This window comes from Pagrus pagrus (assembly GCF_965226575.1).
Source record: "Pagrus pagrus genome assembly, chromosome: 8".
NCBI lineage: Eukaryota > Metazoa > Chordata > Actinopteri > Spariformes > Sparidae > Pagrus > Pagrus pagrus.
Window position 1 is genome coordinate 33524110 of NC_140192.1, and position 288358 is coordinate 33812467.

Consider the following 288358-nt stretch of genomic DNA (forward strand, 5'->3'; position numbering starts at 1 on the left):
TAACAAGTCTCTAAAGAGTCTCCAGCTGGTCCAGAATGCTGCAGCACGTGTACTGACAGGAACTAGGAAAAGAGATCATATTACTCCTGTATTGGCCTCTCTGCACTGGCTCCCTTTAAAATCAAGAATAGAGTTTAAAATCCTTCTCCTCACCTACAAAGCTGTTAATGGTCAGGCACCATCATATCTCCAGGAGCTCATACTACCCTATTACCCAACTAGAGCATTACGCTCCCAGAACGCAGGATTACTTGTAGTTCCTAAAGTCTCCAAAAGCAGAATGGGAGCCAGAGCCTTCAGTTATCAAGCTCCTCTTCTGTGGAACCATCTTCCTGTTTTGGTCCAGGAGGCGGACACCCTCTCTACCTTTAAGAGTAGACTTAAGACCTTCCTTTTTGATATAGCTTATAGTTAGGGCTGGCCCAGGCCTGTCTTGGACCAGCTCTTAGTTATGCTGCTATAGGCCCAGTCCGGGGGACAAATGACACTGAGCTTCTCTCTCTTCCTCTCCTCTCCATCTGTATACATTATGCCTGTATAAATGCCCCATCTCTGCATGTCACTGACTTCACTTCTTCCCCGGAGTCCTTGTGCTTTCTAGTCCTACTGTTGCTAATATTAGTCATATCTCTGTTACATACGTTTCACTACTATTATTGTAATGCATTACTACATACTATCCTTACCGTTAACCACTACTACTGTTATTACTAGTAGTCACATTTCCATTATGTGCATTTCATTATTATTGCTGTAATACCTCTTTATGTACTTTCATTACTGTCAACCATCTATTATAATTGTATACATTGTGATCTTGTTGATTTGCTCTGTACATGCGACATCTATTGCACGTCTGTCCATCCTGGGAGAGGGATCCCTCCTCTGTGGCTCTTCCTGAGGTTTCTTCCGCATTTCTTTTCCCTGTTAAAAGGGCTTTTTTTGGGGCAAGTTTTTCCTCACTCGAATCGAGGGTCGAAGGACAGAGGGTGTCGTCTCTGTACAGATTGTAAAGCCCTCTGAGGCAAACTGTGATTTGTGAATTTGGGCTATACAAATAAAATTTTATTTGAAATTTGATTTTATTGTCACAACAGAACAGAGGAACATCAAAATTAGTAGCTAATTCAGTTTCACTCTCGGCTTACATGTAACAGCAGCAAAACTAGGCATGGTAGTCACAGTTGCCAACTTACCAATAGCACACTTCACCGATGATCTCAGTCATGGATAACTGGTTCACTCTGCCCGACTCTGGCTGGATCAGCTGGTTGTACGGTTTGTGGCGTTCTAAACACGAGTGTTGCCAACAGGGATGTTGTAGAGTGTCCTCTGGTGGACAAACTATGCAACGCCAACACTCATAAATTGGTTGAAGGGTGTTTCGTTTTATCTTATTTTTTCAATATTCATTTATCGGCCATTATAAATGCCGATACCGATAGGTTGGAAAATGCCTAATATCGGCCGATAATATCGGCCAGCCGATATATCGGTCGGGCTCTAATACCTTTCATCATGTTGCCTTTTGTTTATTTTCCAGCTGAAGTGTAAGCTATAGAGGACGAAATTGCTCCCCTAAACTGAAGCCAAAATGTTTGTATCTCCCCTCTGTGGCTGGCAGTAGCACATGCATACATTCTACCAGTGCTCTAAATTACAGTAGGCTAACACCCGCCGAATGTGTGGCATTATGAATCTTTACGGTACATAGATACACATTTACGGAAGCGTATTGCTACCATACCAGAAAAAAAATAAAAATATATATATATATATATATCAGATTCACGTTATAACGTGATAAGTTGGTCTCGGGTGGAGGGGGCGGAAGTGAATCCATGAATCCACCTGGATAGTCTCAGTTTCATTGACATATTTATACTGTCATTGTCATTTCATGCTGACTGTGGAGGTTTGTCCGATCCGAGCGTCTGATTGGAGGCCGCAGCGTGACATCAGTCCCATGGAGCCCTAGGTGTCCCTCCAGCTGATCACGTTATAACGATTATAACGTTATATGATTTTTTTTTTTCTGGTATGGCAGCAATACCCTTTGGTACTTCCGTATATAAGTCTACTACAGTAAACAATTTCAAATGTATTGAACAAGTTACTTTTTTCTTTGCTAGAATTTTAAGAAAAAGTTGTCAGCTCTTGTCTGTAGACTACTTTTCACTCATATATATTGTGAGGGTTTGTTTTACATATCCTATAACTACAGATAAAGGGCAAAATTTGTTGCATTTTCTGTTCCATATTTGTATTGTGTTTTGTCTGCTTTCTATCACGTATAATATTTGCATAACATAATCCAGATTGCATGTGTGTATGTCTTCCAACATTTCAGTGCACCGATAATGTTCGTGCCAGTAACACTCATTTAGTGCAGTTTTTGTCTCTATGAGCTTTCAAACACATTTTCTATGAATTCAGTTATATTCGATTTAGATTTGACCAATGAAACATGCTACTAGTTTTGAAAATTAATTCATATTTTAACGATTCATGCTGGTATGCTTAAAATGTCGTTCTGATGGTATAATGTTTTTTTTCTAATTTAAGACATCAATTTTGGTGGTTTATTACATAATGCACCAAATTATTACATTTTCTTGATAAAAGTGCAACACCTGCATTTTGTAATTACTGATGCAATATATAAGAACTTATTACATAATGCAGCAAAGTTTATTACATATTGCGTTCAAGAATTTTATTACAAAATGTGGCAGATTATTACAAAATGCGGCGTTATTACATAATGAAGTGAACATTTATTACATTATTACATAATGGGGCGTTATATCTGTGTCTGATTCAGTGTCCCCTGATTCAGACAGTGACACACCAGAGCCAGGGGATCTTTGTTAATCTCATCAGGGATCCTTGTTAATAAAATGTTCTTTAAAAAACTGATTAACACTGACTGTGAACTCATATCTATCATAACATATCAACATACCAACAATACCCTAACTCAATGGATTATCAATAACAAAAACTGATGAAAACTAATATTTACAAGGCAAATTCTAATATCAACATTTCCATAACTAACATAAACAAATCAAAGATTATATTATTAAACTTTTAACATGTTATAATATCATTTGAAACTTAAGAAGTACTACTAAGATGTATAACCTAACCAAAAAACTTGACTTTGTACTTCTTCTTCTTCTTTCTTTTTTAAAATATTTTTTTAACAATAATCATGTTCTTGAAGAGCTTGAGGAGTGTTGTCCGGTGCAGACAGAGCAGCAGCGATGAGCCCATGCAGCTGTTCCCCACAATGCTGGTCCTGCTGAAGCTGCTCACCTTCATCATCTAGAACCTCTTCCACAGGCTCTAATATGTCCCCATCCCTGATGCAGAGGTTGTGCAAGATGGGTTAACAGGCAATCACCTTCACGGCAAATGCAGGATGCACCTCCAGAGCCTTGAAGAAGACCGATCACCATCTGGTCTTCATGATGCCAAAGGCCCGTTCTATGACTGAACGGGCCTTTGCATGGTGCTGGTTAAACCTCCCAGTGACCACACCTCTCACAGGCTATCTGTAGGTGGTTACAAGGGCCACTGGGTGGGGACATGCAGGGGTATCAACCATCCCCAAGAATGCAGTAGCCCCCAGGTGGATAAAGAGGGCTATTTTCCAGGACTCTAGAGTCATGCACTGAGCCTGGATACCCAACAAATGTGTCCATAAAAAAAAAAAAAATGTAAAAAAATAAATACAACATATTTATTCGTGTGTGTTTTTATGAGCTACTGGACACGTGAATTTCCCCTAAGGGATGAATAAAGTATATCTATTTATCCATCCATCTAATCTGATTTATGAACAAAGTTGTGCCATTTCTGTTTCCACAGGACGGGGTGTAGTCTGACAATACGAGTGAATTATTGACACTAACAATACATTAATGATTTAGATGTCTTGTATAAATGTAAAATCCTTTATCTTTGTACTTACAATTAGGGCTGGGACTTTAACGCGTTAATTAAGATTAATTAATTACACAAAAATTAACGCGTCAAAAAAATTAACGCATTTTAATCACACTTATTTTTGCACCACGGAACGTTTCTCACTGGATGAGTTTCAGGCATACCAATTATACTGGAGCACAAATATTTAACGAGTTAAAAAGCCGCCGACACTGATCACTGCCCATGGATCTATAAAGTTTTAATGTAGCCTGAACGCAGCTCAAACCGACCCGGTGCCTCAGCACTGCGACCAAGCTTTGATAAACACACCGGATCCGTGCCGGTTTACAGTATCCTCCCATAGTTTAGCCGGTCGCTACTGTTTAAAAAGCGCTTGTCGCAGTGGAGCTGAGAACAGCGGAGTTTCCTCTGCTGCAGCTGAACAGCTGACATGTGGTCAAGACGTTGGTAGCCTACAGACCTGTCACTGTCTCCCGGTGCATAAGGCTTCAACCTCAGAGCTCTCTGTCTTCAGACTGTCCTGACCTGTCCCTGAACATCACACAGGGAAAACATAGAGCTGCCTGTGTTTTATTAATGTTTACATCAGGCTGAGTTCAACAAATCAGTTTATGCTACTGTGATTTAAGTAGTTAAATACAGTAATCATCATAGTGTAGTGGCAGGAAAGACCATTTACTAAATAACGTGTTACTTAAACATTTTTCATTGTGCTGTGCTCTAAAAATAAACTAACAAACTAGTGTAGAGTCCTGTATAAGGAATGTTCAGCTTAAATTTTCCTCTTAAATTTAGGTTCTCAGGAAAATCGCATCTTATCAGGTAATCGTTAATCGATCGATAAGGTCCATCAACTAACGATTAATGAATTAATCGATAATTTGCATCCCTAGTCTGTTGGTCTTGGTTAAGTACCACCTTGAAAAAAATAAACAATGTTTTGTTGCTTAAGCTTATGTATTCAGTCATTATTCAATGGTATACTAAAACCCATATGAAAAAAATTGCTTCTCACTGTTCTCAGGTCAAATATTTATATGCGATTAAAAATGCGATCAATTTCGATTAATTAATTACAAAGCCTCTAATTAATTGGATTAATTTTTTTAATCGAGTCCCGGCTCTACTTACAGTCTGACGATGATGGTGAGTATCTTGGGGAGCTCTGAGACTCGTATGTAATTGCGAAGTAAATGGGGTCTAATTATAGCTCTTTGATCGCACGGTACAAGATAAAAGACAAAGGATGTGGCGTGATTACATATACACATACATGTATATAGTATATAGATTTTTTATATATAAATATATATATATATATATATATATATATATATAATCGGGATGTACATTAAAATGCTTGTGTTTTGACTCAATATTAATGGTATACTTTTTAAATATGGATAGTCCACAACCGGCATTGATGTGTGACGTTTCAACTGTGCGACAGCAGTGACGTTATTAACGGCGCCTGAGTAGTGTCCGAAAGTGCTTTTTTCTTTCTGCCGATGAGCTCACTATATAGTCCACTATGTTGGACTCCCTATGTAGTGAGTAGGGAGTAGGGAATGAGTGAGTGATTTCGGACACAGCCTTAGACTTAGACTTAGACAGATTTTATTGTCATTCTGTGAGCAACAAATGAACACAGAATGAAATTTCGTTTCAGAGGCTCAGCGTAGAATTAAAATGAAAGTATATAAAAAAAATACCATTATAAGAAAATAAATATCAAAAACAGAAACATATTAAAAAGTGACATAGTGACATAGCATCATGTGCTCAGCTCACTGATATCACACATGGATGTGATACGCTCCAGGCTGAAGGAATGTGTCTGTGTGTGTGTGTGTGTGTGTGTGTGTGCACACGTGTGTGTGTGTGTGTGTGTGTGTGTGTGTGTGTGTATGTGTGTGTGTGTGTGTGTGACATGATGGCAGGTTATAGAAGATGGTCAGCTGCATGCAAAGACCCTGACTCTGTGTGAAACATAATTCAACTAACGTCAACTTAGCCATGTAGCAAAGCAAATTACCAATAACCTGACCTGAGATCACCAAACAGTGAACAAACACATAGATTGAACACATGTGCATTACATCAACCAGAGTTAAACAGTTCTGTGCTTAGCCGTCCTATGCTATGCTATCTAGGCCCAGTTCAATGTTAACAGTCTTTGAAGAAAAGGTGCTGATGTGCTCTAAAAATAAACTAACAAACTAGTGTAGAGTCCTGTATAAGGAATGTTCAGCTTAAATTTTCCTCTTAAATTTAGGTTCTCAGGAAAATCGCATCTTATCAGGTAATCGTTAATCGATCGATAAGGTCCATCAACTAACGATTAATGAATTAATCGATAATTTGCATCCCTAGTCTGTTGGTCTTGGTTAAGTACCACCTTGAAAAAAATAAACAATGTTTTGTTGCTTAAGCTTATGTATTCAGGCATTATTCAATGGTATACTAAAACCCATATGAAAAAAATTGCTTCTCACTGTTCTCAGGTCAAATATTTATATGCGATTAAAAATGCGATCAATTTCGATTAATTAATTACAAAGCGTCTAATTAATTGGATAAATTTTTTTAATCGAGTCCCGGCTCTACTTACAATCTGACGATGATGGTGAGTATCTTGGGGAGCTCTGAGACTCGTATGTAATTGCGAAGTAAATGGGGTCTAATTATAGCTCTTTGATCGCACGGTACAAGATAAAAGACAAAGGATGTGGCGTGATTTCATATACACATACATGTATATAGTATATAGATTTTATATATATATATATATATATATATAATCGGGATGTACATTAAAATGCTTGTGTTTTGACTCAATATTAATGGTATACTTTTTAAATATGGATAGTCCACAACCGGCGTTGATGTGTGACGTTTCAACTGTGCGACAGCAGTGACGTTATTAACGGCGCCTGAGTAGTGTCCGAAAGTGCTTTTTTCTTTCTGCCGATGAGCTCACTATATAGTCCACTATGTTGGACTCCCTATGTAGTGAGTAGGGAGTAGGGAATGAGTGAGTGATTTCGGACACAGCCTTAGACTTAGACTTAGACAGATTTTATTGTCATTCTGTGAGCAACAAATGAACACAGAATGAAATTTCGTTTCAGAGGCTCAGCGTAGAATTAAAATGAAAGTATATAAAAAAAATACCATTATAAGAAAATAAATATCAAAAACAGAAACATATTAAAAAGTGACATAGTGACATAGCATCATGTGCTCAGCTCACTGATGTCACACGTGGATGTGATACGCTCCAGGCTGAAGGAATGTGTCTGTGTGTGTGTGTGTGCACACGTGTGTGTGTGTGTGTATGTGTGTGTGTGTGTGTGACATGATGGCAGGTTATAGAAGATGGTCAGCTGCATGCAAAGACCCTGACTCTGTGTGAAACATAATTCAACTAACGTCAACTTAGCCATGTAGCAAAGCAAATTACCAATAACCTGACCTGAGATCACCAAACAGTGAACAAACACATAGATTGAACACATGTGCATTACATCAACCCGAGTTAAACAGTTCTGTGCTTAGCCGTCCTATGCTATGCTATCTAGGCCCAGTTCAATGTTAACAGTCTTTGAAGAAAAGGTGCTGGTGGTTCCTTGGCTCATGAGCCAAGCAGGAGAAGGTTGGGATTCCAATGTTGAACCATGCTGTTCTTGCTGTGCAAGATCTGACGAAAGACAGCAGATGGAGGAAACTGGTCGTTCCTTTCCTTTGCAGGGATAGCAGCTCGGTGCTAACTTGCTTGGTGTTCCTCAGATTGTGGAGTTAGTTGGCAAGCTTTGCATCGCACCTGCTGGTGCTAACTGATCTGGAATACTAGCAGGACCTCGTGTCGCTGCAGTGAGGAGAAGTTCTTTGGGCCTGCTGGAAATGTAGCTTGCAGCTCTCAGCAGCTGTAAGACTCAGAAGAATCCAGGAGAAGAGTACTTGAGGGCAGACAGCCCTGTGGGGAGAGAGGTGGAGAAGCACTTGGAGAAGAGAGGAGAGAGAGGAAAGAGCTGGAGTTTTGACTATCTGGTCAGAGGGGGGTCTGTCACCCTGACCAATAGTAGCTCAAAGCTGGATTTGCACCTAGGTGTTAAGACTGGGGAATTCTGGGAAACAGTTCAGTTCAGAGCCCATTTTAAAATCCATGGTGAACGACTTCATCTGTAGGTCCCAACAAGCTGCAAATCACCAAAACTGGTTTTAGTTTGGTTGCATCACCAAAACTCAAAACACAAGACATGAACCTATGGATCTCAAATTGATTGATGGATTTTATAACAGGATCTAGCTTTCCTAATCTCAAATAAGAATGTTAGTATACCAACGTTACCTGAATAATCTGAACTCATTTTGTCGTTTGACTGCTCTGTCTTATCTCTTTAAAATGGACACATATATGTATGTTATTTGTAGTAATATTTTGTTACATTAGTTTTCCTATTTCTGACAGGAAAACTAATGTGCTCACACATTTTTGTAAGATAATCCTTCCACCTGACAGGTGTGGCATATCAAGAAGGTGATTAAACAGCATGATTAATGCACAGATGTGTTTTGGGCTGGTAACAATAAAAGGCCACTCTAAAATATGAAGTATTGAAAAAAGACAAAAATACATTAGGCACTGAAATATAGACTCCGCGTTGCAGAAATGCATTTTTGGTCACAGATGGCACAAAAAAACAGGCTCAGAAGCTGACCTGACTGTGGCCTGTGGGATGTTGTACCTGGTTTCTCTCCTTGATTCTGTGGCATCGGTCTCTACCAAGACAAGACCACAAAGAAATCTACTCCCTGGTTTACAGATGAAACCGTGCATGGTGAAAATATAAATTGGATTTTTCCAATCTTGCATGGCGTGATAGTGTACTTAATTATAAGTGTGCTCTTAATGCTGCTAGAACAGCATATTTCTCAGGCCTAATAAACAATAATAAACACAACCCTAGATTTCTCCTCGACACCGTGACTAAACTTACTCAAAAACCACAGTCTGTGAGCTGTGCACCCTTTAATGCAAATGATTTGCTGCTACGTACTACGGTAAGCGTGTTGCGTCATTGCGTCATTTCCTGTTGTTGTGTTACTGACTGATAGCGTAACTGTGCTGCTCCGGCTCGTCCGAGCAGATTATTGTTGTATTCCTTCTGCAGCGACCGAGATCCCGCTTGTGATCGGGCACTTGCTGGTCCACTAAGGCATTCAACAATACTCTGTGTTTATAGCTTGGTCGCCGGGCTTGCTGCTGTTTGTAGCTCTCTTAGCTCTGCTGGCTAATCTATCGTGTCCTAGCTTAGCCACTATCAGCTAGCGATGGCTTCTCTCTCTCCCTCTCGCTCTCCTCTTTTCTCTTGCTCAGTGTGCCAGATGTTCAGTTACACCTCTGCCTCCCTTAGTGATACTGGTACATGTATTAAGTGTAGTTTATTTGTAGCGTTGGAGGCGAGGCTCAGTGAGTTGGAGGCTCGGCTCCGCAGCATGGAAACTCCGACTGTAACTGCTGCAGTTAGCCACTTAGCTAGTGCGGACCGAGCAACTGTAGCTTCAGCTAGCCGTCCCTCGGCAACTCCCGAGCAGCCGGGACAGCAGGGCGGCTGGGTGACTGAACGAAGGAAGCATAATACCAAATCAAAGCACACGTTACACCACCTGCCGCTTCACGTTTCAAACAAATTTTCCCCACTCAGCGACACACCCGCTGAGAAACCTACTCTGGTTATTGGCAGCTCCATAGTACGAAACGTGAAGTTAGCGGCACCAGCGACCATAGTGAAATGCATCCCAGGGGCCAGAGCGGGCGACATCGAATCAAATTTGAAACTGCTGGCTAAAGCTAAACGTAATTATAGTAAGATCATAATACATGTCGGCGGTAATGACTCCCGGCTACGCCAGTCGGAAGTCACTAAGATTAATGTTGAGTCGGTGTGTAACTATGCCAAAACAATGTCGGACTCCGTAGTTTTCTCTGGGCCCCTGCCAAACCTAACCAGTGATGACATGTTCAGCCGCATGTCATCATTCAACCGCTGGCTGTCGAGGTGGTGTCCAGCAAACGATGTGGGCTTTGTTGATAATTGGCGGACTTTCTGGGGAAAACCTGGTCTCATTAGGAGAGACGGCATCCATCCCACTTTGGACGGAGCGGCTCTCATCTCTAGAAATTTAACCCATTTCATTAGCCAACAACCAGCCTGACAACCCAGAGTTGAGACCAGGAGGCAGAGCTGCAGTCTTACACGCTTCTCTGAGCTTCCATTAGATCAGTTGCACACCCAAAACTTCATTGAGACTGTGTCTGCCCACCGACCACCTAAATTAATTAAATTAATCAAATCAAAAGTCCACAGAAGAGGAGTTGTGCATGAAAATCTAATAAAAATTAACAGCAACTCTGCAATCTCAAAACAAGACAAGAGAATTAAATGCGGACTCCTAAATATCAGATCCCTGTCATCGAAAGCTGTACTAGTAAATGACTTAATTTCAGACTGTAATATTGATTTATTCTGTCTTACTGAAACTTGGCTGCATCCTGAAGAATATGTCAGCCTGAATGAATCCACTCCACCCAGTCACATTAATACTCACATTCCTCGAGGCTCCGGCCGAGGAGGTGGTGTTGCAGCTATTTATGACTTAAGTCTGTCAATCATTCCTAAACCTAAATTAAATTATAACTCATTTGAAAGCCTTGTTCTGAGTCTTTCACATCCAACGTGGAAAACTTTACAGCCAGTTCTATTTGTTGTAGTGTATCGAGCACCTGGTCCTTACTCAGAGTTTTTATCTGAATTCTCTGAGTTTTTATCAAGTCTAGTCCTCAAATCAGATAAAGTAATTATTGTAGGTGATTTTAATATTCATGTGGATGTCATTAATGATAGCCTTAGTACTGCATTTATCTCATTATTAGAGTCTATTGGCTTCTCTCAGTGTGTACATAAACCAACTCACTGTTTTGACCACACCCTTGACCTTGTTCTAGCTTATGGTATCGAGATTGAAAATCTAACAGTTTCTCCACAGAATCCTCTTTTATCAGACCATCACTTAATAACTTTTGAAGTTCTATTACTGGACTACACACCATTAGGCAAAAACTCCTTCACTAGATGTCTATCTGATAGTGCTGTAGCTAAATTTAAGGAAATTATACCGCTGGCACTAAACTCAATGCCATGTCTTAATATAATAGAGGACTCCTCCGCTAACCTCAGTTCCTCACAAATCGATCATCTTGTTGATAGCACTGCAGGCTCATTGCGAACAACCCTGGACTCTATTGCCCCCCTGAAAAGGAAACCTATAAAGCACAGGAGGTTAGCACCCTGGTATAACTCGGATACCCGCAAATTGAAGCAAACATCACGGAAATTTGAAAGGAAATGGCGTTCCACCAACTTGGAAGAATCCCGCTTAGCCTGGAAAGATAGCCTTAAAATATATAGGAAGGCCCTCCGCAATGCCAGAGCAAGCTATTACTCGTCATTAATAGAGGAAAATAAAAACAACACCAGGTTTCTTTTCAGCACTGTAGCCAGGCTGACAGAAAGTCACAGCTCTACTGAACCATGTATTCCTACAACGCTCAGTAGTAATGACTTCATGAGCTTCTTTAATGATAAAATTTTAACTATTAGAGACAAAATCCATCATCGCTTGCCCTCAACTGGCACTATTGTATCTTTAAACACAGGAACCTCAGAAACAGTTGTAAATTCTGACTTATATTTAGACTGCTTCTCTCCCATCGACCTCCACCAACTAACTTCGATGGTTTCTTTATCTAGACCAACAACTTGTCTCCTAGACCCCATCCCAACTAGGTTGCTGAAAGAAACTTTACCTTTAATTAGCACATCTTTACTAGAAATGATCAACCTGTCTCTATTAACAGGATACGTACCACAATCCTTTAAACTAGCTGTAATTAGACCGCTCCTTAAAAAGCCTAATCTTGATCCAGAAGCTTTAGCCAACTATAGACCTATATCCAACCTCCCTTTCCTCTCCAAGATCCTTGAGAAAGCAGTCGCCAACCAGCTATGTGACTTCCTTCATAAAAATAGTTTATATGAGGATTTTCAATCAGGTTTTAGAGCACATCATAGCACAGAAACGGCACTGGTGAAAGTTACAAATGACCTCCTAATCGCTTCTGACAAAGGACTTGTCTCTGTCCTGGTCTTACTAGATCTTAGTGCTGCATTTGATACCATTGATCATCACATTCTACTACAGAGACTGGAACACTTAATTGGCATTAAAGGACCCGCATTAAACTGGTTTGAGTCCTATTTATCGGATCGATTTCAGTTTGTACATGTTAACGATGAGTCATCCCTGTATACCAAGGTTAGTAATGGTGTTCCTCAAGGCTCCGTGCTTGGACCCATACTATTCACCTTATATATGCTCCCTCTAGGAAATATAATTCGGAAACACTCCATAAACTTTCATTGTTATGCAGATGATACACAGTTATACCTATCAATAAAGCCAAATGAAACTAATCAGCTTACTAAACTCCATGCATGTCTCAAGGACATTAAGACCTGGATGACCTGCAATTTTCTGCTGTTAAACTCAGATAAAACCGAAGTTATAGTACTTGGTCCTAAACACCTTAGAGATGCATTATCTAATGATATATCAAATCAAATCAAATCAAATTTTATTTGTATAGCCCAAATTCACAAATCACAGTTTGCCTCAGAGGGCTTTACAATCTGTACAGAGACGACACCCTCTGTCCTTCGACCCTCGATTCGAGTGAGGAAAAACTTGCCCCAAAAAAGGCCCTTTTAACAGGGAAAAAATGCGGAAGAAACCTCAGGGAGAGCCACAGAGGAGGGATCCCTCTCCCAGGACGGACAGACGTGCAATAGATGTCGCATGTACAGAGCAGATCAACGAGATCACAATGTATTCAATTATAAGCGATGGTTGACAGGAGTGAAAGTACACAAAGATGTATTACAGCAATAATGATGAAATGCACATGGAAATGTGATTACTAGTGATAACAGTAGTAATGATCAATGGCAAGGATGGTATGTAGCAATGCAGTACGATAATAGTAGTGGAACGTATGTAACAGAGATGTGACTAATATTAGCGACAGTAGTGGTGGGTGTCAGGCAGGGTCATGGCAGTAGGTGCATCCACGATCAGGCAGGGCCATAGCAGTAGGCGCATCCACGATCAGGCAGGGCCATAGCAGTGGGCGCATCCACGATCAGGCAGGGCCATAGCAGTGGGCGCATCCACGATCCACGACCCGGGCGCGGCCAGGATCCAAGGGAGCCTGTAGGACTAGAAAGCACAAGGACTCCGGGGAAGAAGCAAGTCAGTGACATGCAGAGATGGGGCATGTATACAGGCATAATGTATACAGATGGAGAGGAGAGGAGAGGGGAGGAGAGAGAAGCTCAGTGTGTCATTGTCCCCCGGACTAGGCCTATAGCAGCATAACTAAGAGCTGTCCTGGACCAGCCCTAACTATAAGCTCTATCGAAGAGGAAGGTCTTAAGTCTACTCTTAAAGGTAGAGAGGGTGTCCGCCTCCCGGACCAAAACAGGAAGATGGTTCCACAGAAGAGGAGCTTGATAACTGAAGGCTCTGGCTCCCATTCTACTTTTGGAGACTTTAGGAACTACAAGTAATCCTGCGTTCTGGGAGCGTAATGCTCTAGTTGGGTGATAGGGTAATATGAGCTCCTGGAGATATGATGGTGCCTGACCATTAACAGCTTTGTAAGTGAGGAGAAGGATTTTAAACTCTATTCTTGATTTTACAGGGAGCCAGTGCAGAGAGGCCAGTACAGGAGTAATATGATCTCTTTTCTTAGTTCCTGTCAGTACACGTGCTGCAGCATTCTGGACCAGCTGGAGACTCTTTAGAGACTTGTTAGGGCAGCCTGATAATAGAGAATTACAATAGTCCAGTCTGGAAGTAACAAATGCATGGACTAGCTTTTCTGCGTCTTTTTGAGACAGGATGGGCCTGATTTTTGCAATGTTACGTAGATGAAAAAATGCAGACCTTGAAATTTGTTTTATGTGGGAGTTGAAGGACATATCTTGATCAAAGATAACTCCCAGATTCCTGACGGTGGTGCTGGAGGCCAAGTTAATGCCATCCAAACTCGCTATATCATTAGATAATGCATCTCTAAGGTGTTTAGGACCAAGTACTATAACTTCGGTTTTATCTGAGTTTAACAGCAGAAAATTGCAGGTCATCCAGGTCTTGATGTCCTTGAGACATGCATGGAGTTTAGTAAGCTGATTAGTTTCATTTGGCTTTATTGATAGGTATAACTGTGTATCATCTGCATAACAATGACAGTTTATGGAGTGTTTCCGAATTATATTTCCTAGAGGGAGCATATATAAGGTGAATAGTATGGGTCCAAGCACAGAGCCTTGAGGAACACCATGACTAACCTTGGTATACAGGGATGACTCATCATTAACATGTACAAACTGAAATCGATCCGATAAATAGGACTTAAACCAGTTTAATGCGGGTCCTTTAATGCCAATTAAGTGTTCCAGTCTCTGTAGTAGAATGTGATGATCAATGGCATCAAATGCAGCACTAAGATCTAGTAAGACCAGGACAGAGACAAGTCCTTTGTCAGAAGCGATTAGGAGGTCATTTGTAACTTTCACCAGTGCCGTCTCTGTGCTATGATGTGCTCTAAAACCTGATTGAAAATCCTCATATAAACTATTTTTATGAAGAAAGTCACATAGCTGGTTGGCGACTGCTTTCTCAAGGATCTTGGAGAGGAAAGGGAGGTTGGATATAGGTCTATAGTTGGCTAAAGTTTCTGGATCAAGATTAGGCTTTTTAAGGAGCGGTCTAATTACAGCTAGTTTAAAGGATTGTGGTACGTATCCTGTTAATAGAGACAGGTTGATCATTTCTAGTAAATATAGCGAGTTTGGATGGCATTAACTTGGCCTCCAGCACCACCGTCAGGAATCTGGGAGTTATCTTTGATCAAGATATGTCCTTCAACTCCCACATAAAACAAATTTCAAGGTCTGCATTTTTTCATCTACGTAACATTGCAAAAATCAGGCCCATCCTGTCTCAAAAAGACGCAGAAAAGCTAGTCCATGCATTTGTTACTTCCAGACTGGACTATTGTAATTCTCTATTATCAGGCTGCCCTAACAAGTCTCTAAAGAGTCTCCAGCTGGTCCAGAATGCTGCAGCACGTGTACTGACAGGAACTAAGAAAAGAGATCATATTACTCCTGTACTGGCCTCTCTGCACTGGCTCCCTGTAAAATCAAGAATAGAGTTTAAAATCCTTCTCCTCACTTACAAAGCTGTTAATGGTCAGGCACCATCATATCTCCAGGAGCTCATATTACCCTATCACCCAACTAGAGCATTACGCTCCCAGAACGCAGGATTACTTGTAGTTCCTAAAGTCTCCAAAAGTAGAATGGGAGCCAGAGCCTTCAGTTATCAAGCTCCTCTTCTGTGGAACCATCTTCCTGTTTTGGTCCGGGAGGCGGACACCCTCTCTACCTTTAAGAGTAGACTTAAGACCTTCCTCTTCGATAGAGCTTATAGTTAGGGCTGGTCCAGGACAGCTCTTAGTTATGCTGCTATAGGCCTAGTCCGGGGGACAATGACACACTGAGCTTCTCTCTCCTCCCCTCTCCTCTCCATCTGTATACATTATGCCTGTATACATGCCCCATCTCTGCATGTCACTGACTTACTTCTTCCCCGGAGTCCTTGTGCTTTCTAGTCCTACAGGCTCCCTTGGATCCTGGCCGCGCCCGGGTCGTGGATCGTGGATGCGCCCACTGCTATGGCCCTGCCTGATCGTGGATGCGCCCACTGCTATGGCCCTGCCTGATCGTGGATGCGCCCACTGCTATGGCCCTGCCTGATCGTGGATGCGCCTACTGCTATGGCCCTGCCTGATCGTGGATGCGCCTACTGCCATGACCCTGCCTAACACCCACCACTACTGTCGCTAATATTAGTCACATCTCTGTTACATACGTTACACTACTATTATCGTACTGCATTACTACATACCATCCTTACCATTAATCACTACTACTGTTATCACTAGTAATCACATTTCCATGTGCATTTCATCATTATTGCTGTAATACATCTTTATGTACTTTCACTCCTGTCAACCATCGCTTATAATCGAATACATTGTGATCTCGTTGATCTGCTCTGTACATGCGACATCTATTGCACGTCTGTCCGTCCTGGGAGAGGGATCCCTCCTCTGTGGCTCTCCCTGAGGTTTCTTCTGCATTTTTTTTCCCTGTTAAAAGGGCCTTTTTTTTGGGGCAAGTTTTTCCTCACTCGAATCGAGGGTCGAAGGACAGAGGGTGTCGTCTCTGTACAGATTGTAAAGCCCTCTGAGGCAAACTGTGATTTGTGAATTTGGGCTATACAAATAAAATTTGATTTGATTTGATTTGATTTGATTTCTTAGATTTATTTTGCAATAAAATTGATGAGATTAGAACAAAAATTAACTCTTCATCTCTGGCTTCCCAGTCAAAGTTGATTATAAAACATCCTTCTGCTGATTCTGTTAGTCTCAGCTCTTAACACTTTTGAAAGTATCTCTCTTGAGATATTGTCTAAACTAGTCTCAACCTCAAAACCAACTACCTGCATCCTGGACCCTCTTCTGGCAAAACTGTTTCAGAATCTATGGCCAGCACTGGGACATACATTGTTAAATATTGTTAATTGATCAGTCATGACCGGTGTTATCCCTGAAACTGCCCTTACTAAAGTGGTATTACATTCTACTTACATTGGACTCAAACTCTACCTCAGTGTTGATCTGTTACTGGCTCTTCTCTTTATATATTTGACCTCTTGGCCAAATTATTCAGCGTTATGGAATACATTTCCACTACTATGCTGCTGACACTTAGCTGTATGTGCTCATAAAAGCTGATGATAAATCTCAATCACGAAATCAGAGACCTGCTTGTATGCAGTGAAGAAATGGATGTCAGAAAACTTCCTGCTCCTGAATTCCTGAAAAATGAGATGCTGGTCATTGCCCCTGCTTGACAAAGACACCACTTCGATCAGGTGACCGTAACTCCTGCCAACTGTGTTATTTCTCAAAGTTCAACTGTCAAGATTCTTGGTGTTTTTTTTTATCCTACCCTCTCTTTCGATCAGCCCATCAAAAAAATTACCAAGATCGCTTTTTACCACCTGCGCAATAGAGCTAAAATTAGGTCCTTCCTGTCCACCGCTGACGCAGAGATCCTGATTCATGCCTTTGTTTCGTCTAGGCTGGATTATTGTAATGCCTTATTTTCGGGTCTTCCGTGTGAGAGCACTTCTTTGACTTAGCCTTTGATTAGTCCTTGACTTCGATTACTAGCTTCTTCAGTGGGTCGGTCTCAGTCTCAATAAGTTACTTATAGTATTAGAACTGACATCATGTCCTGCTGATGAGAAACAATCTGCTTTTCTGACTAACAAAACATTTCTCTAACTTTTCTTTGTGTTTTCTGTCCCCAGAAGCTGCAAGCTGTGTCGCTCTCTCACTCTCTATAGCTTCCTCCTCCTCTTCCTCTTTCTCTTTCTCCTCCTCCTCCTCACCCTGCTCCTCCTCCTCTTCCTCCTCTTCCTCCTGCTCCTCCTCCTCCTCCCCCTGCTCCTCCTCCTCTTCCTCCTGTTCCTCCTCCTCCTCTTCTTCCTGCTCCTCCTCCTCCTCTCTTTTCATTCAGGCTCTAACCTGATGGAGCACGGACCCCTGGGACCATCTACCTCTCCTGGCTCCTGCTGCCTCACATATTGATGGATCTGGATCATCACACTCTGGGCTTTTGTAGGCCTATACTGGTTTGAAAAAACATCCCATGGAAATGATTTCCACCATGTTCATACAGTCGTGGTCAAAAGTTTTACATCCACTCATAAAGAACATGTTCATCATGTCAGTCTTCAGTTCCAATGATTCTACTGCTCTCATGTTTCTGTGATGAATGAGTGGAACACAAACTACTTTGTCACAAAAACATTCACGAAGTTTGGTTCAATAAAGAATTTATTGAACAACTTGAACAATCCATTTTGGTGATTATATAAACGCTGTGTGAATCAAATGTTCTTCGGCTTTTCTGGGTCCATTTTAATAGGACTTGTTTGATACAGCCATTAGTCTCAGCCACAAACACTACAATGGGAAAGTCTAAGGAGCTCAGCGTTGATCTGAAAGAGCACATTATTGATTTGAAGTCAGGAAAGTCACTTGGAGCCATTTCAAAGCAGTTACAGGTCCCAAGATCAACTGTACAAACAACTGTTTGTAAGTAGAAAGCTCATCGCACAGTTGTGTCACTGCCACGATCAGAAAACACAAACTATCTCCTGCTGCTGACAGAAAACTCTGCAATGTCTGCAAAGTCTGCAATGAATTAGAGGCTGCTGGAAGACAGGTGTCAGTGTCCACAGTCAGGTGTGTTTTACATCAACATGAGCTGAGAGGCTGCCATGGAAGGAAAAACGTTCAGGAAGTTTGGTTCAATAATGAATTTATTATAGGTCTTCTGAAAATGAGAGTTGTAGAAATCAATGGCGCTCAAGACTGCCATGATATACATGTTCTTTAAAAGTGTATGTAAACTAAACGACTGTAATGCTACCTGGTGTGAATCATGTGTAATTTTCACATTGTTCCTGGACTGTACCACAGCAGTGATTCATCTTCTATAATCTGTTTCTCTTGAAGCTCATGTAGCAACAGTGTTGAAATGGCTGTGACCTGAGAGCTTCTACCTGACAGTTTACCTGCCAACACACAGTCTGTTCATCTATGCTGTTCTCTTCATTTTCATCCTGTCATTGTTTCCTTTTTTTCTTCCTAACAACTACTATCACAGGACAGACAAGCCACAATTAATCACATGATGATTCCTGAGGCAGTTCCATCTGCTCTTCTGTGATGGGGTGTAGCACTAGTATTTTTTGTTATTAATGGTTGTGACATATACAAATTCAAAACATATACACAGTAATACATTGAAATCTGAAATGAACCCCACACACTGTATGACATGGCCATTTTTACAAATAGCTCTAGTGTCCAGTTATTGAAACAGATTTGATCGACTGATTCATTACAGTGTAGGGAGTTTGTATTAGGTAGTGTGTATTACGGAGTGTGTATTGGAAATGATGGATATTATGGATATTTGTTGTACTACTTACTTACTTTTTAAATCTTCTCTATATGCATTGAATTTGACTCTTAACTAACTTTAAGGACTTTTTTCCCTCTAATTCTCCACTCCACAGATTTCTGTCTTTACTCCACAACAACTGGGGTGAATGGAATAGAGTTTGTGTTGCTCATAGTACTGAAGGAAATAAATAAATATAAACTCTCTTTAAGAAGTTAAACAGCCACACCCCTGTTTGTGAAGCATCATTTCTCAATGCAACCTTTACTCTAGATCAGGGGTTCTCAACCTTTTGCAAGCTGGGCCCCCCCAAAGCTGGTTCATTGCAGTTGTGCCCCCCCCCCCCCCAGGTTTTTTACAGAAGGTTGCAGGTAGGCGGTGTTAATGTGAGACCTGAGCCTGCTTTGCCTTGCAAAGATCCTCAATTCTTGGCTCAATGTGTGACAAACATAGCCTCAAATCATCCTCGATTTGTGCACGATTGCGGTATTTTGTTTTGAGTGCAGTCATTTTTGAGAATCCTGCCTCACACAAATATGTCGACGCGAAAGGGAGGAGAATCTTCAAGGCGACGTCACAGAGTTGTGGGTATTCCTGCATCAATGCTGCCCAGAATGACGAAAGAGGGCAGGAGGTGAAGAGTTCCTTCAGCCGGCTGTCACTCTTCAGCTCAATAAGCTGTTCCTGCATGTCAATTGACAGCTTGTTTGCTGCGCACACAAATGGGTCTCGAACTCACGCAAAAGAGCGATAATCCTCTTTGAAGTACATTGCAAATTGTGTTCTCAATGCTGACAGGTGCTCAGACGCTGATCGAAATAGAGAGGAGAAATCGTGTGACGTGCCTGCATCAGTGATGAAGTCTGCAAGGCTGGGGAACATGTCGCAGTTCCCTCGACTGATGCGGCCATGCCAGAGGTCAAGTTTTAGTTTGAAGGCGTCCACTCTGTCTGCGAGGAGCAAAATGTGAGTTTCGCGGCCTTGCAATGACAGGTTGAGGCCATTCAAGCGGTCAAATATATCGACCAAATAGGACAGAGATGCAAGCCACATCGTGTCATCCAGATGCTTCGCCAGATCGGAGAAGCAGCTGTTCATGCCCTGACCCCATCTCCTGGCAGAGGATCCCAAACAAGCGAGAGTTTAGAGGCCGTGATTTTATCAGATTTATGATTTTGACAGATTGCTTCAGCACAGAGTCGAAGAGAACCGGCATGTTTTTGGCAGCTAGTGCTTCACGATGGACCATGCAATGCGTCCACTTGACAAGTGGAGCTACTTGCTGAACGCGAGGAGCTAGGCCACGCTCACGGCCCGTCATTGCCCGCGCACCATCCGTGCATAGGCCAACGCATCGGTCCCAAGCCAAACCATTTTCACGGATGAAAATATCCAGGACATTAAAGATGGCTTCTCCTGAAGTGTGCGACTGAAGAGGCCGGCAAAACAGGACATCCTCCTCAATCTCCTTGTCCCGCAGATACCTGACATAGGTGAGCAGCTGTGCCTGCCCAGCAACATCAGTGGATTCGTCCAGCTGCAGCGCATAGAAAGGACTCTTTTTTACTAATTCTATCAGTTGTTCTCTGATATCATTAGACATGTCAGAAATCCTCCTGGCAACTGTGTCATTGGACAGTGGTACTGCACCGAGTTTGGCTGCTGCACTATCTCCGATCATTATCCTGCACATGTCTTGCGCGGCCGGCAAAATGAGAGTCTCGGCAATCGTATGTGGTTTACCAAGTTGAGCTATTCTTTTGGCCACTACATATGATGCCTCCAAAGACTGTTTAGATACAGTGCTGTGCACCGACATGGTCGCCTGTTGCTGATGGAGGCCATCAAGTTTTCTTTTAAAATATTCAGCCGGTTTATCCTTTATACCAGCATGCTTTGTTTCGAGGTGCCTTTTAAGTTTGCAGGGCTTCATGCTGTCGTTTGCCAGCACCTCGGCACACACGACACACTGAGGTCTCAGATCAGCCGTGACTGTGAAGCCAAACTGCAGGTATGATTCATCATACCTTCGAAGCTTTTTTGCAGCTGGTGGTGTGTCGGTTGCCTTGTCGGTCCTCACTAGAAATCTCTTGTAGTCCTTTGTCAGTGAGTGAGTGAGTGATGAGTGAGTGATGAGTGAGTGAGTGAGAGTGTGTGTGTGTGTGTGTGTGTGTGTGTGGGTTGCAACACTGAAAAAGGCAGAGGGGTAGTTAGCTAAGTGCTAGCTAGCAGTTAAAAAATAACTGGCTAGGCCTGAGATGGGGATAATCTTTAAAAAGACTGTTTGTGGGATAATCTTTAAAAAGACTGTTTGTGGGATAAGTCTTTACAAAGACTGTTTGTTTTTTTAAGGATAGATCGAGATTGACAACAGACTAGCGAGAGCGAACTTGGCAAGAGACTAGACTAGAGTGAATGGAGCTATGTGAGTCAAATGCAGTGATTTATTTTTTTGTGAGAGTGAGTTAAGAAACTTTTACATTTACACCCCGCTCTGTAAGCCAGGGCGGTAACGGCGGCAGCCAAGCGCATGCGTGATTCATTTGCAGCCTGGACGCGGAGGGGTGTGTGTCTCCTCTCTGCTCTGACTGCAGGCTGGGACTGCTGCGCGAGGTTACTGAGAGACTGACCGCCTGTGAGTGCTTTTGAACGGGGGAGGGACTCCCGGCAGCACCCGCTGCTCGTTGAGCACAGTGACGTCAGAGTGATAAGTGCTGTCAAGTCAGAGTCTCCAACACCACAAAAGTCTCCAATAACACCAGTTAAAGTCGCTAGATTTATAGCTAGTCGCTTTTGACAAAACATTTCGACATGCGGGGGGGGGGGATTTTGTGATTTTTTTCCCCCTCTCATCCTTCTTGCGCCCCCCCGGCTCGATTCATTTGCAGCCTGGACGCGGAGTGGTGTGTGTCTCCTCTCTGCTCTGACTGCAGGCTGGGACTGCTGCGCGAGGTTACTGAGAGATTGACCGCCTGTGAATGCTTTTGAACGGGGGAGGGACTCACGGCAGCACCCGCTGCTCGTTGAGCACAGTGACCCTCATTTATCAAACGAACGTACGGCAGAAAACCGTGCATACGACCATTTCCGCGGAAACTACGAACAGATCTCACGTCAGGTCTGAGCTCGTGTACGCAAATCTGAGTCTGTGGATTTGCGGTGCAGCACAGCAAAATCAGGCTGAGTCTGAAAATAATTAACTAACCTCAGCTGTCATTAAGCACAAGCAGCCACATATTCAGAACAGAACGGATTCTTAAAACGAATAAATTAAAAAAAAAATGTAAAGACCACTTTTTTAAAATAAATAAATAAAACAATATGATAGGCTAAGCCTAACATGACAACTAATTAACGAAACACCTAATAACTCCGCTACAGAGCAGGAACGCAGATTCAGTAGTGCACGCACACACACGGGTCACAGTGGAGCTGCTTCGGGTCGCTGAAGGGCAGGTGGCTCTGTCTCGGACCTGCAGGGGGAACGCTGCTGTAAAGCACAGAGAAAGTGTGCGATATTATTTTGACCTGTTAAGTTTTGTACAACGTCGCATTAGTGAATGGAGGGCTTTTGATGTGCCAGAGCAGCCAGATGAGCCAATGCCCATGGAGCCGCGGGCAGCACAGCCTCCACAGGGGGCTTTACGGAGGAGACAGGACCTCATTCATCGCTTTAAACACGTAAAGTATACTTTAAACTCTTGCAAATGCTATTTAATCAGTAACGTGAAGTATTCTAGGTGGAATTGGCTAAAGGCATACTAAACACAGACAATTGGACAACATTTAGTCATTTTAACATTTTATTAAGGCTTATTTAGAGTTTTATTGATTTTAATGTGTTATTTATTGTCTCAAATGCGCCGACAGCTGAGGCCAATAAAATGCATATTTCTATGTGTCTGTCCAGGACCTCTGCCGTGATGATGTCTGGTCTGGGCGCAGCACCGGGGGCAGAGGGCACGCGCTCTGGGGAGGAGACCTGGCCGACATGATGCCTGGCTCTGAAACGTTTAGAAATACAATAAAAATGTTTACCCATGGAACATGTGTAAGCCTAATTATTTGTGAGAAATGTGTACAGTCAGAGTTTGATAGATTTTACAATGCAAGCAAAAGGGTGGTTGTTAGTTACCATTCTGCTGTGGCTCTGATGCCAGTGCGTCTGTGTCACCTCAGCCGGAGTCCGTTCCGCTGTTAACTGCCTCCGTTATTATCTTCCACACAGCGTTTATATGAGCTCCTTTAATTCCATTTTTCAGACTGCCAAAAAGCACATCTTTGTTTTGCTCCACCTCGGATGTCAGGATGCCGATCTCCATCTCGGAAAAGTTAATCTAGTGTTCCAGCCTCCGCATTTATCAAGGCCCGCTCATTCCTAATCAGGGCCAGTGACTGCAGAGCAATACCTGCTTTAAAGTCAGTGTCTCCAAACACCACAAAAGTCTCCAAGAACACCAGTTAAAGTCGCTAGATTTATCGCTTGTGGCGTTTGACAAAACATTTCGACATGGAGGGTGATTTTCGTGATTTTTTTTTTCAGATTTTTTATTTTTTTTTTCCCCATCCTGTAGCGTACTTGCGCCCCCCCCCGGGAGAGTGCCCCACCGGTTGAGAACCACTGCTGTAGATAATCCACACAGTACACTGACAACGGTCTCCAGGACTATTTCTTTGGTAAAAAGCAGATTCTATGAAAACTGTTCAGACTGAGAGGACACATTACTGAATTTATCAATGTAGAGACAATTCATACCTTCGTGTATTCATGGAGAGATGCCATTAAAATGAAGTTAGAAATTATATTTCTTTGTAATATGGCTAAACTGACCCTTTGAGCCTCAAAAAGATACCTAGGCCTGTCTAAATACCTGTCCTCCACTGACTGATGTGGATGAACTAACAGTACATCTAAAATAATTCATCTTTGTGCAGTGAAATAAAGTATGCACTTCAGCCTTGGTTGGGAAAAATCTTTGAAATGGCACATGGTCATACTATCTGGCAAAAACAAAATTATTTGTTATGGTTAGTTGTTGTCATTGTGATCTATGATTTTCTGCACCTTTATAATTTAATTGAAATAACTTGTCTGCCATTCACTAATTATTCTGTCATTTCAGAGCCTGCCATTCCTTCCTCTTCAGGGCATGTCCTCAGTGTGTTCGGACCTTTCCTCATAACATTACCTCCTCCCTACTAGCACAGATGCTCTCAAGCACGTGTGTACCAGCCGTTTAACCATACTAGTCTGTCACAAATTCAGGCCTGTTTCAACTACATGTATGAATAAATGTATAAATGTTTCTTGGGTCAACACTCTATGGCGAACAGGAAGTCTAACATTTTGAATTTTGTATGAAATTTGGTGAAATTCTTACGTGCTTGTATTGAACTCTTCCTCTGGGCTCAATCTGACTGTTCAGAATTGGTGAGTGCATCCTAAAGACCCTCGTCATGCTAAATTTCAAAGCTTTTGAGTTTTTGTTTGCAGCGTGGGCATGGCAGTGCAGCAAATTTTGGGTCTGAAGCAGGAAGTGGTTCCATTTCAAAAATTAATTGTACAATTGGCCCAAAACTCCCCTTGTTTTATAAGGGTCTTGGTCAGAGGACATCTACAGTACATGCCAATAATAAGTCATATAGTCAATATAGTCATAGCAACACCTACTGGCAACAGGTAATGACATTATTTGTACTTAGATTAAATGTTCCCCTCCTACCAGGTTGGGCAGATCCACCTTGAATGGAAAGGATGTTCTGACAATGAACATTCTTACTAACCTTGATGATGCTTTAATCTGAAGATTGAGAGTATGATCAGACAGTGGTGCTCTGGCTGTGCAGTTAACGCTGATGCTTTGCCATGAAACAGGAAGTTGTAACTCATGTTTACAATGTTCAATCTCCCCTGAACTTCATGTATTGGATTAGTGTCCTGGCCGAAGGACATACATGTGAATATGAAGTTGTAGCCTGGAAAATGGACTTTGTGGCTGGTCTGACTCAATTCCTTTTACAAACCCAATTAGCATTGCTTTACCTTACCTGTTTTGCCTGAGCAGGATTAGTTCAAAGATGACAGACAAGCCAGCTGGTGATAAACTCAAACAAAAGGTCAAAACACATCAACATTATGTCCTGTTCTTATGGATCTATTCTATTCTCTGACTTGGAGGCTGCACTATCTTTATGTTGTCTTCTCTTTTTTCTGCAGCACCATCAATGGATCAAGTATCTGTATCTGCTGCTGAACACTGGAGTGTCAAATCTCAGCCTGTCCATATTGATTTTCCAGGATGATCCACTGTGAATACCTTACAGCAGATCACACTGGAACAAAAGCTTAACTATAATTATCCCTTGCAATTAAAGTGTCTCACTATCTCAATGCATGCAATAACAAGAGATTTTGATCGATTTCAGTCAATTATTTGAATATCTTTGTGAAATGTATTTTGTCTCGATACACTTATACAATCATAAGAAAACACAACATTAAACCAAACAACAAAACAGATACTATGAATATATATTATATCAGCATTATAAATTAGTGGCTGCAGTATGATCACTGTAATCACTCACGTTCACATTCTTTGCTCTACATAGGTACACTGAGGCCTGCTGAGAAGCCAGACTGTGACTCAACAATCTCACAGACCGAGGAAAAAACATGTCCTGCAGTCTATTCAGTCGGGTTGAGGGACTCTTAGTCTTGTTGAAAACACACAGATTTTAAGCGGGATGGTGAAGAGGATGGTAAGGAGCAATGCAGAAGAACAGGAAGGATGTGATGTGGAGCTGGACTTGTGATGAGCTCACTGGAGGGACCCATGGGTGCTAGTTGACAAATGGAGGTGAATGGGCCAGTTGCATCAGTATGATAGTGAATGTACTTTTTTAAGGAAATTCTCCTTGTTGAAGTTAAGAGTTGCTACTTCTCTGAAAAATTAAAGACATGGTGTGATGAATCAGGTCTCTTTAATACATGCAGCACGGAAAGAAGAAGTGTTCTCTGCAGTCTCCCAGATTGTCTTGACTTTTATACTGTCAGGTTACAACAGAGAAGTGGTTACATACCTCATGACAGTTCTTAATGATGCCTTGCCCAAAGCAATGACCCCTTCATGTTTTGCAGACAATGACTGGCAGCTAATCCGACTTTCTGACACCATAGGCGAAGAGAATCACCCCTCATCTCAGTTCCTGACATCTTCTAATGCATACTTTGGTTTCTGAATAAAAAAAAAAAAAGTTTAATTCCCACAATTTCAATTTGCTGACCTGCATACGTTTGGCAGAAACTAGTTTCCTGGAAAGGTACAGAATACATTACCAGAAATTAACTGATCACTGGAAAGTAGTAGAATATTATTAGTTAACAAAAAAAAAGGAAAAAAAAGAAAAAGGTAATTATTGTGGTAACTAGGGTTTAATTTCAAAATAAATATTTGAAATATTACTAGGTATTTACCATCTACTTACCATAAAACTTGCAGAACATGCACATGCAGAGTTGATGTATTTAGCATTGTGCCACAGTGTGGAAGTATTTACATGTAAACCCTAACCAACACTTTCACTGCTGTGAAATCTGCTGCACATGTTACAGGCTCACACTTGGTGAAACGCTACATTTGGTCAATGAAGGCGATAGAACAGCCGGTGCCTACACAGATCTTTAGTTTAGAATCAAAGTTTTATAAACACAAAATTGTCTCTATTTACACAACCTGTATAATGTCCTGCTACTACTGTTTTATTGACCGGTGTTTTCATCTAAACCCACGCAATTGAAGTGTAGACTTTCTACAGACTGCATTTTGACGTCCAAACCAGGTGAACCTGTTCTGATTCACAGAGGATGAGTACATTTAAATGGCTAAACCAGGCAGAAAGCAGGATTGTAGACTTTCAGATAGTGTTTGCTGCTATGTCTGATGATAACCGCTGTGTGCTCATGTGGTGACGTAGGGAGGAGGGAGGGGATCGCTAACTTCAAAATGGACAGGAAGTTAGCCTTCGATGTAAACGCTTAGACCAGCTTTATTATAAGGCTCCAGTTGTGTGGCTTGGATCAGTCAGTTGGATATGAATTCCGTCAAATGATCACAGTACATACACTACACATGTGGTTAAGACATTTTGTTTTATTTGCTGTTTTAAAGTGAAAACATAAGGGAAAAAACTCAGCAGACACCGTCCAGTCATTCCTCTCATTCTCTCTACAACCCTCTGCCATGACACAGTACACGATACTCAACGAGTTCAATGCCTGTCCATGTGATGGATGTCACACATTAGCACTTACTGACAGTAAGCACTTTGTAACTCTTGTGTGGAGGTAAAGAGTGAACTGACATACACAATCAAGCATATTTGAAACATGTGTGACATCATTCATTCACACTGGTGATGGAGCCCAGCTCGAAGATGGCCAGACGCTTCTATCAGAGAGCGAGACCGGAGCAGAACATAGTTTCCCACTCGACGCTGGGACCCCATTTCATCGATCACAAGTTTCCTTCTGGGTGTATAAATGTGTTCATTAGTTTGGCTCCACTCTGCAGATGGCTGATAGAACACAAACATGATTAAGCCAGCTCATTGTGTGGAGAAGTGTCTAATAGCTCACAGGGAGTCATGTGTTTAATGTCTACTGTTCACTTGACATAATAATAAAAATGTTGTGTCTCAATTCAGACCCTTTCTCTTTGAAGGACACAGCCCACAAACATCTCTCCTTCAGACGAGGCTGGATTACCATATTAGGCTGAGGGAGCAACTTCCCTCAGGGCCCTGAAAGTTTACTGTTAAAATGGTTTATGAGATATGCACTTCATAATCAAATGACATGAAAAAGGCCTTCAGGTGAGTCCTGCTTTATTAATCTCGAGGTCTTGAAGAGCAGTTCTGTGTCAAAATCTAGGCACAATGCCTGAGCAAGTTCATCCGGCCAGAATGCACCTGTGTTCAGTCGTCAGAGGAAGCTGTTCTGAAATGGGACACAGCTTTAACAAGATAAGGGTGGTGTTATTCTATATTCTCCACATAAAGACCTGAACCAACAATGTTAGTGTGTATCTTGATACTTTCTGGTTTCTGCTGAAGGCATGAATATTTAAAAGTTCAGACAGCTTCATAAAGATTTTTTTAAAGCTCCTCAAATGTCTGGATGCTTGGACACTTCAGTTCTTTATCAAACATCACTAAAACAGGAGGAACAAGTAAATTTGTTGGGGACTATTGTCATCAGTGGATTAATAAACATCAGTTATTCTAGTGGCTTTATGGCATAGAGGAATACAATAGATCAGGCTTTGGATAAACACATAATACTTGTCAGAAGAATTGATTCATTGTTGGTTTGTATCAGTTCATTGGATTTGTTGACAAGAGAAATATAGAATATTACCAACCCTATCATTTACCGGCTTGTCAGCATAGGCAGTGAAATTCCCCAGGGCTAAACAGACAGAAGAGATCTCCACCTGCAGAAACTTAATCAACAAAACATTCCAAGGCAAAAGACATCATTCTACTGGCCACACAGTTAAGACTCAGTTAAATAAAACTTACATCACTTCTGGCTGGAGGTTACAGTGCAAAAACAGCACAGCAATGAATGCTGAGCACCAGAGAGGGCAAAATCAAGAAAAAGGAATCTTAAAGGAATAGTTCACTCTAAAACAAAATTCAGTCATTATCGACTCACCCACATGCTGATGAGAAGTCCGGTGTAGTTTTTTATTCCTCAAAGTGCAGCTGGAGACCCGCGATGCTTCCCTCCGGCAGGAATAATCCATATAACGAGCATAAGTGGCGACCCAGGGGAAAAGGTCCATAAAACTACACAAAAACTTTGTAATATTCCTCCATACTGCTTGTCCGCTGCAATCCAAGTGTCCTGAAGTGGCGACATCCAGAGTTTACTCGAAACGACGTCATTCAATACATTTTTACAGCCTAAACAGTCACTATGCTATGTTTACACGGAGACACGCTCCGCGTTCACGTGAGTCTCCCTCGCAGCCGATTGCACTACGGAAGCTGCGCCGGACAAGATGAACGAGACTTGCGATAAATACACACCGGTATTTACTTCCTGCTTTGAGCGACCACGCGACACACAAACACAAGAGGGATCTGCCCGCACTAGTGATTTGAAACGTTGACACTCACAGCAGGATGTGCACCATTGCACATCTTGCACTTTTTGCACTATGCACTTTTTCACTATGTAAGGTTGTATGCTCCAACGGAATTTCGTTGTTACTTATGGCAATGACAAATAAAGGATTGATTGATTGAAATACCAGTGTGTATCTATCGCGAGTCTCGTTCATTTTGTCCGGCGTGGCTTCCATAGTGCAATCGGCTGCGAGGGAGACTCGCGTGAACGCGGAGCGTGCCTCCGTGTAAACATAGCATAGTGACTGTTTAGGCTAGAAAAATGCACTAAATGACGTCGTTTCGAGTAAACTCTGGATGTCGCCACTTCAAGACACTTGGATTGCAGCGGACGAGCAGTATAGAGGAATATTACAAAGTTTTTGTGTAGTTTTATGGACCTTTTCCCCTGGGTCGCCACTTATGCTCGTTATATGGATTATTCCTGCCGGAGGGAAGCATCGCGGGTCTCCAGCTGCACTTTGAGGAATAAAAAACTACACCGGACTTCTCATCAGCATGTGGGTGAGTCGATAATGACTGAATTTTGTTTTAGAGTGAACTATTCCTTTAAGGCCCAGTCACACCAGACAGCGGCACGGCAAACTTTGTTAGATGTCCTTGTAAAATAGGTTGTGCTAGAAGCTTGGTGACGTAGTGACTACCCACAGGACTCATTAGCCAACTACTGTAGCTGGCCAGCTGGACTAACTCATGGATGTATTTAGAGAGTGGCCAGTCAGCATTCATGCCAATTTAACAGATTGGTTAATAGTTTTAATGACTTGCTTTATCGTCTGACTTAATTGGACTGTTTCTGAGAATGTTGCTGCATTCAGATATATTTGTAATTTGGTGAATACAACGTTATTACTGATACAAACTATTAATACTAATATAATAAGCAGTTAACAGTCCTGTGTGGTAACACCTCAACATGCTCGCCAGCCAGAAAAATGCTCTACTCAGTCATAACAGCTCTCCGAAGGGTTGCGAGGTGGCTAACTACCTGAATGAGTTTAGTAAGCTAGTGATTGTAGTTGGTAAAAGGAGAATAGCTTTACCTTGTCTTTTCAAGAGACATACTTTTATCTCATATCTGGCAAAAAGCCATGCTTCTTTTGTGGAGCAGTTTATATTGTGACGGAGGAGGTTATAGCCTATAAAAGTGCAAACACTTAATGACCTATGAAAGCTTCCTTTTTTAACTGTCAGGCTGTTTATTCCTACAAAGATCAGCACTGTCCAATTTACAGTTGGTCAATGTTAAAGTTCACCAAACTCAACTTGATATGAAAGATTTGCACATACTTACTTTACCTCCTCTGAGTGTGTCCACCATTGTGGCAGCTTCATTGAAATTAATTGATTCTGCCTATAAATCTGGCTGTTTCTATGCTGGAGTGACCGGGCCTTTGTATAATTTTCTCAATTTAAAATTTCAAACTGTTGTTTGACTCATAATTTTCCTGACTGAAGTCTTGAGATCAGACCTTTTTGCTCTTTCTTACACATGGCAAATAGGATTGAAAGTGCAGGGTGTGTACTGGGGGTGTGTTGTTAAGTATTGTCACTAGAGGTGACAGCAGACAGTGCAGTGTGTGGGGACAGCATTAAGGTTTTGGTGTCACTGGTTCCCTGGTTTCCCTTTAAGCTTGACTGCAGCAGAGGTTTTAGTACGGCTGGGTGGCTGAGGGGCAGAGGAAACACAACCCAAACCTCATGGGACTAAGAAAGTAAAAGGCACTTCAAAAAATTGTAACCAATTCCAGAGTTACGAGATAGAATATATGTATTTATGTATGTATTGTGTGTGTGTGTGTGTGTGTGTGTATATATATACTGTGTGTGTATATATATATATATATATATATACACAGTACAGACCAAAAGTTTGGACACACCTTCTCATTCAATGAGTTTCCTTTCTTTTCATGACTATTGACATTGTAGATTCACACTGAAGGCATCAAAACTATGAATTAACACATGTGGAAATATGTACTTAACAAAAAAGTGTAAAACAACTGAAAATACGCCTTATATTCTAGTTTCTTCAAAGTAGCCATCTTTTGCTCTGATTACTGCTTTGCACACACTCTGCATTCTCTTGATGAGCTTCAAGAGGTAGTCACCTGAAATGGTTTTCACTTCACAGGTGTGCCCTGTCAGGTTTAATAAGTGGGATTTCTTGCCTTATAAATGGGGTTGGGACCATCAGTTGTGTTGTGCAGAAGTCAGGTGGATACACAGCTGATAGTCCTACTGAATAGACTGTTAGAATTTGTATTATGGCAAGAAAAAAGCAGCTAAGTAAAGAAAAACAAGTGGCCATCATTACTTTAAGAAATGAAGGTCAGTCAGTCTGAAAAATTGGGAAAACTTTGAAAGTGTCCCCAAGTGCAGTCGCAAAAACCATCAAGCGCTACAAAGAAACTGGCTCACATGAGGACCGCCCCAGGAAGGAAGACCAAGAGTCACCTCTGCTGCGGAGGATAAGTTCATCTGAGTCACCAGCCTCAGAAATCGCAGGTTAACAGCAGCTCAGATTAGAGACCAGGTCAATGCCACACAGAGTTCTAGCAGCAGACACATCTCTAGAACAACTGTTAAGAGGAGACTGTGTGAATCAGGCCTTCATGGTAGAATAGCTGCTAGGAAACCACTGCTAAGGACAGGCAACAAGCAGAAGAGACTTGTTTGGGCTAAAGAACACAAGGAATGGACATTAGACCAGTGGAAATCTGTGCTTTGGTCTGATGAGTCCAAATTTGAGATCTTTAGTTCCTACCACCGTGTCTTTGTGCAACGCAGAAAAGGTGAACGGATGGACTCTACATGCCTGGTTCCCACCGTGAAGCATGGAGGAGGAGGTGTGATGGTGTGGGGGTGCTTTGCTGGTGACACTGTTGGGGATTTATTCAAAATTGAAGGCATACTGAACCAGCATGGCTACCACAGCATCTTGCAGCGGCATGCTATTCCATCCGGTTTGCGTTTAGTTGGACCATCATTTATTTTTCAACAGGACAATGACCCCAAACACACCTCCAGGCTGTGTAAGGGCTATTTGACCAAGAAGGAGAGTGATGGGGTGCTGCGCCAGATGACCTGGCCTCCACAGTCACCGGACCTGAACCCAATCGAGATGGTTTGGGGTGAGCTGGACCGCAGAGTGAAGGCAAAAGGGCCAACAAGTGCTAAGCATCTCTGGGAACTCCTTCAAGACTGTTGGAAGACCATTTCAGGTGACTACCTCTTGAAGCTCATCAAGAGAATGCCAAGAGTGTGCGAAGCAGTAATCAAAGCAAAAGGTGGCTACTTTGAAGAACCTAGAATATAAGACGTATTTTCAGTTGTTTCACACTTTTTTGTTAAGTATATAATTCCACATGTGTTAATTCATAGTTTTGATGCCTTCAGTGTGAATCTACAATTTTCATAGTCATGAAAATAAAGAAAACTCTTTGAATGAGAAGGTGTGTCCAAACTTTTGGTCTGTACTGTATATATATATATATATATGTATATATATATATATATACATACATGTGGCCTGGTCAAAAAAAAGTCACCACTTGGACTGAACTAAGCAAACAGGTAAGTTAATGCAGTGAAATTACTGCAGTGATCAATATGTCTCAGCTGGCAACAAGTTATTTAACTCTAACTGATGCAGTGAGGAGCTTCTCATTTCTTAAACAACCATGTCAGAAGACATATCCTGTGGTCCTGGAAAAGATGTTACTCTGTTTGATACAGGCCAAATTGTAAAAAATCAACAGTAGAACTCACATTTATGTTTAATAGTGAAAGTAAGAGCACAATGTGAAGAGAACTCAAGGGATTGGGACTAAACAGCTGTGTAGCCTTAAAGCTATGGTCTACGATTTAAAAGATTGATCATTATTGTTAACATTATTTAGATGGTGGTTATGGCCTAATAGTACGACCTACACAATGTGAAGAGAAAAAGGAACCAAATAAATCCATTCTCTCTAGCTCCTGCAGAACTGCAAAGAAATTGACCAATAGCAGCCATCCGGTCCGGATGGGAGTTTCCCCTTGCTCAAAATTGCACTCTCTCTCTCGGACCCTCCAGCAAATCCCCTCGCTCACTCCCCTGCTCCTGGTCATGGCTCGTCCCAACCCACTTCCGCATTTGAAACTACAATCGGGCAAGAGGTTTGTTTGGCCCTGAGCAGTTCAGGTATGGAGGGAAAGCAGAGCGACAGTAGCAAGCGGCCTCTGCTTGCCCCACCGGCAAAGGCTGAAAGAAAGCGCAAGTCTGTCACTGAAAAGGCAGAGGCAAAGCGGAGATGCAACACAAAGAGGGCTCAAACCCAAGTAAACATTGGGTCATCGTTTGAACGATGGCGAAAGCTCCGTGAAGATATGGACCTGAAAAGCGATGCTGATACAGCAGAGTTTTTGTTGAACAGGTAATCTTTCGTCTTTATTGTGGATGGTGTGACACAGATAACTTTCATGCCGATGCTGGCTTATGACTGTGAAAGCTGCCGTTAGTTTTTTTCTGTGTTATTAGACGGCGTCTAAACAATTTCTGTCTCTGCAATATTGTCAGCACTTGTTTACTTGTTCGATGGAGACGTTAGCCTCTATGTTAGCATTGTAAGCTAAAATTGCTATCATGTTTACGCCAAATCAGCCAATTTATTTGCTCGTGGCAGCTAAATGAAGCAGCAAGTAATGCAAGTAAGATGAATGAATGGATGAATGAAACCCCTCCACTTCACGTTGGGGTTTCATTCATCCTGTCCGGATTTATTTCTCCATAACAACTTCTCGCCCGGTCACTACTCAACTGTTTTGCTAACCCTCCTCCTGGTCTTGTCCATTTGTATTCAACGAAGCCTTTGCTAAATCAATGTGATGGATTATCATATACGCGTTACGATGTGTGTATTTGTGTTTCTTATCTGTCATAAACAAGAGATTACGGTTTACGGGGCACGCTTGTGTCGCCTTTTGGTGCTACTCGGACAACGGCTGGGACACAGCCGGGTCCGAGGCTCATGCAGGTTTAGTTCAGCCACAATGTGGAAGCGATTGTTATGATTAAGCTAACGGCAGCATCTGTTAGTCTCTTGGCCTCTTAAGTGGCTAACTTAACTGTTGATAAATAGTAAATTATTACGTAGTTGTAACGTGTAACGTAGCTGTAACATGCTAATGACGTTACGCTAGCTTGGCTGTGGAGCTTAGCTGTGGACATTGTAATAACTTTACCTGTGAATCCGACATCATTACTCCGCATTCAAAGCAGGCGCCGTATTTGGTTTCTGCCAGCCGGCTTGTTGCTCTTGTTGCTTGTTGCGGGAGGGGGTGTGTCGTGGGAGGCTCTGAGGGGAGGGCGATACGAGCTCTGAGGGGAGGGATTAAGGAGCACAGAGGGGAGGGGTGTGTGTGTGGGTTAGAGGCCATTTTCAAACCTTTCTCAGAACGTAGACCATAGCTTTAAGAAAACCACTTATCAATGAGACTAATCGGAAAAAATGGCTTCAATTTGCTAGGGAGCATAAAGATTGGACTGTGGATCAATGGAAAAGGTTCATGTGGTCTGATGAGTCCAGATTTAACCTGTTCCAGAGTGGGCGCATCAGGGTAAGAAGAGAGGCAGATGAAGTGATGCACCCATCATGCCTTGTGCCTACTGTACAAGTCTGTGAGGGCAGTGTTATGATCTGAGGTTGGTTCAGTTGGTCAGGTCCAGGTTCAGCAACGTTATGTGCCCATAAAATGAGGTCAGCTGACTTCCTGAATATACTGAATGACCAGGTTTTTCCATCAATGGATTTTTCTTCCCTGATGACACGGGCATATTCCAAGATGACATTAGAAGATCTTGGTGAAAAATTAATGCAACTCTGGACAGAAATAAATGTTGTTACATTGCATGAGCTTATCAAAATGATGCCACGGTGAATGTGTACCGTAATCAAAGCTAAAGGTGGTACCAACGATATATTAGAGTGTGTGACCTTTTTTTTTTGGCCAGGCAGTGTCTGTGTGTGTGTGTGTGTGTGTATATATTTTTATATATATATATATATATATATATAGAGAGAGAGAGAGAGAGAAAGAGAGATACTGTTTGTATACACAGGCATTGTCATATAGAAGGAATGCAAAGACAGAGTATAAACACTTTACTTTAGATATATACGCTGTATGTAATAATATATACGTAACCTTTGTTGATCATAGCTGGAAATAATAGGAGTTTTAAAAAGCAGGGGATGGATATAATAAAGCGCATAGTGGGTTTTTTGGGTTTGTTGAGGTTTTTGTGAGGGCAGAACTCGTGGCAATAGGTTTCAGTTGCTGTGCACAAACTGAAGAGTTGCATAGGCAAGAAAACAAGTGGTTTCTAGTCTCAGTTTGACCATTAAAAGTGGTATGTAAGAAAGAAACAATCAAATACAACAGAGAAAGTAAAGTGAAGACAAGTGTGTTCCTATCCAAATGGATAATACAGATTGCTTTAACTTCCTTGAAGCAAAAAAAGGCAGTTTGTTTCCCCCCTCATTATTAAAGAAGCGAGAGTCAGTTCAAAGTCAGCGGCTTACTTGTTGTACAGAACATGATGGAATGGTAAGTGTGTAAATAGACTGCATATGCAGTGCATGTGTACATGTATGTTCAGGAGGTGAGGGCTGGCACAGCTGCTGTGTGCCGGCCCTACAGTTCAGTGTCCTGGTACTGGTAGGAGTTGGCGTTGTAGTATCCTGGCTCTGCCTCCACCTCTGCCTCCTCTTCAGTGTGGTAAAAGGGACCCCCCTCCTTGGAGGATGGGGGAATCTGGGGTTCAGGACAGGAGCTGGAACTGGACACAGAAAATACAAGCTGCTCAGAGTCCAGCTCTGCTTCCAGCCTAGCTTGTGCATTACTAGTCCTGGCAATGCTATGTATATGCTGACTGACAGTTTGGCAAAGTAAGTCCACCACTTTCATCCGCACTAGGGATGTCAGTTTCGGTTAGACACCCCTTAATCGGGGATTAACAGTTAAATATTAAGAGAAAAAAAACACAGCATGAAATACAAGAGGTGCTTCCTTTTAGTCTGGCACTCAATTGACTGAAAGCACTGATGATCAAGGTCCGTTGAGGGGATTTTATTGACTTTGTGAAGTTTTTCCTCTTGCAACTCTCTTAAAATCCTGTGTCATGTGTCTTCAAACTGCATTTGTTGATGGAATTCTGCTTAACAATACAAGTCTCTCAGGCTGTACTATCAGTGACATCTTATAAACTGGGAGGTTAGCAAACACTGCAGAGACACAAATACACTCACAGCAGAGCTGGAAACAGTCGTATGGCAGTAGTAAGCCTACCCGATAGGCTGTGGGCGACTGTGATCCAGCTTGGCTGTCTTCAGAGGAACAGCATAAATGTCTGGGTGCTTCTGAGAAATTTCCAACTGCAAACACAGAAGAGTAGATTATCTCAGTAGTCTGCTATGACCTATTAGCCAAATAACCAGTTTCTGTTTCTGTCCTCACTACAAATACAAAAATTCAATTCACAATAAGAAATAAAAAAATGAAGCAAGTAACTAGAAGGGACTGACTGACTACATACATCTGTATGCTGGCTTTGTTAAGTATAATACACTTACAGGAAGAAAAATATTTGTTTTACATCTCAGATGAGTTTTCTCAGAGTCATGCGATACAGATCAATCATGAGATGTTGAGTCATAAACATGTGACAGTGTCTCTGGTTTTCTTATTAGAATGCAGTGTACTCTTATACTACACACCATAACTGTTCAATCATCACAGGTTATGCTGCCAGTTTATTCATTACAAACTGGAGACATTAAGTTTACCTTTATCTTATTGTCATTCCCATCGCTCGTCTTCAACAGACCAGTACACAACATTACACAAAGAAAACATAACACTACCAGATTTTCTAGATCACCACAGGATATTGGTGCCACCATGACAAAATAAGTAAATAAATATAATCTTCTTGAGTGGTCTTGTTTTAACTCAATCTTTATCACATGGATATAGCCAATGAAGAAATGGACTGATGATGTGTCCTTTGTCTCATTCAAAGCATGAAAGAAAACTCTCATCAACTGCTGCATGTTTCTCTTTCTCAAGATGTTATAATAAGAAAAGTTTCTTGTTTTATGATTTGTTGATTGAAAACGTTTTGTGATATAACAACCGAAAATAATATCTCTCAGTAAAACGTCAGTGTCATTACAAAAATAAATATTATTACATTTATAAAGTGGTAGGGATCTTGCTAAAATGAGAAACTCTTTGCTAACAAGAACTTGAGCCAATAATTTGTCACATATACCTCTATAAATATAAACTCAGATTTAAAGGTTATATTTAGCTTTGGGTGCAAATATGTAAAGTGAGATTTGTCAGTAAAACATGGTTAGCATCAGCTGACCACTTCAGGTCTGGTGTGCCATTTTCATCAAGCCACCCACAGTAACTATACCAGCCACTATGAAACAAATATCATGACTGGCCAAGAGAACAGTGTTTCATCACCACACTAATCTTATTTATATTTCACTTCACCCAAAATGATGATCTAATTCCCTGAAAACTACTGTGTGTGATCTGCATCATGAATCTGCAGATAACTAATGGGAGTGTGGAGTTCTGCCCACCCTGGCGTTCTGTGCCTCCTGCACTTCCAGAATCCTTTGGGCTCGGGCAAAATGATCCATCTTCTCAAAGGCCTTGATCTTCCCCAGGAAGGTCTGCATGGACGGATCGTCCGCTGGGCTGTCCTCTGCTGCCTCCTCTTGCTGCCTACAGGCCACCATGGCCACACTTGGCAGAGCCACAGGGTGAACTGATGCCTCTACTGTGCTCCCAAAGCTACTTGGCTTGGGGGGAGGAGGTGGTTGGGGCGCTGCCAGGGGCCGTAGTTTGCTGCAGGAGTTGAAATGATGAGCCGGAGGTGGGGGCATTTGGCAGAGGGAGACAGCTGAATGGGAGATGGGTGGTGGAGGGTCATTGTTACTGCTAGCGGGGCTGCTGCTGGATGGAGAATCGTAACTTCGGCTGGAGCTCGGGGGTGGAGGGTGGTGTTGACGGTGGTGATGGTGTGGGTTGGAGGAGCCTGATACAAGGACCGGATCGTCCCTCAATGACAGTTTCACCTAACAAAGGAGGGAAAGTGTTAGTTGGTGTGTAGAAAAATCCCAACATGACTTTTATGATAAATAAAGCCTTGTAAGCCACACCATCTGGCTTTCAAACATCTACTATCAGCAAACAAAAGTGGTTTCCAATTGTTCAACACTAAGCAGAAAATACTATAATACAGTGTCCAGTGAGTCACACCACTTCAGTTTTGAATGGGTCCATGAAGCTAAGGCGCTTGGGAGTCTGCTAGATGCCATAAATAGTGTTTGCAGTTGTGATATGATGTCACATTTGCTTAATCAGTCACAATCAACAGCACTGCAGCTAACCTCTGGTCATTACATTACATTCATTTAGTAGACACTTTTGTCCAAAGCAACTTACATTAAGTGCATTCAAACCAGGTAGAAGCAAGAGCTTGATATCATCCAAAACTGTGAGCATAGTATCCCTGTTAAACAACTTAAAGCATGCTCATAGCTGCAGCACAAGTGCTCGCAGAAACAAGGCATAACCAAGTGCTTGCACTGTAGAAGATAGGAAGTAACTTCTCCTAACTTCAGTGGGGAGCTCATCAACCACTGTGAGGCCAGAACATATGAGTCTGAGAGAGATCAACAGCCACAGGGTCCTTTGAATGATGGATAAGTTGGGTTAGCTCTGCTAAACGTTCAGAGGCAGAGGAGCACAGTGGCTGAGCTGCGGTGTAGGGTTTGACCATGGCTAAGAGGTAGGAAGGGGCAGTTCCTCTCACTGCCCTGTAGGTTAGGACCAGAGTTTTGAACTGGATGTTATCAGCAACAGGGAGCCGGTACAGCAACCCAATCACCAGAACAAATGTTGGCAATGTACGTTTCTGCAAAACCATGGATATGTTGACACCTTACATTTCTGTGAGATAAAATTTTGAATTTCTTGAGGTCCAATTTTCATTTTGATCTTGAAACAAAGCTATGCTTATGGTCTGGTTAGATTAAGCACAAAAAACAAATGGTTAGGGTTAGGAAAAGATCATGTTTTGGTTAAAATACCCGATTTTGTGGCCACAAAAACGACTGGTGTCCTGACGTCTCATTAAAAACCATTTTTTTTCTTTCTACAGACATGGCTGTGTTCTTATAAGAAATATACAGTGGTTACAGAGTTGAAACGCAGTCTTGAACCAGTCTTGAACCTTAGCAGGCTTCTCGTCTAGCCCTCCCGACATGTTGATATGACACATATGACACATATAAAAGTGAACGTATCAGCAGTCTGCAGAAACGTAAATTGCTAACATTTTATTCTGATGACTGGGCCGGGGCAGCATCATTCTGAGGTAACTACAAAGGTCTGATGGCAGACACAGTGGCTCCCAGCAAGGAGGGAATTTCAGTAGTCCAGGCAGGAGATCACGAGTGCTTGGATTAGCACCTGGGTTGCCTCCCTGGAGATGCGCCAAATCCTCCCAAAGTTGTAAAGGAGGAATCGAAAGCGGTTGTCTACTGCTACAATGTTTTCTGAGAACGGCAGTTTGTCTTCCAGGGTGTCTCCTAGTTTCCTTGCTGTCTGGGTTGGCACCAGCACAGTGTTGTCAGTGGTCACTGGCAGTCTTGTCCAGATGAACCTCTAGGTGGTGTGCTGACATCCACTTTTAGAAAGCAGCCAGGCAAGCAGTGGTAGGAGTCAAGTGTGTCATGCAAGTGTGTAACTGCATCAAGAGTCCTTGTGTAAAGGGAGAAGAGAAGCAGGCCTAAAAAGCTCTGTGGAAGAAGTAAGAGTGACCCGTCGGGAAGAATGCAAAGAGAGTGCAGAGCCTGAGACATAGAGTCCTTGAAGGGTGAAGAAAACCTGGAACTTGGATTTAGTCTCACCTCCTAAGCAGAGCCCAGATTCTATTCCAGGAACTCCTCCCCAAAACTGGCAGAGAACAGTTAAAACCAAAGCAGAACCAGCAATAATGGATACGTTTTATGTTACTTGTAATTAAGTTATTGCAGTGGAAATGGTTATTTTCTTTAATTTTTTTTCCTGGACTGTCTACATTTTTATTATGTTCTATTTTCATGTTCCACTAGTTACTAGATATAGTACTAGTAGGGCATTAAGGCTAGTGGGTTCAAATCTGACTGGTGTATAAAGGGTCAGCAAAGTAAACATTGTGGGATTCATCATATAGGGTGTACATCGAAAGACCTATTCAGCGAAAACACATAAATCAAACAACACTGAACCAGACTCAAAGCTACTCTCTAAACTGACTATGAGAGAGGAAAGCACAGCGCTGGTTATGGAGGTGAAGTTGAACAGCTTTCATTCCAAACAGCTCCTCAACGACGTTCACTGTTGACCTCGATCAGAGATGAAGACTCATCATTTATCTCAGCTGCTGCGGTGTATTGGAATGAAAACCTATACACAAGCCCACCAGCTTGCGGGGGCTTTGAGGGGAATTCTGGGTACCCATTTTCTCCAATGAGCTGCTGTTGGAGGAATCTGAACTGCAGTGAGATTGGTTTCTCCGTATCAGGCCATTCCTCAGAGAGAAAGGCAGCCTTTGGATGGAGGGAAAGAGCTGCCAGGGTGATGTGGAGGTTAGAGAAAGAGTTACTACAGGTTGTCTTATTTACTGTTTGCAAATGGAAGAGTTGAGGATGTAACTTAAAGTAAAGCTTCATTTATAGGCAATCATAAGAAGGACAGTACTGCAACCGTCTCAAACCATGGGTACACATGGAGTTGATATTATTACAAAATGTTTTGATTAACTCATTGTAGTTCCATTATAGATCTGTTGGGGCTGGGTTAGAGTCAGATATAGTTGTAAAAACATCATCTGACATATTATCGTCTTATAAAGTTGGTATTGCAAATGCCTTAGCAAACATGCCTGTTTATACATCCAGCTGCATACAACGGGCAATGTTAAAGCAGTAATGTATAATAATTGATTTGAAGTCACATTTCTGTCCACATGATTAATGTAAAAACCAATATTCATGCTCTTTTATTTCTGTTCTGATCTCAACCAACTCATGAGAAAATATCTGCCTCTCTTGAAAAAACTATGATGTAAAACAAGGTGAAAGAGCTCTGAGCTGCTAGTCAATCATTCTCTATGGCAGTGGTTCCCAAACTTTTTCTGCTGGGCCCTCTTTGGTACATAAGAATTTTTTGCGCGCTACCGCCACCGCTGGTTTTGATGGAGGCCACAGCAGAAAACCCTATCTCGCATATGTAGGATGTGGCAAAAGGAAGGAGTATGGCCAGGGCTCTCTTGCCAAGAAGTGGGTACTCTTTCTCCACTCCAATCCAAAATGCAGCCAGTGTCTTTGACTGAAACTGCAGCCTCATTGTTGAGTCAGAGGTGACATCAATGAACTGTTCCTCCTCTGATGTGCTTAAGTCGGCAGGTGGTGTTGCACTGAAGGGATCACAGATCCAATCATATTTTTTTGGATCCTGCATCAGGAAATATCTCTGGAAATGTTTCTGAAGGGCAGAGATATGTGCTTCCATGCATGGGATCACTGTGTTCTGCAGCTTGTTGTCTTCAATGAATGATTTCAGGTTCTCAAATGAGTCCACACGTCCAACTTTCACTCGCTGCAGCCACATCTCAAGTTTCAAGTTCAAGAAACATGTCACTGAGGTATGCAAGTTTCATGAGGAACTTGTTACAGTAAAAATTGTGAGCAAGATCACTGCCCTCTTCCTTCAAAAAGATGCAGATTTCATCTCGCAGTTCAAAGACCCTGGACAGCACTTCCCCACGTGACAGCTATCGGGACTCGCTATGAAACAGAACAGCTGTGTGGTCGGAGCCCATTTTCTCACACAGTGCCGAAAAAATCCGGGCTTTGAAGGGTCTTGTTTTTATGTAGTTGTGATGGCCACAGCCATACATGGTAATATCTGCCCACACTCTCATTTCATTTAATCATTCTTTAAGTTGATTTGTTTCCAGTTAAACAAATAATTTGCAGCATTGGTTTTTGTAATCGTTTATTTTGCTTAATCTTACATCATTTGGAGTACACATGTCAACACTGTGATTTAAACATTGTGTTAATTATTGGTTCTTCTCTTTGAGTTACCTGGCTGGAGGGTGGTGGCTCTCAGGGGAACAAAAGGCGTGGCCAAGGGCATGTAGCACCTTTATACAATCATCGGCTTAATGGGACCAAACCACCTGTTGTGATGTCAGGGGGGGTTTGGGGTTTAGTTATCGGTGTTTTGTATTAGTTTAGGGTGTTGCCTATTTTGTTCACCCCTTTGTGTTACATTTGGTTTACCCGAGTTAGTATACAGTACAGACCAAAAGTTTGGACACACCTTCTCATTCAAAGAGTTTTCTTTATTTTCATGACTATGAAAATTGTAGATTCACACTGAAGGCATCAAAACTATGAATTAACACATGTGGAATTATATACTTAACAAAAAAGTGTGAAACAACTGAAAATATGTCTTATATTCTAGGTTCTTCAAAGTAGCCACCTTTTGCTTTGATTACTGCTTCGCACACTCTTGGCATTCTCTTGATGAGCTTCAAGAGGTAGTCACCTGAAATGGTCTTCCAACAGTCTTGAAGGAGTTCCCAGAGATGCTTAGCACTTGTTGGCCCTTTTGCCTTCACTCTGCGGTCCAGCTCACCCCAAACCATCTCGATTGGGTTCAGGTCCGGTGACTGTGGAGGCCAGGTCATCTGGCGCAGCACCCCATCACTCTCCTTCTTGGTCAAATAGCCCTTACACAGCCTGGAGGTGTGTTTGGGGTCATTGTCCTGTTGAAAAATAAATGATGGTCCAACTAAACGCAAACCGGATGGAATAGCATGCCGCTGCAAGATGCTGTGGTAGCCATGCTGGTTCAGTATGCCTTCAATTTTGAATAAATCCCCAACAGTGTCACCAGCAAAGCACCCCCACACCATCACACCTCCTCCTCCATGCTTCACGGTGGGAACCAGGCATGTAGAGTCCATCCGTTCACCTTTTCTGCGTCGCACAAAGACACGGTGGTTGGAACCAAAGATCTCAAATTTGGACTCATCAGACCAAAGCACAGATTTCCACTGGTCTACTGTCCATTCCTTGTGTTCTTTAGCCCAAACATGTCTCTTCTGCTTGTTGCCTGTCCTTAGCAGTGGTTTCCTAGCAGCTATTCTACCATGAAGGCCTGATTCACACAGTCTCCTCTTAACAGTTGTTCTAGAGATGTGTCTGCTGCTAGAACTCTGTGTGGCATTGACCTGGTCTCTAATCTGAGCTGCTGTTAACCTGCGATTTCTGAGGCTGGTGACTCGGATGAACTTATCCTCCGCAGCAGAGGTGACTCTTGGTCTTCCTTTCCTGGGGCGGTCCTCATGTGAGCCAGTTTCTTTGTAGCGCTTGATGGTTTTTGCGACTGCACTTGGGGACACTTTCAAAGTTTTCCCAATTTTTCAGACCGACTGACCTTCATTTCTTAAAGTAATGATGGCCACTCGTTTTTCTTTACTTAGCTGCTTTTTTCTTGCCATAATACAAATTCTAACAGTCTATTCAGTAGGACTATCAGCTGTGTATCCACCTGACTTCTGCACAACACAACTGATGGTCCCAACCCCATTTATAAGGCAAGAAATCCCACTTATTAAACCTGACAGGGCACACCTGTGAAGTGAAAACCATTTCAGGTGACTACCTCTTGAAGCTCATCAAGAGAATGCAGAGTGTGTGCAAAGCAGTAATCAGAGCAAAAGGTGGCTACTTTGAAGAAACTAGAATATAAGGCGTATTTTCAGTTGTTTTACACTTTTTTGTGTTAATTCATAGTTTTGATGCCTTCAGTGTGAATCTACAATGTCAATAGTCATGAAAAGAAAGGAAACTCATTGAATGAGAAGGTGTGTCCAAACTTTTGGTCTGTACTGTATAAGATCCCCTTGTATCTCATTTGGGGAGGTCTGTTGTTTCAGTTGGTACTTTATGATTTGCCAGTTGACTTATAGTTATATTAAGATGACCTCTTTTAGAGGCCCAAATCCTCAGTTGTAAGTTTGATTTTGTTGCTTTTTTGGGTAAAATAAAACCCACTTTGGTTTGAAATTGTACCTGTGTTCTTGTCCTTACTCCTTGGTCCCTGACAGTAGTTCACTGTGGCAATGACGTGGGTCATTACATCATTCAGCTCGGGACTCAGCTGTTTAGACGCCGGTGCTTCACGGTGTATCATGCAGTGCGTCCACTGCACATTGGGGGAGACGTGCTTGATGAGCGCTTGCAGCCCTCCCCGTTTCCCAGCCATAGCCTGCGCCCCATCTGCGCAGATCCCCACACAGTCCTCCCATTTCAGATTGGCCTCTTTCAAGTAAGTGTCAATGAGTACTGGCTAATTCATCAAAGTTTTTTGTTTGTTTTGAGTATTGTTGGCTCTGCAAAGTACATCTGAACTTCATTTTTCACCAGTTCTTCTGCTGTGGCTCTGCCAGGAATTTGTTTGCAGAAAAGCAATTCCTCCCTTATGTCATCTCCATCTATGAATCTGACATAAGTTATCAATAAACAGTCTTTGTTACTGTCAGTGGCTTCATCCATCTGCAGGGAAAAGAGGCCGTCTCGCACCTTATCATTAAGCTGCTCCTCAATGTCCTTTGACATGTCATAAATGCGCCTGCCGATAGTGTTGTTGGACAGAGGAATAGCCCTTAGTTTGCTGGCTGCAGAGTCATCAAGCATGATTGAAACCATGTCCATAGCACAGGGAAGTATTAATTCCTCCGCTATTGTGTGCGGCTTTTTACACTGTGCCACTGGGTAAGCAACTTTATATGAGACGAGTTGAGCATTTGCCGGCACGGATGCAGCTTTAGTAAAGAGAGACTGTTGAGCACGGCAGTTTACGAGTTTTTGTCTGAAAAGTCAACTGGCTTGTCTTTGTGCTCTGGATGATTTGTCTCCAAGTGGCGTCTTAGCTTGTTCGGCTTCAAGCTGTCACAAGCTAGCACTTTAAGACAGACAACACACTGCGGTCTCTCCTCATTACCCACTGTTGTACAGGTGAAGCCAAAGGCAAGATATGTGTCGTCATATTTTCTAGTCTTTGCCTTGGAAGGAAATTGCTTTGGAAGGACATCTGGTGATGCTTCATCTCTGCTTTGCGTTTACGTGGGAGCTGCGTAAAAAATTTGACCATGTTATGCTGGCAGTGTCACTTAGCCTACTGTATTTATATTTACATTCATTCATTCGTCCCGCGCACCCCCACTTTGGGAACCACTGCTCTATGTGTTTACAGCTGTGGTGGTCTTTACATGACAGTGTCTGCAGAGGTGGGTGGATTAAAACTGTGAATATATACTATGAATGTATACTGTTAGTGTATACTGTTAGTGTATACTGTGAATATATACTGTGACTATATACTGTGAACTATATATTGATTTCTGTGTGGATTACTTGGGTTGTTACCAACATCTGGTGACAGTTTCATGTCAATAGCCCCATCAGAAAAATATTTACTGAGAAAAATGTTGACGCGTTCAATACTTATTTTCTCCACTGTATACTGTGAATATATACTGTGAACATATACTGTGAATTTATATTGTGAACATATACTGTGAACATATACTGTGAATATATATTGAGAATATTTATTGTGAACGTATACTGAGAACATACACTGTTAAAATATACTGTGAATATGTATTGTGAACATATGCTGTGAATATATGCTGTGAACATATGCTGTGAACATATACTGTCAACATATGCTGTGAACATATACTGTCAACATATGCTGTGAACATATAGTGTGAATATGTTAGGGCTGTAACGATACACGTATCGAAACTGAAATCACAACACTCAGATCCACGAACCTGTCTCGCGGTGTGAGAAGGCAGAATCGCGACACAACTTCCAGTCCAGATCCAGCCCTATGAGCTATCAGTGCTACCAAACTTTTTAAATGACTATTATTATGATTTTTATTTGGATTTAACATTATAAAAATACGTAGACCTAAACCACAAATTAGTTGAGGATATTATTTAATTTTAACTGTAAGTCCCCAACGGCGTGTCATGTGACTACCCTCCAATCATGAGACGCTAAACCTTTTGCGAGCAGCTGCTAGGCTAGGTGAAGAAGTTGGCTACAAGAAGATGGCTAATGCTGGTAACCCTGATATTGCAGATCCTCCAAGCTCATTTAGGTCAGCAGTGTGGCAACATTTCGGCTACCCGGTTGAGATTAAGGATGGCAGTCGTGTTTTGGACAAAACCCAAACCATTTGCCATGAGTGTTTTATGAAGCTTCCTCAAGTGACAGGCAACACGTTGAATATGCAAATACATATATTAAGGCACCATCCTGACATCAATTTAAGAACAAAGAAACCCCAACAACAACAACAACAACAACAACAGTCTACTCTCCCTTATTTATTCCAAGTTAAATTGCCAGCCAATTTGGACCGGGCTCAAAAGATTACGAGGGCAATTGCAATATTCATGGCTCTGGACATGTGCCCCTTTTCGGTGGCGGAAAATGATGGGTTCAAGTTTATAATTAGTGTGCTCGAGCCCCGTTATGAACTGCCAAGCCGGGCGCATTTCTCACAAAATGTGCTCCGCCAAGTTGGCTAAATGTTACCTTGGAATCCCAGCCACATCTGTCCCCAGTGAAAGGGTGTTTTCCACTGCAGGGGACATTGTCACAGCACAGAGAGCAAGCCTCTAACCAGACAATATGGACATGATGGTGTTTCCGAAGAAGAATTTTGAACTCTCTTGAAGTCCCTCAAGTTGTTCATTTGTTTACTTACAAGTTGCATGATTTGTGATTCACAGCATAGACAACAAGTCTGTTACCTCAGTATGAAAGCTATTTAATTTACTTTGTATATTTATATTTCATAGGTATATTATATTTAGAATTTTCATCATCTGCAAAATGGAGTTTAATTAGGGCCCGAGCACGAATCTCGTGCGAGGGCCTATTGTATCTTTAAGGATTGTTTATTATTATTCTCCTTCCTTCCACTCGACTGCATATTTGGCGGCCTGAACATACCCCAAAACTCACCAAACCCGGAACATACGTCACATGTGCGCGCCAACATCAGAATTCAACATGATTGGGGGTGGGTGTGGCCAAGGGACTCCATAGCGCCACCTAACATTGCTGTGTCCCCTTGACAACTTTCTCGGATCGTCATGAAATTCGCAGGAATGATGGGTCTCAAGGATTTAGGCAGGAATGATTTTTGTCGGAATTGTTGCTGCAACAGGAAGTCGGCCATCTTGAATGGTGTGCGGCAATTTTCATTTTTCCGACGCTGTTTTCGGGACATTAGGATGTTCGCAGACTCACCAAATTTGGCCTGTAGCTCCTTACCCATGAGTACATTAATTCAATACCACAACTGCCCTCATGCGCAGCATGATAGCTCAGTAGGGCCCCCTAACGCCCCCCTTGTGGCTTTTCCCATTCATTTTTTTTCATGTCTATGCCTCGTACTTTATTTAACTAGTCCTACAGATTTAACGCCACAGTCTTCACACTCACTAAATATCATCGGAAGACCTTGATGATGAAAAGTTGTAAAGAGCTTTTGCCTCCGATATACCTGGTGGGCGTGGCAGTGCGGTGACCCCTTATGGCTGTTCCCATTCTGTAGGAACCCATTTCTAAGCCTTGTACATTGTTTACCTTCGCCTACAGATTTTATGCTACAGACTTCCCACTCACTAAGTATCATCCTCATGCCTTGATGATGAAAAGTTGTGAAAAGTTTTTGCCTACGTTATTCCTGGTGGGTGTGGCAGTGCGGTCAATTTCGATGACCCCTTATGGCTTTTCCCATTCTATACGGACCCAAGTTCTATGACTTGTAGTTGGTTGTGAATGCAGGAGGCATTCACAACATATGTTCTTCTACGCACGGAATTCTTCAACTGCGACTGTGCAAAAAGTATGAATGCTGTGAGAAAGATGAATACAGGCTTGAATGTAGACAAATAGTGGAATATTTCAGAGTTTGAATGGAGTTTCTATCTTGAAGTGTGAATGACTAGATGAGTTTTGAAAATGCTTGAAAAAGTGTGAAATTTGAGATTTTTTGAACATTCCGTAATCTGCTTGAATGGGAAAAAATGGCCGGAAAACGCTGAATATCTCGGAAATTATGAATGATATGAATGAGAAAAATAGACGCGGTCAATTCCCAATTGAGATGAATATTTTGGTTTTTGAATGGAGTGAATACGTTGAAAAATGTTGAAGGAGTTAAGGGCCAAACTTTCTGACCCGGAAGATATTGTATGTTGAAGTTATAAGGACGTCCTGCTTGATGGCGAAGGATCGCAACTGACCGCACGGCCATGCCCACCAGATACAACACAGGCTGTTGAAGGTATGAGGATGCTACTGAGTGAATGTGAACTCTGTGGTTTTAAATCTGTAGGAAAAGATAGTTAAACTAGAGAAGGCAAGTCCTGAAGAACTTGCGGTTGTGAATGCACCCTGCTGAGAAGCTGACGCCAAATGCGGATTGCTGGCGTTGAAAACTTTGAATAATGTCCAGAATATATGAAATATGTTGAATATTTTAAGGATTTTGAAGAGCTGATGCTAAATGCGGATTGCTGACGTTGAAAACTTTGAATAATGTCCAGAATATATGAAATATGTTGAATATTTGAAGGTTTTTGAAAAGCTGACGCCAAATGCGCAATGCTGACGTTGAAAACTTTGAATAATGTCCAGAATATATGAAATATGTTGAATATTTTAAGGTTTTTGAAGAGCTGACGCCAAATGCGGATTGCTGGCTGTGAAAACTTTGAAAAATGTCCAGAATATCTAAAAACTGTGAAATAATTTAGGGTTTGTTGAAAAGCTAAGGCCAAACTGAATTGGTGGCTTGAATTTATTTGAAGTCTCGTCTGAAGACAATGAAGCTTCCTAATAGTTGGGTGAGAATGAAGGATTAAAAATAGAATATAAGCTGTGAGCCAAACAGGAGTATGAAGAGATGTTACAGTGAGAATGGATCAAATACTCTGAATGGGACTGAAAAGTGAAATAAATGTCAATGTGTCAGTGATTGGGAACATTTCAATATTTAGATGGAGATTCTGGCTTGAATGAATGAAAAGATAATAGTTAAATATAGTTGAAATGTTGGGAAATATAATCTGTAATACACTGGGTGTAGTAAACTGACTCATTGATAAATCTGTCTCTCTGTGTTGGCCCAGTTGATCTCGGTTGCCACAGTGACGGTAACCAGGGTGGTCGCGGCAACGGACTGTGGGAGTTGATTTAATAGTGATTTCTGCTGAGGTTTACCTCACATTAACATGCTTCTCCCTCCAAAACAGTAACTGCTATCACTCAAATAATGATATGGTCGAAAGTATGAGAGTCTTGTCAACATTTAGTGAAATTTTTGTGTGTGTGTGGTCAAAAATGTGTCTTGTGGAGCAGTTCAGAAAAGTGGATGTGTTTGCCTGCCTCCAGATATTTTTCCTATCAGTTTCATGGGAATTGATGCGGCAGTTGGTCGGTGTTGCTTTCAGTTAAACGCCCACTGAGCCAAGAGTTTTTGTCCGATTGGCTCCAGAGAACCACTCTAGCGACCGGCACGAATTTTCCTACAAGCTGATGTGGTTATTTTTCTGCTGGAGTGAAAACTGTGGACGCAAGCGCGAGTTGAAGACGAGATTTTCTGAATTTTTTTGAGGTGCTCCCCACTCTGTCAGTTGGCTCCTCCACTCTGGCTCTCAACATTCCACCCCATACACACCAATGCAAAAATCTGAAAGTGCCTGAAAAGTTACCGATGTTTGAACTGCGACTGTGCAAAAAGTATGAATGCTGTGAGAAAGATGAATACAGGCTTGAATGTAGACAAATAGTTGAATATTTCAAAGTTTGAATGGAGTTTCTATCTGGAAGTGTGAATGATTAGCTGAGCTTTGAAAATGCTTGAAAAAGTGTGATCCACCCAATACACACCAATGCAAAAATCTGAAACGTTACCGATGTTTGAACTGCGACTGTGCAAAAAGTATGAATGCTGTGAGAAAGATGAATACAGGCTTGAATGTAGACAAATAGTGGAATATTTCAGAGTTTGAATGGAGTTTCTATCTTGAAGTGTGAATGACTAGATGAGTTTTTGAAAATGCTTGAAAAAGTGTGAAATTTGAGATTTTTTGAACATTCCGTAATCTGCTTGAATGGGAAAAAATGGCCGGAAAACGCTGAATATCTCGGAAATTATGAATGATATGAATGAGAAAAATAGACGCGGTCAATTCCCAATTGAGATGAATATTTTGGTTTTTGAATGGAGTGAATACGTTGAAAAATGTTGAAGGAGTTAAGGGCCAAACTTTCTGACCGCTGAATATCTCGGAAATTATGAATGATATGAATGAGAAAAATAGACGCGGTCAATTCCCAATTGAGATGAATATTTTGGTTTTTGAATGGAGTGAATACGTTGAAAAATGTTGAAGGAGTTAAGGGCCAAACTTTCTGACCCGGAAGATATAATAATAAAAAAATCCGTGCGTAGAAGAACATTGGCTGTGAATGCAGGAGGCATTCACAACATATGTTCTTCTACGCACGGAATTCTTTATTTTTATTTTTTTTATTCACTCAGTAGCATCCTCATACCTTCAACAGCCTGTGTTGTATCTGGTGGGCATGGCCGTGCGGTCAGTTGCGATCCTTCGCCATCAAGCAGGACGTCCTTATAACTTCAACATACAATTGCTGATCTTCACCAAATTGCTCACACATGTAGAGGGGCTCACCCTGAATACGTCTCTGCATCAATACTGCGTCATATCTATAGCGCCACCCACTGGACAAAGGAAGTCACTGAAGATGTCACTGTTGTGTTTTCAGTGACACGGATCCCATTTAGGTAGGAACCTTTCCACAGGCAACAGGCAAGCACACAACTTGGCGTGGCCTCCGACGGCGCCATAGCCCAACGTACGTGGGGGGGCGAGGGCCCGTTCATCACTGCTTGCAGTTTTAATTAGGGCCCGAGCACGAATCTCGTGCGAGGACCTATTGTATCTGTAAGGATTATTATTATTATTAGGGCCCGAGCAGGGAACCTGCAAGGACCCTATTGTTTTTGTAAGGATTTTTTTTTTTCTGCCAAAATGATCGCATTTTTCACTGCCTGAACATACCCCAAAACTCACCAAACTTGGAATATACGTCACACCTGCTGTGAATATACGTCACACCTGCTTGTGAATTTCCACCACTAGGTGGTGCTATAATCAAGGAAAGTGCATTTTGGCCTATAACTCCCATATACTTTGCCGTTCATCACTGCCTGCAGTTTCAATTTATATTTATAATCATACTTGAGACCATAATATTGTTTCATAATCTTTAGTAAGGTTTTCAACTGTTCTATTCTTCTAGTGTTCCAAGTTATATATATATATATATATATATATACTAATATAACTAATATATACTGTTAATATATACTGTTAACATATGCTGTCAATATATGCTGTGCACATATACTGTGAATATATACTGTTACTATATACTGTGAACATATGCTGTGAACATATACTGTGCACATATGCTGTGAATATACAGTACAGACCAAAAGTTTGGACACACCTTCTCATTCAATGAGTTTCCTTTCTTTTCATGACTATTGACATTGTAGATTCACACTGAAGGCATCAAAACTATGAATTAACACATGTGGAAATATGTACTTAACAAAAAAGTGTAAAACAACTGAAAATACGCCTTATATTCTAGTTTCTTCAAAGTAGCCATCTTTTGCTCTGATTACTGCTTTGCACACACTCTGCATTCTCTTGATGAGCTTCAAGAGGTAGTCACCTGAAATGGTTTTCACTTCACAGGTGTGCCCTGTCAGGTTTAATAAGTGGGATTTCTTGCCTTATAAATGGGGTTGGGACCATCAGTTGTGTTGTGCAGAAGTCAGGTGGATACACAGCTGATAGTCCTACTGAATAGACTGTTAGAATTTGTATTATGGCAAGAAAAAAGCAGCTAAGTAAAGAAAAACAAGTGGCCATCATTACTTTAAGAAATGAAGGTCAGTCAGTCTGAAAAATTGGGAAAACTTTGAAAGTGTCCCCAAGTGCAGTCGCAAAAACCATCAAGCGCTACAAAGAAACTGGCTCACATGAGGACCGCCCCAGGAAGGAAGACCAAGAGTCACCTCTGCTGCGGAGGATAAGTTCATCCGAGTCACCAGCCTCAGAAATCGCAGGTTAACAGCAGCTCAGATTAGAGACCAGGTCAATGCCACACAGAGTTCTAGCAGCAGACACATCTCTAGAACAACTGTTAAGAGGAGACTGTGTGAATCAGGCCTTCATGGTAGAATAGCTGCTAGTTTCACACTTTTTGGTAAGTATATAATTCCACATGTGTTAATTCATAGTTTTGATGCCTTCAGTGTGAATCTACAATTTTCATAGTCATGAAAATAAAGAAAACTCTTTGAATGAGAAGGTGTGTCCAAACTTTTGGTCTGTACTGTATACTGTGAACATATGCTGTGAAAATATGCTGTGAACATATGCTGTGAATATGTACTGTGAACATATGTTGTAAATATATACTGTGGACATATGCTGTGAACATATACTGTGCACATATACTGTGAATATATACTGTGAACATATGCTGTGAACATATACTGTGAACATATGCTGTGAACATATACTGTGCACATATACTGTTAATATATACTGTGAACATATGATGTGAACATATACTGTTAATATTTACTGTGAACATATGCTGTGAACATATACTGTGAACATATACTGTTGTTATATACTGTGAACATATGCTGTGAACATATACTGTGAACATATACTGTGAATATATGCTGTATAGGTCCCTCACCTTGTTGTCTGATAAGAAGGCAGGTGGGGGGCTGGACCTGTTAAGGACTTCCCGATTGCTGATTTTCCTCATGCGACTCCTGATGTCTGGACTGTACCTGCGCAAGATCTACACACACACACGCACAAATATTAGACCATATAAGTGTACAGAATAGTGTACAGAATTACTTCAAATTCTCTCTTAACAACTCTTCTGATGAATTATAGTGCATAATAGAAGTCATACAATAAATTGTAAATACAAGCTTAAAGGTGGCTAGCTGTACAGCAAGCTGCTGATGATTGTATTTTCCTGTCATGAAGCTGCAATCCCCTGTGTGCACTACAGATGGCAGCACCATCCTGACAGTGAAGGGAGGAAAACTTGGAGAAGCGAAGTGTGCATCAGGCTGTGTTCATGAGAGTGGCCAAGTTCCAGATCGGCATACACACTCCCCCTACCCACTGAGTGACGCTCCAAACCAGTCTGCCTTAAAGGGAAGAGGGTTATAAAGTCCTCAAACACTGAGTCTGCATCAGTGCAGGCAGATAATTACTAAATTGACTTACTTTAAACAGACTTTTGATGGACTATTTTTGTGCGTACATGATGGAATTAAAGTTCCATTGTGTGAACATGGAGTTAAGAAAATTTTACACGTGTTGATTTGATTTAATTTGATTTGATTTGATTCGATTGCCAGTGTTAGGTAATTTCAGCAAGTGTGGAAAAAAACAAAGACCTAACCAGATTAAAAATGACAAATGATAAAGCGTCTAACAAACACGTGACAAAATAAGGGTGGGAGTGAGTTTTTATTTATTCAATTAATAATTTTTGTCTCACAAGCTTCCTATAAAATTAAAATCAGAAATAGGCTACATTATTGATCCAAGGAGAGAAACTGGGTCATGTTACAGCTGCTTTGTCTAAGAATAGAAATGCAACAGCATAGAGAAACTATATGAAAAAAATATAAATACAGAACAGAGTCTATTCTGTATGGACAATAAGATAAATGCAATTAAATAAGAATAGAATTAAAAGAATAAAATTAATGCAATAATATTTATCATATAACACTTCCCACTTAGAGGTAAAAAGCAGAAAAATAAGACACTGATTATCCATGGGTTTGCCTTGACAGCGAGTCCGTTCACTAAAGAACTGTAATCATGTCCGTGCTCACCTGAAATCCTTGATGCTGGATGTACTAACAGACTGAGGATGACTGAATCAGCCTCAACAGTAAATCAGACAGCTGCAGCTGATCGAGAACAATGCTGCTAAAGTCCTCACTTTGACCGACACAGTGGACAACGTCAGTCCAGTTCTCATGTATTTGCACTGGTTGTGTCAAAGAATTTATTTTAAAATATATAGCTATTGGTTTTTATACCATGGTCTGGTTGAACATGTCCAATGGTTCTGGCCTCCACATTGTCCACCAAGTAAGGTCTAATGCCTGCCGACGAGGTGTTTGTGTGTGCGTGTGCATGCGTGTGCACGTGCGTGCGTGCGTGCATTTGACTCTGACCTCCTCAGCTGTGACAGGTTCAGATGAGCGGCTGATGGCTGAGATGTGCATCATCTCCACATCTGCATCGTTGTCGGTGTATGCCCCACCCTCGTCAGCTGTGTCATCCATGTCGGATGTCATCCGGCTGTCCATGCTGAGGTAGTCGGCGGACAGGAAAGACAGACGCTCCATGTCCTGGCAGTCCAGATCACTCTCTACTCCCTCCAGCTAGAAGAGACACATGGTGGATCTTGGGTGTACAGGCAGGAAGGATGGACAGACGGATAGCACGAGAACAAAAGACAAGAAAAAAAGACAAACAGAGCCAAGCTGTAGAGCACTACTGGCAGAAAGTAGGAAGACAGACAGTGAGCATGCTCAGAGCACACACACAAGTGGCTTATATGAAGATAACAGGGAGACAGAGGGGACTAATCCGCAGACTAATGAACCTGAATAAGTCCAACCAAGTCCACATAGCTAAAACTAATGCTGTCTCATACAACAGACCTATAAGTGCTATAAATCCTCCCTACACGAAGGTTTAAATGTTCAGTCTGTGTTTCAGAGAGGCGCTGACTCTCCTGCTTTATGATAATCAGGGCTGCCAAGTTTCACCATAAGTCTGGGCTGAGACTTTTGGGGAAGGGACCTTCAATCGCTGGTGAAAAGCATGGGGCCGTTTGAAGCCAGATTTAGAGCAATATCTGATTTTAAATTAACATTAGGAATAGACTGTTGTGATGTCATTATTCAGGCAGCCCCTCTACCCCACCTTAAAAAACAATTTCCATATTGTTCATAATGGACCAGCACAAATAGAAATTGAAATAATTATAAAATCTGATAAAGCAAGAAAAATTCTAAAAAAAGTCTAGTGTGTACTGTTACCAGCTATGTGACTTTCTTCATAACAATAGTTTATATGAGGATTTTCAATCAGGTTTTAGAGCACATCATAGCACAGAGACGGCACTGGTGAAAGTTACAAATGACCTCATGATCGCTTCTGACAAAGGACTTGTCTCTGTCCTGGTCTTGTTAGATCTTAGTGCTGCATTTGATACCATTGATCATCACATTCTACTACAGAGACTGGAACACTTAATTGGCATTAAAGGACCCGCATTAAACTGGTTTAAGTCCTATTTATCGGATCGATTTCAGTTTGTACATGTTAATGATGAGTCATCCCTGTATACCAAGGTTAGTCATGGTGTTCCTCAAGGCTCCGTGCTTGGACCCATACTATTCACCTTATATATGCTCCCTCTAGGAAATATAATTCGGAAACACTCCATAAACTTTCTTTGTTATGCAGATGATACCCAGTTATACTTATCAATAAAGCCAGATGAAACTAATCAGCTAACTAAACTCCATGCATGTCTCAAGGACATTAAGACCTGGATGACCTGCAATTTTCTGCTGTTAAATTCAGATAAAACCGAAGTTATAGTACTTGGTCCTAAACACCTTAGAGATGCATTATCTAATGATATAGCTAGTTTGGATGGCATTAACTTGGCCTCCAGCACCACCGTCAGGAATCTGGGAGTTATCTTTGATCAAGATATGTCCTTCAACTCCCACATAAAACAAATTTCAAGGTCTGCATTTTTTCATCTACGAAACATTGCAAAAATCAGACCCATCCTGTCTCAAAAAGACGCAGAAAAGCTAGTCCATGCATTTGTTACTTCCAGGCTGGACTATTGTAATTCTCTATTATCAGGCTGCCCTAACAAGTCTCTAAAGAGTCTCCAGCTGGTCCAGAATGCTGCAGCACGTGTACTGACAGGAACTAGGAAATGAGATCATATTACTCCTGTATTGGCCTCTCTGCACTGGCTCCCTGTAAAATCAAGAATAGAGTTTAAAATCCTTCTCCTCACCTACAAAGCTGTTAATGGTCAGGCACCATCATATCTCCAGGAGCTCATACTACCCTATTACCCAACTAGAGCATTACGCTCCCAGAACGCAGGATTACTTGTAGTTCCTAAAGTCTCCAAAAGCAGAATGGGAGCCAGAGCCTTCAGTTATCAAGCTCCTCTTCTGTGGAACCATCTTCCTGTTTTGGTCCGGGAGGCGGACACCCTCTCTACCTTTAAGAGTAGACGTAAGACCTTCCTTTTCGATATAGCTTATAGTTAGGGCTGGCCCAGGCCTGTCTTGGACCAGCTCTTAGTTATGCTGTAAACTGTCTTAGTAAATGACACACTGAGCTTCTCTCTCCTCCTCTCCTCTCCATCTGTATACATTATGCCTGTATACATGCCCCATCTCTGCATGTCACTGACTTCACTTCTTCCCCGGAGTCCTTGTGCTTTGTAGTCCTACAGGCTCTCATGGATCCTGGCCGCACCCGGGTCGTGGATGCACCTACTGCCATGGCCCTGCCTGACACCCACCACTACTGTTGCTAATATTAGTCATATCTCTGTTACATACGTTTCACTGCTATTATTGTAATGCATTACTACATACTATCCTTACCGTTAACCACTACTACTGTTATTACTAGTAGTCACATTTCCATTATGTGCATTTCATTATTATTGCTGTAATACCTCTTTATGTACTTTCATTCCTGTCAACCATCTATTATAATTGTATACGTTGTGATCTCGTTGATCTGCTCTGTACATGCGACATCTATTGCACGTCTGTCCGTCCTGGGAGAGGGATCCCTCCTCTGTGGCTCTTCCTGAGGTTTCTTCCCCATTTTTTTTCCCTGTTAAAAGGGCTTTTTTTGGGGCAAGTTTTTCCTCACTCAAATCGATGGTCGAAGGACAGAGGGTGTCGTCTCTGTACAGATTGTAAAGCCCTCTGAGGCAAACTGTGATTTGTGAATTTGGGCTATACAAATAAAATTTGATTTGATTTGTTTGACCCACACAGCCTCAAAAACTAGCTACTGTCCTGTGAATCCTCTGAGCTCATAGTATCAATGAGATCACAAGCAAATGAGTGGTTTCTGTTTTTAAATCCAGTCTGACACTAAAATGACTTTACTTTAGCTATTTTCATTTTGTTTGGAAATGTACTGGTTTGGAATGACAAGCTGCAGATGCATGTTAGTGGTTTTGAAATCCCATCATAACCCTTTTCACTATTGTCATGTCCATTTCATTAAAGTCAGTATTGTGTTTACATTTATTAACAATATCTATAATTTATTTTTCTTCCACTACTGTCAGAAGCAGATGGTTTCTGACAGCAGTGTCAGAAATACTGTAGTGTCCTAATGGTTTTTCTAAAATAATCATTAATTTCTTCAATTGTCACCAGTGGATCAGTTTGGTCCAACACTCACCAAAAATGTATTAAAGCAATTTACCACATCGTCCTTATTACGATTTTCATTATCATTATCAATAAAATACTGAGGATAACTTATTGGTTTAGAAACATTTCTAATAATACTATTTAATATATTCCATATTCCTTTAACATTATCATCTAATATTTCACTGCATAGTCCTTCCTACATCTCCTTGTAATATTAGTTAACTTATTCTTATATTTTTTATAATTATTTTCTTCTTCTTAGGAAATCTGTGTATTTTTCTTTTCGCAGGGGTTTTGTAATCCCCTGGTGATCCATGAATGATCTCTGTATTTATGTTTTCTGCAATATTGTTTTATCGGAAAATTTGAATCATATAATGATCTGAATATTCTTCAGAATGATTCATATGCACTGTCAATATCCTTTTCCTTATACAATGTTTCACAATTTTGTGGCATTAACAGTGTTATAGAGAGGTCATTGATTTCTCCATCCTCATTCATCTGTATTCTGGTTTCTTGTCCCGGTGATCTTTCTTGTGTTTAAAAGCTCGGTAGGCATCTTATTTTTGGCAATATTGGGCAAAAACTTCCATAATAACCTTGGGGATAATGTAAATGAAGTGATGTGAGAGAAGAACAGACCTCTGCGCCTCCTCTAGGCTCTGTTTTCAGCCTGCAAAGAATCTGGCCCGTGACGGAAGACTTTGACCAATCACAGAGCAGCTGAGAGAGCGAGCCCTGTGATTGGCTGTTCTACTAAAGCAGATGCGCGTTCACGTCTCTTCGGTGGAAACCCAGTCTGCAGCAATGGCGGATAACCGGACAGGAAAGATTGCGATTCCATGGTTGGAAACACCCGCTTTCAGTGCAAAACAATCTAAGAAGAGGATTGGTTGTGTGGGCTGATTTACCATGTAAACAGCCAGGTGACAGCGGCTACCGATAATGCATTGTCGGAAGTTGCTAATACGTTAGCCTTTTGCTAACCATAGCCAAAGGCATACGGCTGCTGCTAATACAAGTTCAAGTTTATGTTGCTACGTTAGAGTCACTAACACATCGCGACCGTCTTCTGAACTAATTCAGCACGGTTCAGTATTGCCTCTTGTCGACATGGGGGTAACGCATTTTATCCCAGAAGTATAGCTACAAATGATTTGTGTGTGTATGTTTGTGTGTACGTGTATGAAGCGCTTGCATCAGCTGCCCGTGCTTGTCTGGAGGAGCTCTGGTCAGAGCTGAGGAGATGAGACCTGTGTAGACTCAACGATCATCTTTTTTCTAGGATTGCTGCCTACCGAGCCTTTAATGTCAGACTGTAGAAACTGGTAGAAGGTCACTGATATCATTAATTAATAGTCTGCTCGCTGTATTGAAATCCCCACAAATGAAAAGTACTTTCTGACTTATTTTTGAAAACATTTCCTCCATCCAGCCCCTGAAAGATTCAATACTAGACCCTGGTGCCCTGTATATACAACTAATTATTATATTTTAGTTTTTCTCTATGCAGATTTCAGTTGTTACTCTCTAATAAGTTGTCGTACATTCTAACACTATATAATCCCGGTGTTTGTCTACATTCATAACCACTCCTCCTCCACTCTTATTTTTTATGTTTATATAACTGAATTCATATCCGTCTGATTCAAAGTTTCTGCCTTTATCAGGGTTGATCCAAGCTTCAGATATGACAGTTATGTTGAACGTAGGGCTGGGCGATATGGCCTCAAATCAATATCACGATATATTGAGCAACTCACCTCGATAACGATAAATGAACGATAAGTACAAAATCCCCCCCCCCCCACTTGTAAACAATCGATCAGTCGATCCCCGAGTGCGGCGTAACATGAAGGAGAAAGCTCCATGTTACATCGGGGATCGGGGATCGACGCATCTCGACTGGCAGGACGGCTAAAGCTAACGTGAGCTGTTCAAAAACCTTCTTTTTAGCAAACTTTGTGTCCACAAACGATGTTCTCAATGCTCGTGTTCATGTGTTGAGACCCTGGTGATACTACGAGCAAAGTTTCATGTTGTGTCGAGTCTTCTTAGTGTTTTAAAAATAGCGATTTTGATGCTACAGAAAAGTTGACCTGTGCACCTCCATTGTAAATGAGTTTGACCTGGAAACGAAACTACGGTGAATCTTAAAAGTGGCTTTTTCGTCGTAATTATGCTTTTACACAAAGGTTTGACTCGTGTTCGTTCACAAAATAAGTCGAGGTTGCATTTTGGCAACAGTTACACATGAATATACCGGTAGCCTACCTACACACACAGCCAAACAAGACAAAAACTACTTTTTTTTTTTTTTTTACACACCGAATATACCGACATGGGCAAAATGACGTTGGTTATCGTCGTAAATTTCGGTATCGGTAAATTTTCGGTTTATCGCCCAGGCCTAGTTGAACGTTTGTGTAAACTGACTTCAGTGTTCCTTGATGTTGCTGAAGTTTGCATACAGTCTTCTGAAGGTGAAGTGGATTATTGATAATCTGTTAAATGTCTTAACGGTTTGATTATACTGTTCTTCTGTGTAGTAGCAGATATTATCATAATTCATATCAGAATAAGATGGTTACCTACCGTTTGACCTTCTGCTTCAGCTAACAGACGTCATTATTCAGATCACAATATTTTTTGAATGTTTGCAGCCTGTCGACTGAAGTTTGTTTTCTCCTCCTGAGATGTGACGGCATGACCCGCCCTACTCTGCCTCTGATTGGTTGGTACACATTGCGTTTGTTGGGTTGGTTAGATTTAGGCATGAGGACTGATGATTGGTCAGGGTTCATATCTGGGTAAGCCAATCAGAGGCAGAATTGGGTCTCAAGTACGGCAAACAGCAAGTGAGGAAATATATTAGAGGGGAAAAAATTTGCAATTTATGATTGTCACCCTAGTTATAGGTCCATGTTCTCACCGTGTGACATATGAGGATTAGTTTGTGACCGTGTGAAGATGCTCAGTTGTGTGAGTCTCACGGTTGATGTGTGAGACTTGCTTGTGGCAGATATAGTTTGTGTTGCTTTTGAATTGAATTGCATTATACAGAGTTGGGCTTCTGTTATTTTAACATGGTGGACAAAGTAACAGAAACACCCATCAGTACAATTTAAAAGATGCTCTGCTATACATATCACTGACAGAGAAACACAATGTGTGTGTCTGTATGTTTGTTAGTGTCACAGAGCTCCAGATTGGTCTAGAGACCTCGTTCTGGTCTCAGAATTGGCCGCACTGTTACTTGGTCACCCAAAGAGACATAGTGAATATTAGCTACCAGCTTTTGTTTCAGGGTGCTAGTTTTAGGATGTGCTTTATCACAACCAAAGTGGAAAACATCAGCTAATCGCACAGTTGAGTTTCAAGACACTTTTAACTGATTTGGTGCGGCTGCAGATGGATTTCTAGTCGGTATGGAAGAGAAGGATATCACACTAATGTACGGGATTCCCAAGAAAGGTGTGGTTATTTGATAAAATAAGATTAGACATTATACTTTATTTGTATTTGTTCCAGTGCTCTGGTAGATGAGCTGATGCGGTCACATCATGGCTCTCTGGATTGAGCCTTAATCCAGCATTTAAAACCTTATTTGGGGGCAAAAAAAAAACATTCATTAAAGGAATAGTTCACTCTAAAACGAAATTCAGTCATTATCAACTCACCCTCATGCTGATGAGAAATTCAGTGTAGTTTCTTATTCCTCAAAGTGCAGCTGGAGACCTGCGGGGGCACCCTCCTGCAGCAATAATCCATATAACAGGCGTAAATGGCGCCCAAGACGAAAAGGTCCATAAAACTACACAAAAACTTTGTAATATTCCTCCATACTACTCGTCCGCTGCAATCCAAGTGTCTTGAAGTGGCGACATCCAGAGTTTACTCGAAACAACGTCATTTAGTACATTTTTACAGCCTAAACAGTCACTATGCTATATTTGCCTGGAGGCACGCTTCCACATGCACGCGAGTCTCCCTTGCACCCGCTTGCATTATGGAAGCCGCGCCGGACAAGATCAATAGAACTCGCAATAGATACACACCGGTATTTACATCCTGCTGTGAGCGACCGAGCAACACACAAACACAAGAGGGATCTGCCTGCAAGGTGATTTGAAACTTTGAAACTCACAGATGGTTGTAAGTACCGGTGTATATCTATCGTGAGTTCTCGTTGATCTTGTCTGGCTTCCGTAGTGCAAACCGCTGTGAGGGAGACTCGCGTGCAAGCGTGAGTGTGCCTCCAGGCAAATGTAGTATAGTGACTGTTTGGGCTAGAAAAATGTACTAAATGACGTCATTTCGAGTAAACTCTGGATGTCGCCACTTCAGGACACTTGGATTGCAGCGGACGAGCAGTATGGAGGAATATTACAACGTTTTTGTGTAGTTTTATGGACCTTTTCGTCTCGGGCACATTGACGCTCGTTATATGGATTATTGCTGCAGGAGGGTACCCCCGCGGGTCTCCAGCTGCACTTTGAGGAATAAGAAACTACACCAGACTTCTCATCAGCATGACGGTGAATCAATAATGACTGAATTTCATTCTAGAGTGAACTATTCCTTTAAGTTTGGTTAAATAATGATTTTTTTATATAAATATTATAAATTATATCTTCCTTCTTCATTATTCCATTTACTTTCTTTAGAGCAGCAGATGCACTGGCAGCAGAACCACCCCACAGCAGAACACTACCAGCACCATGCTGGACAGTAGGTCTGGTGTTCTTGGGGTTAAAGGCCTCATCTTCTCTCCTTCAAACATATTGCTGCTAATTGTGACCAAACAGCTCAGTTTTAGTTTCATGTGACCACAGAGTTTTCCTCCAGAAGGTTTTTTCTTTGTCCATGTGATCAGCAGCAAACTTCAGTCGAGCTTTAAGGTGCTGCATCTGGATCAAGAGCTTCTTTCTAACACGGCAGCCTTTCAGCTCATGTTGATGTAAAACACACCTGACTGTGGACACTGACACCTGTCTTCCAGCAGCCTCTAATTCATTGCAGACTTTGCAGACATTGCAGAGTTTTCTGTCAGCAGCAGGAGATAGTTTGTGTTTTCTGATCGTGGCAGTGACACAACTGTGCGATGAGCTTTCTACTTATAAATAGTTGTTTGTACAGTTGATCTTGGGACCTGTAACTGCTTTGACTATTGCAATGCACTTTATGTCGGCCTCAGCCAGTCTTTAATCTCGTGTCTCCAACTTGTTCAGAACGCTGCTGCCCGATTTTTAACAGGCACGTCCAGGCGTGAACACATTACCCCTGTGCTGTCATCACTCCACTGGCTTCCAGTTCGTTTTAGAATTGATTTTAAACTTTTATTTTTTGTTTTTTACGCCATTAATGGCCTGGCTCCCTCCTACTTGTCAGAGATTTTAACTGTCCGCGATCATGGCAGGGCCCTCCATTCTACCGGCCAGCTCTTGTTAGAGGTCCCAAGGTCAAGACTTAAACAGTGGGGGGAATGTTCTTTTGCTGTCACAGCTCCCAGGCTGTGGAACAGACTGCCCCCTGACATTCGCACCACTACTGACCTCAGCCTTTTTAAATCGAAGCTGAAGACACACTTTTTTAGATTGGCATTTAACTCTGACTAGGGTAGTCCTGCTCTTAGGTGTACTTATTTTGCCTGTTTTTTACTTTATGCACTTTTGGAGGGCCTTTAACACCCTGCAGCACTAGTAGCACTTTCTTGTGTTTTCTTGCAGCACTGTAGCACTTTCCTGTGTTTTTAATGTATTGTTTTTATGTATTATTTTATTGTTTTGATGTAAAGCACTTTGGGTACCGTCTGGCTATTGTAAAGTGCTATACAAATAAAATTTGATTGATTGATTGATTGAAATGGCTCCGAGTGACTTTCCTGACTTGTTCAAATCAATAATGTGCTCTTTCAGATCAATGCTGAGCTCCTTAGACTTTCCCATTGTAGTGTTTGTGGCTGAGTCTAATGGCTGTGTAAAACAAGTCCTATTAAAATGGGCCCAGTCACCAGCTGTTTTCAATCAGAATCACTCAGAAGAAGTTAAGATGCTACAAAGAACATATGATTCACACACCTTTCTATAATTACCAAAATCAATCATTCAAGTTACTGTATGTATATTTTTGGTCACATTATCAGAAGACCTATAATAAATTAATTACTGAACCAAACTTCATGAATGTTTTTGTGACAAAGTAGTTTGTGTTCCACTCATTCATCACAGAAACATGACAGTTGTAGAAATTGTTGGAACGTAAGACTGACATGATGAACATGTTCTTTACAAGTGTATGTAAATGTACATTTTTGACCACAACTGTAGTTAATGCAGGGTTAACTTTGTGAGAGGCACAATTCAAACTGAAGACTCAGATAAATGACAAATGACAAACTGTGCAAACTGGTTGTGTTTACGTTAAGGCCACCAACAACAACTGATGAGGTTTGAGTTTCTTAAAGGGGTATCCCATTTCATAGAGGTCTGTGTGTGTGTGTGTGTGTGTGTGTGTGTGTGTGTGTGTGTGTGTGTGTTACCTTGCCGTCAGAAACCCAGACAGCCTGCATCTGCTGCTCTCTGATGGAGTCCTTGACGCTGCCGTACCAGGCGTCATTGGCCGAGTTCAGATCAATGGTGGCTGGATGAGAAAACCAACCAACCTTACCAACCAGACTCAAACAACAACAGATACACAGCTGAACAACAGTACTACTGTGCATTAGACCTGACTGAATGTGTGTGTCTGTGTGCTGAGTATACCAGTGAATAAGTGAGAGCAGGTCTTCCTCAGTTTGACGGCCTGTTCATAGAGTTTGGGGGCACTGCGGTTGGAGTTGGGGGCGATCCTCTGTCTCAAGGCCTTAATGCCGTGCTTGTTGTCGGGATTGAAGAAGATGACAATGGGGTACCACTGAGTGTAGTTCAGAGTGTCCACTGCCTTGGGTGTCACATCCAGCAGGGCGTGCTTATCCTGTGTGGTGTGAGGACAAAGTAATGGTGAACACTGTTAATGAAGATCTAAATGTCTCAACAGACGAGCTGAGAATCAGCTGCCATTGCAGAGGTCGTCATCATTCTGTGATGTGTATATTTTATCCAAAAATTAGGTGAAAAAAAGGAAGAGTCCCTCTGTGTGTTGACAGTTTTATCTACAACTAATGGCCTGCGAAATCTGCTGATGTGTTTCAGTGTGAAGGCTTCTTCAGAGCATACATTACATGACAACAGGGAGCTTCCTTCAAAAACCTCCAGTGGAAAGTGTCATGAGATGACTTTTGTTGTGAACTGACGCTATACAAATAAAGACTGATTGATGGATTGACTTTTGCAATAACACAAATGACTGAAAATCTTTTAATTCAATTTTTACAAACAGTTATGTTCATTAAAAATCCTGTGTTGTGTCAGTTTTAGAGACCCTTTAACAAACATTATTTCTCGTAAACATCAAGACCACTGAAGGTTAAACGGCACCAGCATGACAAACAAGGCAAGTCAACAGCAGAGATTATAGTAAACTAGAATTGCTATTTGAAGTTTTAGCATGAATTTTGTCAGGAAAATCTGTGACATGAACTGATTCTGGGTGAGTTGGCATTGTATGACACACGTGTGATTCCAGTGAATAATTTGCTGTGAGAAAAATGCTGTCTTTACTTAGAGACTATTTTTACAGAAAGGTGCAGAGGACTGGTACAGTAGTGGGTCCATTCAACAACTATGGCATAATATAACTGTGGACTTCAGGTGGTCCTCGGCCTGTCCACTCCCAACTGCTGACTACGAGTACTACATTCCTGCATGTGTACATTATTTTTTCTCCTCTCTTGGATACCACAGCATATGTCCTTTGTTTTCAAGTCTATCTTGCAATCTTGATCTCAAAGTGATGATAAAAGTGCCTCACTAATTAACTATTAATTTGACCTGAACTTTAGCATCAAGTTGAATACAGATCGGGGGTTGGATGTGGTACAGGGATGCAGATCGCTATAACAGTTCTTTCCCAAAATTAATGTGTTGGACATGACATAGATTGATATTGTGTGTGCGTGTGTGTGTGTGTGTGTGTGTGTGTGTGTGTGTGTGTGTGAGTGCATGTACCTGCTCGATGATTTGCCTGATGGTGTTTAATCTAACCACTCCTGAAGACTTCTCAGAGCCGGCGTCTTTCGGCTCGGTTTCTTATATAAAATCACAGGACCAATGGAAACGACAGTTAGAGGCAATGCTAGGACATCTTTTCACTTAGAGGAAGACTCTGACACACAAACACACAAACAGAAAGAGACTGGCAGAGACTCACTGGCAATAACAAACAGATCAGGCATCTCCGAGGCCAGTTTCTCGTTAGCAGCATCAGCGATACAGCCGAACAGCACCACAGGACGCCGGAAACCAGCTGCAACGACACGCTGTTGTTACAAGGCTGATCACACTTTATAACATTTACATGATATACGTATTGTTAGCTAGTTCTGGATCCCTAATATGTATATACCGTATATTTGATTTGAAAAAATCATATAACAATATATCTGGCTGATATATTGAAATTATAATTAACAGTTCTCTATGGTGGACAAATTATGTCATACTTACATGTCTTATGATTTACTGGCGAACATACGATATATGGACAAAAGTATTGAGACACACCTCTTAATCATTGAATTCAGGTGTTTCATTCAGTCCCATTGCCACAAGATTATAAAGTCAAGCACCTAGTGGTATTGTAATAGGATGCTTCTGTAGCAACAAGTCAGTTTGTGAAATTTCTTCCCTCCTAGATATTCCATGATCAACTGTAAGAGGTATTATTGCAAAGTGGAAGCGTTTAGGAACCACAGCAACTCAGCCACGAAGTGGCAGACCACATAAAGTTACAGAGTGGGTTCACTGGGTGCCGAGGCACACAGTGCGTAAAAGTTACCAACGCTCTGCTGACTCAAAAACTGCAGAGTTTCAAACCACCTCTGGCGTTAACATCAGCACCAACACTGTGTGCCAGGAGCTTCATGGCATGGGTTTCCATGGCCGAGCAGCTGTATGCAAGCCTTACATCACCAAGCACAATACCAAGTATGGGATGAAGTATGTCAAGCACACTGCCACTGAAACTGTGGAGCAGTGGAAACGTGTTCTGTGGAGTGACCAATCATGCTTCTCTATCTGCCGGTATGATGTCTGGGTTTGGGGAATGCCAGGAGGTTGTTTTTCTGGGGTTGGCCAAGGCCCCTTAGTTCCAGTGAAGGGAAATCTTAATGCTTCAGCTTACCAAGACATTTTGGACAATTTTATGCATCCAACTTTGTGGGAACAGTTTTGCCAAGTCCCTCTTCTGTTCCAGCATTGGCGTGGACGAACTTGACTGGCCCACACAGAGCCCTGACCTCAACCCCATCAGACACCTTTGGGATGAACTAGAACAGAGATTGCGAGCCAGGTCCTCTTGTCCAACATCAGTGTCTGACCTCACAGATGCTCTTCTGGATGAATGGGCAGAAATTCCCACAGACAGAAGAGTGGAAGCTGTTATAGGTGCAAAGCGGGGACCAACTCCATATTAATGCCTATGGATTTAGAATGGGATAGTGGTCTGCACGGGCTTAATTTTCATCAATTGCCCATGAACTGCTCATGACGTAGAGGCCTGACCCGACAATGAGCCCGACTGAGTCTAAACCCGAATATCAGAGATAGACCTGTGCGTCGCGGGGCATGTTGGTCTTAAAATGAGGTGTGCACTGATGGTGGATTTCTATCTTGAGGTAGCAGAAAGCAACAGCACCTTAGACCAAGAAAAAGCTGGTCTGAAGTCGAGAGCGCAGTCTGTCTTCCTGCTATTTAAAGGACGCATTATTAATACAGTAAGATGCTCCTACAGAGACGGGTTCACACCATACACTCTAATTTTATGATTTGAGAGGCTGCTTTCAGTTATTTTAAACATTTCCATGAATGCAGTAATGTACTGTAACAAATATCATGTCACATCAGCAAAACTAAAAGCTGTAGTTATAAACTCTCCAAAGGAAATGAGTCAGGAAACAACCAATGAAGTTTATCAGCTGTTCCTTGTACTCTTGTACTCTCTTCAGACAGCGGGAGGTGTAGATGGTACTGATCTCTGGTAGAATGGTCCCCATGATTTTCCCCGCTGTTTTTACCACCCGATGGAGTGCCTGCTGTTCGGCCTTAGTGCAGCTGGAGAACCACACAAGGAAACCGTACGTCAGAACACTGCTGATGGCACAGTTGTAGAAGTTCACCATCAGCTGTTTCTGGATCCAGGCATTCTTCAGTTGCCTCAGGTAGTAGAGCCGTTGCTGGGCCTTTCCTACTGCTGAGGCGGTGTTGATGCCCCAGGACAGGTCCTCAGTGATGGTCACTCCCAGGAATTTGAAGTGCGCCACCCTCTCCACCGCCTCGCTGCCGATAGAGAGTGGAAGGTGGCTGTTTTGTCTCTTTTTGCGGGGGTCCACAATAATCTCCTTGGTCTTCTTGATGTTCAGTATGAGATTATTACCCACACACCATGCTGTTAGATGTTGCACTTCAGTCCTGTAATCCGTCTCATTATTGTTGTTGATGAGTCCGAGCACTGTGGTGTCGTCGGCGAATTTAACAATGAGATTGGAGGGAGAAGAAGCAGAGCAGTCATGTGTGTACAGGGTGTAGAGCAGAGGACTGAGCACACACCCTTGGGGGGCCCCGGTGTTGATTGAAAGGGTGGAGGAAGTGTACTTGTCCACTCTCACACTCTGTGTTTGGTTTGTGAGAAAGTCCACAATCCAGTTGCACAGTGAGATGTTTAGTCCAAGATGGTGTAATTTAGCTTGGAGCTTGAGAGGCCGGATTGTATTAAAGGCCGAGCTAAAGTCGACAAAGAGGAGTCTCGCATAGGTGTTCTTCTGCTCAAGATGCTCCAGTAGTGAATGAAGCACAATGGCAATAGCGTCCTCAGTCGACCTGTTCTGTTTGTACGCAAACTGGTGTGGATCAAGTGTTGGTGGTATTGCGCCTTTAATGTGTTTGATGACCAGTCTCTCAAGGCATTTGGCGGGAATGGGGGTGAGTGCCACAGGTCTGTAGTCGTTCAGACATGTGACATTTGACTGCTTGGGGATGGGAACAATGGTGGCTGCCTTGAAGCAGGCGGGGACCCATGATGTAGACAGTGATATGTTGTAGATGGAGGTGAAGACATCCGTTAACTCCGCAGCACAGTCTTTCAGCACCCGGCCCAGCACGCCGTCCGGCCCGGCTGCCTTCCTGATGTTAATGCTGCGGAGAACACGTCTCACCTCATGAGTGCTCAGGACTGGAGCAGGGTCAGAGGAAGGAAGGGGGGGGCAGCACAGAGTCTGTGTTTTCCCTGTCAAAGCGGGCGTAGAAGTGGTTTAAGTCCTCAGCCAGGGTGGCATCAGCTGAGGGAGATGTTCCTGTTGCCTTGCTCTTGTAGTCTGTGATGGCCTTGATGCCCTCCCATACCTGCCTGGAGTTCGTCGAGTTGTTGAAACAGGCTTCAATACGCCTCCTGTGTTGTTGTTTGGCAGTATTGATGCCCTTCCTCAGTGCAGCCCTGGTTCTACTGTATGCCTCAGGATCCCCGGAGCTATGTGCCCAGTCCCTGGCTCGGATCAGCTGTTCTACACTGTGTGTCATCCAAGGAAGCCTTGTTCTTAGTCTTTCACATCCAACGTGGAAAACTTTACAGCCAGTTCTATTTGTTGTAGTGTATCGAGTACCTGGGGCCTCATGTATCAATGTTGCGTACGCACAAAAAAGTGGCGTACGTCATTTTCCACGCCAACGTTCAGATGTATCAAAAGTGAAACGACCGTGGAAATGTGCGGTGCCCCACGCCAGCTTCATGGCTGGCGTACGCACGTTTCTACAGCTATTGTTCCTTTGGCGACACTCTGAGGTGATGCTGGGAAACTGTTAATTATGTGAAAACAATTTGTCCTCAGAGTAATGTGCACATCAGAGACACATTTACGGACAATTAAAACACACACGTGTTTGCAATCATATGGATCATAAATCATAAATCATAAAAACATGCGCAAAGTGATGAAAAAATGCCATTAACAACGGCAGCCTTGGCCTTGTTAGAAGACATCGCAAATGTTAATATCGGACGTGAGAGGGTGTTTAGAGAACGGGAAGATCTGTTGGCAAATGACGACAACTGGCTCATGAGTCGTTTTAGGTTGCCGAGGCCAGTGTTACTGGAGCTGTGCGCAGAGCTTCGGCCGACCCTAGAACGAAACAAAGCCAGAAGCCAGGGGTTGTCCGTGCCCACACAGGTGCTGACCACTCTGGGGTTCCTGCAACAGGAGCCTTCCAGAGGGAGCTGGCGGACCGGTCAGGAGTGTGCCAGTCCACTCTGAGCCGAGCCATGCCAGCTGTGTGGGACGGGATCATAAGAATGTCATCCTGGTACATCAAAGTCCCACACAATACTGTTGAACAGGCCAACATTGAAGCGCAATTTGCAGCAAGAGCCGGTTTCCCTAATGTAATCGGAGCTATTGACTGCACACATAAAAGCGCCATCACAGGATGAATTTGTTTTCGTCAACAGGAAACATTTTCATTCAATTAATGTTCAAATAATATGTGATGCGCAAATGCAGCTCACCAACATCGTGGCAAGGTGGCCTGGTTCAACGCATGACTCGTTCATTCTTACCAATAGCATGGTTGGTAACAGGCTGGAGGCTGGCACGGTGCGCGATGGGTGGCTTCTCGGAGAGTGAATAATGTATCCGTTTAATTGCGCCCCGAATGTAAACCAGCACAATGCCCATTTGGGCACGTGCATTCAAATATGTGCATTTGTTTTTCCCCGGTGAAAATAGAGCGGTAGAGCTATCTGAGAAGCCCTTTATTGTCTCCTTGTGTTCAGGATTTGTGTCATTGAACGCGTGCGTAAAGTTGGAGATGTCACACTGCAGTAGCCACGGCCACGTCATTAATATAAGTGTGATCCGTCTCGTCAATCCTTGTAATGAAGTTGTTTTGTCCTTCTGTTTGTTTCCCACTAACGTTGGCACTTATATATATTATTCCTTTTGAAAAAAGTAATAGTGATTCAATCAAGTGGTGCATGAACGAAGGAAACTAAATCTATTTCACATGTTATTGGGCAGAAATCCTCCGCTTCACCTCCACGTCGGACCATTTTTTATTTTTAATTTTAGTGAGTGTGCGCTGCTCCGACCCCACAGCGTTCACTGCCTCACACACACGCTCCCACTCAAATCAAATCAAATCAAATTTTATTTGTATAGCCCAAATTCACAAATCACAGTTTGCCTCAGAGGGCTTTACAATCTGTACAGAGACGACACACACGACTCACATTTCTTTTTTTTCTTTTCTTTTGTTTTGTGTTTGTTCCTGGCGAGAGGCTACCAAATGATACAGATCTTCGCGTCTCGACTTTATTTAATAGCGTTTCGAGCTCAGACTCGGTGAAGTTGCGCTGATCTGATGGTGCAGAGAGGGGAATCCCCGGTGCAGGCCCTATTTAAATTTATTTGCATATTTAAATGGGGGCGTGGACAGGGAGGAGTTTAGCACTTCTACATGTGCGCTCAATTCCACGTTGATTGGGATGGACAAAGGGAAAGTGCTTGGATCGATGCGTACGCACACTTTGATACATCTGATTTTTTTTGTGCGTACGACAGTTTCTGGATTCTAGCGTACGCCATGTTTCAGTAGGAAATCCACGCAAGTCTTAGTACATGAGGCCCCTGGTCCTTACTCAGAATTTTTATCTGAATTCTCTGAGTTTTTATCAAGTCTAGTCCTCAAATCAGATAAAGTAATTATTGTAAGTGATTTTAATATTCATGTGGATGTTGTTAATGATAGCCTTAGTAGTGCATGTATCACATTATTAGACTCTATTGGCTTCTCTCAGTGTGTACATAAACCAACTCACTGTTTTGACCACACCCTTGACCTTGTTCTAGCTTATGGTATCGAGATTGAAAATCTAACAGTTTCTCCACAGAATCCTCTTTCATCAGACCATCACTTAATAACTTTTGAAGTTCTATTACTGGACTACACACCATTAGGCAAAAACTCCTTCACTAGATGTCTATCTGATAGTGCTGAAGCTAAATTTAAGGAAATTATACCGCTGGCACTAAATTCAATGCCATGTCTTAATATAATAGGGGACTCCTCCGCTAACCTCAGTTCCTCACATATTGATCATCTTGTTGATAGCACTGCAGGCTCATTGCGAACAACACTGGACTCTATTGCCCCTCTGAAAAAGAAACCTATAAAGCACAGGAGGTTAGCACCCTGGTATAACTCGGATACCCGCAAATTGAAGCAAACATCACGGAAATTTGAAAGGAAATGGCGTTCCACTAATTTGGAAGAATCCTGCTTAGCCTGGAAAGATAGCCTTAAAATATATAGGAAGGCCCTCCGCAATGCCAGAGCAAGCTATTACTCGTCATTAATAGAGGAAAACAAAAACAACACCAGGTTTCTTTTCAGCACTGTAGCCAGGCTGACAGAAAGTCACAGCTCTACTGAACCATGTATTCCTACAACGCTCAGTAGTAATGACTTCATGAGCTTCTTTAATGATAAAATTTTAACTATTAGAGACAAAATCCATCATCGCTTGCCCTCAACTGGCACTATTGTATCTTTAAACACAGGAACCTCAGAAACAGTTGTAAATTCTGACTTATATTTAGACTGCTTATCTCCCATTGACCTCCACCAACCAACTTCGATGGTTTACCTTTACCTTTAATTAGCACATCTCTACTAGAAATGATCAACGTGTCTCTATTAACAGGATACGTACCACAGTCCTTTAAACTAGCTGTAATTAGACCGCTCCTTAAAAAGCCTAATCTTGATCCGGAAGCTTTAGCCAACTATAGACCTATATCCAACCTCCCTTTCCTCTCCAAGATCCTTGAGAAAGCAGTCGCCAACCAGCTATGTGACTTTCTTCATAACAATAGTTTATATGAGGATTTTCAATCAGGTTTTAGAACACATAATAGCACAGAGACGGCACTGGTGAAAGTTACAAATTACCTCCTAATCGCTTCTGACAAAGGACTTGTCTCTGTCCTGGTCTTACTAGATCTTAGTGCTGCATTTGATACCATTGATCATCACATTCTACTACAGAGACTGGAACACTTAATTGGCATTAAAGGACTCTCATTAAACTGGTTTAAGTCCTATTTATCGGATCGATTTCAGTTTGTACATGTTAATGATGAGTCATCCCTGTATACCAAGGTTAGTCATGGTGTTCCTCAAGGCTCCGTGCCTGGACCCATACTATTCACCTTATATATGCTCCCTCTAGGAAATATAATTCAGAAACACTCCATAAACTTTCATTGTTACGCAGATGATACCCAGTTATACCTATCAATAAAGCCAGCTGAAACTAATCAGCTTACTAAACTCCATGCATGTCTCAAGGACATTAAGACCTGGATGACCTGCAATTTTCTGCTGTTAAATTCAGATAAAACCGAAGTTATAGTACTTGGTCCTAAACACCTTAGAGATGCATTATCTAATGATATAGCTAGTTTGGATGGCATTAACTTGGCCTCCAGCACCACCGTCAGGAATCTGGGAGTTATCTTTGATCAAGATATGTCCTTCAACTCCCACATAAAACAAATTCCAAGGTCTGCATTTTTTCATCTACGTAACATTGCAAAAATCAGGCCCATCCTGTCTCAAAAAGACGCAGAAAAGCTAGTCCATGCATTTGTTACTTCCAGGCTGGACTATTGTAATTCTCTATTATCAGGCTGCCCTAACAAGTCTCTAAAGAGTCTCCAGCTGGTCCAGAATGCTGCAGCACGTGTACTGACAGGAACTAAGAAAAGAGATCATATTACTCCTGTATTGGCCTCTCTGCACTGGCTCCCTGTAAAATCAAGAATAGAGTTTAAAATCCTTCTGCTCACCTAAAAAACTGTTAATGGTCAGGCACCATCATATGTCCAGGAGCTCGTACTACCCTATCACCCAACTAGAGCATTACGCTCCCAGAATGCAGGATTACTTGTAGTTCCTAAAGTCTCCAAAAGCAGAATGGGAGCCAGAGCCTTCAGTTATCAAGCTCCTCTTCTGTGGAACCATCTTCCTGTTTTGGTCCGGGAGGCGGACACCCTCTCTACCTTTAAGAGTAGACTTAAGACCTTCCTCTTCGATATAGCTTATAGTTAGGGCTGGCCCAGGCCTGTCTTGGACCAGCTCTTAGTTATGCTGCTATAGGCCTAGTCCGGGGGACAAATGACACACTGAGCTTCTCTCTCCTCCTCTCCTCTCCATCTGTATACATTATGCCTGTATACATGCCCCATCTCTGCATGTCACTGACTTCACTTCTTCCCCGGAGTCCTTGTGCTTTCTAGTCCTACAGGCTCCCATGGATCCTGGCCGCGCCCGGGTCGTGGATCGTGGATGCGCCTACTGCTATGGCCCTGCCTGACACCCACCACTACTGTCGCTAATATTAGTCATATCTCTGTTACATACGTTCCACTACTATTATTGTAATGCATTACTACATACCATCCTTACCATTAATCACTACTGCTGTTATCACTAGTAATCACATTTCCATGTGCATTTCATTATTATTGCTGTAATACCTCTTTATGTACTTTCATTCCTGTCAACCATCCATTATAATTGTATACATTGTGATCTCGTTGATCTGCTCTGTACATGCGACATCTATTGCACGTCTGTCCGTCCTGGTAGAGGGATCCCTCCTCTGCGGCTCTTCCTGAGGTTTCTTCCGCATTTTTTTTTCCCTGTTAAAAGGGTTTTTTTTGGGGGCAATTTTTCCTCACTCGAATCGAGGGTCGAAGGACAGAGGGTGTCGTCTCTGTACAGATTGTAAAGCCCTCTGAGGCAAACTTTGATTTGTGAATTTGGGCTATACAAATAAAATTTGATTTGATTTGATTTTTTGAATTTGAACTAGTGGAGATATGAATTTTTGAATTATTTTCATTCTGGTAAAAAATCCCTTCCTGTTATAAATTTGATCACTGTAACCATTCAGCAACAACTATTTACATGAATACATGTTGTAAATGATCCTCAGGCCCCCTCAAAGTTCAGATTTCAACTCAATCCAGTGAAAAATAAGCGATTAGTGAGGTTCAGAATACAAAGAATCACAAAAATGCTGAAATTTAGCTCTGAGGGCCAAACTTCAAAAATTAGTTACTTAAAAAGTATATTCTACAGCTATAGCATTTACATGGATTTACAAGGACATTAATTTAATAGAAATTTCAATTTTAATTTTTCAAGAAAATCCATGACATGACCTTGGAAAGTTTGTGATTTTAGGTGAGTTGGTGGAATGACCCATTTAAAAACAGTAACAAACATGAGGTTTCAGGTGTAACTCATACAAATCATGTATACTGCTGTGTACCTATTGTTTCACAGTATTTTCCTAAACATAGGTAAAGACAATCCGTCTGAAGCATGTGCTCCACCCACCTTCTCGGAGCACCACTCGTTCGTATGCTGGGAAGCGGGTGGCCAGGGTCTGGCTGCACAGGTTTTCTTTGCTTTTCCTCAGGTCTTTCCTCTTCAGAGACCGATGGCCTCGCAACCTCCAGAATTCAGCGCGATCGCCTGCGACAGCTTTATGGGCGCTCTGGACACTGGCCATCTGCTCCGCTCTGAAAAGACAAATACACCTGTCACTAATCTACTGTATTCATTATTCATATACATGTTCATGTATAAAAACACTGAGAACTCTGTAGTGCATCAAACTATTCTTAAAAAAACCACTATTCCTTTTTACAGATCTGAAATGTCTGAATCTGAATGTGACAGTCTCACCTGGGATGCTTCTAACCTAGACAAAGTACTTTAAATAGATTTATCACTGCTCCCTCTCATAAATCTACCTTCTGAAATGTTTGGTTTGAGCTGCAGATCACTGCTTAATTCTCACACGTGTCTCACGCTAAACTTATTATTCAGGCTTTAATTTCATCTGGTTTAAGCTTTTTGGCTGTTTAAGAAGTGTAGTAAGTGGTTCATGGTCTGTTTCTGTACCATTATTGCACATCATGTCTTCACTTTTCAGGTAACCCCATTTTCTACAGTGTTACCTTGAATCACCTGGTTTCAGATTGCAATGATTAAGGCATTTCCAGTCTGTGCTGGGGGGGTTGAGTTATCGACAATGTACAGACTATGGGAAACGTGCTGGGCAGGAGATTGGAAAGCCTTACCTTTACTTAGCCTTTACTTGAGCAAATTCAGCATGCAGGGATTTTAAGGTACACACTTATTATTCACAGTGTGCATGAATGTTACACTCAAAACACACAAAAATCCTTACAAAGCATACAACTGGGACATGTGTTGTCTCACACCATTAATTTACTCAGCCTCTGGGCTGTGGACCTGTAATTACAGTAACCCTCCTGGGCCAATTAGTGTAATGTAGCTGGAGTGCAGCAGTGCTGTGTTTCTTTCTTCCTCATACTGTGCAAGACGACTTGTTAATGAGAGAGATTCAGAGTACAGGAGGGACACTGTAGTCAAAGAGCATGCATAATGTCGAGGAGAAGGAGCAGTCAGATGACAGCGAGGACGGCAGAGAAGAAGATAATACATCTGAAAAGAGGTCGGATGAAACAGGGAAGAGTGTTGATGGGGGAAAAGATAAGAGAGGAAATGAAGGATGAGTGAAATAATGGTTGGCTGGACAGGTGTCTAATGTGACAAACCTTTTTTTTTTTTAGATAACCAGGTCTGTGGTAGAGGACAGCTCACAGGGTTTGTCAGAGATCCCACACATTCAAGTACATTTACAGCAGTCCCAGAGAATTTTGATAGAGATTGGAAAGAAAAATATAATCTGTTCACACAAACTGCGAATGTTGACAGGAAGTATTTAAATCCCAGCGAGCAGTCACACCTGTTGTGCCTACGTGGTACTGGTCCCGAAGCCATGCCACCTTGCTGTCTTGTTGAATGAGTGTAATTTTAGTTATATGATGTGCTTTTTTAATGCTTCTTATACGTTATGGACAGTTTTTCAACACCTTTTTCAACTGTGTTTTTGCAGGTCTTTGCAGTCTCGACATGATGAATCAGGCAGGTAATTGCTGCATTTACAATTTTATGGCATTTCCTCTGAAACACACTGAGGCCTTTAGCCCTCTGAAGGACAGCTTCATAAGCTTTGTAGGCGCATTAAAAGGGACTGGCTAATGGCCCTACCTGCTTTTGTTGGGGATGATGCCCTTCTCCAGCAGCTGCTTGTCCTTGCCAACACGGATTGCCAGCCAATTGCCGAGTTTGCCGTCATAGAGTGTGTCCACCACCTTGAAGATGTCCCCCCGGCTGAAGGCTAGGCTCTGAGGTGTCTCCCTCTCATACTCAAAGTGGGTCCGGATGAAAAAGGAGTCTCCACGCCCCGACACCAAGATATCATTATAGACTAGAAAACCCAAAAATTGAGAGATAAAGAGAATAAGGCATTAAAAACAGTGAGAGAAAGAAGGATGTAGAAAAAGAAGAGCAATAGAAGAATCCAGCAATAGATTTGTGTCACCAGCTAGTGTTGCCGCTCTTACTGCTGTGGCAAATTGTAGTGACAACAACACAGGCTACACCCTTGCAAACACTCAGCGGCTGCACCTAATTGGATGAACGCCACTCGTGGGCTGTCTGCTTCGGAATTTCAAACTGGACCAATGTGGCAGCTAATTTGGAAACTCTTATATCACAAAAATAGTTCACTGAAATGTGTTTCTGAAGACCACTTAGGCCAATAAGCCCTGCAGTTTCTGAATCTGTCATCATTGGAACTCACCAAACGTTAGGTTTTTTTTCAGTTTGACATAAGTTTTCAGGGGCGGTGGGCCATGCTTGACGACCTTGATTAGAATGAAGTAGCCTAGACCTCAATTTTTGGCAAATGACAAGCTGGCAACCATTTTTCTAATCACATGCAGTGCTACCAGAATGCATCGCATGGCTTCTTACAATGGGAATCATAAAGACGATGGATCTTGTGGATACGTATCATCAGTGTATGCTGCTGCCTGCTGACAGTGACGGGTGGTGATCCGTGAATCTATGAAAAGTCTCAAACAGGGGCACACAGTATTTTTTTTTTCATTTTATTTTTTCCAAAGTTGAATTTTTTCAACTATTCTAGGAGCAGCTGAGAACTGAACAGGTTCGTCCTGATTTTATAGACATCATTGTCAGAAGTAACATAACAGAAAGTAAAGTTAGGAATAGAAAATTGTTCACTTCTTAGGACAGCTTGCATTCAAAACGTGCTGATATTGTAAGGAGACTCCATTGCAGTAATGGCGACTCATCTACTTCCAGTATTTCCCTTGAATGGTGCATAGAGGTGTAAAATGTTAAGTTAGAATGAGGCTCAGACCATTGACCATTATGGCAAGTGGTTTTACAGTTATATTTGGCTCTGCTGCTTGCGGGATCTCTTAATGATTCTAAGCAGGAACAAAGATTCTAAAGATTAATAAACACAGACATGAACATTAAATCTGAGTTAAATCAACAACACAAAATACCCTAAATGGAGGAGGTGGAGGAAGCTAGACCAGCAAACTGCGTTGGCACTGATCATCAGTTTATTTTCTTTGAAATGTTTCATGCAGCATTTCCATTAAAACTTCCCTTTTGAGTTTATTAGTTTATTGAGAAGCAATATGTTTAGTTTTTTTCCGAGTGGGTATCTGTTTTATACACATTCCTGCCAAAGGTTTCACACCATTCACTGATCCAGGTGGTGGTGTAAACAATGCAGGATATACAGTAAAATACTTACTACTTACTAAACATGGAACTTATATTTAATATCTTCTACAGGAAGGAAATGCATTTAACACATTCCAATGGTGGTTGTACAACAATGAAGACAACAGCACGACTCAACTTGTCTGTGAGCATGTAAGCATGCATTTATGTAGAATCTTCCCACGAGAGGTGGGGTTAAAGATGGGAATTAATATAACTGCAGGGCACATTAGTATTTAATTTGGTATGAATATTCATGATGCCCAGAGGATGAATTTTAATTATTTTGGGACCTCCTGACCTAAAATGTAACTTTTGCAAAGATATCTTAAATGTCATTGACTGAGCACTTTCCTGATTTGTAGCACCAGAGCTCCAAGAGTTGGTAACTGTCAATATGTTGTTGATACTGTCCAACTCTCTCATACTGTGGGCTCAGCTGTAATGAGTATTTCAGTATTATGTGATGCAAAAAAAAGAAAACAACAACTTCCAACTTAAGACCCCCTTACCAGCTTTTTCAAGGTTTTCAGCTGCATCTTACGGTCTTCATCAGTGACTGGAATTGCTATGGTTGTATCATGTAGATTTAAACTTGATGTCAGGGTTAACGGGAGACGTTTCTTGAAGACGTTTCACCTCTCATCCAAGAGGCTTCTTAAACTCTGTGTGGGAGTGTCCATCCAGAATCATTAAGGACACGTGTGAGCTCTGAGTTTCAGAGTCTTTAGGGCTACTTGTGGGTCATTGACCCAACCAGCCTTCATGTGGGTTGCTAGGGCTGGGTGACCTAGCTAGGTGACCTAGCCATGAAGGCACACATGAAGGCACACATGAGGCACACATTAACTCCCCTCCAGTTAGTTCGAACTGAAGAACCTTTTTGGATGAGAGGTGAAATGTCTTTAAGAAACTGAAACAAGTCCAGTTGCCTACGATACAGAATTTAGAATTACTATGACCTGGATGACTGAGAACCTTCATCAACACAAAATAACTAACATGTGATCTTCCAGTTTAGATTATTTTGTTACATGCACTATTGTCTAAAGTCAAGAAATAACTTACATGCTCACATTTAGAGTCTTATTTGCACAATCAAAACAAAATGTACATATTGTTTGATTGTTGCATGTAAACATACTACAGCCCACTCCAGGCTCCTGTAAACGCTTCCTAATTTGACATTTACATATGGGGACTACATGAGGAAGGTCCAGTACCAGTGTTGCTGTTGTGCTGCAATGGTCTGTTGAATTGGGAGACGCGTTCAGTTATGTAGGTATGAGGATGTGCTGAGGCGGGTTTAATAAGAAAATAATAAGCACGACGCGGAGATGAAACATCAGTGCATTAGGCAGTAACAAACTTCTTTTCATCATCCCATGTCACACAGAGCAACAACTCCTGTAACTCTGAGGGGACACCCTACTCTAGGGTGGGTGGGCTTTTAAATCATGATGGTACAAAGCTCAGAAGTTGGTGACTGTCAGCCATTGACAATGGATGATGGCACCATCCATCAGCCCAAACCTTACATTTTTAATTTAAACAACTAGCATTTATTATTAGGACCTGCCAACTGTATTTGAAAGCCTTAAATGTCCTCTTCACAGTGCTGGACAGTGAAGAGTCATACAGCCTCATGTCAGGTCAGCGCTATCCTTCATTTTCTGAAGTGTTTTGCTTATAAATAGATCTTTTCAATGAAAAGACCAGAGCTTTTTTTTTCTTCAGAGCCACAAGCGCAAGGGGCCAACGTGCTTATTATACATAACACAGTTTGTGTTGCTCTCTCAAACCTGATGTGTTCTTGAGTGGATCTGTCAGTGTGCACATGACCGTGAATGTCACAGTTGCTTGAACCAAAACTTGCCTGATCTGGTCTACAAGCAGAAGCCGTGGGGGACCAGGCTGGTACCTCCCTCATTAAATGGAGACATTAGGAGTAGATGGGGTGAGAGAGAGACTATGATTTTGATATTCAAATATTTTTTATTGAATTTTCAATTTTCAATTCAACAATTCAACAATTATTACGTACATATATCCAGGAGCTCATACTACCCTATTACCCAACTAGAGCATTACGCTCCCAGAACGCAGGATTACTTGTAGTTCCTAAAGTCTCCAAAAGTAGAATGGGAGCCAGAGCCTTCAGTTATCAAGCTCCTCTTCTGTGGAACCATCTTCCTGTTTTGGTCCGGGAGGCGGACACCCTCTCTACCTTTAAGAGTAGACTTAAGACCTTCCTCTTCGATAGAGCTTATAGTTAGGGCTGGGCCAGCTCTTAGTTATGCTGCTATAGGCCCAGTCCGGGGGACAAATGACACACTGAGCGTCTCTCTCCTCCCCTATCCTCTCCTCTCCTCTCCTCTCCTCTCCATCTGTATACATTATGCCTGTATACATGCCCCATCTCTGCATGTCACTGACTTACTTCTTCCCCGGAGTCCTTGTGCTTTCTAGTCCTACAGGCTCCCTTGGATCCTGGCCGCGCCCGGGTCGTGGATCATGGATGCGCCCACTGCTATGGCCCTGCCTGATCAAGGATGCGCCCACTGCTATGGCCCTGCCTGATCGTGGATGCGCCTACTGCTGTGAGCCTGCCTGATCGTGGATGCGCCTACTGACACGACCCTGCCTGTCACCCACCACTACTGTTGCTAATATTAGTCATATCTCTGTTACATACGTTCCACTACTATTATTGTAATGCATTACTACATACCATCCTTACCATTAATCACTACTGCTGTTATCACTAGTAATCACATTTCCATGTGCATTTCATTATTATTGCTGTAATACATCTTTATGTACTTTCATTCCTGTCAACCATCCATTATAATTGTATACATTGTGATCTCGTTGATCTGCTCTGTACATGCGACATCTATTGCACGTCTGTCCGTCCTGGGAGAGGGATCCCTCCTCTGTGGCTCTTCCTGAGGTTTCTTCCGCATTTTTTTTTCCCTGTTAAAAGGGCCTTTTTTTGGGGCAAGTTTTTCCTCACTCGAATCGAGGGTCGAAGGACAGAGGGTGTCGTCTCTGTACAGATTGTAAAGCCCTCTGAGGCAAACTGTGATTTATGAATTTGGGCTATACAAGTAAAATTTGATTTGATTTGATTTGATATACGACCACACACCAACTGAAGGAAAAATAAAATAGATAAATACAAAACAAACAAAAAAAACAAAACAAAACATTGGAATTTCTGAGTACAGCCTTGAGAGGAGTATCTCAATTTCTCCAGCTTCAAATGTGCGAGTACTTCCTCAAGCCAACGTTCATGTGTTGGAGCATTAGGGCTTTTCCAATTAACAAGAATGAATTTCCTGGCAAGAAGTGTGACAAAAGCAACCATACTTGCTTGATTTGCTGAGAGTGTGATCCCTTCCGATTAGGCACCAAATATTGCCATAATTGGATTGGGGCTGATCCTTTTCTTACAAACATAGGAGATGCCATCAAAGACAGACAGCCAGAAGGAGCTCAACACTCGACCAGAACATGTGGCCAAGGGTGGCCTCCACCTGGTGACATCTTTCACATCTTGGATCTACATTGGCGTATAGCTTAGCCAGTCTGCTCCGGGAAAGGTGAAGCCTGTGATATATCTTAAACTGAATTAGACCATGTCTGATACAGATAGATGATGCATTCACTCGACTTATTGCCAGTTGCCAGGTCACATCCGGTATCTGCAGATTAAGATCCTCCTCTCATTTGGTTTTTAAATGGTGAAGTGAAGGAGCAGCTACATTTTGGATTGTATCATATACAAATGAAACAAAGCCTTTTGTTTGTGGATCCCTGCTAACACAATCATGGATCCAATCTTCCTCTATGGCTACTAGGGAAGATGAAAAGCATGTCTTAGTGTAATTTCGAATCTGTAGATATCTGAAGAAATGGGTGTTTGGAATGTCGAAACGTACCTTTAGATAGTCAAATGAAATAAAAAGGCCATCTTTAAAGAAATCCTTTACACATATGAGACCTCTTACTTTTCCACAGCTTAAATGCTGGATCTATGAGAGAGGGAGGAAAAAAGGGGTTGGCAAGGATAGGACTTAATAGAATCGGTTTCTTATGTCCAAAATGCACTCTGAATTGTGACCAGATTCGGAGGGAGTTCCCAATTATTGGATTATTTGTGTGATAGCGCTTGCTAATCGGCATCGGAGCACACACCAAGGCAGCCAGTGAGTTGGGGGAGCTAGAGTGTTGTTCCATAAGTAACCATACTGGTGCCTCATGTTCAGGGATGTTAGATGTCCAATATGAAAGGGCATGAAGGTTAGCTGCCCAGTAATAGTGCATTAAGTTTGGTAATGCTAAACCCCCATTTTCCCTGGGCCTCTCTAGAAAAGTTCGCCTAATTCGTGGCACAGTTCTGTTCCATATGAAGGTGGATATGTATTTATTAATTTCAGTAAAGAATGCTTTAGGAATAAATGTGGGGATCGTCTGAAAAAGAAATAAGAATCGTGGCATTATAGCCATTTTATGTTAGATAATTCTTCCTGCCAACGATAATGGAAGGGACGACCATCTTGTCAAGTCTTGTTTAGTTCTGTCCAGTTCCACCTTAAAGTTATTTTTAAAAAGATCCTTGAATCTCTCAGTAACATGTACACCTAGGTATTTAAAGGAGTCATATGTAATCTTAAAGGGGAACATGTCAAGAGGCCTCTGCTTTGCAGCCACACTTATAGGAAAAATTAGGCTCTTTGAAAAGTTTATTTTGTAACCAGAAATTACTCCAAATGTAGTAATAAGGTCTAATGCAACTGGTATAGATGTATCTGGGTGTGAAAGGTACAAAAGGAGATCATCACAGTATAATGAGAGTTTATGGTTGAGGCTGCATCGGTCTATGCCCAATAAGCTGGTATTTTCCCTCAAGGAGACAGCCAGAGGCTCAGCAGCGATATTGAACAATAGGGGTGACAGGGGACACCCTTGTCTTGTACCCCTGAAAATCGGAAAATAGTCTGATATAAGGTTATTTGTGCGTACAGAAGCCTGTGGATTAGAATACAAAAGATTTACCCAGCTACAAAATTTCTGTCCAAACCCAAACTTTCTAAGAGCTGCAAATAAATAATTGTACTCCACCCTGTCAAAGGCTTTGTGTGCATCTAATGATATTAGTACCTCTTGCGTGTGACTGTCGCTTGGCATATATAGTATGTTAAAGAGGCGACGTAAATTGCCAGCTAGATGCCTGCCAGTCATAAAGCCTGTCTGATCTCTGTGGATTATATTGTGTATGGTTGGTTCAAGCCTCGCTGAAAGGGTCTTTGTCAAGATTTTATAATCAGAGCAGATTAAGCTGATTGGTCGGTAAGAGTCACATTTTAGCGGATCTTTACCCTTTTTGAGAAGAACAGATATAGTTGCCTGCGTCATCGTTAAGGGTAGAGTTTTCCTTTGGAAGGCTTCTTCGTATACTTCGCATAAAAGTGGCTCCAGTTTAACAGAAAAGGCTTTATAAAATTCAATAGGGTAGCCGTCAGGGCCGGGCGACTTCCCAGATTTGGATGATTTAATGGCCCTTTCAATTTCAGCCTGTGTTAGTGGTTTCTCAAGTGCGTTGATACTGTCCTGGTCTAGAGACGGCATATTTAAATTATTGAAAAATCTGTAATCAGAGTGTCGTCACCTGCTTCAGATTTATATAAGTTTTTGTAGAATTCTCGAAATTGTTTATTAATACTTTTTTGTTCTGTGGTGCTACCGCCGTTATCTAATCCAATTTCAGTAATGAAGCTTGTCGCCGCAGACTGTCTAAGCTGATGACTTAAGAGCTTGCTAGCGCGTTCTCCGGATTCATAGTAGTTTAGACGTGATTTTCGATGTAAATCCTCGGCACGGTCAGTCATTATAATGACATATTCAGTTTGGAGTGAAATTCTTTCCCGGTAGAGATTTTCAGAGGGTGTCGATGAATGTTCCTGATCAATAGCGCAGATCCTCATCTCTATTTCTGAAAGACGTTTTGCATTCTTTTTGTTGGCACTGGCAGTATAGGATATTATTATTCCCCTTAGATAGGCTTTTAGCGTTTCCCATAGGCAGCCTTTACTTAACTGTGACTATGTCTTTATTGGTTTCCATAAATAGATCAATATGATTGGATATGTATTTTACAAAATCTTGATTAGACAGGAGGCGAGGGTTAAAACGCCATGTTCGCTGAGGGGCTATGTTGTCAGGAAAGCTGATAACCATTACCACCGGGCAATGGTCCGAAATGACCATGGTCTCATATTCAATTGACTCAAGTAGGGGAATCAGCTGTTCATCCAGAAGAAAATAATCTATTCTCGAATAGGACTGATGGGCAGGTGAGAAAAAGGAGTATTTACGGGATGTTGGGTTTTTGAACCTCCAGGCATCTAATATCTTATATGTCTGTAAAAAGGAGTTTATATAACCTGCAGACCTGCTCAGTGTTCCTGTTTGTTCGGAGCGATCTAGCTTGATGTTTAAGGCACAGTTGAGGTCGCCACCCAGTATTAATTTATGCGAATTTAGGTCTGGGAGTGATGAGAAAAGAGCAGTGAAAATTGAACATTGTCCCAATTCGGGGCGTAAATATTGACTAGCACCACTGGTATACCATACAATTTTCCTTGAACAATGATATAGCGGCCATTTCTATCACTTATGACATGGGATTTGACAAACTGTACATTTCTGTGGAGCAGAATGGCCACACCTTGGCTTTTGCAATTGAAATCTGAATGAAACACCTGAGTAAACTGCCCCCGGCAAAGCCTGTACTGGTCATTATTTAGTAAATGGGTCCCTGTAAAAAAACTATTTCAGTTTTCAGTTTTGACAAATGGGAAAAAACCTTCTCGCGTTTTATTAAATTATTAAGACCACGGACATTCCAGCTGGCTATCTTCGTGACAGCACCCTGTCTATTTTTAATATTAGTTGCTGCCATTTTTCAGTGGGTCAATTATGTTTCTGCGCTGCACAACACAGGAGAGTGAGGGAAGGGTGGGGGAGAGGGTAAGGTATACATACACATAGACAAACATAGAAGACAATAAGTTTGAACACCTAACTGAACAGTTAACAGTGCAGAACACAAGTTCTGTTCTTTTCAGTAGTAACTTCCAAACTATACTCTACTAACTAGCTTACCATGCGCATCAGAGCTATAACCAGAACTATTTGTGAACAATTATAATAGCTCTTCCAAAAAATAAACCGCATGAAGTAGACCAAGTCAGACCTCTACAAAAAATAATGCTGTAGCAATGAATATTCATATGGGTCCAAAGCAAAATGACAGTGGCTGCTTGCACACTTCTATTATATGCATTTAAAGAAAAAGATGAGAGAGAAAAACTCTGATTGTAGAGAAAAAAACAAATACAAAAAAGAGCCGCCAACCTTTGGTCCAATGCTCAAATTAAAGGAGGTAATGTCATAATGAATGATCAGATCAACCAGGATAGAGAAAAAAAAAAAAGCAATAATGATCCAGCCTGTATGTTACAAGAGAGGCTGTATACATATTAGAGCTGACATAAATGACCGACATGTTACATGTTAGTCTTGGCTATATAATGTCAGTATCAGTGCAGCTTGTGTCATACATACAGTAGCCTGCATGTAAAGAAGTGGATGCGATCTCACCAAGGTGGCATCAGTTGGCCGCAGTAACCAGTTTTTCCAGCACATACGTTTTGGCTTTGTCGGGATCTTTGAAGCTCATGCGGGTCCCATCTTCCAAAGTGATCCTGAGATCCGCGGGGTACCACAGCCCAAAGCAGATGCCCTTGCAGGAGCGCAACAGGTTGCGCACCTCGTTGAAAGCTGATCGTTGTCTGGTGACAGCCTGGGTGAAGTCTGGCAAAACACGAACTGTGTCCCCGTCGCTCGTTTTAAGTTGCCGCAGCTTCACAGCCTTCCTCAAAATCTCTTCCTTCTCCTGAAAGTAATGGCATCTCGCAATGAAAGCCCTTGGTGGCTGGTTGTCCTGCGTTGACTTGCTTCTCAGGGCACGATGGGCCCGGTCCAAAACCGGTGTCTTGTCCAGCTGTAGTAACTCCCGCAGCATGTCAGCGATGAACTGAGCAGGCTGTTTCCCGCTCTCCCGACCCTCTCTCACTCCGACCACCCGTATGTTGCATCGCCGCGACCTTGCTTCCAAATCCTCGGCTCTATCTTTCAGCGTTATGATCTCCTTCTTCATCCAAGTCACCTCCTGTTGCACTGCACAGCGGGACTCGGCTAGCTCGTTAGCCTTCTTAAACTCACTCTGCAGGACCTCAATTTGAGTGCGTAGTTCCGTACTCTGTGCCTTTGCCTTCTGGTCGATCTTGGCAATTAGTTCGTTTTTCAGATCGCTTATGGCTTGTATGACGTTAATCATAACTTGGTCAGAGGAAGGCTTAGCGGTACTCTGGGTCGAGGTAGCCTGGGAGCTATCGTTAGCTTGCTTAGTGGTCCCGCGTGTGTCAGGTATGGCGGTGTTTTGACTCGTTGAACTCGGTTTAGACAGTTGTATCTGTTACCTGGAAACTTTGACAGTCATAAACGCCGTGAAAATGCGGTTATGAAGTCGAGCAGAAGCCTTATTAACAGGTGTCTGGTGTCAAGCTCTGTCACCTGTGTCCTCCTTACATGGCGTCGCACCGGAAGTCAGACTATGATTTTGACCTGTGAGTGTGACAGCTGGCACATTATTGTAGTAAAGTACTTTGGTATACTAAGTTTCCACATGTTTTGAATTGAAATGACTTTGATTAACACTTCATTCTAACTAGCTCGTTAGGGCACATTCCATCACTGCTCCAGGCTTAGGTGAACCTGACGAAGCATTAATTCAGGCTTTTTACAAGGTGGCATTATGATGTTGTTATTTTGGCATCCTTTTGATTGATTTATTGCAGTCAGATGGCAGAGAAATCTCTTTGTTTTGGGTTCATACCGATGTGCTGCACATCCCTGGTTATTTTTATTGTGTCATGCGAGTAGATGTGACTGAAAATATAATAATTCCACGATCAAACTTGAGTGAGTAACGTGATGCAAATATTTTCATTGCATTTGGTCTGAACGGGGCATTAGTCAATGCCCAATCTCAAAATCCATCAGCCATTGTCTGGCGACTGCAAATGTTTCAAAGCTCCCGGTGAAGCTAGCGGATATTCGGATAATGAAAACAACGCCTCGGGATCCTCTAGGAGGAGCTGCAAAGCATAGCTGGGGAGAGGGACTTCTGGAATACCCTGCTTACCCCAGATAAGCTGAAAGAAAGATGGATGGATGGATCGGATAAGTTGAGAGACGATGTCCACAACCAATCTATTAATGCAGATGTATACTAAAAAAGCTAATAAAAAGCTAAATCATCATCAGGCGATAACCAATGGGTTCTGAGATTACATTTTGGCCAATACGTTATGCCTTTTTTGCTCTCCACATGGACTGTTTCTCTGCATCAAAAGTAATTGGTCAATACAACTCAACACGAAAAGACTGGGAGCATGAATATGCCCAGTCAGCTTTATGGCAATCCATATAATCACTTAAATTATGAGATATCTGAGGAACATTTTGGTCTGAAGAGGTGAAAAGAGAAAGTTTATATAGGACAGAAAATAAGAAGGGCTCACCCTTTGAGGAACATGAAAGTTATTTTTAAATTAAATCTTACGATAATCTGATTTAAAGACAGTAAAAAATGTTGTAGCAAAATGGGAAATTTGGCCAATTGATGGTACTGAATGCCACACTGTTCCTTTTTAGTAAAAAAGTTAGTTAGTGTTTTTGATAAATGTTTTATTAAAGTGAGAAATGTAATTCTGATTATACATCTGTGTGTTTGGTGTCTCTGGAGGAAATTTGTTACCGTCAGGTTTGCTCTGGGCCAGGATAGTGACCACTTCCCCTTTAGGAATCTCCAACAGGAAGAGTACTGCTTCCTCTCTCACTACACCTTGAAAATCAACATTGTTCACCTGCAGGACACAAAGAAAGAGTATAATAGTTATGACTGTTTGCTATGAAGATAATATTCATCCCACATTTTAAGAATGTTGAGAATAAAAACATGCAAAACAATGCAGTCATTTACAAATGAACTGTTTAGCAACCACAGTTTTACGAATGGTTCCTGAGCCCATGTAGTAATATCCTTTATACAATAATTTGTTTGTGGTGAACCTCACCCACACCTTTGCTTCTGGATGATTGAGCCTTTCCAGGAAGCCGCTTTCATACCCAATCATGATGCTATCACCTGTTACCAATTAACCTGTTTACCTGTTAATGTTCCAAACAGGTGTTTTTGGCTCATTCCACAAATTTTTTGTTGCTCCGGTCCCAACTTGTTCGAAAAATTTGCTGGCATCCATTTCAGAATAACCATGCGTTTACAGAAATCTATAGAATTATGAGGTAAAACACTTAATATATGTTTTCAATTGTGTGTATGTCAAAAAGGGATAGCAAATTATCAGACTTGGGGTTACACCCCGCTTTTCCGAAACCCCGCTGTTCCGAAAATAGACTTCCATTCATCGTAATGGCATGGTTTCCCATTTTTTCTAAAGACCCCGCTATTCCGAAAAGGCTATTGTGGTACCCCTGACCCTAACCCCTAACCCTAACCATATTGGGAAGTAATTGGAACTTGAAAGTCGGATTCGGAACAGCGGTGTGTCGGAGTGGGGTGTGTCGGGATGGAGGGGTTTCGCAATGGAGGTGCTGTTCCCCAGACTTGGCTACCTTTAGGATTTGGTCTCCTACACGCAGGCCCTCATCTTCAGCAGGACTGCCCTCTTGAACACTCGCGATGAAGATGCCAACATCATTTCCTCCTGCCAGCCTCAGCCCGACACTGTCTCCCTTTTGGAAATTCACCATTACTGTGTTCGGCCTGCAGGATGGGAAATACATGCTGCCATTAACAACACAACAACAAACAGTCAAAGGTTGGTGTTCCCAACCAAAGGATTAGAAAGTGGTGGACTATGGGTTTCTGTTGGGTTTTCTATCTGTTGGGAAAGTTCTATGTAGATAAAGTTTACCTAGTCTTCTTGTTGTTGTCCGAGCCTACTTTTTTGAGCTACAGCATACAGACTTGGAGATAAAACTACACCAGAAAACATTAAAGGCTCGGTAGGCAGCAATCCTAGAAAAAAGGTGATCGTTGAGTCTACACGGGTCTCATCTCCTCAGCTCTGACCCGAGCTCCTCCCACCAGACAAGCACGGGCATCTGATGCACGCACTTCATACACGTACACACAAACACACACACACAAATCATTTGTAGCTATACTTCTGGGATAAAATGCCTTACCCCCATGTCGACAAGAGGCAATACTGAACCGTGCTGAATTAGTTCATAAGACGGTCGCGATGTGTTAGTGAATCTAACGTAGCAACATAAACTTGATCTTGTATTAGCAGCAGCCGTATGCCTTTGGCTACGGTTAGCAGAAGGCTAACGTATTAGCAACTTCCGACAATACGTTATTGGTAGCCGCTGTCAACTGGCTGTTTACATGGTAAATCAGCCCACACAACCAATCCTCTTCTTAGATTGTTTTGCACTGAAAGCGGGTGTTTCCAACCGTGGAATCGCAATCTTTCCTGTCCGGTTATCCGCCATTGCTGCAGACTGGGTTTCCACCGAAGAGACGTGAACGCGCATCTGCTTTAGTAGAACAGCCAATCACAGGGCCCGCTCTCTCAGCTGCTCTGTGATTGGTCAAAGTCTTCCGTCACGGGCCAGATTCTTTGCAGGCTGAAAACAGAGCCTAGAGGAGGCGCAGAGGTCTGTTCTTCTCTCACATCACTTCATTTACATTATCCCCAAGGTTATTATGGAAGTTTTTGCCCAATATTGCCAAAAATAAGCTGCACTACCGAGCCTTTAACTAAAAACATAGAGCATTTTTATTCTATAAAATTAACCAAATGTTTTAATGTTGTTTTGGTTGTTGCTCCGTAGTACCGGAGTGCAGCTTCTGCTCAGCTGTTTTTGCTGTTGACTGACAGTCATCTTCTTCGGCGGAAGGTGTTGGGCACCCACAATTCGGTGCGCTGTCACCACCAATGAATCTGGAGTGTTATTGCACCCATGTCTACAATTGATTCTAAGGTTTGCCTTTTTCTCTTCTTTTTATCTTCAATGATTCTGACACAGCAATGCTGTCCACATATAGACTGTGCTGCTTGAATTTTAATAACTTGCATAATTTGCATGTTTGTATTTACTGTTAAATTGCTGTATGTGCTTGTCTTATTTTACTCTCCAGATTGTTTGGTGAGAGACACATTGTGTTTTCCCTGATGTGCAGAGAGTATGGAGCAGGGGAGTGATGAGAGGAACAGTGTCCCGGAGGATGTTGTGCCACCTGACCAGCTAGTTCCCCCAAGTTCGGGTGCTCTGGCTGGAGGGACGAAGTCCAGTAAGGAGTGTAAGTGGACTGAGCAGGACCGGATGTGTGATCCAAGAGTGGATCTCATGCAAAGGCAGTTGGACGATGTGCGTAAGACCATTGAATGCATGGCTGCAACTCAGCACTGCCTGTTGGATATGCCACGGCAGGCTCCTCCATATGTGCCTCCTCATCCTGATGCTGTACCCCTTGCTGCCTCAGGCAATCTAGATAAAACCTACAGCTCTGGCTGTGGCTCCTTCGGGCACATGGATGTTTACAATGAGGAAGATGAAATTGACGCTGACTCTCTGGTGGGTAAGGACTGCCTCGAGTCTGGTGATTTTTCTGTTGAGGGCCTGCTCTCTCCAGCAGGCTACCTCTGCCGCCTTCTCCGCCAAGAGCCTCTGTACTAGACCAGGATCCTCAGAATCTAGTGGCAAGCCCCTCTGCCGGTGAACCAGGATTATGTCAGAAATCTGCAAGTCTTGGGCTCAGGGAGGCTACTGCACCCCGCTCTGCACTCAGCATCCTGCATGGTGCTGCAGAGCACGGCCTTGATGGCATGACAAAGGTGGGCCCGACCTGTGCACTGCTGGCTGGCCTGGCACAGGGCAGCTTGGGTGCTTTGTTGGCACACTTGGCCACACTTATAAAAATGCAGAAAAGAGCCACGTGGTCCCAGCCAGGTCAGTCGAGTATTTGGGGCTCGTTCTGGACATGGCCACCATGACAGCCCACTTGACTTGTGGGCCAGATATGGTTTTGCTTCGGCCAGGTGGAGTTAGATCTTTTCGTGACAGCAGAGAACAGTCACTGTCCTCAGTGGAGATCAATGCGTGGCCCATTTGAGGACAGACGCCCTAAGCCTTTGATGGCCTCATATAAGACTGTATGCATTCCCTCCACTTCCTCTCCTGCTGGTTTTACTCAGGAAGGTGAGGCTACTTTGCGCCAGGGTACTCTTGGTGGCACCAAATTGGCCACAGATACCGTGGATGGCAGAGGTCCACGAGATGCTGGAGTGCCACTCATGGTGGCTTCCAGTCAGATGGGACTTGCAGGGCACGATTTGCCACCCGGAGCCCCGGACCCTGAGGCTTGTATGTATGGCCCTTGAACGGCAGCATTTGCACTCACTTGGCCTAGACAGGGAGGTGATGGACGCCTTTCAGGCCTCATGGGCCCCTTCCACTCGGCTGCAGTACAGTGTCAAGTGGAGGGTATTTAGCAACTGGTGTCATGCTAAGGGGGAGGATCCCTTGGCTTGCCACATCTCGGTAATTCTCGCACCTCTTTTCCCTGGGTCGGGCAGTATCAACTCTCAGGGGTTACCTTGCAGCAGACTCTGCTGTTTATGAGAAGTGTGGTGGCTTGTCTCCAGGAGCACATCTCCTGGCTGCACAACTTTTAAAAGGAATGAGACGGACTTGCCCATTCCAAAAGCCTCTGCTGCCCTCCTGTGATCTCCGGGTGGTTCTCAGAGCCCTTTGTCTGCCCACTTTTGAGCGGCTGTCCAGTCTTGACCTTCGGCTTCTTTGTTGGAAGACTGTTTTCCTATTCGCTATTGCATAATCCAAACGAGGGTGTGAATTGGGTCGCACTCTTTGTGGATGCTGCATGTCTCAGGTTTGTGGAAGGAGACAGAATGATCTGCCTTCGTTTTTCAGCCAGGAATTTTGTCCCCAGGCCTCTGGTCCTGGAGGTCTTCTATTTCCAGCCACATCTTTCTACAGAGGCTGAGACACTTCACAACTTGGGTCCTGTGAGGGCCCTCAGGCTCTATGTTGACTGCACAAAGTCCTTCCGCACTTCAGACAGGCTAGTATCCACATTGGGTAAGCCTAATTTAAAGTAGTGTCTGGCCCATTGGTTAGTGGATCTAATTGCCCTCGCTTATGTATATGTGGGAATGGATCCCCCTTCAAGGATTGTGGTGCATTCTACAAGGGGAATGGCTGTGTTATGGGCACTGCTTCGCGGCACATCCTTGGAAGAAGTGCTTGATGCAGCTGGTTGGACTTCCTTATCTATTTTCACCAGGTTTTATCATCTGAACCTGGCTTCATCCGCTGTCCCAGCTTCGGTTCTTGGGGTCATGGTTGAGTTTTTCATTTGTTGCCCTGTCTGGGCCCTTTACTGTTTATACATTCCAGTTGTCCACCATGGGCTCATGCTCCAGGATGCATTTTTCGTTTGCCATTGACCTGTGGTCACTCTTTTTTTTTTTTTTTTACCTTTTGTTTGCTGGCAATAAAATGCTTGAACTCACTTTGTGTTCTGTTGTTTTACAAAGATGTGGTTGCATCCTCCTTTGTATGGCTTATTCTACCTTATATGTGGTGCCAACTCACTCTCCTCATGACTGATTTGGTATACGGTTGTCACATTGTTACAGGTTCACTGATATAAAATAAAACAAATGTTTGCGTATGTAAACACTGCTTTAGGGATGAAAGTGAACCTGTAACCACTTGTTGTCACTCGACAGTAAGGGTTGGTCCTGCCTTCCCAGTCGGTAGAAAGAGTGAGAGTGTGTGGGTGCGTGACATAATTTGGTATCACTTTTATTCATAAAACCGTGTTTACATATGTAAACATGTATTTTTTTGTATTTTTCTCTTTAATAAAGAAAATAGGTAAAAGATTATCTAACTTCTTGACATTTTGTGAGTTTAATTTGTTTATTGATTAAACTAAAGTAGCTAAGAGAGCTTGTGGACCTTAGCAAACTCGCAGCTCACACACATCTCCCCACTGAATCTATAGCATTCTTATACTAACTGCAAAAACAGTTACGTGTATAGCAATTAGCAATTCTGTACAGCTGGTGCCTGGCACAAAAGTGGGACACACAGCAGGGTGAACACAGCTGCACAGTAATGATTTGACCTTCTACACTCTAGAAAGGTATGCGGTGGAAATGATAATATTACATGCTGCCATTGACTTTTGTAGGAGGTCTTTATGTGTCATGTCATTATGTCAACCGGGAGCTGAAATCAACTTCATTCATGTTTTAATTGGATTCTTACCATACAGTAGTGATTCAAGCTGAAGGCAGTGGTTGCAGCACTAAATATCGAGGGTCAGGCTCAAGCCATAATGTCATTAAACTCAAATGCATTCAGTGCACAGAGACACGCAGCATACTGTACATTCTTAGTGAAATGACCTTTCTATTCCTGTGTGTTTCAGAGAGCATCACAAAAATAGGCAGACTCACTGCAATGTGAGGACTATCAGCTTCAAGTCTGTGCTGCAATTTAATCAACCAAGTTCATACAATAAATGTTGGTAGGGGTGGATTTATGTATGCTGGGATGTGAAGGCATTAATTCATTGAGGGACTTGTGTACATTATGTTCTCATATGAATATGTTTTTATGAGATTATGAATGAAATATGAAAAGAATGAAAAATAACACATTAAAAAGTTTGAAGTATATGGAACTGTGATGAGAGAAAAAAAAACTCGCCCGTATATTTTTTCATCTTCTGGACTTGGTCGTAGGAGAATCTTGGGCGTGGCTGTTACAGCTGCTGTAGATAAAATCATGAAGAGTGTTGTTAACATCTTATATGTTTACAACTGGCAACAACATTTCAGGTTGTAAATAAATGTATAATGACGTGTAGTAGACCGAACACAGGAATAAACAAATAAACTAAATGATTTCACTAACGTTGTGATGCTTTAATCGTGAGGCTCTCTGCCAGCACAGAGACACACACAGACCCAATGACCACTGACCTTAAGCAGGAAGGATGTCAAGAAAGACAAGGAACAGATCTGAGAAATCTCCCTTTGGGAGAATAAAGGGTTTGTTTGCTCTTCAGACAGAGATCACATCCACATAGATGGACAATTAGACCTCTCTAGGGCTGTAAATTGTGGGGTGACCAACATTCCTGTGTGTTTCACCCTGCTCCTCTACTTCCCTCACCCTAAATGTCTGAAATGGTCACTACCTATCTACATAAATGTGCACATATATATATCTTGTGTTTCAGAACATGTAATCATTTTGATATTATGAAGCGCTAACTCTGCTTCAAAATCTGCTAATTGACAGGATACAAACCTGCTATACAATTTGTAAAAAATAATTTTAAGAGTTACTAACACAATGATACAAGGAAATGCCAGTAGAAGATGAGTGTATTTGAGGTTAGCCAGTATGATTTACTTATGATTTGAGTTCTATTATCATTTATTATTTTAGATGTGTCTGTTATATAATACTAAGTTACAGATAAGAACATGTTTATTTGTTATGTTACTACGAGTGAGCTTTCTAATTTGCCAGCACGTATAATTAAAATATTTTTAAGTCAAATCAATCAAATTACTCCTATTTAAGCAAAGGCTAGTTCTCACAAAGGAATTAATTAGTAATCAGTAAAAGAGTGCCAAAGTTCCTCTTTCTTCCAAAACATGTCCCTAGACTATAAAACATGTTGTCTGCTCTTCTCTTTTGGGCTATTTAGGGCTTTTTTGGCTCATTCTCTTGTCCGTTCTGGTTCTTGTCCTGGCTCTCGGCTTTTGCTGATCACCCTTTTGGGCTCTCCATGGTGTAGCCCCCCTGCTTGGCCATGCGGCCAACAGGCCTGTATGCATGGTGTCTTTTGTTTTTTAATTATTAATGAGAGCTAAGCAAAGCTCCAGAATGGAGCATTCTTCTAAACAACTGAAGTAGCTGGGGACTTAAAAAATGTTTAATAAAACCCCCAAAAACAGAAAAAACCAACAACCATAAAATGGCTCCATAGGGCTGGTTGGTCTTAATCCGAGTCTCCCAAAGCCCTTAGATCCTAAAATGATTTGAAAAGACGTTATTTACGCCCTCAACAGGCAGTCAAGCTTATGCATTCACTTCAGACAGGGTGCTTTAAGCTTAGCAGCTACAATGAAGATATGAGCTTTAAAGGGTGTAAATACAGTCTCTTCAAATACATTTGGGATCTTGGGGCCTCTGGAGAGTTGAATTACATATGAAGGCATTTTACATAGCTTTTTTTTCAGTTGTTTTTTTTACTTTGTAAAACAATGTCTTCTCCTGAAACTGAACCTGGATTTCCATCAGCATGGGGGTGAGTAGATATGACTTTGGGTAAAACTTATCTTTTAAATTAATCAGCTGAACTGAAACACAACTATGGAAGCCCTAAAGGGCCATGCATTCATACATTTTATTTCCTCCGTTTTCCCGTGATAACGAGTTCATTTCATTTGTTTTCTCGAGATCTCGAGTTATTATCTCAAAATAACAACTGCCGTTTTCCCGAGATAACGGGATAATTTTCTCGAGATCTTGAGAAACAAAACGATAGTGTAGTATATTAAATCATTGCAGGAAACATCATTCACTGTAGCAATGTCAGAGGAGCAGGAGCATATCAATCACCACGTCGCATATCTTTTCAATCAAGGCCTGACACAGGCTGAAATAGCATTATGCCTTGCTATTACAGATAATATACACATTAGTGTGCATAATCTAAAAGACAGTTAGCAAGGCCTCAGCTATATCGGCGGCGCAATCTAAGTGAGCCTGATGTTGTCGTTAACTACATAGCTGTCCAGCTATGTAGTTAATGATGAGATCTCGAATTAATAATATCGTTATCTCGGGAAAACAAAATAGTTAAAAGTTTTGTTATCTCGTTATCTCGAGATCTCAAGAAAATTATCCCGTTATCTCGGGAAAACAGCAGTTGTTATTTCAAGATAATAACTCGAGATCTTGAGAAAACAAATGAAATTAACTCGGTATCACAGGAAAACGGAGGAAATAAAATGTATGAATGCATGGCCCTTTAGGGCTTCCTTACACAACTCAAAACAAGTGCTAGTGTTGATTTGTGATCACTGCAAGTGTAAGTAGGCAATTTGTTAGCTTAAAGCTTGTTTATATGAGCTTTATAATCTGATAACATGTCAGATATTGTGTTTGCAGCTGATCTCCGCTGGCCCAAAATGACCACAAAATCAGTTAAAGCAGTTTTAAGATGTTACGGTATATCTGTCTTTGTTGAGTCACAAATTGGTGTGTTGTCTGTTACTCAGTTCGATAAGATATATTATGATTGTGTGTCTGGTATTTGCCGTGGTGTGGTGAGTGATAACCTGGAGGCTCCTCAGTGTGTAGTGTGTCTTTGTCCAGCTCAGCTGAGGCCTGCGGGTCTTCAGGTACTCTGAATGGGGATGCCATGGCAGACATCTTGGCTGTCCTCACAGGTTCTTCCCTGTTAATCACATACACACACACACACACACCTTGTTGGCAGGCATTACACCTTACTTAGTGGACAAGGTGGAGGCGCACACAAACAGCATGAGAGACTACATGGTACTGCCTTATGTAGGCCCAGTATGCTAAATTCACTCAGGTGGAAAAGATTACAGTGTGACCTCACAAACATTTTAGGAAAGAAATAAGAACTATATGGGACTATATAGGACTGTATTTGATAACTTCAGTTGAGTCCTGCTAAAGCAAGTCTTGAATCAATATCCTAGTCCTTGAGAGCATGTTAGTGTTAAGTCACTTATAGTTAAGTCCTTATAACCAAATTGGACGTCAGTTGTGTCAGTTTTTGAGACTTGAATATTCTTGTTTATGACTCATCCATCCGAGCTTCCATCCATCCTACCTGGGGTTGTCTCTTTCATTAGAAGAGTGGGAGGACAGGTCAGACTGGCGGGACCTCCTCTCCTCTGGAGGAGAATATGAGTGGTATGACTCCATCTCTGATATGTCTGACAGACAGAAGACAGACAAACAGATAGACATTTCAGTTAGACACACAGGCCTTTTTAAAGCTAGTGCCCCCTGTCCAGCCCACATGCAACCACCACCACTAGCAGTACAGAATTGTTGCCTCAGGAAGCCCTGACAGCAGCTAATTACCGGCTGGAACAGGACGTTTTTAGATATTATCAGGACAACTGTGGTGCCACAGCTCAGTACACAGATAAAAGCAGCTAGTGCAACACACCAGATTCATAGTCAAGAAATTAGAGGAAAATAACATAATTGTTCAGATTTTTGTAAAAACATCCAGTTTTCAGATTATTTTCCTTCTTTCCAGGCAGCCACTGATTAGCCTTCAAACACGTCATTGGATGTTGCATCATGTTACCATGTTTGTGAAATTAATACATACTGAGGCGCTAAAGAAGACAGACTAATCTTGTTCAACGCGGGAATTACTGAACTCAAATGACTGAACTGCTTTAAAGATTCATGGGACCAGCATTATGGATGCTCCCATGAGCTCTGGCCTCATGTGAGCATCAGTCGTGCTTTATAACAGAGAAACAGGCAGGTTGAAGGTGCTTACACACAGCCCTGTTGTCCACAGAGACCACCTGGCCTTGATTCAGTCCAAGTGATTTTTTAAAAACTTCATTTAAATGAACACGGGTGGCAGAGTCTTTGATTTGGCTGCTTTTATCTGTCAGAGTGTGGCACTCAATAGACTGCTCTGAAGAGACGGAGGGAGGATGAAGCGTTAACAGAAACGAATACACCAAGAAACCAGAAAAAAAGAAACATATGAGGACTAGAGAAGAGAGGAGGACTATGAGGAGAGAGAATAAAACAGTGGCATTACATCTGTCCCCCTGAAAGCAACACGCCATGACAGACCCCTTAACAGCCAACAACTCTGTCACTCTGATTAGGATTGTCATATTCCGTCACTTCCAAGCAGATCATTTTACCTTTAATTTAACAGCAGTTAAAGGCCAAAAAGGGACAGCCGTGTATCACCAGGTACGATCTAGTACATGTTAATTGTTTGATTAGTGTTAGAGAGACTTTGGCATGCAGGGTTGTACAGAGGTGATGGAGTTTGGCAGAACAAGAGCGAGACATTGAAATGGAAGAGAGAAGACAATGTGAGAGACGGATGGGAGAAAATGAAATATGAAGATATTTTCTCAAACCTTATATGGGCAGGTCAGAAGCAACATCCATCATTCAGATTTCTGTCACAGCACCAAATTTGGATGGTGTGTTGATGGGAAATACTCAGAAATACAGCCATTACAACTAACCAATCAATAGTGAATATTCTATCTATCTGCACTCGAGAGGGCTCACCTCAGGTGATGTGGGCCGGTCTATCTACTGTTGGGTCAATCAAACACTCTAGTCAACAGCAAGATGTCTTCACAACTACAGGCTGTTCCTGGTCCACACAGAATCAATCGTTACCTTTCCTGGCCAGTATTAAAAAACTTAGGCAACCATTAAAATATCATTATATTAAACAAGCAGATGAACAAACTGGGCTAAAGATAGATGCCTATAGGTGAGTCCATGACCAATCTGTGTGTTCCACCATCTAGCATCGCTGCCATTACTGCGGTGACAAGTTGTAATGACCCTAACCCTAATTATTAATTAAAGTAGTTATGTAGTTTTGAGGAAGACATTTTTTATGCCTAAACAAACTGTCTTTATTTTCATGACTGAATAAACTGAATAGACAAACTGAAAGGACAACACAATTTAATACTGTTTTACTTTGTTTATATTTGGCGGACCCTGCCACTTTTCTAGCTTCAAACAGACTTCTGGGGACCTTGTTTTCCTCTGAGAACAGCTTGTTTATTGTGTTATGGAAAAAATAAATACTTCTGAGTTTGTAATATTACATCACTAAGAGTGAAAATATTAAAATTCTTAGTTTGGATTTTTCTCCAAAACTACATACTGCCCCTTTAAGATATCTTCTATGTACAGGGATCTTAACAATATTCAAATTTCACAAATTAGACATTAGTTACCACAATAGCCTGAATAGATAATGGAGAAATAGTAGATAAAAAACTGACACATTTAAAGTTAAAAAGAACTGTTATATACTAGCACCACTAATCTATTTATCTAAAAACAATCAAACCATGAGCAGAGAGGCAGAAACAGCCAACCTGCGAGGATATTAGTTATTTTCAGTAGTCTAAGACATTCATGTCATGTCAGCCAGCAGACATCCTAACTCTCACTACCAACACACACACACACACACACACACACACACACAGTCAGTCAGCTGCTTCACGACTTCCAGCGTTTCTAACAGTATGTGCCTGAAAACTATTTTGGTTCACAACAGTGTCTTCACTGCCCTGGTTTTGGATTGTGTTTTAACCCTGGGATGTTGCTGTGTTGGACGGTGTTAATCTGTGACAATCTATTGGAATAACTGTGTGGTTTGGTTGGGGTAAATGACTTAACTTTGGCAATATGGATTTACTTTAAGAGTTAATATCTTATTACCCACCAAAAAACTAAAGGGTTTAGCATGGAAAAGAGCAGCAGCCACAGCATTAGTAACAGCTTAGATACGAGTATCAATAATACTAAAAGTATAATTTTAGTTTGGTTTCTGCTGATCATGTCTTTATAATTTCCCCTCAGCAGAACACTAAATTAAAGTGAGTTGTTGCAGCTTAATTTCCACCTAGTTTCTGTCCAACTTCTGCAGGTCAGCACACTGAAGTACATTTTTTGGGGGGGGTAAAAAATGGAATGGTAAAAAATGTACCTCAAATTACTGACCTGCAGAAGGGAGACAGAAACTAGTTTGAAGATGAAATGTATGATCAGCAGAGGTTAAACAGCATCCAGTTGAAAGAAATGATCAGCCATTTCTTAACTGATGCTGGGCGTGGCTGTCCTGGTGGCTGGAGCTCGTCATCTACTCATCAGCCTACATCGGTCTTCTCTCCACTCGCTGCCAGATGGTTTGTTTTTTCTCGTGGTATTTATGGCTGAACCTCTTGCGAAGTTCACTAGTGTTTCTAGTTTCAGTGTTTCTCTTGTTAAACCATTTAGCTTACACCTGTGCTCTCTTCATCGTTTCCAGAAACAGTGCAACCTTCGAGCTCCAGCTCCACAGCCACACAGGCATCTCCACCTGCATTGCCACTCACCAGTGCTTCAGCCTCTACCTCCTCAACCTAGTGCTGTGAGCCCCAGCTGCACCATCAGCTTGCCACTCACCTAAGCCAGCACTTGCTTCCTTTTCACCTGAACAAGATCAATAAATTCCTTTTATCCATTACACCTGTCTCAGTGTCTGCTCTTGGGTCCTAGGTCAAACTCACAACAGTAACAATTAATAAATAATATTGGGATATATATATATATATATATATATATATATATATATATATACATACTGTATATTTGAGGGTAATTTCAAAGAAATGTATAATAGGTTTCTTGGTGATCACCATCTACTTGCCAGTGCCGCTAAAAATGTTGGGGAAAAGGACAGGAACCCTCACCAGACTGTCTCCAGACTCTAGGTTTCAGCCATCAGTGAATGATAGTGACTCTTCCAGTGCAGTGACATGTGTGAGCATGATATGAGAGTGTGTATGTGTGTGAAATAGAAAAGCAGCAAGAGACAACAGGAAGGTGATGGGAGATCAGATAGACCACCTGGACAGACAACGGCGACTTGCTACACTGTTAAGACAAATCATTAATATGTTATTACATTAAAAATTCAACAAACATCTTACCCATTTTAAGTGCCAGGCTTTGTCATGCAACATTCTGTATTCACAAAACAAATCATCACCCTCTACAATGTCATGATTCAATATTTGGATATCTGATTATAAAATGAAGCACAATTATCTTAAGTAAGCAAACAGACTTCTTCCACTGGCATTATTAAACTTTTATACTTAATGAATCACACAATTCAAAGTAAATAGTGATTATAATGTGTTTATTTATTAGGAAAGTGAATCATGTATTAAAAAGTTAAAAAGCAGTATAAAGAGAAGTGTGAAGGGTGTGAAGCTTTACAACAACAGTCAGGTTGTGTCACAGCAGTTTTACAACTTAGAGAAAGGCAACAGATTGTTACACATGCTGTGTCTTGGGTGGTCCTTCATCTAAAAGTATGACATATTATCTGGAAGAGAAAACACAGACAAAGATTGCACTTTTGAGCGATTACAGGGATCGCTTCTGCGTGTCAAGGTGAGCACCTTCAAATCAAAATGATCAGTGCGGTTTTTAGTTAGATTTCAACAAAAGAGGTTTGAGGTGTTTCCAAAAACATTTGAGCCCACAGTAAGGAGTTGATCAGATCCTGACCTGCTGGTGACCTTGTTCTTTTCTCAAGTGATTCACAGTGGCTGAGCAGCTGCAAGCAGAAACTTAAGACTGCTTAGTTGCAGATGGTATTTTCAGCTATTCGAATGCCAGATATTTTTAACCTTTGTATACTGTATGTGTCTAGGGAACAGCTGAAATAATGCCAATGGACACTTTGCTTTATTTGTAAATCCTTCCATTCATTATAATGTGTTTTGTATAGAGGCTCAAGTGTATCACAAGGAAAATAATTCACTTTTTCACTGGTGAATTAAAACGAGGTATTTCATTACAACATTTCTACAGTAATTAATTTTGTATTTCAATTATGTACTTAAAGCAAATTATAAAGCAATGATAAAATAATCATTACTATTTACATAGCAACTACCTTATTCTTTTGTAACTGGCATATTTGTTGATGATTGTATTGCCATTTTATTAGTTGACCCTTCCTGAGTCGCGCCCCTTTCACTCTGTGCCAAATAAAAGTTGAGGATGCTTAGTTCTCGGACCCTCTGTCAACTCTACAGTTTTTTCTGTTAAACGTATATGTGCTATGTGCCAGGTTTGTCTATGTTGAAGAGAAAAACAAGTTAAGATGGTTAAAAGATGTTGCTGGGGGATCTACAAGAACAACACTAGATATCCTGACCGTGTGGAAGGCGTTGTGTTTATTCCGTTCTCAAAACGAAACCAAATTTTGTCTGATGTAAAGAGTGGATTAGGCTGTGCAGTCGACCTCACCATCAGCTGAACATCAACACTATCACCAAAGACAAAATCACTATCTTCACAGCTAGCAAAGGCATAATGCATAACTGAAGTTTATCATCCTTAAAAAGTTTTTAAACATTTTGTTAAAGACAATTAGGTTGTTTGCTGACATATCTTCAGGATGACACAAATTATCGTCAGCCGGAAAAGAATGACATGGCCTTCATTCGTTTTGCCTTGTTCATAAAACTTAACGCAGTGAATATACACTTCAGTTGCATACTTTAGAATTGCTGTTGGCTTCTTGAAGCTGTACTTCAGTAAACACTGCTGCACATGGCTAGCATTGCCACATTTCTCATTGTCAATCTTATCCGACATATCCGGCTTATCTGAACAGTAACTTTGATTTTGATTAAATTGGTCAATTGCTGTTTTAAAAGTATATTTTAAATAGTAATTTAATTAATCACTACTTGGAATGTAATGATATCAAAATCTCATGGTATGACAGTTGGCCACAACCTAAGCATGTGCAAAAAGTAACCATGAATTGCAGCGAGGCCGCTCTGCAGTTTGAGTCCAGCACAGAGAACACACCTAACGAAGCCAGACACTCAGAGGCTGATCAGAGGTGGAGCAGGCGGGTCTTATGAGAACGAGTCTTTCCGAGAAGAATGTTTGTGATCTCTACAGTTCAAATATAACAATACAATGACAAAGAGATATAGCATAGCATAGCATAGCACATCCTTAATCACTATGCATACTGTCTCCATAAGCTTAAGGGATGAATTCTATTTACCTTTTGACCTTAAAAAAATCTATAATTATTGTCATGGCACACTTGGCAGAACTCAGAGCAGGTCAATTATCTCTGATAATTTATCAAAGCATGTCAAATCCTATCTCTGATCTCAGCAAAAAAAAGTATTTGATAAAACATCCAATGTTTCCCACAGACAGGCTTTCCTCAGCTGATCACCTGGTGAGATCAACATGCAGCAGTCCATGTACACTCTAGGCTAAGTAATATGAGGTCACATATAAATTAATTTGGATGAATTTGAATGAAACATTGTTTACACTCTGAGGTCTCCGTAGATTCCATTATGTAATTATTATTATGTAATAGAACAAGGATAAAGAGAATAATTCATAAAACCATTTTTGAATGGAATCTAAATATTGAAGTCCAGATAGACCATTTGTTTTGATTTGATGACAAACGACCATTAACCATCCAGAATACCACAGTCGCATTCAGTGACTCACCGTCATTATCAGAATCAGAGTCTGCGAGGGGGGGGATGCGTACAAGGATCTGCCGTCGGTCTCTCTGGACCACAAGCTGCAGCTTCCCTCTGGACTTCTCTATCAGCTTTCCAGCATCATGCAGAGAGAGGTTCTCCGTCACTGTCCCATTGATCTGTTCTCACACACACACACACACACACACACACACACACACACACACACACACACACACACACACACACACACACACACACACACACACACACACACACACACACACACACACACACACACACACACACACACACACACACACACACACACACAGTTATTCGATGGTTCTATTTTAGTTCTGGCATGTCCCACAGATACTCAATCCGATTGGGATCTGAGGTATTTGGGGGCCGGATCAGCGCCTTGAGCTCTTTGTCATGTTCCTTGAGCCATTCCTGAGCAGTTTTTTACCGTGTATTGATGCATTGTCCTGAAATGGTTTAATGTTTTGGCTGATCGATGTATATTCTGTGTATGTGTATATTGGCTGATATATCGGCATCAGATTTTTTCACTCCTGAACACAGATATTGGCCGTAAAGATAACAATCAGGCTCTTGTAAAAATAACCATATTAATCAAACAAACTGCAAGTAGCAATAACCATCTTACATGATTTCACCCATTTAGTGCAGTTTCTCCTGATTTTCTCCCTCTGCATCAGTGCCATTTGCAATGTTTTAGACATGTTCTCCACGAGAAGTGGCTGTATTAGTGAGAGTGATGTGATAGAACAGTGCTTTATCCTCACAATGGTTTGTGTATCCCCAGTCCTGAGACTTTCAAAATAGACTGTGTTTCAATACAGAGGTTTGTCCTCTCATGCAGGTGCAGAGCGCATGTACAAGCTACTGTAGTTGGCCGTTGGCTGCAGTCTTTGCCATGTGTTCATGAGTTCATGCTCTGCTTTTTGGCCAAAACACAGGCGACGCAAAAGTAAGCCTTTGTTCGCGCTAATTATTTGATGTCTGATGGAGTGTCTGGGCCCTATAAGGTTCTAAGTGACCAGTCCGGCCAGAATTCATAGAGTTATCTCCATAACTTAGACTCTGTAATTTGTGGCAATAACAGTGGATGATTCATAGTTTCACTAGGAACAGGCACAGTCACCCATGTCTACAATTCTATAATAGAATAAATTATGCATGTATGACTTTAATTAAATTAAGTATGTAATGAGACTAATATATATTATATTTATGCTCTCTCTCTTTTTTTTGCCTGCAGAGGAATATAGAAATAAAAATATTAATATTAATACAAATATAAAAATAATATAACACAAAAATAATATAAAAACACATTCTAAGGTAGGGAGATACGTCACAGAAATAATTATGGACATAAACAAAAAAAACAAAAGGTCTACCCAGGGCTGGGCAATATATACACTACATACCGTTATCGTGATATGGAACTGTGTATGGTCTTAGATTTTGGACATTGTTAAATCGTGATATGACATGATAAGTGTTGACTCTTCCAGGTTTTAAAGGTTTTCATTACAGTAAAGTGATTTAACTTACCAGACAGTTGTTTTATTTATGCACTTAGTCATTATATCCACATTACTGATGATTACTGAGCAGATATCTCACTGCGTTAGTATTTTATGAAAGCACCAATAGTCCTCCTTACAATATTGTTGCAACATTGATATCTAAATAGGGCCTATTTGTTAAAAAAATATCATGATATTTTGATTTTGTTGCCCAGTCCTAGCAATATTTCAAAATGTTGATATTATTTTTCAATTTTATATTCTATTTTATTAATTTCCTTAAATTACTTTAAGGCCATAACGCCAAACAGAAGCAATGCACTTTGTTTTGCCAATGTTTCGATGATGAAATAATAACATAGTAACAAATAATAAAAAATAATAAATAATAAATTCATAATTTATAAAAATGTTCAATTCAAACAATTTTCAACAGTTAATTTTCTTCTAAATGCAAGCTTAAAATGAGGTGGTGGTGTATGTTTTAAACATAACATGCAACTTGCTGTGTTGTAGAGAATGCATGTAAAAAATAATGTTAAGCTGGGCACAGCTGTAAACAAAAAAGTAGTTCCTACAAGCTGGTGAATCTTAACAGGAGTTCATTTATGCAAGGAAAAGGAGCTGGTAAGAATCTAAGCTGGTCACTGGTAATAAGAGCTAGTAAATGGTAATAACAGCTAGTAAATAGTAATAAGAGCTAGTAAATGGTAATAAGAGCTAGTAAATTGTAATATGAGCTAGTAAATGGTAATAAGAGCTTGTGAGTATTTCGTGAAAATCTGAGATGGTAGCTGGATAGAATAGGAGCTGGTAGCTGGTGTCACCAGTAGTAGCTGGTAGCTGGCCTACCAGCTGTCAAAAACCTAGCTCAAACTGGTCAAGCTGGTTACCAGCTACCAGCTCATACTCGATTTTCCAGCAGGGACACTCCCAGGAACATACCACCCCAGTGGACAGACAGGAGAAGTGCACTTCATTGTGATATAGGATTTTCTTCTTTAATATTCACACTTCTCAATATCATCCAAAGGGCTGGACTGGACCTCCTAACAGGCTGGTTCCGGTTCAGGCCATATGTTTGACACCCCTGCCTTATACGTATCTTAGGAATCCTTGGAGGGTTTTAGGACCTTAGGTTGGGAACACTCAGCTAGATTACTTATCTGTGATGGTTGTGATTGTGTGACTGCACTGTCAATAAATGTGTGTGCACCTTGAGAATGATGTCTCCCTCCTGCAGGTTCCCGTCCATGGCAGCCAGGCCTGTGCTGGTCATCTGTTTGATGAAGATCTGACTTCCGAGGCGTAGACCATATTCTACAGAAACACAAAAGAAGATACAGCACACCACAGTTACTGCAAAGCCCTGCTGGAGCTGACCATACATATTTTAGGTTGAATTTTTCTTATTTGACAAAACAGGACTCGAATGCAGGGCTGTACAGCAAATGATATGGATGCCTGGATGTCAGCTCTCTCACCAGCACATGAACCCAGCATCACAGTGGTAAGTACATATTCAAAGACTGTCTGTACACCACATTTCAACCAAACCATTGGTTTTATGAAACATAGATGACACATAAACATTTAACTAAACAGTTACTAGCGAATCAGGTTGTGCAAGAAAAGCAGATTTCATACTTTTACATACTTGTTAGTTACTTCTTTATTGAACCATTTGACTTTAATTGCATTTGAAGATGCAGTCAAGTGGTTTATAACAGAGCTATGTTCATTGATACACAATGGGATGAAAAGATATGATTATCCCTGTGTTACGAAAGTCAAGGCCGTTGCAGCAGTTACGTGAATTTAAATGCTGATTAACCAAATGTTCTAGTCAACAATGATGATGGAAGTTAGTTATAATATGGACATTGAAAAAAGATGTTTTGGGCCGTCATGGCTTTATTGATAGGACAGCATTGAGAGGTGACAGGAAACGGAGAGAGTGGGGGTGACATGCAGCAAAGGGCCTCAGGTCAGACTTTAACCCCAGGCCACTGCAGCGAGGACACAGCCTTTGTACATGGGATGCCTGCTCTACCAACTGAGCTACTGGTGCCGCCCATAATGTAGAATTAAGATAGAACTTGACATGTATACCTTCTCCTAGCAAGTGGGTGTCATTGTTTTTAACTGTAGGGTTAGAAAAATGGTTGTCACTAATGTTGGAAGAGCCTAGGGGAAATGTTCTTTGATATGTAGACGCTACTGAGATATGAATGGTTGCCTCTACAACTTGGGCACTTTTAACAGAAGCTTGTAATGGCTTAGGAGTTGACTTTGACAGAATATTTTATGCCAAGATGAAAAAGACTTGATGATGTTGCTATTCTTTTGCTATTAATTTATTTGACTATTTATGAAGGATGATCCATTATTCTGGATTGATATATCAACTCAATGATCAGTGATCCAATATAATCGATGTAAAGTGAAAACATCAATCCATATCATCATTTTTAAGAAGAGCCTTCACTTAACATTCATCAGTGCTAGTGCCACGCAGGTAAAGACCATTTTTGCACTATGAAGAAAAGACAGGTCAACAGACAGATTGGGCATCTCACTCAGCAATCTGCTAACCTTTTGCACTCGCAACAGGAAATATTATCAGCTGCTCTGTTTCAACGTTAGGCTGAAAAATTTACATGCAGGCTAAAATGTAACTGTGGTGTTGTGTCAGAAGTTGCAGCGGCTTAAACCAGCAGTGGGTAACAAAAAGTATAAATAATGTATGTAGTTTGTTAAGTAATGCGTAAAGGACAAGCCTGCTAACCTCTAGGCTAATTTATGCAATGTAAAATGCCAAAGGCTTAAAGGATAACTACCGTTTTTTACAACCTGGACCTTATTTCTAGCATAAAATATGATCATTTACTCACCCAGATAACTTTGGTGTCATTTGGCGTCGTTCGGACGAAATTAGATCCAGTGGAGAGCCGCGTATATCCATATAATGCGAGTGACGGGGCACCGAAGAGCAGCCTCTATGAGCATTATCTGCCACGAAACTAGTTAATTTCACCAATATTTTGTCATGATACGCTAGTGCTATTCCCCTCTGAGTCCAGGCTTGTCTGTTATCAACATCCGGGGTCAAACTAGCAGTAGCAGCTACAGGTAAAGAAGCCGGCTGTCGCAGGTGCGCGCAGCTCAGAGATGACATCTTCCAGGTCAGAGGTAGTAGGTCAACCTACAGACCCCGGATGTTGAAATGAACTAGTTTCGTGGCAGATAATCCGTTATATAGAGGCTGTGTTTCAGTGCCCCGTCACTCGCATTATATGGATATAACGGTGCTACACTGGATCTAATTTCGTCCGAACGACGCCAAATGACACCAAAGTTATCTGGGTGAGTAAATGATAATATTTTATGCTAGAAATAAGGTCCAGGTTGTATAAAACGGTAGTTATCCTTTAAGCTAATAATGATGACTAACAAAAAAAATACTTTTTTGTCTCCTTGACTGTTAATATTAAGCCACATTTTATACCTTTGTTCAATCTTCTTGTTTTTAAGCCATGTTTTATGTGTGTGAGTGGAGTCAGTTTAAAGTAAAGTTTACTGCCTTTAATCGGAGACAGTTATTTGCAATTATTCATGTGGTGTTTTTTCTTTCATGGCCAAAAGCAGAAAAAATAGGGCTGGCAGCTTTTTCTGTAACTGACTGAGGGCTGACTTTTAAATGGGCAAATACTAAAGTCTAAGCTGCAGAATCGAATTGAAAACCTATCGTGGCAGATTTTGTGAAATCAGCATATATTCTTAAACATCGTAAAAATCAGTATAATACTGTGTCTTGATGAAACATGTGATTTAAAACCCTACTTTATTTATGATACAGCCATTGTCACCTTAATAAAATAAAACTGCCACAGCAACTACTGATTAATGATTGTTAAATGATTAAATATGGATGTGTATCATATGTTAGCGGCTTCACACTTGATACATTATTCTTTTCAGATAAAAGTGTCTTGTAGGTTACTAGTCCATAGTGTCTTTCTCTCATTATCTGAATGCTGCACTAGATTAAATACCTCTCCTCAACAATGATTCGAAGGTGGTTGACTTAGTTCTGATCACCCTAAACAAAGTGGAGAGTTTAGTATGAAAGACAAACCACAAATCCTCATATTTAAAGTGGAATTTCCGTTTTTTTACAACCTGGACCTTATTTCTAGCATAAAATACGATCATTTATTCACCCTGATAACTTTGGTGTCATCTGGAGTCGTTCGGACGAAATTAGATCCAGTGGAGCACCGCGTATATCCATATAATGCGAGTGACTGGGGCACCGAAGCTCAGCCTCTATATAACGCATTATCTGCCGCGAAACTAGTTCATTTCACCAATATTTTGTGACGATACCCTAGTGCTATATCCCTCTGAGTCCGGACTTGTCTGTTATCAACATCCGGGGTCTGTAGGTAGACCTACTAACCTCTGACCTGGTTGATGTCATCTCTGAGCGCCGCGCGCACCCGCGACAGCCGGCTTGTTTACCTGTAGTTTGCTACTGCTAGTTTTTTGCAACATGGCTGAATATTTTTTCGATTCTGAGGATGGACGTCCTTACCGTTTTGAGCCAGAGTACACAGATGAGGAGCTCGTTGAAAGGAGGATGCGGAGGCAGAGACAGGAACAGCTGGCCAAAGAACAACAAACGGCTGCACGTCTGCGAGTAGATGGTAACTGGTGGTGTTCTTGTGGACAATGTTCATCTATGACAACAGAGGAGGAATGCCTCTGTTGCTCAGAGTGGGATTTGAGGCCAGGAGATACGCGTCTGGATGTCTCAATAAATGTCTGTATCACGACACTGGAGGATTTCCGTTCAATGATAAACCGGGCTGTGGTAGAGACTTTTTTTCCTGTCCCGAAAGTCAACTGGAAGACCCAGCTAAAGCCTGCAGGACCAAATGGGCAACTTTCGATTCAGTAAGTAGCTCACACACATGCAAAACAACAAAATATTGGTGAAATGAACTAGTTTCGCAGCAGATAATGCGTAATATAGAGGCTGCGCTTCGGTGCCCCAATCACTTGCATTATATGGATATACGCGGTGCTCCACTGGATCTAATTTCGTCCGAACGACTCCAAATGACACCAAAGTTGTAACCAGCATATGATTCATATCTTTTTTAATGACTGAAATAACTCATCAATTATCAAAATATTTGGGATCAATTTTCTTTGTATTAACAAATCAATTAATCAACTAATCCTGCAGCTTCAACTGCTAGCATGGCTAAAAACCTGGAACATCTCCACAACATACATTATAACCAAGACCACAAAAACTAAACCACACACATCTATAACAAAAGCCTTGTACACACCACCACCATCCCTGACTAGCTATCAGGCACACTAAGTTTACAGATTCACAACACTTAACAACTGGCCACAGCTGGAGTCCCAATCAACACACAGAAAAACAAGGCAATCGAGGAAAAACATGAGCTCTCCACTTTTCAAATGTTACAGTGCCTCCTGCTTTATACACTGTCACTTTATACTGGTCATTGAATATACTGAGTGACAAGACAAATAGAAACTATACAATTCAATACAGAAGCCCTGCAATGAGTCAAATTTTTATGAAGCCTGTGCTTAGACAGGTGTGAGTTCAACTCTATAGAAATGACAGAGGCTGCAATAGTTGGTGTTTTCACTGTAGGTCTGAGGAATACTTGAAAATAAAGCATGATTCTGTGGAGTCGAGAGAATGTAATAAATAGTTTTACTTAACAATGAAAGACAATCATCTGAATTCTAAATGAAAATCCAAGGTCATGTGGCTGTATGGTACAGCACAGCCCCCTCTCAGTTTAATGGGCACGCCTTTTAGGTAGCTGGTGTGTTTTACCTTCACTGGGTCTATTCTTCACCAGCAGGACGTTGACAGGTTTCTCCAGTGGCTCTAGCTCTCTGGAAGGTTCTGGGGATGGAGGGTGGTCATTGAGATGGTCCCTGCTCTTATACCTCGCTGCTCTTCCTCCTCCTCCTCCTCCTCCTCCTCGCTCATACTTGTCTTCCATGCGGTAGCTGTCCCTGGGGCTACGCCCTTGGCTGTGGTACCTCTGACGTTCAGCGCTGCTGTCCAATGCTCGTCCACGGCTACCCTCTCTCCTGGATCTGTCCGGGCTGGGCGAGCTCCTCTCCCGGCTCCTTCCTCGGCTCCTTGCTCTCTGGTGGGAGTCCCGCCCTCCCCTGTACTCGGAGTCCAGGTATGCTTTGCTGTCAGAGGTGTGATCCCGGCCTTCAGTACGGTACCAGTTGTTGTCATTGTCAGCATCGTAATAGTGGGTGGAGGGGGCGTATTCCTGACTGTCTCCGCCTGGGGAGGGTGGCTGCTTCAGTGAGTGGACCGCCACCTTACGAGGTCTCTTCACCATCTGACAGAGAGCGAAAAAACACACAAAACCCGATTTAACACACAAAAAACAGCAAAATCAGTTCAGTTCATCTCTCAGTCCAAGTGGATATTTGTGCCAGATGTAACGCAATTCCCTTCTGGAGCTGAAATAGTTACTGAAAAACAACATTCATACAGAAGCCCTAAACAGTCATGGGTTAAATATATTATTTCCTCCGTTTTCCCATGATAACTTTATGTCATTGTCATGGAATGACAAATGCTGTTTTCCAGAGAAAACAGGATCATTTTCTTGAGATCTTGAGAAAACAAATTTGTTTATGTCACTATGATGAAATACCAGATGTTTTTACAGAGATAACAAGATAATTTATTATGAGAAAATGACTTCATAAGAGTAATTAGAGTGGACCATTACATGCATGCACTATATATAAAGTTTTTCTAAGTTTTTGACATTTGAATGCTTTATTTGCTGATTAGAAGAGGGTATTTACCTTATGGCTACTGTAAGGGACAGGTGTAACAATAGTAGCTGTCTGGAGTGATCATTATGCCATATATGTAATCTGTGAATGGGAATAATAACAGTGTAAGCAGCTAAAAATGCTTTAACCGTCCAAATCGTCGTAAAGTCAGGGCAGAATGAAACAATAGTCTTACATACAGTGATCAACTCAATTCCAGTAGGCTTGAATTTTTCACTGGCCTGAGAAAAGAAACTACCCACACTGATGGGTGTTTGAAAGGTATAGGCTAAGAAAGTATGTATATAAATGAGTAAGACTGAAGTGCAGTCTGATACACTGATCAATAATGGGCACTCCTTAATCTGAAAAATCAGTTGCTACACTTGTCAAGACACCATATATGCCGATCTAATAAACATTAAGCTGTAAGTAATAAGAAGGAACAACTTTCTGTTTTCTCATGATAATGGGTTCTTTTATTCAACATAACAAAGCTCATTTTCTCAAGATGACAAAATAAATCAATTTGTTAGAATGAGAAAACGAAAACTTTGTGATCTTGAGATAACTAACATTCTCCACCGGTACTGAACTTGAAGTACTAGGAGGGCTATGGAACTGCCAGTCTGCAGTCAAGAAGGCGGACATTATTTCAGCCTATGCCTCCCTGCAGACTCTCCACTTCCTGGCCCTCACAGAGACCTGGATCACCCCAGAAAACACTGCCACTCCAGCTGCCCTTTCAACTGCCTACTCATTCTCACACTCCCCGAGACAAACAGATCGAGGAGGAGGAACTGGACTCCTCATCTCACCCACGTGGACCTACCAGGTACTTAGCCTTGACCACCCACCCAGATCTGCATTTTAATTCCACGCTGTCTCTGTCACCCTTCCCTTCAAAATCACCATTGTGGTGATCTATTGCCCTCCTGGTCCTCTCTGCGACTTCTATGATGAGATGGACGCCCTCCTAAGCTGCTCCCCAGATGATGGCACACCGCTCGTCGTCCTTGGGGACTTCAACATCCCCCTAGAGAAGCTGCGCTCATCTGAATTCATCAGCTTCTTCACCTCTTTTGACCTCACACTCTCCCCCTCTCCACCCACCCACCGGGCCGGGAACCAACTTGACCTTGTCTTCACAAGGTCCTGCAGTACCTCAGCACTCTCAGTTACCCTGCTCATTGTGTCGGACCACCACTTTGTCAGTTTCTCTCTCCCCTTGAAGTCCACTGCTGTCCTCACCCCTACACCTCGCATGGTCACCACCCACCGCAACCTAAAATCTCTCTCTCCCTCCACTCTCTCCTCACTACCATCCACAGAACAGTTCTCTCTGCTGTCCACTGAGGAAGCCTCCTCCGCTCTCTTGTCGTCCCTCTCCTCCTCTTTAAACACTCTATGTCCCCTCACCTCCCGACCAGCTCGTTCATCTCCCCCCCTCCTCCCTGGCTGTCTGAACCGCTACGAAACAACAGATCGGCGTTACGAATGGCAGAGAGAAAATGGAAAAAGTCACATCATCTAGATGACCTTGCACACTACCTCCACCTCCTGTCTGACTTCTCATCAACTGTTTCAGCAGCCAAATCTGCCTTCTATCTGTCAAAGATCAACTCCTCTGCCTCCAACCCCAGGAAACTATTCTCCATATTCTCTTCTCTCCTCACCCCTCCTACCGCTCTCCCTCCATCCTCCCTCACTGCTGATGACTTTGCAACTTACTTTACGAAGAAAGTAAGAGACATCAGCTCTTCATTTACTCCGATGCTCTACCAGAAAGCACCTCCCCCAACCCTCACCTATGACAGCCTTACCTGCTTCAGCCCTCTCTCCTCTGAAGATGTTCACACACTAGTGACGTCTAACCGTGCCACCACCTGTTCCCTCGACCCAATTCCTTCCTCCCTTCTCCAAAGCATCTCGCACGACATCTTGCCTTACCTCACCACCGTGATCAACTCCTCCCTCACTTCAGGCCGTATTCCAGCTCCTTTCAAGACAGCTACAGTAAAGCCACTCCTAAAGAAACCCACTCTAGACTCAGCTGACATTCAAAACTACAGACCTGTATCTCTTCTTTTGTTCCTCTCTAAAACCCTGGAACGTGCTGTCTTCAACCAACTGTCTGCCTACCTTTTGCAAAACGACCTCCTTGAACCTAATCAGTCAGGCTTCAGGACTGCTCACTCCACTGAGACGGCCCTCCTCACAGTGACTGAGTCGCTCCGGGCCGCCAGAGCCTCATCCCACTCTTCAGTCCTCATCCTCCTCGACTTATCCTCTGCGTCTGACACAGTCAACCACCAACTCCTCCTCTACTGGCTCTGCTTTAACCTGGTTCACATCATACCTCACAGAACGCAGCTTTCCAGGTCATGTGGAATGGCTCCTTGTCCAAACCCTGCTCCCTGGAAACTGGTGTCCCTCAAGGCTCAGTACTCAGACCGCTTCTGTTTTCACTATACACTACATCACTAGGCTCTGCAATCACATCACATGGATTCTCTTATCACTGTTATGCTGATGACACCCAGCTGTTCCCATCCTTTCCCCCATCCTCCAACACCCATGTTGCCACGCGCATCTCGGACTGTCTGGCAGACATCTCCGCTTGGACAACTGCCCATCATCTCAAGCTCAACCTTAGTAAAACTGAACTCTTCATCCCGGGGAAAGACTGCCCTCACATGGACCTGTCAGTCACTGTTGAGAACGTCACAGTATCGCCTTCATCGACTGCAAAGAATCTGGGTGTTATCCTCGACAACGGACTTTCCTGCACCCCCAACATCACCGCGGTGGCCCGATTCTGTAGATTTGCCCTCTACAACATCCGCAGGATCCGGTCCTTCCTCACAAAGGAAGCAATGCAACTCCTGGTTCAATCGCTGGTCATCTCCCACCTCGACTACTGCAACTTGCTATTGGCTGGACTCCCAGCCACTGCAACTAAACCTTTGCAATGTATCCAGAACGCTGCAGCATGCCTCGTTTTCAATCTACCCTAATTCTCCCATGTGACCCCCCTACTCCGCGACCTCCACTGGCTTCCGGTTGCGGCCCGCATCAGATTCAAGACCATGGTGCTGGCCTTCAAGGCCGCCAACCGAACTACACCTGTCTACCTCCAAACACTGATCAGACCACACGCCCCATCACGAGCACTTCGCTCTACTACATCGGCCGGCTGGCTGGTACCGTCATCGCTATGAGCAAACAAAAACCACACAGCGAAATCCCGACTCTTCTCTGTTCTGGCACCCCAGTGGTGGAATGAACTTCCGACCAACGTCAGGAGAGCAGAATCGTTCACCATCTTTCGCAAAAGACTCAAGACTCACTTGTTCAGACTTCACCTCAACCGTGCATAGCTCAACCCCCCCCCCCCCCAAAGTACTTATATGCACTTGTATGTTCCTACCTTCAGCACTTAAATCATAGCACTTATCGAAGGTATCCTTGATGAATAAGCAACTACTTTGCTCTGACGAGGGCTTGAATATTGTTTCTATCCTTTCTACTTTATCAACAGAGATATGTTGTGGTTTCTTTCTTGTGACAAATGTACTTATTGTAAGTCGCTTTGGACAAAAGCGTCTGCTAAATGCCTTAAATATAAAATGTGAATGTATAATTTAATAATTAACTTGTGACACCTAAGACACCTTTGACTACTCTGAAGGAGTTGACGCTTCAGCAGCTGAGATGGGAGAGAGTTTGCACACAACAACAGTTGACCCAATGACCCAAAGCATACAGTAAAAGCTACACAGAAATGTTTGAAGACAAAAAGGTGAATGTTCTGTAGTGGTCGAGTCAAAGCCCAGACCTCAGTCTAATAGAGATGTGTGGCTGGCTGTTCACGCCCGATCCCCGTGCAACCTGACAGAGCTTCAGCAGTTTTGCAAAGAAGACCTATCCGCACAGACTCAGTGCTGTGATTGCTGCCAAAGGTGCATCTACTAAATACTCACTTGAAGGGTGAAGGGTACTTATGCAACCACTTTTAAATTATATATTTTTAATTAATTGACATTTTTATCAGCACTGTAACCGCTTTTGCGATTGCTATCAAACAACGCAGAAATAACGTTTTTTTCATTTTTGGTTTAAAAAAACCCAACAAAACTGCACAGACCGACTTTATTTTTTGACTGACCGGTGTGTCAACTGAGACTAAGCAAACAACTCTTAAAGAAGTGAAAAGAAACCTAGCTTTAAACTAAATAGCTTCTCTGTCTGACTCTCAGAGAGGAGTGAGAGTAAAGAAACAGCTATGTGTCGTGAAAGCAGTGATTCAAAGCAGCAAATCCGTTTCCCCTGACATGTCAGGCTTTTATATTTAACTGTGTGGAGCAGTGAGATTGGTCCAGCGTACACAGGAGAAAAGTGCTGCTACTTTTAGAATTGCAGCGGCATGAGAGGCAGCCAGGCTGAAAACCTGAAACTCTACTTTGCAGGACACTTAAACCCACATGGGCACATGCACACCACACACACACACACGCACACACTACCAGCTCCTGTAGATGTACAGGCCTACTGTACATCAGAGCAAATAGTGAGTAGGGCTGTAACAATACACGTATCAAAACTGAAATCACGACACTCAGATCCATGAACCTGTCTCACGGTGTGAGAAGGCAGAATCACGACACAACTTCCAGTCCAGATCCAGCCCTATGAGCTATCAGTGCTACCAAACTTTTTAAATGACTATTATTATGATTATTATTTGGATTTAACATTATAAAAATATGTAGATCTAAACCACAAAATGAGTTGAGGATATTATTTAATTTTACCTGGAAATCCCCAACAGCGTGTAATGTGACTACCCTCCAATCATGAGACGCTAAACTTTTTGCGAGCAGCTGCTAGGCTGGGTGAAGAAGTTGACTACAAGAAGATGGCTAATGCCAGTAACCCTGATATTGCAAACCCTCCGAGCTCATTTAGGTCAGCAGTATGGCAACATTTCGGCTACCCGGTTGAGATTAAGGATGGCAGTCGTGTTGTGGACAAAACCCAAACCATTTGCAGTAAGTGTTTTAAGAAGCTTCCTCAAGTGACAGGCAACATGTCGAATATGCAAATGCATATCTTAAGGCACCATCCTGACATCAATTTAAGAACAAAGAAACCCCAACAACAACAACAGTCTACTCTCTCTAATTTATTCCAAGTTAAATTGACAGCAATTGCAATATTCATGGCTCTTGACCCCTTTTCGGTGGCGGAAAACGATGGGTTCAAGTTTCTACTTTGTGTACTCGAGCCCCATTATGAACTGCCAAGCCGGGCGCATTTCTCACAAAATGTGCACCGCCAAGTTGGCTAAATGTTACCTTGGAATCCCAGCCACAAATGTCCCCAGTGAAAGGGTGTTTTTCACTGCAAGGGACATTGTCACAGCACAGAGAGCAAGCCTCTAACCAGACAATATGGACATGATGGTGTTTCTGAAGAAGAATTTTAAACTCTCTTGAATCCACTCCACTATGCAACAATTTGGTTTTCTTAAGAGGAAGAAGTTGTTCATTTGTTTACTTACAAGTTACTTGATTTGTGATTTACAGCACAGACAGCAAGTCTGTTACCTCAGTGTGAAAGCTATTTAATTTACTTTGTATATTTATATTTTATAGGTATATTATATTTTATATTTATAATTTTCATCATCTCCGAAATGGAGTTTAACTCTGTTTATTTTTCAACAGTATTTGTAATTTTATAGCTTTGGCTATTTATTTATTTTGCTCATGTTATTGGGACCTAACTTGAGACCATAATATTGTTCTTAATCTTAAGTGTTCAAATCTGCTTAGTTTATAAAGGTCTTCAAAGATTCTATTTTTATAGTATTTTATTTGTATATTATATTTTATATTTATAATCATACTTGAGACCATAATATTGTTCTTAATCTTTAGAAAGGTTTTCAACTGTTCTATTCTTCTATTGTTCCAAGTTATTGAAATGTTACATAAATGAAATGTTTAATTTTTAAAAGAAAATCCCCCCCCATTAGTTGTAATATTGTACCACATCGTTGTGGTAGGATGTATATGGCCAGTATTTTGAAGGTAGTTCCAAAACTATAAGGGACAACATAACTGTAGCTATCCGCTGCTTTAGCGACTAGCAGTCACTAGCAAGTAATTCAGTTAGCCTTGGAGCTATGTGGCCCTATTAGCTACTGGTGAATGGTTGTATTTTTCTGTTAGTACAGGACAACTGGGGCTAGCTGGTTAGCAGGCTAACTTCGGTCGACATCTCTGTAACACAGTACATAGATGTCTTTGACATAATGTCCACACAGTTGTTTCTTCAAAATCTGTTGATAATGTTAGTTCATTTGTTGAATGTTTTAAACAAAAATTTTGGCAATATCTTTCAACTTGACCCTTGAAATGGTAAATTATGTTTAATGTACATTTAAGACTTACATTTCTGAAAATTATTAGAGCAATTAGGGCTACATCTAAAAGCAACTATTTACACAGAATATAATTTAGTTGATCAACTGGTGCCTTCATTTAGTAAAATCTGATTACATGTGCACAATACCATTACTTAACCATTGACAGTAATGACAGATGACGAAAAACAACAGTCTTGCCCCTTACATGATATATAAACTCCCTGCAGTTATTCTGCTGACAGATTTTATCATCCACAGTAATTGGCTTGGAGATTTGCTTCAAGTAAAAAGTAAAGTATATATGAAATGATAAACTAAAAAGATTCTATGTGGCACTGCTCGTAAGTGTGAAGGGAAAGCAGATCAATAACTTAACAATTGCTCAACTCTGCTTGATCTTTAAGGCTCTAAAAGCTGTATTAATGTGTGTGCAACTTCTAAATGAGTCATTATGACCCTGCATTAGCATTAGTACCAAAACACCTACACACAGTGTTTGGTGCTGAAGGTGTGTCACCTCCCTCCACCTCTGTGTGGTGTTTGTTGTGTTTGCAGAGGTTCAGTGATGACTCAGTGGTCTGCTCAGTCCTTTCAGCAGCAGGTCATACTGACTAATGGCCACGGTATACTCGATCAGTTCTAAAGATATTCTACCTTCCAACAAACAGTTCTTAAGAAATGTAATGGACCCTTAAATAGCAGAGTAAGCAGCTAAGGTCACAATCACAATTATCTTGAGAGAGACATAAAATAATAATAATAAAAAAGTTTAATTAAGTTTTGGGATGCTCCATCCCATTTGGCAGGAAATCAATTATATATACTTTTTATTTTTGTTAAAACCAAGGCTAAGCTCCCATTGAAGAAAAAACTTCTACAGTGGCTCTAGAGGGGTGTCTTGGGGTTCAAACAAAAACAGAATACAGTAGTTATGGTTCATTATCATTGTTTTTTATTTAAAATCTGCAAACACAACCAGCTCTTTTCATTGGATCGCAGATTGAAGGCACCACTACTGGAAATTAAGTCCTACATCCCTGAGTTAGTGGCTGAGAAAACCAGCAGTTGTTGAGATAGTAAACAATTTCAACTACCAAGAAAAACTTTTTTCAAGAACAACACCCATTTATAGGGAATTTTCTTTTCATGGCATGTTGAGTTATTACAGTACTAGGAAACTGTGAGCTGTCAAGTCTCCAATCCTAGCAGTGTCATAATTGATGTGTTAGCAGGGTTATTAATATAGTGATTTATATATTTATTAAATATTTCTGTTTGAAATGTATTATATAAAAATATTTCTAATACAAAGTAGAATGGTACCAAGTACAACACATAGATAGAAGCCACTGAAATAAATGTGCTGATTACTGTAAAAAAACAGAAATTCATAACTTGATTCACTGATTGAGTTGAATCTGGGTCATATTTTATGGAGACAATGTTTTATGGTTTATTTCACCCTACCTGACTGCCAGAGGCAGGATATCTTCCGTCTTGCGCAGGTCGAGTATTCATATCAACAAAGTCATGTACGACCTTGGATGACCCCCGCCCAGGTATAACTACTGGTATCATACAGGCAATCAGAGTCCCTTATCATCTTCTCTCTTACGCAGGTCAACTGCTGTAGTAGCATTAAGTCAAATCACCTGATGTTAAAATGTTACTGTGAGCTTGTTGCGTGTAGACTTGTGATCACATTGATTGAAGTTGCGGGTTGCTCGCCCGCCGAAGGCTGAGACAAGCTGTCCCTCTCCAATGGTGGATTCACGGTTCAGCCTTCTTCATACAAGCGGAAGCGTCTAATGGGTGAGGCAGCCCTCTTGCCCCTGCAGTCCCAGGGCACAAAGATCCTGATGATCTAATTGTGCTCTGTCCCGGCTTCCAAGTTACAGGACATGGATTGCCTTCTTTTGCACATGACCCGATTGGGCCTCAAGGTGAACTTGGGGCAGTACTCTCTGGACCCCTCTCAGATTGGTGCAGCCCTATACATCATCACTGTGAGGGCCTGCCCGTCACTTCAGCATGTGGAAGACAAAAGACCAAAGCAGGTGGAGGTTGTTCTCTGACTGGTGTGCAGTTCAGAAAGAAGTCAGGTCAAGTCAAGTCAAATTTATTTATATAGCACATTTCATACGACAAGCGTAAACTCAATGTGCTTCAAAAATAAAAACAAAGATACATTGTATAACATAAAATAGCATATAGGATAAAAAAATATTACATTTATAAAAAACATTTAGGACATTATAAAAACACAAAAGAATGTATTATTATCATCATTTAAAAAGGGAGATAATAATAACAATTCTTAAAGCAAAGGAAAAAGACAGAAATAAAACACACGCTTTAAACATAACTAAAAGCTTGCGAAAAAAGATATGTTTTTAGTTTGCTTTTAAAAGAGGACACTGTTGTAGCAGACCGTAGTTCATGTGGAAGAGAATTCCAGAGAGTAAGACCATAGTGGCTGAAAGTGCCATGAGCTGATTTAGAGTTGATTCTAGGTATAGTGAGGAGATCTTTATTTGATGATCTAAGAAATCTCTCTGGTGTGTATTCAGTGAGCATGTCAGCAACATAGGAGGGAGCTAAGCCATTACGACATTTAAAAACAATAAGAACTATTTTAAAATCAATTCTTTGTTTTACTGAGAGCCAATGAAGAGACGATAAAATAGGAGTGATGTGCTCAAACCTTTTGGTTTTTGTTAGTACTCTGGCTGCAGCATTCTGAATAAGCTTGAGTTTATTTAATGTCTGTTTTTTCAGTCCAGCAAAAAGAGCATTGCAGTAGTCCAGTCTACTGGAAATAAAAGCATGAACCAGCTTTTCAGAGTCTGACTGAGACAGGGAACATCTAATTTTTGATATGTTTCTAAGATGATAAAAAGCAGTCTTAGAAATATTAGAGATATGCCTTTGGAAGGTAAGATCAGCATCTAAAGTCACACCCAAGTTTTTGACATGCTCACATGGTTTTACAGACAGGGGAGTTAACAGGGATTGAATATTTTGCCTCAGAGCCTTAGGACCTACCAAAAGAATCTCTGTTTTGTCCTCATTAAGTTGTAAAAAATGTTTTACCATCCAGAGTCTGATATCTGCGATGCACTGGATGAGATCATTCACTGGGCTTAGATTATTGTTAGAAACAGAAATGTATAACTGTGTGTCGTCGGCATATGATTGATATGAAATATTATGTTGCTGTATAATGGACCCAAGTGGAAGCATGTACAAGTTGAACAACAAAGGACCGAGAATTGACCCCTGAGGGACTCCATATGAAATGCCAACCTCATCAGATTCACAATTACCAATAGACACAGAGAAGGATCTTCCAGTAAGATTTGAAGAAAACCAGTTAAGAACTGTGCCTTTAAGGTCTAAACAGTGTTTGAGGCGCTGAAGAAGAATTGCATGATTGACAGTATCAAATGCTGCACTGAGGTCGAGAAGTACTAGAATAGAAACTTCATGATTGTCTGTACTAATTTTAAGATCATTAACAACTCTGATCAGGGCAGTTTCGGTACTGTGGTTAACTCTAAAACCGGAGTGGTAAACATCAAACAAATTGTGGTTTGACAGATACCTATATAATTGTTGGTGAACAACCTTTCCAAGAATTTTCCCCAAAAATGGAAGGTTTGATATTGGCCGGTAATTCTTGAATACAAGTGGATCAAGATTACTCTTTTTTAACAGTGGTGTTACAATAGCATGTTTGAGACATGAGGGGAAGATTCCAGAATGTAGGGAGGCCTTAACAATCTCAAGGACATCCTCTATCAAACAGCTAAAAACATTTTTGAACAATTTTGTAGGCATTAGATCAAGAGAACATGTTGCAGAACTGAGCTGTTGCACCACATCTTGTACCTCACTAGACTGAATCAGTGCGAAGCTGGAAAGAGTGCTGGCAATGCTGTGTTGAGTGAAAAGAAAGTGGTCACACCCATCAGTAGAGGAAACCACAATTTTATTTCTAATATTGGAAATGTTGTAGTTAAAGCATGTGGCAAATTCATTACATTTCTCTGAAGAGTGGAGCTCAGCAGGAATTGATCTAAGCGGATTAACCAGTTTGTCGATAGAACAGCACTTTGGAATTATTTAAATGTTCAGTAATAATTTGAGAGAAATAATGTTGTCCAGCTATTTTAATTTCTTTGTTATATTTACTAAGCAGGTCCTTATAGATACTATAATCAATCTACAATTTGGTCTTACGCCATTTGCGTTCAAATTTGCGGCAGGTACTTTTTAGTGCCCTCACTCTTTCCATATTCCTCCAAGGTGCTTTTATTTTACCAGAAATTAGTTTAGTTTTTATAGGTGCAATATCATCCATAATTTGTGTCACTGAATTTTTAAAATTATTGACCAAATTTTCACATAAGGATAGAGAGGACAAATTAAAACCAGACTGTGACCTACTACACCTAACAGAGTTTGTAGATCTAGTAATAAACCTGTCAGATGTCTCTGCACAAATGGCCCGTCTTTTGACTAGTTTTAAACCAGGTACATATTCAGTCAGCAGAGCGACATTAAAGAAGATACAAAAGTGATCTGAAATGTCAACATCTAGTATGCACTTTGGGGTTAAGTCAAGGCCTTTAGAAATAACCAGGTCAAGAGTATGAACCCGATTTTGTGTCGGTCCAAAGGCTGATAATGTGTCGGTGAACTGATTGGCAAAACAATCACTAGTATTATCAATATGAATATTAAAACCCCCAGAAATAAGGATTGAGTCAAATTCAACAGTAATTTTAGATAAAAGTAGGGGTGGGCGATATGACGATATTAGATCGTGAAGGATTAGAATGTGTAGACGATCTGCCAAAGTGCAGAGATCGTAGGATCATCTAGGGCACAATCTATAAATTGTAGTTCTATGCTGATGCACCGACGCACCAAACGTATTACGTCGTCAACCTGACCGACCAATCATAGTGAATTACAGGCAGTGACTCGCTTTCTTACCCGCCTCCTTGTTTATGTGTGTAGCGGTAGCCGCATGGAGAGCCATGGCAGAAAGCCAAACGGAGGAGTTGGCTGCTTTTTTAAAAAACAAAACAAAAAAAAACAGCGTTTCACCATCTCTCATCTCTGCCAGTTAGCCCCTCCACCTACCGCCTCTCTCGGGTGCGGGCGAGCGGGCACGCACACACACACACACACACGGGCGCATGGATAGGTCGCGGTAAATGCGCTATATCGCGCTAATTGTACAGTGTTCAAATTACCGCGACCCCCCCACCCCCCCATCAGATAGTCCGACCACTGACGGACTTCTTTGACCCTTTTCAATAAGCTATTTAGCAGAGGTGGGAATTGTGGAGTCATCTCCATGCCATGTATTTGTTCTGCTCAGTCACTGAACCAGGTGCATTCACTAATTAGCTCACCTTCCTGGCTGAAGAGCTGTGCTGATCGGACTCAGCTGGTTTAGTGCATGAACAGAACAAACACATGGCATGGAGATGACTTGATGACTCCACAATTCCCACCTCTGCTATTTAGTGTTTTGATATACTTAAATCCTGTTAAAATGACTGTTGAATAAAACAAACAGTAATGTCTTCATTGATATTTTACTTTCATGTTTATTGAAAGCTACCTTTTATGTTGCAAGAGTGCACTTTATCAGAGTGTTGTTGTTTACCTTTTAGTATGTTTACGTTGTTTGCACATGTTGGCAAAACTGCAACTATTTAAATTAAAATCTGTTCAGAAAGGTTCTTTGGCCTAAATTGTCTGTTTTTCTTTTTTGATTTAAGATCGTGATAAATTCGAAATCGTGATTTTATTTTCAAAAAATCGTGATATGATATTTTTGCCATATCGCCCACCCCTAGATAAAAGCTCACCAAATTCAGATCAAAAAAAAAATTAGATGGTGAAGCTTCAATCAGCTCCTTACTACCAGTCTCATCAAGCCAGGTCTCAGTGAGGAGAATACAATCAAGGTGAAGGTTTTATTGCTAAGGGATCTAACATTGAGGAGAGCCATCTTTAAGGAGCTTGCTGAGTGAGTAGGAGTGTCAGTTAAGGCAGATTGTGGCCTAGGATGGCTGCAGTTATTCACTGACAGTGTTTGAGGGTCAAAGCACACAGTGGCAGGACTCACGCTGTTAAGACTTGCTGTGTTATTTGGAGAAACAGAGGCCTGGGTCGAGTCTTGCCGTGGTGCATATCAGAAAGAAAATGCTATAAACTGAATAAAATTAGTGGTCAACTGATTTGTGCCATTTCTGTTAGGATGCACACCATCTGCTCTGTATAGGCTTGGATTAGTCCAAAAGTATTCAAAGTTTGAGATGAAGTCATATCCTGCTGCAGAGCAAAAGTTTTTTTAGCCAGTGATGGAGACTGAAAAGTCGACTAAATCGTTATGAGTTTTTAGAGAGAGTTCGAATGGGGCCGGACAGCAGACAACATTTTCCCAGACTCTCAATTGTGTAGCACAGGGACTCCAGGTCTGCGTGCAATTTGCTGGAATTTCTAGCCATGATGTCATTCGTTCCAACGTGTGCTAAAACAATATTAATAGTGGGATGTAGGTCAATGAGCGTTGGAATGAGTTCGATTAAATCGACTACCTTTCCACCGGAGAGACAATAGGTAACAGCACCAAGGAGGGTCAAATACGTAAGGGATAATGTATAGTTCGGAGGTTGTTATGGAGAAATAAACCCCGACAGGTTGTATGGTTTCATACAACCTGAAGGGGTTTATTTCTCCCTAACAACCGACTAACTATACATTATCCCGCTTATTACACAGCTTACGAGTGAAATAAATAATTAATAATCACCCACAATGATTCAGCATCGACAAGGATCGCTCTGTAAAGTTTTCACTTTCACTTTCACTCTCAAGGCCGGCCTGAGAGAGCAGCATTCAATAGATCCGTGTAATAAATAATAAATAATCACCCACAATGATTCAGTAGCGACAAGGATTGCTCGGTAAAGTTTTCACTTCACTTTCACTTTCGAGGCTGTCCTGAGAGAGGAGCTGGACAGCGGTGCTGTCTTGCTTATGTTGCTACATGTTGCCGGGGCGGATCAGAGCGCCGTCCCTAGCAACGGGCTGTTATACTTGACGACGGTCATTATACAGAAATAACAGACCGTAGAACGCAGTGATGGACCAATCAGAGAGCAGCATTCAATAGAGCCGTGTAATAACTAACGATAGAGTCACCTGCTATCAAAAGAAAGAAGAACCCAGATGGGTCAGGAATCACTCTCTGGCTAAATACAGCATTCCTCCCTAAGGTGCTGGCACACTCACACCTCAGTCAGCCTATACAGCTTGGACAGTTGGACCCCCCCATGTGAAAAGGCAAGTCAGGACTGTTGTGCCTGGTGCGTGCCTATGTACAAGCTACCGTGCTGTACCATCTGGGGTCAAGTGTCTAATAGAGTGAATGTAGCCCCGCACCATCCATTGGGTGTAGTTCTTTGGCCAAGCCCCTCTGCTTCATCCTTATGAGGTGGGTACTTGGATTCCTCGTGACCCTGTTGTCATAAGTCATCCAGTGATAAGCACTGTCTCTGGCAGTTAGGAGGGGTTAAATATAAGGAAGCTTACGAATGTAACCTTTGTTTTCCCTCTATGTCCTCTGGTTGCTCTGCCTGAACCCTTTGTGATTCACAGAACAGATGGCTGTACTTGTTGCTAGTAGCAACTAACAGCAGCTAACTGTACCAGGCTCCAAGTGAGCACAGGCGATGTGGGGGCCGAACACAAATTCTGAGACCAGCTGTGGTCAGTTTAATGACAGGGGATCTAGTACCTACTGTCGCATTCAAAAATTTACATCCACTTGTAAGGAACATGTATATCATGGCAGTTTTCAGTTCCAATGATTTCTTCAGCTCTCATTTTTCTGTGATGGTGTGCCTCAAATCTGAATCAGTTGTGTTTATCATTAAATGTGACCACATCTGCTGGCTCAAAAATAAACATACAATAATTCTAATAGTTGGTTGAATGTCCCTTGGCCATTTCCAACTCAGTTAGGTTCTTTTGATAGCCATCCACAAGCTTCTGGTAGTCCTCTGGCTGAATTTTTAACCACTCCTCTTGACAGAATCGGTGAAGTTCAAATAGATTTGTTGGCTTCCTGGCACAGACTTGTTTTGTCAGCACAGTCCACATGTTCTCGATGGGGTTCAATCAGGATTTGGGAAGACCATTCCAAAACCTCAATTCTAGCCTGATTCAGCCATTCCTTTAACACTTCTGATGTGTGTTTGGGATCATTGTCCCGCTGGAACACCCAACTGCACCCAAGACCAAGTCTTCTGGCTGATCATTTTAGGTTTTCCTGAAGCATTTGGAGATAATCCTCCGTCTTCATTGTTCCATTTACTGTACTTTCTTTAGAGCAGCAGATCCACTGGCAGCAAAACAGCCCCACAGCATAATACTACCAGCACCATGCTTGCCAGTAGGTGTGGTGTTCTTGGGGTTAGACGCCTCACCTTCTCTCCTCCAAACATATTGCTGATCACTGTGGCCAAACAACTAAATTTTTGTTTCCTCCAGAAGGTTTTTTCTTTGTCCATGTGATCAGCAGCAAACTTCAGCTGAGCTTTAAGGTGCTGCGTCTGGATCAAGAGCTTCTTTCTAACACGGCAGCCTCTCAGCTCATGCTGATGTAAAACACACCTGACTGTGGACACTGACACCTGTCTTCCAGCAGCCTCTAATTCATTGCAGACTTGCTTTTTGGTGGTTTTTGGTTGATTCTTGACCATCCTGACCAATTTTCTCTCAGCAGCAGGTTATAGTTTGTGTTTTCTGATCGTGGCAGTGACACAACTGTGCCATGGCTGTATCAAACAAGTCATTATCAATCATAATCACTCAGAAGAAGAGGCCATGCTCTGATTCACGCAACTTTCTGTAATCAGGTAAGTTGATTGTTCAAGTTATTGTATGTATATTTTTGACCCAGCAGATTCAGTCACATTTTCAGAAGACCTATAATAAATTCAGATTTGAAGCCAACTTAATGAAGGTTTTTTGTTTGTGTTCCTATCATTTCATCTAAGAAAAATGAGAGTTGTAGAAATCGTTGGAACTGAAGACTGCCATGATATACATGTTCCTTACAAGAGAATGTAAACTTTTGACCGCGACTGTAGGTGGTTTAAGGAGTGTGGCTGCTGTTAGACAGTTACTGCCTGATCGTTAAGTCATGCAGCTAATGTTGGCCATCCTATTAGCTGACTAACAATCTGCACCAAAAGTTATTGGGGTCGATTCTATTCTATCCAATTTTTGTGGACATCCGTTCAATAGTTTTTGTGTGATCCTGCTGACAAACCAACCAACAGACAGACAGACCCAGGTGAAAACTGAACTTCCTTGGAGGAGGTAATAATGCTAATAATAAGTTCCTTGTGTGTGGTTCATACTCACGATTCTGGCCACTTTTCCACATTTACGGAGGGACTGCACAGCAAAGGAATGAGGCACGTTGTCCATGGGGGTGGAGTTGACCTGAATGACGCGATCATTCTCACTGGACATAAAAAGAAGAAAGAAAAAAAAAATCCTAAATTCAACAGTCAACAAATGTTTCACAGATCACACAGTCCTTCTTTGTCTGCAATTCCACTTAACTTGATTGCAGAAACAAATTCTTTGATTGATTGATTTATGGGTTGTCGATATAGATAATCTCTGAGTTAGTGAGACAGAACTGCAATGATGATTTGATTAATCAATTAGTTGTCAAGTATTAAATTAATCGCCAATTATTTTGATAAACATATTTTATGGTTTCTTTCCTCCTCTCAGACAGTAAACTGAATATCATTGGGTTGTGGGGAAAACAAGACATTTGAAGATGTCATCTTAGTCTTTAGAAAACACTGATTGATATTTTTCACAGTTTTCTGACATTGTATAGACCAACAAGTAATCGATAATGAAAATAATTGTTATTTGCAGCCCTATAATGAGGTCAGTATTGTACTTATGTAGCACAAGCTCTTGGGAAGTATATTGATAGCCACACAGTTTTGTGTTCTTGAGACCTTTATAGCAAGATTTTTTTTACAGGACAAGAAGCTGTGCTAGCTCACTCAGTTTTATGTTATACTGACATGCAGATTTCATTAGCATTTTGACTGAAATGAGAGTTAAGTATACAGGGTGACTAGCAGCAGTAATTGTAGTAGAAGTGCTGTTGAGGATTTGACAGGTACACAGCAGCAGTTAACTGAAGTATCTACCATTAATAAGGATTTTGGTCACTTTTTGACAGACTTACAAGAGCAGTCCATCTGCTGGTCCTCCCTGCAGCACATCTGACACGATGATTGATGTCTCACCGTTATCCACGTTGGGGTTGTCACGCCCACCTGACACAGCAATGCCAAAACCCATCTTAGAGTCCTGCAGAAAAAAATCAATTAGAAAAGATTCACATTAAAACTACATTTTTTTAAACTGTGATGATATCTACTTTTCTATCCAACTAGGATGATTGTGAGTTTCATGTGCATTGCAAAATACACTGCTGCTGATGTCTACACTGTCTCCTTAAAATTACCCGTATAAACCATTACATTTACTATTTGTTTTGGAGGAAACATGATTGCTGCTCAATGGGAATGTTGTTATCCATTCCATTAAGTGTTACCTCACTGTACTGCACTGAAGTCATAGGTAGGTGGTTGGGTTGCATGGCTGGCACAAAAAGCGCAGGACATTGACACCAGAAAGGAGTTTGCATCCCGTGGCTCACATAGGTTTAGGTATAGGCTATTAAAAATATGGGTGTCATGTTTCTCCAAATTCATGAGCACTGACGGCTATGCTGTTGTTCAACTCACATTTGGATTTGTAAAGATCAACAGATCATTGGGTTTATGCCCTGACAACTGTCATTTACATTTTCAAATGGTTCTTTAAACAGATAGGGGTATTTTAAAACAACAGCTTGACTTTATCCTGGTGAAATTTTTACAGAATAGTGTTCGGGAAGTTCAATTAATATGAACAAAAAATAAAGATTCCAGAGTTCAACAAAGACATCCCCTTTCAGTGATTCAACAATAAACAACAAAAGATTGGATTCAGTTTGGTTTCTCAAATCTCTCCCGAGTAAACCATCTTCCTAAACAAACACACACATATAAACGCAACAGCTTCAACACAGTTCCAGTTACCTCTGGTACCAGTCAGTTGATAGTCTTCGTCAAGACAGGATGAGTGTGTGAAAGTGCAGCTAAAGGAATGCCAGTTGTGTCATCTTTAAAGAGGTGAGTAGTAATGTGTTACATTTGCTCTGTTTACATGTATCTGAGTTACTTTTTCTTTAAATAACTTGATAATATTTTTTGAGAAAAATCTTTACTTTCACTCTGTTACATTTGGAAACAGTGGAACTAGAATGGGGCTACTTTTATTTTTGTTATTTTATGCGTTCATGCACATTCCGTGAACAACTATGCCTCCACATGACTCTGTTCAAAGTAGAAGGAGTGTGGCTTTCAAAGGGCGCTAACTCCTAACATTTATGGATAAATTAACAGTGCAAAGCGCAGTGGGCTGCAGTTGAATTGAGTCAGTAGAGAACCAATCGCTGACAGAGAGCTGTAAATACATACACACAGTATATCATGCTTGAATACTACCGGTACTTTTCCGGCTTACTGCCCTCATGTACTGTAAATATTCAAGCTAACGGTATGTGAGCGATGAGTGTCATGCATTTAACTAGTCATGCTTACTGGTGTAACCTGATCAAATGAGAAAAAAAAAAGGTAGATACCAAATTATGCATACGAAAAAGACAAACAAAAGACAAAACTGTTTTTCATGTGGACCTCACTGATATAATGTTTTGACCACAAGTGGTCTTTGTCAGGTCTAAATAAAGAGGTGAAAACACCTGTTTTAATAAACAATGACGAAATATAATAATAGGCACAGCATTATCTGCTAATTCACCTAAATAAGTAATTTAACCACTTCTGTAGTCTTATTGTCTTCATGTGTTTGGACAGACCTGGATATGGGCAGCTTTCACCTGATTGTGATGGGAACTGAGATAACTGTACTGGAATCATTGAACTTTAAGGACACTGTAACATGTGAACACTCTATATTTACTTTTGACATAAGAGACAGTCTATTATTATTATTATTATTATTACTTTACTATTATTATTACTTTTTGACATAAGAGACAGTCTATTATACACATGATTTGCTGGTCTATTTGCCGAATCATAATATAAAAATGGAGACAACAACCAAAGAACGTAACAAGAAACTTTATTTTTAATAGTTTGTACTAATGTAATATTTTGTGATCATACCTGAGAGATACAGACTGGGAATATTGTCCTGGTGTAAATGTGGCAGATTATCTAATACGAAGGTGATGATTTGTTGTGTCACAAATAAATACAGGTGTCTGTTCACTTCTTTACCCGAGGAAGACCACCTGTCTTCTTGAAATAATTCCAGTCAATTCCACAACAAATAAGACTTGAGAAAAGTCAGAAGTGTGCCAGTGTTTTTCTTCTATTTTTTAAGTTACTCACTACTCAAGTAACTCTTTTAGTGAGTACTTTTGTACTCTAACACAAGTAGTTATTTTGATATTTACTGTACCTCTACTTGAGTAACTGTTCATGAAAAGTAACAGTACTTTTACTTGAGTAGCTACTTTACCCACCTCTGCACCTCTTTGGAGTTTTTGTTTTACTTCAGCATCTTTAGATGCATGTGTAGGTGGGGTTAGAGGAAAAAAATACAGTGAGAATCGCTGATACTGCTTTTGATGATCAAAACTGAATGAATACATTTTTGATTTAGAACTGAAATTATGACACCTCCACTATAAGCCCTGCTCCAGGTTAGAATAATAGTCCAGGCAATCTAGCTCATTTTGGACCCAAAAATAGAACTAATTGTAATAGAATTTTTTTCATCATACATCATTTCAATGAGGTGTCCAGAACAACATACTAAAAGTCATAAGAAATCCTAGTTGGGGAAATATGTTTAATTCTCATCAATCCAATGTGTGTCAATAAGGCCGGACAACCGTACACCCCAATTGGGCTATTTTTTTCCTTTACTCCTATCACAATGAAACTTTACACAATGAAAGTATCCACGAAAAGAAATTTTTTTTGTATTACAAGTTTCTATGAAAATGAATTTGAATATGCAAATGAGCTATACACTAATTGAAATATGCCCAAAATACACCTAAATAGGCTTATTTTTTCCTTTACTCATACCACAATGAAACTTTACACAATGAAAGTATACATAAAAAGTTAAATTTTTTGTATTACAAGTTTCTTTGAAAATGAATTTGAATATGTAAATGAGCAATACACTAGTGGAATATGCCCAATTTGCAGAGAACATCAGAAGAAAGTCAGAATACATCACAGTCGTTAGTAACGTGGTGAGATTCATCTTCTTGCCAGACAAACACTGTTTTATGTTTATTTCTCCAGAAGCCCAGTAGTTGTAGTTAGCAAGTATTTCAGACCAGGTGGGCCACACTTCAGGCTTCCACCGTTGTTTGTAAAGTGGCTTTGCAGTGTGTATGAGAAGTAGCTAGCACCAGCAATATCTATTCATATTGTTGGTAGTAAACCACTCAAATCTCTACAGAAACTCAATCAGAACATTTTAAAGTGTAACTAAACCCCCAAACCACTTTTTTCTGCTGAAAACAAATGTATTTGGGTATGAAGTAGTGTTGTTGATGTGTTCTGGTCCAACTCTTGACATTTTAGTCAAAGTATTTCAATTTGGTGTATGTTTTTGTAAAAATGTAAGAGTGACTGCCATCTATGGATTGAAACCTGGCTATTACAATCGAATTTTGCTATTGGCTGAGATGGAGGACGATGACATTTTGGAGGCGGCTAACATTACAAGCCACCAATGCAGCCGCAGCTATTGTAAAGCAGAAAATATTGAACGTGATAGTGTAATACCATCTTTGCAACAACCACAAATCAGACATAATCTGCGTTCAGAAAAGAACTTCAATTTTCAAGAGCATTGCTTGTTCTGTGGACAACCAACTAAAACAGATAAGAAACATAAGCAGAGAGAGAAATTTGATATCTACTCAGTAAGAACAGGAGACTTCCAGGAAAGGATAGTTCAGGTTTGCCACTTAAGGAATGATGATTGTTCTGATACAGTTTTTGGGAGAATATCATCTGTCCACGACCTTCATGCAGCTGATGCAATGTACCACAACATATGCAACTCTTACTTTCGCAATATGAAGAATATTCCGAGTCAATTCTCTGCAAACCCTGGCAACAAATTCAAAAGATTCAAAGTTGGACGACCTGAAGATGATGAGAGAACAACAGCATTCCTAAAGGTGGCAAACTTTTTAGAAGAATATGATGATGAGCAAATTACTATTCAAGACCTTATGGTAAAGATGAAGGAGTACTTGCAAGACACAGGTTATGAACCATATAGTGCAAAGTGGATGAAAATTAAAATAAAGGAACACTTTGGAGATAGAGTAATAATGACTGGCCTGGAAAATCAATGTGTGGTCACTTTGCGAGACACAGCCCACTCAATTCTTCGTGAATTTCACAAGCAACAAAAATCGACAAATCCAGAAGACGAGAAGCTTAATATAATTAAAACCGCTGCGAAGTTAATTGGAAGTGATGTCTATGGAAGAATTATCCTATCTTTATTCAAGAGCGTAGATTTTCAGTTTGAGAGCATGATTTCATTCCTTTTCAGTGACATAGCTCCTTCCCGCGCTCAGATTTATTCTCCTCGCACTCATATTTTCTGCTCGCACTTGGATGTCTGCTGCTTTCTTTCAAAATGTGTGCTTGAACTCAAAAATCACATGCTCGTGCTCACATTTCTTCTGCTTGCACTCAAAAATTTTGATCGCATTCAAATATGTCCTGCGCTCGCTCAGATCTAAAGTCTGCGCGCTCAAAACTAATGTGCGCGCACTCAGAACAAGCACCTCCTCTCAGGTTGAGGAGTCTGCTCAGACTCGAGGCTGTCCCTCCTTGTGCTCAAAATATTGTGTTTCACCAGCCAATAGGGGACAGCTAGAGTGTGGACCAATCAAATGACGGATGCCGCCTTGGGTGCGTTCCTTTGCACTTTTTTGAGTGCTCCGTAGGGGCGGGTATATGGTCTGTTTGTAAAACTGCTTCTCTCAAAATACGAGAGGGGTCTGGCTGCAGACCTCCAGTGTGGGGTCGCTTCCGGTGCAGCCTCCAGTCTCAGGCCGGCTCCAGTCTCAGGACCGGAAGAAACAAACGTTTTTAGCGTCTCCCCAAGGACTCGGATATTTCGGCTTTTTACTACTGTCGTGTCAACAGTAAGTGACTAATTTTATTTATCCAAAAACAAGTTAGTTACGTCAACGGTGGCTAGCGTTAGCTCCTAAAGTTTAGTGGTAGCATTGGCTTTCTTTCTGCGGATAAAGTAAGCTAACTGTTTATATATCGGCTAACTGTGTCCAACTTTTTTAGTTAAGTTTAGCACAGGCATATGTGACAGATGGAAAAATGTGTTACTTTATGTTTATGTATGTCAGTCGCAGCAGTTGGAGAACAGTATGTTTGTGTTTTCTTATGTTATATTATAAAGTCATTCATTCACCAGCAGTAGTTATTGGTGGGATCCAGCAGAGGAAGTGTAGCACTTTTGAGTGGTGTTAAGGGTCACCTCGCTTCCTCCCTTCAATCATTATACACATGATCTGAGGAAAGTTGTGTCCGTCCATCTTTCACTCAAACACTCCCTTTTCAGGTATGAGTTCTTTATAATAACAGTTAAGATTTATTAGTGTGTTAGAGGAAGGTGTATATGTGTTCAGGAAACAGTTGGTAACACAGTATGTTCATGTATTGTGGAGTTATAAGTTGGTTACTATGACGACGATGACGCTTGCCGCGCTAACCTCCGGTAATGCTAATGCTAACGCTAATGCTACTGTTACTATACGTTGTCTGTGGCATCGTAGTACTTTATGGCCGTGGAAAAAACGATGTGATTAGTGTTGTAGTGTGTCAGCTATTCTATATGTATGTTGTTGAAATGTTATTGAGTGTGCTGTAACGTTATTTGCTTATCTATGTTGAATCATTATACACATGATCTGAGGAAAGTTGTGTCCGTCCATCTTTCACTCAAACACTCCCTTTTCAGGGTTTTACACATAGGTCTTAGGATGTTGTTGTTGTTAAAATGAAGATTTAAACTTTTGCTATCGTTCAGGCCGCTCGGTTTACTGAAATAAAAAGTTTTCACCCAGCGTGTAAAGGCCATATAAGATAATGTTAATCTTATTTAAAATGAAATGTATGCACTATGAGCTTAACATCAGTTTTTCTGTGATATGAAGATGCATCACTGATGGGAGAGGAGGAACTGGCAGAGGCTGCACAGCAATATGCCAGACTTTGGGTTGAGGAGGAGAGTGCGGACATGGATGACCAGGAAAGGGAAGGCATCTTGGAGCCGTTCAAATTTCTGTCTCCAAAATTGAAGACATGTGGACATTTTGTGAGGAGATGAGTGATAAACAAGGTTACTTGACATACTGCGAATGTCAAATTGATGAATGATGCCCTTGTAGGGCACTACTGTTGTTGCTTTGCTGAATAAAACTGATTTTTTGATCATTTTGTCATTTTATGTGTTTTTTTTTACGTTGATTATACCATGAAGAAGTTAATGCATTTTAAGATAATGAATAGTTTTAACTATTCTTGCCCTTCACGTAAGCTGACATTGTTATATATTTAAGTATAGTAAAAAATTTGATTGGCCTATATGTCTTCTAAAGACCTTCAGGTGTAATATGTATAAGAGATAGGTGAAACCATATACAGAAATAGCACACAATAAAATAATGTATTTAACATTATAAATATTGTACATAAAATATTAACAGCAGAGGCTAATTATATGTTGATATGGTTTTAAGTAACTAGTCCTGCCCTCCACATGTGCGCTGAGATTGCTTGCATAGTTAAAATATATAGCCTCATCTCTTCAAAAGATCTTCAGGTTTACAGTAAAGCAGACACATAAGCTTCTTGTGTCATGAAATACATTTACCATATTTAATGCAGATGGTTGTACTAAACTACTGTTACACTCTTCAAAGGTCAATTATGTGTGAAAAGTGTGTTTTTTGATAAAGACAGGAAGAGAGGCTTTAGGCTCCAACTGTCCAATCAACAAGCTTCATGTTTTTCTATGAACTGACGTCGCTAAGCTACATGGACGGAGTTTATGCCCTATTGACAGAATTAATGTTAATGCAGTAATGTTGATGGCAGACGTATTGAATCGATATGTTGCTACACTGATATAGATAGGCCTACCGATGTTACATGCTGCGTAGACAGAATTAGCAAGATCAACATGTATGCCACATTTAAGAAATTAATGGTTTTAACGTTACAATGTTGATTGATTAAATATAAATCAGCGACATAAGCTGACAATAGCGCTTCCACCGGAAGTGTCTACATGATTTTATTTTGAAGTTTATTGTGGCTAAACGATTTTATTTTGAAGTTTCTTGCATGCACTTCCCGGCCTGAGACTGGAGCCGGCCTGAGACTGGAGGCTGCACCGGAAGCGACCCCACACTGGAGGTCTGCAGCCAGACGCTCTTGGGGAAAATACACCAGTTTACCATATTAGCCAGCTATTTGAATCGTCACTTATTTAAGACGCCAGCATATTTATGTGTAATTATTCTTAAGTAATCGTAAAACGAGTTATCGTAGTTCAGATTCTCTTTTTTATTCAATATTGGCGGACATATGTTATATAGTATGAATACTCACATCACCATGTAAGTGTTACGATGGCGGCGTGGTCAAGGCCAATGGCAAATTTTGCATTTTAAACCATCGGACGTCGGTTCGCATCCCGGCCGCCCCACTCTTGCTGTCTGTCATATTATTATTGAAACTATATGAACGATGTGTTTTGAGTTGTAGCAACATTAAGCAATACATTTGAGGTATTTGACCGGGCTGGTCCATCTCGTCTCCCGCTCAGTACCTCGCTCCGAGTCCCGCTCTAACTCTTCTTCTTGTGAAAGCATAACCAACACTAACTTAATGTAATGCGTCCCCTGGCTTTGACCCCATTACACGCACCAATGTTATCGTCAAATCATTATCATCATAGCATATTTTTCATTATGTAAGGGATAATGTATAGTTCGGAGGTTGTTATGGAGAAATAAATCCCGACAGGTTGTATGGAACTCCATAACTCCATTTCTCCGTAACAACTGACTAACTATACATTATCCCGCTTATTACACGGCCTTACGAGTAAAATAAATAATAAATAATCACCCACAATGATTCAGCAGCGACAATGATTGCTCGGTCAAGTTTTGACTTTCACTTTCACTTTCAAGGCCGGCCTGAGAGAGGAGCTGGACAGCGGTGCTGTGGTTGGTCTATATGTTGCCAGGGCGGATCAGAGCGCCGTCCCTAGCTGCTCTCATGTGTCCAGTCACAGACATGATCTGACGACTTTCAAGGCCGGCCTGAGAGAGGAGCTGGACAGCGGTGCTGTCTTGCTTATGTTGCTACATGTTGCCAGGGCGGATCAGAGCGCCGTCCCTAGCAACGGTCTGTTATACTTGACGACGATGCAGCAATGGACCAATCAGAGAGCAGCATTCAATAGAGCCGTGTAATAAACCTTTTTAATCACGTAGCTTAGCCTATTTACCGACCATCTCTTGTTAAACGTTTCAGTAAGAGAATCAGCTGGGTACACGTATTCTATTACTGTAACAGTAATTTATTAATTCAAATTTAAAATAATATTATGACAGACAGCAAGAGTGGGGCAGCCGGGATGCGAACCGGCGTCCGATGGTTGAAAATGCAAAATTTGCCATTGGCCTTGACCACTCGGCCATCGTAGCACGTAAACTGTTTTGTGAGTATTCATACTATATAACATATTTCCGCTAATATTGAATAAAAAAGAGAATCTAAACTACGATAACTCGTTTTACGATTACTTAAGAATAATTATACATAAATATGCTGGCGTCTTAAATAAGTGACGATTCAAATAGCTGGCTAATATGGTAAACTGGTGTATTTTGAGAGAAGCCGTTTTACAAACAGACCATATACCTGCCCCTACGGAGCACTCAAAAAGTGCAAAGGAACGCACCCAAGGCGGCATCTGTCATTTGATTGGTCCACACTCTAGCTGTCCCCTATTGGCTGGTGAAACACAATATTTTGAGCGCAAGGAGGGACAGCCTTGAGTCTGAGCAGACTCCTCAACCTGAGAGGAGGTGCTTGTTCTGAGTGCGTGCACATTAGTTTTGAGCGCGCAGACTTTAGATCTGAGCGAGCGCAGGACATATTTGAATGCGAGCGAAATTTTTGAGTGCAAGCAGAAGAAATGTGAGCACGAGCATGTGATTTTTGAGTTCAAGCTCACATTTTGAAAGAAAGCAGCAGACATCCAAGTGCGAGCAGAAAATATGAGTGCGAGGAGAATAAATCTGAGCGCGAGAAGGAGCTATGTCACTGAAAAGGAATGAAATCATGCTCTCAAACTGAAAATCCACGCTCTTGAATAAAGATAGGATAATTCTTCCATAGATGTCAAATTCATGAAAGTCATAAACGATTCTTACCCAGACTCAAGTGACACTGCAGCTGCTGCAAGCTATGTTCCAGAGTCACTACAAGTTCTACTGAGGAATTTGTTTGCTGGTAAAAATATTGATAAAAAGCTTGCATCAATTGGACAGTCCATCATGCAAGCAATAAGACCAAGGACAATGATTGCACCTCTTCAGCTTGGCCTAGGGGTGCAGATGCATCACCATTTTGCGTCACGCTTTTTGGTAGACACACTCCATGAGCATGGTTTTGCCTGCTCATGCAGATGTGATGAAATATGAACAGAGTGCAGCAGTGGCACAAGGGACTGAGATCCCTGGATTCACAGAAGAGCATCATATACAATATGTTGCAGACAATATCGACCACAATGTAGCAACCATTGATGGTACAGGGACGTTCCATGGAATGGGTATAATAGCTTGTGTTACACCAGGAACACAACAAAACAAACCTGTTCCAAAGATCCAAGTGACTGCTGCAGATATTGCTGCGGTTGGCCGCATAAACATTCAGTACTTTAAGATTCCTCCTATATGTGAACCTATTGTGTATCAGCCACTGACTCTGTTGCCAGAAGATAACAAAACATCACAGCTGGATTTGTTGTCGAAGACATCCCTACTCCTTCACTCTCAAAGGCCATCATTGTCTGGTATGATGCAGCTGCTGCATCAAGGTGAACACCCTGGGAGAGCTTCAGTAACATTCCTTCCAATGATCGATCTTGATCCCAATGATGAATCCTGCATATACTCAACATTGAGGTTTGTGGCAACTCAAGCTCTGCATTATGATGTGACCCCTGTTCTGACGTTCGACCAACCCCTTTTCTGGAAAGCCTTGACCATCATCCAGTCTCAGCCAAGCAACAATGAACTCAAGCAAATAGTCCTCAGGCTTGGGGGATTCCACATGCAAATGAGCTTGTGGCATTGGACACTTAATGGCAGGGTCTGGACTGGAAGAGCTACTAGAGGTGGTGTATGCTGGAAATACAGTGTGCCACATGATGACTGGCAAGGCTGTGTCCAGGGCAGTTCATGGTCACATGCTAGTTGATGCTCAGTTGTTGACTGAACACCATGTTGCTGGCTGATGCTTACAATGTACCATTACCAACCAAAGACACGGTAGAGCAACCTCCAGTTGAGATGACGCCTGCCACTGATACTGAGCCAGGTGATGAGGAAGTTCCCAATACCCAAGAAACAGTCACAACTGACTTGAGTATTGCCAGTGACCTATATGACCAAGTCATGTCATCTTATTTGCCGATGGAAGAACTCTGTTCTGCAGAGGTTTTGGAGAGAATCCAGAGTTCACTCAACAAGAAGAAGGAGACAATGCATACGAGGACAGCACAGCTTTGGCTGCAGTATGTGGACATGATTGATATTCTGAGAAACTTCATCAAAGCTGAGAGGACAGGCAACTGGAGATTGCACCTTCAATCTGTTCATGATATGCTACCCTACTTTGCCGCTTCTGGACACAGACAATATGCAAAGTCAGCCTATGTATACCTGCAAATGATGACAGCCCTACCTGAAACACATCCAGATGTCCACAAGAAATTTGAGGAGGGACTTCACGTAGTGAGGCGGAGCAACAGGTATTGGGCTGGACTGTCCACTGATCTCATTATTGAGCAGGTGCTCATGAGAAGTGTAAAAACACATGGAGGCTTAGCAAGAGGAAAAGGATTTACAGAGACTCAACGCTTAGTGTGGGTTCTTTCAATGCCAGCATGTGCAAACATCAACAATGCTATGCAGTCCTTCACGGGTGTCTCATATGAGACCAGCGACCAACATAAAGACCTGTCCAAGGCCAGGCAGACTAGAGATGTCAGTGACACTCTTGCCCTGGTCACCTATCTCAAAGAGAAAGACCCATTCACTGAGAACCCTTCCCTGCACAACATTGCTAATGGTATGACAGCCCAGCAGGGAGTCAATGTTGAGAAATCAAGGAAAATTGGGTGCAAGATTTTGGAATCTATGGTAGGAAAACCAGTGGAAGAATTCACCTTCAGGAAAGCTGATCAAGCAGTGACACTTGCATCTAGATCAACTATCACGATCAAAGGAGAGACAGTAGTAGTGGATCCACAGCTGTTATTTCAGAGGCTCGTAGCAATGAGAGACCGTTGTGAAGATTTGCAATCACTGTTCAAGTATGAACTCTGCAGTCATCCGCCTGCTTTGTTTGAATCATCCTACCTACCCCTACAGGCAAACAAGGCAATCCTTGCTGATGTCCTCTGGAAATCCATTGAGCAGCAGCAAAGACAACCCAGCGGTGATGTCCAGCATGTCCTTGATGGGGGTGCATTACTACATTGCCTACCATGGCCACAAGGGTCCACTTATGACAGTGTGTGTGAAATGTACGTCAGATATGTCACACAGAAATATGGTACGGCTACTGTCATAGTCTTTGATGGCTACAAAGAAGAACCAACAATAAAAGACGCCACCCAACTGCGTCGAACAGGTGTTAGTCCTGGTGTGACTGTACACTTCTCTGGTGACATGATCATCCAATCGAAAAAGGACCAGTTCCTTAACAATAAGGAAAACAAACAACGCTTCTTGGTTTATCTCAGTGATAAACTTGAGAGGGCTGGGTGTATTTCAGATCATGCAAAGCACGATGCTGATGCTCTCATTGTCCAAACTGCCATTGCCTCTGCCAGAATAAAAGACACAGTCCTAGTAGGTGATGACACAGACTTGTTAGTACTCTTGTTACATCAAGCTGATCTGAATGCACAGGGGCTGTTTCTGGCACCAGAACCAAGGAAAACAACAAAAACAAGACGGATATGGTGCACAAAGCAGACAAAGGAGTTACTTGGTCCCAAGGTGTGTGACGATCTCCACGCCATTTTAGGCTGTGATTCTACTTCTCGCCTATTTGGCATGGGAAAGGGATTGGCACTGAAAAAAGTAAAGAATGACACTAGCTTTCTCAAACAAGCTAAGGTATTCAGTCAGTCAAGGGAAAAGGTGGGAAAAGGCATTATCATTGCAGCAGGTGAAAAGGCTCTAGTATCACTGTATGGGGGTGGCAAAGATGAATCGCTGGATATGCTGAGACACAGGCGATTCTGTGAGAAAGTATCTAACAACACATCTCCAGTATAATAAACAGACGGGGGAGGATAGACATGAACAGAAAGCATGGGCATGTACTAAAATTACCTACAAACAAACCAATGATAAACATAAATGATAATTAACACACTAAACACATAAGGCCAGACAAGGACTTGCAGGGGCTAACACTAGGAGAGATATGGGCAAAATGCAGGGGAACAAGAACAGGGAAGTACTCTAGAGTAGAACAAAAAAACGCATAGCACACAAAATAAGCCGACAAAGACAAAGGGAACATGAGGGCTTACATACAGAAGGACAACAATTAAGGAGCGTCTAGGAGCAGAGAGGAAACAGGGAGGTGCACGGGTACCAGAGGGCAGGGATCTGGGGAGGGGAAATAAGCCTGGGGCAAGGGGACGGAGCACCAGGGGGTGCCAGAACCAAGAGGTACAAAGAAGGAGCAGAGGATCCTAAAAAAAAAACTTTTTAAAAAAAAATCTTAAAAAAACAAAACCCTAAAAAAAAACCTCCCCCGTTGTTGCTACCTTGTCGTGGTGGGGAGGCTTGTGTGCCTCCATGACCCTGAGGGCTATACCGGTAGGTTCAACCAAGCCAGGCAGGTTTCAGGTTAGAGGCCAGTCCAAAAGCAACACTGCCATCAGCCATTGGCAGCAGGATGGTTGGGTGAAGATTTGATGGAAATATGCATCCATCATGTATGAATGGCGTTTTTGACATAATTCCATAAACAACAATATTTTGATGAAATTGTTCATGAAAATCTGGCCAGTGTGTTTGATATCACACAACAAAAACATTTTAATTACAATACATTTTGTGGAAAGACAGTTTTCGTGTTATGAAATTTGGGCATATTCAATTAGTGTTGAGCTAATTTGCTTACTAAAATTCATTTTTAAAGAAGCTTGTAATACAAAAAAAGTTACCTTTCATGTATACTCTCATTGTGTAAAGTTGCATTGTGGTTGGAGTAAAGGAAAAAGTAAGCCTATTTGGGTGTATTTTGGGCATATTTCGATTAGTGTATAGCTCATTTGCATATTTAAATTCAAAAGACCGGGCTGTCCAGTCAAAGTACCGGCTGCCCCGTGCGGAGATCCAACGGCTGATCACTCTGGTGTTTCCACACATCCAGAGAGCAACCCGCTGCAATTTTGCCCTCAGCCCGGATGTGCAGCTCCTGGCTGCGCTGCGTTTTTACGCAGTGGGGAGCTTCCTGGAGGTGGTGGGGGACGGCACCGGCCTCAGCAAGGCATCGGTGTCACGGAGTGTGGCAGCTGTGACACCGATTCTCCTGCGCCATGCCCGCACCCACACACCCCCACACACACGATACATGCGTAGCCTAATTGCACCTGTGTGGGGGGAGGGAGCACGGGGCGCTGTGTGTGACTTTTGCGCTGATAAAGAGGTGGGTGATCGATTTGCCTGGCATCGATTGATTTAGTTTCAGCAGCACCGCGGTGGACAGCTCCCACTAAGAGCTTCTTAAGAAGCTTCTTTGGCTTGATCTTAAGGTTCTCCTAAGAAGGCAGTTAAGAACGCGTCTGGGAAACACCCGCATCTTAGCGCTCCTTCTTAGCCGAACCCTTCTTAAGAGCCTTCTTAGGTCCTTAAGAACGATCGAATCTGGGAAACGCGGCCAAGGACATGAATGAATTTATTGAGGAAAGGAACATTTCAAAGACAGAGCTTTATTAGCAGAAACACAAACACACAACTATGTACAATTCTGCCCACACAACGAACGGGAAGCTCAGGAGAAGGCCTACAGCACTGTGAAGTGTCTAGATAGATAGATAGATAGATAGATAGATAGATAGGTACTTTCCAAGTGTCCAGTAGCATACAAAATACAAGACACACATTACAAATTAACAGTAGCTACAGCAAACAGTAAACAGAGCAAATGGAGTGGAGTGGAAGTGAAACAGTGCAGTCTGCCGCCTCGGAGCTGTAGGTAACTGGCAGCATTATGTCCGAATTTGGTCCATTTTGCAGACGTCTGTGGTGCGTTCACGTTGCCCTGTACTTGGGAATTGCCTCTAATCTCGACTGCAGCGAGGCACAGAGCTTGGTTTTACTGTCTTACAGGCAGCTGGAAAACAATTAAAGGAGAGTGGTATTAACAAAAAACGTAAGTCACAGTAAAATTAAACAAGGAAGGAACAGGAACAAAACAGTAAAAGTTACACAATGGCGTCACTATCAGGTCACGGCCTTGTTATGAGACGAGGTTGGTCTGTGAAAACAAAATGAATGGTTAAGATCGGTATCTATTAACGTATATGTTTCCTTACACAGCAGAATGAAAGCATATTCTTAATATCTTACCCTTGCTCCGGTTCGTAGCGCTGTCCGGGCTGAAGAGAAACTCACGCAGCGCTATCCGGCCCCGTCGGGGTCTTTGTGTTTGCTGTCGGTCTCACAGCTCCACACAGGCTTTACTCATCAGGTTAGCTTGTTGCTAGCTTGTTAGCAAAGTCCATGCAAAAGCACTGCTAGCCACTAGGTCAGAAGCTAACTTAAACTCCTCTCTGTCTTCTTGTGCTGAGTGGTCCACTCAAACGGACAGAACCCATCACCAATAACGTTTTTATGAGTCCTGGTTGAACACTTTCACTCAAACTGGCGTAGATATTAACTAAAAAGTTTGTGTTTCCACTTTACAGTAGACAACCTGCATCTCTCGTCTTCCTCCGCTTGTCACTCTCACGCATCTCCGCCCACTTCCCCTTCACCTCAGTTCCTCCACCCCCTCGTCCTTTGACCTCAAAGGTTATCCAGGAATCAGAAAGGTCCCGAAAGTAACAAAGTCACAAAAGGTCCAAGGATAACAAAACCACAAAACGTTTGTGCAACTCTCTTTCCTATTCTTACAGGCATTTAACAAATATTATTACACAACCAATAATTAACATTTTAAATGCTGCATTCAGTAAACCTTTGTGGCAAAGCCTGATTAAACTTAATTGTTGAAACAAATTGTTTGTGTCTCTTTTTTTACATAACATTGGTACGGTGGCCCTGAAGTGCAAATCACAACGGCAAATCAGAAATCACAACGGCAAATCAGAAAGCACAACAACATATAAAAAACACAACGGCAATTTGCTGTTGTACCTTCTGATTTGCTGTTGTGTTTTTTGATTTGCTGTTGTGTTTTTTGATTTGCCGTTGTGTTTTCTGTTTTGTTGTTGTGTTTTCTGTTTGCCGTTGTGTTTTTTGATTTGTTGTTGTGTTTTCTGATTTGTTGTTGTGTTTTCTGATTTGCTGTTGTGTTTTTTGATTTGCCGTTGTGATTTCTGATTTGCCGTTGTGATTTGCACTTCAGGGCCACCGTACATTGGCCATTGCTAATGACATACACAGTAATTAATCTACAATACTTTCATTAAATAAAAGCTAAAATTTAAGAGTATAATTAGACTATACTGAGCCTGATCTATTTATACCAGAGATTTTCTAATGAAGTTAATACCTTTAAAAAAAATATCACCTGGAGTAAAACTCCCCCTGCTACCCTGATTTGCATGTGTATTCACCATGGATCTATAATATAACCTACATCCATGGTATTCACCCGTTTCTTCAGAAGCCTATGGGTGCTGCCATGACAATTAACTACTTCCGCCGGCGGTTTTCTGCTTCCGGGTGACTTGCAACTGCTTGACAGACCGCCGCCGCCAAGCTAGCCCAAAACAACTAGCGAACAACACGCCCTGCACGGCATGCCGAGGAAGGAGGAACGGAGACTAGCGTGGCTAGCGGCTTTGAGACTAAAATATCCCCCGAAGAGAGTGTATGTTTGCTCCTTCCACTTCGCCGATAAAAAGCCCACAGAACTGCACCCTAATCCGGAGCTCTATCTGGGCTACGACCGACCCCCTCAAAAGAAGAGGCGAAAGCTAGTCCGTGCGACTGTGACTCAGACGGCTACTTCCAGCAGCAGCAGCAGCAGCGTTAACATTAACCGAGACGTTGAAGATCGACCTCGTAAGTTTGACTGTAATTGCAGTTATTTCCTGTTTTATGCATCGTTTTTTTCTCCAGCTGGTAGCATATGTGCTGATTAGCATTAACGTCAGCCATTTGGCTACAGTATTAATATTTATATCATGTTACTTTGCCTCGTATTTGTTAATTATTGTTTTTACATTGTTACCGTTGCATTGATTAGTAGCCTACGAGCAAGTTGAATATTATGTCTGAAATTGCAAATCTGTTGTTATGTTATATTGCATATAATATTGTATACTGTCATTGTAAAAAGGGTATGCTAAGTAGTCTGAGACGGAATGTAATCATGGATGTAGGAAGTCTAATAATCAATACATGTCTCAAATTGAATAACCATTTATACAAGGGGCACAAACTTCAGCTTGTATTTGCAGTCATAACACGTGCTATCTACCGAGGCATACACTGAGTTATCTGTTTATTTTCTATACCTATTTACATACATGCAAGTGATTCAGATGTACAGTATCTGTTCTTGTCTACAGTGTTAATCTCCTGGTGTGTAACTTCGGCCATACTTTTGTGTTTGTCAGACTGCTCGGTGGACTTAACTGCGCCTGTCTCAGACCAGACCAGTATCTCAAGCTCTGCACATCCCCCTGACCAACAGTTGCGCTCACTCCATACACAGTGGGAGGACCCTGCACAACAGGATCATAGTTATTGCAAGACAGCCAGCGGAAAAGATGTGCAGGATAAGATGACTCAGTGTGATGAGATTGGCTACTTCATGCTTCAAAACGACGTGGATGCATTGCTCTACACTGGTATATCCCTAGAAGCATTTAACACCCTTGTGTCAACACTGGAGGGATATGCTAGTAATTCATTTACAATGTCTCTGCAAGATCAAGTTCTCATGACACTTATGAAATTAAAGACCAACCGTGTAATAGGTGATCTGAGCAGACAGTTCCATGTATCTCAGAGCATGGCTAGCAAGATAATCTCATATTGGATTGACAAACTGGAGGAAGTTTTGTGACCTCTAATTATATGGCTTCCAAGAGAAACTATTCAGGCAACCATGCCTGCAGCATTTAAGAGTAACTTTCCTAATACAACATGTATTGTAGACTGCAGTGAGAGTCTTTTACAAAAACCCCAAAACCTTGATTCAAGAGGGGAATCATACAGCCATTATTATTCACATAACACAGTGAAATACCTAGTAGCTGTTGCCCCATGTGGACTAATCATGTTCGTTTCTCCAGCATATGGAGGGCGATGCAGTGACAAATTCATTACCATGGACTCAGGAATATTGGACTACCTAATGCCTGGAGATGAGGTCATGGCAGATAGAGGCTTTACCATAAATGATTTGCTGTTTGAGAGAAAGGTTAAATTGGTAATGCCTTCTTTTACAAGAAAACGTGGACAGCTAACTGAGGAACAGGTGACATGCACTAGACGGATTGCACATGTAAGAATTCATGTTGAAAGAGCAATCAGACGTTTGAAAGTTTACAAAATACTATCACAGGTTGTTCCGATTACCATGGCTCCTAAAATAGACAAGATTCTAAGAATATGTGCTGCTCTTGTGAATTTAAGGGCGGATCTCATTCGTGATTCAAACTAAGATAGCATGTGATCAACATGAGTAGACTCAGACATGAGATATTTACAGCCAGGGCTATCAAGAACATTATCAGGACCATCAAATGAAATAGTACAGTAAAGGTAAAAAAATCTAAAATGGTTGAAAAATTGATGGATACAGAACATTTAAGGAGTTATGGGTTTTATGTGAACATTCTTTGAATGCAGAATGTGAATACTTGTGCATTTCATTTACAAGATATAAACTTTATACATTTTGTGCCATTACTTTAAACAATGAATCCTTGTGACCTTTAATGTTTACATTGAATGTTTAAACTGTAACAACTTTTTGTGTTTGGAACATTACCTTGGAAGATGGCAAAAAATATGTAACCACTTTCAACATTGAATGTCATCAACTTTTAAATATAACATGCTGGTATGTGAATGTTTTGTTTACAGTAAAATATACTGTGGGAATCATGTTTCATATCTTATTGTTAGAACAGAAAGTTAAAAAGCATGTTTTTACATAACATTGAAAGAAAGTCGATTTACGCAGCCAGAAGATATCACATATTTCATTCTGATTCTCTTAATGTATGGCACACATTTATGTTCATGCCACATGTGCAGATGTGCACTAATCTTTGCCTAGTATCTCAGTGTATCTTTCATTTAGCTTAAACCGTCCTGCAGCATATTCATCTACAAGCCGAGGCAGCATACGCGAGAAGTAAAAACCTCTCAAGCGCTTTACTTGCTCCCTCACAAATGCCTCATCATACTGCACTGTAAAGGAAACCTGCTCACTGGGGGTCCAGATCAGAAGTGTAGCAGACTTTAGACCTATGCAAAACATTGTAAGCTGTACTTGCATATAATATCCCCTGCTGCCGGTTTTCTGCAGCTGCAGCTCTCCATCCACTAGTTTGATATCACTGCATTTCTGACTTAGCTGGTCAGTGAGTGAGAGCTGGGTTGGCACAGGACATTTTATTTCAAGAAGCACACACGAGTCGATGACCCCATCGGGACTGGCAGAGAGCCATGGTTCTGGAACACTTACAACAGTGCCCATGTGAGTAATGTTCATGCCCTGTTCTTTCAGTTGAAGGCAGGCTCTAACTTCATTTTCTTTACCATAGTTGGTAGCATAGTTGCCACGAAAGGAGGGGTATATGTGCTCACATAGAAATTTGTCACTTTTTGTGGCTGCATGTACGGGAACCTTTTTTGCAGAGCTGGCAGTTAGTCTGATTTTCCTACAATTGTGCCACAAATCAGATGCACTCTGCTCTCTCGTTTCTAATTCTAATTGAGCTGCTTGTGCATCACCAACTTCAATGTATGTCTGGTAGAATGTCTTGCATGAGTCACAGCTGAGATCATTACTGTGTGTCTGGCGTGGCTGAAAAATCTTGTCATCAACTGCACTGATTCTCCTGCTAGGTTGTTCTGCTGATGGTGAGGCATTATTACACTTTTCTAGTGAGCTGTTCTTGAGGACAAAAGTGGTTGAATGGGGGCTTTGTCCACACTGTCTCTGAAGTCTTTGTGTGACAGGTGATGTGGTGTATTTGGGAGTGATTCAGTCACCACAGCCCTACAGTTCACGTTGTATTGCTGTTCTGCCTTGTGGTGCCTGAAGTTAATCTGACTCAGACGTTTAGGCTCAAGGTTCTTTGTTGTCCCTGAATTCCACCTGCGCTGTTCATCTGTACATGCAAGCCCTGTCTTTCCACTGACCACGGCATTCTGCACCTACAATAATGACATCAATAGTATCTTCATCATTTCTCCACTTATTATTGAAATTACAGCAATAAAAGCACAATTACATGTCTTTAAATATATTTAATTGTTCCAATGTTTAAACAATAGAACAGAGATATTTGGGTTTATGAATACCTTCCACAGAATAGCTGCTGCATGACTACATGACTTCCCTAACCCGGCAATGCACGAGCAGCCGCCTGTCTCCACGACTCCACTTTCCCTCAGCATTACCCAAGCTGTATGTCTAGCTTGGCTGACGCTCTGGCTGGGCTCTACTGCTGCCTTCAAAAATATAAAGTCGCTGTGTTTCTTCAGCAGTACTTTCCCTATCTTGTTACTATGCAGGTAGTTGTATGCCTCAGTGCTTTTATAATTGCGCAATTCTTCGCCGTCAACACCTTCAGAAAATACGAGGTAATTCACAATGTCGATGTAGCTAACGTCGGGCCATTGTTTCATGTCATCTACCCACTCCGTGAAAACTGACGGGTGAGGCACTGTTACAGAAATGTCCTCGCTATTTTTTAAAACATCCGCACTATGAATCCACCTCTGATTTTTTTCCATTTTGGCGCTTTCTTGTGTTAAAAGCCGGCTTCTAGAGCAAGAATGAATGAATGAATGAATGAATGACAGCTATGCTAGCTAGTTCAACCGGAAGAGCACAACCGAGTACCGCTATGAACCATGGGTAAACTCGTGAATTCAGTAATAAGGTGAATAGCTCACAGCATTAAAGCCTCCCCTAGAATTAGGGGGAGGGGGGTCATGGGGGGACAACTGCCAACCAAGGCCCGCGTCAATTTATGACAATTCACGGCAGTTTTCGGTGTTGCCTGTAAATTGCCGTGTGCAGCCGTAAACCTGAACTTCCACGTCAATTTACAGTGCCGCATACTGACGAAAATCCCACTTTTCATGCAGTGTCTTTTCGAGTGCCTGACATACATCCCCACACTGGGTTACAGATATGTATTGTTAAGATATGTAGTGCAAAGACAAAGTTAGCCGGCTAGCTATACAGGAAATTAAACTAAACTCAGAAAATGCAAATAACAACAGCACTTTATCTAGGTACCATGACCTGGATGACTGGGAGCTTTCATAAACAACAGCATTTTATGTCACCATACTGATACATAGATGTCACTGTACCTTTAAACTCCTCTTACTACCATACTACATAATGATCATAATTCATATGAACATAAAACATTACAGTACAACCTGTTTTTATTTATTCATTCATTTTATCATTACTGTATACCCGTCTGCCATAGTATTTTAACTTATTTTCTATATTTCATTTGATATATATTATAGTTTATACCCCCAAATATCTCTTAATTGATACAGTAAAAATGTTATATGTAGTTATAATTCTCCTGATTTCCAATATATCAGGATTTTTTTCTCTCGACAACCCAAAATCAATAAGTAAGTAATTTCCCTCACAAAGTAGTGAACTTTTAAATTTATTAGGGACACAGTAACAGGTTTAATACTTCTGGTGAATATAATCCAATTAACCTTATTCCTATATGTGTTTTGTATATACCCTGTGTTAACACCTCATTTTCAAAAATGCTAACTTGCGCCAAGTCCAATACAATTAGATAAATTATATTGTATTTGCTGTGCTCGAGTAAAATTAAGATTTCATAACCTCATTAGGTAAGACTTGTACTTAATGAACTACACCCCTGAACCGTATAACTGTTCAGAGGAAACATGCATCTACTCATGGACAAGAGGCGAGTGCTTCTGACAGTGGAGAATGTAAACATTAATGTGCTATCAGTAGCTAGCTTAATAAGCTAGCCTCCCTCAGTATGCTTGCTTGCTTGCTTCTTCACTGTGATTTGGTTGGCAGGTACGAAGAAAATACTTCATACTTGAAACCACTCACAACAATGTATGTGGATTTTGGTTGGTTAGTTTTTGGTTAGTTTTTTGTTGTTTTACAGTTTAAAGTTTTGAGGACCAAAAAATGCCATCTAATTTCATTATAATGGAGAGAAGGAAGACATCTCTAAAACTCTGCAACTCACACCGAAACAAAGGTAAGAGAAAGAAATGTGTATTTTTGACTTTGGGTGAACTGCCCCATCAAACAGAGAGAAGATTATCTCCTTCCTGCTCTCAATATTATATATATAGTATATAGTTATGACCTCCTTTCTCGAGCATGCACTATTGTTAAAACTGGGAACTAAGAACTGAAGATTTCTACACAGTAGACTGACAAACAACTTAGTTGTCAGATTTGGGGGACTGCAAAATGCAGATTTTGGTCACCAGATGCTTCAGGTTGATGAACATATATATATATATATACTGTATATATATTAGGGGTGTGCAGAGCAGCCGATATTTGTATCTGTATTTGTATTTGTTGAGGGGGGAAAAGTATTTGTATTTGTATTCGAGTAAAATTCATAGGCGTAAAAATATATTTTTTTTTTAGTTACACTTCTAATTTTCGTTATAGTGTAAATATTCTTTAATTATCCATTATAATAATTATGGATATGCAATATTGGTTGATGTTTTTCCATAAATCCAGCAATGAACATGTAACAAGGAATGTCATTGAAAAGAAAATAACATAACAGCCATTACCTCATCCATTGTTAAACCAACAACTAATAAAATATCATTGTGAACATTATGAACCCCACCACCACCCGTCCTTGTTGGAGGACGTTGAACAGACAGAATAAAAACAAATAATACTTAAAAGAACTGTTCTTTCTAATGCACAGAGCTCCAAGAACTAAACTTGATCTGTAAATAATATGACATAGTAGCCTATAGCTAACGGTCATTATGCTTCTGGCCTCTACCTGGTCTTTTTACTAAACTGTCAGCAGGGTCGCCGGCTGCAGCAGCCTCGCGCCCGTGAAGTGGGCTCAAGTGGAGCGGGGGAGAGAAACAATGTGTATTTCTTTTACTCTGCGGAAGATCTCCCAACTGAGTAAGGGACAAAGCAAGTGGGACAGATCTGCCCAGTCCCTGAGCAGCGCGCGTTTCACAGACAAGCCACAACGCAGAGTGTAAACAACGTCACCTGGTTCAGCAGCACCATGGACAGCTGCGGGGGCGGGGGGGTCAGAACAGCGGTGTTTTGACACCCCCGCCCCCACCCCCGACTCCTGAACGTCACTCTCTCACTCATCCGGGCATGTACTGCGGTCTCATGAGGAAACGTAGCTTTTGATATGATGTTTTTCTTGTTCCCGAATACAAATATTTTTTAAAGTATTTGTTCGAAATAAGTATTCGTAAAAAACACGTTATTTGTGCCTTTCCGAATACCGTATTCGGGTTCGGCTCCACCCCTAATATATATATATATATATATATATATATATATATATATATATATATATATATATATATATCTGTATATCTCATGTTTTAACAACATAGTCAGTGAATGAACTCACCCGCTGCAGAGTGACTGTGAACTGCTCCCAGACCATCTCTTCCATCCCTGAGCTCTGTAGGGAACACACACACAATAGGATTAGCAAACGATATATTTCAAAATAATGACCTTTAGAAAGTTTATTTAAAATATGTTGTAGTGAATCATCAATAATCTATCAACTTTTTATAATGCTTTATTAAATGCATTGTTGACTTCTTTGACAATTTGTAAGGGAGCATTACAGTTACAAGTTTAACGGTAAGTCAAGAGCGTGTTTAGAAACAGATGCTGACAGTTGCATGTTAAGAGAGCCCTAACACGTAGTTTGGATTTGCAGGCATTCATGCATGTGGTCTAAGTGATCAGATCTCAAATGCATCCTCAGTACATCTAGGGGGTGTTACCATCTGCACTTAGAGCTGTCTGCTTGCAGTTGGATCCTTCAGGACACAAGTTGATACCAAAAGTGAACCTGAGAGTCCATCATTGTTTGTAATATTTTCATCAGTGGAGTTTAATGACCAGACAAGTGAAATCCACACAACAACTGTCTGTGTGAAAAACTAATTATCATCTATAATAGTTTCTTGAATAGTGTGCACCAATAAGTGCACCAATAAGAAAGGACTCTTCGCCAGCTTCGCCAACAACACTACAGATATACACACAAAAAACACATTTGACAAATCAACATGTGGTAGGAACATAAAGATCACTGGGAGCTGAAGTGGAAAGGAGACTGACCCAGATAAACACACACACACACACACACACACACCAGAGGAAAAGGGCATGTGTGGGTGTGGGAACCAATCTCTGTGAAAGAACAGTCAGTATAATGTCAATAACAGCAGCCTGCATGTTGTCCTGTCTGTCTCTCTGCCTGGTTGGTGTATAATTAACATTGAATAACAACTATTCGAGTGGACATCTGCCCTCACCCCTTTCCACCTCATTGCTCTCGCTCCCTCTCACTCAGACACACAAACGCACGCACCCAATAAGTGATGTGTGCACTGAGTCCTCATGACAGTGATCGAGGCAGGCAGCTCTGCTCAACTTCAGCTGCTTCTAACTAGAGCTGTGAATGAAAGACTAAAGAAGAGGACAGACAGGCCAGTGGGGGACCATGTCATTGTCGCTGCACAGTGTACTACATTGCATGCTAATCTTTAAGTGCAGGAACTAATTGGCACTGATTTGCAAAAGCCTGACACCTACATGTGATGTACAGGAAAATTACCCTTTTCTATGTTTTCAGAAAACCAGTATTGCAAGATAATAAGTATACTGTCATGAAAACATTATGATGAATGGTAGTTTCTATTATTTAGAAAGTAACTTAACTTATAACTGTGAGGTGTAGTTACAGGTTGAAGAAAGCACACTTCTGACCACACCCACACATGATAACAAAAGAACAAAGACTGTCAGCGAGTTTGTTACAGACACATCATTTCATTTGGTAAGTTGTGTTACTGCTGCTGCTCTTACTGCAGGACTTCTTCATAAAGAAAGCCAGTGTCCCATGAGCCGCGACCCAAAAACCATTTCCTTTAGAGTAATGCCACGCGGCTACGATTTCAGGCAAGATGGGGAGGCAATAAACACACACACACACACACACACACACTAACCTTGGTGATATTATAATTAAAAAAGCCAAAATAATAACACATCAAGCCTTTATCATTTATGGACACCTTTCTAATGATTAAATGTTTCTCTATTCAGAAGTACTCAGATATTCGGTTAATATTAAAGCTCCATCTAACGATAATTTCTTCAATTAATAAATTACTTACTTTATTAAATATCAGAAAAAAGTGAAAAAATATCAATTTCCCAGAATCCAAGGTGACATCTGTTTTGTTTTGTTTGACCAACAGTCCAAAAACACCACTGTCACACCTGTAACTGAGTGTTTTTGATCACTTCACTTGGCAGGTCCAATAAGAAAATACACTGCTCAAATAAATGAAGGGAACACTTAATCACACATCAGATCTTGATGACTGAATCATTCCAGTTGGAAATCTTTACTGATGATCTATAATTTGCTGAGAACAAAATTACGTAACGACATTGGTCAATAGAAACCGACATCATCGGGCCATTGAGGGCTAGATTCAAAATACACTAAAAATCCAAGTAAAACATTCACACAGTGTGTTTGGTTTTCCTCTGCAGACACAACCAGACACTCACACACAGTCCTCACTCTCTGCTGTCCAATCACCACATACTTAAATGTCACCAACTGATGTAAGCATCACTGAATATCTGTCTATGTCACAGTCCCTTGTGCTCCCCTGCAACACACACACAAATACAAACACACGCACACACATCTTTTAGACCAACTTGTCACAGCTCACATGTAGTTTTCTCACTTGGCATACAGTCGTCTGTGCTAAAGCAATCTTCAAGTATATTAAATTGTCAAAACCAAGACAGCTGTACAATGTCATATACTATATATATTGGGCCATTTGATTTGTATTATGATAAGATATATTTAAAGATTTAAATTTAAAGAGCTCTCGACTAGCCCCTTTGACAAAGTCAAAACTGAAAAGAAAAGAAGGATTTAGAACCGATCACCGATCAGAAGGATGTTTCTTTACTTTATTGTCATCTATAGTTGTTAGTTATTAGTTGTATTGTAAAATCATCATTAAAATGTTGAGGAAATAAATAATTATACGTATTTCACATTGATTCAAAGAAATAGGTTCAAAACAAAATGAAAAGTTACCTCTTAACTGTAAATACAGAATTTAGAAAGTAAATAGGACAGAGAATTTAGGAATTGAGGACCGTGACTCAGTCTCAGGTGTCTCAGTCTTTGTACTGAGGTCTGACCCTGAACCCACTCCTCCACCACCTGGTCATGTCTTGTACCTGGTTACTTCAGACTGATAAAATGTACACAGATGGAAAGTGTCTGTTACTCCAAAATCAAGGTACTTTCACCTCCAAACTGTACTCAGCTAAAGTACTTCAACATATTTATTTAGTGTAAACTTGTGTTTGCATTTGACTGCAGTTCAAGTTTAACACTTCATGTTCCTCTGAACAGGAACTTTCAATTATGCTGTGTTTAGCTCCACTGTAAGCTGTTAACTCAGTCGGCTGTTAGCTCCAACTGCTGTTAGCTCTTGTGCTGCACAGTCCCAAATGATAAACTGAACTGACTACTTCTTACTATGTGGAGCGCGCCTTCTAATGCTGTTACCATAGTGATCTCTCTCTCTCTCTCGCCATAGCGCTGTGTCAGGCTAGTAGTAATCACTGGCTGGCCTCTCAGCACCAGACCTAATGTTACGAGAATTGTTCTGCAGTACCAGTCCAGCTATCTCCTTAGTCACAATCGGCTGACTGGCAGACAAACTGTCTCGTGAGTTTATCTGATCGGGCTTTATAGGGTAAAACTTAGCAAATCGGCTAATAACGATCGGTGCCCGATCAATCGGACCACCCTTGGTACTACTGTGTAGTTGGTAATTACCAAGCAACATATGTGAAATTTCTTTTAAATTACCTTAAAAATTACCCCTGCATTATTTAAATATATTCTGCTGTTTTCCAACAAGAAGTTAATAATTTGCTGGTCATTTCTTTAGTAAATGTTAAAGAAACTCCCAACTGGTTTCTACTTAACTTTTGCTAATAATGCAGTCAGTAGGCCACTGACAAATGAGTTGTTAATTTTTGTTAACATATTTCTTGCTAATTAACACCTACATTACCATGACATTACAGAGCTGTGAAATTACATTCTACCCAAAAGAAATTAGCTTTTGTCACTTGGAAAAATTGCAAACACTTAGATTCATTAATGACATTGACATGAAAAAGTGTTCTGCAAAGACTACTGTGAAAATTACACCCAATAAGAGTAAGAAAATTAAGCTTTATAGTTTGTTTTTTTAACTTTTCCAGAAAGAAATGAGCTTCTTCAACAGTGCATCTGTTTGATAAAACTTTACTTAAGCAATACACAATCTAAATCGACAGAGACAACTGTGAACTACATACAGTACAACACAGATATCTGATAAATGTTCTTTTGTTTAGAGTCACATTGTTGTTATTGTTATTGCCAATATAATCACATTACCTAGAGGAATGAGTGACTGTAATCCCAGGTAGCATTTTTCCATTGAAAAGAGACTTTGAAAACATGTATGGTCAGTGGGGAAATAATGTTCAAAACGGGTTCAAGTAAAAGTTTTTTCACTGAGAGATTTGAAAAATAATGATAGGCTCTTATTTGCACACTGTAGAGAATAAAAGGTGTCTTATAGCAAACTGATAACAAATTTCACTGCTGGCTTCATGAATCAAACTGCCGACCTCTCATCTGATGCATGTTCCTCCACAACAGCCACATACACTTCTGACACATGAAGCTTCACATTCATTTCTTCCGCTTGTGCATTTTGCTCCACAAGTCATAGTTCTGAGTAGTCAGAGCTGCAATGCTCTAAGTACTTTACAGCACTAAGTGCTATGTCTTATTTTACATTAATGCATAAAATGGCTCCTATTACAATGTCCTGGAAGCTTCTTGTTGGCAGCTGAAAGCCTATATATTTCCATATTCATGACCTTTTATATGAAACATTAAATACATTGAAATTACGTGTTCATGTAGACCACATTTAATCTACCAGTGCAATACGTCTTCAGAGAAATATCTTCACATTAATCAATTTTGTCTCTCTTTCAACCTAAAAATTAACAAATTATCAAAATCACATGTTTTCTGGTGACACATTGATGTTGTATCTGCATTTTAGCTGGTTGAAAAGATATTATATATTATATTCAGATTGAATATCAACTAGTTTTCAACTAGAAATCAATATTGAAATCCCGACTGGTGCTCACTGGTATCAGTAACATGTCCGATCCTCCTCCAGAGTTAAGTCAAAGAGAAAACTGCACTGAGTTTTTGATCACTTCCATGCCAGAAAAAGCTTTAAAGACAACATAACTACCTGAGACTATGCATATTCCAGCTACAAAACAATCTTTAAATTGACCAAGCTAAAAAACCTCATAATAAATTAACACTGATGCATTTATTTATTTATTCATTGAGACTCTTTAAAAGCAGCAGACACCGTGTGGATGCAACACACCACATCAGCACAAACTACTCTCTACTATCCATCCATCCATCCATCCATCCGTCCATACATGCATGTCCCACCAATCTGAGCAGACAGGAGTTCCCAGCAGGTGCGTAGAGGACCACGAGGCTGCCTTTCAGCTGTTCAGTGTCCAGCCCCCTCAGCTGGATCTTGGCCCCCCCATCACCGCCGCCGATGACTCCACCTTCCCTGTAGCCATCTGAGGCCCCAATCTTGCTCATCTCTGCCTGCCCACAGCGATGCCAGCTGGGGTAGCTGGCGCAGCAGCCGGTCGGCAGCCACTCCAGACTCATGGCTAACGGAGGAGCTTCCTCAGTGCTCCTGTGAGTGGAACGGCCATGGTCCCCACTGCCCTGTCAAACCCACAGCCCTGACTGACAAAATCCTGCTTCAGCATGGTCTGGCTCAGTTTGGGTAGTTTACACGGCATCACAACCAAAGCAGGCTTCCCACAGAAGCAAGCGCTTAACCTTTCTGCCTCGGTGTCCTACCTCCAATCTGGATAAGCCTGTGCAGTGGCGGATTAGCCTAGCCCCAGGAGAGAGGAGAGACTAAAAATAACAGCAGACTCACAGCGCCTCCTCCATCTCCTTCTGCTCCTGTCCCGCGGAGAGTCCTGAGCACTTGCACCGTGCTCCTCCACTTCCTGCGCAGACCGGATGACATGATCAGGTAGGAACGGGATCCACAGGTTCAAAGGGAGAGACAGGCTTGAGAGCTGCCCAGCTGAGCTATCTGCCTGTCCTCCCTCCCCCTCTGTCTGCCACTCTGCAAACTATCCTGCTGCTTTTCCTCTGCCTCTCTCACTCACTCTCTCACTCACTTATTCAAACACACATACACACATCTGTTATATCATACTTGTAAGGACATTCTCTTAACTATATTTAATCTTTCAAAGAAACACAAGCATTGAGGTGCTATTTTTTCTTCATGTGTGTGAACATCTGGCCTCATTCAAGAAAATTGTCTCTCTTACATATGTTTTTTAAAAACAAATACGTAAAAAAATAAGTAAAAACAGCCCAATTTTAATTCTAGAAAAATGTTCACATCGCATGGTTTGTTACCCAAGTGAAAAGTCGTTGTAGCACTCAAACTGGGAGTAAGTATGTTGTACATTAAATTTAGCTGTAACATTTAAAAAAAATAATAAAATAAATAAATACAAAAAATAAGAATCTACATTTTGGACATTTAAAGTGACATTGTTTAAGAATATTTTTAAATAGGATGGTCATTCCAGTCTTTAGCATAAAGGAAAGCAGAAATAATCCCACAAAAATAAGATAAGTAGTTGGACTGATGGATAATAGGGTAGGGTGCTTGGCTCAGAAATGTGCAAAGCGTGGCAAGTGGGCAGCCATGTATCATGCAACATTATCTAATATCAAGCCACCACTGAACTATTCATGTAGTACATCAGCCTTGAAATGTCAAAGGTTGAAGATCCTCTAATGAATATTTTTGATCAGCTCAAAACTATGTCACTTTAAATGTCCAAAATATAGATTCTTATCTATGTATTTTTGTTTAAATGTTACAGCTAAATTTATTGTACAACAGACTAACTCCCAATTCAACTGCTAAAACCAATTTTTTTTTGGTCAGCTGCCTAAAAGTAATATCCTTGGAACGCCTTGAGATCACCCAGGAGGAGCTGGAAAGCGTCGCTAGGGACAGGGACATCTGGAATACACTACTGAGCCTTCTGCCACCTTGACTGGACCCCAGATAAGCGGATGGCGACGATAGATGGATGGATATGTGTTCCAAGCAACAATTTGTAAACAAAGGTTGTAAGCGCAAAACCGCACATTTTGTGGAGTAAAACACTATGAAATTAGGCAATTTTGGCCGCAACAATCCCACAAAAAGTCTGCGAAATCCTGAAGGATCGGGTTGTACATGAGCATCCAGTTCTGTGGACTCATTCTGGTGCTTTAAAGCTCAGAGTTCTCTGGTTGGTTCACTCTAGACTTATGCAACCCTCATACAACAGTGCCCAACATTTATTAACAATAAAGACATCAGTAACAGCAATACATGGCTGAATAACATCAATACATTTACACTCCTGTTTTTAATGCTTATAAATTGATTGATTCTCTCTCACAGTACTGACCATTCGGTGGAGAATACTGGTTTGTGTTACTATCATTGTAAATCTTGTAAATATCGGGTATAGGGTTCCCATTGTCATGCCATGACCTGACCTTGTGCTCCAGTGCTGTAGCAGGTTTCCTGATGGTTTAGTGTAGTGTAGAGGCTGGTGGAGCATGTAATCACCTCTATGATGGTCTGGACTGTTTATGGTAATTACACTAATGTCTTGTAATTGATAATGTAAATATTTGTTGATGTTAACACTGTTCACACAGCAAAATGATAACAAAATACAAACAACTAAGTGTTTAATTTTTCCTAAGCTAGAAAAGACAACTGGGTAGCTCTTCGCCTTCAGGCCTACACTGATCTTCTGTCAGCCTTCAAAATAGATGACACATCATGGTCTGCTCTCAGGTAGATCTCTCAATAATGCATACATCAAAAGTGCTCACTAAGACATACCGTAATTTGGCATGTGAACAGTGCTGGCATCCTCTCCTCTGCTGTTGACACAGTGATGGGCTCTTTAATGGATGTACAGTCGCGGTCAAAAGTTTAAATACATTTGTAAAGAACATCATGAATATAATGTCAGTCTTCAGTGCCGATGATTTCTACAGCTCTTCTGTGATGGAATGAGTGAAACACAAACTACTTTGTCACAAAAAACATTCATGAATTATAAATATAAATACAGTAATTCTAATATTTGGTTAAATGTCCCTTGGCCTTAATTAGGTGCTTTTGATCTCCAACCACAAGCTTCTGGTCATCCTTTAACCACTCCTCTTGGCAGAATCGGTGAATTTCAACTAAATTTGTTGTCTTCCTGGCACAGACTTGTTTCTTCAGCACAGTCCACATGTTCTCAATGGGGTTCAAGTCAGGACTTTGGGAAGACCATTCCAAAACCTCAATTCTAGCCTTATTTAGACATTCCTTTACCACTTTTGATGTGTGTTTGGGGTCATTGTCCTACCCAACTGCACTTCATTATTCCATTTGCTTTCTTTAGAGCAGCAGTTCCACTGGCAGCAAAACAGCCCCACAGCATAAATTGATTGTTCAAGTCGCTGTATGTAGATTTTTGATCCAGCAGATTTGGTCACATTCTCAGAAGACCCATAATAAATTCAGATTTGAAGCAAACTTCATGAATGTTTTTGTGACAAAGTAGTATGTGAAAATAAAAGTTTTAGAAATGAAAAATGTTTTGGAACTGAAGACTGCCATGATAAACTTTCTTTGCTATTGGCCAATCTCGCCCCCCTTAGATACTGCTGTTAAGTTGGTCAAGATGTGAATATGTACATTGTGATGTGTTCGTGAAGATCGTGGCATCAACATAATGTGACAGGAAAGTTGGCCGGGGTTCATCAGGGTACCAAGCTTGCTCAACTGTTTAGGCCAAGAGCTAAAATGGGTGGGACTTGGGATGAGTGAGTTGGTAGAAATCTGGGGCAAAGGCTGTTAGGGTTGTGATGTACTCTCAGCTGGGCCCAAGTCTGTGCATCCAGCAACTTAGAACCCACTTCTGACAGGGTGAAATTAAGTTAACATGCCAGGCCACTGGGCACTGTCTGCATGGGGGTCCCACAGCCTTACCACATACCTTCAAGCCTCATGAGTGTATAAATCAGAACCAGATGGTGCCACCAAGGAGGTTGTACCAAGCAGTGAGAGAAACATACAACCAGACGTCATATTCCTGTGATACAACAACACAATTTAGAGATGGGAGACTGTGAAGGAGCCAGGCAATATCTTCAAATGATGCCCTGCCCAAGTAGAAGGCTACAGTCTATCTATAACGTCACATCACAAGTGGAAATCTCCTAGCAGTAAAGTGCCATAGCCAGACATGGGTCTTAAAAAACAGACCTGCAGAGATGCAAGGCATCCTGCTGGAGGCAAAGACATGGGTCGATGGCACATTCAAAGTTCAATCAGCCATTACCAGAACTCTGTATTTACATTCCATTTTCCACATGTTTACAGACCATTTTAATTTCCATGACGATAACTCAAAATGACTGTCAATTAGACTGCAATTTGCTACACCTAAAAGCTAGCTGAGCAACACACAACACTGAGTGCCTCATTTAATTCCTAACAAAAGAAAAGTAAAATGTTCCGCTCATTCTTTAAAGATAATAGTGAAACTTACTGTATTGCCACCTACTGCTTTAGTGCATTTTGGCACTCAGTATGACATGTGGGCTGCTGCCTTCATCAACACACTCTTTCAGTTCACTCTCTCACCCTTCCTGCTTTTGACTCATGGGTTGTTCTTGTCTGTGTGTGTGTGTGTGTGTGTGTGTGTGTGTGTGTGTGTGCGAGCCCGTGTCTGCGGGTGGCCCTCAGAGCTTTAGACAGGCCTGCTCAGTGCTGTCACAGCACATCGCCATCATAACACCCTCACACCAAACACAATGCTCTTTCTCTCTCACTCTGTGCTCTCCATGCCTCTCCATTTCTAGAGTACCAGTTACTGCCACAGTGCAGAACACTAGCTAAAGGGTGAGGTAATGACAGTATAAGACACTACTCAACACAGAGAAATTAGTTTTCTCTGAAAAATTGAACCTAAACAAACATTGCAACATAAAGAAACACACATTTTTCACTCATCTGTGATTTTGCAGAAACATATTTTGCCAACATGTATTCTGGTGATTGGGTTGCAACTACACAATGAGGTGAAATGACAATTCAGGGGTTAATTCTCTTGTTAAATTTTTTTTATATTAATTTCAATATTGCTGATATTGCAAAAGTACTATATCAGATTTGACTAACAATCTCTTCTTGAAAGTGAAGCAAAAAAAACACAAAGAGGCAAACTGTAACAAATATTACATTTTACAATGTATAATACGTATATAATCATGTGAGTTTGTATAATGTTATGTAACTCATTCCTAAATGATTCAATTCAATTCAATTCAAACAACCTTATTAATCCCACAAGGGGCAATTAGTTTTGAGCAGCAGGTTGTCGTGGTTCATATAGCCTACATGGTCCACAATAAATAGTCAATAAATAATCAGTACATCACATCAGACAACATGGAGCTTAGTTTGGATAACTATAAGAGCCTGTGATAGCCTACTGTATAATTAAAGAATTTACAAAACACATTGCTTCAAAGAATTAAGAAATAAGAAAAAGAATAAAACCCCAATGAAGAGTTTAAAAGTCTGAGTGCAGAGGGGACGAATGATTTAGAGAAGCGGTTTGTTTTACACATAGGTAGGACATAACGGCGCCCTGAAGGCAACAGAGAGAATTCACCTGCAAGGACATGACTCGGGGAGGCTAAAATGCACTCTGCTTTTCCGAGGATTTGCTGGTTGCAGAAGGAACTTAAGTCTCTTAGTTTCACCCTGGTAATCTTAGAGTAGGACTTAACAATACTGGTCAGGCTGTTTCTGTCTTTAACTGAAAGACAGTGAAACCAGCAAATAAAGGAAAAACACATAATGCTTGATAAAAACGACTATAACAGGCCTGACAGAGAAAGAATTTAGTTTCCTGAGAAGATGAATTCTCTGTTGTCCTCGCTTCACAATAAAATCCGTGTTCACATCAAACTTGAGATGGTCGTCTTTCGTTATGTATGATGCACTCAGTAGGAATTTCCTTCTTACGTCAAAAATCAATAATCAATTCCTTGGTTTTGGATACTTTTAAATCCAAAAAGTAACAGTCACACCAGGAGATAAAATCAGTTAGGGCGCTCTCATGCTTTGATTCTGAACCATAGAGGAGGGACAGCAGTGCACTGTCATCAGAGAATTCAATCAGATAGCTGCCCTCCTGCCGGCTCCTGCATTCGTCAGTATACATAATAAAAAGTCAGGGTGAAAGGACGCACCCTTGGGGTGAACCCGTGGAGATGGTTACAGAGTCAGAGACAGCCATTAACAAAGACTCTTTGCTCTCTGCCAGTTAGAAAATCTAAAATCCATAACAAATGAACCACTGACAGTTTCCCGCTGAACAATTCAAACAAGTCAGTTTTGTGCATGCGCGTTGGCAGATAAGCTGCTTCACTGACAGCTTTTTTGCCACTCAAAATGCTCATCTACAGTAAACACAGCCTCTAGCAGTAACTGTACTACTTGGTGTCACAGTGCGCATGCGCGAAACAAGCTGTCAGCTTTCCAGCTTTTCGCAAGCAAAACGGGACAGATTAGGCACGGATTTAAGACCAAAACAGTAGAACTAAGGTATTGTATAATTGAACACACTGCCCGATTAATATTTTCAATTATTTTTATTGAAGGGCTTGGGCTTGCACTGCATTTATAGCTTATTATGACCGCTCACCCATGATATATATACATATATATATATATATACATACACACACATATACATGTATAAACATATACATATATATACTTTATTGTAAAAGCCCACCATGTAAAGAACACATATTTAATCATGAAATATATCAACTACATATTTGTGAATTATACTTTGCACTGAGATATCATCGTCCATCTGTCTGAAGTGGCATTAAACTGCAGTACAGCAGCAGGGTTGTTGACACCAAGAGATGTCGGCCAATGATCAGTGTAATTCACCAGAGCATTAGGTGTTCATCCACTGCCCAGGCTGGAGAATAGCTTTCTTGTAATTAGGTGCTTATTAAGTGTCAGTGAGGACCTGGAGTGTTACTTTGGTAATTACACGTTCACACATGGATTCCACACAATGACACATGATGTATAAATAACTTAGTATAAAGTTAGCGCAGATACATCTCAGCTTTGCATCTCTGCTACTGGATTTTGCAGGGGAACATTAAAAATACCTTTTATGCAGCTACAAATGTCAAAGAAGGGATCACTTCTATACTGTACTGTATAAAAAATATAATATGTAACATTTCAGCATTAAAATGTCTAAAAACATCCAAACCTTTGTTATGTATTTTGTTGAGTTACTGTATGTACTTATATTATCCAAAATGTTTTCAACAATTTTCAAACCCAGAGAAATCTGTAATTCTACTCCTGGTAACGGTGCGTGTCATTTTGTCACCTGACACTATAACTTCTGGGAAAACATCAGAGAGAGAGGAAGAGGGTCAGAGAACGTGACTTAACATAATGTGAATACATCTTTAAACATTACCTCGTCCATGAAGATGTCTGCCTGAGTCTTGTTGTCTTCGCTGTTGTTCTAACATTCACTATTGCTGATGAAATCTACTTCACTGAAGACAACAAGTCCCATGATCCCACGCTACTTACTTCTTTTGTTTTGTTTTGACTGAGAGACCTCTGAGCAAATTACAAACAGTGCCTTTTAACACCAGGGTTTCTGTCACCTGTATGGCACAAGCATCTATGATTCAGTATCTTGGTTCAGTATAATTTCACCATACATCTTGTCCGCTCTAATCCAAGTCCCTGGAAGTCCTGACATCCCAAATTGATTTGAAAAGACGTTATTTATAACCAGCTTGTGTGCTTGTGTGCCCACTTTGCTAATGCGTTTAACTTAGCAGCCACAGTGAAGGTTTTAGGCTTACAGATGAGAGTTAATAACATATTTTCAAATCAATTTGGAATCTCTGGGCCTCTGGAGACTTGGATTTCGCATTATGTACCAAGCAGGTGTTGTCACATTGTTTCACACTTTTTCCAGTTTTACTTTAATGTAAAAAAACCCTCTTTTTTTTCTGAATTTCTGAGAAAGCGCCAAAATACATTTTCATGACACAGTTATTGTTTCTACTGCAGCAGGATTGCCGCATCTTATGTAGCCTAATTAATATTTTCTCATTAAAGATATTGGCGGCGTTTCCCAGATTCGATCGTTCTAAAGGACTTAAGAAGGCTCTTAAGAAGGGTTCGGCTAAGAAGGAGCGCTAAGATACGGGTGTTTCCCAGACGCGTTCTTAACTGTCTTCTTAGGAGAACCTTAAGATCAAGCCAAAGAAGCTTCTTAAGAAGCTCTTAGTGGGAGCTGTCCACCGCGGTGCTGCTGAAACTGAATCAATCGATGCCAGGCAAATCGATCACCCACCTCTTTATCAGCGCATAAGTCACACACAGCCCCCCCCCCCCCCCAAAAAAATTGCAGCGGGTTGCTCTTTGGATGTGTGGGGACACCGAGTGATCAGCCGTTGGATCTCCGCACGGGGCAGCCGGTACTTTGCCTGGACAGCCCGGTCTGACAGCACGTCCAGTGGGGAGAAGTGCTGAAACACGTATGCATTTATGTAAACCGTCTGGCTTCGCGCACGGCGACGCTGTTGGTTCGCAGCGAGAATGTGCTGTATTGTAGCCATGGTTTATCACAAGCGCGGACTTTGGCAACGCATTTATATAGAGTAGCAGGTGAAGCCTCTCTGGATGAGGTTCAGCTGAGTTTAATTACATCTGTTTCCTTGATATCTGTGAAATGCCACAGGGTTGTTGTATTTTTATGTGTAGTACTATAAACTCATATGCAGATGTGTGTGGAAAACTTAAACGTGTAATTCAATAAAAAATAATTTTTTTTCTTCTACTATTAGCTTATGTTTCTTGCGCCAGTGGTCCGCAGCTATGAGCGCATTTCAACATTGAGCATTGTTTTATTATTTCGAAAAGTGGAGGATATAAATTTCCCTGACGCGGCTTGATCACTGAGCATTTGGTCGCTAAGAAGGCTGTTAAGAGTGGGTCAGCTCGATCTTACATTTCCTTCTTAGTGAAAGATCTTCTTAAGCTAAGAGCGACTCTGGGAAACACATCCTTCTTTCACAGCGTTCTTAAGAGCGCTCCTAAGAAGATCTTAGCACTTAAGAGCTTCTTAACGAATCTGGGAAACGCGGCCATTATCTTTATGTTATTTCACCCAGCCACACCCCATCCCCTATTGATCAGAATGAGCATTTTTATGGCCTGACCCACAGTCATTTGCTTTATTGACTACTGATCATTATCAAAGACAAAGTTAGGACTGGCAGGAGATGCAACGCTGTGTGGACACACTTATTTGAGCTGCAGCAGTTCAGCAACACAGCTGTCACAAGAGGTATCTATGCCTGAAACACATAGCATTATCAAGATGTTGCATGCCAAATTTATGAGCTAACGTCAAATGTTGAAATCATATAGCGCTATTAGAGGGTAGGGGAAGCACCAACCGTACTCCAGCATCCATGCAAAGGAGAGCTCACAGGAAGGAAGGAGGCCGAGGACTAGTGTCAAAGCCACTATCCAGGATGAAACAACAAAGATCCATGAGTACATCAGGAAGATGGCCCCAAGTGATGAACTGCTAAGTGAATACCTCAGGCAGCAGAAACTCCATGAGGAGGAGAAGGAAGAGCAGGAGGAAACATCATGGAAGCATAGTATGTACCATCAACAGATTGAAGAAGTGGCTGGAAATCCTACCAGTGGCTGGGAAAAGCTGGACTGAAACACAGCACAGAGGCACTGATCATGGCAGCACAGGAACAGGCATTCAGCACAAGATCAATTGAGGCTGGGGTCTACCACACCAGGCAGGACCCCCAGCTGCAAGCTGTGCAAAGATGCCCCTGAAACAAACCAGCACATAACAGCAGGTTGTAAGATGCAGGCAGGCAGAGCGTACATGGAGCACCATAACCAAGTGGCTGGCATAGTGTACAGGAACATCTGTGCTGAATTTGGCCTGGAAATAGGAGAAACCTCCGAAGGTGGTGGAGAATGACCAGGGCAAGATCCTGTGGGACCGACAAACTGGTGATGGCTAACCAACCGGACATAGTTGTGGTGGACAAGCATCAGAAGAAGGCAGTGGTGATAGATGTAGCAATCCCAGGCGACAGCAACATCTGGATGAAGCACCACGAGAAGCTTGAGAAATACCAAGGGCTGGAAGAAGAGCTGGAGACAATGTGGAAAGTGAAGGCAACAGTGATCCCGTGGGTTTGGGAGCATTTGAGGCTGTGACCCAGAGACTGGGAGAGTGGCTCCAGCAGATTCCAGGAACAACATCTGAGATCTCTGTCCAGAAGAGTGCAGTCCTAGGAACAGCTAAGATACTGTGTGGAACCCTGTAGCTCCCAGGCCTCTGGTAGATGACCTGAGCTTGTATGAGGGAGGAAGAACACAAGACTTCTTGCAAGGGCGAGTGCTGTTTGAGTTTTTAGAATAGAAGATTTAGGACAGTATTCCTAAATCTTTTATATTTAGTTTTTAAATAAAAAAGTATTAAAAAAAATATAAAAATGAAATGAATGGCATCGTTCTGTTCTTCCATTACTTCTGACCACTTATTTCTCTATAGGTGTACTCTGAATTATGCTGCCTGATCTGCCGTTATTGGCTGTTGAGCTGGATCCAGTTTTCCTTCAGATATTTTGACTTTGTCTTGCCCTGGTTTTACAGACCCACTTCCTTAAAGCAGAGAGCAACATCTGCTATTTTTTTCCCCATGTCACTGAAACACTTCCCTTTCCTTGTTGTTGTAAATATTTCAGACATCATCTTTCCATTATAAATAAAGAACAAGGACCCCCAGACAGCCACAGAAAGGAGGCTAATGGGATGAAAGAAACTACGGTTGGTGGAGCGACAGGGCTGTATCTTCACTTTTCCACAAACAGTGCTAGGCATGTAACAGATGCTGGAAAAGAAAAGGAGGACATAACTGCTCAGCATGACCTGCTGTCCCCCCGACTGAATACAGCAAAGACGAAGTAATGTAATAATACACTAGATTTAAAAGCCCAGACAACATAGTATCTGATGATCCCGTTCAGTCACGAGCAAAAATCAGAGATTGTTGACTGCAGAGTTTAGTTGTAATGTTACACAACTTTGTTCTTAGATCTGTATTTCAAACTTTTCAGAGAATCAAATAGGTTGAACTACAAAAGGAAGCTTAATGAAGCTGTGGAGACAGCTGTGTACCAGTGGCAAAATACACTGCCGGCCAAAAAAGTCACACACTCTAATATTTTGTAGGACCGCTTTTAGCCTTGATAACGGCACACATTCACCGTGGCATCATTTTGATAAGCTTATGCAATGTCACAACATATATTTTTTTCAGAGTTGCATTAATTTAATTTTTTTTTAATGCTTGTTCACTGAATGGAATTTGGATCGAGCAGAGCTATGCTGTGCTGTGCTCTGCTGAGTCATATCTCCAAAACGTACCAGGTAGGTCTTACTTTCTCGATCACCTCCCTCCACAGCAGTTCCTTATTTGTCCTATCTCGGTGTGAGTAGATGTGTTATCGTACAACTCTGGGTGTCCACAAACGGTCACGATTAGTGATTATTATCCTCTCCTCCATTGTTGTTCATGTTCAATGTCCAGGCATCAGCGACGTGAATGTCATGACGTCAGTGTGAACGTCAATGGCTTTCCCAACACAGTGTCATGAGGATATTTTGCTTGAGTTCAATATCTTTAACTCACACGAAAGCTTGCTTGATGCAGAATTTCGCACCAATACAAAACAAAACAAACAAAAATACTTTTTGATTTTGGGATGAACTGTCCCTTTACATCTAAACTTCGAGGCCATTTTAACTTTTAACTCAAAACAAGATTAATTGACTGAACCTTGCTGCACCACCATGCCACCGGCTGATTTGCGTAGTATACTAAAACGAAAGGAAACAATGTGAAGTAAAGACAACTCTCTCAAAAATCCAAACTACTTTGCCATAATTTAGACAACAGTCAGCAGTAATCTTAAATTATGTGATTTCTTTGGCTAAAACAAGCCAAAACACTGGTGTGGTTCATCCTCAAAAATTAATCTCAAACCTTTGTTTCTTTCTCACAGTTTCTACCTGATCACCAGATAGCTATCTATATTAATTTATATTCCGCAATGTTCCCAAATGTTAATTTTATATCATTTTCATATCATTTGATATCATTTTACTTTATACTGATGTAGGACCAAATTGTTAAGTTGTGTAGATGTAGACCTGACACTTGTCAGCAGTGTTTGAACTGACTCACTACTGTTATTGTGTGTTTTGTGCATTTGTGTGCTCCAGCTGACTGCTGGCTGGATGGAACTGGTTCCCATGACCTTGTGCACATAATTCTGTGTTTTTGTGTCAGTGTGTGTGAGTTAGAGTGTGCATGCCTGTGTGGATGCACTGTGTGTTTTCAGGTCAGTGTTTGTAATGTCACAATATCTCCATTGTTGTCATCCTAAGTATGTGGTTGTACATAGCTGAGACACACATCTATGTAATGCTCTGACAATACTCAATTGAACTGGCAAATTGCCATTGTTTCAGCCTGACATTGGCCTTGATAACAGTTTGTTTCTTTAATATAACAACAAACAACGGAAAGAAACATTTTGACAAACTATATATAAAAAAGTGTGAATAAAATGCATTGTTATTATATTATTATTACATCTCATCTCATCTCATCTCATCTCATCTCATCCTCTTCCGCTTTGTTCGGGGTCGGGTCGCGGTGGCAGCAGGCTCAGTAGTGAGCTCCAGACCTCCTTCTCCCCAGCAACACTTTCCAGCTCCTCCGGGAGGATCCCGAGGCATTCCCAGGCCAGATGAGATATGTAGTCTCTCCAGCGAGTTCTGGGTCTGCCCCGGGTTCTCCTCCCAGTTGGACGTGCCCGGAAAACCTCCACGGGGAGGCGCCCAGGAGGCATCCTAATCAGATGCCCGAACCACCTCAACTGGCTCCTCTCGACGCGAAGGAGCAGCGGCTCTACTCCGAGATCCCTCCGGATGTCTGAGCTCCTTACCCTATCCCTATATTATTATTATTATTATTATTACTATTAAGCTGATCGTGATATCTTTCATCGGCAGATGGTGTTGGCCATGCTGATATAGCACTCGGCTCTTGATGAAATGATTGTGAAATACACAACATTGTAATTTAGGAGCTTTGGGGCTCTTGGTTGACCAGTGACTGCAGCTGCCTCTCTGAAGTCCCGTCTTCAGAGCAGTGTTACCCAGTCTTAGATGAATTTGGTGCATTTAAGATTTTAATGGATTTGTTGTTTTAAATTTTTCAGTTCAGCTGGGATAGCAGTTCTTCTCTTTTTCTCTAGAGTTTGATATAGGCTAAGCACTTTCAGGACTAGTGTCTATTACACTAACTATTACTTCCCAGGAACATATTTTTGCTTTTCCAGGATTCTTTATTTAAAACACAGAAATGCATACTATAAATTGTATTTATTTCTGATTTCATATACTTGTACCTTAAAAATACTTATATTTCTAGTCAAACAATTCCTTTTATAAGTAAAGATTATTTGACATGAGAAAGCACAATGCCAACAATACACAGTCATCTGATAGGGATGCTTTTTTTTGTTGTTAATTTTTGTTTTTGTTGCTATTTATTCTCCCGTTTGTGCAGGGACACAAATAAATCTATATTCCAGAAATATCTGAATGCTCAGCCCTTCATCACTGATTGGATTATACAAATTCATGAAACAACCTTTAATATAACCTTCTTTCCCATGAAAATATATATATATTTTAACTGCCTCAGAGCCCTTTTCACCATGCTAAACAGCTTTTTCAGTACTTACACAGCCTTACAAACTGATGGCAGGGACATCACAAGTGAGGAGCACATGAATGTACCAGATAAACAACAGCTACTGAATGTCATCTTCTGTCACATAGGCAGATAGCAGTCAACAAGGTGAATACTGGCTGATACCGACGTTCAGTATATATATCGGAGAATCCCCATCATCTGATGCGCTGTTTTTCCACCATATCCTCTCTTATTTTTAATAAATCCAGTTAGTCATATTCAAGGGTCTTTGTAGTGCTGACCCTGAGCTTATTACTGCATGCAGTGGCAGGAAAGGAATTCTTCTCATGTACTTACTTCAGTGTGTTGTTTTTGTGTTTTGAGGCACAGTAGCATTATTCAGTACTTTGTGATGCCAACAGAAATGTGTTCACAGCACCGAATATCAAAAACTGTGAAGTACTAAAGCTTGCATCAAATGTCTGTTCACATTCTTGTTTACCTTTTCCATGATCAGATAGCATCAGAGTTAAAATCAGAAGTATACCAATTTTAGACTGTATTTTATTGAGACAGGCTCTTCAACAGTTCTGTTTTGACCGCTGACATCTGAGGAGCTTACATACTTTGTTAAATGAAGGGAGAGAAAATGAAGAACAACATGGTTAAACAAAATAAGTCAAAGCATTGCCGAGTTTCTATTTTTTCCAGGGAGAAGGGGGTAGATTTTGGGGAGAATCCCTTAAATACTGGGATACTCAGTTGGTATTAAACCCTATTCCAGACTCATTCTCCACTAGAACCATGGAGTTGTTGTCACACAATATTCTCACATGACAGCATAGAAGTGTCAGTTTTTCTAAATGTCAGATTTTTCCTTGAACAGGGTTACTTTATAATGTATCTCTGGGACTGCTACGTACTACGGTAAGCGTGTTGCGTCATTTCCTGTTGTTGTGTTACTGATAGTGATAGCGTACCTGTGCTGCTCCGGCTCGTCCGAGCAGATTATTGTTATATTCCTTACTGCAGCGGCCGAATTCCCGCTTACAATTAAGCACGTACTAGTCCACTAAAGCATTCAACAGTACTCTGTGTTTATAGCTTAGTCGCTAAACTTACTGCTGTTGCTCTCTCTTAGCTCTGCTAGCTAATCTATCGTATCCTAGCTTAGCCGCTATCAGCTAGCGATGGCTTCTCTCTCTCCCTCTCGCTCTCCTCTTTTCTCTTGCTCAGTGTGCCAGATGTTTAGTTACACCTCTGCCTCCCTTAGTGATACTGGTACATGTATTAAGTGTAGTTTATTTGTAGTGTTGGAGGCGAGGCTCAGTGAGCTGGAGGCTCGGCTCCGCAGCATGGAAACTCCGACTGTAACTGCTGCAGTTAGCCAGGCCCCCTTAGCTAGTGCGAACCGAGCAACCGTAGCTTCAGTTAGCCGTCCCTCGGCAACTCCCGAGCAGCCGGGAGAGCAGGGCAGCTGGGTGACTGGTCGAAAGAAGCATAGTACCAAGGCAAAGCCCACGATACACCATCTGCCGCTTCACGTTTCTAACAGATTTTCTCCACTCAGCGACACACCTGCTGAGAAACCAACTCTGGTTATTGGCAGCTGAAGAGGAGTTGTGCATGAAAATCTAATAAAAATTAACAGCAACTCTGCAATTTCAAAACAAGACAAGATAATTAAATGCGGACTCCTAAACATCAGATCCCTGTCACCGAAAGCTGTATTAGTAAATGACTTAATTTCAGATTGTAATATTGATTTATTCTGTCTTACTGAAACCTGGCTGCATCCTGAAGAATATGTCAGCCTGAATGAATCCACTCCCCCTAGTCATATTAATACTCACATTCCTCGAGGCTCTGGCCGAGGAGGTGGTGTTGCAGCTATTTATGACTTAAGTCTGTCAATCAATCCTAAACCTAAATTAAATTATAACTCATTTGAAAGCCTTGTTCTTAGTCTTTCACATCCAACGTGGAAAACTTTAAAGCCAGTTCTATTTGTTGTAGTGTATCGAGCACCTGGTCCTTACTCAGAATTTTTATCTGAATTCTCTGAGTTTTTATCAAGTCTAGTCCTCAAATCAGATAAAGTAATTATTGTAGGTGATTTTAATATTCATGTGTCGTTAATGATAGCCTTAGTACTGCATTTATCTCATTATTAGACTCTATTGGCTTCTCTCAGTGTGTACATAAACTAACTCACTGTTTTGACCACAGCCTTGACCTTGTTCTAGCTTAGGGTATCGAGATTGAAAATCTAACAGTTTCTCCACAGAATCCTCTTTTATCAGACCATCACTTAATAACTTTTGAAGTTCTATTGCTGGACTACACACCATTAGGCAAAAACTCCTTCACTAGATGTCTATCTGATAGTGCTGTAGCTAAATTTAAGGAAATTATACCGCTGGCACTTAATTCAATGCCATGTCTTAATATAATAGAGGACTCCTCCGCTAACCTCAGTTCCTCACAAATTGATCATCTTGTTGATAGCACTGCAGGCTCATTGCGAACAACACTGGACTCTATTGCCCCTCTGAAAAAGAAACCTATAAAACACAGGAGGTTAGCACCTTGGTATAACTCTGATACCCGCAAATTGAAGCAAACATCACGGAAATTTGAAAGGAAATGGCGTTCCACCAATTTGGAAGAATCTCGCTTAGCCTGGAAAGATAGCCTTAAAATATATAGGAAGGCCCTCCGCAATGCCAGAGCAAGCTATTACTCGTCATTAATAGAGGAAAACAAAAACAACACCAGGTTTCTTTTCAGCACTGTAGCCAGGCTGACAGAAAGTCACAGCTCTACTGAACCATGTATTCTTACAACGCTCAGTAGTAATGACTTCATGAGCTTTTAATGATAAAATTTTAACTATTAGAGACAAAATCCATCATCGCTTGCCCTCAACTGGCACTATTGTATCTTAAACACAGGAACCTCAGAAACAGTTGCAAATTCTGACTTATATTTAGACTGCTTCTCTCCCATTGACCTCCACCAACTAACTTCGATGATTTCTTCATCTAGACCAACAACTTGTCTCCTAGACCCCATCCCAACTAGGTTGCTGAAAGAAACTTTACCTTTAATTAGCTCATCTCTACTAGAAATGATCAACCTGTCTCTATTAACAGGATATGTACCACAGTCATTTAAACTAGCTGTAATTAGACCGCTTCTTAAAAAGCCTAATCTTGATCCAGAAGCTTTAGCCAACTATAGACCTATATCCAACCTCCCTTTCCTCTCCAAGATCCTTGAGAAAGCAGTTGCCAACCAGCTATGTGACTTTCTTCATAACAATAGTTTATATGAGGATTTTCAATCAGGTTTTAGAGCACATCACAGCACAGAGACGGCACTGGTGAAAGTTACAAATGACCTCCTAATCGCTTCTGACAAAGGACTTGTCTCTGTCCTGGTCTTGTTAGATCTTAGTGCTGCATTTGATACCATTGATCATAACATTTAAGTCCTATTTATCGGATCCATTTCAGTTTGTACATGTTAATGATGAGTCATCCCTGTATACCAAGGTTAGTCATGGTGTTCCTCAAGGCTCCGTGCCTGGACCCATACTATTCACCTTATATATGCTCCCTCTAGGAAATATAATTCGGAAACACTCCATAAACTTTCTTTGTTACGCAGATGATACCCAGTTATACTTATCAATAAAGCCAGATGAAACTAATCAGCTAACTAAACTCCATGCATGTCTCAAGGACATTAAGACCTGGATGACCTGCAATTTTCTGCTGTTAAATTCAGATAAAACCGAAGTTATAGTACTTGGTCCTAAACACCTAAGAGATGCATTATCTAATGATATAGCTAGTTTGGATGGCATTAACTTGGCCTCCAGCACCACCGTCAGGAATCTGGGAGTTATCTTTGATCAAGATATGTCCTTCAACTCCCACATAAAACAAATTTCAAGGTCTGCATTTTTTCATCTACGTAACATTGCAAAAATCAGGCCCATCCTGTCCCAAAAAGACGCAGAAAAGCTAGTCCATGCATTTGTTACTTCCAGGCTGGACTATTGTAATTCTCTATTATCAGGCTGCCCTAACAAGTCTCTAAAGAGTCTCCAGCTGGTCCAGAATGCTGCAGCACGTGTACTGACAGGAACTAGGAAAAGAGATCATATTACTCCTGTATTGGCCTCTCTGCACTGGCTCCCTGTAAAATCAAGAATAGAGTTTAAAATCATTCTCCTCACCTACAAAGCTGTTAATGGTCAGGCACCATCATATCTCCAGGAGCTCATACTACCCTATTACCCAACTAGAGCATTACGCTCCCAGAACGCAGGATTACTTGTAGTTCCTAAAGTCTCCAAAAGCAGAATGGGAGCCAGAGCCTTCAGTTATCAAGCTCCTCTTCTGTGGAACCATCTTCCTGTTTTGGTCCGGGAGGCGAACACCCTCTCTACCTTTAAGAGTAGACTTAAGACCTTCCTTTTTGATATAGCTTATAGTTAGGGCTGGCCCAGGCCTGTCTTGGACCAGCTCTTAGTTATGCTGCTATAGGCCCAGTCCGGGGGACAAATGACACACTGAGCTTCTCTCTCCTCCTCTCCTCTCCATCTGTATACATTATGCCTGTATACATGCCCCATCTCTGCATGTCACTGACTTCACTTCTTCCCCGGAGTCCTTGTGCTTTATAGTCCTACAGGCTCTCATGGATCCTGGCCGCACCCGGGTCGTGGATGCGCCTATTGCCATGGCCCTGCCTGACACCCACCACTACTGTTGCTAATATTAGTCATATCTCTGTTACATACGTTTCACTACTATTATTGTAAAGCATTACTACATACTATCCTTACCGTTAACCACTACTACTGTTATTACTAGTAGTCACATTTCCATTATGTGCATTTCATTATTATTGCTGTAATACCTCTTTATGTACTTTCATTCCTGTCAACCATCTATTATAATTGTATACATTGTGATCTCGTTGATCTGCTCTGCACATGCGACATCTATTGCACGTCTGTCCGTCCTGGGAGAGGGATCCCTACTCTGTGGCTCTTCCTGAGGTTTCTTCCGCATTTTTTTTCCCTGTTAAAAGGGCTTTTTTTGGGGCAAGTTTTTCCTCACTCGAATCGAGGGTCGAAGGACAGAGGGTGTTGGTCTCTGTACAGATTGTAAAGCCCTCTGAGGCAAACTGTGATTTGTGAATTTGGGTTATACAAATAAAATTTGATTTGATTTGATTTGATTTGAACCTTTCATTATTTCACAGTTAGCACCCTGCAGGACGACCTTTACCTTTAGCTTGCTGCAGTTTATTGAGCTAGAATGACCTGCTCCCTGTATATCAGGCCTTACTTCAGCAGCTGTCAAACCTGTTCAGCCCCACTGACAAGTTCAGCGCCAGCTCAGTCTGTGCACGTTCACACAGAGTCTGGACTGTGGGCAGTGCATAATGGTTTTTTTTGTTCTCAGAGCTACTCTGTGTCTGCAGCTGCATTTCTACTTCAAGCTCTCACACATCATTAGATATGTGTATATCCTGACCTACTCCCTGTTTATAGAAGTGTACATTAGCATATCACACACACAGGCTGTCCAGGTTGAACTATGTTGACACCAGTCTAAAGACAGTGATTGACGTTGCTGTTTTATGGCCTCAGTTAAGATGTGTTCCTACAACAGTTGCCTTCATTTACACCATCTCTCTCTCCCTCTGTTGGTTTCTGCTGGGTTAGGTCTGTGTGGTTTTTGGGTGGGTGTATTTCAGAATGAACATGATCTACAGTGAATAACTGTACCGCTGCCCTCGTGTGTGTAAATGTTCTGACATACATTATCAGTATAGAGTCCAGCTGCACATGCTGTATGCTGTACTTTACTATGGACAGATCTGAGTTGTAGGTTAAAACAAAAGCACAATCTTATTCAATTAAAATAACATTAAATTGATCAGAAATATAGTCTTTACATCATTAAATGTGGTATATGACTATTTATACAGGAAATGGCTGATTTTAATTGTGTTGTCTAATCGAATTTTACTGTGTTAAAAGGCAAATTGATCATTAGAAAACCCCTGTGCAATCCTTTTAGCACAGCTGGAAACTGTTGTGCTGATTAAGGAAGCAATAAATTGGCCTTCCTTAGGTTGGTTTAATGTCTGGACCAATAAGCATTTGTGGTTAGGACTCGTCAGTCTTGCTCTGAGAAAAAGGCTATTCCATGAACTGGCCAAAAAACAAAAGATCTCATACAGAGGTTTGTACTACTCCCTTCAAAGAACAGCGCAAACTGGAATAGAAAGAAAGTATGTTGTTTGTTCAGGTCAACACTTTTATATACTGGCTGCAATGAACAGTACAGGCTTTAGGGGGCACTAGAAAGTCTTGAAGAGATATGCGATTGGCTGAATACATATCATTACGATATCACTGCTATGCTGTGGATTTTATGGGTATTATGAGTAGTGGTGCAATAAATAATCGGCGTAGTCGTCAAAAATCGATGACCAAATAGTGTTGTCACGATACCAACATTTTGGTATCGGTACCGGTACCAACATGTATTTCGATACTTTTCGATACTTTTTCAAATAAAAAGAGAACATAAAAAATGTCATTACTGACTTTATTTTTATAGAAAATCTTAGAACAATAACATATTAATCAGTAAATAAAATAAAATACCACAAAGACAAGCTTTTCTAATCCACACAATTTTCTCTCTATCCGGACCAGAAGCACCAGACCTCTGCAGTGAAAAATAAAATTAAGGTGATACATTTGTCATACAAGCTGAGGCCTTAATTACATTGAGATACATAACCTAAACAATATTTTCATTAGATATAGCCTGTCTTAAGTAGGAACAATGTCTTTAAATGGTATGTTACTAGTCTTTATAACTATTAAATGGCTAAATGTGTATGTAAAAGTTTGTTACTTTATAAAGATCATGCATGTATGCATTTTACAGCTCTGGAAAAAAATTAAGGGACCACTTCAGATTTATTGTAAATCAGCATGTCTACATGTATGGCAAAAAGTTAAAAAATCACTGTGAAAATATAAATATAATAATATAATTTTTATTTTTTTTCTTCCAGAGCTACTTTTGTTGAGAGTGAAGGGGGTGGCGCTTGCTTTTAGCACTGAATGTGGCTTTTTTTCATGAGTAAATTACCTGTCGTTCCCTAAACTCAGTGTGCAGGCCTGGGTGCTTGTCCTTTAGGTGTTTGGCTAAGTTGGAGGCGTTTCCACGTTAGCCATGCATGTTTTAAAACACCGTTTACACAGTGGTGCATCAGCGTTAATTGCCTCGCCTTGCTCATTTGTTTTTAAGCCAAAGTACTGCCATATCGCACTTCTCGCCCCTGGTTTGTCCACAAGTTGCGGCGTGGTGACAGTTGCAGCAGCCATTCTCCTCTCCGTGTTCCTCTCTCCCTCTCTCTCTCTCTCTCTCCCCCTCTCCAATGTCTCTGCTCTCTCCAAGCTTTCCTCCTGCTCCGTTTGTTGCTCCAGTCCACGCTGCTCGCTCACTTGCTTAGCTGTTTCCTCCGGCTTGCTTGCTTTTTCTTTTTTTTCTCCCCAAGCTCCGGCTTGCTCCTCGTCCTCTCAGCTGTAGTTACAACGCGGTGACGTCACGTGGCGAGGTCGCCGCGCTTTTGCGGGCACTGCCGGCGGCGCTGCAAGTACTGGTCCCATCCAAATGCAATATAGTACCGTTTTAAATGCCTCAGTACCCCGGTACCAAATTAGTACCGGTATACCGAACAACCCTAGTTGCCAATGAATTCAATTGTCGATTAGTTGGGGATGCCATCAGGTATGTTTTTTGTGCAGGCTCTGACATGTAGGCATCACCCTGCTTACTAGATCGGAGTGAAGTTAACAATTTGGCAACATGGCAACACCCTCACAACCAAAATCATCAAAAGTATGTGAGCATTTCGCTCTTTACTCGGCCAAAAAACTTATGAACTGCAGTATTTGCAAAGCTGACCTTGCCTGGCATGGGAGCACATCAGTTATGCTGGAGCATCCGAAGAGGAGGCATGTTGGAACTCTGGATGATGAAAGCTCACCTCGTTAAGCTGATTAGCTAGCTAATGTTAATGTTTGTGGTGTAGTGGACCGTAGTTAATCCATGATCCGTACCGGTACCCCACGAAAGTTTGGCATGCATGTTGTGACCCATGGATTAATTGCAAAGTTTAACCATCATAGTGTGGAATACAGTTTTACTATGTTAGGCGGACATTAGCATAGAGCTAGCTAGCTAAACAAGTCACCTATTCCAGCTAAATAGCTATGGCTTGATTAGCCTCAAACTGGTTTTAACATATGTTAAAAACATAGAGAAGGACCGGTGAACAGGTCCTTCTCTCATTTTAAAGTACGTCAAAACTGGCTTGTGGCTAATCAAGTCATGCAACAGAGGCATACCTTGGCATGTCCTGCCATTTCATCACTGAAGATTAGCAAATAAAGACTTTAAACCTTGCCACCATGCCTCTTGAGGAGAGTCATTGTGGTGCAAACATAATGATATTGCTGGAGGAGGTGGTAGAAAAATTTGACATCTTGCCTACCAAAATAAAAGCAGTAGTTCATGACAGTGGATCCAATATGGTGGCAGCAATGAGAATGTTGGAAGAAAAACACAGTTGGGCCTCTATCTGCTGCACTGGGAACACACTCCAGCTCATAGTTAACAGTGCCCTCAAAGAGCCCAGCATCAATAGAGCTGTAGGGAATCTTAGTAGAACATTTCAGGATGCTGGCCAATACAAAACTGAAGGATGTCAGTACTAGATGGAACAGCACATACTACATGGTAGAGAGACTCCTGGAAAAGCGCTGGCCAGTTACTGCCACTCTATCTGATCTTGAGGTAACTTTAAGGAGCAAACACTACTATGACTTAAAGCCAGATCAGCGGGTGCTGCTTGAAGAGCAGACACAGGGGTTGCAGCTTTTTGAATGTGCTACCCTTTACCTTAGTGGACAGAAGTACGCAACAATTTCATGTCTTCCACTGCTGGTCAAAGGGCTACAACGGTCCATACAGCAAACCCTTCGTTTTGAGACGAGCCCTGGAAAAGCATTTTTGGCCAGTACAGGAAAAGGAATAACCGAGAGACTGGGGAGTCTGAACACAATCTCGGCAGAGAGACACAACCCAATTGTTCCTGCAGCTGCCATTGACCCAAAACTCAGGTGAAGATGGCGCAAGGGACAGTTGAAGTGACTGAGAGACTGGGATACATGGGTGCGAGCAACAGCAGTGTTCGAGGCAGAGAGGACAAAGAAAGTCTCAGTGAGGAGGAAGAAGAATCCCAGGAGGACCAAAAGATCCAAATAGTGAAAAGTGAAGTTCAGATGTACTTTGCAGAGCCAACAATACTCAAAAAGGAGGACCCTCTCAGATGGATGAGGGAAAATGAGGGGTGTTTTCCCACACTATCAAAGCTGTCAAGAGCTTTTCTGTGCAATCCTGCAACATCCACCTGGTCAGAGCGTATCTTCTCTGCAGCAGGGAATATCTGCTCTCAGAAGAGAGCAAGCCTCTCAGAAGACCACGTGCAGACTGACCTTCCTCTTTTGTAACAGAGTGTAGACCACAGAAGGCACAGAGCACAGAATGCACTTTTCTATCCTTGCCATCTCGTGTATTTCTTTTGAATTTAGATGGAGGATTGTTTTGATTTATTTGATATAGGGAAAACTGATGTAGTTTTGTTACATTTTATTGTTGCTACTTTGCCTGTCCTGTTTCAAATTCTGACAAAAAAAATGGATATTGGATTTTTTATTTATCGTTCGTATCAGCAGCATTTTTCAGTGTATGCAGATAGTATTATGCACAGTGCCTTCATGTACACAGTCCACAGTCTTTTCCTCCATCTGCTTCCTCCTTAGCTTGTCCAGCAGTCTCTGCTGCAGCTGACTTGTCCTTTCCTGTACTGATGTGGGCTGGAAAGGTCACAGTGTGTGATAGGGAATCCCTTGGTGCTTCAGCCTCTCATCTCCTCTTTGAAGATTAAACTTTCATTTTAATGAAAGCCTTCTCCCTCTCTTCCTCCCTCTCTTCCTCTGCACATTATAGGACAGAGGGAGTAGTTTTGAAAACTGCTCCACTAATTGAGTCTTTTTAACAAATCAGCTGGGGACTGCTCTGGTGTTTAAGTCTATCGCCATGCTAGTCGGCCTGAGGATAACTACATAAGTGATTAATATTTACACTGCAACTAACAAAATATTATATTTTAATAATGTTATTAATTTGTGGATTGTTACTTTGATGAATTAGCCAGTACGTTTTTTTTTTTTTAAATCATGCAAAAATCAATGCATGCATGTTCTGAATCATTGCTTTTGCATTACATAATCAAACTAGAGCCTGACCAATAGGACTTGTTTTAAAATGTTAAAAACAACGGGAAAAAAATATAAAATAAAATGGTTCCATACAGCGCGTCTGGGGTAATCCAAGTTGCCAGAAGCCCTGAGATCCGAAATGATTTGTAAATATGTTATTTTTATTTACACCCACTTGCACCCACTTCATACAGGATGCATACTAACACTTTTAGCTTAGCAGCTGTAGTGATGATTTCAGCTTTAAAAAGGGTGTAAATAACGTTTTTTAAATCAATTTCAGAGGCAATGAGCAGCTATTCTTCAGAGGCTATTCTTGGAGGCTATGTTGTCAGCTACAGGGAAGAGATGATAAGATGGTGTTGACATGCTAGTTGTTCCCTGACAAATCAAGACAGTGAACCATTTTATCAAAAGTGTTGAACACTGCACTAAAAATACAGTGATTTCTGTATGTTTTTCTTCATGTGTGATGATGGACAAACTGGTTTGAAATGTTCAGTTTCTTAATTTCTCACATTGTGTAATGGTCATTTTGCTAACTTATCATTCTCCCGTGTCCCCCCTGTAGCACCAAAAGTAGTCCTTTTCACACAGAGACACCACATTGTCGCCACAAAGCTCGCCTTAATGCCGCCTTTGGTTTGTTTACACTGAACCAAGCTTTTTCAAGCGCGTTTCCCCCGGTGTCCACCTGTTAATCTAAACACATATCCGCCGACTATTTATAATCATATGGATGCAGTTCTGAGTGTTGTGGTTGAGATCCTGACCCACCATGCATCGTGGGGAGTAACAAAGTATTTTTTTTTTGCTCTAAATAACATAGACCACCATCAGTAAACAGCAGACACTGTCTGACTCTCTCACTCATGGGGAGGGAGGCTGTTTTCTGGGGGAAAGTTCACTGAAGTCTCGGTCGGGAGGGCTGACCATCGCGGTGATTTTTTTCAATACAAGTTGCCAGAGACAGTTACTACAACAACACAATAGTGGAAGGTGACAAAGACTTGTGAGTTGAAGTTTTTTGTGGCACTGATGCAGTTTTTCGAGCAGAAATGTGATGAAGAGTCGGTAGGACAGACAGGATGACAGACACTTTTCCACGTAGACCTGGGTTTTGCCAAAGACACTACCAGTTACCACATTACTGTTGTTTGGCCCTGTAACTTTGCTTTGTGGGTTGAAGTGTGGGTCATTTCTCTTTCTTTGATGAGTGAAGGATCTGTTTTGCTGTCAGACTGTGAACATCATCAGACAGACACACCCCTGATCCGCTCCTCTGGGTTTTCAATTCACATAAACGCCATACTACCTCTTGAGGCGGATCAGAACCGCAGAGAAACTGTCCCCCCTCTCCGGTGCATGATTCCCGCACTGAAAGGGCAGTGTGAATGGTGCTTGTGTCTCATGGTGGAGTTGTGTTTAAACAATGAGCTTCTCTGAAGAGCTACTGTCTACAACACACTTCTTTATTTGGTCTGCCATCCGTCTTTCTGGGGTTTGTCTGTTTAATCTCATTTGGTATTCTCATTAATTCAGTCTTCATTATGCTGTCATCTGACCTGCTTACTATTAAGGAATCTATTCATGATCATTATCATAATGCACATGGTAACCATATCTGATTTACATAACAGTGGGGGTGGGAACCACTACATAATGACAGCAGCAAATGTAGACTGAACAAAATATTATTGAAACTTATGGGGATGAAGAGAGCTCAAAGTGAAAACAAAGCTAAACATCTGGAGTCTCTCTAGAGGCATTCCTCACTTAGGGTTGTTCTGGAGGTGCTGCTATGGGAAAGAACAGGAGCTCATGAGCTCACTAGCATTACAAGGATTCATGCTCTTGAAATTATTAAAAATCAAGCAACAAGACATTAGTTGAAAGAGCGCGGACCAGTAGTTCCCAACAGCAAAGGTCTGCAGGCTCTCATTCTACCTATTGATCAGCTCTCTTTTAGGTAGAGGGATGAAGGTTACAGTGAAATGAGCTGCTCAGGTGATCAGTTGGAATGTAAACCTTGGCTCTCTGGTACACATCTCTGCTACACAAAAAACATTTTCTTTTTTTAAATACTTCTACCTTCATCCTTTTTTTGTGAATGCACCTGTTGTGGACATTTTATTATTATAGAAAAGTAAATTACTCTTTGGTTCAACAGCTCATAACTAAATTGGTCTTTGTGTTAAAAAAAAATATATCAGCCAAATTATTGTTACCTTAACATCTCAAATATCAGCATCTCCTCCCCAAAATACATTATCAGATGTGTAAGGATTGTTTCTTTTAAAGGCATCACACCTTAAAAGGTCCAGTGCATAGGATTAATGAGGATCTCATATGCAGAAATGGAACGTAATATTTATCATTATGCTTTCATTTTTGTATAATCACCTGAAACTAGAGGCCGACTGATTTATCTGTTGGCTGATATTATCAGCCATATACAGTATATCTGCATATATCAGTATCTGCATATATGTTGTCCAATATGTGCCAATATGAAAACAATTTTTACAGATTATAATGCAGATACAGATGCTTGGGGTGACTTTGAATTATTAAATTCACAGTGAAACTATTTTCTAATGCACTGTCAATGATGTCATTTTCGACAATAAAATCAAGAATTATGAACCAACTAAGTCATTATTGTAAAATATCCTGCCTACATTCAGACTGAATGCAACACCTTGAGTTGTTTCTGCTATCTAACAGTAACAAAAAGCTGGTCTAAGAGTAAATACTAAACTAATGGATCAACAAAATGTCAGTTTGCTTCAAGCAGCTACAAAGAACATTCATTGTTTGTTGATTTTGGCGGCCCCTGTGGACAAAAGTAGTATGAGCACCACCATCTCCTGTGGTAGAGATCTTGATCTGGCTGTACGAGCATTTGTTTTGGAAGTGAATGAAAGAAAGACTCAATGTTTTTGCAATACTATTTTTCTTTTTTACACTGTTGGGTGCATAGTGATGAGGTAATGTATATGTTTGTTGATGAATGACATATAACTGTAATATGACATTTTTGAAACAAAGTAAACTTTGAGTCCTGTACCACCAGACTACAGAGCAGCATCGTTCCTCAATTGTGAGACTCTTCAATTCGTCCTCAGCACAACTCTGCCATATAAAATTGTTTAAATTTATAAAAAGTCGATACAGTGACAGGCATTAAGAATAACTCAAATAATCATACATAGCCAATCTACACACTAATGGTCTTGTTTGCTTATGTAGGCAAGTTTAAAACTCCACATAGTATGCTTAGTTATTCACAGTATGTGGACCTTTTCCTACACGTCCTATCTCTCTGCAATATTTCCAGTATTCCATCTTCATAGTGTGTTCATCCTCAAGTATGACAAATCAAACAAGGCTGGCTTGTGAGCAAAGCAAATCTAAATGACTGGCCAGTGTATTTCTGTAATACAAATCTGTTCCAGTCGAAGGCTCCTGTAACAGCTCAGGGGCTTCCTGATGACAGAGTAACAGTGTGGAGGATTGTAAATGATTGCAGCAGTCAGAAGCACAATGACAGAACTGAGTGCAGAGCTGGAGGCTGCAGCTACCTGACTCACCAAGGAAGCTACAGCGTCTACACAATGATAAATGATGCTGCTGCTATTTATACATTCTCCTCTCACTGCACCTGCACTTGACTCTCTCTCTCTCTCTCTGTGTGTGTGTGTGTGTGTGTGTGTGTGTGTGTGTGTGTGTGTGTGTGTGCGTGCGCGTGTGTGAGAGAGATTACTGGGGACGAAGGCTCATCAGTACAGCAGCAGCCAAATCTATTCCACTCACATATTCATTCATGTATATACTTTCAGCTAGCCAAACTCAGATAACTTAACACCCATTAGGATATAAGACCACATCTGACTGCTTTTGTGAGACGTGTACAAGAGGACAGTGGGACTGGAGCTACTGTTGTCTGTGTTAGCAGCTAAATTGAATATTTGGATGTGGTCCTCCACTGTATTTTTGGATAATCTTTTTAATGCTAGTTGTATTGGAACATAAGGTTATAATCAAGATTTTTGATTACATTTTTATGCTGTTGGTTCTTACAAATCTAATACATTAATGAATAATTGTTTTTTGTCTTTACAGATGGTTTTGTGTTTGATGGCAAGGCGGAGGTCACCTGTTGTCTAGGCACAACCATGATCTCACCACTGGTGGACACTGGTTGTTCCGGATTTTAGCCCTCTGCAATTCATGCAGAATTTCCGTGCAACCCAGTAGTCACCTGAGTACATCTGTGGTCACGTCAGGCATGGCAACTGCCATCTGGAAGCTGGCCATTGGCAATGAATACAGGATCATCAGCCATCTTTCTGGAGTAGGCCTCAGCATGATGTTTAATTGTGTTTAGGAATTTTGCAATGCACTAAACAAGCTGTTGCCTCTCACCCACATTGCATCTCCTGATGCTGAAACATTGGTTGAGATGGCAACTTTTTTCCGTAATCGTTGGAGGGTGTCACAATTCTTTAATTAGGGATGCACCGATGCATCGGCTGAACATCGGTATTGGCCGATGTTTGCCTCGTTAACTGCCATCGGCCATCGGCAAATAAAAATGACATTCGCCGATGGCCGTGGCCGATGATTATATCTTGATTTAAAGCTATGGTCTACGATCTGAGAAAGGTTTGAAAAAAGCATCCCCCCCACACACACACCCCTCCCCTCTGTGCTCCTTAATCCCTCACCTCCGAGCTCGTATCGCTCTCCCCTCGGAGCCACCCCCGCAACAAGCACCAAGAGCAACAAGCCGGCCGGCAGAAACCAAATACAGCCCAGCTTTGAATGCAGACTAACGATGTCGGATTCACAGGTAAAGTTATTACAATGCACGTTGAAACTCACATAAATCTTGTAAGTCATTACAATGTCCACAGCTAAGCTCCACGGCCAAGCTAGCGTAACGTCATTAGCATGTTACAGCTACGTTACGTTACAGCTACGTAATAAGTTACTATTTATCAACAGCTAAGTTAGCCACTTCTTAAAGTTATTAGGGCCAAGAGACTAACAGATGCTGCCGTCAGCTTTTATCACAACGATCGCTTCCACATTGTGGCTGAAAAATAAACCTTCATGATCCTCGGACCAGCTGTGTCCCAGCTGTTGTCTGAGTAGCACCACGACACAAACGTGCCTGTAAACCGTAATCTCTTGTTTATGACAGATAAGACACACAAATACACACATTGTAACGCCTATATGATAATCCATCATATTGATTTAGCAAAGGCTTCATTGAAAACAAACGGACAAGACCGGGAGGAGGGTTAGCAAAACAGCTGAGTAGTGACCGGTTGAGAGGTTGTTATGGAGAAATAAATCCGGACAAATAAAATAAAAATCCGGAAATAAATCCGAAACCCCTCTGCTTCGTGTTGGGGTTTCATTCATCCATTCATTCATCTTACTTGCATTACTTGCTGCTTCATTTAGCTGCCACGAGCAAATAAATAGGCTGATTTGTGTAAACATGATAGCAATGTTAGCTTGTTGTTAGCTTACAATGCTAGCATAGAGGCTAACATCTCTGTCAAACAAATAAACAAGTGTTGACAATACTGCAGAGACAGAAATAGTCTCAAAACCGTCTAATAACACAAACTAACGGCAGCTTTCAAAACCATAAACCAGCATCGGCATGAAAGTTATCTGTGTCACAACATCCACAATAAAGACAAACGATTACCTGCTTAACAGAAACTCTGCTGTATCAGCATCGCTGGACAGTGGTCTGGCTAGTTTTGGATGCATGGCACACACACTTCAACTAGCAATCCATGACGGTGTTTTTTTTGTTTCATAAATTGGTCTGATTGGATTTGTGCTCATTCAAGGATAGTGTGATGAAGAGCTGAAACACTTGTATGTTTCCGTGGCACAAAAAAAAAGGAATAAATAACAAAAAGAAAAAACATTGGCATCGCCATCGGCCATCGGCCAAGTTGTTATGTTAAACATCGGTATCGGTCCAGAATTTCACAATCGGTGCATCCCTATCTTTAATGCAATAGATGGAAGCCACATTCCGATAACAGCACCAGAGGAGGATGTCCTAAGTGATGGGGAATTACTTAGTCCAAATAAAGTGACCATGTCTGTCTGTGATGTTGGACATTGATGGACCAGATCAGTGGCCCAGTGTACCCAATGCGGAGTTGGCTCATGAAGCCCTTTTCAGACACTGGCAGACTGACCCCTGAACAACCCTGAAGCCCTCACCTGGAAAAATAAGGACATCGACAACACAGAACATCCGGACATACAAGAGAGGTGGGTGAAAAAGTTGTCCAATAGAGTGCTCACCCAACCAGAGTAGGATGTCCTTGCCAAAGGACTGAACTTTGCAGTAGCTCCAAAACAGATACCAGTAGTAGATCTCATCACAGCAACAAGTTGGCAGACACAGAGGCAGAACAGCCACAGTTGAAGGTATCAGCCGCTCTTGCTAATGCAAAAGCACCCCCTCCAACCACACTACTGAGGAAAGGAAGGCCCTGGCGTCACTCAAAAGAGACCGGAACATAACCATCTTGCTGGCAGACAAAGGGAGATGCACTGTAGTGCTAAACACAGCGGACTACCACATCAGAGAAAACAGTTACAAGTAAATTGTAGAGTATCACTCCCAACACCCCCACTCTCTCTTTCTCTATTTGGGGAAAACATCCATCCATCCCATCCATCCATTTTCTACTGCTTATCCAGCGTTGGGTCACAGAGGCAGCAGGCTTAGAAGGGTAATCCAGATATCCTTCCTGATCTCGTTCTTTCGGTCACTACCCACAGCTCGTGGCCATAGGCCATCACAACAGGAGTCATTTCATGTCACTTTTCCTATAGAACAGGTCTGGACCGTGTTCTTTTAATAAATAATGATGTTATTGATCTAATTTAAGCGAGGATATTTCATTTCATTTTCTTCATCGTCGCACATCTACGCTTCTCCTCCGCTCTGTTTTACGATGGGCGGAGCTTCGCACCGGTGTACATGCAAACAAACGCGTGAACACACACCTACAGACAGACACGGAGAGAAGAGGACAACATGTCGCGTCGACCCCCACTGCCTGAAAAACAGGCGAAAATATCCAGGTTTTTTAAGCGCACTCAAAGTGATTCTGGCAAGGCAAACGTTAGCTCTGCTGCTAGTAGTAGCATGGATTAAAGTTCTCCGTCGCTACGACGGATTTCCGTCATTCAAACTTCAGAGAGGGGACTTATGAGATCAATGTAGATCGGAGGAGAACAAGTGTTGGCTGATTTTTATTGACAGATTGTCACACTCTACAGCCAATGGTATCGTTAACAGCGTGTGCGCGCCTGACCAATGACAGTGTAGTGACACACACAGGGCGGGATCTAAACACGGAGCGGCGCTAAAGTTTAGCTGCTTAGCTAGCAAGGACTCCTCGCGCTGCTACGTTATCAATTAGTTTTTGAGTTCAGTCAGCACGTGAGAACTCGTCTGACACAGAGAGTCTCCTGTTGTGTGCTACATGTGTGAAATAACAACTATAGTCTGGACTTTGTCTGCAGTGTATCTGTGTAAATGGCTTCATTCAGCGTCTCTCCCTCCCCTCTGGCACCGTGAGTTACCATGGTTACAGGAACGCCCTGAAACTTTATAATGATGATCAATAAGAAGTTTTTGGTTAGTTTGACTGTACAGAATCATGAATGTTGCCTGATTGTAGCTCAATGCTGAAATCATGTATTATAACATATAGAACAAAGCCTCAGAGCTTCTTTGATTAACAGTATGTTAGTGATGACAGAAAGTGATAACTCGCCATCAGACTGACAAGGCTGCAAAAGTTGCTGCTTGTATGATGTATTTTTCTGTTAAACGATAAGAGGCTCACTTTAAACAATAATATAATAATAATAATAATAATTAATGATAATGATGATGATGAGAAGAAGAAGTAGAAAAATAGCTCACTGAAAAGTTCTGTAGATGGTTGATTATTTGAAAGAGTAAAACTTGAGCAGCTTGGCAAAAATAAAGACAGCTTGATTTCATAGATTGAAAATTACACTGAAAAGACAAAAAACATTTTAAGTGTGAATAGAACAGCTGTTCAGATCATCCTCCTGTAAAACACTCAAATATTTAAACTTGATGTCTGCATTAGAGAACATGGTGTGGGGTGAGGCTGTAAATCTTATCTTTTTTTTAAGCACGTGTCAAGTAAAATGCCCTGTAACATGTTTCACAAATTACAAATTGGGAATATGACTTGGCTACAGCTCGAAAAAACATTTCAGTCAAAAGATTTTTTTTTGCTTTAATCCATGGTAGTAGCGAGAGTATCTCTGCCACTGCTGGTTTAAGCACAGAGCATAGTACATCCATGGAGCAGAGCAGTAGCCCACCTGCTCAACCCCCAACCGGAGGGGGCAATCCACTGTTTTCTGGCCAAGAAACATGGCTCAGACTTTGAGGACCTGACCTTCATCGAGACCACTTTACACTTTACCCCTCTTAAAGATGGGAACCACCACCCCAGTCTGCCACTCCAAAGGTACTGTTCCAGACCTCCACGTGACACCGTAGAGGCGTGTCAACCAGGACAGCCCAACAATGTCCAGAGCCTTCAGCATCTCAGGGCAAATCTAATCCACCCCCAGCGCTTTGCTGCTGAGGAGCTTCTTGACCACCCCAGCGACCTCTGCCAGTGATAAGTACGAGTGTTCCCAAGTCTTCAGACTCTGCCAATGCAGAAGTGCTCTTTCCACCACCCGACAGTATCCCCAAATGTAATCTCTTTTCATTTGCACATTAGCACATTTCATTAGCTCTACTTCTCGTAAGGGAAATATGGGATTTTGTTGGCAAGAGGCCATGGCATCAGCAGGCTAATACCTAAGTTGGACATTGTGAAGGACCCCCCACATCATCCATTACTGAATGAACTGTTTAACCTTCACAACGGTTATTTAGCCTACCCTCACTGATAAAAAAAAAAGGAAAAATGTCTCCCTAAAATATGTGTATGACATCATGTTATGCCAGAGGGCTCGGTTCCTTCTACCATCTTTATGTTTGTTATGTTTAAGGACTGTGAGAGAGGAGACAAGACACTGATGATATCACGCACACACACACGCACGCACGCACACACACACACACACACACACACACACACACACACACACACACACACACACACACACACACACACACACACACACACACACACACACACACACACACACACACACACACACACACACACACACACACAGGAGTTGCTGTGATAAAATTCCCACAAGTTGGATCAGCCTGTAATTTCAATATTGTACTTTGATTTTTGAGGTGGTTTTACGTTTCAACTTGAATAATCCATTAATCAAGATCTGATTTACTAGAATAGGTTTACATGATTTAATGCTAAAAAAAAAGCATGTCTTCTCATACTGTCCACTGCTGCAACACTGTATTCCCCCTCTGTCTGAATTGCTCTGTTTTAGCTTGTCTCTTTAAGAAAGGAAAAAAACTAAAAAGCATAATAGGTCTCCTTTAAATCAATGCAGACTTCAATATATAATAAACACATAAACCTCCTGTGTTTGTTTGGTTATTACATATAAAGTTAAGGGGGACTTCTACATCAACATGTGTTTTTCAATTGTTTATTATTCAAGTGTTATATATGAAAGTAATGCATTTCAAACTGCTTATTCTTTCTCCTGTAACAAATCACATATGTAGTTATTGTATTTTATTAAAACATTAACACATTAATTCAATATGATAGAAAAAACTTTGTATTAAATGTGACCCCTTACATGGAACTTATGGAATACAATTGGATGGAAACTATATGTAATTGAAATACTTAATGTCAACGTTTGTGTCAAGTGTTTCAAGCGGTCAAATCTAATAAAAAAATAATGAGAAATATGCCAATTTATGTCACACAACTTCAGTATGTAAACAACACAGTGGTGTGTGTGTGTGTATGTTGCCACAGAGGCTGTCCAGTTGTATTTAGCACTACAGGTGGTGATTTCATTGCTAATTTCTAAACTGGATGAGCTGTGAAAACATGACTCACCAGCCCTTTATTTTCATATGACGGGCACACACATGGCAAGTTGTGCAGGTGTGGTGACTCCTATCACAAGAGTGTTATACAGGCAGTATAGAGTGGAACACAGCAACGTGTGTGTCAACAGGATTCACCAGAAGCACAGGCCTACATGAAATAGGCTAATTTATACACAGTGAATACAGACACTTTGTTCACAACCCGCTGTCAGCTTCAGATTCCACTGCTGATAATGATGACATGCTCTCTCACAAGGATCAGAGTTTATGTTATGAACATTTGATACATTGAGGGCCCCAGGCAACAGTGGTTCAGTGGGATAAAGTGAGCACTGTGTATCTTTGTTTTAGTTCAAACAGTGGTTGTGGTCTTGTGTTTGCCGCAGGACACAGGGAGTGGTGAGGTGGAAGCTAAGGGAAAAGGGGACTCTGCAGCAGGAAGCAGCTTGTAAACCATCACTCCCTGTTCCAGTCATTCCACAGATAACGTCTTCTCAGTCAGGTTCACTAACAGGAAACAACACTCTGTGGTGGAACACGCACACACACATTGCTGACCTCTACTCTTGGACACAGGCAAATTCAACATCAAATTCACATTCAAATGTCCAAATGAAACTAGTACAGAGCAAACACACTGCATTCATACTCACTGTGCCCACCGACAATGTTTAGTTCAAACAGCATTTGCCAAAGGTGATATGAACACTTACGGAAACCTGAGTGTTTCAGTGTGTGAACAACATCCAGCAGCTTCCCAGAGAAACATTATCTCACATCTCTCTCCTTGAGTTGGACTTCAGTTAACAAAGTTACATGTAAACAAACACAGATCTCTTCAAACTACTGAGTGTGGATCTAAAGTTCGGTTACAAGACGAGAGTCTACAGACAGGCTGTACAAATATGTCCTTATAAACCTAAATGCTATCATCAGTAAGCCAACATGCTCACAATGACAATGCTAACATGTTGCTATATTTTGCCTTTCAAAACTAAAACTGGTAAGAAGGAACAATAAGCTTTCACTTAAAAGTTGCAGTGACATCACAAGACAAGGGAATATGATGAGGGTTGGTGCAGACGACGACGACGAGAACATGAATTTTTAAATGTGAAATTATGACTATTTCAAACTGAATGTTTTTCTAAATACATTATTTACTATAGGGTTTCCGGTACATGAATTGAAAATAATAACTGAAAATAGGATCTTGCAGTATCACTAGGCCAAAACAACAAACACAACAACAACAAATTAAAGATATATTAAGTTAAATAACTAAACTAGTCTATACTGAAATGTTAGGAATATTTAAATATTACGCTTATCACAGTACACACATTATCATTTCTATTGACTTGAGGGAATAACATTGCGATAATAAATCAAGAACATTGAGCCTCTCCTTTATGTAACATTACCTGACTCTCTTCCTCTGGAACCTTTCTCTTCTTTTGAAAATAGTTTAATATACTCATCTGAAAATGTAACCAGAAAAGAGTCATGGCAGAAAATTACCTTGGCATTACCTAACGTTATGTCGTGCTGTTCAAAACGTGTATCTGAAACGTAACGGGTTTCCTCTATCAATAGAAAATTAAGTTTTACAGTTAAAACTTAATCTACAACAAAATAATATCTCTCTCTACTGTATAACCAAAGACTCGACATGCTTTATTAGGCCTAAAGTAATCTCTCTTTAACAAGTGTCAATGGTACAAAAATAAAATAAAAATAAGAATCTCTCTGAAATAATGATAGAAATAATGCGTATCCTGTATTAACCAATCAATAACACATTTATCCCGACTCAGGATTTTTTCTGTAGCCTAATCCATCTATAACATTAGGGCAGTGATGCCTGTAACGCATTACTCTAATCTGACCACTTTTTTCAGTAACGAGTAATCTAACGCGTTAATATTTCCAAACCAGTAATCACATTAAAGTTACTTATTCAAGTCACCGTGCGTTACTATTATTTTTGTCATTTTCTTTAGTAAAAATATATATTTTTGCTTTCTTCTTGCCTCTCGGGGAGTGATGTCACATAGGCGACAAGTCACGTTTTCAGCATGAGGACAACTCACGTGTAACACCACGCAGCAACACAAACACATCAACAATGGAGGGAGGTGAGAGATGCACGTTTTCGAGCTGGAAATATTCATTATTTTGAGTCATATTATTTTGAGTTTGTGTCAGCTCAAGATGAGAATAGTAAGGTTCGTTGTACACTCTGTGCTGGCGACAAAGTACTATCAAGCTTCAAAAACACGACGTCAAATTTGAAGAAACATTTGGAGTCACAGCACAGCACAGTTAAGTTTACAGAGCAAGTCCCACCAGGTGGTGTTAAGCAGAGAGCTGCGAGCAAAGCCACGGCCTCGACTTCTGCAGGAGGTCCCCTACCTCCCAAACTACAAAAGCTGGACTTCATGTTTAACATAAACATAAAACAACATAAAAACAAGGTAAAAAAAAACAAAACATTATTCTGAAGGTGTGGCGGCTTTTATTTTGCCGTGGCGGTGCGACAATCAATTACATGTAGAGGAAACCCTGAAATAGTTTGATACTTCCATGTTTTCTTCAGCAAAGGTAATCTTCACAGATGGACACCACTTTTACAATTTTTGAGGCATAAATGTGATCGCCAGAAGGGAGGGACGGATCCGGTGTGCAAAAATGCTTACTTATTTCAGGGTGTCAGGATTCGTTCCTCCGGCATTCTATCACTTTTCATTTTCACTGTCTGCCAATCAGAGAGGACACAGGCACAAATTTCACTAGCTATGTGCAATACCACTGATTTCCTTTCCAGTCTGATGCCAAGTAAAATCCAGGCTTGTATAGGGAATATTACAACATCCACATCCCGTGGAGGGCCTGGGTAGATGAGCAAACAGCACATCCGACATGACCACATGGTTATAATTGGTGCCTATTTGATTCCAGACCGATGAATGACGTAACCACTCTTTTCCCCCGTCTGCTGTCTGCCTCTCACTGTCTCTGTCCAATAAAGTTAAGGAAAGTCCAAAGAATAATCTTAACTAAAAAATGATAGTTTGTAGTCTTGATAGTGTAGGTAACTCCCATTGCTTGAAGCACACAAACTGAAGCTTAGACAGAAGGGAAATACTTTCAAACATTCAGTGACAGTGATAAACATTGCCAATATCTACACCCTCTCTAGATATTGCATGCCAGTGCCAAAGGACTCAAAGATTGAAATGTATCACTCCTAAGCAGCACCTTTCTTCTCCTCTTCTTTAGACCGCTGCTGCATAATTTCATCATATTGTCTTGTTTGATAATATCTCAGATGCTTAACAAGGTTTGTGATGTTGCCACAGTACCACAAAGTCCTCCCACACACATCACATATAGTGTTGCTGCTGTTCTGAGGACTGAAAAAACTCCACACATGACTGCTTTCCAGTCAACCATCATCGATATCAAGTCTCTGTCAGTGGCACCTGAAGCATTTAGAGCACTGTGAAAAGCATTTGACTATGAAAGATGGAAGGAGAAGTAGTTCCTATCAACCAGGTATTATTTAGAATAGAATAGAATAGAATAGAATGGAATAGAATGGAATAGAATAGAATAGAACTTGAATCCTGAAGGAAATTGTGGTGCCTGAGATAGCAACAAAAATCTATGGTACAAATAGAAAAAACAGTAACAACCCCTGGGTTCCACAGGTCAGGGTCACACACTGAGCCCAGTTTAAGACAGTAAAGTATTCAATATTAGTAAAATATGCAAACTATAAAGTATTTAAGAAGTTAAAAGCAAAAAGTGCCTAACACAATACAATAGAAGTAAGACAAGTCAAGTACAAGAATAAACTAAAAATAAACTAAAATAGAAAAAGTAGTATTGGCAAAGACATGAAGGTAGTAAAAACAAAGTAATATTGCACCTGATAATCAACATGATGATGCACATATTAAATAAGAATAATATCAAATGTTAATAATAATGAGGAAAAGTATTGCATATGATATTAAGAGGTGATATTGCACATGATATAGATACTACTGTTGTCAGCATCCCTTGTATCAGCTGTCCTTTCTACAGAAGGGGGAGGAGTTATAATGTTTGATGGCCACTGGTAGAAAAGACCTCCTGTGGTGTTCTGTGGTGCTCCTCGTAGGTCTCGGTCTACGGCTGAAGGTGCTCTGATATCACTCCAGGGTGGCAAACTGTGGGTGAGAGGCATTGCCTATTATTCTGAGTAGTTTTCTCAGAATCCTCCTTTCTGACACCACCAAAGACTCCAGGTCGACTCCAAGGACAGAGTCAGCTTGCTTGATGAGCTTTTTGAGTCTGTTGGCATGAGCTGCCTTCAGCCTGCTGCCCCAGCACACTACAGCCTAGAAGATGACGCTAGCCACCACACCAAGTAATAAAACATAAGCTACATCGTTCCGCAGACGTTGAAAGATCTGAGTCTCCTGAGAAAATACAGGTGGCTCTGACCGGTCTTGTACAAAGCACCAGTGATTTTAGTCCAGTCCAACTTATTGTCCAGATAACTGTAATCATCCACAATGTTCAGCTTAGTACCATTAACGTTGACTGGGTTCAGATGGTCCTTAGCTTCACAAAATCCACCACCAATGTCCACCGTCTTATTCTTTGTGACATTAAGGTTCAGATGGTTTCGTCCACACCACTCCACAAAACTATAAATCCCAGTAATAAAATACACATTTACCCCAATTGACTGAGTTTACATATCAGTCTTTTGATATAAGAGTTGAGCCTTGAATAGAAAAGTTTGGAATTGAAGTAGGGGTGTGCGATATGAGGATATTAGATCATGAAGGATTAGAATGTGTAGACGATCTGCCAAAGTGCAGAGATCGTAGGGATCGTATAGGGCACATTCTATAAATTGCAGTTCTATGCAGATGCACCGACGCACCAAACGTATTACGTCGTCAACCTGACCGACCAATCATAGCGAATTACGGGCAGTGACGCACTTTCTTACCCGCCTCCTTGTTTATGTGTGTAGCGGTAGCCGCATGGAGAGCCATGACAGAAAGCCAAACGGAGGAGTTGGTCGCTTTTTAAAAAAACAAAACAAAACAGTGTTTCACCATCTCTCATCTCTGCCAGTTAGCCCCTCCACCTGCCGCCTCTCTCGGGTGCGGACACACACACACACACACGGACACACACTAACGGACACACATACACACACAGGTCGCGGTTGGTCCGCTAATAAACGGTAAATGCGCTAATTGTACAGTGTTCAAATTACCGCGACCCCCCCACCCCCCCGTCGGATAGTCCGACCACTGACGGACTTATTTGACCCTTTTCAATAAGCTATTTAGTGTTTTGATATACTTAAATCCTGTTAAAATGACTGTGCTGAATTAAACAAACAGTAATGTCTTCATTGATATTTTACTTTCATGTTTATTGAAAGCTACCTTTTATGTTGCAAGAGTGCACTTTATCGGTGTTGTTTACCTTTTAGTAAGTTTACGTTGTTTGCACATGTTGGCAAAACTGCAACTATTTAAATTAAAATCTGTTCAGAAAGGTTCTTTGGCCTAAATTGTCTGTTTTTCTTTTTTCGATTTAAGATCGTGATAAAATCGAAATCGTGATTTTATTTTTAAAAAATCGTGATATGATATTTTTGCAATATCGCCCACCCCTAAATTGAAGTATCAATATTTCGATCCGCACACCACAAAAGTTTGCTGTAGAGTGCAACTAGTTCTCTCTGCATATGACAATAAAGCTTTGAATCTTCTTTCTTGAAGGACTGGTGGTTGCTTGAGCGGTAAACACAGCAGTCGCCTCAGGCAGGATATTTTGTATGTCAACTCATCTGAATGGGTCAGGGTGGGGGCTGGAATGCAAAAGAAAGGAAAGAAGGAATAGATGGTGTCAGGTGTGTGTGCGTGTCTGTCTGTGTGTGTGTGTGTGTGTGTGTGTGTGTGTGTGTGTGTGTGTGTGTGTGTGTGTGTGTGTTGGTATCTGTGACTAACAGTGAAGTCAAAGAGCTGAGGTTGGCTTGCTAAGTGGCATGTCATTAAGTTGCACAAGACAAGCGCATCACTCCCAGTGGGCACAAATACTGCCACCTCATCAGCTGAGTAACAGGCATGCCAACACTGTCCCACGAAGGCTTATCAAGTCAATTCTCAGATGCTAGTTTGTATTGCTGTGGATACTAATTATTTTAAAACAACATTCAAGCAGCCATGCTACCATGAATGTTTTTATAGGATTACAGTATGACCTGGATACAGCACGTGCCTGGCCAAATATATATCAAAACTTTTTATAATATTTTCACATCAAGACGAAACAGGTGCCACTTGTGTTAGGATCTGCTGTGCCTTGTCAATTTCCCCTGGTTTCTCCTGTGTTTTCCCCTCCCTTCTTGTTGCATGTTTGTCTCCCTCTGTCTGTCAGTTGTCAGTGTTGTCTCAGGCTGGCCAGGGCTGACCTACTTTCTGATCATCAGCCAGACTTCTCTCACCTACACTTATCACCAGATACCTGTCTTAAGCCGGTCTTTCCCATCCAGCCCCCGCCAGTTCGTTGTGAAACCAACCATGGTAACACATAGGCCTAGTTGACAAGATTTTGTGTAACTCTGTGCTGTATTTTTTCACCTGTCTGACACCTGCCTTTTTTCCCCCCTGTGCTGCAGACTAGGGATGCAACAGTACTCGGTAAAATACCGAACCGTTCGGTACGACCTGCACGGGACAATACGCTTTTATGTCCCGCGGGATTTATGTTCTAATAATTTTGCATTGGGCTTTACTGTTACACAGGCGTGTGTGTGTGAGCGTGTGTGCCTTTAAGGCAGCAGGCCCGCCCCCGCAAGTCAATGTCCAATCGCCTCCGCTCACTCACAGTGACCAACCTATCACACTTTGGCCGGTTGGCTGCAGCTCATAGAAGCAGGAAATGAAAGAAAACAAGCAGGCATGGCTAGCGGTAGCGGAGAAGTTGAGAGAGAACAGTTTGAAGAAGCTCCAGGTTTATTCAAATCATGGGAGCATTTTGGTTTTGCTGTTGAATACACCGACATGGGAGTGAAAACAGTTAACAGAAACTCCACAGTCTGTAAACGCTGCTTGAGACATGTCCCGCACTCAAACGGAAACACAAGCAATATGGGCAAGCATCTCCAGCGTAACCATACTGATATTACGCTTTCTGAACACAGGACAGTCGAGCGCCCCGGAAAGGTAACGGCAGCAAAACAACAACTGTCCATAGAGAATGCTTTTCAACAGACCTACCGTGCCACCTCGGATAAATACAAGAAAATAACCCGAGCAGTGGGAGCGTTTATAGCCAAAGATTTGCAGCCCTTTTCTCTGGTCGAAGATGAGGGGTTTCGCCACCTGGTGAAAACTCTCGACCCGCGTTATGTTGTGCCCAGCCGTACACATTTCAGCGACGTCATAATTCCCGACCTCTATGACAAAGCGCGCAAAGGCATTGAAAAAGATTTGGCTCAAACACAAAGCCTAGCACTGACTACAGATAGTTGGACCTCGAGACCAACAGAAAGTTACTTGACTGTGATGGTCCACTATATGTTGGATTGGCAAATGAAGAGCGCAGTACTGCAGACACGCCCGTTGTATAAAAGCCATACAAGTGCGCACTTGGCAAAGGAATTAAAGGAATTGACTTCTTGGAAGTTGGAGCGGCCAAATACAACCATACCAGTGGCCACAGATAACGCAGCAAATATTGTCAATGCAGTCAATGAAACAGACGGACTGGGACCTCAGATAGGCTGTTTTGCTCACACTGTAAACCTGGCAGCCAAGAAGGCAGTGTCAATCAACGGGGTGTCACGCCTCCTTGGGAAAGTTCGGAAAGTTGTCACCTTTCTCCACAAAAGCACAACAGCCCACCATGCACTGACTGTGAAACAAGAGATGTGAAACCTGCCTAAGCACAAGTTAATCCACGATGTCACCACTTGGTGGAACACAGCACACAACATGTTGGCACGATATGTAGAACAGCAGCCTGCCATCTACTCTGCATTAACAATGGACAAAACACTGAGGAGTCACATAAACAAGGACATGGCAATATTGACTGACCAGGGTTTCCCCCAGTGTATTATAAGCCTGGCGGGCCGCCAGGTCTTACTTGCCCCCCTGCCAGGCTAAGCATCGTTTATTTATTTATTTTAAATCAATTTTTGCGCTCCATCAACACGTGATTAGGTGTCTTTTTCATCACCTGACAACGTCACAACTTCGTCGCGCATAACGGGACATGTCACGGACATCATGCTCATCAGACCGCTGCTTCACCAGCTGACCGAGAGGAACGCACCAGGTCGACGTCGACCTCGTAGCGGTTAACGTGAGCCGAGCCACGGCTCTAGAGGCTCAGCCAGCTGCTGCAGCGGCTAGTAGCTGTTAGCTGTTAGCACGTCGTCCCCTGCAGCGTCAGAGCTCCGGACTTCTGTGAGCCGAGCTGCTTTCACCAAATGTGAAAATGACCCAGCGTTTCATTTTTCAGCTCGTAGGGTTTGCTTTTACACACGTTTGTTTTCTCTGGTCCAAACAGTAGATTGCAGAGTATCTTTGGTAGATCCGTGATTGTCACGTTTCCATGACGACTGATCGGGAAAAGACGCGTGGTCATGTTTACGTGACTCCAGATTGTAAAAATCTCTGAGGAAAATATAAAAATCTCTGGAGACACCAGGCAGTTGTTTTATAGTTTTTAGTGCAGACAGTTGATATTATTCATCTAAATAGTATTTTTATTATTTATTTATTTTTGTGGTTGGTTAAACAGCAATCTGTAAGACCTGGTGTTACATAAATGTCTTATTATAACACATGATAATGATAATATTTTCAAATTTCCAGTCAACTTTTAACATTGATCTTAAAGCCTTATGGAATCACTCCTTCTAAATTCTACTACTCCATTAATGAATCTGTTACCTATAGGGCCCTGCCATCAGTCAAACATCAGGGTCAGGCCTCCGACACAAAAAAACACGCTTGGGAACCGATGGGCCGCTGGTGGGCCACCCTACCACCGGGCTTAACAAGTTTTCTGGGGGAAACCCTGACTGACAATGAACAAAAAATGGCAGAACAACTGATTGAAGTACTAAAACCACTGAAAACTGTAACAACTCTGATGAGCAGTGAGACCACCCCCACCATATCAATGATCCTCCCTTTGAAGGAAATGATCCTCAAATCCATGGCACCAGCTGATGAAGACAGTACAGCAATAAAAGAAGCCAAAGAAGCCATTACACGGGACCTGGAAAAAAGGTACACAGACCCTGATCTCCAGAAGTACCTCCAAAAAGCCACAGCCCTGGATCCCAGGTTTAAATCCCTGCCTTCCCTTGATGAACACTCCCTTGTCAGACTCTACAGGGATCTCGCCACAGAAATCCAGGAGAATGAACCTCAGGTATTATTTGATTATCATTTTTTTGTGATTTTATGATTGCATATTTAATTATTACTAAATTATTACTAAATTTGTCAATTCATATAAATCATATACATTTCACATTTGTATCTGTCAAAAGCTGGAGATACTCTCCACTGATCATTTAAGTTGAGTTCATGGAAGCAGAGACATATATGGCTTTTATTACAGTGGACTATATCTTATACATTTGTAATTGTTCTTGCAGAGACAATGCCATCCACAGAGGGACAAGAGCAATCCTCCTCCCCTCCAAAGAAGAAAACAGCCATGGCAGAGCTTTTTGGTGATGTTTTCAAAAAACATGAACAAGTGGTCAGGCCCCTTGCCAAAATAATTGAGGATGAAGTTGCTTCATACTTGCAGCAGACTCCATTGATGTTGATGCTGATCCTTTCATGTGGTGGAAGACAAATGAGAGCAAGACCCCCCATGTTGCAAAAGTTGCACAACGTCACCTCTGTGTCCCGGGAACTTCAGTTCCTAGTGAGAGAATTTTCTCCACTGCAGGGGACATTGTAAGTGCAACCCGCTCTCGCCTTGCTGCAGACAATGTTGACAGGCTTATCTTCTTACAAAAAAAATTCACAATAGCAGAGGAATAAATAGCTCATGCCAATGTTGGCAAATTGATATTGCACTTTACATCCTGAATGTAGCCTCTTATGTTCATTTAAAATAGGCAAAGCACGAGGTATATCTGAATCTCTGTGAATTTATGTTTCCCCCAATTTGTCATGGATTAAGTGCACTTTTTCTTTTGAAATTGCTTACCTCTCTTTTTATACTACTACTTAGTGTGCACTAGAAGTAAAGTCTAAAATGCACTTTAACAGTGTTTTACCGTTGTACCGTTGCACCCCTACTGCAGACCTGCCACACGCACCAGCCCGTCCAGTCCTGCCCAGCCTTGCCTGTTGTCTCTTCAGAAACCCAGCTCTAGACTATCCACAGAGGACTTTCTGGGAGCTGCTGCCTTTTTTTTTAACTCTTTGGTTTGTCGTCATTAAAAACTGCCTTTGATTAGAACTCCCGTCTCAGTGTCTGCATTGTGGGTCCAGTTTTGAGCACTATGTATTATAACAACTTGAGCCTGACTACCTGTAGCCTACTCTTGGAACAGTTTGCACCAAATATTTGGCTATTTGGGTCCCCTGTAGTTTTACAGTTAACTCCACTCCTGTGACACAGCTGAATACAAGTCCTTGTGTATAATTTTTGTTGAGCAGTTTACATTATATTCAAACCAGGTTTTTGTAAAAATTGAATGATGTTCCAATTCCCTCCATGTATATTATTTGTCAAGCCTGCACAAATTATCGCTATCTTTATCATGATATGAGTGATAAGTTTTAAAAGCTATATGAGAGGAAAGTGATGTAATTTTCTGAACCTACAAGACGGTTCTACTTGTTCAATACGTGCCATTAATAACCACTTAGTCATTATACCTCCATTACTGATGATTATTTATGAAAAATCTCATTGTGTTAAAATTAGGGCCTGACCGATATGGATTTTTTAGGGCTGATACGATACCAATATTGGGGAGTAAAACATTCCAATAACTTAACTTTAATTCACATTATCTCTACTCCATCATTCTGTCATCAACAGTCAATCTATAAGTTCCAGGGGGAACTCTCAACGTAACGTAAATTAAACATTATTTGGCAAACTGAAATTATGATCAATAAGAGTGACATGACAGTTGTTGCAGAAGAGTAAAGGATGGGGATTCGGGGATGGTGAGGATTTACTTCCAGTCCAGCAACAGATTTCACTAAGCACAATTGTCGAATCTATGTGCCTGTGAGGAGATTTCAATATACTGCAGTGTTTCCCACACATTCATTTATTTGTGGTGGTCTGCCACAATATCAACATTGGCCGCCACATATTGATTTTCTGTTTTTGGAGCTGCGCATCCCGTTCTCACTCACTCAAGACAGCACACCCGTCAGTGAATAGCATGATGTTATATACTCCGATACAATGGATGGCGGTGTGGTTTTTAGTCTGCCTGTAAAACCAACAAAGAAGAGGAGGAGGACTATTTAATGCGGTTGGCTTGACCATAACTTTCTCTGCAGAGAAGACGGCTGGCCTCATCGTCAAGATCAAACCCCCACAAAGAGCACCAGGCCTTGAAGCCAGTTTTTGTCGTGGCCAAGCCGTGTAATTACATCATCGTGTGATGCACTGGGGACTTTTCCCATAAGCTAACATTGAAAGACAGGTGTGTAAAACGGTAATAAAAGCCGCACAACCAAAAGACTAGTTTTACTGTCAAAATTTGAGCAATTCGGTGCAATAAAATTTGGAGAGTCGAGAATAGCCGCCCGATTACATTTTATCCCCATCCAAGTCAGCTCGGCGCTAAACCGGAAGTTAGCCGACTCGGTCGGCGGAAGTCTCTAGATTGCATGCTCTATGCCAGGGGTGGGGAACTTTTTTCCTATCGAGGGCCATTTCAATTTTCATACCATCTCTCAGGGGCCATGATTTTTTTTTTTTAAGGTAAGCAGCTCACAACATTTTTTTATGGCCTTTTTTAACTTAATTGCAATAACATAAATATCATGACCATTAATTAATGTTTTAGCCAATTTGATCCATCTCAGTGTATCTTATTGTTTTAATCCAATTAATTTTTTTAATAATCTGTCCCTGTTGGTTTTATATTCACTGATATTTAGTAGTTTAAGCAGTAGATAACTTTGTAATGTACCTCAAATCATGAAATTAAAAAAATTCAGCCCTCTAAAATGTCATATATCAGCTTTAAATCACTCGAAAATGACAGGTCTGAGTTATATTCCCCCTGAATTCAGTATGCTATTGAAAGAAAACTCCCTGTTTCCACTGAACAATTTCACCTCAGATTGATAGTAGACAACCTTATAATGTACCTCAAATCATTTCAGAGCATTCTGATGTGGAATTTAAAAAAAATCAGCAACCTAAAATCTCATATATCAACTTTAAATCACTCGAAAATGACAGAGCTGAGCTGTCTCATATAAGGCTATTACTAAATTAGCTACTGACCACGAAGCTAGCCTGTGTCACGTTGTCCTGGTCTGCTTGCGGTTCAGATCAAACTGCTTGCTGGCCACTCAAACTCCGTCGGAGAGCGACAACTTTATCCAGCCGCTCTTGTCCTTCAGGTCATCCAGTTTAGCATGTTTCACGCTGTAATGATGCTCAAGGTTTGCCTTTTTCATTACGGCCAGCGCGTCCCCACACACCAGGCACACGGGCTAGCCTCTCACTTCCACAAAGAATAATTCATAAGTCCATTTGTCCTGGAAAGAGCGACACTCCGCATCAACTTCTCTTTTTTTAGATAATAATAATAAATAATCCTAGCAGATACAATAGGTCCTCGCACGAGATTTGTGCTCGGGCCCTAATAATCCTAGCAGGTCCTCGCACGAGATTCGTGCTCGGGCCCTAATAATAATAAATAATCCTTACAGATACAATAGGTCCTCGCACGAGATTCGTGCTCAGGCCCTAATAATAAATAATCCTTACAGATACAATAGGTCCTCGCACGAGATTCGTGCTCGGGCCCTAAAAATACACCTTACGACAGTTTCAGTGCTGTCTCAATTAACTAACCTTTACTTTTCATCATGGTGTGTCATTGTCAATCCATTATCAGTTTCTAGTCAGTTTTTAATCTACTGTATTCAATCCCTTGTATCCTTGTCTGACTGAATGTGTGTAAACGCAATGAGCACACTGTCTGTGTGCTCATTTACTAAGTGTTATGACACAAGGCTCTGCATGCTGTTTTAGGTCCTGAACACATGCACAGACCAGAAAGAGACCAGCACTGCACCAAATGTGGTCTTCCCTCATGTTAGCTTGGGTTTCAGCAGAGCACCACGGCCTTGGCCTCTGAACCTTTTCCCCAGCCAGTGGGTAGTACCAATAAACGCTAAACACTGACACACAGAGAGGCACATATAAAGACACACGCAGGAATTTTTTTCAGTCAGCCACTCCCAACAGCTGTCAGAGCCCATGTGGCCTAGTTCCCACTGGTCAGCCAAAGGTCTAACCCCTGGGCTGACCTTTAAGATAAAGAAAGCTGAACACAATGAAGAAATAGAATGGCACTCGGTAGAGTGCGTACCTCTGCCAAGGCCCAACAGTCCCCTTTAACAGATACTCATAGATACCAGCCACCTAAATATGGGTGATGTTTTTTAACAAGATCCATTTATTATTCCCACAAGAATTAACCAAAATATCGAAAAACGCCCCATCTCACAATGTTAAAATATGTGAGAAAAAATTGCTGGGTCTGTCCCTTTATCCTGATCCATCTTCGTGTCCAACTGGAAATCCGTTTAGTCATTTTTGTGTAATCCTGCTGAAAAACCAACAATTAACAATTAACAATTAACCAACAAACGGAAACAAGCAAAAATATAACCTCCTTGGCAGAGGTAAATATAACAACCAAGGCTCACTGGGATAAAGCACAACATAAACATGAAGACTACTGGAAAATGTTGACTTCCATTAATTTACAAGAGCTGGAATTAACTTTATACTTTGCCTGTAGGGGGTGTGCATCTCATCCTTATAATACGATTCGATATGTATCTAGATGCATGGGCTACGATACGATTCAGAGACAACTCTTTTTATTATGGAGTGTTGGGACCGACCACATGGTTCTGACATCAGAGCAGCCTGCGTGTAGCCAAATGCTTAAATGCAGCCTCCTTGCACTAACAAAGCCTGGTAAGCAAAGGAAAGTGCACCGACCCTAATGTCCAGTAGGTGGTGCCTGCTTGTCACAGTCCCCCCAGGTTTGAAAGTCCCATCTCCCATTGTCTGTGAGCACACCTGAATGCATCAGTTACGCCACGACCGGAGGAGATAAGTACAGGCTTGTGATAACGCAGTCCCAGAGTTACGTGTTGCTGGAAGCATCAGCTTTCGTCTGCGCAACTGTTACTCAAAGGGAGCATGCAGATGTTTGGATTTTTAACCGCCTTTTAACCAGAAAAGCGTTTTCAACTACTCACCTACTACTCGTCAGTTATAACAGCCCACTGTAACTTGGGCTGGTGAAGGTGATGGTCCACTTTAGTGCCGGCAGCTCCAGTTACTCAAGAGACGGCAGGCAACATGTGGGGGTTTCTGCACGGCACTTTCATTCATAATACTGACCATACCATGCCAGGTCTCTACGGAACTAGATGTTAGGCATACATGCAAATGAACACAGGCCGAGGTTCTTGCACCAACACTTTACAAAATAAAGACAAAATAAAATGGGGAGTCTTCGCTCTGTCGGCAGTATCCTTTCTCACGGGGAGCGGGAGTACACCTGCTCTTCTTCATCGTACAGGTTACATTACCCACTAAACAAAAGGAGGCGCCACGTAGTGGCCTTACATTGAATAACTCTGACTGTTACACCACGTATTAAAAAACTGTCGGGTTTAAATCGGGCTCGGGCTCATAATAACAGTTAATGCGTCGGGCCGGGCCGGGCTTGGACACAACGTGAGCGGGCTCGGGTAGGGTCGGGCTTGATTTTTTGGGCCTGATCTAAGCTCTACTTGTGATCAATGTACACTACAAGAGGGGTACCAAAGCCAATGTAAACATCAAAATGATGTAACCCCCAAATTAAAGCCAGGGCCTCTTACACTGGATCAGCACCAAAAGTCAATGAGGTCCACACTGGGCCGAGACCCATCCCCAACCCAAGTGTGGAGGCAATCTGTTTAGTCTTTGTGTAATCCTGCTGACCAACCATCATCAAACCAACCTAACCAACCAACCATCAATTTTCCCTCAAATTCAATTACAGCAGGACCCAAGCTATCAAGGTGACACTCAGTTTTAAATGCTAACTGTGCTGCAGAAGTCACAGGGGCAGCCAATGCAACAGGTTTTACTTGTGCCCTACCTGAGAACCAAGCTTTTGTTTTAAGAGCAGACACTCATTTTTCTAGTGCCCTGGCTGCTGGCAGTAAGTTTTAAAATGTTATTAATTTAAGTAATATATCTACATATTTACTTTTTTTTTTTAATAAATGGCTGCTTTTGAGCCTTTCAGACACTTCTACAAAGAATTAAAGGCAGAAAAATAATTTAAAATCCTTTTTATTGCTGAGTCAAGCAGCATATTAACATGACAACCATCCAACTTTAGGCCTACAACAAGGCACCATTAGCTACTGCTCTTCACGCCGACAGGAAGACCGGCTGATCATCTCAGTAATATACCACGGATTTATCATGAATCAAACTCGGACCAGAAAAGCGTTTTCAACTACTCGCCTACTCAAACCCCCCCCCCCCCCCCCCAACTTGTTGACTTGTTTATTTCACAAACTTGTTTATTTACCGTTGAGGCGGACCACTCTCCTCCGTGCGTCGCTGCCGCTGCCTGCTCCAGGTCAGTCACTCTGCTGTGCGGTGGTTAGTGGATAGTGGATAGTGGATGGAGTTTGTCATGAGGTCGGTGCACCCTCTACCGGATAAATAGCCTAATGTCGGGGGATCTTTTCAAATGGGGGAACATTTTCAAAGTAAAACCAAGTCTTGTTCCCTGCATTTTATTTCTGAAAATATCGAAGACAATCAGCGAGTTTTGGCCGATTACCGATTAGTCTCAAATGGGCTATAGTTCATTTATGTAAGTTGCAATATTACCTGGAACACAGTTTTTAAATTGTTCAAGTGCTATCAACTCACACAATTTCTCAAAAGTTTTGACTTCAGTCACCATACACCATCGACTGAATTGAACAACCAAAACCCATACAAATTCAGTACGAGTCCGGTCTTCACTCTTCCTCAAGTTTCTAAAGCACTGTTGATAGGCTTCAGGAAGCAACTCGTATGCCTGCAACACTGCAGTTTTTACGTTCTTATATATTTTACTCTCAGTCACAGTCAAAGAAGCATATGCCTCCAGTGCCTTACCTGTTAGTACACATTGCAACAATAAGGTGCGCTCATCGTCAGACCACTCCCAAGAGTCTGCCACCCGTTCAAACAGAGAGAAAAAGAGGTCTGGATCTTCATCTGTACTTAAATGCTGTTCTACAGAGCTCCCAACCGGCCTGCTTTTTGTCCAACTTTCCGTCCTTCTTATAAAATCGCAAATCTCTCCCAGACTTTTGATTTTAGATTTGACAATGCATTGTAAATCTTGTCGGTGTTGTCGGACATGTTGCTTTTGTTTTCTTGGCAATGCTATGCTAACTTTCTGTCCTGCAAAAACTGCAGTTCCTCGAATGGCCACTTGAAGCTGGCACCAGAAGTCAATCCCTATAAGAGTTCATGTTAACCAGCAGACAACTGCTAGAGCCAGCGAGCTCTGGAGAAGACAGCCAGAGCCCAGAGCTTCAAGATTCCATAAACTGCTCCAGAATCTGGAGGAAAAGACCTGGAGTTGAGGAGAGTACAGAGTTTGTTTTTTAATCCTTTGGAAAAATTAAATGGATTTACCTTCACTCTACCATAATCAATCCTGCCATAATGAGCCATGGAGGTGCTGAAATACACTGTAGTAATACTCAGTAACTCCTAATTGACTGCTTAATAGAGGGGAAATGTATACATGTATACCTAACTAAACATTACTTAAGCTATTTAATGACTGTACAGAGGAGAGGGGGAAAGGAAAAGACACTACACGATAACAGAAAGAAGAGCATCTGGTGAGTGTGGCAGTTGTTGCTTGCTATCTTGCAGCTCATATACAGTTACGTATTTGGTCAGTTTGGGGCAAATACACCCACGGTCAAACTCAGCTCCACCCATGATCTACCTCTTTGTCCATTTTTGATTAGCTGGGACTTAGGCGGAGTCAGGTGCTGCCAACATGGCGACAGCTGGTACCAGCCACTTCGAGCTTTATTCTGGCTCTTCAGAAACCAATGGGTAACTCAGAGTGGCTCTGTACACTATTTCCTATAGTCAATGATGCAAATCTGCATCATCTGCAAATTTCACTATCAATATTGTCACTTACTCTCATGAAGCGTAAAGTTCAAACATTTTTCCTGCTGGACTTAATTGCAGACAATTAACATTTGGATGTGAGCAAGAGTATAATGAAGGAAATGGATTGTACTTATATAGTGCCTTTCTAGTCTTAGTGACCACTCAAAGCACTTTACAACACAAGTGAGCATTCACCCATTGGTGACAGAGGTTACCATGCAAGGTGCCACCTGCTCATCAGGAGCGATAACTATTCATACGCAGCACACACTGATGGGAGAGCCGCCGGGAGCAATTTGGGCTTCAGTATCTTGCCCAAGGATACTTCAACACGTAGACTGCAGGGGCCAGGAAACGAACCACCGACCTTCAGATTGGTGGGCAACTACTCTACCTCCTAAGCCACCGCCGCAGAATGAGGGGCACTGTGGGTCCACCTGTCCATAGTCACACTTTAGTTTGTGAAAAAGTCATTGCTACAATTATTCTATTTTTCAATGCCTTTTTATATGTTTTTGTGTGTTTTGCTAATGTTGTTTATTTGCATTTTTATGTTCAGCCCTTTAAGGCATGCTTTGTGAAATTGGGCTATAATAAACTTTGACTGTACTTAACCCTCTAGGCGCCAGAATTTATTTAGGAAAATATTCTGTTTGGATTTTAAGATTTTAAAAGGCTGTAGCTTGGAAGTGGTGAGAGATAAATCCATAGTGTAAATGAGAAAAATATCCATAATGACCTAAAGTTTGTGATGGGAGTAAATTTACTTATCTAATTTGCATACTGTGATGTCACCAGGTGGCAGCCATATTGGATTACGTAACTTTCAGTAAAACTGATTTTTGAACATATTTACACAGAAAAAAAAAATGTATATTGTCATCTCATCTTCAAAATAAAGGAACAGGAGTTTGATATGAGTAAATTTACTAATTTAATTTGTATATCACCAGGTAAGATTCAGTAAAACGGAATTCTGAACATATTTACACAGTAGATTTTTTTTCATTTCATTTCATTTTTTCATAGATTTTTTTCATCCTCTCATCCTCAGAGTAAATGAACAGGAATCTGATAGGAGTAAATCTCCTAATCTAATTTGTATATCACCAGGTAAAATTCTAGTGGCTGAGCAAACTACGCAATCTGGACGATCATCAGTATTGCGGAGCCAGTGGTGTTCAGTGAGCCGCTGTGGCATTTCTCCCCCTTCCATTGAAGGCCTTCCTCCCTTCTTGCCTTCCTTCTTGGAGTAACCCTCAAGTAAAGCAGTTACAATGTCCTGGATGAAGGCCTTCAGTGGTTTGTGTGGGCCAGGACTACACCGACTGTAGATGATGTGGGCATTGACCACACTGATACTAAGAACCGCGTTGATAATGCGGTTGTACCATTTCCTGGATCGGTGTGGAAAGAGGTATGTTTTCATGCGCTGATCAGCTGTATCAACTCCCCCCATAAAGGAGTTGTAACTGTCAACCAACTCTGGTTTCTTGATGTCGCGAAAACCAGTCGCATTTGCCTTTGAACAAATACGTTTCTGAACGCATGTGTTCCCATGAACTGATGTCAGCATTGTGAGACGCTTTGTGTCATGCCATGCACAAGCCAGCAATTTGCCATGCCGCATGAACACAGGCTCCTCTCCCTTTTTCAAAGGCAACTGAGCTGGTTTCAGGCCCCGTGGCATCCCTCGCCTGTTGCAGTTCACTGTCCCACACAGTCCAGTTCCGTTAGCTGCTAACTCGTTAGCTAAGGCTGGTGATGTGTAGTAGCTATCCATATACACCTCATGCCCTTTTCCAATGTATAGAGCCATCAGCTGACGGAAAATACAATGGGTCGCACCGATTTGATCATCCTCATCTGCTGTGTGTCCTGTGTACAAGGACCACTGTAAAACATAGCCTGAGCTAGCTTCACTCAATACAAATGCCTTGTAGCCCTATTTATCTGTTTTTTTTGGATTGTACAGTTTCAAGGTTGACCTCCCCTTGAATGCGATGGTCATTTCATCCAGGGAAAGTTCCTTGAGTGGACCATACTTGACTGAAAAACGGGGGATGACCATATCAAGTACTGGACGCACTTTGAATAATTTGTCATGGCCTGGCTGACCCCTCTCAACTTGCTCATCATTATTTGCAAAGTGGAGGAAAGAAAGGATAATCTCAAATCTGTTCCTTGTCATCACTTTGCCAAAGCCAGGTGTGTAACTTGGCCAAAATCCTGCCCAGTAGTCCTCAATCTCAGGTTTTTCAACAAGCCCCATGCACAAATGAAGTGAGATAAAGGCTTTCATTTCAGGGATGGTGACATCATACCAGCCATGAAATCTGGAGTTTGGCTGAAGTTGGTGTGTGTTAAGGTACTGGTGAGCATATCTGTTGGTTTCATTTGTGATGTGGTTCCAGAAATCCTCATCCAAAAACAGAGACAGGAAATCACATGCACTAGCATCGTGAGATCCTTGTCTCCACGATACCCCACAGGCTCATCAAAGTCCCTGATCCATTTATGGAACACCTCCTCATAGGGCTGTGCAATTAATCGCATTTTGATCGTGATTTCGATTTTTGGGTCAAACGATCTCCAAACTAATATAATCGAATTGAAACGATTTATTTGGCATTTTTCGTTGTACAGTAAGCCTAGAGATTTTCTGAAAGAGACGCTCATGCAAAATTCAGTCCCTCCCCCAAAGCATTCAACGTGGCCCTGCTGACTTGCACTCACTCAAGTTACGTTTTTCTCTAAATTACATAATTACATAATCGCCATCAGTCAACAGGATGCTGTCTGACTCTGTCACTCGCGGGGAGGGAGGCTGTTTTCTGGGGGAAAGTTCACTAAGTCTCGGTCGGGAGGGCTGAATCACCGCGACAAACACTTGGTGAGTTTTTTGCCGGGGACAGACGCTGTTTTTCGGGCAGAAATGTGACCAAGAGTCGGTCGGACAGACACTTCACGTATAACTGCGGTATTTTTTTCTTCATATAAGTTGCCAAAGACACGACCTGTTACTACATTACTGTCGTTTAGTCCTGAACCGTTGCTTTGTGGGACATTTCTCTATTTTGTTGAGTGAAGGACCTGTTCAGTTATCAGACAGTGAACACCATCAGATTTCGTGTATTTTTTTGAGAGAAATGCTGAATAAATGCATCATGTTTCCAACCTAAAAAATAATCGTTTAAATAATCGTGATTTCAATATTGACCAAAATAATCGTGATTGTGATTTTTTCCATAATCGAGCAGCCCTACCTCCTCACTTCTCAAATATTCCCAGCCATCATCATCAATTACAGCCCTATTTTGATGACCCCCTCTGCCGCCACCACGTCCCCTCCTTGCCCGATTTCTCCCACGACCGCGGCGGAGAAAACTCTCGCCGTGATCAGTGTGTGTTGCTTGTGTGACAGTGTGTGCAGCTGCAGCATTGTCAGAGTCACTTGTCTCTGACGAGCGATCGTCATCAGAGGGCAAATTGTCCCCTTCTGAATCGCGATCAGCAAAGATCTGTGCAAGCACCTCATCCGCACTGTAAAGTCCTCTGGGCATTTTGTTTTTTATTACAAAAATCGCTATCTGTCTCTCTATCTGTCCAGCACGCTCCTGCCACCGCTCCTCTGCCCTCTCCTCTCCCACTCTCCCGCTCAGCCGCTGCCGCTCTGACAGCTGGTGTCGAGTTTCAAACTTTTTTTTCTCAGATATTTTGCATAGAAACACACCCACAAATGACATCAGGATTGAAGCTGAATCTAGTGGCCATCTAGTGGTAGCAAGCAGTCACAGCACAAGGCAGTAGATTTAAAGATATGGGCTGTTTTATTCAGCAATGTTGCCTGTCTCAATAATGCGACTTGAGGGTTAACTTGACAATTGTTGACCCTTTTCAATGTTGCGCTTCTAAACACGCATGGTGCAACTGCGAGGCGTGGTGAAGGTAAACAGTAGTGCTCTGGTGTTACGTTACGGTGAAGATGGATAGGATAGACATTAGCCTCATTTACACTGCCGTTTGTATGTGGGGATCCTGCGCCGATTCTCCGCATCCTCCTTTGTGTGAAAGTCTCGGATGCGGCGAGGGATGAAATTTCGCTGCGCCTCTGATGCGGCTCCGGAGGTAGTATCAGAGGCGCAGTATTGGTGAACCGACCCAGTGTGAATATAAGCCGGAGGCACGGAGCGAGGGTGTCGGTCTAATGGTGTTCACTGTCTCAGGGTTTCCCGCAGTGCTTTCCTGTTAAGGCGGCTGCCTTAACAACAAAGGGCTGCCGCTAGGGCTGGGCGATATGGCCTCAAATCAATATCACGATATACTGAGCAACTCACCTCGATAACGATAAATGAACGATAAGTACAAAATCCTCACGTTAGCATTAGCAGTAGCAGTCCTGCCAGTCGCGATGCGTCGATCCCCGAGTGCGGCTTAACATGAAGGAGAAAGCTCCATGTTACATCGGGGATCGACGCATCGCGACTGGCAGGACGGCTAAGCTAACGTGAGTTGTTCAAAAACCTTCTTTTTAGCAAACTTTGTGTCCACAAACGATGTTCTCAATGCTCGTGTTCATGTGTAGAGACCCTGGTGATACTACGAGCAAAGTTTCATGTTGTGTCGAGTCTTCTTAGTGTTTTAAAAATAGCGATTTTGATGCTACAGAAAAGTTGACCCGTGCACCTCCATTGTAAATGAGTTTGACCTGGAAACGAAACTACGGTGAATCTCAAAAGTGGCTTTTTCGTCGTAATTATGCTTTTACACAAAGGTTTGACTCGTGTTCGTTCACAAAATAAGCCGAGATTGCATTTTGGCAGCAGTTACACATGAATATACCGGTAGCCTACCTACACACACACAGCCAAACAAGACAAAAACGACTTTTTATTTTTTTTTTTTTTACACACGGAATATACCGACATGGGCAAAATGACGTCGGTTATTGTCGTAAATTTCGGTATCGGTAAATTTTCGGTTTATCGCCCAGGCCTAGCTGCCGCCTAAACTAACGTCTTCAAAAAAATAAATAAATACATAAAAATCTATATACTAGCGATATTCGCCGTGTTACTCTGTCATGTTTTCTCCCTTTCATTCCAAACCGTGTCCTGATAACTGTACAGGTCCTTCACTCAACAAAATATAGATAAATGTCCCACAAAGCAACGTCACAGGACCAAACAACAGTAACGTAGTAACTGGTCGTGTCTTTGGCAACTTATATGAGGAAAAAAAAATACCGCAGTTATTCGTGGACAAGTGTCTGTCCGACCGACTATTTCTGCCCGAAAAACAGCGTCTGTCCCCGGCAAAAAACTTTAACTCACCAACTGTTTGTCGCGGTGAAAAAAATCACCACGATGGTCAGCCCTCCCGACCACGACTTCAGACAGTGTCCCATTTACTGATGGAGATTATGTAATTATGTAATTAAGAGAAAAACGTAACTTTGTCATTTTCCAGGGTGTTTAGTGTGTCAGGATCTCAATCACAGCACATTATAACAGCATCCATATGATTATAAACAGTCAGCAGGTACATGTTTAGATTAACAGGAGGACACAGGGAAACACCTTGAAAAAACACAAACGTCATCATCATGACGTGTACCATCACACCTCCTTTAGAGCCGCGGCCTCTTCACTATGTCACTCCTTTTTAGATTTACTTAAATACTGTGTAATGTACCTGGGCTTGAACTTGAAGCAAAAGTATAATTATTACAAGTTACACTACTTTTTGTATTGGTTTTATAAAAGATGTTTGTGAAATTTGCACAGTAAAAGTTCTGTATTTTGACTGCAATTGTCTTTGCATTCTGATTCCTCACTTCATTAGAATCATGAGTGGCTCTTTTTTGTAAACAGCATCAGTAGCGTGGAATTATTCTACAATATTCACTCATCATGACAGTAAAATAGACCATCCTAAGTTAATCTACTGCAGTAATTCATCTCTCAACCAGTAGAAAATGCTGTGAACACCTCATTATGCATGAAAAAAAAAAATACCGTCATATACCGTGAAACCGTTAGAATTTTGAAAAATACAGTGATATACATTTTTGGTCATACCGCCCAGCACTACTCACTACACAACACACTGAAGGATTTTATCTCCAGACTATCAACAGAAACTGTCAGTAAAACTTCTTTGCAGTCGATCAGTTGATGTAGACAGTTTTCATATCGTCATATTGTATTAAGTCATATGGTGAAATAGTCTACAAAGGAAGGAATTTGGGCAATTTATGAAAACCTGATCCCAAACTCTCTTAGTTGTAAAATATTCTTTAGCTAAAATAGAGATAATAAGACATGTGAAGCCTTGTTCAGAGCCAGTGGACTCCTTGCTGTATACACCACAAAGTCTTAAACATCAATGTGAGAACAAGAAGAGCTGATTCTTCAGCAAGAAACAGCTGCAATCTTTTATAATCATCCCAACTGTGAGCAATCTAATTATAGAACAGCACAACAGTGTGGGGTGGGCAGAGGGAGGTGGTGGGTGCTCATACCCAAATCTGGTCCACAGCCCTGAGTACATCTACCATCACTTCAGGGATTACTGTTCAAACACAAATGCAATAAACACACACTCTTAAGCCACACATTAGGATATCCCATGAAAATATTTGCATTCTGGCACTTAAAACTTCATTTTTTTTTTATTATTTACATTGTGGAACACGTCAGGGGTGCGCCCTCAGTCTCATGGCATGGCTATTGAACCGCTTGCCACAGCACTCCGCTCTTGCAAGGATATATCTGGTATCTGGAGAGGTGACATTGAGCATAAAGTCTCACTTTACGCTGACGACCACCTGATGCTCTTCATCTCTTATCCAACGACCTCATTACCCCCTGTTCTGTCGCTGCTTAGTCAGTTCGGTAAACTTTCAGGCTATAAACTAAATCTCAATAAAAGTGAGCTCTTCCCCGTCAACAACGAAGCACGTGCCTTAGACCATACCAGTTTGCCTTTTAAAATTGAGAACAACAAATGTTCCTATTTGGGCATATCCGTGACAAGGAAGCACAAAGATCTTTTCCAAGAGAATCTTATCACATTGTTAAATCAAACTAAACAAATCCTAACACAGTGGTCGCCCCCGATGTCTCTTGTGGGTCGCATCAACTCAGTCAAAATGACCATTCTACCTAAATTTCTGTACCTTTTCCAGGCCTTACCACTCTTTACCCCTGGATCTTTTTTTCAACTTCTCGACTCAGTTATTTCTTCATACTTATGGCGGGGTAAACGACCACGTTTGAACAAGGTTCATCTTCAAAAGACAAAAGGCGACAGGGGGTCTGGCCCTTCCAAACTTTCGCTTTTATTATTGGGCTGCTAACTTGCGCTGCCTTGCATTTTGGTCCTCCTGTTATGGCCAGCCTGACTGTCCTGACTGGGTGGCGATGGAGTTACAGTCAAACGATAATTTGTCAATTCTTGCACTTCTTGGATCCTCACTCTCACTTAAATCAATCAGAAACCCAGTGGTGAAACATTCTCTAAAAATCTGGGCCCAATTTAGGAAGTATTTTGGTTTTCATAGCTTTTCTCTCCTAAGCCCCATTGCATCAAACTACCTTTTCAAACCATCCTGTCCGGATTCTGCCTTTCAAGAATGGCACAGGAAAGGTATTGTACGTTTTAAAGATTTGTTCATAAACAACAGTTTGGCATCATTTGAGCAGTTGAGTAGAAAATTCAGCCTCCCTAAGTCAAATTTTTTCAGGTATCTTCAGGCAAGGCATTTTGTTCTTTCTCAGACGTCCGGATCTATAACAGCAACAGACTTGACCATTGTTGACACTGTCCCTTCTATAGATCCACTTAAAAAGAGGCCAATTTCGGCTCTTTATGGCAAGCTGTTGGATCTTAGGAGTGCCCCCACAGATAATCTTAAAACATCATGGGAGGAGGACTTGGGTCTCTCTTTATCAGAGGATACTTGGGTTTCCATACTCAAATTGGTTAATTCAACCCCCCTCTGTGCACTCCACTGTTTAATTCAGTTCAAAGTGGTACACAGGGCTCATATTTCAAAAGCAAAATGGTCCTCCATATACCCGGATATTAGTCCATACTGTGTCAAATGCAGACATGTGGAAGCTTCTCTCATTCATATGTACTGGTCCTGCTCAAGCCTTAACAAATATTGGAGGGAAGTTTTTCATACACTTTCTTGGGGGTTAAACATTAAATTAGAACCAAACCCATTGACTGCTCTGTTTGGGGTCATGGAAGGGGAGGAAAAGTTAACTATAGCAATAGGGCTGTCGCAATAATTGCAAAAATGAAATACCGCGATATTAAGAAGCCCACCGCGGTGCATGATGGGCCACCGCCATCACCGCACATGACCTGACCTCACCTAGCAAGCTACCATCCAGGTATTGAGGCGCGGCTGCCGCCGCCTCCTGCCACACAGAGTCGCGGAGCAGCTCATGTCGGTGCCAGCCGACAGCTTGGAGTTGACGAAGCCTTTGCTCGAGTCGGCAAGTACAGCAGAGACAGCGACAGACATAAACGCCTAACAGGCGCTGTTACACGGTATCTGGTTGAGGAGATGGTGCCGTTTTCCGCTGTAGAGAAACCTGCATTCAAGTCGCTGCTCCAGAAAACAACAGGGCAGACATCGCCGCAGCAGTGAGAAAATTGAGCTGGACGTGGCTGAACTGCTTCGGACATAATTTACACCTGGCAGTGACAAACGCAATGGCAAGCATTAAGGATCGCACATCCCGAGCAATGGGTCTGTGCCACACCTTAGTGGTGCGTTCTCCCAGAGCTGGCTGAAGAGGAGAGATCTGGCGAAAGCGCAAGCAGAGCTCCAAATACCGCAGCACGGGCTCATAATGGTAAACTAGCTTTCAGAAGTTATATTTATGATCTAATTATAACCTTTTTTAAATGTGTAAGTGCCATGTTTTAGAGGAAATATTGCAATGAGTTTAGTAATTTAGTAATTAACAAACGAATATGCTGAATAGATAAATAAAAATAAAAAAAAAAGATGGTGCAATAATATCGCATACCGCAATATTGAGCCGCCCTGACAGCCCTATATAGCAAAGCAACGCACTTTATCTTTTGCCTCCCTTCTGGCTCGACGTGGAAGGATACTTTCCCTCCCACTCATACACAATGGCTGGAAGACATCATGTCCTGCTTAAAACTGGAGAAAATTAGATACTCACTTCAGCAATCAAATAAGAAGTTCCAGAAAGTGTGGGGTCCCTTCCTAAAAGCATTCCAGACCCTGTAAAGGCTTGGCCCTTGAGTACAGCTCAACTACGCTGCACACTTCTTACTCACTCCTAGCACAGGCTTTTGGTGTAACAGTGATCTTATGCTATGAATATTACTCTGGCAGTGACAGGGGAGGGATTATTTTGTACACTGTTCGATTTTTTTCTTTTCTTTTTTCATTCTTGCACATCTCATTGGTGCATGCTGTGTTTGATAGGGGTGTCACGATTCTCCAAATCCTCGATTCGATAAAATTTTTCGATTCCTCGATTTTTACATTTATTTTTTTTAAAGCACAGGTTGTTATGCCATTTTTGGACTAGACTTTTATGCAATAATATCTGACCTTTGTTAGCAATGTACCGTACTACATTGTCAAATTTACAACATTTATTAACAACATAATGTAACAATAACTTATATCTTCAGTCAATTGGAAACTTAAACAAAATAACCTGCCATCTAGTTTCTCTTTTGTAACTGCAGTCTTCTTCACAGAAGATGACATTCAAGTTCACAACAAAACAAACAAAAAAATAAAACAGTCATGTCCATAGTCTTCTCTGAACAATTAAGTGTCTTAACAAACTATTTCCGGACAGTTGGACATATACAAGGTGCGTAAGGTGTGAGTGGGCGAGCGAGAGTGAGGGAGCGTGCGTACGTGCGGACAGTGAATGAATGGGAGAGGAAGGAGAAGCGAAAGGAGTAGCAGTAGTAGCGACAGCAATAAAGTGTACAATATAGGCTGCAGTTTGGCTGTGAACAAAGACGAGGGCTCCTCAAGATACAGCAAAGCTCCCTGGTATTATTTCCCGACCAGCTTAACACGTGAAAGGGGGTTCACCCCGAAGGTAAACATAAACTTCGGCCCTGGAGGAAATCATCTCCCCTGTGCTTCCCGACCACGGTCCGGGAGCCGAACATGAATGGTGTAACACCATGCTATCGTTTGACTGGCTGTAGCTAATAGCTACTGGCTTAGCTAGTAGCTAAGTTAGAGGAGGTTGACTCGCAGCACTTCAACACGTTTTTTTCCCCTTGGCAAGCCGACCGGACGTGACATGGGGGCGTGGCAGCATCGACGATTCTATTTTTTAATTCGAAGTTCGAGATTGTGAATTAATTTCGATCAATTTGGATTTAAAATCGAAATCATGACACCCTTAATATATACCCATACTCATTTCATGTCTCTGTAATGGCTCTGTAATGTAATACGCACTGCACATTTGTTATATTAAGAAAACTTAAATAAAAAGGTTTGTATAAAAAAACTTTATATTTTAATTATGTCTCAATTTAAAGTCAGAATACTCAACCATGAAGCACACTAGGGTGCCCAGTTCAAAAATATTGAAGATAGGAGTTGAACAAATGAATTGACGGCTTGCTGGCAGGACCTTGTGAATATGTTGCGCTAATTAAACCAAGATGGCACTGAAAAGCTGTACTGAAAACATCAGGAGGAGTGCTAGGTAGCTTTATTAGCTGTTAGCTCAGATTAACAGCCAATAGAGATAATAGCTTACAGCAGAGCTAACATTAAACTCTTTTTTCTGTTTCTGTTTAGAGGAACATGAAGCATTTAAGAGTGAACTGCAGTTAATATGACAACACAACAATTTTACACTACATACCAGAGGTGGGAATTGTGGAGTCATCAAGTCATCTCCATGCCATGTATTTGTTCTGCTCAGTCACTGAACCAGGTGCATTCACTAATTAGCTCACCTTCCTGGCTGAAGAGCTGTGCTGATCGGACTCAGCTGGTTTAGTGCATGAACAGAACAAATACATGGCATGGAGATGACTTGATGACTCCATAATTCCCACCTCTGCTACATACATATACTGAAGTACTTCAGCTGAGTACAGTTTGGAGGTAATACTAGGTTGAGTTTGGAGTTACAGACACTTCACATAATTTTACCCAACTCCTTTCAGAGATAAAAGTAACAGTGGCAGTGACCAGGTGGTGGAGTAGTGGTTTCACCGCACAAAGACCCCAGTACAGGGGCAGAAAACATTTTGGATAAAGTTGAAGTTAAACTGCATGTTTAACTGCTGCTAGCAACTTCATTGCTTGTATAATAAATCTTTTATTTGAGTAATTATTTGATACAGGTTCAGTTATTTAGCATGCCAAGTCTATGTATACACAGGTGACACATTTAGAAACATGAAACTTAGTTTTTTCTTAAAATTGTCTCAAAGATAATTTAGGTGGTTTACAGCCCAATAACATCTGATTGAATGTGATCGAAGTCCAGTAATCATTTTGTCTGTATATAATATGTAATTTTCCACAGCTTTAAGGTGCTCGAAAAGCTTGGAAATGCACTTCACAATTATGAAACAGAAATTGGAGGTAAAAAAGGACGGTACACATCATAACGTTGAGATTCTTGGTTTTTTTAAATGCATTTACACTTGTAAATCTAGAAAAACTATCTGTGGACTGTTTATATCATATGGATGCTTTTGTCATGTGTTGTGATTGAGATCCTGACCCTCCATGCATCATGGAAAGTGACAAAGAGAGGTTTTTTGCTCCAAATTACATCACATAATCACCATCAGTAAATAGTGGACCCTGTCTGGCTCTCACTCGTGGAGAGGAATGCTGTTTTCCAGGGGGAAGTTCATTGAGGAATCGGTCGGAAGAGCTGACTGTCGCGGTGACTTTTCCTCATTAAATCTGGAGATTTTTTTGTATATAAGTTGCCAGAGATGGTAACTACTACAACACAATAGTGGAAGGTGACAAAAACTTTGTGAGCAAGTTTTTTTTTGCTCAAAATCACATCACATAATCATCACCAGTCAACTGCAGGAGCCGCCTGGTTCTCACTGTTGAGGAGAGACAGTGTTTTTCGGGTGGAAGTGTGACGAGTCAGCAGGACATGAGGACAGGGACTTTTCCACGCATAAATTCTGCATTTTTTCCTCATAGAAGTTGTAAAAGACACTACCTGCTACCACACTACTATAGTTTGGTCTTGTAACGTTGCTGTGTGGGTTGAAGTGTGGGACATTGATCTTTTATTTGATAGGTGAAAGATCTGTTTAGTTGTCTCTGAAACTCAGAGTTCACATGTGACCTTAACAACTCTCTAAGGACACTCCCACACAGGGTTTAAAGCCTGCAACTCCCCTCCAGTTAGTTAGAACTGAAGAAGCCTCTTGGATGAGAGGTGAAACGTCTTCAAGAAACTGAAACACATCCAGTTGCCTACGATACAGCACTTAGAATTACCATGACCTGATGACTGAGAACCTTCACCAACAAACACTTGGATGGGCTTTTTAGAGGTGACAGCCACAGGCACCATTTTTTATTCCTCTGTCAGAGCATTTTATGTATTGATTGCTCTCGTGATGTGAAACTTTCTACAGACATACCAGAAAATGGCTATGGGTCAGGCTACAAAAACTCTGGACCCTTATCCGTCTATAATGCAATTTCATAGCTTCTTAGGTAAGACTTTCAATGCCTGGTAAATGTATGAGTGCCTTTTAAAGCAGTGGACAATATGGATATTTTCCTCTTCTTATACTCTATGTCATAACAATGTCAATATATACAGCATATTGTGATACAATAATAAGTACACTTTCTGGAGAAATATTAAGTTCATGGATACAATTACCGGACACGAATTTGTTTTTTGCTAATCCAGCATAGTAAATACTTGACAAATCAAGGTCTAACACAGTAATAGAGTGTTACATCAGTGCTGGACTGTACCAGCTATTTTAATATACAATATGGACCAGTGAGTGAATGCTCTCCCTGTTCACTGTCAGCAGCTGGGTTAGTGTGAATACGTAACTAAGGCTGAACTGGGTTCTCTGCTATTGTAAGAAATCAGTATGAGGTTGATGAAGAGACCACAGTGAATTATGGGAGTATTGACAGAAACCTGATGACACTCAGGATCCTTCAGTACCATTGATTTAAGGGAAGGTGATGATGTCTTCCAGTGAGCTGTACAACTTCCCTCTCTTTTCGAAAGGAGAGGACTCAGCTGTGATTTCATGTTCTATAATAACATAAGGTGCTGTGCCACATTTGGTTTGTTTGTATTCGAACAATGTGTACTGATTAGAAAAGACATGGCTCACTCAACTTATTAAGAAATGCAGATGATTTGTGTTCAGTAAAGTTTCAGACAGAAACTCATAACTCATTCATTCATTCATAAAGGACATAAAAACAAACCTTTTCTTTACTTGCTGAGACAACAATAGAAACAAATCTAAACGCTTACTATATTCCAGGAAGCTCAGCCATGACACAGACTGCTTTTATCTCTTACAGTTTAAATGACTTTGTGTTTTAATGGAGCAAATGGAGTTAAAGTCAAAGTTCACAGGCTATCTCAAGTCTGGCTGTAGTCAACACGGTGCTTCAAAATTGAGAAAAAAAGATTGTGATTAAATAAACACAATATTAGTGTTTGGCCTGATCGCCCACCCCTTGTTACATGTCACCTGACACTACAACTGCTTTCATTCTTTCTCTTTTCAATTGACAGTTCAGTTACTTTTTTACTTCAGCTGACATTTCTGATGCTGCCAGAGCGAAAAGGCAACGGACACTTCACTGCTTAAAGTATACACCTCTCAACTATGTCAGGCCACACACTACAATTGATAATTCAACAGCTTTCAGCACTTACACACCAAGTGACATCTCCCTAACTTCCATCTCCATCTCACAGTGTCTTACAATCAAAAAAAGACATAGTCTACATATTGAATGATATGATGATAAGAAGGCGGAATTCAGGACAAATTAGTGATTGGTTGAGGGAACCGTGATTAGTGATCACAGACTCTAGTACCACACACACTTACATAAACAGCCCCCAGTCTCATTAAAGGTGATCATAAGGGATGATCATCAATCTGAACAGCCCCTATCTATCTGCATCCAATGAGCTAGACCAGAAGAAGCCTTAGGTGGGTGTAGAGCCCGACCGATATATCGGCTGGCTCATTTCTTCCCGTTTGTATTGGTCCAGTATGGCTGACATTGTACCTGTTGCCGCCGTTTACCTGTTAGAGAAGTCCCACAAGCGCCGTCGGTTTTGGGTCCACAACATACTCAAGATGCGCACTGATCTTGGTGAATACCACCGGCTATTCCAGGAGCTGCGTCTGGACGCCAACCGTTTTCAACGGTATACACGGTTGACGACGGCCCAGTTTGACGAGCGGTTGGCGAGAATCGGAGGCAGGATTGCCCGGTTGGACACCAACTACAGGCGCTCCATCCCAGCTGACGCGCCTGGCCATTTGTCTCCGGTGAGTGGCTGTGTGTGTGTGTGTGTGTTATGGCAATGCAACTATGTTGCACTCTACCCATGAAAAAACCACTGTACGGGAAAAAAATAGTCTTTATCCAAAAGTCAACGTAAAGTTGGCTTTGCTCTTCCGGACCGGTGGAGTTGTATTACGTTTCCATGGTTTCAGTAGTTGTCATAGTAGTATATTTTTCGCTCCGTCGCTCGGAGCCCCAGCGATTTTTCGCCTGAGCGATTAATCGGATTTTCACCAAATATTTGTATCGGTATCGGCCTTAAAAATCCTTTATCGGTCGGGCTCTAGGTGGGTGTACAGTAAACACGCGCGCACACACACTACACACACACACACACACACACACACACACACACACAGTAAGAGTCAACCTTGACCTACCAGCAGAGCTGTTGTATGATCATCTCTCTACAGCGGTCACAGCAACATGAGACATCATTTCAACTATAGAACACTATTGTGCGTACAATAATCTAATTGCCCCTTTCATTAAAAAACAAAGCATTTTCATAATAATCATCGTAACTATACATCTGAAACTCATGGCACTGTTGAGAAGGCAAACTTTCCTGTGCTAAAGAGTCCTGTGCGTACAGTAGAGAGATTTAAAGGAACCGTGACAGGGAACAATATATATTCTCTGACCTGATTGGCTGATGATTAAGCCATTGGTCTTCAGAAACACAGTAACACAATAATTTTACACACATTTAAGTTCCACAGGTGGCCACTGAATAAGTTTGGGTGCCGTTCCCAAAGGCAGTTTTACAGTATAGACACTTACAATCACACACACACACACACACACACACACACACACACACACTTGTTCTCCCGGATCTCCAGAGAACAGCCCCATTAAACCAAAGATGTCAGTCTGGACACGATTCATTTCACCACAGATTCCAGCTGAGTGTAAATGAAACTTCTAGCAGTTTCCTCAGCTTACAGGTCAGGCTGATAAACTACTGGACGCACCGGCAGGGTGAATACTACGACAGGTTTTCTATTGGCTGTCCTGAACACAACAGGTGTACTGATAACCTGACTATTGGCTGTCCAACATGCACCTCACAGCCTGAACAGGGCAGATTTAAAATGACGCATATGTAGCTTCACTCCTTAAACTGACCACAAAATCATAGAACAAACTTAGTTCGCGTTATGACGAAGTTACTAAATGTTACCACACGTAACGTCACGCACGTAAAGTGTCACTTACTCCGACATTTTCGCTCTTGCTCGGGTAAGAGGCCAGTCTTCCGCCGCCTTTCACCGGCATCCTGCTTCTCCTCGAGTCGACTGAACAGGCGCTTTGTCGTCGCGGTTAAACCCAACGCCGTGTAGCTTTAGCCAGTGCTTAGCGAAGTGCCTAGTTTCTGTACTGAAACATATCTTTGTGACAGCCAGACCAGCTCCGCCCTCGTCGCCGGCAGGCAGGCTGGTGTTCCTCCGGGTGGACAGCCCACTGGAGCCAGCAGACAGAAAGAGGGAGGTCCGTCCGACCAGCACAACAACTGTGCGCTTACACCGCTGACGACAGCACAACAATCATGGGAAGCGCATTTCCCGCTTCCTTCATTGGAAACCTTGTTATATATTTCGCTGGCTGTAGCAACACTTCCTGGTAGAGTCTGGTAACAGCGCCACAGTGCGTCACAGCTGTGGAGATATGGATTCACACATTAGCCTTCATGAACTAATAACAGCGGTGTGTTTGGTGAATATAATGGTGCGTTCCAGTGCAAGTCGGAAGTGGGAATTTCCGAGTCGTTCTTCCCGACTTCCAGTCTAAGCGTCCCAGTGGATCAGCGCGGAAAAACATGGACGCTCGATGCAAACGGCTGTTTGAATGGCAAATCTGCGAACTTCACCAGCAGATACAGCAGCTGTTTTAACAGTAATAGGTCTACTCAAGTAGAAGTAAAGGTAGCGATCAAAATAACTATTTGGAGTACTTGAGTGGCCTACTAAAATAACTTGAGTCGTGAGTAACTTCACAAAGAAGCACACAATCCTTGATCTGATGTGGATCTGACTGATTTGATCATTTCAACCACAGATTGGTCTATTTGGGGCAAAGGTTCAGAGGTGAACAGAAATCTATTTGTGATTAAAATGCCACATATGCACCAGGGCAATATCCCCAGTTTGTATCTTTCAAGTGTGAACAAAATATTAAATCTATTAAGTTAAGTTTAAAGTTAAATGATATTGTTTGCTCATAGTTTCCTATATCATATTTTTATGTTATGCCAAAAAGGTAATATAGTGAGTGTCAACATGTTAGTGTCCTTAAACTTAGATAAAGTTTAAGGACTCCCCCCACACACACACACATCTTGCTCTGCCCAATCACATAAAGGCAATAAGAATAATCTGTCGGTATTGGCGGTTCACGCAATTTTAAAGCCATGCCCCTGCTGCCGCTTCTGTCATTATGCTGCTTTGAAAAGTGATGCGGTGCCATGGCTGTAATAGAGTAACAGAGCACCAGCAGACCTCATAGCTGGCTTGATGACCGTGTATGTATCACAAAGTCACGTTTGCCACAGAGCTTATTTCCTGCAATAATCCAAAATCCAATTGAAAAGTACCATATTCTTTTTGTTGAGGGAACAAGGGAGATTCTTACTTCTAGTTTAGCCTACAGATAAACGTCATCCTTGCAGCACTATATACTGTATGATTTATCTTTTCTAGGGACCTTGTCCTGTATCAAAGTGTTTGTCAAGGGGAAATTTGGACCTGAGTATGGTGCTTCAGGAATAGTGAAGGAGTCACCAAAATACCAAGGAATTTTGTGGAAAATTATGACCACACAGCCAATAGTTGATATATTTTGCAGGATGAAGGTGTTGTGCTGCTGCCAGTGGGATGAGAAAACAACATTTTAGCCTCTACTTGCAGGGACTGTCAGAAATATACTGTATGTCTATATTCACACACTGAAAGCAGCCATCAGAAAACAACAGTCAACCCCATGTAATCCATCACAATCAATTACAGTATTAACTGCATGTTCAGTCCATCATTATCATAACAGTCTCCCTCCCAGCCTTTCTGTTGTCTTTTCAGAAGCTGTCTGTTTTGTACAGAGGGCTCCAACTTCATGTGATGGATACAGACCGATCAGCTTGCTCTGTAATCACTTAAAAATATTGACAATATATTGGCACATAAGATGCAGAAATGTATAACCAAATTAATCAAACCAGATCAAATGGGACACAAGATGCTAACAATATCGGGGGAACACTAAACCGTATATCATGCACTAAAAATAATTCCCAGCCTACCATGATGCTCAGCTTATATGCCCAAGCTTCCTATACCATACATTGGCATTGGGTTTCATACAACTTTCATAGATTGGGTGAAAATGGTGTGTAAAAACCAAAACTCAAGGATCAGAGTTAATGGTTGTTTTTCAGACTTTTTCTTTTTTTTTGTAATTCACTTTTTTATTGCCTTTTGAATTTAACATTTACAACAACACAAACATCCACAAAGATACAAAAAATAAAAAAACAAACAAGCTAAAATAAGACAATAAAACAAGACAAATAAAATAAAAGTAAACACAGGCAAGTATTTTCAATGTCCATCCATCTCAATCACTCATACAGTATTATGACCCCTCATCCTAGTTAGCCACTCAGCACTCAGAATAGGCTTTTGACCGTGTTGAATGGGATTACCACCCACCACCACCCAGGCCTCCCTTTGCCATCCGTACTCCCTCTCTGCTCTCTTAGGGGCATCGCTCCCGCTCCCAGTTTCAATCGCCAAACATAATGTTGTTGTGTGGCATTCTTTAAGAATTCTGAAACAATTTAAACTTTCCTTTGGCCTGCAGAGCACCTTTCTCTTCTCCCCGCTCTCTTACAACCCCTTATTCCCCCCCTCTTGCCATTCCTCTGTTTTTAAAACCTGACATGCCAAGGGCATCCAAAAACTGGAGCACTTGTACATAGATGGTGTCTTCGCCAGTTTCACACAACTTAAAGAAAAATTAGATCTGCCACGGTCTCCTTTTTTTCACTTCTTGCAGGTGAGGGATTTTATTAGGAAGAAGTTCCCAGATTTTCCCTCTCTCCCACCTAAAACTCATCTGGATCATATTATTAACATGCTTTTACACCCTCAAAGGGGGAGGCTGGCCAAAGTTTATGAATACATAATTTCAATTAATATGTCCTATTTAACTATTATAAAACAGTACTGGGAAGAGGAGCTTGGCTTTGACATCTTGGATGACATTTGGGATGCAGCCTTGGATCGTGTACACTCCTCATCCATATGTGCATGTCACAGTCTTATCCAGTTCAAGGTTTTGCACCGCCTACATTATTGTAAGACTGCCCTGACAAAAATTTACCCACACATTGACCCCCTGTGTGACAGATGCAAAATGCTTCCTGCGACTTTATATCATATGTTCTGTGGTTGCCCTGAATTAGATTGATTCTGGTCCTCCTTCTTTGATTTATTCTCTAAAATATTTTAAAAACCTGTTACTCCCTTTCCCCTTATGGCCATTTTTGGTGTAACCTCAGAAAACATATCTATGACCTCCTGTCAGCACAAGGCTTTGGCATTCTCCTCCTTACTGGCGCAAACTGGAAGAATGCTGCTCCACCCACCCACACATATCTCATCAAGAGTATCATGTGTAATCTCAAATTAGAAAAGATCAGGTATACTGTTAATGGTGCCCTTCAGAACTTTCATAAGACATGGGATGACTTTATTGAATTTGTAAAGCAATTAGATGGGCTTCAATTAGAGTGATAAACTTCCGGTTGACCCACTATAATTATACCCTGGCTGTGTCTCATTGTCCCTTTTTTCTTGGTCTCTTTTCTTTTTTCTGTTTTACTCCTATCTCAATTTCACTTTTTTTTCTGTTTTTCTCACATGGTTATTTATTCTACTTGCATTGTTTTGGTATATTTGGATTCTATATAATCTTGGTATTGTTGTTACTTTTGTATTTACCGATTTTATTTAATTTTTTTATGTATTGGATTAAATCCTTTGTGTCCTGACAGTTGTTACATGCATTCAAGGAAAATTCAATAAAAATTAAAGCTGCAAGCAGCGATGAACGGGCCCTCGCCCCCCCCCACGTACGTCGGGCCGTGGCGCCGTCGGAGGGCAGACGCAGAGGGCAAGCTTGCCTGTGTCCACTATGTGGCTCTAGAGCTCACCCATCAATTATGTCATGTTGTAGTGTATGATTTGGAGAAAACAACCTGTGAATGTCATGTACATTGGATGATGTTTGTCGTCACAGCACATAGCTGAGCGAAAGATAGCGCCTCGGTAAGCTTCTGTCAGAAATGTATGTATGTGTTATGTGTGAGAGAAAGTGTGTGTGTGTGTTTGTGTGTGTCTTTTGGTTTCACTTCTGTTTTGTTTTGCTTGCTTTTATTGTGTGAAGCTGTTTGTGCTACACTATATTTGTATGAAATGTGCTATATAAATGACGTCTGATTGATTGATATGAGGCTGACTTCCTGTGTCCAGTGTGTGCTGCCATGGAAAGGTTCTTACCTAAATAGGTGCATGTGACCCACAACACAACATAGCCACCTAGTGGACAGTTTGTGTCCAACACACACCATACATTGACATGGCTTTTACAATGGCCAAGCATTGAAATTTGGACTGTCACGCCCACCAGGAATAACGTAGGCAAAAGCTTTTGACAACATTTCATCATGAAGGTATGAGGGTGAGACTTAGTGACTGGGAAGTCTGTGGCGTTAAATCTGTAGGACAAGTTAAAGACAGTACCAGGCATAGAAATGGGTGAAAATGGCAGCAAAATCTGTACTTTGAACCAAAATGGCAGACTTCCAGTTGGACTGAGATACGGGCTGTTTTCGAAACCGCATACTACCGTACTGCCTACTACATACTGCGTTAGTATATACTGTATACTGCATACTGAATGTGGGATTCAGCATGCTACTTCAGCAGACCAACGCCGTTCACACCGCAGTATGCAGTATGCAGTATGCAAGTTTCCCAGAATGCATTTCGTGGCGACCGGCAGCGGTAGTTGTAAAACAGGCGCAAAGCTGTTTTATTTTCCGCTGTAGTGCTGTTAATATGTCACTTTATTAAGTTTTAATATTTTTTCATGCGAGAAAGTAGCCGTTCAGATCCCCAATGTGCGGTTAGTTTACTCAAATGACAGCTGTTTAGTAATTTGCCTCGATGTTTTCGGAGAAGTGAAGCTCCGGAAGGAGCGAGTCGTCTCAGAGGCAGCAGCCCCGTCTCCAGAGGTGTTCCGCCGCCAACATGCGTCGTCGTCCCGGGTGAGATAGCAAGCCAGTTACCTTAACCGCTGCTCTTTGAAGATTAAACGCTAGAGGGAAGCTTCATGTTTGTAGTGGACAGTATACAGTATAGCGCTGTCTCGGGAGCTCTGTATGTACAGAAATCACCAAATATTAATAAAAAAAAAAAAATTAATTAACAGAGTACTTTTTTTCATTTCATATGTACAACAGCCTGGATTTCTATTGTACCTATAGCTTTCGTCACAATAGTCAAGTAGCCTATGCACTGTACTTATGATATGTAAACAAACATAAACACTGTACTGCTCCGGAGTACGTGACGAGAATGTCATGATCCAGGCTCCAGCGCATTGCATTGTGGGAAACAGTAGGCAGAGTAGACTGGTCGGATGCATACTGGAAATATTTTCCGAATCAGTATGACATCCAGGAACTTTTCGCATACTGCAGATTTTGCTTTTGTTTGCATACTGCATACTACATACTACATTTTGGCCAAATCAGTACATACTAGCAGTATAGTATGCGGTTTCGAATACAGCCTATGTGTCCAAGAGGGTTTTTTGTGCGTCTGGTAACGATACATATGTATACCGAATTCCGTTCATGTATGTGCATGTAGGAGGTGGGGTTTCAAGTTTGTAATATTCCAGGGGGCGCTATGGAGCCATTTTTTCACTCTACGCAGTATTGATGGATAGCCGTATTCAGTGCCAGCCCCTCTACATGTGTAATCAATTTGGTGAAGATGGGAAATTGTATGTTGAAGTTATAAGGACTTCCTGCTTATGGCGAAGGATCGAAATTGGCCGCACTGCTACGCCCACCAGGAATAATGTAGGCGAAAGCTTTTTGTAACTTTTCATCATCAAGGTATGAGACTTAGTGACTGGGAAGTCTGTGGTGTTAAATCTGTAGGACAAGATAATTAATGTACTAGGCATAGAAATGGGTGGAAATGGCAGCGAAATCTCAACTTTGACCCAAAATGGCAGACTTCCCGTTAGACTGAGGGTATCCATCCAAGAGGGTTTTTTGTGCATCTGGTCATGATACTTATGCGTACCGAATTTCGTGAGTGTATGTGCATGTAGGAGGCGGGGCTTCGAGTTTGACAAAATGGCCGCTGTGAACCAAAATGGCTGACTTCCTGTTGGACTGAGGGTTTCGGTGCCTAGGGGTATTTTGTGCGTCTGGCAATGATACATATGTATACCGAATTTCGTTCTTGTATGTGCATGTAAGAGGCAGGGCTTCAACTTTGAAATATTCCAGGGGGCGCTATGGAGCCATTTTTTCACTCTACGCAGTATTGATGGATAGCCGTATTCAGTGCCAGCCCCTCTACATGTGTAATCAAATTTGGTGAAGATGGGAAATTGTATGTTGAAGTTATAAGGACTTCCTGCTTATGGCGAAGGATCGAAATTGGCCGCACTGCTACGCCCACCAGGAATAATGTAGGCGAAAGCTTTTTGCAACTTTTCATCATCAAGGTATGAGGATGAGACATAGTGACTGGGAAGTCTGTGGTGTTAAATCTGTAGGACAAGATAATTAATGTACTAGGCATAGAAATGGGTGGAAATGGCGGCGAAATCTCAAATTTGACCCAAAATGGCAGACTTCCCGTTAGACTGAGGGTATGCATCCAAGAGGGTTTTTTGTGCATCTGGTCATGATACTTATGCGTACCGAATTTCGTGAGTGTATGTGCATGTAGGAGGCGGGGCTTCGAGTTTGACAAAATGGCCGCTGTGAACCAAAATGGCCGACTTCCTGTTGGACTGAGGGTTTCGGTGCCTAGGGGTATTTTGTGCGTCTGGCAATGATACATATGTATACCGAATTTCGTTCACGTATGTGCATGTAAGAGGCAGGGCTTCAACTTTGAAATATTCCAGGGGGCGCTATGGAGCCATCTTTTCACTCTACGCAGTATTGATGGATAGACGTTTTCAGTGCCAGCCCCTCTACATGTGTAATCAATTTGGTGAAGATGGGAAATTGTATGTTGAAGTTATAAGGACTTCCTGCTTATGGCGAAGGATTGAAATTGGTCGCATTGCTACACCCACCAGGAATAACGTAGGCGAAAGCTTTTGACAACCTTTCATCATCAAGGTATGAGGATGAGACTTAGTGACTGGGAAGTCTGTGGTGTTAAATCTGTAGGACAAGATAATTAATGTATGAGCCATTGAAATGGGTGGAAATGGCGGTGAAATATCAACTTTGAACCAAAATGGCAGACTTCCCGTTGGACTGTGAGTATGGGTCCTAGAGGCTTTTTTGTGCGTCTGGTCATTATACATAAGTGTACCAAATTTCGTTAATGTATGTGCATGTAGGAGGCGGGGCTTCAAGTTTGAAATATTCCAGGCAGCGCTATGGAGCCATTTTTTAACTTCAAATGGCCAGACCCATTTCAGACATCAATGGGCATGACTTGTGATGCGTGTGCAAAATGTGGTGTCCGTAGTTGTTTGTCTGTACATACACAATGGGAAAAGCCATAAGGGAGTCTCGAAATTGACCGCACCGCCATGCCCACCAGGTATATCGGAGGGGAAAGCTTTTGACAAGGTGTCATCATCAAGGTATCAGGATGATACTTAGTGAGTGTGAAGTCTGTGGCATTAAATCTGTAGGACAAGTTAAATAATGTACGAGGCATAGAAATAAAAATAAAAAATGAATGGGAAAACCCATAAGGGGGACATTAGGGGGCGCTACTGAGCTGTCGTGCCACGCATGGTGGCAGCTGTGGCATCCAATTAACGTACTCATGGGTAAGAAGCTACAGGCCAAATTTGGTGAGTCTGCGATCATCGCAGAAAATCGCTGCACGCCATTCAAGATGGCCGACATCCTGTTGCGGCAAAAATTTCGACAAAAATAATTCATAGCTAAATTCTTGAGACCCATGACTCCTGTAAATTTCATGACGATCAGAGAATGTTTTCCCGGGGACAAAATGACGTTTGGTGGCGCTATGGAGCCCCATGACCACACCCACCCGCAATAATTTTTAATTATCAAATTTTTCACCACATGTGATGTATGTTCCAAGTTTGGTGAGTTTTAGGGTATGTTCAGGCCGCCAAATATGCGATCTCGGGGATGGAAGAATAATAAAAAGAATTCCGCCTACAGATACAATAGGTCCTCGCACGAGATTCGTGCTCGGGCCCTAATAATAAATAATCCTTACAGATAAAATAGGTCCTCGCACAAGATTTGTGCCCGGACCCTAATAATTTTGAAGAATAACCTACGTACATTATCTGCCAAGGACCTTCCTGTTATAAAACCCACTTGGTCCGGATGAATAAGACTGGGTAAATGTGCCTCCAGCCTTGTAGCCAAAACCTTGGCCAATATCTTGGCATCCACATTTATTAAAGAGACCGGGCAATAACTTCCACACTGCTGTGGGATCTTGCCTTTTTCATGTATACATGTTGTTACAGCAGATTGTATGCTTTCTGGCATCCTACCCCTCTCCAGTGCATCCCGAAATACAAGTAAACTTGGTGCTATTATATCAGAGAACTCTTTATAAAAATCTGTAGGGAAGCCATCATCTCCTGGTGACTTCCCAGAGCTTAATCTTTTTATAGCTTGTTGGACCTCCTCTAATGTGATATCACCCCCAATCTTCTTTTGTTTTTCCTCGAACAGGGTGGGCAAATGTACCCAGGACAACAAATTATCTATGTCATCCTGGTCTGTAGTGCATTGTGAGGTATACAAGTTTTGATAAAATCCCCTAAATACATCATTAATCTCCACAGTGTCTGTTACTAAACTCCCTTTCTCGTCCTCTACAGATATTATTAATGTATGATCATATTGTTGTTTTACTCTTTGGGCCAAGAACCTTCCTGCTGCTTCCCCTTGCTCATAGTACCTCTGCCTACACAGGAATAGTGCAAATTCTGCTTTTTTCTGCAGTATTGAGTTCAACTCAAACCTGAGTTTGTTTAATTGTGAAAGAACCACAGGGTTTGGTTGTGATGCATGCATTTTCTCAAGGTCTTTAATTTCTGTCTCCAATTTAAGCAGATGTTTGATCGCTTGTTTTTTTCAAATAAGAAGAATGTCGTATCAAGTGGCCTGCAAACAGGCTTTAATGCATCCCACTCCAGACCTGGATTAGAAATGGACCCTTCATTAAATTGACAATATTCCAGGATTTCTTTCCTTATAAAATTACAAGATTTTTCATTGTGGAGCAGAGAGGTGTTAAGTCTCCAATGGCTTCTAGGTCTAGGAGCTTCTGATGATCTAAAACGTAACACTTTTTCCACTGGGGCATGATCCGACAATGCAATATTACCAATTGATGCATTAACAGTCAAACCCACTGTTTAGATATTAAAAAATAGTCGATTCTAGAATAGGAGGTATGTGGGTTTGAGTAAAAAGTGTACTCCCTGTCTTGGGGATGTAAGTGCCTCCAAATGTCAACTAATCCTAGTTCCTCCTCTAGAACATCAATTGCCAATTGTGATATCCGTGTTGCTGTTCTTATATTTGTGGTGTTTGACCCTCCAATTATTATGTACGAATTCCCCATTTTTTTCACTGTGTTACAGATATCAACAAAGAAGTCAGGAGAATTTGAATTTGGAGCATAAATATTAATAATAGAGCACCTGATACCAAAAAGATCTGCGTCTACAGCCATCCATCTGCCCAACCTGTCCGAAAGCTGATTGTGAATATTAAGATTTTTACGAATTAGAATACCAACGCCCCGTTGATTAGATGAACAGGCACTGTAAAATATTTTACCAACCCAGTCTCTTTGTAATTTAGTTGATTCTTCTTTATCTAGGTGAGTCTCTTACAGAAAGCAGAGATCTACTTTCTTTTGTTTCAAATATAGAAGAAGCTTCTTTCTCTTAATAGCAAGATTTGCCCCTTTAATGTTCCACGATAGCACTTTAAGCATTTCAGTCATGGTATTCAATTTCTTATGGTTTTAGGGCCTTAGCCATCTGATCTGAAGTTGTTAAATGTAATAGTGAGTGTGTAATGTGAGCTAGGCCCTGATGTAGCTGCTTCCCTGTGATACACGCATACAGACAACATAAAAGTACAAAAATGTAGTAAGAATACACACATATGGTGACCATCGAAGAACAAGATGGTCCACCTCAACCTTAATTCCTGAACCAAACAGCAGAATACAGCAAACCGCCCCTCTTGGAATATAATCTTGGATTTCTCGACCTTCGGCGTCCTCCTTCACCCCCATAATACGGACGATGTTGCGGTGGCTAGCATCCTCCATCTATGTTATTTTCTCGTGTAGCTGCTTAATGGTTTTCTCCGCCACGTCCACTGTCGCTCCCATAACTTGGCCTTGATCTTCTAGTGCCGATATTCAGGCTTCGGATTCAGTTATTCGAGGCCCATCTTCTCCACAGCCGTTTGAACTGCATCCATGCCAGCTTTAACTGACTGCTTTGACTGACTGCATGTCTTTTGGTAGTTTTACTCCATTACTCCCCTATTTGTGTTGTGCAGAATATTTCAAACGCTATTTTAGGAGGGGGTAGGGTGAACAGCTTAGCAGAGGAATCCCCTACGTGGCCATCTTGGGTGCTCGCTCCAGCGGAAGTCTTTTCAGACATTTTCTATCTCAAGAGAGGAGTCAGACAAGAGATTGTCTGAGCCGACATCTATTCTGAGCCGACATCTATTCCCGACAAGTATTGAACCATTGAACCATAGGAAATATAATTCGGAAACACTCCATAAACTTTCATTGTTACGCAGATGATACCCAGTTATACCTATCAATAAAGCCAGCTGAAACTAATCAGCTTACTAAACTCCATGCATGTCTCAAGGACATTAAGACCTGGATGATCTGCAATTTTCTGCTGTTAAATTCATATAAAACCGAAGTTATAGTACTTGGTCCTAAACACCTTAGAGATGCATTATCTAATGATATAGTTAGTTTGGATGGCATTAACTTGGCCTCCAGCACCACCGTCAGGAATCTGGGATCAAGTCAAGATCAAATCTTTAATCAAGATATGTCCTTCAACTCCCACATAAAACAAATTCCAAGGTCTGCATTTTTTCATCTACGTAACATTGCAAAAATCAGGCCCATCCTGTCTCAAAAAGACGCAGAAAGGCTAGTCCATGCATTTGTTACTTCCAGGCTGGACTATTGTAATTCTCTATTATCAGGCTGCCCTAACAAGTCTCTAAAGAGTCTCCAGCTGGTCCAGAATGCTGCAGCACGTTTACTGACAGGAACTAAGAAAAGAGATCATATTACTCCTGTATTGGCCTCTCTGCACTGGCTCCCTGTAAAATCAAGAATAGAGTTTAAAATCCTTCTCCTCACTTACAAAGCTGTTAATGGTCAGGCACCATCATATCTCCAGGAGCTCATACTACCCTATCACCCAACTAGAGCATTACGCTCCCAGAACGCAGGATTACTTGTAGTTCCTAAAGTCTCCAAAAGCAGAATGGGAGCCAGAGCCTTCAGTTATCAAGCTCCTCTTCTGTGGAACCATCTTCCTGTTTTGGTCCGGGAGGTGACACCCTCTCTACCTTTAAGAGTAGACTTAAGACCTTCCTTTTCGATATAGCTTATAGTTAGGGCTGGCCCAGGCCCGTCTTGGACCAGCTCTTAGTTATGCTGCTATAGGCCTAGTCCGGGGGACTAATGACACACTGAGCTTCTCTCTCCTCCTCTCCTCTCAATCTGTATACATTATGCCTGTATACATGCCCCATCTCTGCATGTCACTGACTTCACTTCTTCCCCGGAGTCCTTGTGCTTTCTAGTCCTACAGGCTCCCATGGATCCTGGCTGCGCCCGGGTCGTGGATCGTGGATGCGCCTACTGCTATGGCCCTGCCTGATCATGGATGCGCCTACTGCCATGACCCTGCCTGATCATGGATGTGCCTACTGCCATGGCCCTGCCTGACACCCACCACTACTGTCGCTAATATTAGTCATATCTCTGTTACATTGCTACATATGCATTACTACATACTATCCTTACCGTTAACCACTACTACTGTTATCACTGGTAATCACATTTCCACGTGCATTTCATTGTTGTTGCTGTGATGCCTCTTTATGTGCTTTCATTCCTGTCAACCATCCATTATAATTGTATACATTGTGATCTCGTTGATCTGCTCTGTACATGCGACATCTATTGCACGTCTGTCCGTCCTGGGAGAGGGATCTCTCCTCTGTGGCTCTTCCTGAGGTTTCTTCCACATTTTTTTTTCCCTGTAAAAGGGCTTTTTTTGGGGCAAGTTTTTCCTCACTCGAATCGAGGGTCGAAGGACAGAGGGTGTCGTCTCTGTACAGATTGTAAAGCCCTCTGAGGCAAACTGTGATTTGTGAATTTGGGCTATACAAATAAAATTTGATTTGATTTGATTTGATAAGCAGAGTCAATAAGACAAAATAAAGACATAAAGGGAATAATGGACAAAGGAGGGTAAGAACTCATTACATGTTTATTCGTGGATGATTTGCCAACTTTTATTGGGGAGCCATCATTACTTGCCCTGAACAACCTGAATGAATATGGAGAAATAGTGGGTTACTTGGCCAATGAAAATCAGTAGCAATGATGCTCTGAGGTGAACGTCCAACAGAACTAGAGGGGAATGCTCATTTCAAATGGACTAATAAAGGGTTTAGATACCTGAGTATTATTATTACACCTAACACATCACAGCTATTTGAAGCAAACTATGGGAAACCGATAACTGAGATTAAAAAAGGATATTGCTAGATGGGAGATTTAACTTCTGACCTATTGTGATTTCAGATTCTACTTTAACAGTATTAGACAAAATCATAGCAAAATTCTTATGGCAAAATAAAAAAGCTACACTGCTTTACACGAAGGGGAAGGGAGAGCTGAATTTAACGTTTAAAAAAAATACTATTGTGCGGCTCAAATTAGAGCTATAATTATGTGGATAACTAAAGAGACAATGGAATGGGTGGCAATGGAACAAAAGGCATGTCAAAATGTACCTTTGGAATCACTCCCATTCTTGGCTCATACAGCTCAGAAAAAAACTCAAGATTAATAATGAATGGATCAGGGGAATGATGAAAACATGGTCAGTAGCACAAAATAATTAAAAATTGTCAAAATCCATTTGTAGTGCCACTAAAATAGCAATAAACCCAGATTTTTTTACAATCTATTATGGACTATATATTGCATAAGTATTCAATGGACAGATCATGAAATCATTTGAACAACTTAAACAGGAATTTGATCTACCAGCCAATGACTTCTATACATTTCTACAACTAAGACATTACCTCCAGAATCATGAGTAATGAGAAAATATGAGTAAGACACCATCCAAACTACAGGAACTGCTAATGTCTTTTAAAGAGGGAGGGACAAAAAGTGGGGTGATATCATGTATAAAGCACTACAACATGAATCTATAGATAACAATACAGATGTGAAAGAAAATTGGGAGTTGGAAACAAACTGCCCCCTAGTTCTCTTCTCCTGGATTCTTCTGGGCCCAACAGCTGCTGAGAGCTGCCAGCTGGCCCAAAGAACTTCTCCTCACAGCAGCAAGGTCCTGCTAGTAGATCAGTTAGCACCAGCAGCTGCGACGCAAAGCTTGCCAACTAACTCCACAATCCAAGGAACACAAAGCAAGTTAGCACCGAATTGCTATCTGAGCCAAAGAACCACCAGCACCTTTTCTTCAAAGACTGGTATTGTTGAACTGGGCCGAGATAGCACACAGCATAGCATAGCATTGCTAAGCACAGGACTCTTTAACTCTGGTTAATGTAATGCACATGTGTTCAATCTATGTGTTCACTGTTGGGTGTTATTGTGATCTCAAGTCAGGTTATTAGTAGTTTGCTTTGCTACACGGCTAATTTGACATTTAAATAATTATGCTTCGCTCAGACTCACACCATCCTCTCTTACCTAGCATTACGTCACACATACATACACACACACACACACACACACACACACTCCTTCAGCCTGGACTATATCACACCCACATGTGATATCAGTGAGCTAATGGTGTGAGCACCACCATTGTTTCTTTGTTTCTTCCCTATCAGAGAAACAAGTGGTGATCCACCATCTTGTACCTGAGTCCAACCCTTCAATCAGCCATCTTGTAGTCCCCTTTGATCAGCCATTTTGTTTGTAGTCTTCCTTTGTCCATGCCAGGCAGCGTGGTACTTTGAACCCTAGCCACCATTTTGCTTTTGTTCTTACACACACACACACACACACACACACACACACCTGGAAATGGTACATGTTAGATTGTGTTTTTTCATTTTGTCTTTAAATTAAAGACTTTTGAACCTTCATGCTGTCCATTTAATATTGTACAAGAGTGAACGTCAGTGTCGCCAACCTCGACTCTGTCAAGAACTCTGTTATGGTAATTTTGGTTGTAGTCATTGAGTTAATTATTAATCAGAGTTACAAACTGACAGTTTAGTACCTTTTTATGAGACTGATTTGGTGAATTGGCTCTTTTCCCTTCTTCAAGGGTGGTGCTAATGTGGGTGGTGATCTAATGTAATGGATTTTATTATTTATCATAATTAATACTTATCCCTGATAATCATTAATTACTATTGATAGACAAATTTGACCCAAAATTCCCTATCAGTGTTGCATAAAGCACTACAACAGACTGCTTTTAATGGCAAAAAAAATGATCACAGTTTCCTGGTTGAAGCCGCTGCCCCCCTAAATAACTCAATGGACTGGCAGGGTTAAAAATGTTTCCATAATGGAGAATACCACAGCAAGAGTACATTTGAAATTCGACAGGTTTGTTGAAAAATGGTCACCAGTAATACAATGCAAAGCAATGCCAGATCTTTTTCTCCTTTTCTCCCCTTCATTGTAAGTGTACAAAAGATAATCAAACTCCCCCATAGCAATGATACAATCCGGGGGATAGACCATTGTCACCTGCAAGTGTACCTAATCAGACCACCTGTTATCCCCTATTTAGTTGCTCCCACACAGCCAGTCCTATTTGTCCCTCAGCACGGTGTGCGTACATGCTGATGAAACCACACCTTATTACATTTTCAATCATGCACAAGCACCAATAAAGAATTGAAGTAAACCTGAACTACTGGCCTATGATTCGATGACCGATCATCTATGGTGGGTTCGTTTCCCCACACCGGCAACAGTCTGGTCAGGATAGCCAAAGTCAGCTAATCCTTTATTTCATGGTCCTTCGAGCCAGATCAGGAGCCCACCATAGCATTAGTATGTTCAGGTCAGCACCAGAGGAACCAGATGTGAGCGTCAGGAGGCAGTCATCCCCCCCTCACATCGAAAGGCCCATGACCCTAGCGTGCCACAAACCAGATCACAGCAGAGAGAGAACAGAAAACTGAGAGCTGAGCAAAAGGATCTGCTCACATCGATGGAGGAGTTAGAACTGCAAAATGAGGAACTTTGTTTGCAGAGCAAGAGGAGCGAGCTAAGATTGGAGCAGTTCAACCGCAAGAGTGTGTTCGAGATGGACCAGCTGCGTAAGCAGATAGAGCAGCTAGGAGCCGCCAGGCAGAATCTACCGAAAACCAGCTCACCTCCCACCTGTAAACCACCAACTCTGGTCCAACGGCAGCAGCAGACGGCACGATCAGGGGGTGATGTGTATCAGGCTGCCTCATCACCATATGACCACTCTCCAAGCGAAGATTCCACGTCTGTCACTCCTCAGCACGCAAGTATTGCTATGCAGGTGATAGAGACCATTTACTTGAGCACTACTATGCGTCACCACAGTCATTCCAGCCACGTCATGCCCAAGCACCCGAGGACGATTATTCAGAGGCACTGCCGGACAGAGCGGATAGCCCTGGAAAACCTTCTCCCCCACAATGCATCTAAAGGTTTAAATACCAAATCCTGGTTGATCATCTTAAATCAGAAGAGGCCCTACTGATTGCAGACTCCTATTGCCACTCCAGGTACCCATTCACAGATACAATGACTGCGCTCAACCAGCAATATGGGCAGCCTTGGCTTTACAGCGGATAGCGGAGCTGAAGGATGGCCCCAGTGTTGTCAGTGGTGACTAGAAAGCCTTCAGGATGTTTGCTCTGCACGTGCGTTCCCTGGTGAGTATGTTGGAGCAACTGGGAAGAAAGGTGCCGACCCCACACCGGCAACAGTCTAGTCAGGATAGCCACAGTCAGCTAATCCTTTATTTCAGTAAGTGTTTATTCTTTTATCTTTATTCCAGTTGTACTTTTTCTGGGTTTTACTTTATCTCACAGGTGTAAGCCACACAGTAATAGTTAATTAATTTGGGGTTCAAAAGATATGTTATTTGATATGTACTGTGCAGGTATATGTACTATGACCACTGTCATTTACAATGAAGAAGAAATATTTCATAACACGGTCAAATAAGTTATGAAAAGAATGCATGTTGAAACAGGTGTAACTGTATGAATCTCCTTCATGCTGTATCTTCTTTGTATCATATGTGTTGAATAAAAAATAAGAAAAAAAAACAAACAGCAAACTGTGATTTCACCCCTGCCTATGAGTTTGTGTGTGTGTGTGTGTGTGTGTGTGTGTGTGTGTCTGTGTGTCTATGTGTGTCTATGTGCCCTAACAAAGATGGGATACCATGCTTTAGACAAAGCCCTCCTTTCAGTATAAAGGTGATCCCAGCAGCTGAGAGAGCCACCAGTCAGACTCAGTCAGTCATAGAGAAGCAGCAACACCTAGAGGTTACTGAGGGAAACACACCAAACAGCAGGATGAGAGAAGAAAGAGGAGTTGCCATGTTCAGTTACTATAGGATAGCAATAATATCATTATAATATAATAATAATATTAGTTAGCAATCCACTTTTTGGAGGGACTGGTGAAAAAGTTTCCTATGACATGACCAAGGATCACATGTAAATAAATAAATAAATAAATAAATAAATAAAAAGCGCATTACACATAAACGTCTGTAATTCACATGTGAAAATTTTCATTAATATGTAAAAAAAAAAAAAAAAGGCCAATCACATATTAAAATACTCAATTCAGATGTGAAATTGTGATTTTCAAAAGTGAAAGGAAAAATTTCATGTGACATTTTCTCAAGGAAAACCCAGAAAGGAGAGTGGGCACTGACAACAACCTCTTAAACAGAAAGGTAATATACATCTTGTTGAAGTGTTGGAGCAACAATGTGATTAACCTCATTCTTGTTTTCCAGATTTTAAGATGAAATTTTCTCTTTTAAGACTGGGCATGTGTTGATGCATCTCACTTTGTCATTCTCTTGTTTTTGTTTATTACCTTTGGTAGGTATTATTGGTTTCCCCCTATTGCCATTGAAACAGTGAACTAATGCATTGTCATTATCTATTGTTCTTTGATTTTCCATACATGCTGTTTTTTCTATGCAGTCATTACTATGATAATGGTTTTGGTCAATTTATCTTTTATACCCTTTATAAAATGACTGTACAAACCTTTTACCTAACACCACACACTTCAAACACTCAGATGAAATTCACATGCTTTCACTTCTCAGTGGCTGCGTTTACATGGACCCTGATATTCCACTAATATTCAGAAAAATAACAAATGTCTCATTCACCTCCATCGGAAGAGAGTGATCTAATCCAGCCCAATCTTAATGAAGATGTTCTCGATCATTCAGGTCATGGTAATTTTCAATAATACATTTCTCCTTTAAGGATTGTTGAACTTCTTGATTGTTGAACAACCTACCTGTAGCTACCTACACTGCTAATTCAGCTAAGATGATGAATAAGACATCAAATTGATTGTATGTTTTAAATGATAGCAAGCCCTTGTTTGTGTTTAGGTAAGCATTCCAGATTTGTGCTCCATGATAGCTCAGGGAATAGTGAAAGTCACCAGTCTTAAGCATATTTTCGTTGTAGTGTTAAACGCTAATCATGGACATTTAATAATAATGGGGATTTAAAAAATAAAAGTTGTCCTAAGGGTGACGCTATATGAAAGACCATGGAGTTATTCATTAAAAAGGTTTGTCAAAGGTCCACTTTGACAAATATTTGATGGTACAGTGTCTTGGAATAGGTTGAATGCAATCTAACTTCAGTGAGTGGATAGGACCACAGCGTTACATACATGTTTACTTTGAGATACAAGTTTTCAAGACATAACATTGTTATGACGTACTGAATTTTGTGTGTAGTTAGCTCCTACATTACGTCTGACAAACTGTTACAAACCTGGGATTTGTATTTACGACACTAGTGTTGCATTCAGAAACTGTGGGGGGCGCCAAAATGCCAATTTCTACATAATGTTGCTTTAACTGATAAACAGAAAAACCTTAGAAATGAAAGAGCAACGTTGACACATTTTAATGGTCCCATATTGTAGAAAGTGAGATTTGTCTTTTTTGATTATAAAGCAGGGATAGATGCTATACAGATAATAGTAATTATAATAGTAATAATAATAATAATAATAATAATAATAATAATAATAATAATAATAACAATAAGAATAATAATAATAATCAACCTTTAAAAAAAGATTTTATCCAGTCAGGACTCCCGGAAGGTTATGATGTTACAGGTATAGTCACCGCTGTAGGAGCTGACCAATTACAGCAGTCTTGGCTTTTTGGGAGGAGGCGCTTAAAATGAGATGGGCACTAAAAATTAGCATGAGGCTGAATAGTGGACAGTACCAGAAAATCTGTAAATAGTTTGACCAATAGCTATTTTTTCTAAAGCAGTAGTTAGAATGTTTTGGATTTACCAATAATATGCTAAATGATGAATTATATAGCTCAAAAATATTAAGTTAATCCAAATCAATTTCACAAGGAACAGTAATTTAGAATTACTAGATACTTAAACAAAAGTTATTCAGATTTACTAATTAGCTGGGTGAAATTGATTTACATTGAACACATTTACACTGCTATTCTTATTTAACTGTACCTCAATAAATTGTTTATATTCAAGCTTTGATGAGTATCACAGGACTTAAAATCTATAAAAAAAAATACTGAATGTCAATTGTTGCCATCATTTTTTGTTTCTATTTCACTCAATATCTTACCTTTTTGGTGCCAAAGTTGAATTAAATTGTGTCAACAAATCACCATGTGCAAAAAGATAAGCAGATAAACATTTATTTGTACAACCTTGTTTTAACATGTTTTTGCCTTACATGTCTTATATGTTTATCAAGTCCAAAATACCAAAATACAACAATAAAGAGAGGAGCTATAAGAAAACAAAGATATAAACTATGTGTAGAATAAAGATACACTGTATACTAATATCTATTTGTCATTTATGTTGTTAAAGGTTTAGTCATCTGAGTGACAATGTATACTCAGTGACCAATTTAAAATGTGTACCTGTATATTATAATGCAATTCAAGATATTGTCCTGGACTACCCTTTGCTCTGAAGTGTTTCTAATCATTTGATCCATGCGTCTGTAAATATGGACTACAATGAAACATCTTCCACTATAATGGACTTCAGTACAGCACCACTTTTAACTGTGACCTCAATAATTAACAAATAATTCAATGTACAAATTTCCAACAATGTTAACAAAAACTTAACATTATAATCTTGACAGCTATATCTAATAGATTGGCCACTGAGTGTAAACAATCTATAACTCTTTTTTTACTATGTCTGCAGAGAGAATCACAGGCTAACATTGCCCCCTGTAGATTTAAGTAGTAAGTGATTGATATTCCCTCAGTTTTATCACAATATCTCTACAATTATATATAGGGGTGTAACAATACACAAAAATCACGGTTCGATACGTACCTCGGTTTTGAGGTCACGGTTCGGTTCATTTTCGGTACAGTACGGGAACAAAATGCAAAACATAAATTTGCTTGTTGTTTATTCGGAACTTTTGTAAACCAAAAATTTTTTGTAACATTATACAAAATATGAAAATAAAATAAAAAAATAGAATACTGTTGTAAAGTGCTGCCTGGTAATAAGTTAAATAAATAATTTTCACTGTCTCTTTAAGTCCCTCTGCCAGGTTTGCACTGGTGTGTTGTTCATACGGGCTGAGTTGTAGGAACAGGCTGCTTGATTGCCAAAGTCAGCTGCGTTTGCACTAAGGTCATTTTTTTTCTTGTAGCAGTGATATTCACACTTGGGTGGTGCCGTTTCAAGTGCCGCGGCACAACGCAGAAATTCAGCCGAATTTAGCACAGAGCAGACAGGAAGTCTGACATGAAACAACAACAATACATCCGGTTGATTTTCAAAATAAAACACTCCGTGTTGATACAAGCACAAAAACCTAAAAAAAGAGACAAATACGCGCTCTTCTAATCCTTCAGTCGGAAACACTTCGTGTTATGTTTTAACACGTATAACTGCAGTCGCGTGTGATTATGTAATTATCACGGGAGTTGTTTCGGTTTCGTTTCTCCAGCTGTTCGGCCGAACTGCGCCGTGCCGGACTCTTCTTTCTCCGTTGCAATATGTAACCAGGAAGCCGAAGTGTTCCCAAGCAGGAGACTAGCGACAAGGGAGGGTCTTCAAGCTCTGGTTTCGCGCTAGCGTTAGCCATGATGTAAACGGGCTGCACGTGTAGCTGCAGGCAGAAAATAAACACACGCAACTTCTGCTGTGGAAACTCACCCGTGCACAGCCCTGTACCGAACCGAACGTCCTGTACCGAAACAATTCAATACGAATACATGTATTGTTACACCCCTAATTATATATATTGGCAAACCTAATACTCGTTGATGGATACCTTGTGTCAGATAGCCTGCAACCTTAATCACATTGTTCTGTCCACAGAGTGGAAGATACAGAACTCTTGATTTAAGGTGCACCACTGTGATTCTCCTGGATCCCAGAAAGGAAATAATGAAACCAGCTTTAAAGTCCTGAATATTACAAGTGTACATTTACGCTGCCAGAACGCAGGATTACTTGTAGTTCCTAAAGTCTCCAAAAGTAGAATGGGAGCCAGAGCCTTCAGCTATCAAGCTCCTCTTCTGTGGAACCATCTTCCTGTTTTGGTCCGGGAGGGGGACACCCTCTCTACCTTTAAGAGTAGACTTAAGACCTTCCTCTTCGATAGAGCTTATAGTTAGGGCTGGGCCAGGACAGGACCAGCTCTTAGTTATGCTGCTATAGGCCTTGTCCGGGGGACAATGACACACTGAGCTTCTCTCTCCACCCCTCTCCTCTCCTCTCCATCTGTATACATTATGCCTGTATACATGCCCCATCTCTGCATGTCACTGACTTACTTCTTCCCCGGAGTCCTTGTGCTTTCTAGTCCTACAGGCTCCCATGGATCCTGGCCGCGCCTGGGTAGTGGATCGTGGATGCGCCCACTGCTATGGCCCTACCTGATCGTGGATGCGCCCACTGCTATGGCCCTGCCTGATCGTGGATGCGCCCACTGCTATGGCCCTACCTGATCGTGGATGCGCCCACTGCTATGGCCCTGCCTGATCGTGGATGCGCCCACTGCTATGGCCCTGCCTGATCGTGGATGCGCCTACTGCCATGACCCTGCCTGACACCCACCACTACTGTCGCTAATATTAGTCACATCTCTGTTACATACGTTCCACTACTATTATTGTAATGCATTACTACATACCTGTCACACCGCGGTGAGGGATGTCTCGTCATGGGTTTTTGTCTTGTGAATTTTATGTTTTATTTTGAAAAGTAACTCTCCTCTCGTTTCAGGTCACTTGCCCTTCCTCTTGTGTCACCGGTCTGACGTCTCCCCTGATCCCTGATTGTTTCCACCTGTTCCCCATCAACCTCATGTGTCTTATAGTCTGTGTCTCCCTTTGTCTTGTGCCAGAGTGTCGTTTGTCATTGCGCCTCAAGCCCCACGTCCACAGCCTCGTCAAGTAACTTCGATCACGTTTGGTATTTTGAATTATCTCTTTTTTCCTCTTTAGTAGAGTGATTTTCTTTTGTAAAGTTTTTCCCTATTTCATTTCAAGAGAAGTATATTATTTCATAGCCATGTTTCGTTCCTCCCTTTTGGAGTGATTTTCCTTTTGTACAGTTTTTCTAGCCAGTGAGCAGTGCAGTTAAGTTTAAAGCCTGTCTTTGTTTTTCCTCCATTTGGAGCGCTTTTCTTTGTACCTTTTTATAGTTATTCCTCCGTAGAGTTGAGAAGATCAGTTTATTACTTTTTCCTCCCTTTTGGAGTGACCTTTTGTTTCAGTTTTTGGTTTGTTTCTTGTTCTGTGTTTCTTGTTCGTCTAGGATAGTCATAGAAGGTTTTCATAGCCTATTTGTTTATCACGCTGTCTAAAGAGTTAAGAAGACGATCCTTCAAAATAAAAGCTTGGTTGTTTGTTAACTCTGCTTCTGAGTCCTTCTTCTAAGTCCAGGCCTGACAATACCATCCTTACCATTAATCACTACTACTGTTATCACTAGTAATCACATTTCCATGTGCATTTCATTATTATTGCTGTAATACATCTTTATGTACTTTCACTCCTGTCAACCATCCATTATAATTGAATACATTGTGATCTCGTTGATCTGCTCTGTACATGCGACATCTATTGCATGTCTGTCCGTCCTGGGAGAGGGATCCCTCCTCTGTGGCTCTCCCTGAGGTTTCTTCCGCATTTTTTTTCCCTGTTAAAAGGGCCTTTTTTTGGGGGGCAAGTTTTTCCTCACTCGAATCAAGGGTCGAAGGACAGAGGTTGTCGTCTCTGTACAGATTGTAAAGCCCTCTGAGGCAAACTGTGATTTGTGAATTTGGGCTATACAAATAAAATTTGATTTGATTTGATTTGATTTTGTTAACACTAGAAGCATACCGATACTGATAATCATTTTTATGAAATTTATTAACTCTGTGTTTGCTGATTTTAGACTTCCAGATCTTAAGCTGCCATCCCTTGGGCCAAAACCTAAGGTGGTAAGGAAAAAAAGTCTATTTGAAAGCATACCCCAACAGACAAAAACTGAAATAAGAAAGAGGAAATAGTGCACCTAAATGTAAAGAGAAAAAATACAACTTACTCATTTGGGAATTTTGAATTTGACTTTTGACCCTCTCAGGTTTCTGTAGTTGCTCAGTGTGGTGTTGAAGCTGCAGAACAGCAGACTGAGTTAACAATAAGGTCAGCATTTATAAGTTTGTTTCCAGATCATATGAATACTGTATATGCCAGCAAAAATGACCAGACATGTAAAACAGATCATTTGTTAAGATAGTTTTACCTCGGTAATGGGAATTCCCATTATGTCTTAGCATCGAGCTAACAGACTAGTCTACCTACAATATAACGTTATAATTGAGATAAAAGTTTTAGCTGAAGTTCAGGAGCAGGACCACACTCAATCACTCCCCTTCCTGTCATGTGCCTATATAAAACTCACTGCACTTCACGTCTGCCTTTCTCGTTTTTCGTGCACTGAACATCAAACCCTATCGCTCGTAAGAAAACCACATTGCAGTCCCAAGTCATTCAAAAACTTGGACTCACCCATAGATTGCTCCAACATGGACCTCCTGTCCCTCAGCCCCTCCGACGGGGACCTCTTCAGCTTGGCTCCAGTCTCAGTCTCAATCTCAGCAAGGCCCAGAAGACAACGGTAACATGGTCACTCCAGAAACCCCACTGACCGCGTCCTCCGGCCCAGAAAACGGGACTTCCGAATACCGCCATCCAACCATGTGTACCCTCGCTCGACCCACCAGGGACAGAATGCATCTCCACGCCTCGCTCAGGGCAGCCGGTCACGCTCACATGCTCCTGTCAGATCTCCCGATTATTCACTTCTGTCGGACTGAACGGTGGGGACCTCAAGAGAGTGTTAAAAGGATCATCCACCACCGCTCCGGAAACAAATTAAAAGTCTTCCAACTCCTTTCATACTCTTCCACACAACAAAGTTATACTGTTGCATGCAGTATGCATACAATTGGGACACTGGGTGTTCTCCGAATCACATACTTTTCTTTTTACTATTAGTACCTCTACTAACGTCTACTGGCACCAGGTTGCCATGTCCTCTCACCACTACCTCCTCCGTAACAACCTCTATCCCTCTCTACTGGCCCCGAGTTGCCAGTTCCCTTCCCCTTCGCCTCTCCTCTACAGCAACCTCTCCCACTTCTTACTGCCATCGGGTTGGCATTCGCACCTAGCAGCTTAGAAGAGAGAAGTTTCTATCTGCAGCCCACCAGCCATCCTTGCTGCACTATCTACAATTCCTCCATACGCACCTATCACCGACACAGACAAGAAACATTTAGTTTTCCTTGGCTTCAGAGATCCATCTAGCAACTTCCTCCTCAGCCCTCTCCCGTCTTGGCATACCTTCGACAACAAATCCTCACCATTAAATACATCGACCTGGCTGAGCTACTCCTTCCCTATCTATCAATCACGTTCAGTTCACCTCCAACGCAGCAGGATGGCTTCAACAATTTAGGACATCTACTCGGGGTGCCTCGTCTATAGTTGCACTGTCGCACCTTCCCTCCTTCAAGTTTCATCTGCCACACGTGGATCATCTGCACGTCGCCACTGCACGAACCATCCCCCTCTTATATAATAGAAAATTAATGTCTACATTAAACAAAGAATTGTATCGGATTGTATCTTATTGTACCCAAACCGGACCAAATCAAATCGTACCGAATCAGAATCGAACCGTTCCATAATAAAAAGAATCATCCCTAAATTGTATTGTAGCCCATGTCTCTAGATACTTATGAATCATCTTATAAGGGAGAGATGCACACCCCTACTGGAAACGCCTTCTTGCAAACTGGAACGGCATCACCTTCTTCTAGGAAAACCAACTGTCTAAACCACACAACATTCACCTCTTCATTGATGCTGCCCCTTCTGCCAGTTTGGGGGTTTCTACAGCCAATGGTGGTTTTAAGCCCAATGGGCATCCGAGTTCTCAAGTTCTTTCAAAAACCTCTTCAACCATAAAAATCAGTTTTCAAAATCGATCCCCATCGTAATCGGTGCTCCCCTACGGGGAGCAAATAGTCAAGAATATCCATTCCAATTCACTTCGATAACGTCAACTCTCGAATCCTTCGGTGCTCAGAGTAGACTTGTAGTTCTCGAGACCGGTCTTGGTTCTATGTTCTGCACTGTAAGACTTCTAGATGGGCAATGCTGTTTTTTCTTCTCACCCAACCATCACTGACATTACAAGCTTGTTTTAACAGATACAAATGTAAAAATATGACTTCTAAGTACATCTAAAGCTCATGTTAGCTCTTGCAAAAGCATTTGCACACATCAGGACTTCTGTCTCTGTTTGGCTATAGGCCTGTAAAAAAGTTGCATACGAGAATCATGACATACACATGATTCTGGTTTTGTGTTTATGGTTTTTATTTTGTATTTTGCCCTCATGTGTCGTGTCTTGCTTTTTATTGCCTCCTATTGTGTCATTTTCCCTCCTGTTTTCTTGCTGTTCACACCTGCTCTGTTTTTCCTCCTTCCAGTGTTTTTCCGTTCCTTTCCCTCACCTGTCCTTTCCCCACCTCACTCCACCTGCACCTCATCCCCTTGTTAGTGTGTATTTGTTTGTGTATATAGTCTTTTTTTTGTATCATTCATTTATGGGATTTTGAGCATAACACGTGTATAATAGGCCTCATACATGAAGTGGAATTAATACAAAGATTCAGTCTGTGAAACAAGGTGAAACAAGAGACAGTTTATCCCCACCCCCTTCCCTCCCTTACAGAGAAGTAATAATGAAATAGGGTACAGTGGGTTTTGATACAAGTAGTAGTGGCAATGGTAGTCTAATATTGACCATACATGTCATGTATGCATGCTCACACACTTACAAACACACAAACAAAATAATAATAAAACAGTACTAACAACACTAAAAAAATAAACAAAAACACTAAAACATACACTTAAACATAAAAACTTGAACAAAATAAGAAAGAAAAAAATACAGCTACTGTGCTACAAGCTAGTGCTTATGGGGGGGGGGGGGGGGTATAATTACGTGAAGAGGTGACGGCCTGTGGGCATTGGCAAGAATGTATGGACATTAAGGTCAATGTCTATCTGGAGAGATCTGACATGATCTAGGAAGGGTTGCCAGATTTTATGGAATTTTTGTTCTGAGAAACAAAGGGAGTATTGAATTTTTTCCAATCTCATAAAAAGAAGAGCATCGGCTGTAGCTCAGGAGGTAGAGCGGGTCGTCTAGTGATCGGAAGGTCACTGGTTCGAATCCTGGCTCCCCCAAGTTACATGTCGAAGTATCCTTGAGCAAGATACTGAACCCCAAATTGCTCCTGATGAGCAGCTGGCGCCTTGCATGGCAGCCTCCGGCATCAGTGTATGAATGTGTGTGTGAATGGGTGAATGTGGCATGTGTTGTAAAGCGCTTTGAGCTGTCCAAGAGGACTGGAAAAGCTCTATATAAATGCAGACCATTTACCATTTATCCATTGAGAGTGGGGGGGCAAGGGCTCGTCCATCGCAACAGAATGGCACGTCTTGCTAGCAGTGTGAGAAAGGCAACAAGCTCAGCAAAATAGGACGGCAGTGAGACGCCAATGGGTAGGACACCAAACAGGGCAAGTAATGGTGAGGGTTGGATGTTGATGTGATGGCTGAGAGGGAGTCAAAAACGCACGTTCAGAAAGGAGCAAGGGTGGGGCAAGACCAGAACATGTGACTGAGATTGGCTGGTCCTTGGTGGCATTTGTCACAGTTTAGATTAATGTCAGGATAGATACGAGCCAGCTTACTTTTAGACCAGTGAACTCTGTGAATCACTTTGCACTGTAAATGGCATGGCGAGCACAGACAGACGATGAGTGGACCCAACTCAGAGCATGCTCTCAGGCAGCAGGACCTATATCCTCACCAAGCTCTGCAGACCACGCATTGCGTATAGCATAGGAGGTTGTTGTCTGACTTTTGAGAAGAGTATTGTACAGCATTGGGGTTAACTCCAAGTATGGTATCAGTGAGGGTAGAAGGCAGGGAAGCCAGGAAACCAATTGCAAACAAAATCTCTGACTTGCAAATATCTAAAGAAATGGGTGGGCTTATTTAAAGCTTTAAAGCTTTAAAGCTTGAGTTAACTGGTTGAAGGAAGCAAATATGCCACTAATGTAAAGGTGTTTTATTAATACAACCCCCTGGTCTTGCCAGAACAAAAAAGCCTTGTCAATAACTGATGGAGTGAACAAAGGGTTAGAATGTACTGGGGATAAGACAGGTATTGGCCGCGTTTCCCAGATTCGATCGTTCTTAAGGACTTAAGAAGGCTCTTAAGAAGGGTTCGGCTAAGAAGGAGCGCTAAGATACGGGTGTTTCCCAGATGCGTTCTTAACTGCCTTCTTAGGAGAACCTTAAGATCAAGCCAAAGAATCTTCTTAAGAAGCTCTTAGTGGGAGCTGTCCACCGCGCTGCTGCTGTGCTGAATCAATCGATGCCAGGCAAATCGATCACCCACCTCTTTATCAGCGCATAAGTGTGTGTGTGTGTGTGTGCGCTCTCAGACCGGGCTGTCCAGGCAAAGAGATCCAACGGCCGTTGGATCTCTGCACGGGGCAGCCGGTACTTTGCCTGGACAGCCCGGTCTGACAGCACGTCCAGTGGGGAGAAGTGCTGACGCACGTATGCATTTATGTAAACTGTCTGGCTTCGCGCACGGCGACGCTGTTGGTTCGCAGGGAGAATGTGCTGTATTGCAGCCATGGTTTCTCACACGCACGGACTTTGGCAACGCAGAGTAGCAGGGGAAGCCTCTCTGGATGAGGTTCAGCTGAGTTTAATACATCTGTTCCCTTGATATCTGTGAAATGCCACAGGGTTGTTGTTTTTTTTATGTGTAGTACTTAAACGTGTAATTCAATAAAAAGGTTTTTTTTCATCTACCATTTTCTTATTTTTTTTTCTTGTGCCAGTGGTCCGCAGCTATGAGCGCATTTCAACACTGAGCATTGTTTTATTATTTCGCAAAGTGGAGGATGTAAATTTCCCTGACGCGGCTTGATCACTGAGCATTTGGTCGCTAAGAAGGCTGTTAAGAGTGGGTCAGCTCGATCTTACATTTCCTTCTTAGCGAAAGATCTTCTTAAGCTAAGAGCGACTCTGGGAAACGCATCCATTAACTGTAGCCCAAAGTGCCACCTAAACTGATTCCAGATTCTAAGGCAGTTTTTCACTACAACGCTGCTGGAGTGCGCAGTCGGTGACGGAGTAAGGGGGAGGCATAACAGAGACATCAGAGAAGAGGGACTACATGAGGCTTCCTCAATCTGAAGCCATAGTGGAGATTGGCTATTGGTGCGGCACCAGTGCAATATTGTTCTAATGTTTGCAGCTCAATAGTAGAGCAAAAAGTTCGGTAGAACTAGGCCACCCAACTCCTTAGGTTTTTGTAGAATTTCTTTTTTGATCCTAGGGGTGCTTTTGTTCCAAATAAATTCTGAGATTGAGCTATCACGTGAGTGGAAAAATGGTTTAGGGAGGAAGATAGGTATACATTGGAAAAGATACAAGAACTTCGGCAGTACATTCATTTTAATACATTTTATCCAACCAGCGAGAGAAAAAGGTAAGAGAGACCACAGGTATCCACCTGTGGTCTCTCTTACCTTGGACAGGAGAGAAGAATGAGAACTGCTTGGTGCTAGGATTAAAAAAGTGCCAGGCGTCTGAGACTGCGTATTGTTCCATGAAGAGCTGGATGACTTTGGACGATTTAGATGGAACACAAGGCCTGTGAGATGAACGATCAAGCGAGGGATCCAGACAGCAGTTGAAGTCACCACCAAGGGTAGGCTGGTGAGAATTTAGGTCAGGGAGAAAAAAAAAATCTTAAAAAAGTTCTCATTGTCCCAATTTGGCCATACATATTTGCCAACACCAGATGATTGCCTCCAATTTTACCTGCAATAATTAGTAATACATAATTCCATTAGGGTCTGAAATGACAGTGGACACTGACAAAGGAACAGATTTATGAATGAGAATTGCCACCCCACGGGCCTTACTTGAGAATGAGGAGTAGAAGAGTTAGCCCACCCAACCTCTGTGAAGTTTAACGTGATCTAATGGCTTAAGGTGAGTCTCTTGCAAAAAGGCTATTTTAGTGTTTAAGGCTTTAAGACGGTTAATCACTTTGTTGCACTTAACAGGCGAGTTCAGGCCTTTAACATTCCAACTAGTGCTTGTAACAGCACCACTTGGTGCAGACAATGAAGACTGTATTAGCCATTATATGATGGGATTGACAGTGTGAGTGGAAATGTCTCTATGAATGCCTCGCCCACCCTCTACTCCAACTCAGCGTCAGAGAGAAGGAATAAAGCATCTGTCTGGGTTTAACACTATGAATTATAGCAGTAGCACATAAATGATTATATAAAAATACACTAACAAAATGCACCATTAAACAAAACTTAGAAAACAGCGACAAAAACACACCGCCCTCCCCCCATGCCACCCACTCCCCCACCCTAAACCCTGTTGCTGCTGCAAGAAACATCACCAGCGTGAAACTCACTGATTGACTGATCAACATAACTTGATACTTCCTCAAATCTATCGCACTGATCCCACAACTCAATAAACTTCAAGAAAAACACTGCATCTTAAAAATCTCAAGAGGAACACCAACTTAAGTGCAATAGGCATTTTCAGATATTATTTTGAACGCACGGTCTACTATACCTGTTGAAAATACTATCAAACAGTGGAACATGAATGTCTAAACAATAGGCTACTATAGATAACCCAATAGCTATGCGGAGATAAGGTTTGGGAAGGTGTCTGCAGTGCAAACAGCTCCTGATTGCTAGCATCACATTTAGCTGCACAAGTGCTACCTCACATTATGAGAAAACAACACTAAACTGGAAGAACACACTTCGCCTTCAGGCACACATTAAATGCACTAGTGAAACTGGCTTACCCGTCTTTGTTCAAGTCCTGGACAAACTTGTCAGCCTCCGAAGCAAACTGAATCCATGTCTTCTTGCCGTTGGGGAGGTAGATAAGGAGCTTAGATGGATACAGGAGAGCCGGCTTGTATCCACGCTTGTACAATTCCGCCATGGAGTTTTTGCACCCCGCTCTTCGCTTCAGCATGTCGGGACTGTAAACTTTGTAGAGTCGGATCTTGCACTCCTTGTAGAACAGGTCACCCCGTCTGCGAGCCTCACAGATGAGCAGGTCCTTTACTTGGAAGCGGTGGAGCCATATGATGACAGGTCGTGGCTTTTCTCCTGTAGCAGGCATGGGTGTGAGGCTCCGATGGACACGATCGAGCTCGGAGGGTGGGGAGCAGGCCTATGTTCCCACAGCCCTATGTTCCCACAGCCCTATGCTCCTATCCTAACCACTTCCCTAACGCTAACCTCTTCCCCTTCCCTAAACCTAACCACCTCCTCTTCCCTAACCCTAACCTCTTCCCCTTCCCTAAACCTAACCACCTCCTCTTCACTAACCCTAAGAGAGAGAGGGGCTCCATGCCAAAGACATCAACAAGTAGCTGGGAAAAGAATGCGGTTGGTCTTGAGCCTTCAAGTGACTCAGGTAGGCTGATGATCCTTATGTTTTGGCGCCTACTGCGTCCCTCCAGGTCAGCTAGCTTAGTTTTCAGCAACTCATTGTCGTGTTGGAGAGTAGAACATGCTGTCTCTAGCTGTTGGAGACAAAGGTCCACCTCATTAGCGTTTTCTTCCAAAGAGCTGATCCACTGCCCATGGTCTGTAGCAGTTGACTGTAAGCCGTCCAGTGTGGTTGTCAATGCCTCAAAAGATGACTTAAAATCCGCAGACAGTGCTTTCCTATGTTCTTCTAATAGAGAGCTAAGTTCTGGCATGGTGATGCTAGCAGACGACGAAGAAGATCTGTCTTTATCTTGCTTGCCCGTTGTTTTAGACATAACTGCATGTAAAAATAGTCAGCACTAGTACCTAGCCTATTGCAAACAGACAAAAAAAAAGAAGAAAAAAATAGTGAAAGGAGAGGTTTAAAAGGTAAAGTAAAAGTTCAGTCGTGGGAGCAAGCTGCGGACACGTCTACTACGCACACCTCATACCGGAAGTCCATGTATATAGTCTTTGTGCTCCCTCTTGTCTTTGTCAGATCATTCCATTTTTTCCTGTGTTTTACTCCTGTGTTCCCCCGTGTTTGACCTCATGGTATATCCTAGTTTTTTGTTCCTTGTGTTTTCACTGATTTATACTTTGCTTTTGTTTGCGATTTTTGTATGAGCTCTTTTGTTGCTACTTTGTGTTTTTGTCCTTTGGCTCATTTTTAGTTTTCCTGGTTTTGTTGGATTTCAGCTTTTGATTATTAAAGCTTGCCTTTAGTTCCTGAATCCTGTCTGCCTCCCGTGTGTTTCTGAATTTGGGTACTCGTCTTCTCTCAAAATCCGGGACATCGTACCTTTTAATAAAGATAGCTGTGTTATTTTTTTTCATAAGCCACACACTGTCAGTTAGAGAATGAGGGATAAAATCATGAGTTGCCAGCCAGGGATATTAGGCTGACACTTTGTAGTATCATTTACCACAAAATTCTTAATACAAAAAAAAGATGGGGAACATGATTATTTATAATTGGGCTTGAAGACTCGCGTGAACACGGGAGCATGCCTCCAGGCCAATGTAGTATAGTGACTGTTTAGGCTAGAAAAATGTACTAAATGACGTCGTTTCGAGTAAACTCTGGATGTCGCCACTTCAGGACACTTGGATTGCAGCGGACGAGCAGTATGGAGGAATATTACAAAGTTTTTGTGTAGTTTTGTGGACCTTTTCCTCTCGGGCACAACTGACGCTCGTTATATGAATTATTCCTGCCGGAGGGTACCCCCGCGGGTCTCCAGCTGCACTTTGAGGAATAAGAAACTACACCGGACTTCTCATCAGCAAAAGGGTGAACTATTCCTTTAATTCTTGCTTCCTTTCTTATAGTTATCACTAATGATTCGAGAAATAATCTAAACAGAAGAGGGGAAAGGAAAATCCCCGTTTTGTGCCTCTAGAAAAAGAAACCCTCTCCCAAACCCAAACTTTTCTAAGACACTGAATAAAAAGCTCCACTCAACCCTATCAAATGCCTTCTCATCATCAAGCGAGAAGGCAGCAATTGGTATGTTGTTATTTTGACTTAGCCATGTCAAATGAAGTAGAAGCCTTACCCAAAGATTCCACTGGATGCATGTGCGTTGCGTTCCGGCTCTGGTACGGTTTTGCTCCGTCGTCCTACAACCCCCACCGGCTGCATTTTGAGTCTGGCACAGCGCAGCGACGCCGGACAGCTGGAGTTGTGAGACCGAGGAGTTCCCGCGATAATTACACAATCACGGGCGACCGCAGTTATAGGTATGTTTTATAAACACAGCAAGAAGTGTTCCCAACCGAAGGATTAGAAGAAGTGCTTGTGTCAACACGCAGTATTTTATTATGAAAATTAACTGGATGTTATTTTGTTGTTTCGGTGTCTAACTTCCTGTCTGCTATGTGCTGAATTCGGCTGAATTGCTGCGTCGTGTTTTGCCTTCCGGCAGAAATAGAAGCCCTGCGTATCTGCTCCGGAGGGCTCCAGACTGCCAGAGCTGGGACGGAGCAGATACATAACGCAGCGGAGCCAGTGGAAGTAAACATATAGACTAGAGTGAAACCTATCAGCTCCGCTGCTGTGATGGAGCGGAGCCGGACCGGACACGTATCTGGTGGAATCAATGGGTTAGATTATCAGAAGAGGACCTCCCCTTAAAAAAGACCACTTGATCTGAATGGATTAACATTTATAGGATTTTCTGTAGCCTCATAGACAAAACCTTTGTAAGTAATTTACAGTCCATGATCACTAAGCTAATCGTTCTGAAGCTTCCAGGATCTAATGGATCCTTGCCTTTCTTAAGGAGCAGTGAAATGAGAGCATCATTAAAAGAGAGGGAGGCATCCCAAAGTACTTGCTTCACTGTAGACCTTGGTCAAGACAGGTGCTAGCACATCTATGTAATTCTGTAATATTCTGTAGGGAAGCAGTCCAGTCCAGGAGATTTACCTGTTTTCTTAGACTGAATGGCAGCCCTAACCTCTGATTCAGTGATTGGTGCATCGATCTCCTGTGCCTGGTCAAATGAAAGCTGAGGGACTTCAATCTTAGAAAAGAATGCCTCTATTTTGCTTGTATTTATTCTGTATCTGAAGAGTAAAGATTAGAGTAAAACCTTTGGAATGTCTGATTAATCTCCCACGCCTTATTGAGTACCTGCCCTTGTTCATTTTGTATGCCTGTAATGATATGATCCACATCCTGTTGTTTTAGTAGCCTAGCCAATTTAATCAATTAAATGTAACTAATTTACTAGCTTTACACCTGTTCTCATATAAATTTGCCTTTGCCCTAAAGAGGGCATATTCTGCATTTTTATTATGAATCTCATTAATATCTCATTTTAATTTACAAACTTCTTTCAGCAATATGTCACTATAGTTAAATGACAGCTCCTTTTCTTTCCTTTTAGATGGGATTCTGACGATATCAATTTCTCTCTATTTTCTCTTTTTTCTTTTTATTCGAATATGCAATGATCTTACTCCTAATAAAAGCTTTAGATGCATCTCAGACTGTGCTAATTTTGTCAGTGGACCCAGTGTTTATTTGGAAAAAGAACTTAATTTCATTATACAACATTTAAACACTGCTCTCTAAAGCTCCTCATATCATGGGGCTCTCTTTTTAACTTATTTATCAAGCTGCATATTCTCCACCTCCAGGTCCATAATGTGGGCATCCGCTTGTTGTTGCTTGTCAGTAATAAGCAACATCTGTCTCCATTTTGGCCTGCGAGGCTTTCACCACCGCAAACATCTTCTTGCAGATCCTGCAGAATACTGCTAACCTGAGCCATCTCACGCATAGCCCTCTCTATCGTGGCCCGTAGATCTGTCATGACGGACATTGCCACATGCGCCCCGGCTTCAGGAGTTTCCATTGTGCTAGCTCGACCGTTTCCTCTAGCCATGCTAGCATTACTAGCAGCTTTCTTTGCCATTCTAGTTTTGGAATTTGATGCTGCCATTAGACCACTTTGTTGTTAAATTCGGTGGCGGAGACGTACATGCTTCGATGGGGAGATACTACGTAGTAGAAATAGGGGATTTACTCAAACAACTGAAAGGGAAAATGAGCGATCTGATGGGAGGCTTGTACTAGGTGGCCATCATGGTCAGTGGTCCCACGTGACTCCTGACAAAGACGTTATGAAAAGTCTCTGTGTGTTCAGCTCTCGGTACATTAGTAGTTTCTAACCAAATCGCTTTAGTTTCTGTCCTGCGTCCCCGTTAGATATCTGTCATATTTACTGTTTCATCATGTTTGTTTTGAGCTGTGTCAGGAGTTGTGTTAGTTAATGCTGGTGAAAACCAATGTTTCCTGATCATGCTTTATAGTAAAAGCTTTTAAATAGTTAATAGCTTGAGACTTTTATTGTGAAGCATTTATAGGAAATTAAACATGTTTATCACTGAATAAGCAGGGCTTTGTCAGCAGCTATGCTTTGCTACTGAAGGGAGGAAGAGTACTTACAGTCACTCCTATGACAGCTACTCACAACAAATGTGTCATTACAGACACACCATAAAGCAGGCAGCCTTGTTGTAATGGAAATGCGAATCCGTGCCAAACTGGGCTGATGTGCCGAGCCAAATGAAAGTTTGCTCATCTTTTAAAGCTCTAGTACTGTAACTGATTTTTGAGTTGAGAATTTGTTATAGTAAATGTGTGAGCAAACCACATCCAGCAGATAGATGACATTGATGAGAGCCAAGAGAGTGAACCAAAACAGTAAAGTCACATCCATAAAACCAAAACATTGAGGTCCAGTTCACTACTACATGGCAACCTGTTTCAAAGTACACACGCATGTGATCCATCGCAAGAAAAAATATTGATCACTGGATGCTGGCAGTGGACATTTTGGATAAACACGAGGAGTGAGGTGGATAAATGAGGACAGGAAAGAGAGGAGAAAGATGAGCAGGAGGATGAGCACAATCAATGTCTGCAGGAAGGTGAAACCTGTAGTGTGGCTGTGACCCCACTGATACAGCACACGCCTGTCTACTGACCAAACAAACATGTTGGACAAGGAGCACACTGCAAAGAAAATAGAACTCCATTGAAACAGTTTTTGCTTTTGTATGATTTAGTCTTACTCTTCAGATGTAGACTGTTGGTGTAAGCCTGCCATAGGCTATATACTGGAGTCAGCGTTCTCCTCCCTTCCACTATCTCCGTGTTAGCGTTTTCAAAATCCCCGTTACTACGGGAAACAACAACAACAACCACCAAGCTAGCAACCAACACATGAACATGTCAAGTTACTATAATTTGGTCGCTAACGGTACAAAACTAAACCTTACCTTTTCTTTTGAAGGAATTTAGCCATTATGATTCCCCCTCAATACTGTTTTGTAGGGGCACTACATCCTGGGTTAAGCGCTACCCAAGAAATACAAACAAGCCAGCTATATAGAGATAAAGAGTTTTTCTCCTTTGCCAGAATGATAATGGGTGCAGCCAGACCTTTCTCAAGCACTGACATAGCGCTGTGGACATAGGTCTGTCTATGTAAATACTAGCTGTAATCATCCCTCCTGTTCATACTGACCATGACTTCCCAATGGACTCCCAGCATCAGTGATGGGGGATAAAATCAACAGTCCTTGTTATGTGCATAAATACAATTTCAAAGTTTATCTGAAGCTAATGAGGTCAAACAAATCAAGTCAGTATCTTTTCTTCTAAGATGCTATTTTTTCAGAATGAAATTTTCACTTTGGTGAACACTTTTTTAAACTTTTACAGCTTAGCTCTGGGTAAACGTAGCTGTCTTGTGTTGTGTTAACTTTAACTTAATTTTAGTGACCTGAGTGCACATCAGTTCCTATGCAGCTACAAAAATGACAAGCGTGATGAATGGTAAAAATTAAGCCTGCTCCTGGCACTGCCTATGTTCAAGACAATTTATCTGACATTGCTGAGTTGGTGCTCTTCCTGAAACATCATAATTCATGTTGTTTCAACATTGAACAATTACAATGTTGTGATGTCATAACTTTGGAGCTTGTCTCTTAGTCATTCCATCATTCATGTTGTTCCAGGACCATCATTTCAACATACATTAAAAAAAAAGGTTAAAGGCTCAACAACAGGGTTGCAGTACAAAATTTGAGTTCAAGCTGCGGAGTCTCACAGCCTGAGGGAAGAAGCTGCACCATAGTCTGGAGATACGGCAATATAAAGTTCTGTATCTGATTTTAAGAGGTTGAAATATTCTCAACTTTTCAGTACAAAGCATGACGATGCACCACTTTTTCCATTAATTACATTTGATAACTTAAAGTCCCACTCAACAGGCACGCCCAGCTGTTTTGTCTAGGGCGATTTTGAAGCATCCACTTCGCAGGTAGGGCAGCCTGCATTTCTAGATCTGTGGCTCCAAACCATAATTGGGAGATTTCTGATTATAACTTCAGCATGTGTTGTACCTGGTAATCCCCTGTTCACAACCAACTCTGCTGTGAATATTGCAGGAAGAAGTAATGTTGCATTAACATATACACAGCCGTTCAGTAGCCTAATTTATGCTGCAATCTGAGTTTATCCAAACACTTTACGGCTGACTAAAGTCAACATCATGCACTTTTCTGTGGCTGCAGCAATTGCTGCTACTTCTCCAAAACACTCAACCAGAAGGTTTGGCCGGTAATGCACAAGTTTAGAACAACAAAATCACAACACTGTGCTTCCTGAAATCTAAAATTAGGGATAAAAAACAAGAATTGTATAGGCTTTAATAGGCTTAGGGTTTCAGGACTGAGGGGGCATTTAACTTTGGGGTGCCCAAAGACTGTTTTGCCTATTGCCATTGTTTCCTGCACATGTGCTAATACAGTTTGTTACCAACGGTACCTGCCTGTCAGTGTGCTGCTATTGGGTCCAAACCAAGCCCATTACAATATTGCTATAGTGTTCATTACCAATTTCACAAGTTCACTTATTGTCCTCCATTTTTTCAGGTATCTGTCACAGTCTGGTTAGGTTTACGCAATGAAAATACATTTTTTTTGGTTAGGTTTCAGAAAAGAAGGGTTGGGTTAAAATAGTCCTTTTTCCTTTCCTTCTTTTTCCCTGAGATGCAAAGCATTACAACATGTGACATTACAAAAACAGGAATGGTCAGTTGCATTGATGGTCCTGGAGCAATATTAATTATGATGTTGTAAGAACATCTTTTCAGAAATGGGTATTACAAAACAAAAAATGAGAGGTTACTTGATTTTCGTTTAAAATTACAAAAAATACATTTGAAAAAGAAGAGTGTAGGATAGTAGTATACATGTGATAGTGTTGCTTTAGCCCAGGCTAAAATGTCTTCAGAACCCTACTCTTATATGGTTTACACATGACAAAACAAGGCCTGTCACTTGCAGAAATCCCACTGCAGTAAGGTGAGCTGTCATTTGCGAAAACCTGGTCCCTGGTCCCCAACCTGGTTTGATAAAAAAACATTTCCATAATAGAAAATGTAAGTGAGAATCAGCTCGTATTCCAGTATTACACTCATAATTTCTTGAAATTTCAACTTTTTTGTTCAAGAATTTTCTGAAATTTCCTATGGAAAAATGGCAGAGTTGGTCCATGTATCATCTGATCATTCAATCATTCCATTTAATGTGGCAAGCGAAAAACAAAAAAAACAGTCAATATTATATATATATATATCTCAGAAAAGTTGCGAGAAATGGGTGTCCAGCCAGACCAAGGTACGTTTTATCAGTCTGTTTTCTGGGAATAATTGACAAAAGCAGAAACCATAAACAAGCCGTTTTTTCGTTTTTTGGCAAAAAAAGAAAAACAAAAGTTAAGCTCGTTTTCTTGTTTTTTGGTTCTTACTTACAAAACGAATTTATCACTCAGTATTTTGTTTCCGTCGGTGGGCGGGTCCTCTGATTGGCTAGTGTGCTTCCTTGCCCTGTGCTCTTCAAAATAAAAGTTCTTCCATTTGATAATGTCCACAAAAATATTACTGTATTATAGACACTAGCAGACACAGAGGTCCCCAACACCCACAGTCAAGACTGACCCGGCTTCAAATAAAAATAATAGTATTCATAATCATTTGAAAATGAGAATTTATGAAGTTATGATGACTTCAGTGCAGTTGATGTTTAGCCACAAGGTGGCACAGTTGTTACATGAAGAGTAGACCTCAGGGCTTTACTACGAAGGAGGCTCATCATCTCCACGCTCTGTGTTCATAATCCAGCTCAACAAAACCTAAAGCCCCGGTCAGAGTTAACTGTATCACGACGGTGGTCATTGTCCGGCTCTGAGCTTTGTGCTCTGTGCGCGTTCACATCAAAGGAGCTGCGATCGCAGGCTGCTGAGAGCTGAGAGCTGAGGAATAGGAGTGACCACAACCAAATATGAAAAGAGATGAGGCTAGTTTTTAATTTCTGACAGCTGAACATTGCGCATCTGTTAACCTTTATCCATTTACAGTAAACAAATCTTTTTTTCTTGTTGAAAGATATTTTATATTGTTTTCATATTATTATTTACTGACGGTGATTACCGAATGCGAGTGTGTTATATTGAAAGCGAGGCTGGGTGTGCCTATGAATATAGGCTACAGTGAGTTTTTTTAAGGTGCTGTACAAGCAAATCATATTGTCTACTCTGTACAATGACAGAGTGTACAGTAGCAGGCTACCGTACACTATAAACAAATGATTTTACTCTTTGCTCATGGCAGTTATTGAGTGGTAAATTCGTTTTGTAGGTAAGAACCAAAAAACGAGAACACGAGCTGAACTTTTGTTTTTACAAAGTTTTTGGGCAAAAAACAAAAAAACGGCTTGTTTATTAATCTGTGAATCCGTGTAACCTTCGTTCTTTCCGTTATTACCGGACTGGACAGTAGCCGAGAGATTTATTAGGTTAGGCTACCTTATTATATCCAATACAATCATGATCTAGTCTGTCCTGAGCCTGCAAAATAAAGTTTGAGAAATGTCTGCATGGTGTAGGCTACACCTGCTTACAGTGCAGCTGACAGATGTGCAGCCATATATATTTTCCTCAAAGCTACCTGAGCCACCATCTGATCCTTCCTCCCTCACGTCCTGAGGAGTCTCCTGGACATATTTTGTATTCTGTGATTTCCCTCTTTTCATTCCTAATCGTTCAGCTCCTTTCTTTCTCTCTTTCTCTCGCTCGCTCGCACACATGCGCGCGCGATCACGCCAGATTCAGATACTGGTAGGCCTATACAGGTAAAAATAAATGTGATAGTATGAAAACATTAGGCTACATATTGTTGTAAATATTTTTCTCTGACAATAGACCTATAGTAATAGGTTACAATAACAAATGCTTTTATTTTGAAATAGAAATGTGTTGTGTTGTCTTCCGTTAGTGTAGCAGACGTTAAGTTGCTACAAAGTATCTTCTGGTTGCTAGGTAACGAATCGGACCTTTCCTCCTCGTCTTTTTTATTTCAGTATTACGTGTTTTAATCAGTAAATATGATCGGCATTCAGCCCTTAGGCTGAGCTGGCGAGTCCCGACTAAAAAGGACAAAGCTTGCCATTGCATCTTCAGACCACGTTCTGGCTCACTTCATATGCCTCTGACTCCGCAAAAATCTCCCAGCATTCCCCGAATTTTCAGAATATCAAAATAACAAAACAATAAAAATCAAAAACTTAATTTTCACGTTATTCTGTTGTTGTTTTAAAACAGAATAACAGGCACAAAATGTGGTTTTGTGTTATTCTGTTTTTCCTGTTTTTTCGTTCTGGGTGTAAAAGAGAATAACAGAAAAACAAAGTTGTTTTTCTATTTTTTTATTTGGTTTTGAAACGAAAAAAGGAAAGAACGAAGGGTACACGGATTTTTTATGGTTTCTGCTTACTCCATACTCACAATCTGCCATGGCCGCGTTGGGAGTACATGTGACAACATTGTTTCACGCTGCTGAGTAGTCCTTGACTTCCCCGTGCATGTTCAGCCAGTACAGCGTGTCTCTTGCCTGCCTATAGCAAGCATCTCCTCCTACATGTCTGGCATGAATGCATTTCAACATTTCTGCATGCAGCGATTTTGGGACTATGACTCTCTGGCTTTTGAAGAGCACTCCATCTTGTGCATTGATCTCGTCCCTGATTGACCAGTATTCTCTAATGGCCAGAGGGGTGTCCTCCCGGCGATCTGGCCATCCCTGGAGCACCGCTGCCTTCAGCAACTGAAGAGCTTCATCTCCCTCAGGGTGTTGTCTGATCTGACTTACCCGCAGATTCCACTGGATACGGTACAGCTACGGTACGGCTGCGTTACGGCTCCGGTACGATTGTGCTCCGTCGTCCTCGTCCGGCTACCCCCACCAGTTGCGTTTTGAGTCCGCTACGGCGCAGCTCCGCCGATCAGCTGGAGAAACGAAACCGAGGAATTCCCGCGATAATTACATAATCACACACGACCGCAGTTATATGTATGTGTTATAAACACAACAACACGAAGTGTTCCCGACCGACGGATTAGAAGAAGAGCTTGTATTTGTCTCTTTTTTTGAGGTTTTTGTGTTTGTATCAACACGGAGTGTTTTATTTTGAAAATCAACCGGATTTCTTGTTGTTGTTTCGTGTCTGACTTCCTGTCTGCTCTGTGCTAAATTCGGCTGAATTGCTGCGTTGTGTTGCGGCGTCCGCCAGAATAGAAGTCCTGCGTATCTGCTCCGCAGGGCTGCGGACTGCCGGAGCTGGCACGCAGCAGACACGCAGCGCAGCGGACCTGGTGGAAGTTAACACATAGACTAAAGTGCTACGGATCAGCTCCGCCGCCGTGGCGGAGCCGTAACGCAGCCGTACCGTATCCAGTGGAATCTGCGGGTTAGACGCTTGCTGGTGACATTCAGGTAATCGGCCTGGTTTATCTGTTCTGTGTCCTCCTGCGCCCTCTGCAGGTTACAGATGTTGTGTTTTGTGTATCTTGTGTCAGTCCTCTGTAGTAAAACCGTGGCTCTGCTCAATGTGTCACTGATGTGCATGTCAGGGCCTGGCTTGTATATTACCTTGAGGTTGTAATTCTGGAGCGTGAGCAGCATGCTCTGGAGACGCTTGGGGGCAGTGAGGAGGGGCTTGTTGAAGATTGCGGTAAGTCTGCTGTGATCTCCCCCTGCCCGTACAGGTAGTAGTGAAAACGCTGGCATGCAAACACAATACTCAGGCACTCTTTTTCGATTTGTGCATAATTCTGTTCTGTCTGAGTTAGTGCCCATGATGCGTACCCTATTGGCTGTCCCTCCTGTAATAGGCAGCAGCCCAGTCCTTTCTGACTTGCATCACTCTGGATGGTGACTGGCTTGGTCATGTCGTAGTATTTCAGGATCGGGGCCGCTGTGACCAGACGCTTGATCTCTTCAACTGCAGCGTCATGCTTTGGTAGCCAGTGCCATGGGACATCCCTGTCCAGCAGCCTACGTAGTGGCTCACACACCTCCGAGAGGTGTGGGGTGAACCTCGCCAGGTAGGTCACGAAGCCTATCAGTCTCTGTACTGCTTTGGCGTCTGTGGGGAGAGGCATATCCTGCCCCTCTGCTGACAAAATGTGTCAATGAAATTTGACCTCCCTGACCCTAAACTGCAGTTTCTTTAGACTCAGTCTAAGCTTGACCTCCCTGCACCTGTCAATGAGCTCTAGCAGTTTCCTATCATGGTCTTTCCTGGCTTCCTCATCTGTGTCACCACACCCCACCACCAGTATATCGTCCGCAATGGGTTCTATGCCCTTGAGCCGTTTTCGATGATATATCTCTGGGGCCACCGATACCCCGAAAGGCAGCTTTAACCAGCGTTTCCTGCCCCAGGGCGTCCAAAATGTGGTTGTGTAACTGCTTTCTTCATCTAGCTTGCACTGTAAAAAGGCATCACGCACGTCTACAAGAGTGAAAACACGGGCCTTGGGCAGTTTGTATAAAACATCCTCAAGTGTTGGCATTATGTAGTGGGACCTCTTCAAGGCTAGATTTAGTGACTTGGGGTCTATGCAAATCCTCAGTTTCTCTGGCTGCCTGACTATCACCATGTTGCTAATCCACTTGGTTGGTTTGGACACTGAGGCTAAATGTCCATCTCTCTCATGTTTGTCTAATTGAGCCTTGACTGCATCTCTGAGAGCCACTGGAACATTACGTGGAGAAGCCTGCACTGGAGCTACATCTTTGTCTAACTCAAAATGAACCTCCCCTGGGAGCGATTCAACTGGTGCATTGAAAACATCGTCATAGGTGTTGATAAGATGCTGCCTTGTTAGAAGCTCTGAGCTGCTGTGTCCTACCATAAGTAGCTCCTTAGGTATGGTGAAGTGCATCAAACCTAGATGCTCGCAGGTGTCACCTGACAGCAGGGGTCTCTGACTGCTCCTCACTATCTAAAAGCTCAACTCGCGTGTTTTCCCTCTCACTACACACTCTGTTTTGAATATGCCGATGGATCTTATTGACTGGCCTGAATATAAACCCAATCTGGTTTGGCTTGGTAATAGCTTTGCCTGGGGTGCCAGTCTCCTCATATCTTTTATGCTCATTACGTCACAGGTCGCCCCTGAATCTAACTGGCATCTCTGAGATCCCCCGTTCATCTTGATATTAACAAACCATTTCTTCCCACATCCCTGCACTGCCCCAATGCTCTGTGCCGTATATATGTGTGCCTCTGTGTCAGACGGGCTCATATCCTCTGGGTATTCAGTATCTGCCGCGTTTAACTGTCTAGTGGTTTGGCCCCTCTTCATGCACATTTTTGCAGTGGTTTGCTGTTCCACAATAGCGACAGTTCTTGCCATATGCAGGGCAAAGTTCACGTCCGCACCTGTGCATGTTGCCACAAAATCTGCATGTTGCGCCTTCGCTCGCACCAGGCGCCTGATTTTGAGACCTGTCATGGCGGGGCTACCTGGGTGCACTGTCTCTGGAGGTCTGTCATGTGTCATTGCTTTCAAACTTATATCAGTCAGTTCTGCCGCCCGGCATATTTCTATGGCTGATGCGAGTGTGAGTTTTTTCTCTCTGAGCAGGTGACGGCGCACAGCCTCATCACACACGCCTAGCACCAGTCTGTCTCTTATCAGATCCTCTTTAAGGTCTCCATACTCACAGGACGCAGCCTTCTCTCTTAGGTGCGTTACAAATGCATTGATGGGTTCCCCTTCGTCTTGCTTGCAGTTGCCGAAGATATATCTCTCAAATATCACGTTCCTGGCTGGCTTGAAATGTGCCTCCAAAGCGTCAAGGATAGCTGTGGGGTCTTTCACCTGCTCTGCTGAAAGTCCCAAGTTGTGTTTATATATGTGTCGACATTCACTGCCCATCACCCGTCGCAGGGTTGCTGCCTGTACATCTTTTTCTTTTTCTGTTAGACCCGTCGCCAGCATGTAATCTTCAAACTCCGACCTGAATTCATCCCAGTTGTTTGCGAGGTCGCTGGCCATTGTGATGCTGATGTCTTCTTATGTGTTACTTAGCTACTTGACTTGGTCACCTACTTCTGACACCATGTTTGTGTGTAATAAATGGAGAGGAGACATGGAGTGTCGGTCTAATGGTGTTCACTGTCTGATAACTGTAAAGATTCTTCACTCCACAAAATATAGAGAAATGTCCCACAAAGCACCGCGACGGTCAGCCCTTCCGACCGAAACTCAGTGAACTTTCCCCCAGAAAACAGGCTCCCTCCCTGTGAGTGAAATAGTCAGACAGCTTCCTGTTGACTGATGGCGATTATGTAGCCTCATTATGTCATTTAGAACGAAAAACGTAACTGTGTCACTTTCCAGGATGTTTGGTGAGTAAGGATCCAAATCACAACACCTTATAACAGCACCCATATGATTATAATCAGTCAGCGGGTACATGTTTAGATTAACAGGAGGACACCGGGAAACACCTTGAAAAAAACACATACGTCATCATCATGATGTCACTCCATTCATAAACATGTAATTAATTAGAGACATGCATGGCTCGAGTAAGGCCATTAGAACGTGGGACTCCAGTGGTCTACTGGGACTGGACCATAGACTGTACACAGTCAATAGACTGGACCGTGGGACTTTTGGCGCTCAGACCGGTGTGTTATTGCTCACCATGGATATCGAGCGACTATACATTGTGCATGCGCAAAGCGTGGCCACACAGCAGAAATGTACCGTGGGAAATGGTATAACAATAATGGAAAATGTAAATTAGATTTATTATTTCTAGGGCTGGGACTTTAACGCGTTAATTAAGATGAATTAATTACACAAAAAAATGAATGCGTTTAAATAATTAACGCATTTTAATCGCACTTATTTTTGCACCGCGGAACGTTTCTCACTGGATGAGTTTCAGGCGTACTGTTTATACTGGAGCACAATTATTTAACGAATTAAAAAGCCGCCGACACTGATCACTGCCCATGGATCTATAAAGTTTTAATGTAGCCTGAACGCAGCTCAAACCGACCTGGTGCCTCAGCACTGCGACCAAGCTTTGATAAACACACCGGATCCATGCCGGTTTACAGTATTCTCCCGTAGTTTAGCCAATCGCTACTGGAGCGATTTTTTGAAATTTTTTTTAAAAGCGCTCGTCGCAGTGGAGCTGAGAACAGCGGAGTTTCCTCTGCTGCAGCTGAACAGCTGACATGTGGTCAAGATGTAGGTAGCCTACAGACCTGTCACTGTCTCACGGTGCAAAAGACTTCAACCTCAGAGCTCTGTCTTCAGACTGTCCTGACCTGTCCCTGAACATCACACAGGGAAAACATAGAGCTGCCTGTGTTTTATTAATGTTTACATCAGGCTGAGTTCAAAAAATCAGTTTATGCTACTGCGATTTAAGTAGTTAAATACAGTAATCATCATAGTGTAGTGGCAGGAAAGACCATTTACCAAATAACGTGTTACTTAAACATTTTTCATTGTGCTGTGCTCTAAAAATAAACTAACAAACTAGTGTAGAGTCCTGTATAAGGAATGTTCAGCTTAAATTTTCCCCTTAAATTTAGGTTCTCAGGAAAATTGCATCTTATCAGGTAATCGTTAATCAATCTATAAGGTCCATCAACTAACGATTAATTAATTAATCAATAATTTGCATCCCTAGTCTGTTGGTCTTGGTTAAGTACCACCTTGAAAAAAAAATAAACAATGTTTTGTTGCTTAAGCTTATGTATTCAGTCATTATTCAATGGTATACTAAAACCCATATGAAAAAAATTGCTTCTCAATGTTCTCAGGTCAAATATTTATATGCGACTAAAAATGCGATTAATTTCGATTAATTAATTACAAAGCCTCTAATTAATTAGATTAATTTTTTTAATCGAGTCCCGGCCCTAGGTCCGTGTATCATCCGTCCATTCAATTATTCCATTCAATCTGGCAAACGAAAAACAAAAAAAACAGTCAATATTTCATTTTTCTGTTTTTCTGTTTGACCAGAAAATGGAAGATTGGAGTTTGTTTTTCTATTTTGAACTCAAAACAGAGCAAACAATAATTGGGAAAACCAAAACGAAATAATAAATCTATTTTCGTTTTCGGGCTTATGTTTTCGGGTTATTGATGTCCCCATTTCCCACTGTGCCTTGCTCGCGCATGCGCAACAAAGTAGCCAACAACGTGCTCAACTCCCTGCTAGCTGGCTGACTTTGCCAAGAGCTTCTGGCTGCAGACCTCCAGTGTGGGGTCGCTTCCGGTGCAGCCTCCAGTCTCAGGCCGGCTCCAGTCTCAGGCCGGGAAGTGCATGTAAGAAACTTCAAAATAAAATAGTTTGGCCACAATAAACTTCAAAATAAAATCATGTAAACACTTCCGGTGGAAGCGCTATTGTCAGCTTCGCTGATTTAGGTTAAATTAATCAACATTGTAACGTTAAAACCATTAATTTCTTAAATGTGGCATACATGTTGATCTTGCTAATTCTGTCTACATAGCATGTAACATCGGTAGGCCTATCTATATCAGTGTAGCAACATATCGATTCAATACGTCTGCCATCAACATTACTGCATTAACATTAATTCTGTCAATAGGGCATAAACTCCGTCCATGTAGGTTAGCGACGTCAGTTCATAGAAAAACATGAAGCTTGTTGATTGGACAGTTGGAGCCTAAAGCCTCTCTTCCTGTCTTTATCAAAAAAACACACTTCACACATAATTGACCTTTGAAGAGTGTAACAGTAGTTTAGTACAAACATCTACATTTAATATGGTAAATGTATTTCATGACACAAGAAGCTTATGTGTCTGCTTTACTGTAAACCTGAAGATCTTTTGAAGAGATGAGGCTATATATTTTAACTATGCAAGCAATCTCAGCACACATGTGGAGGGCAGGAGTGGTTACTTAAAACCATATCAACATATAATTAGCCCCTGCTTTTTATATTTTATGTACAATATTTATAATGTTAAATACATTATTTTATTGTGTGCTATTTCTGTATATGGTTTCACCTAACTCTTATACATATTACACCTGAAGGTCTTTAGAAGACAATAGGCCAATCAAATTTTTTACTATACTTAAATATATAACAATGTCAGCATACGTGAAGGGCAAGAATAGTTAAAACTTTTCATTATCTTAAAATGCATTAACTTCTTCATGGTATAATCAACGTAAAAAAAATATAAAATGACAAAATTATCAAAAAAATCAGTTTTATTCAGCAAAGCAACAACAGTAGTGCCCTACAAGGGCATCATTCATCAATTTGACATTCGCAGTATGTCAAGTAACCTTGTTTATCACTCATCTCCTCACAAAATGTCCACGTCTTCAATTTTGGAGACAGAAATTTGAACGGCTCCAAGTTGCCTTCCCTTTCCTGGTCATCCATGTCCGTACTCTCCTCCTCAACCCAAAGTCTGGCATATTGCTGTGCAGCCTCTGCCAGTTCCTCCTCTCCCATCAGTGATGCATCTTCATATCACAGAAAAACTGAAGTTAAGCTCATAGTACATACATTTCATTTTAAATAAGATTAACATTATCTTATACGGCCTTTACATGCTGGGTGAAAACTTCTTATTTCAGTAAACCGAGCGGCCTGAACGATAGCAAAAGTTTAAATCTTCATTTTATCTTAATTTGGACGACAACAACATCCTATGACTGTGCTAAACTCTTAACTACAAAAGTTAGACACAGTTAGCCTATATATAAACAGTTAGCTTACTTTATCTGCAAAAAGAAAGCCAATGCTACCATTAAACTTTAGGAGCTAACGCTAGCCACCGTTGACGTAACTAACTTTAAAATAACAAACAGCCCATCCACAGTAACATTCAGTCATTTGCGTGCTTTAGATTTACACATATTGATAACGATGTATATTAAAACAGCAAACATATGCAAGACCCGTGCATTCAGAACTGTTTTTGGATAAATAAAATCAGTCACTTACTGTTGACACGACAGTAGTAAAAAGCCGAAATATCCGAGTCCTTGGACGCTAAAAACGTATGTTTCTTCCGGTCCTGAGACTGGAGCCGGCCCGAGACTGGAGGCTGCACCAGAAGCGACCCCACACTGGAGGTCTGCAGCCAGACGCTCTTGGCAAAGTCAGCCAGCTAGCAGGGAGTTGAGCACGTTGTTGGCTACTTTGTTGCGCATGCGCGAGCAAGGCATCGTGGGAAATGGGGACATCAATAACCCGAAAACATAAGCCCGAAAACGAAAATAGATTTATTATTTCGTTTTGGTTTTCCCAATTATTGTTTGCTCTGTTTTGAGTTTAAAATAGAAAAACAAACTCCAATCTTCCATTTTTTGGTCAAACAGAAAAACGAAATAATGACTGTTTTTTTTGTTTTTCGTTTGCCAGAGTGAATGGAATAATTGAATGGACGGATGATACACGACCAAGGTACGTTTTATCAGTCTGTTTTCTGGAAATAATTGACACAAGCAGAACCCATTAAACAAGCCGTTTTTTCGTTTTGGGGCAAAAAACGAAAATCAAAAGTTCAGCTCGTTTTCTTGTTTTTTGGTTCTCACTTACAAAACGAATTTACCACTCAGTATTTTGTTTCCGTTGGTGGGCGGGTCCTCTGACTGGCTAATGTGCTTCCTTGCCCTGTGCTTTTCAAAATAAAAGTTCTTCCGTTTGATAATGTCCACAAAAATATTGCTGTATTATAGACACTAGCAGACACAGAGGTCCCCAACACCCACAGTCAAGACTGACCCGGCTTCAAATAAAAATAATAGTATTCATAATCATTTGAAAATGAGAACGTATGAAGTTTTGTTGACTTCAGTGCAGTTGATGTTTAGCCAAGAGGTGGCACAGTAGTTACATGAAGAGTAGACCTCAGGGCTTTACTATGAAGGAGGCTCAACATCTCCAGGCTCTGTGTTCATAACCCGGCTCAACAAAACCTAAAGCCCCGGTCAGAGCTAACTGTATCACGACGGTGGTCATTGTCCGGCTCTGAGCTTTGTGCTCTGTGCGCGTTCACATCAAAGGAGCTGCGATCGCGGGCTGCTGAGAGCTGAGGAATAGGAGTGATCACAACCAAATATGAAAAGAGATGAGGCTAGTTTTTAATTTCTGACAGCTGAACATTGTGCATCTTTTTTTCTTGTTGAAAGATATTTTATATTGTTTCCATATTATTATTTACTGACGGTGATTACAGAATGCAAGTGTGTTATATTGAAAGTGAGGCTGGGTGTGCTGTTACCACCTGGCTCTAAGGTGGCAACAAGGAGGGAGGACACACACAGATAGGTGATGAAAAATAGTTTTATTTTAACATAACTAAACTAACTTATTTACAAATGAATGTAGTGTGTAGGTAAGAGAGGAGTCAGTCATGTCAGCAGTGTGTGGATGCGTGGAAAATATGGTGAGGTGTGTGTTGTATGGTGTGACAAACCAAACAAAGAAGCAACAATGGTGGGTCTGGAGCCTGCTGAGTGCCTGCTGAGAGAGCTGGTAGAGAGAGAGAAGCTAATCAGAAGGCCGTCCCTTTATGCCCTCTGGAGAGCCCAGCCCACATGGGCAGGTATCAGTACGACCCTCCCTCTCTCCCCCTTAACCAATCCCTGTACCTGAAACAACAAGCAGAGGTAGACAGGTTGCCAGTTGGTTTGCACGGTACAGCCGTTCTCTGAAACCATTAACATGATCTATCATGTTTTTTGGTGCCTCCTCAGCTTGCCAGTCTCTGTGCAATGAAGCTAAAGGGCCTCGAACTGTGTGGCCAAAAACCAGCTCATTGGGACTAAAGCCCAAGCTCTCTTGAGACACCTCCCTAGCAGCTAACATTAGCCATGGTAATCCCTCTTCCCAATCACGGTCCAGCTCAGTGCAGTAGGAGCGAAGGAGAGACTTCAGAGTTTGGTGAAACCTCTCTAGAGCCCCCTGGCTCTGAGCATGATAGGCACTGGACTGAGAATGTTTAATGTTAAACTGTTTTAACACTTCTGCAAACAACTTAGAACAGAAGTTAGAACCCTGGTCTGATTGAATTACCTTAGGGATGCCAAAAATGGACATGAACTGTGTCAAAGCTTTAACAACTAACCTGGCAGTGATGTTTCTGAGAGGGTAGGCAGCCGGGTAGCGTGTAGCCTGACACATCACTGTCAGCAAAAAATTACTACCAGCCTTAGAGCGCGGCAAGGGACCAACACAATCTATGATCAGATGTTCAAATGGGTGTTCAGCAACTGGAATGGGATGTAGGGGAGCAGGTTTTATTGGCTGGTTTGGTTTTCCAGTCAACTGGCAGGTGTGGCACGTTTTAATAAAGGCAGAAATGTCTTTTTTCAAGCGAGGCCAGTAAAAATGTCTCAGAACTCTATCGTAAGTTTTTCTTACTCCAAGATGCCCTGCAACACCATCATGAGCAGTCTGAAGCACAGTGGGCCTTAATGTAGCAGGCAAAACAATCTGCACAATTTCATCCCCCACAAAACAAACCCCATGCGGAACCCATTTCCTCACCAACAAACCATCTTGAAGAAAGTAACCGCAAGCCGCACTGTCCACCTCCCCATCTGGGAGAACCTGGCTGTACAAAGCCTGAAGAGTAGGATCATTTCTCTGCTCTTTCACAAGGTCACTGCAAGACAGAGGAAAGGGAAAAGTAGGCACAGGAAACACAGACTCTCTTTTCCTATCCGTTTTGTCAATATCAGAACAATCACTGGGGCGGCACATAGCACGTGTCACAACACAGGTGGGAAGGATCAGCTCATTTCTGGGAGACTCAGAACCTTCCACCTGGGAAATGAAGGTGTCTACTGGCACAGGGACATCAGGCCACACCCGACTTCCAGCCAGGTCATTTCCCAAGATGACCTGTATACCCCCCATAGGCAGAGAAGGACGCACGGCCATGGCCACATCACCTCTCACTAGATTTGAAGACAATGTCAACTTGTGCTGTGGAGCAGCAAAGACTGTCAAACCCATCCCTCGGACATCAACACTGAGACCAGTCTCTGTCTCAGGGGAGAAAGGTAGCACAGAGTCCAGAATGAATGAGTCCAGTGCCCCAGAATCCCTTAATATCTTCACAGGCACCTTTGTCTCACTCCCAACCAGTGAAACAAAACCATCAGACACAAATGCAGTATAGCCAGGGTCAATCTCATCAGCTAATGAATCCGCCTGTTCTTGCTCCACTACAGGAACCTCAATCACCGACTCAGTGGAAAGGGGTTTTGTATGTGCCTGCACCACAGCAATAACACCGGCTCTTTCTTCTGCACGCACAGAGGCAGCAGCCCCAGATGGTTTTGCTGTTGAAAAACCAGGCTTGGATTTTCTCCTCCACACAGGACACTCATTTCTCCAGTGACCCTTACCAAAACAGTAGTTGCATACACGATTAGGGTCAAACTTTCCCCGTAAACCACGATCAGCTTTAACAGGAACCTTTCCTGTGTCTTCAGACAAACACTTATTGGAGTAGGCCCCCACAAACCCCTCTCTAAGACCACGATTCTCACCAAAAAAACCTTTATGGGTTAGGACAAACTCATCCGCCAACTGGGCAGCATCTGAAACCTTGGTCACTTTCTGTTCATTAATGTAGGTCACCACGCGATCAGGCAATGTGTTTTTGAACTGTTCAAGCAAAATAAGATCCTGCAACTCCTCCAAAGTCTCTACCTGGGAAGCCGCACACCAACGGTTGAAATGAGTGGCTAAATCACGAGCAAACTCAGTGTGGGTCTGACTCTCTTTCTTGAGTGACCTAAACCGCTGGCGATAAGCTTCTGGTACCAACTTGTACGCTTTAAGTACTGCCGCTTTAACCAAATCATAGCTACCGCTATCCCTAACACTTAAGGCCGAGAAAACCTCCTGAGCCTTACCAGTGAGTACACACTGAAGCAGCAGAGTACGTTCCGTGTCAGACCAACTTCGGGCATCTGCCAAACGCTCAAACAAGACAAATAAAATGTCAGGGTCCTTTTCATTGAATTTGGGAATTAACCGCAAATTGAGAGCAACATCAAACGACGGAGTCTGAGAGACAGAACCTACAGCCCCTTTAACCTTCAATGGCTCAGGTTGAAGCTTCCCTTCACTTATAAGCTCCAACTTGTAACGTTCTAACTCTAACTGACTCTTTCTCTCCACATGAGCCAGTTCAGCTTCTCGAAGGTGAGCATCCTGTCTCAACTTTTCCAACTCCAGAGCATTATTTTGTTCATGCTGCAGCTGTAGCAGAAGAAGCTGTTTTTGTTGTTCAAATGTCAAACCAGCCCCAAATCCAGTCAGAATAGGAGCTACATTTGCCAGTTTACTTGATTGACTTACACCAGAAGAAACATCAGAAAACCCACTCACTTCTACAGGTGCACTAGCCCCCACTGCCAAGTCAGACAAAACCTTTTTGTCGACCAACTGTGCCTTTAATGTGGCCAACATGACATCTTTTTTGGACTGCTTCTGGAGTTCAACACCATAATAATCAGCAACTTCTAAAAGCTGATCCTTTTTGTACAAGTTAAGTAATTCTTCCTTCGGACACTGCACAAAATCCTCGATTGAAGCCATTACCTCAGTTAGGGGAACACTAAATACACAAACACTACATATAGGCCAGCACTGTGCCCTGCACAAAGTTTTCCCACATTACCAGAGGAGATAACGGGCTGCTTTAGACATGAAACCCCACCCCTCTAGCTAACTGCCAAACCAATCTATCTGACTCACTCAACCCTAGACTTCATGCAGCTTAGCGTCAGGATAAATTAAGCACAAAGCCCAGTAACCCGGTTGACTTCCAGCATGCTGAAAACCACCTAGACAGTCATGGAGTGCACCTGAGCAATTGCTCTAACCACGTCACTGCACAAAAATAACAAACTAAAACAAAAAAGGGTCAATGGAGACAACTAGTGCCACGCATTGCTTAAGCCTAACAGGAATAAGGGTTCCAGGTGATTGTTCAGCCTTTACCTCCACTGGCAGCTGTAGAAAACAAATTTGCTTTAACCAGCCAAACTTTATAGAGAATACCCTATAAACACTACCTGGAATACACCAACAGTCCAGTAACAACAAAGTGTTTACCAAGTGCCCCTACTAAATACTAGAGTATCTCCAAAATCTGTGTGAAACACTCCCTCAAAAATACACATACTTCAAGATTCCAGCATTAACTTTGACTCCCGGACGAGCCCCCATTTGTTACCACCTGGCTCTAAGGTGGCAACAAGGAGGGAGGACACACACAGATAGGTGATGAAAAATAGTTTTATTTTAACATAACTAAACTAACTTATTTACAAATGAATGTAGTGTGTAGGTAAGAGAGGAGTCAGTCATGTCAGCAGTGTGTGGATGCGTGGAAAATATGGTGAGGTGTGTGTTGTATGGTGTGACAAACCAAACAAAGAAGCAACAATGGCGGGTCTGGAGCCTGCTGAGTGCCTGCTGAGAGAGCTGGTAGAGAGAGAGAAGCTAATCAGAAGGCCGTCCCTTTATGCCCTCTGGAGAGCCCAGCCCACATGGGCAGGTATCAGTACGACCCTCCAACTCTCCCCCTTAACCAATCCCTGTACCTGAAACAACAAGCAGAGGTAGACAGGTAGGCAGAGTGGGAGGAGTCGTCACAGTGCCTATGAATATAGGCTACAGTGAGTTTTTTAAGGTGCTGTACAAGCAAATCATAGTCTACTCTGTACAATGACCAAGAGTGTACAGTAGCAGGCTACTGTACACTATAAACAAATGATTTTGCTCTTTGCTCATGGCAGTTGTGACAGTCATTTTTGATTACATGTCAGCAGGCAAGCTTCACTCATTCCAGGGATGTATTATGCTTTGTCCTATAGCCCACTTAATTGTATCACTTGGAACATGTTATGAAATGGATCTATAGTATAGAAATTTGCTCATAATAGGCCGGCTGGAATACAAAGCAAACTTACCTCTCTCGAATGCACATTCATGGAAGTCTTGTATTGTCATCCCAGGACAAAACACAAACAATGCAGTAATGTAATAATATACATCTTTAAATGCACAATAATGAGTCATTCAGAGAGTTATTAAATGTTTTTATTATTTAATTACACAGAAACCACATGGCAGGTGCTATTTTCTCATCCATAGGCTACTCTAAGTACAGCAATGTGAGGGTTGGATCACTCTTCAGGAGGTGTCCTCACTCTACCAGTAGAGAATGCTTTCCTGAAATTAGTAAGTAGAGCATACTTTCCCTGGAAGTACAGACTAAAAACGGGTTAGGGGAAAATCCTAGAGGAAACACTGCATATATTTTGGAGAGGGGGGTCGAGCATGTGTCTTGTAAGTGTAAACAGTGAGTTACTTTTATCTGAGGAGCACACGTCATAATTGTGAAGGTTTTTTTAGTTGAGCTTGTTTTTTTCTTTTCTTTAATGTGTTTGGAAATTACTTTTAATGATGTTAACTAGATCTTATAAATGGCCTAAACACATCAAATTTGTATATACCCTATACCGTATGACTATAAGACTTGAAGAATCTCCTCTGTGCAACTATTCATGTAGTCAGTCAATGATCAAACTAGTAGCATGAATATGAATTACAGTCCAAGCGGGTTAGGCAAGGCAAGGCAATTTTATTTGTACAGCCTGTTTTTACAAACAGTTTGTCTCAAAGAGCTTTACATAGCATGAGCATCATAACAACATCCTCTTCCCTTAAACCCTCACATCCACTGAGGAAAAACTCCCAGGAAACCCTTTTAACAGGGGAAAAATTAGAGAAACATCAGGGTGAGCAACAGAGGAGGGATCCCTCACCAAGGACAGGCAGACGTGCAATAGATGTTGTATACGGACATGAAAACAGTTTATAACAGAGAATATGGAAAAACATGGAAATGGTTGACAGGAGCTGAAGAAGGCAGCTTCTGGTGGGCAGAAAGAGCAGGCCAGCTTAATGGGAGTAGTGGGTGGCAGACTGGGTCGTGAACAGGGAGGGCAGGCTGGCTGACCCATGGAGAGAGCTGGTTCCACAGTAAAGGAGCCCAGTAACTGAAGGCTCTACCTCCCAGTCTGTTTTTAGAGATGAGTAGAAGTAAAAGTACCTGTGTAAAAAACGACTTTGGTAAAAGTGAAAGTACTGATCCAAGTATCTACTCAAGTAAAAGTAAAAAGTACAGGCTCTGACACGTACTCAAAAGTATTATTAAAAGTAAAAAGTATTTCTATTGCACAATTCACTGCAAAGCGAATAACCACACGATAATTTATCTGGAATCCATTTCATCAATGTTATTGTTTGAACAAACATTGTTCACTTAAGTTTACCTGCCAAACACAAGATGTATCCTAATGTACTTTACTATAGTCAATCGTAGGCATTTGTATTGTACACTTCAGGTTTACACATCACACTTCTGAACATTAAATCTTGGACCGGGACTGGCTACTAAACTGTGGCGTCACAAATCATGCTCGTAGGCCCAACTCTTAATCAACTTTTTTAATAGCACATCAGGCAACAATTGTTTCTCACTGTACAGGTGGTGTGTCATTGTGAGTGGCCAGGGACTACTAAAATACTGTGTCCCTGCCAAATAAAATAAAAATGAAACAAATTTGCACACTGTGTAGTCAGTGAAGCTCAACTGAAAAACCCTTCACAATTAGGACGCGTGCTCCTCAGATAACAGTAACTCACTGTTTACACTTACAAGACACATGCTCGACCCCCCTCTCCAAAATATATGCAGTGTTTCCTCTAGGATTTTCCCCTAACCCGTTTTTAGTCTGTACTTCCAGGGAAAGTATGCTCTACTTTCTCACTAATTTCAGGAAAGCATTCTCTACTGGTAGAGTAAGGACACCTCCTGAAGAGTGATCCAACCTACATGTATGAAACCCTCACATTGCTGTACTTAAGAGTAGCCTATGGATGGGTAAATAGCACCTGCCATGTGGTTTCTGCGTAATTAAATAATAAAAACATTTAATAACTCTCTGAATGATTCGTTATTGTGCATGTAAAGATGTATATTATTACATTACTGCATTGTTTGTGTTTTGTCCTAGGATGACAATACAAGACTTCCATGAATGTGCATTCGAGAGAGGTAAGTTTGCTTTGTATTCCAGCCGGCCTGTTATGAGCAAATTTCTATACTATAGATCCATTTCATAACATGTTCCAAGTGATACAATTAAGTGGGCTATAGGACAAAGCATAATACATCCCTGGCATGAGTGAAGCTTGCCTGCTGACATGTAAACAAAAATGACTTTCACAACTGCCAAGAGCAAAGAGCAAAATCATTTGTTTATAGTGTACAGTAGCCTGCTACTGTACACTATAAACACTCTTTGTCATTGTTCAGAGTAGACAATATGATTTGCTTGTACAGCACCTTAAAAAAACTCACTGTAGCCTATATTCATAGGCACACCCAGCCTCGCTCTCAATATAACACCCTCGCATTCTGTAATCACAGTCAGTAAATAATAATATGAAAACAATATAAAATATCTTTCAACAAGAAAAAAAGATTTGTTTACTGTAAATGGATAAAGGTTAACAGATGCGCAATGTTCAGCTGTCAGAAATTAAAAACTTCATATTTGGTTGTGATCACTCCTATTCCTCAGCTCTCAGCTCTCAGCAGCCTGCGATCGCAGCTCCTTTAATGTGAACGCGCACAGAGCACAAAGCTCAGAGCCGGACAATGACCACCGTCGTGATACAGTTAACTCTGACCGGGGCTTTAGGTTTTGTTGAGCCGGGTTATGAACACAGAGCCTGGCGATGTTGAGCCTCCTTCGTAGTAAAAGCTTGAGGTCTACTCTTCATGTAACAAATGGGCCACCTTGTGGCTAAACATCAACTGCACTGAAGTCATCATAACTTCATAAGTTCTCATTTTCAAATGATTATGAATACTATTATTTTTATTTGAAGCCGGGTCAGTCTTGACTGTGGGTGTTGGGGACCTCTGTGTCTGCTAGTGTCTATAATACAGCAATATTTTTGTGGACATTATAAAATGGAAGAACTTTTATTTTGAAAAGCACAGGGCAAGGAAGCACATTAGCCAGTCAGAGGACCCGCCCACCAACGGAAACAAAATATTGAGTGGTAAATTCGTTTTGTAAGTGAGAACCAAAAAACAAGAAAACGAGCTGAACTTTTGATTTTCGTTTTTTGCCCCAAAACGAAAAAACGACTTGTTTAATGGGTTCTGCTTGTGTCAATTATTTCCAGAAAACAGACTGATAAAACGTACCTTGGTCACGGACCCCCCTAATTATTTCGTTTTGGTTTCCTTGTTTATTATATTTTCCGTTTTGGGCTGAAAATAGAAAACATACACCAGTTTTCAATGTTTGGTGCATACAGAAAATCAGAAAAACGGAATATCGACTCGTTTTTTTCGTTTTTCGTTTGCCACATTAAATGGAATAATTGAATGATCAGATGATACACGAATCCGTGTACCCAACGTTCTTTCATTTTTTCGTTTCAAAACCAAGGTAAAAAAACAGAAAAACAAGTTTGTTTTTCTGTTTTTCTCTTTTAAACCCAGAATGAAAAAACAGGAAAAACAGAATAACACAAAACCACATTTTGTGCCTGTAATTCTGTTTTAAAACAAAAACAGAATAACGTGAACATTAAGTTTTTGATTTTTATTGTTTTGTTATTTTGATATTCTGAAAATTCGGGGAATGCTGGGAGCCTGCTACACTGACGGTAGACAACACAACACATTTCTATTTCAAAATAAAAGCATTTTTTATTGTAACCTATTAGGTCCGTGCACGAAATATAAATGAATCTCCATTGTTCACGTTGTATAATGAAACATCCCATTTTGGGGGGTATTTCCTATTTCATTGTCATAAAACGTGTAATGCTGCTTGTTCCTTTATCCAACTGATATTTCCGCCACTTTCCCACAACTGAGAGAGATAATCTCCGGGATTTTCAAAGTAAACACACCGTGTTTGAGACAGAGACAGAGCCGCTGCTGCTGCTGCTCATCAGGTAAGTTAGTCAAACTTTTTTTTGTTGACCTTATCCACCAAACGTCTCCAACCAAACGCTGTTTACATCTGTTGACCTGCCAGGAACGTAGTTAGCTGTTAATTTCAGAACATAGCCAATGCTAACAATGCTATTTTGTTTGCAGGTAAAGTTGCTAGCTGTTGTAGCTAATGCTAACGTTATGCTAACCTTACTCGTTTGTTATTATCAGCTGTTTTGCACGTCATTTTAATATTTTTCCATCTAAGTCTGTGTGAAATGCCTACAGTTGTGCTAGAAGTGAGTTAACTGGGCCCTGCTCAGTCATATAAGTAAGGCTTAGGGGTGTTCTGATATTAATTTTGATGTATTAAACTGTAGTGTGGTCTGTGTTCACAAATGTATGTTAACAGCAGTGTTTGTGCATGCAGAAAGAGTGCAAAGTAAAGAAATATTCTAAATAATATAATTAATGTCATGTATCCCTATAATTACTGAGTAAAAACTAAAGCTACAATTAATACACTGTTCATCTGTGGATGTACAGTTGACACCGTCAAAATCAGTGGTGGACAGTAACGAAGTAAATTTACTTGAGTACTGTACTTAAGTACAGTTTTTGAGTATCTGTACTTTACTTGAGTATTATTTTGGGGGGATACTTTTACTTTCACTCCACTACATTTGAAGGACAAATATTGTACTTTTTACTCCACTACATTTCTATTAACGCTCTCGTTACTCGCTACTTTTGATCTTACGTAAGCTGATTTTTTTTTTTGTTGCAAAATTCAGAGAAAATAAACTGTTTCTGCTGATTCGCGTATGGTTTGTCTTAGTCATATTGCCGTACCTGTACTACGTCATGAGCACCCGTGGCCTTATCTCAAACCCATGTTTGAGATTTTTGTCACAAAAACTGATTCGTTTCAGTTTAAATGTCTGTTGTTCTTACCGCGGACCAATTATATCACGGACTACAAAGACTCGTCTTCCAACCTGAAAAAGCACGTAGCGGTATGTAAAGTAGCTACTAACGATAGCTAGCTTAATGTTTGTGAAAGAGAGAGAGAGTGTGTCTGTGTGTGTGCGTGTGTGTGTGTGTGTGTGTGTGTGTGAGAGAGAGAGAGAGAGAGAGTGTGGATGTGCGCGCGTTAGTGAGGTGCGGCTGTCTTTGATGTGGGTTATCCGGCTCATTTTTGGCTATGATGTATGATATAAGTAAAGTAAACTAGCCAATAAGTTGTTTATCTGTAAATGTCAATATAAGTTCTTGTAGTGCCTACATCTACATCTTTTTCATGTAGAGAAAGCATGGATGTCAGATGCAAAAATATACTGAACTGACCGCAGCTGTCTGCAATATATTTCATTTGTTGATGAATGCAGCTGAGTCTGTGTTCTGAGGCTTCTTGCCTTTATTTGCTTATTTTTGAGCTATAAACACGTCTGTAGCAGAATCGCATCAGTGTATTGTATAATGACATTAAGCTACTTTCCTTTCCTGTATTTCCTGAGATATTTTTTAAATACTTTTACTTAAGTAATTTTTTAAACAAATACTTTAGTACTTTTACTTAAGTAATATTTTGACTAAGCTACTTTTACTTGTATTGGAGTAATATTTGACAAGGAGTATCTGTACTTTTACTCAAGTAGTGAAGTTGTGTACTCTGTCCACCTCTGGTCAAAATAAAGAGGAAAGATGAACCTCGGCCATATATTTTCTTTATGCAGTCTTTATGTAAGACATCTGTTTTTAAACCTAACAAAATATTACCAGTTACCAGAGTATCCAGAGGAGTTTATTTGGAGAAAGTGAATTTCTTTTTCAAACTTTATTTCTGAACTTGGACAAGAATCATTTCCACTCTGCACACCACTCTACAAAGCTTCCTCAACTCCAGCCTGCTCAACTAAAGCTAAAAAACAAAATCCTCACACACCCTTTTTTCTGAAATGAGAGTGATGCAGCAGCTACACTCTACATGATAATTTATAACTAATAAGAAGTCTGAACTTTGTTTATATTTGTTAATGTTGATTTCACATCTTCTCCTGTAGTGGTAGTTCAATCATTGCTATACAGGCACACCACTGTTAAATGAGTGTAATAGCACTACACTCTCTAGTGTATGGTTTCTTTCATCAATTTGATATAAACTTGACATCTGACATCTGTTATTGTCATTACAGCTGAAATGGAAGGTCCTGTGTTGGCCCTGCCTGACACTGCCCATGGCCAGGGATTATGTCTGCCCTAAGTGCAGGGCACTAATATTTATTTATTTATTTGTTTATTTAACAGGGACAGTGCACGGCCCTCAGCCGTACCAGAATTAGCTACTGGCTAAATTTCATCTGTAGTCCCTGGGCAGGAACAAATAACATGAATCTAACACAGACAAGCACATACAAATATAAAAACATCATCACACAAGCAGCCTTTCAAACAACAACAATCACACAGTTTCACACTCTTAAAACACAATACAACACAACACAACAGCAAGAATATCTCAGGAGAGTACGGTGGTTGTGGCTGGCCTGTCCGAGGCCATGCAAATAATTAGACGCACTTTCTAAACATGTTGTTGTTGTTGTGTTAATAAATGTGATTAGTTATATATTTATGACACATTGTGTTCAGCAATTAAATGTGAAGTTGGAACTCAGAACCTGACTCTGATGTGTTTGTTAACTGCACTGTTCTGACATTTTCTCAATCTACACATCCTACAACACAACATTTCCTTTAGTGGGTATTTTATAACTCCCTCCACTTCTTTAAGACATTTTGCATTTTAATAGGCTTATAACTATGGCAAGAGTGTACTTTTAGTAATTCTCTAATTTTGCATGTAGAATAAGTTAATTTGTACTGTGAAAAAGATGTTTATGACCTATTAAGTCATTAAGCCATAATTGACTAGAACTATAAGTGAAGTTAACTGCAATTAGTATTATTAGTATTATTATTGCAATCTAGCTAAGCTACTTAATTTAGCTACCTTTAAGTTTAAAGCAACTAAATACTGAAAATGTCTGAATACGAGTCTAAGGCTAATGAACAGGGCTTAGATGTAAACAGGGAAGCCGTAGAGTTGCAACAGCAGTCTGAAACCATTGATGATAAACCTGTAGCCACCTACAGGTTGGTAGCCACCTGTCAGGCTGGTAGCCAACCACCAGCCTGACAACCCAGAGTTGAGACCAGGAGGCAGAGCTGCAGTCTTACACGCTTCTCTGAGCTTCCATTAGATCAGTTGCACACCCAAAACTTTATTGAGACTGTGTCTGCCCCCCGACCACCTAAATTAATCAAATCAAAAGTCAGCAGAAGAGGAGTTGTGCATGAAAATCTAATAAAAATTAACAGCAACTCTACAATTTCAAAACAAGACAAGAGAATTAAATGTGGACTCCTAAACATCAGATCCCTGTCATCGAAAGCTGTATTAGTAAATGACTTAATTTCAGATTGTAATATTGATTTATTCTGTCTTACTGAAACCTGGCTGCATCCTGAAGAATATGTCAGCCTGAATGAATCCACTCCCCCTAGTCATATTAATACTCACATTCCTCGAGGCTCCGGCCGAGGAGGTGGTGCTACAGCTATTTATGACTTAAGTCTGTCAATCAATCCTAAACCTAAATTAAATTATAACTCATTTGAAGGCCTTGTTCTTAGTCTTTCACATCCAACGTGGAAAACTTTAAAGCCAGTTCTATTTGTTGTAGTGTATCGAGCACCTGGTCCTTACTCAGAATTTTTATCTGAATTCTCTGAGTTTTTATCAAGTCTAGTCCTCAAATCAGATAAAGTAATTATTGTAGGTGATTTTAATATTCATGTGGATGTCGTTAATGATAGCCTTAGTACTGCATTTATCTCATTATTAGACTCTATTGGCTTCTCCCAGTGTGTACATAAACCAACTCACTGTTTTGACCACACCCTTGACCTTGTTCTAGCTTATGGTATCGAGATTGAAAATCTAACAGTTTCTCCACAGAATCCTCTTTCATCAGACCATCACTTAATAACTTTTGAAGTTCTATTACTGGACTACACACCATTAGGCAAAAACTTTTTCACTAGATGTCTATCTGATAGTGCTGTAGCTAAATTTAAGGAAATTATACCGCTGGCACTAAATTCAATGCCATGTCTTAATATAATAGAGGACTCCTCCGCTAACCTCAGTTTCTCACAAATTGATCATCTTGTTGATAGCACTGCAGGCTCATTGCGAACAACACTGGACTCTATTGCCCCTCTGAAAAAGAAACCTATAAAACACAGGAGGTTAGCACCTTGGTATAACTCTGATACCCGCAAATTGAAGCAAACATCACGGAAATTTGAAAGGAAATGGCGTTCCACCAATTTGGAAGAATCTCGCTTAGCCTGGAAAGATAGCCTTAAAATATATAGGAAGGCCCTCCGCAATGCCAGAGCAAGCTATTACTCGTCATTAATAGAGGAAAATAAAAACAACACCAGGTTTCTTTTCAGCACTGTAGCCAGGCTGACAGAAAGTCACAGCTCTACTGAACCATGTACAACGCTCAGTAGTAATGACTTCATGAGCTTCTTTAATGATAAAATTTTAACTATTAGAGACAAAATCCATCATCGCTTGCCCTCAACTGGCACTATTGTATCTTTAAACACAGGAACCTCAGAAACAGTTGTAAATTCTGACTTATATTTAGACTGCTTCTCTCCCATTGACCTCCACCAACTAACTTCGATGATTTCTTCATCTAGACCAACAACTTGTCTCCTAGACTCCATCCCAACTAGGTTGCTGAAAGAAACTTTACCTTTAATTAGCTCATCTCTACTAGAAATGATCAACCTGTCTCTATTAACAGGATACGTACCACAGTCATTTAAATTAGCTGTAATTAGACCGCTTCTTAAAAAGCCTAATCTTGATCCAGAAGCTTTTGCCAACTATAGACCTATATCCAACCTCCCTTTCCTCTC

The 288358-nt window shown here is 41.5% G+C and overlaps 1 protein-coding gene and 1 long non-coding RNA gene across 6 annotated transcripts; one reads left to right on the forward strand and one right to left on the reverse strand.

Annotated features, from left to right (window-relative positions):
* Nucleotides 1–32917: 32917 nt before the first annotated feature.
* tjp2b (tight junction protein 2b (zona occludens 2)) lies at nucleotides 32918–226089 on the reverse strand. 5 transcript variants are annotated; one of them, XM_084360968.1, is made up of 23 exons: nucleotides 225654–226089; nucleotides 153115–153168; nucleotides 129788–129912; nucleotides 128932–129034; nucleotides 112066–112594; nucleotides 107389–107492; nucleotides 104636–104789; nucleotides 98169–98274; nucleotides 97642–97760; nucleotides 94991–95054; nucleotides 89852–90002; nucleotides 88974–89082; nucleotides 77528–77747; nucleotides 75782–75966; nucleotides 66537–66632; nucleotides 66335–66414; nucleotides 64991–65201; nucleotides 64768–64868; nucleotides 54948–55157; nucleotides 53429–53536; nucleotides 38033–38530; nucleotides 36723–36808; nucleotides 32918–36213 (listed from the first exon to the last, which is right to left on the reverse strand). In XM_084360968.1, exons 1-23 carry the CDS (start codon nucleotides 225711–225713, stop codon nucleotides 36069–36071), a joined length of 3618 nt encoding a protein of 1205 aa, XP_084217094.1. In that variant the 5' UTR covers nucleotides 225714–226089; the 3' UTR covers nucleotides 32918–36068. The 5 variants fall into 5 exon arrangements, with proteins under 5 accessions (XP_084217094.1, XP_084217093.1, XP_084217092.1 ...); XM_084360967.1 differs by lacking the exon at nucleotides 225654–226089 and adding an exon at nucleotides 158834–159009 and having other exon boundaries at nucleotides 94991–95051; XM_084360966.1 differs by lacking the exon at nucleotides 225654–226089 and adding an exon at nucleotides 158834–159009.
* LOC311261027 lies at nucleotides 134552–136182 on the forward strand. The gene is made up of 2 exons (XR_014623082.1): nucleotides 134552–134875; nucleotides 135905–136182. It is a non-coding gene; the product is annotated as an uncharacterized lncRNA (long non-coding RNA).
* Nucleotides 226090–288358: the final 62269 nt, after the last annotated feature.

Bases quoted from the DNA above. Each gene is read 5' to 3' on its own strand.
- tjp2b (XM_084360966.1), bottom strand. From the start codon at position 158,926: ATGTCATCCGGTCTGCGCAGGAAGTGGAGGAGCACGGTGCAAGTGCTC. The intron at 77,748-88,973 runs GTAACAAATTTC...TGGGTTTTCTAG, and splicing joins GGCCCAGAGCAAACCTGACG to TCTATAATGATATCTTGGTG. The intron at 38,531-53,428 runs GTGAGGGACCTA...CTCCTTTGTTAG, and splicing joins CCTTCTTATCAGACAACAAG to GTGAAACTGTCATTGAGGGA.